This window comes from Molothrus ater, chromosome 15 (assembly GCF_012460135.2).
Source record: "Molothrus ater isolate BHLD 08-10-18 breed brown headed cowbird chromosome 15, BPBGC_Mater_1.1, whole genome shotgun sequence".
NCBI lineage: Eukaryota > Metazoa > Chordata > Aves > Passeriformes > Icteridae > Molothrus > Molothrus ater.
This window is the reverse complement of record NC_050492.2, coordinates 1,336,738-1,616,967: the sequence shown is the minus strand read 5'-3', so window position 1 is coordinate 1,616,967 and position 280,230 is coordinate 1,336,738. Positions and strand designations below refer to the sequence as shown.

General features: G+C 51.3%; 10 protein-coding genes, 1 long non-coding RNA gene and 1 other non-coding gene across 20 annotated transcripts; 6 read left to right on the top strand and 6 right to left on the bottom strand.

Moving 5' to 3' along the window:
* Window positions 1-141,229: 141,229 nt before the first annotated feature.
* On the top strand, window positions 141,230-159,582 carry DELE1 (DAP3 binding cell death enhancer 1). 2 transcript variants are annotated; one of them, XM_054516459.1, is made up of 11 exons: window positions 141,230-141,381; window positions 141,466-141,562; window positions 141,679-141,799; window positions 142,085-142,294; window positions 148,603-148,658; window positions 150,370-150,463; window positions 151,179-151,321; window positions 152,136-152,294; window positions 153,124-153,216; window positions 156,493-156,649; window positions 157,516-159,582. In XM_054516459.1, the coding sequence occupies exons 1-11, from the start codon at window positions 141,275-141,277 to the stop codon at window positions 157,770-157,772; spliced, it is 1,494 nt and encodes a 497-aa protein (XP_054372434.1). In that variant the 5' UTR covers window positions 141,230-141,274; the 3' UTR covers window positions 157,773-159,582. The 2 variants fall into 2 exon arrangements, with proteins under 2 accessions (XP_054372434.1, XP_036247686.1); XM_036391793.2 differs by having other exon boundaries at window positions 141,232-141,381; window positions 142,151-142,294.
* Window positions 159,583-160,847: 1,265 nt separating this feature from the next.
* PCDH12 (protocadherin 12) lies at window positions 160,848-170,662 on the bottom strand. The gene is made up of 4 exons (XM_036391753.1): window positions 167,759-170,662; window positions 167,238-167,332; window positions 165,936-166,123; window positions 160,848-161,229 (listed from the first exon to the last, which is right to left on the bottom strand). Exons 1-4 carry the CDS (start codon window positions 170,660-170,662, stop codon window positions 160,865-160,867), a joined length of 3,552 nt encoding a protein of 1,183 aa, XP_036247646.1. The 3' UTR covers window positions 160,848-160,864.
* A 7,389-nt stretch (window positions 170,663-178,051) lies between these two features.
* Window positions 178,052-178,435, bottom strand: SMIM33 (small integral membrane protein 33). The gene has a single exon (XM_036391421.1). It carries the CDS (start codon window positions 178,433-178,435, stop codon window positions 178,052-178,054), a length of 384 nt encoding a protein of 127 aa, XP_036247314.1.
* A 2,771-nt stretch (window positions 178,436-181,206) lies between these two features.
* Window positions 181,207-199,793, top strand: ECSCR (endothelial cell surface expressed chemotaxis and apoptosis regulator). 2 transcript variants are annotated; one of them, XM_036391722.2, is made up of 11 exons: window positions 181,207-181,284; window positions 190,477-190,518; window positions 191,042-191,092; window positions 192,412-192,528; window positions 192,998-193,051; window positions 194,871-194,939; window positions 195,470-195,571; window positions 196,351-196,449; window positions 197,007-197,043; window positions 198,154-198,253; window positions 198,791-199,793. In XM_036391722.2, exons 1-11 carry the CDS (start codon window positions 181,233-181,235, stop codon window positions 198,797-198,799), a joined length of 732 nt encoding a protein of 243 aa, XP_036247615.1. In that variant the 5' UTR covers window positions 181,207-181,232; the 3' UTR covers window positions 198,800-199,793. The 2 variants fall into 2 exon arrangements, with proteins under 2 accessions (XP_036247615.1, XP_036247614.1); XM_036391721.1 differs by lacking the exon at window positions 198,791-199,793 and having other exon boundaries at window positions 198,154-198,298.
* Window positions 199,794-201,228: 1,435 nt separating this feature from the next.
* DNAJC18 (DnaJ heat shock protein family (Hsp40) member C18) lies at window positions 201,229-215,811 on the top strand. Its single transcript, XM_036391539.1, has 7 exons — window positions 201,229-201,338; window positions 201,459-201,604; window positions 203,097-203,282; window positions 205,957-206,069; window positions 207,849-207,958; window positions 209,616-209,788; window positions 213,285-215,811. Exons 1-7 carry the CDS (start codon window positions 201,301-201,303, stop codon window positions 213,407-213,409), a joined length of 891 nt encoding a protein of 296 aa, XP_036247432.1. The 5' UTR covers window positions 201,229-201,300; the 3' UTR covers window positions 213,410-215,811.
* A 4,128-nt stretch (window positions 215,812-219,939) lies between these two features.
* On the top strand, window positions 219,940-224,269 carry PROB1 (proline rich basic protein 1). Its single transcript, XM_054516469.1, is given in 4 exon segments — window positions 219,940-220,220; window positions 220,222-221,563; window positions 221,565-223,593; window positions 223,596-224,269. Coding segments are annotated over 4 exon segments (4,326 nt in total).
* A 983-nt stretch (window positions 224,270-225,252) lies between these two features.
* MZB1 (marginal zone B and B1 cell specific protein) lies at window positions 225,253-226,629 on the top strand. Its single transcript, XM_036391896.2, has 4 exons — window positions 225,253-225,444; window positions 225,728-225,834; window positions 226,004-226,108; window positions 226,186-226,629. The coding sequence occupies exons 1-4, from the start codon at window positions 225,253-225,255 to the stop codon at window positions 226,358-226,360; spliced, it is 579 nt and encodes a 192-aa protein (XP_036247789.1). The 3' UTR covers window positions 226,361-226,629.
* On the top strand, window positions 226,622-231,374 carry SLC23A1 (solute carrier family 23 member 1). The gene is given in 17 exon segments (XM_036391679.2): window positions 226,622-226,676; window positions 226,679-226,745; window positions 226,747-226,816; window positions 227,289-227,360; window positions 227,551-227,655; window positions 227,745-227,902; window positions 227,973-228,061; window positions 228,138-228,205; window positions 228,601-228,782; window positions 229,347-229,467; window positions 229,571-229,727; window positions 229,904-230,051; window positions 230,171-230,276; window positions 230,353-230,482; window positions 230,646-230,789; window positions 230,926-231,021; window positions 231,136-231,374. Coding segments are annotated over 17 exon segments (2,007 nt in total).
* A 3,144-nt stretch (window positions 231,375-234,518) lies between these two features.
* PAIP2 (poly(A) binding protein interacting protein 2) lies at window positions 234,519-242,014 on the bottom strand. Of its 2 annotated transcripts, none has more exons than XM_036391800.2 (4): window positions 241,883-242,014; window positions 238,338-238,503; window positions 235,945-236,124; window positions 234,519-234,758 (listed from the first exon to the last, which is right to left on the bottom strand). In XM_036391800.2, exons 2-4 carry the CDS (start codon window positions 238,473-238,475, stop codon window positions 234,693-234,695), a joined length of 384 nt encoding a protein of 127 aa, XP_036247693.1. In that variant the 5' UTR covers window positions 238,476-238,503; window positions 241,883-242,014; the 3' UTR covers window positions 234,519-234,692. The 2 variants fall into 2 exon arrangements, with proteins under 2 accessions (XP_036247693.1, XP_036247694.1); XM_036391801.2 differs by having other exon boundaries at window positions 238,338-238,497; window positions 241,883-241,971.
* Window positions 242,015-244,513: 2,499 nt separating this feature from the next.
* Window positions 244,514-270,617, bottom strand: MATR3 (matrin 3). 5 transcript variants are annotated; one of them, XM_054516390.1, is made up of 15 exons: window positions 270,311-270,326; window positions 261,423-262,501; window positions 257,063-257,124; window positions 256,500-256,541; window positions 256,161-256,264; window positions 254,918-254,970; window positions 254,314-254,439; window positions 253,578-253,703; window positions 253,223-253,393; window positions 251,887-252,018; window positions 250,642-250,685; window positions 249,782-250,172; window positions 247,779-248,172; window positions 247,076-247,197; window positions 244,514-245,575 (listed from the first exon to the last, which is right to left on the bottom strand). In XM_054516390.1, the coding sequence occupies exons 2-15, from the start codon at window positions 262,311-262,313 to the stop codon at window positions 245,525-245,527; spliced, it is 2,709 nt and encodes a 902-aa protein (XP_054372365.1). In that variant the 5' UTR covers window positions 262,314-262,501; window positions 270,311-270,326; the 3' UTR covers window positions 244,514-245,524. The 5 variants fall into 5 exon arrangements, with proteins under 5 accessions (XP_054372365.1, XP_036247559.1, XP_036247561.2 ...); XM_036391666.2 differs by lacking the exon at window positions 270,311-270,326 and adding an exon at window positions 269,938-270,254; XM_036391668.2 differs by lacking the exon at window positions 261,423-262,501 and having other exon boundaries at window positions 270,311-270,617.
* Window positions 270,618-273,292: 2,675 nt separating this feature from the next.
* Window positions 273,293-274,909, bottom strand: LOC118692073 (uncharacterized). 2 transcript variants are annotated; one of them, XR_004981117.2, is made up of 3 exons: window positions 274,666-274,908; window positions 274,179-274,370; window positions 273,293-273,586 (listed from the first exon to the last, which is right to left on the bottom strand). It is a non-coding gene; the product is annotated as an uncharacterized LOC118692073 (long non-coding RNA). The 2 variants fall into 2 exon arrangements; XR_004981116.2 differs by having other exon boundaries at window positions 273,293-274,370; window positions 274,666-274,909.
* LOC118692332 (small nucleolar RNA SNORA74) lies at window positions 273,729-273,931 on the bottom strand. Its single transcript, XR_004981134.1, has one exon. It is a non-coding gene; the product is annotated as a small nucleolar RNA SNORA74 (small nucleolar RNA).
* Window positions 274,910-280,230: the final 5,321 nt, after the last annotated feature.

The window sequence follows — 280,230 nt, the reverse complement described above, 5'->3', positions numbered from 1 at the left end:
GGCTCTGTTCATTGCAGCAGGGAGGGAACGAGGGCCGTGAGCCCTTCTGTGCTCACAGAGCTGCCAGAGCCCTCAAACAGCCCCAGTCCCAGCCATCTCTGCAGCCTCTTTGTGTCCAGCTCTGATGGGTGCAGTACCAGCTGCTTGTGTTTCACAGTTGATTTCTGCCAGCGTTGCTTCCTTGTCTTTTCCCCCAGCAATGCCATAAAAAGCTCTGGTTTCATTTTCTCCCTTTCATCCTGGCATTAGCTCTGCAAACAACTTCCTTGCTGCCTCCTCCTCCAAACTCTTTGTCTGGCAGCCTCGTCTGTCTGGGACCAGCATTTTGTTTTCTCTGGTCTCAGTTGCTGCTTTGTTTGTTCATTAAAGACACTCTGCTCTCTGCTGTGATCCCACAGCACTTTCTTCTTTGCCAGCAGCGTCCTAAACTTAATGACTGGGGAGTTTTTTCTGGAGGCTAAACAGGAGACTCAGGGAATGCATCCAGCACAAGAGGTGCTTGTACCTGGAGAGGCAGCCAGGAGAGCAGGGCTGGCTGTTCAGGCAGCTCTGAATGAGAAAGAAGTTTGGGGTTTTTTTACTCTCAATGATGTTAAATCAATTTATTTTCAGAGCTGCTGTCCCAGCTGCACTTCTTACACCACTCCTCTGCTCTGCTCAAAACATCTTGTGCTGCTCTTGAATCATGGAATGGTTTGGGCTGGAAGGGACCTCAAAGTTTGTCTTGTTTCAATTCCCTGCCATTGCAGGGACACCTCCCAGGTGCTCCAAGCCCCAATGTCCAACCTGGCCTTGGGCACTGCCAGGGATCCAGGGGCAGCCCCAGCTGCTCTGGGCAACCTCAGGGCATCCCCACCCTCCCAGGAACAATTCCTTCCATATATCCAACCTAAACTCTGCCATTTTCAGCCACTCCCTCTTATCCTGTCCCTAAATTCCTGATGATCTCTGTGCTCAGTGGTTTTCAGCCTCCTGAGATCTGGGCTGGAGGGCCCCAGGAGAGCTCAGTGCAATTCTACCCCTCCGCCCTGGCACCTGAGGAAGGCTCCTGCAGCCCCTGCAGAGCCCAGGCCATGCCCCCTCCCCTCAGAGCAGCCTCTGGTGCCATCCCCAGCTGCCCCTGCCCAAGCAGGAGCTGCCCTAGGATGTAAACTGAAGTTTGGCTGCATCAGTGTGGGAAATGGATTTATAGAAAACATTAAAGTTTGACAGAAGGTTCACATGGTGTGCATCTGTATGCAAACCTTGAGATGAGAAATGCTGACTTAGAGATGCCATGGAATAGGACAGACATTGTTGAGAGAGAAATGGAACTAGAAATAAGTGCTAGAAAGAACTAGAAACTTAGTCCAGCACATCAGGAGCTGTGTTAAAGCCTTTATAACTCAGTAAATAATTTGAGTTTGGTGTGCAATGTTGCCTCTGGGCTGTTTCATCTCCTTGGCCTTGCATGAAACCATCAGATGAATGAATTCTGGGCACCTTTGGGAGATGCTCTGCTTATTCCTGCCTGGCCCTCTCCCTTTGAAACCCCTGCAAGCCAGGCAGGCTCTGAGCAGCTCATCAGCATGGCCTGAGTGAGGAACCCTCCCTGCAAATGGATCCTGCAGGGAGGGAGCAGAGCAGCCCAAGTGCTCCTGGTGCCCCTTTTCCCCTGCCAGGTCAGAGATCAGGCCTGGGGCTGCCAGGGCAGCACAGCCCAGCACAGAGGGTCCCTCCAGTTCACAAGTTGATCCCTTCTGCTGTCCAGCAGCATTCCTGTGAAAAGCTTTCACAGCCTCTGCAAAGGCCCAAGAGCCTCCTCACCTCTTCATCTGCCCTGTGCTCCCTTCCCCAGGCCACTTTTCCCAGTGTTTCCAGCCCTCTCCAGGCATCCCTCTGGCAAAGGCTGTTCCTGCTCCCCTGGCCTTGGGTCCACCCCCTGTGCTGTTCCCATCCCCAGCACACCCTGCTCACCCTCCACCAAGGGCTGCCCACATCATTCCATGGCTCCAGGTCAGGAACATCTCCTGAGCTCCACTCAGTGCCCTGGAATGCTCCTCACATCCACAACCACCCCAAATCCATCCTCCAGTGCTGGCTGTGCCTGTTTTGGTGGTTTCCCATTTCCAGCCCCACCCAAAAGCTGCAGGGAGATCCCAAATCATGCCCTCGGGGTTCCCTCCTCTCCCTGCACCAAGAGATGCTCCCTGCCCCTCCCTCACCTTGTTCTGCCCCTGCATCCTCCCAGCCCCATGGGAAAAGTCCCTCTTTTCCCAAACACCATCCTTCTGGAGCCCTCTGAGCCCACCAGCTGCTCCTGCTTCCTCCCCAGCCCAAACCCTCCCAGCTTCCAGCATGGTGGGGCAGGATCCACAACAAGAAATTCCAGCTGCTCTCCCAGGCCTGCAAAGACTTCCAGCCCCATCCTTTTCCTTCCTTACCCCCCAGCTGCAAGGAGCCAGATGAGGGGACCCCAGGAATCCATTTCCCCAGCCAAGGAAGGTGGGAAATCACAGAGGGAGAGGAAAGGGAATCCCCTTGGCACCTGGATGCTTTGGGAAAGGCACATTTAGGTGGAGGAGCCACGAGGAGCAGCCACCCTGAGCCAGTGCCATGGCATGGGGATGGGGATATTCAGGGAGAAACACCATCTGAGGGGTGGGATCTCCAGGCCAGCTCAGGGAGCTCAGATTTTCTGGGAATGCTGGGAACTGCAGGAGCAAAGCTGCTCTGGATCCCACCAGCTCCAGTCTCAGAGCAGGAGAATTATCCCAGCCAAAAACCACTGGCACAGCATCCCCCAAAACAACACCCTCCCAAAAATGGCTTTAATAGAACCCAAACTGCTGCTCCTTGGTAGGGCCTGGTCATTTCCAACCTTCCCCTCTCCATGCCAGCTTTCCCCCCATTCCAGCAGCTGTCCAGGATGGTTCAGTGGCTGTCACCTGTCCCTGGGGTGCTCCCCACCCAGCCCAGCCCAGCAGGAGCAGGGCAGCAGCAGCAGCAGAGCCTCCCCTGGCCAGCAGCACGAGCTGGCTGCTCTCCTCCTTTCCCTGGATATGTGCTGCTGGAATTTTAAACAGATTATGTAAGTGGCTCTCATTTAATCCAGCTGAACTCTCCTCTTTTCATGGCAGGGAGATCAAAGCAGCTGCTGGGAGATGAGCAGGGTGCAGCAGGGCTCTCCCCATGCATCTGGCCTGCACTGGGTGACAAGGAGGGGACACTTGCCAGGCCACCACACTTCAGCAGCTGCTTTTGAAAACCCTCCACAGCAATGCTCAAGAGCTGCTGCCACTTTCTATGGATTCCTCGAGGCCTTGCCTTTGTTCCTCTGCATCCCAGAGATGCAGGACGTGCCCACAGATGTGGAAGTTCCTCAAAGAGAGAGCAGCTCTCTCTCTCTTTCTGTGTCTCTCTCTGCAATTTATAGAGTTTACCTTTTTTCATTCCATCTCCTGAAGGCTGACATTTAAAAATGTGTAATTGTGTTTATCCCTGGCAAGCTGTGAATGGCTCCCCGGGCTGGCCGTGCTTCCTGCACTGCTGGATAAATTACACTGACAAGCCCTTATTACAAAGGGAAAAATAAGTTAATGGAAAAGCAAAGCAGAAAGAGATGCATAAAAATCCCCGAGTGGCCGAGTCAGCAGAATTGCCCCCACGTGAGAGTCATTGCCAGGGTTTAATTAAACAGAGATCGATCGTGGGGCTGAGGGGGAGCTGGGGGGGAGCACGTGCAGGCCTGGAATTGGCACTTTTGGGCTGGATTTATTTTTTTGATAGCCAGGAGTTATTGATATTTCACTGAAGGCTGCCCTGGCAGCGTGGCTCGGGGAGGGAGAGGAGCTCCCAGGCTTCCTCCCTTCCTTGCATCTCCCCGTGCATCCCAGGGATGGCTGCACTGCCTGGCTGCCCCCTGGGAAGGGTTTGGGTGCTGCAGGAAGGCTCTGGGAACTGCAGAGGCTGGAAATGCACCTGCCTGGAGGTGTGAGCAGCAAATCTGCCCAGCAACAATGGGAAACAGGAATCACCTCCCCAAAAGAGCCCAGGGTGCTCTGGGGAAAGGCTCTTGGAGGTGGAGGAGCCACCCCGAGTCACTCCTGAGGGATGATGATGTGGATATTCTGGGAGAAATATGGACAGTTTGAGGGGTGGGATCTCCAGGCCAGCCCTGGAGGAGCTTCAGAGAGCTCAGGTTTTCTGGGAATGTTGGGAACTGCAGGAGCAAAGCTGCTCTGGATCCTGCAACCCACCCCTGCTGATGGTTCTGAGGGGTTCCAGGGGGCACAGAGCTGGATCAGAGCTCCAAAGGGACCCTGAAATCCCACAGGGTCCTGTGGGAGAAGGCTTGGAGGGAAAACTGCCTGGCTCTGCCTGAACTCCCTAACTCAGATCCTAAGGAAGAGCTGCTGTCTGTGGAGTTGGGAATTGCCTGTTCATGGCAGATTTGGGTCTGTCCTGAAGACCAGCTCTGTGTCCCTGTGTTTTTCCATAGCCTCTGGGATGAAATGCCAAGCACCAGTCAATACTGGAGGAGAATTGCTGCTGGGAATCCAAAGCAGATCCTAAAAAAAGCACAAAATGGCCGGGCAGAGGTGGGAATGCTCAGCTGAAAATGCCAACAGGAGCTGGTAATGTTTCCTCTGGGGACACTGAAGCCCTTCCTGTGCCCCTGCCATTCCCCATGGGAACCACGGGCACACAGACAGCACCAAAATATTTTGGGAGGCATTAAGTGAAGATGTGCAGAGTGAGAGTGAGCTCCACATGCCCAGATCGATTGGAATTCAACCATCTTGGGAGCAGAGCAGGGAAGTTCCAGCTGCTGGAAATTACACCCAGCTCCTTTCATTTCCACACATTTTTCCTGCCTAATTGGAGTGAGGTGAGTGCTCAGGAAGGCGCTGGACATGATCCCTCCATGACTCATTCCTGAGGGAGGGAAGGAAGGAGGGACACAGGGACACTCCCTGGGGTACCAGCTGCACCAGTCTGCTCTTACTGGGCATAGAAGGAGGAACCCGTTATCTCCAGGCACCCACAGATGTCATTTGGATGAGAATGAGATGAGAAAATTCCAATTTTTCCTGTTTCAGGTGTGGCTGTGCTGCTTTTCCACACCTCCCCCTCAGCAGCAGCATCCAGGCTGGGCTCCTGTAAATGTTAGCTGAGACTCAGTGGAAAGGAAATAAAACCCCCAAACAAAACAAGAGGAATAATTCCTATTTCTGTGCCGCTTTCAGATCAGTCCCACAGCCCTGCCATCTCCCAGCTAATGACTGAAAATCCCTTTTCCTTGCAGCCTGGACACCAATCAATACTCCACAAGCAATTTCCAGGGCTCGTTAAAGCCCAAACATTCCCGTTGTTCCAGGGGAGGTGGGTGGCACAGTGAGTCACAGAGAGCCCAGCAGGACGCTGCCTCTACCTGCTGCAAGCCAGGCTGGAGAGCAGGAACCATCCAGAAAAAGCTGTTTTCCCAGCCCAGGGATGAATCCTGAATCCCAGGAACCACTGGAGAGGCTTCAGGAGAGCAGCAGGTCCCAGATGTCCTGGCATTGCCACCTTCCTGCTCCAGAAGATCTCATCCTGATCCCAGGGGCTCCCAAAATGTGCTTTTCCATGACCAGTGACTGCTCCTGCCAGGTTTGCTCTGCATCTTGGATGTGTCCAGAGGGGCTCCAGCATCACTGACCCACCCAGCTGCCATCCCTGCAGGAATTCTGGCCCCTTCCTCACCCCTCCACCTGCAGAGCTGGGAGGAGACCCAGCAGGATGAGGCACCAGGCAGGAGCAGGAGCCTGAATCTCCCATGAGGGATGGTGGCTGGGCTTTTCCAGCAAGGAAGCCCCCCAGGATCTCCTCAGGCCCCCCAAATTCATTTCTTTTAAAGTTGCTTTCCTTAATTACTCTGGGATACATGTGGGACTAGGAGTGCCACAAGCCTTTGAAGTTCAGAGAGACTGGAGCAGGTGCTGTAATCCCCTTACCCTGATCCTGATGGCCAAGATGCGCTGGCTGCCCTTTCTCCTGGTCAAGGGTTACAATCCAGAGTCTTTGTCTGCTTTCCTGGGATGAGATTTAGAATCCCACTAAGCTGGGTGGTGTTTATGGACACCTTGGCTTGGTTGGGGCTTATTTCTATCTCCCTAAAATCTCCTGGGAGCCTCCAGGAGGACAGTGGGTGTTTCCCCAGCTGTTTCCATAGCAGGAGGGGGAGAAACACTCGATCCATCCATGGAAGTGGCCGTAGTGGGCTGGGGGCTGCATCCTGGGGCATGTGGAGTTATCAGGACCCTGTGGCTCTGGGAGAGGCCAGGAGAACATTTCAAAGGCTGGGAGTTGCTGCCATCCTTCAGCCAGAGCAAGAGGGAAGGAAGGAATTCCTCTTCCACAGCCAACAGGAGCGATGGCATCGCCCAAAGCAGAATGTCCTGGGCTGCAAGATGTGGCTGGGTGTGAATTCTGTTATCATCTGTCAGAGCTGGGGCAGTTCTCTGCTGTCCATGGGCAGTTTGTTCTTGATCTCTCCCCCAGCCAATCCTCCCTGCAGGAGATCTCTGCTGTCCATGGCCACTGAGTGTCCCTGCAGGGCTGATCCAATTCCAGCATCCCATGGGGAGATGCTGCGCCCAGGGCAGGAGCCAAGCATTCCTACCTGGATCCAATGTGAGCCTGGCACAGCCCAGCAGCCTTTGCCCAGTGCATTGCCAGAGGAGCAGCTTCTGCTGCCCTGCATTGCCAGAGGGAGCCCAGGCCCATCTCCAGCAGCCCTGGAGCTGCAGAGGAAAACTCCCCCCTTGTGCAGGATCCCTGCTCCAGCAGAGCCACAGCTGGCACTGCAGGAGGGCTGAGCCCCCATGGGATGGGGCTGTGCCACCCCCTGACACACAGGGGACAGGGACTGCTCTGACTCTGGCAGTGGTTTGGTTTTTGTTTGTGCTATTGCATTTGTATTTTTAATTTTCCTAATAAAGAACTGTTATTCCTGCTCCCATCTCTTTGCTTGAGAGCCCCTTAATTTCAAAATTACAACAATTCATAGGGAGGGGGTTTGCATTTTCCATTTCAGGGGAGGCTCCTGCCTTCCTCAGCAGACACCTGGCTGTTCAAACCAAGACAGAGAAAAAACAAAGAGCCGAGGGAAGCACATGGAAAAGCTGCAGGGATGGGGATTTATCAGAGGGGTCTGGGGGCTTCTCTGAGGGCAAGAAGAAAACCAGGAATAATCAGGAAGCTCAAGGTGGCCAAAGCAATGCTTTGTTCAGAGGAGGCAGCAAGGTTGGGATGAGCTGCCCAGGGAGGTGGTGGAGTCCCCATCCCTGGAGCTGTTTAAGGAAAGCCTGGATGTGGCTCTCACTGCCATGGTTTAGTTGAGAAGGTGGTGTGGGGTCAGAGGTTGGACTTGATGATCTCAAAGGTCTTTTCCAACCTGGATCATTCCATGATTCTGTGACTGGAAAAAGCCTCAGGAGGTCTGGAGGCCTCAATCTGCTGCCACAGCACAGCTCAGCCCAAGGGAAGTGCATTTCCCAGCAATGTTTTCCATCTGAAACGAGCTCCACCAGAAACACCTGGCTCTGCTGCAAGCTCCCTCCAATCTGGCAAGAGCTGCCAAAAGTCGAGGCTGGATCAGAGCTAAGTACTTCCATCAAATTCCATCACTGCAGGATGGTGAACGAGCTGGGAAATAAAGTCAATTGTGGAGCAACAGATGAAATATTCACTGCAAGAGAGGTGCTCGAGCTTTCACCGCTCACAAAATGTCTTCTCTCTTTTTTTTCCCCTTTCTTCTCCCCAAATTAAATTTTCCTTGAAATCAATGTATTCCCATGGAAATTCTTTATTACAACAAAATGCCATTGAAATGCCATTTTCTGCTGGCAGTGCTCTGTTGGTTTGTTATTGACACGCTTCAATTGCTGCACTCACAGCAGCCCCATGCCAGCAAACAGCACCCAGGGCACCTTCCCCTCATCCTCCACTGGCATTTGTGCCCCCACAGCTCCAGGGCTGCAATCCAGCCTGGAGGGATTCCTCTGGAATGTCTTGATGCATCCTGGGTGCAGAAGACCCCCTCCAGATGCCTGAGCACTCTTGTGCTGCTTCATCCAGAACTATTCCCATGAGGAATCACATCCTGTCCCAGGCTCTTCCCACCTTGGACCCCAGGAGAGACACCAGGGCTCAATCCATCCCCTGAGTGCGGGAGAGGCTCCAGACCTGCTGAATTCCTTCTCCAGGCTCAGGAATCCCTCATTTGACTCCCATCTCCTGCTCCCCTGGCCATGGATTTGCATCTTCTGCCTTTGCATGGCAGACATGAGATTTCTCAGGCTCTGGAGATCCCACAAGTGTGTCACCAGACTGGTTTATGGCCAGACTGGCTGGGTTTGTCCCAAAATTCCTGTGGGAATCACACGCTGGGCTCTGCAGCTTCCAGCTCCAGGCAGCTGCTCCCTGTGGTTTTTAACCCAGCAAACCTGGATAAACATCCCAGCTCCTTTGAGGGGCATCACACCACTCCCAACTCCAGCAGGAAACCACCACTGGAAGCCCTGGAATTGTTGTGCAGGAGGAAAACTTCTCCCGTGAGGTCACTGTGTCCTGTCTGTGGCTGGGAGGAGCTGGGGCAGCGAGTGGGACAGAGAGTCCTGTTCCTCAGGGAAAGGGAATGGATTTAAGCCAGAAAATGGGATAAATAAATGGGATATTGGGAATTAGGAATTGCTGCCTGGGAGGGTGCTGAGGCCCTGGCACAGGGTGCCCAGAGCAGCTGTGGCTGCCCCTGCATCCCTGGCAGTGCCCAAGGCCAGGCTGGAGCACCTGGGACAGTGGGAGGTGTCCCTGCCATGGCAGGGGTGGCACTGGATGGGCTCTAAGGTCCTTTCCACCCAAACCACTCCATGATTCCATAAAACACCTGATGGACAAATTATCTCTCAGAAGAGACATCCACAGGCTGGGGGAGCTTTGTGTTCCCAGTGTTCCCAGTGTTCCCAGTGTTCCCAGTGCTCCCAGTGGCAGGCCAAGAGGCAGCAGGCACACACAGAAATACAGGAAGGTTCTCTCATGGGAGAAGATTTTATTGGGAAGTGCATTGAACACTTGGAGTTCACAGGTGGCCATGAGAGGTTGTGATGTTCCCATCCCTGCAGATTCCCAAACTCCACCTGGATGTGGGAAACCTGCTCTGGGTGACTCTGCCTGTGCAGGGATCACCTCTGCCTCAGGTGGTCTCCAGGGGTGTCCTCCAAGCTCAGCTGCTCTGGGATTTGGGAATACTGAGCTCCTGTTTGTGGCTGCCCTCCCCAGGCCCCTGATGGGAGAAAAGCTTTTCCCAACTTCCCAGTGCTTGGGAATTTATCTGGTACCATCCCAGTACTCCTTGTGCAGAGCTAGGGGGAGTTTGGAGTGATGGATCTGCTGTCCTGGGTCAGCTGGAGCTGGCCTTGCCCTCCCATCCGAGCAAGGTGTTCCCTCTCCAGGTGTTTTCCTTGCTTTGCTGTGGAAAAATCCAAGGAAATGGAACAAAACCTCTTCTTGCCCCTCAGATCCTTACAGCAGAGCTCCCAATTCCTTCCCAAATTAGGCTGATATCCAATTTGGCAGCAAATTTAATCTCCTGCAATGCTCCTGAGAGGCTGCAGGACCCACCCTGCCATTCCCCCTCAGCCAGGACTCCCCAGGAGTCAGGACTCAGTTGTTTATTCCCTGCAGGATTCATTCTGGAAGTGCAATCCCTGTTTTCTGGGAAGTGCTGCCAGCGCTGAGCTGTCCCAGCCTTGGGATTCAGCTGCCATCCCTAAACCCTGCAGGAACCTGCCCAGGCTCCTCTGCCCACACCACAGCCACCAAAGATCCAGCCCTGGGGGATTCATTCCCACCCAGGGATTCATTTCACCCCCTTGAAGTGATCCAAGCTCATCTTCCCTCCCCTTTCCCCATATTTCCCCCCAATTCTCTGCTGCAGCAGCTCCTTTCCTTGGAAGACAAAGGGTCTTGGAGTTTGTCCTCCAACAAACTGACCAACCCAAAGCCAATTAAAAGCAGCTCTTTTCCATGCACATACACTCATCTTCAGTTTTATTTTCAGGCTTGGAAGTTCATTAATAACAGAGAAAAATATCCCACAACCAAGGAATCAGCAGCACTCAGCAAGGATCCTGGGATGGGGCAGGAAAAGGGAATAAAATCGGGCACTTTGGGCCACAGAAATGCAGCTTTCCCTGGCAGGCAGCTCAGCAAACCCTTTTTTGGGGTCATTTCTATCCTGATGGAATATCTGCAGTGGTTTTTTTGGATCCAGAGTGGTTGGTGATGAAGCAGCTCTGTTCATCACTCGTGCCCAACCATTTCGGTGTGTTCTTATCCCACTGTTGGCCTCAGGAGTTGGGAATTCAGCTTCCCAGGATTTACAGCTTCCCAGGACTTACAGCTCCCTTTGTGCATCCATGGGCAGAAAAATGGGCTCAGGTCCTTACCTGAGGGCCAGGAACAAAAAGGAGCCCAAGGAAAAGATTCCAGTGGGGGGTGACTGCTTTTTATTTAACACATTACTTTTTCAAATATAGGCTCCAGCTTACTTAAGGCAAAGTTCAAGTTAATATTGATATTTGAAGGAAGCAGCACTTTCATATTAATCAGCCACCTATTAAATGTCTGTTAGGAGACAAAGCTCATGGGCTCTGGCTCCAGACACGTTTTTAAATGGTTCAGGCTCACTTTGATCCCTCTTAATGACAGGGAGCAATTAGAAAATGGGTTCAGAAACTCTTTTCACACACAGTTTGCATGGATGAGGGGTTTTTTTGTAATGTTGTCAGATAATATCTCCATAACATTTCTGGGAAGCCAAAAATGCCCCTCCTTGGTTCATCCAGTGTCAGAGTTGCAGCAGCCTGGAGGTGACAAAAGTGTCAGGGGCTGCAGGGCAGCAAATCCTGAGGGTTCTCCCTCAGCCTGGGATGCAGGAATTGTCCAGCAGGAGCAGGGAAGGAGCTGGGGATGCTGCTCCCTACAGGACCTCGGGCATGGATTGCCATGGCAACCACATCCCAGGGCAGCAGGGACGGTGGGAAACCTGTCTGACCCCAAAGCCAGCTTGGAATGGGAGCTGACACCACAGGCAGGGCAGGAAGGGTTTGTGACAGATGAGCAATGCCATGGCTGACCCTCACAGTTAAAAGGCAAATATCCTGTGTGTGTGTCAGAAGTTTTATAGATTTATAGCTGTGTTTTACCCCCTTGTGTTGTTATCAGGGGTGCCCTGGGTTTGGGACATTTGGGAGGGTCACTCGTTCCTGTGGCAGCACCTGAGCCCCACTCAAGGCCACCAATGACCATGTCCCTGAGTGCCACATCCACACGCCTTTTAAATCCCTGGGCAGCCTGTTCCAATGCTGGACAAGCCTTTTGGAGAAGAAATTGTTCCTAATATCCAATCCAAAGCTCCCCTGGTGCTTCTCCTGCTTTGTGCTTCCCCCACCCTTCAGGGCAGAGTGGCACAGAGGGGACAGTGCCACCTGCATGGCACTGCCACACCACACACAGGGCACCACCACCACTGGCTCCTGAGCCTCTCCCAGTGTGACAGATGAGCAATGCCATGGCTGACTCTCACAGTTAAAAGGCAAATATCCTGTGTGTATGCCAGGAGCAGTTTTATAGATTTATAGTTGTGGTTTACCCCCTTGTGTTGTTATCAGGGGTGCCCTGGGTTTGGGACATTTGGGAGGGTCACTCGTTCCTGTGGCAGCACCTGAGCCCCACTCAAGGTGTCAGGAAGGGATCTCCACCCCTGGGCAGGGAAGGAGGAGTCGATGGACAGAACTTTGGGGAGGCTAAAGGGTTAAAAGGTGAAACCTCCATGGTGTGGGTGAGCACATGGTGGGGAAATCCTCTGCTCCTGGTGCTGTAATATTGTCTCTATTCAGCCTGCTGTTGTGTTTTTGATAAGGTTTAATAGACCTTTTAAATTCTTGGAAGGGAGATGGTTTTTCTCACAATGGTCCCACATTCCTGCCCCTGCCCCAGGCTGGACATCTGTGCAGGTTTTGGGGGGGATCAGGTCTGTGGTGCTGGCTGGGGATCAGAGATGGGGAAATGTGATGAGAAAAAAGGGCTGGAGGAGCCAAAAGGGTGCAGAGCAGAGTGGGCAGCTCAGCTGAGGAGAAAGGTCCAGCAGAGGCTGTGGCTTCTCTGGGCAAACCCCAAATGTGCTGGAGCTGGACCCTCCTGATGGTGCCTCAACCTCCAGGTGGTCCCCAGAGGTCCCTCTGTGGATCAAGGAGAGTACAGGGTGAAAAATCTATGAGAGAACCCAGGCACCTGGAAAAACTTCACCCCATTCAGCCCAGTCCACGTCTCCCTCCTCCCCAGCAGCAGACAGGAACTGCCCCTCTTAGAGCAGCTCATTTCCAGCAGTCACACCCTAAAAACAACCCAAAACAGGCTGGAACTACCCCAGGGAGCCACAGCATCCAATTTCCCCCTTTTTTTCCCTCTCCCACAGCTCCTGCCTGACAGGAGGGCAGCTGGGCTGGTGGCTGCTCTTGGGGAGCAGCTGGAAAATGGGAAAACAGGAGGAGATTTTGTGGGGCCCATCACACGGAGCCCTTCTGTGTCTGTGCTGCTGAACCCTTCCCAATTTTCCCTCTTTGAAAAGGGGAATGTTTCATTCTGCTCCATCTTGGCATCTTTTTAGTCTCAGGTTTCCTGGACTTGCTGGCTGGCTCATTAGGGAGCAGCTAACGAGCTTTCTCTGCCCACGGTGGATGGGTGCAAAATCCCTGACAAATCTCCTGTTTTTCCCAGTATTCCTCAAGGTCTGGGTTTAAATTGGTGTGAACAGAACAGAACAGATGAAGGATTTCAATACTAATAAAGTCTCTTTGTTGAGGAGGTGTCAGGGACACCTCACCACCCCTCCAAGAGGGATTCCAGAGGTGAAAATGGTCCAGATCCTGCTGAGAAACCTCACAAATCATGTGGAGAATGGACAGAATGCTCCTGCCTCAAAAATCCATTAGGTGCAGCTACATTTAAAAGTACAGGAATTAAAATCCTGGGAGTCCAAATTCCATCCACACCAAGGCACCTGAATGAGAAATTTGGATTGCAAAAATAGGGAGCGAGGCAGGAGCTCCCAATGTTCCTGTGCAGCCCCACGGCACAAAAGATGTTCCTTTCAGCTGGCCAAATTAGCAGAGTGAAGGGAAAATTATGGTTATTAAACCCCTCTTTTACCTGAAATGCAACCTTTTATTTAGATAACAAAGACATTTTGGGATATTATGGGCACTTTCAAGTGTAGCAGTTGGAACAGTGACATCAAGAGCACAATGCCAGCGTGAAAAATCAAAATATAGAAGTGACTCCGAGGTCCTCCATGCCCCTCCCAGTCAAATTAATTTAAAACCAGCTCTAATCAATCTGGACCTGACTCAGCTGCTTCTCCCAGGACTCTGTGATGGCACAGCTGGGCTGAGAGCTCCACGCTCAAATTCCATAGGCAGGAGAAGGAGATGGGTTGGAAAAATCCAACGTGGCATTTGCCAGAGGGGGCCTCTGGCCTCACCTGCTGCAGCAGCAAACGAGGCCCCTGCCAGGTGCAGATTTGCAAGCCCCAGTTTTTGTGTTCCCATCTAAAAAAAGGGGGGCTCTGGGAATGCTTTTGAAGCAATTTTGGTTCACAGCTGCTCTGATTTGTTTCTCTTTGGGTGGCAAGGACACAGGATTGCAGAATTCACAAACTCTTCCAGTGCCTTTGGAAAAACAGGATGTCTTGGTTTGAACAGCCAGGTGTCTGCTAAGGAAGGCAGGAGCCTCCCCTGAAATGGAAAATGCAAACCCTCTCCCTAAGAATTGTTATCATTTTGAAATTAAGGGGCTCTCAGGCAAAGAGATGGGAGCAGAAATAACAGTTCTTTATTAGGAATATTAAAAATACAAATGCAATAGAACAAACAAAACCAAACCACTGCCAGAGTCAGAGCAGTCCCTGTCCCCTGTGTGTCAGGGGGTGGCACAGCCCCATCCCATGGGGGCTCAGCCCTCCTGCAGTGCCAGCTGTGGCTCTGCTGGAGCAGGGATCCTGCACAAGGGGGGAGTTTTCCTCTGCAGCTCCAGGGCTGCTGGAGATGGGCCTGGGCTCCCTCTGGCCATGCAGGGCAGCAGAAGCTGCTCCTCTGGCAATGCACTGGGCAAAGGCTGCTGTGCTGTGCCAGGCTCACATTGGATCCAGGTAGGAATGCTTGGCTCCTGCCCTGGGCGCAGCATCTCCCCATGGGATGCTGGAATTGGATCAGCCCTGCAGGGACACTCAGTGGCCATGGACAGCAGAGATCTCCTGCAGGGAGGATTGGCTGGGGGAGAGAGAAAGAACAAACTGCCCATGGACAGCAGAGAACTGCCCCAGCTCTGACAGATGATAACAGCATTCACTTCCCCATTTCCCACAGCGTTCCCAGAGGAGACTGGAGGGGCTCCTGTGCTGAGGAAAATGGTACAACCTTTTCAAAGTCTGCAAAAAGAAGGGAAGCAACATCCAGCAATCCAGAGAGGTCCTTTTGTCCATGGGGTTTCCACCCCAAGAGCTGGCCAGGCTGTGTGTCCCAGATCCCACGTCCCAGGCTGTTTGTGAGGTTTGCAGCCCTTTCAGTCCAAGGGGACAGTGCAGGGGGCCCTCTGCACCTGCAAACCCAAACGTTCCCTGCCACATTTCCTGCTTTGATCCCCTCTGCTCCTTCCCAGGGTGGGAATTGTGGAATGGGGCTCTGATGGATGTCACTGAGCTGGGGACACACCCTCACCAAGGCATGAATTTGTATCTTAGCCTGAAGTACTCACCTGAGTTTTTAAGAGAGGAAGAACCCAACGAGGAGGAATTCTCAGCCTCCAAAAGGAGCCTCCCAGATGCCCAAATAAAAGGGATTTTTATGGATCCTGCTGCTCGTTATGCTACTCAGAGATGTCCAAGTGACAGGAAACAGCCTCCAGCTGGGCTAGGGCAGGCTCAGGGTGGGCACCAGGAGGAATTTCCCCATGGAAAGGGGGCTCAGGGATTGGGAGGGGCTGCCCAGGGAGGTTTGGAGTCCCCATCCCTGGAGGTGTCCCAGGAAGGGCTGCAGGTGGCACCGAGTGCTCTGGGCTGAGGACAAGGTGGGGAAGGGGCACAGCTTGGACTTGATGATCCTGGAGGGCTTTCCCAGCCCCAGTGATCCCATGATTTTTGTGTGCACAACGTTATCAATGGCAGGAATCCAACTTTTCAGGGTGCTGCATCCTCAGGAAGGTCTGGCAGGGGCTGCACATCCATGGCATTAAAAACTGCAGCAGAGCCCTGGTCACCTGCAGAGGTGACAGGCACCAGGGCTGTCCCCAGGACTGAAGGTGCTCCTCTCCATGGCAGAGGAGTCTGGAGAGTGATGGCTTCAGGCTGGCATTGCCCATCTCCAGTGCAGGGAGGGACGAGGCTCTGCAGCTCAGCCTGTGCCCTGCATGGTTCTGGGCTCAGGGGACAGGCAGGTGCAGAGCACAGCCAGGGCACAGGGGGCTCCTGAGCTCTGCAGCCATCCCACAAGGAGTTAGGAACACTAAAATATCCCTGAGGGCTTTTTCCTTCCCATCTGAGCCCAGGCAGGACCAAGGCCAGCATCACAAACCCCAAACCGGGAGCTGCACTTTGGGCAAGTGTCCTACAGGAAGGAAAGTATTAGAGACAGGTTCTTGTCAGCAGCAGGGGGTTATCCCAGCACTGATCCTGCAGGAATGGCGACAGAACCCTCTGGGAATGTGTTTGACACCAAAAAAAACCCTGTGATGCTCTCAATCAGCAGCAGCAAGGGGAAGGTCTCCCAGGTGACACCACTGCCCTCATCTCCGCATGCCCAGAGCTTTGCCTTTCACCAAAAGCTTTTGGGGAGCTGGAAGTGCCACTCTTGCATCAGTGCCACTCCCTGGAGCTGTAGGAATGGGAATGACACCCCAAGGCTGAGCTGTGGGGCCTCTCCCGGTGGCACTGCTGGATCCAGGCCCTCCCTGCAGGAGGGAGGAGCTGTCCAGGAGGGAGGGAAGTGTCCCACGTGAAGGTGAGAGGGCTTTAAGCCCCGTTTAAAGCTGGGTAAGACCTTAAACCCTGGGTGTCACCCAAGAGCTTAAAGGCCTTAAGGCTGCAGTGAGTCCTGAGGCAGTTAAAGCAGCTTAAGCCTCCTTCAGCCTCCCTGCTCCTTGAAGGGCATCCTGCAGCATCCCAAGGGCTCCTGCTTTAAAGGTCTCCCAAAGCCAGGCTCTCAGAGAGTGGCACTTTCTTCCAAGCTGCTCCAAAGTCTCCTGTTCCATCCTGGCTGGGCTCAGTGCAGGAGGTCTCTCCTTCCTTCCTTCCCCAGGTTTAAGACAAAAAGGTTTCTGGAGCTGGTTTTCCCCTTTTCCTTGGCTGGGAGGCTGAAGGAGCAAGTCCTGGGATGCTGCAGGATAAAGGCAGAGTGTTCTCCAGCTGGCACAGCCCCAGAAATCCGGGCTGGACAAGGGCAGGAAGGGCAGGAGAGGCTGGCAGAGGACTGTGCCCTCTGCAAACATCCATGCCCTGATCCCCAGGGCTTCTCAGAGCCTACAAAGCCCCGTCCTGTGGCAGACCCTGTGAAGATACAGGCTACACATCCCTGCTTTAAGCCCCTACAGCAACTTAAACTGGCTCTAATGTTAAGCCTTTGGAGTATTTTAAACTGCTTAGGCTGCTCAAAAGACCAGCTTAATCTTAAACTGCAGAGCAGCTGCTTAAACAGTTTAAGCTGCTCTCAAAGCTTGCAGGAACAGGGGCTTGAGCTGTGCTTAGCCCTGGGTGTTGACTGAAGCACGGGCTGGCCCTGTCACACCCAAAGTGACACCAGAGCTGCTCTCCTGAACAGACCTTGCACAATCCAGGGGAAAAAAGACCTTTTGTTGTCCCTTCTGAGCAGCTGCAGGTGTGCTCATCCTTCCCTCAGCTCCCCAGGGAGAGGGAGGGCTCCAGGCACCACGGCCCCAGCCAGGGAGGGCTCCTAGGAATTGTCACCTGGTGCCTGTTTGGTCATTACAGCTGGAATTTTGCAGGGAATAGAGCTCAGGAGTTGGATTATTAATGGTGCTCCCCTGCACAGCCCAGCAGGAGGGAAGGTTGGCACCTTTGTCTCCCTAAAATGAGGAATTGCTGTAGTCTCCAGCTCTGTCCCTGAGCAGGATGAAGCCACATCCAAACCTTCCCTGGCTCATCTCAATCCTGTGGATCTCTCCCCCAAAAGGCTCATTTTTTTCCACTCTCCCAGAGAAATCCCCTTGTTTGTCTGGGGTTTATTAAATATACTCTGATTTTACAATTTCTTTGGTTTTTTTCTATTTACACCCATGATGCTGCAAAGGAATTGTGCATTGGCTTGGGAAAAGGAGGGAATTCTCCCTGTCCAGGTTTGAGAAAATGGGTAAATGTTGCCCAAAATACAAATTATATCATGCTCAGCTGATGCTTTGCCTCGTAGATGAGTTCAGTTCATACACTGGTGATGATTTGGACCTTTCGCATGAAATTCTCAGTTTTCACATCATCGTGATATTAAAAAACACCAAAACCCAAAGAATTACATTCCTCGTTGTGCCAAGCAGTGGTGGGAGGCTGTAAACCCCCACCTTGTGCTGTAATTGCTCCTCTCTGGAATATTTAACATTTCTATGCCTGGATGTGGCTGTTGATGGCAGAGACTGCACAAGTTTCAAAGGGATTTGCACCTTTTCCTCCACGTGAGACTTTGACAACCTGAGAGGGCACAAGCTGTAACTATTTTGACAGATTTATCACTCAAGGAGCTGAAATGGAATGTGCCTGTTGGTTTGTTTCCCTAATGGATGTCATTCCAGGCCTGTTCCTCCTGCTGAGGCTGTGGCAGACCTGCAGGGTCTCTGTGCTCTTGTGGCATTATCCATTTCCTAATAATTCACTGGAATATCACCATGGGATCACAGAATGGTCTGGGCTAGAAGGGACCTTAGGGGGTCATTTAATTCCAAACCCCCTGCCATGGGCAGGGACATTTTCCACTATTCCAGGTTGTTCCAAGCCCCAATGTCCATCCTGGCCTAGGACACTGCCAGGGATCCAGGGGCAGCCACAGCTTCTCTGGGAAATTTGTTCCAGGATCTCCCCACCCTCCCAGGGAACAATTCCTGCTCAATAACCCATGTAAATATCTCCTTCTTCAGTTTAAAGCCATTCCCTGTGTCCTGTCCCTCCATCCCTTGTCCCCAGTCCCTCTCCAGCTCCCCTGGAGCCCCTTTAGGCCCTGGCAGGGGCTCTGGCAGGCAGGGTCTCATGGGGCAGAGAATTCCCGAATTCCTGGCAGGCAGGGTCTCATGGGGCAGAGAATTCCCGAATTCCTGGCAGGCAGGGGCTGTGTGTGCAGGCAGGGATGGTGTGAGGGGAGGGCAGCAGGGCGGGATCGGCTCCGGGCGAGCTGGCAGCAGCACCAGGGACAGCGCGGCCTTTCCTCCAGGCCTCCCTGCCGATCCCCAGCCCTGTTTTAGATTTCCCCACCTCAGCGAGGCTCAGGGGAGCAGCTTTGGGTGCTGCCAGGGACAGTCCCTGCCCGCTATCATTCCCAGCCCTGGTGGCATTTCACAGCCTTTGCTGGGTGGGACAATTCCCCTCAGCAGTGGTGGCCTGGTGACCCTGCCCGTGTCTGGTGACACCGAGTGAGGAGCCAGCACCACCCCAGGGTGCTGCTGCATGGACACAGCACAGAAAGGACAATGTGGAGCTGCTGGAGCAAATCCAGAGAGGACAAGGAGATGTTCCCAGGGCTGGAGCCCCTCTGCCATGGAGCCAGGCTGGGAGAGGAGAAGGATCCAGGGAGAGCTCACCCAGAGCTCCAGCACAGCCCCATCCCTCCCTGCCGCCCTCTGGGGGCTCTCCCGGCTGTACCAGCGACTCAGGAACTTGCTCCTGCTTTTCTGCCTCGGGAGTTGTTATCATTTATGGATAAGCTGCCTTGGGAATTGTTATCATTTATTGATAAGCTGCCTTTTGCAAGCCTTGGGACACTCTGGGGCTGAGCACGGGGGAGCAGCCCGGGCCTGGCTGCAGGAGCATGGGGGACAAAACAGGCCTGGCCAGGAAAGGCCATGGAGAGAGCAGCTGGGAGTGAGCACTGTGAGAAACACAGCCACTCTCTTGGGAACATTTAAAAAGTGTAATAAAGGACAATGGGAGACAAGGAGCACAGAGCAAAGGTTATTATGGCAGGGTGCATCCTGGCACTCAGCCAAGAGCACACTGTTATCCTCAGGGATAACACCCTTAAACACCTTTTAATTACATCAGTCTCTGCATATTCATAGACCCTTATGCATAGTAGACTTTTCCCCAAACTAGTTTACATGTTCCAAAAATTGTTTAGGCCTGGCTCTTTGGATCTGCCTTTTTAGAGCATGAGGATTCCTTGGTTGTGACTTTAGTCCATTCTCATCCCCTCCAGTTTTGTGCCCTGGCCCACTCTGCCTTCAGCCAGTGAGTGCTGCTGGCTGGCAGATCTGTACAGGTGTCCCCATCCTGTGTGCATTGGGTGTGATCCCATCCCAGCAGGCATTTAACACAAGCACACTGATATCAGCCTTTTCACTGAGCTTAATGAGCAACAGACATAAAAACTACAGCTTTATAACAAAGTTACTTTAACAACACATATGTAAACCATTTTATTATTTGCAAAAAGCCAATATTATAATATGTATCTATAACAGGATCGAACTGCAGCAGAACTCCTGGATCAGCACCTGGATGTGTGTGGGAATGGCACACACACAGGGATGTGTAGGAATGGCACACACACAGGGATGTGTAGGAATGGCACACAGGGATGTGAGGGAATGGCACACACACAGGGATGTGTGGGAATGGCACACACACAGGGATGTGTGGGAATGGCACACACACAGATGTGAGGGAATGGCACACAGGGATGTGTAGGAATGGCACACACAGGGATGTGAGGGAATGGCACACAGGGATGTGTAGGAATGGCACACACACAGATGTGTGGGAATGGCACACACACAGATGTGTGGGAATGGCACACACAGATGTGTAGGAATGGCACACACACACAGATGTGTGGGAATGGCACACAGGGATGTGTAGGAATGGCACACACACACAGATGTGTAGGAATGGCACACACACAGATGTGTGGGAATGGCACACAGGGATGTGTAGGAATGGCACACACAGATGTGTGGGAATGGCACACACAGATGTGTGGGAATGGCACACACACAGATGTGTGGGAATGGCACACAGGGATGTGTAGGAATGGCACACACAGGGATGTGTGGGAATGGCACACAGGGATGTGTAGGAATGGCACACACAGGGATGTGTGGGAATGGCACACACACAGATGTGTGGGAATGGCACACAGGGATGTGTAGGAATGGCACACAGGGATGTGTGGGAATGGCACACACATATGTGTGGGAATGGCACACACACAGATGTGTGGGAATGGCGCACAGGGATGTGTAGGAATGGCACACACAGATGTGTAGGAGTGGCACACACAGATGTGTGGGAATGGCACATGTCCCAAAGGCTAGCAGCCTTGGGAAGCACCCCAGGCTCCTCTCACCCACTGCAGAGCGTTATTCCAGCATTGTTCCAATCTCATCCACACCATTCCCAGCTCCTGGACATCCCCAGCCTGCCCACCCTGTGCTTCCCTCCCCAGCCACTCACACCTGAAGTTCAGTCAGTACCAAAGGGTAAAGCAAGAAGTTTTCCTGACCAGGAGGGAATTCTTCCCTGTGAGGGCGGTGAGGCCATGAAGGAGCCAACAAAAAGATGGAGAGAGACAATTGATAAGAGCTTGGAGTGCCAGGATACAGGGAATGGCTTCCCACTGCCAGAGGGCAGGGATGGATGGGATATTGGGAATTAGGAATTGTTCCCTGGCAGGGTGGGCAGGCCCTGGCACAGCTGTGGCTGCCCCTGGAAGTGCCCAAGGCCAGGTTGGACATTGAGGCTGGGAGCAGCCTGGGATGGTGGGAGGTGTCCCTGCCATGGCAGGGGTGGGATGAGATGATCTCTAAGGTCCTTCCAGCCCAGGCCATTCCCTAACTCCACGAGGAACAGGAGCTGGCTCTGTCACCCCTGAGCCACCTCCCTGCCAGCAGCACGTCCTTGCCCGGGCCCAGCTCCGGCGTCTGAGCAGCACAGAGACAATGTCCTCCCCTAACTGGGTTAGAGGAGATTGGATTAGCAATTTCTGAGTTAGTAAAAGTCTAAGGATGGCAGATAAAACAAAGTGTGACAGCCTAAGCAGCCCCTGTCAGCGGGGATTGATCACAGCGCTAATGGCCAGCGACAGGCACACATTAATAACACAATAACCCAGCTCGGGATATTGGCACTATCACAACCCTTTAACCTGGCAATAACTCATGGGGAAAATGCTCCCAATGGCAGAGCCAAAGTGGCTCTGCTGCTGCCTCCCCCTCCCACCTGCCAGGCAGCTGCAATTCCAGGGGGTCACCTGGCCAGGCAGGTGCCAGGTCCCACCCCAAGATTCCGGTGTCCCACCCTGTGACCCCAGTGTCCTATCCCCAGACCCCAGTGTCCCACCCTGAGACCCCAGTATACCATACCCAGACCCCAGTGTCCCATCCTGTGACCCCAGTGTCCCATCCTCTGTCCCCACTGTCCCATCCCCAGACCCCAGTGTCCCTGTGACCCCAGTGTCCCACTCTGTGACTCCACTATCCCATCCCCAGACCCCAGTGTCCCACTCTGTGACCCCAGTGTTCCATCCTGTGACCCCAGTGTCCCATTCCCAGGCAGGGATTTACACCAGGAGGCCCCTGGGGGTGTGGGCACAGCTCAGGGAGGGACCAGGAGATGTGCAGGGATGATTCCAAAGTGGTGGCAGGGAAGAGCAGGGAATGGGGAACATCAGGAGTCAAGGAAGGTGGGACTTCAAGCTCAGAGCACTCAGTGAAGGCATCTGAGAGAACTGGGTAGCAGCTGATTGGGGGAAATTTTGGGATTTTTTTCAAGATATTCTGAATTTAAGTCACACAAGCCATTCCCAGTTTGCCTGGAAGCCTCCTGCTTCTACTCCAAGCTATGGTGGGAGAGGAGACACTGGGGAAATAACAAATAAAATGCAATCAGGACTGTTTAGAAAATTTAAAACTGAATTAGAGACTGATTTTTTTGAGAAATGTGACTTAAAATTTGGGGAGGGGTGAAAAAATTAAAGCCTATGTCAAGGCAGAGAGCAGCCCCTGGTTTCCAAAGGCTTTTCCAGAGGCTGCTCCGTGACACGGAGCACAGAGAGGGAGGAGAGATGAAGAAATACCCCTGCTGTTTCTCCACCCCGAGCAGGAGCAGGCTCTGCTCTGGCTCCCTCCCAGCACTTCCATCTCTTGGCTGAGCTCATCAGAGCAACGCTGAGAGCAACCAATTCCAGGGATTCAAAGGGCAGCAAATCCTGAGTGAGAGCAGGGCTGCGGCACTGGGATCTGCAGAGGAGCCTTCCCTTCCCTTCCCTTCCCTTCCCTTCCCTTCCCTTCCCTTCCCTTCCCTTCCCTTCCCTTCCCTTCCCTTCCCTTCCCTTCCCTTCCCTTCCCTTCCCTTCCCTTCCCTTCCCTTCCCTTCCCTTCCCTTCCCTTCCCTTCCCTTCCCCCCAGGGCTGGATCTGCAGCCCCCCCCCCGAGCCCCGGATCGCTGGAATTCCTGGGAGATGCTGTTGCTGGAATTCCTGGGAAATGCTGTTGCTGGAATTCCTGGGGGATGCTGTTGCTGGAATTCCTGGGAGATGCTGTTGCTGGAATTCCTGGGAAATGCTGTTGGTGGAATTCCTGGGGGATGCTGTTGGTGGAACTCCTAGGAGATGCTGTTGCTGGAATTCCTGGGGGATGCTGTTGCTGGAATTCCTGGGAGATGCTGTTGCTGGAATTCCTGGGGGATGCTGTTGCTGGAATTCCTGGGGGATGCTGTTGCTGCTGCAGTTTGGCTGGGTCAGAGATCCCAGTCAGGGGTCTGGGGTGCCCGTGGCGGTCACAGCCATGCCCTGAGCCTCCTCCATGCCAGCCCTTCCAGCAGACCCAGCTGTTTGGGTTTGGCTCAGATGCTGCTGGCCTGTCCTGTGTGCCAGCCCTGGAGCTGGAGGTGCTGGGGAAGGAGAGGGGCCTGTGCCTCAATGCAGGGATCAGGGTCCTGCCCTGTTCCCAATGTCCCCTGCATCCCCTCATCCATCCCTTCCAGGAGAAAGGGGGATTAACCCACTCCTGCTGTGCCAAAAAATATTCAATTTAAGGGCACAGAACCCCCAGCTGTTATGAAGTGCATTAATTCCAGCATGGATTGCTCTGCTCCACCTCTCAGTCCATGGCTGAGGTGCTGCTCCAACCTTTCTTTGGCTTGTGACCACTTGTTGCCCAAAACATCAAGGCAGGGACTATCGAGAGGAAAATTTGGGAGGCTGGGGTTGTTATTTAGGGATGTAGCAGAGTCCCTACAATAAAATATTGTAATATTTTATTGTAATAAAATAAGAAAAATACAACCCCACCTCAGCACAGGAGAGAGGCAAATCCCTTCTTTCCCAAGGGGTTTGTGCCACCTGCACCCCTCTCTTTGGGGCAGAAGGCAAAGCCTAAAACAAATAAAATAAATTCTAAAAAAAATATTAAAAAAGGTAGAAATGCAATGCAGCTTTGAAGGACCCCCTGACTAATAATTCTGGGAGCTGAGGGAGCTGATCACAGCCAGCCTGGCCTGCAGCTCAGCCCCCTGAAAGGTTTGCTGCCAAACAGGCACTGGGGCTGGGAGTGAGGACATCCCCCCGATGCCAGCACCCAGCACAGCTGCCCCAGGCAGGGCTTTGCTGCAGCACTGCATGCGAGGGCCGTGCAGCACCAGTGCAAAAGGGAGGGCTCAGCTTGTTGGGCTTAATTAGAATAATGAAGCTGTGAGTGTAATAGGAGGAGGGTGGGGAAGCTGCGGCTGTAATTGGCAGGGCTCGGGAAGCGGAGCTGGCGGCTGGCAGCCATATGGAAGCAGCAAAGTGAGGGGAGTGAGTGACAGCCCGAACCTGTGGCGCTCTCATTAATTCCAACAGCAGAGCCGTGATGGATGTGGCAGCTCCCTGCTGCTCCGGCGCCTCGTTCCAGAGAGCTGCTGCCGCTCCTGCTGCAGCCAGGGCTGGGCAGCAGAGCAGGGAGAGGAGGGGAAGGAGGAATAGGAAAAGGTTGTGGGGCCAGATAGGTGTGTGTTCTTATCCATATCATCCAGGGTCAGTTCAGGCTTTTGCTCCAGAGTCGCATTTTGCAGCCAGGATTTGCTCCCTGTTGGAGTCAGAAGTGTTTCAGAGCCCCCAGGGCCTGGCTCTGGTCCTGCTGGTGCCCTTGGCTGTTTTTCCAGCCTCCAGGCAAAGTGGCAGGGCCAGGCTGTGCCCTTGGTTCCTCTGCCAAGGATGTGCTTCTCGATCCCCCCCTCCTCTCTCTGCTGAGTGGCCCAGTGGCCCCCACCAGTATCCCCATCCCAGGCTGGCACTGTTGTGTCCAAGGTGTGGGATCTAGAGAACCACCAGGAGTTTGTGCTGCAATCCCAAATCTGAGCAGGAGAGACTCTCCCTCTCTCCCACCTTCCAGGATCCACACTGGGAGCTGACCCACAGCTCAAATCCCTTCCTTGTTCTATCCCAAAGCTTCTGCCAGGACCCCATGGGAATTACAGCATTCCCAGGGCTCTGTGCAGAGCCAACTGACCATGTTTAGCTTAACCTTCTGTAGAGCTTTCACCTTTTCTTAGCTCCAGCCACATCCAAACAGAGCCAGAGCATGTGGGAGTCCAGCCAGAGGCAGCTCCCTCATGGGTAAGGGGTGGATAATGGCCATTCCCACATTCCATGTGCTCCTTGGAGCAGGGGGACCATGCCTGTGTCTGCAGGATCCCCCTGTGGCAGAAAGCTATGGGAGCAGAGCTGGGAAGAGTTTGGATCCCATTTCTGAGCACCATTCCCAGAGAAGGGATTGGGAAGTGTTGGCTGGAGAATCACCCATGGATGGGCAGGGGTGGGCAGGGACAAACCCTGTGTAATTCCAGCTCTGGCTGGCCCAGGAATTTGGAATCTTTTCCATTGGAACAGCCAATTGTAGTTCTCCAGGAGCCAGGTTTAATGGTCTGAATGTCCTTTTCCCTCTCTGGAGAGAAGGGAAAGGATCTGGGCAGCTTCACCTCAGAGCTGTGCCTCAGTGGGTGTCTGGGCACAGCATCCAAGCAGTTTTCCCTCATGGAGAGTCGTGGCTGTGGGAAGCTGTGGGACAGGCTGGGAGGGCCCTGCCTGTGTCACCATGAGCTGCTGGTTCACAGAATTCCCAGAATCAACCAGGCTGGAAGAGACCTCCAAGATCATTGAGTCCAACCCAGCCCAAACAGCTCAACTCAACCCTGGCACCCAGTGCCACATCCAGGCTTTGTTAAACACACCCAGGGATGGGGACTCCACCACCTCCCTGGGCAGCCATTCCAGAACTTTATCACTCTTTCTGTGAAAAACTTTTTCCTGATATCCAACCTGAATTTCCCTTGGTGCAGCTTGAGGCTGTGTGCTCTGGTTGTGTCAGTGCTGCTGGAGAAAGAGCCCAGGCCCAGCTGAGCACAGGCCCCTTTCAGGAGCTGTGAGAGTGATGAGGGCACCCCTGAGTCTCCTTTTCTCCAGGCTGAGCACCCCCAGCTCCCTCAGGGGTTCCTCACAGGGCTTGTGTTGTTTCTCACAGAGTTCACCCAGCACTGCCTGATCCAGATTTCCCTCCCTCCCTCGAGGGAAGCAGCTTCCCCTGAAGGAATGGGGGATGAGGTTCCAGGATGAGAGCTCATTTGGGTGAGGCCATCAGGCCTTGTTTGTTGTGCCCCGTTGCCTTTGTGAAGGAGCGTGCAAAATGAAGGATTGGGTGTGTGCAGAGAGCACAGCTCCAGCTGTCCCCTATCCACTCATTCCCAGTGGGGAGAAGCTGAGGTGATGCCTCGCTCCAGGCTGGCTCCCACACACTGCAAAGCTAATGGAGAAAAATAGGGAGTCTCCTTCTCTGGGCAGCTCCACTGAAAGCATGAGGCTGCTCCACTCATTTGAAGCAAAAAAAAATCAAAATGGAGAAGGAAAAAATGGGTTTTATTGCAGAGTTCCAAGCACAGAGTTCCTCCAGCAGGAAAACAAGGAACAGTCAGAGCAGCCAGGAGCTTTGTAGCCTGTACAGTCATTTTTCAGTGGGATTCATGCTGGAGCCCATCGGGTAGAGGATCCCAGAATAACAAATCTCCCTTGCAGCCTCCACGGTGAGGAGGTTTCTCAGGACTTGGTGCTTCCCACAGCTCTTCCCAGAGTGGGATGAGGCTTTTGCTCCTCAGGATGCTGAGATTTGCTCCATGATCCCTCCTTAGTGTCCCTCAGGAGAGCCCAGAGGAGGGGCCAGGCTGACCTTGCTGTCACAGTGTGTGAGGGGGGTCACAAATCCACAGCAAGGGGCTCGAATTCCCCCTGAGTTTGAGTGAGCATCAATCTCCAGCAATTTGTTCCTCAATAATTGGTGACCTGTCAGAACCCAGGACATTCCTCTGGCTGCCCTGGAGGACTCGAGACCCTGGCAAGGGGCTCAGAGACCTTGGCAAGGAGTCAAACACACCTGTGCCTTTGATTTTAGCCCATGGAAACAATTCCCAACTTTGTGTGAAGATTTATAAGCCACAAGAGTTTGAGTAGAGTGATAGTTAATTTGTCACAGGGTGAAAAAGTAGAATTTTGGGGATTTAGAATGGGGGTTCAAGAGGCAAGATGGAGGAATCTGGGCATGTCCTGGCCTTCTTCTTCTTCTTGTCCTCCATCTTCTGCTGTGATGGTGACACTTTTGGATTGGTTTAGTCTCAGGATCTTTTGCTGGTCACTGTGACCCCGATGTTGTTAAAAGTCTCTTTTCCCAGCCTGGCACTTGAAGAAGGAGTCAGAGCTCTTCATTTCTTGGTCTCAAGGTTGTTTATTGTATCTTATCACTAAAAAATTTTCTCCTGCCCTGCCGAGGTCCATCCAGCAGGACAGTTCCAGGCACTCTGCCTGCCCCAGGGCAGTGTTATGTCTTTATACTAAAAACTACCTGTACAATGTTTACAATTCCTTTCCAATACCCATCACCTATGTTAGACAGTGAGCTTCTACTCTAAACCAATCTAAAAGTGCCAACAACACCCAGAAGATGGAGGCCAAGAAGAAGGAGAAAGGCTGGACACACCCAGATACCTCCATCTTGCCCCCTGAACCCCCATTCTAGAAACCCCAAAATCTACTTTTCCACCCTGTGATAACTTCACTATTATTCTACCTAAACTGTTGTGGCTTGCAGATCATCATCTAAGGTTGGTAACTTGCTCCATGGGTCATAATCAAACCCACACAGGCATTCTGGGCTCTGTGCCAGGGTCTCTGAGCCCCCTGGCAGGGGTCTGGGCTGTTCAGGACAGCCAGAGGGATGTGCTGGGTTCCCACAGTTTAGAGTAGAGACAGACTGTCTAACATAGGTGATAGGTATTGGAAAATTATTGTAAATAAAGTAGTTCTTGGTATAAAAAGTTAACACCACCCCAAGAGTGATCAGTGTGCCACAACCCAACCTGCTGGACAGATCTCAGCAGGTCAGAGAAAGAACAGAACAGATAAGAGAAAATAAACAACTTTGAGAAGCAGAACCAACAAATCTCAACTTCTTCTTTGGTCGTGGGGCTGGGAAAAAAGAGACTTTCTAACACCTTGGGGTCATCACAGGCACAGGATCCCAACAGTGACCCAGCAGCTGCTGCCAGCTCCCAGCTGGGACAGACCCTCAGGCCGTGCCTGTGCAGCTGTGCCAGGGCAGCACCCACCCTGCTCCTCTGGGATCTGTCCCCGGAGTGAGGGATGTGCCGTGTCCAGCAGAGGACTGGACAGAGCTAAAGGATTTATTAAAAGGCCTCAATGGATACACCTTGGGTGCCCAAGATGAACCAAAATGGTCACAAAATGCACAATTGGTCACGGGGTCTCTCACTTTGATCAGTTCTGCTCCATTTGCATATTGGAGTTCATAGTCCAATTCCAGCTTTAGCCCACGCAGTCCCATCCTGCTTGTTTTTCTCTCTTCAGTCCATGTTGTTTCTGCTCTTGGGCCTGATATTGGACCCTCAATGACCTCTGTGGGTCTGGGTAGGGCCATGAGCCCCCAGCTGGCCCTGCTGTGACCTGTGGGAGGCCAGGCTGGCCCTTTGGTGGCCCCAGTCTGGCCCCAAAGGCAGCACCCAAGCCTGGCTCATCCAGAGCCCTTAGATCCCTCTGGGAGCTGCAGGCAGGAGGTGCAGGAGGTGCTGGAGCCCCAGCTGAGGGAAAGCATGGCACAAATCCCAGGGCTGAGCAGCTCCAGCAGAAAGCAGCTCTGATCCTGGACAGGAGCTTTGCTTTGGAAAAGCAGCAAAGAAATTAATTAGAAGGATGTGCCAGCAGTCAAACACAGCAACCCTGTCAGCTTTTCCCACACATTTCCCTTCCTAAAGGTGTTTCCAGGGGCTGAAATCTGGAATTAAGCTGGCTGCAAGGCTGGGGTGCTGTTTCCAAGGCTCTGTCTCTGCAGCTCTGCAGAGCCAACCTGTGTTTGAGCTGCTGGAGCTGAGCAGGTGAGAGGAGTGCGGCTGCCTCGCTCTCTGGAGCTCCACGGGTCCTGCATGGGTGGTAGAGAGCAGAAGGCAGCATTTGTTGAGTAGTCAGGAGAAGAGAAATGACTCCATGATGGCCCCTGCTTTGTCCTCTGTGGCTGTCCCAGCGTTTCCAAGGCTCCCAGCGAGGAGCAGAGGGATGGGAGTGGGGGTGTGCAGGGAAAGGCTGCCTGGGAATGCTGGGATGCTCTGAGCTCCCTCTGTGGGGCTGGAGGGCACCTGAGCACTCGTGAGCAGGGGGCTCAGAGCCCATCACTCATGGTGGCCACCAGAATAATGACACAGAACACTGTGGGGTGTCCCCAGCATCCCAGGTGCTGACCCAGTGACAAACCCCACGGGCCTGGGGGTGTGCCCCATGTGGCTGCAGGCTTGGAATGTGCCTAAGGGGGAGAGGGAAGGGCCTCAGGCTGGGCCAGGGCAGGCTCAGGGTGGGCACAGCAGGAATTTCCCCATGGAAAGGGTGCTCAGGGATGGGAAGGGGCTGCCCAGGGAGGTTTGGAATCCTCCCTGGGCAGGAGGTGGCACTCAGTGCTCTGGGCTGGGGACAAGATGGGGATCTGATGATCCTGGAAATGTTTTCCAGCCTCAGTGATCCTGGATCCTGTGACTCTCTAAGGGGATATCAGTGATCAGATATGGTGGCCAAGCTCAGCCCCCTCTGTTTGGGGGTGGGGATGGGCAGGGGGAGGCAGCAGCACCTCCCAACCCTCACTGGAGCTGCTGCTGAGCTGAGCTGGGGATTTGACTCCTCCCTCACCTTTTCCATCCTGCTTTGCCACGAAATGGATGGAGAAGCAGCTCCTGAAGTGCTGCTGGAATTCCCAGCTGGATTCCCTGCTCCCATCCCTGTGCATCCATGGAGTGAAACCCTTCCCTGCAATCCCTGCCCCTGGCTCCTGCTCCAAAGTGTCCCATGCCAGAGGTGGCACTGGGCATGGTGGCAGAGACACTCACCCTGCAGCAGGGTCAGGCAGAGGAGCACCACCTGCACAGGGGTGGCATACAGGAACAGGGCTGGCATGGCTGAAGCACCCAGGGATCCTATCCATGGTGCTAGAAGGTTCTGGATTCATGGGACTCCTTCACAAGGACACTTTCCTCTGCCAAAGCATTGTCACCTGTCAATGTGACCAGGGGACAGCCTGCATTTCCTGAGCAGTACTGGCACAGCAGGGTCATTTTCCATTTTCTGCTGTGCTGCTGAACATCCTCCTCCTCCTCCCCACCATTTCTGCCCAGAATGATGCCATTTATCCTGCTCTGAGGGCTTCCACACCCAGGTGCTCAGAGCTGATGGTGCCTTTGCTGCAGCACAGCTGAGAAAAGCTCTGAGAAAGGTCGTGCTGGGCTCCAGAGCTGGATCAGAGTTTGCAGGGTGGGCCAGGCCAAGAAATCTCCATCCCACTAAACCCAAGCAGGGCAACCATCACCACCTACCTGAGCCTCTCCCAGCATTTCCTCCAGGCTCAGCATCCCACGGTGCTCTGATCATCTCTTCTGCAGGGTTTTTTCACTTTAAAGCTTTCCTCTCCTCAGTCTGGGGTTTTGTGAGCCTCCCTGGCTGTGCTGGATAACTCTGTGCTCCCAGCACTGCCTGCCTGGCCCTGCTTGCTGGGTGGATCAATGCCAGGCTGAATTTGGGAACTGGGACACTCCCCTCAGCCAGGAGCTGCTGGATGATCCCTCTGGGGCCTCATGATGTTCCTGATTCTGACCTGGGAATGTTTTGACTGCAAACAAGCCAGGTGATATGGATCTGCTTCTTAATCACATCAGACTCCTCAGGTTTCCGAGGCGAGCGCTCATAAGTTCAAAATTCCTGTCTGAAACACATGCTGCTGCATCTTTGTGTGGAAAACATTCCTGTTGGCAGGCTCTGCAGGAGTGCTTGGAGAGAACAAATATCAAAGTGTGACAAGCAGGGCTGATTACAAATAGCAGGAACATTTGCAGAGAGCACTGCAGAGCCAGGCCCATGCAGGAGGCTCCTCAGCAGCAGAGCTCGGCTGCTCCCCAGGGATTGTCCAGCTCCTGGAGCTCTGTCCATGAGCTGGCTCTCCAAGGCAGGGGAAATCACCTCACAGGGTGGCAGGAAGGGATGGGGCAGAAATATGCACCAGCAAATATTAGCAGGGAAGCGGATCTGGGTCTCAGTGCAGCCTCACAGAGGGATGGGTGTGCAGGAGTGGTGCTGGTGCTGCCTTTGGAAAGCTGGAACAGGTTCAACAACCTTTTCAACAACCTTTTCCCACCTGGGCTGCAGAACCTGCTCCAGGACTGCAAATCCCACCTCAAAACACCACAGTTTGTTCCTACAACAAAACAGCCCCACCTTTGGTCGTGTTTCTGCCACATTTGCGTGCTGAGGTTTGATATCTCTGCACGGAGGGTTTGCATCCACAACAGGGCATTTGTGAGGATCCTGGTCTTCCTTACATCATTTCCAGGATGGTTTTATGGGAGTGGTGAGGTAATGCAGAGAATTTCTCCCTGGATGTCAGGGATTCAGTGGTGGTGCAGTCCCAGCACCCCAGCCTGCTGGCAGTTCTCAGATATCAAATAAACATTCATGGACAATTTTCAGGGTCTGCATTGTGCCATCTGTCAGAGCAGCACTGGGAGGTTTTAATTATGGTTTACACTCTGTCTTCAAGCACCTGGATTCGTTTTTTCCTCCTGTCAATTATTGATGGGGATTTGCTAAAAAGTGCCTTAATTCCACTTTGTGTTCTTCCCTGCAGCAGCTGGGCCAGGAACAGAGATGGGAAGAGGTCAAAGTGTGCAAGACGTGAGGACACTTCTTGCTCAGCCAGTTCTCAGTGTGGGGGCCAATTCCATGAGCATTCCCAGGTTTATCTCTGGAATAATTTTCTGAGGGACTTATTTGGGTAAATGATTTGTGAGGGAAAAGGGTTCAGAGCAGCTTCCCAAGGAGGAGGGAGATCTGGATAGGAAATTCTGCCCCTGTGTCCCTGTGCTCAGGTGATTTCCCACCTGCAGAGCTGCCCCAGCCCTGGCCCAGCACAGGCAGGAGCTGGAGCTGCTGGAGCCAGGCCAGAGGAGGCTCCAGGATGAGCAGAGGGATGGAGCAGCTCTGCTGGGAGGAAAGGCTGGCACAGCTGCCATTGTTCACCTGCACAGGAGAAGCTTTGGGGGACCTCAGGGTGGCCTTGCAGGGCCTGAAGGAGCCCCAGGAAACCTGGAGAGAGACAACTGACAAGGGATGGAGGGACAGGACACAGGGAATGGCTCGCAGTGCCAGAGGGCAGGGATGGATGGGATATTGGGAATCAGGAATTGTTCCCTGGGAGGGTGGGCAGGCCCTGGCACAGGGTGCCCAGAGCAGCTGGGGCTGCCCCTGGATCCCTGGCAGTGCCCAAGGCCAGGCTGGACACTGGGGCTGGAGCACCTGGGACAGTGGGAGGTGTCCCTGCCATGGCAGGGGTGCAATGGGATGGGCTTTCAGGTCCCTGCCAACCCAAACCACTCCATGAGATGCCCCCTGAGCTGGTGACTGCTATCCCCAGGCTGCACTGGTTGGAGGAGCACAGAAACCTCAGAGTGGAGGTGGCAGGGCTCACACAGAACCTGCTGTCTGCACCTTCCAGGGACTCCTCCAACCCCAAAAGGCAGCTCTGGAATGCAGCATTCCATGCCCAGCACCCTGCAGGGCTCCCAGAGTGAAGGTGTGGCCTCCAACACTCCCAGAAAAATCCAATCAATCTGATTTTCCAAAGCAGCCACTCGGCTCTCTCCAATCAAAGCATGGCCATGAAACAATGAGGGCACAGCCCCAAAAGGGGAGGGAGCAGCGAGCTGCCAGCTCTTCCTGCATCCACGAGCCCGCAGTTTCCAGGAGGAATCACTTGCCAATACATATGGTGTTGTGTGGATGGGAAATGTCACGGAACATAACGTCCTGATATGTTTAAAAATAAATCGCTGGGACGGCTGAAAAAATAAATGACTGAAGGGAGGGGATTGTGGTGGCTTCTGCTGGGGATTAATTTTGTTGTGTGGTTTGGGGAGAGCTCGATTCAGGTGTCAAAGCTGGTGTTGGTTTGATAAACTGGGGGGTTTGACTCCGTCTCCGAGGAGTGCTGGGGAACGAGGTCAGTTTCTTAATTAATTTATGCAAATTGCTGCTTCCTTCTCCTCTGTCTGAACGTTAGTGACACCTGTCTTATCTCCTCACAGCTAATTGCAGCCAACAAATGGGGAAGCACGGGCAGGACTTTGGGAACGGCACCAGCAGGAGCAATGGAACTTCCACAATCAACCCAGAAAGCTGCAAAATGATCATAACGATTATTGATGATTGATTATGATTGACACATTCTGTAAAGCATTGATCAGAGCCATTCCTGGGCTCCCACCCCATGCATGGAGCAGGAATATCCTCACAGGAGCCTGGAGAGTCAGGATGAGCTCCTGGCTGGATGTCACACTTGGAAAATCCACCCCAAATCCCCTTCCTGGGCTTCCTCCATATCCCTCCACCTCTCCCTCCCTGCTCTCTATGATCCTCCCAAATGCAGAATTTGCCTTCCACGGGAGCTGGATCCTTAAGGTCTCTCCCAAGCCAAACAATTCCATGGTTGGTGACCCCAAGGGCAGCTTCCCTGAGCCTCCCAGAGTGGTGGGAGCTGTTCCTGCTCACTGGGATTGCACTGGATGCCTTTAAAGGTTCCTCCCAACCAAATCATGCTGGGATTTTTCCATAGAACTGGGCTGCAAATGAATGGATTCTTCATAATAATAATTCAAAAATAGTGCAAATTCCCGCCCCAGAGGGATGGGAATAGGTAAAATGGGCTGGGAGAAAACTGCAGTTACTGCAATGGCAATGGTGCAGCCCAAAGTTTCTCTTATCTTTGTCCCCTCCCCTATTTATGGGTTATTTGGGGAAGAGAAAGTCTTCAACATTAAAAAAAATTCCTCCCTGCATTCATTTTGTTATTAACATTCCAGGTAGATTTATTTGATTTTATTTTTTAAGGAATTTCCCCTGGTTTTGATGAAGGCACAAGGAAAAAAACAAAGCTGGGATAGCAGGAAAAAATCCCAGTAGAGGGAAGGGAGATGAAGAATGTTGGTGCAGCTGCATCAAGGCACCAGCTTTGTCTGAATGCCAATATTTGGGGTTTTCTGATCAATTCATCACCCAGACAGGACAAACTGGACCAGCTCAAGCTGGGCCCATGCAGATATCCCAGGAAAATCCTGTCTTTCTGGTGGAAGATGCTCCATAACCAGTCAGCATATGGCAAATGCCTATTTTCAGGATAATTTATCACTAATTCCTTTGGATCTTTTGTTTCATTGGTGAGTGATTAAAAAATACAGGTTTCATTTAGTTAAAAAAATATATTATTTGGGCGCAAAATTGCAGGGTTCTGCATGAAAAAAACCACATATCCAGATTTTAAAACAGTTCTAGGTTGCTTGTGTGGGTTTTCGTGGTGGATTTTTCTGAAGAAATCCTGTTTTGTTCAAAACTCCAAAGCCTCCAGCATTATATCCAAGAGGTCCTTCATGTTTTATTCCCTTCTTTTTTCATATTTTTTTTAGGAGAACTATTTGAAAATTTGGCTGGGGTGAAAAAAGCAGAATCACAGGAGCCCTACCTGGCATGAAAGTTCCTTTTCCTGGCAAAATCCAGCCTGGATATGATGAAGGCACACCCCCTTAGGGGAGCAGCCTGATCCCAGCAGGAGAGCTGCAGGTGGGACTGCAGGCTGGGCTGTTCCCACTCCTGGGGCACAGCAGGATTCCTGCCTTGCCATGGCTTTTTCATCAGTGCTGGAAATACAGGCACTTTTCCCTAGGAAAATATCCAGGGTTTTTCCCAGTCGTGCTCCCACCTCCCTCCTCTCCAGCCCTGGGGTTCCCTCCTCTCCCACCTTTCTCCTGCTTCCCCCCAAAGTCCAGCCTGGCTGGGTTTCCCTCCAACCTCCCTGCCTGGGGCTGCTCTTGGGGTTCCTGAGGAGTTTTCCCACCAGGCACCCACCAAACACAAATTCAAGTGTTCATGTGGGCTGCAGAGGGATGTGGGAGGATGGGGATGGGGATGAAGATGAGGATGGGATGGGATGGGGATGGGGATGGGGATGGGGATGGGGATGGGGATGGGGATGGGGATGAGGAGAAGGAGGATGGGGATGGGGATGGGAATAAGGATTTGGAGGAGGGAGATGGGAATGAGGATGAAGATGAGGATGGGGATGGGGATGGGGATGGGGAGGAGGAGAGGGAGGATGGGGATGAGCATGAGGATGGGAATGAGGCTGAGGATGAGGAGGAGGAGAAGGAGGAGGAGGATGTGGGAGGATGGGATGGGGATGGGGGTGGGGGTGGGGATAGGAATGGGAACGAGGATGAGATGAGGATGAGGATGAGGATGAGGATGAGGATGAGGATGAGGAGGGGGGACATGGATGCAGCTTAGGGAGGTGTCCCTGGCACTTTGGGCTCCGTGATGGCTGCAGAGCCCCCAGTGTCACTGTCCCCGCTGTCAGTTTGGGGACAGGGCTGTCCTGAGGGCCAGCAGTGCCCGGTGCTGCGTGCAGCTGCTCCCACAGGTGGCTGCAGAGCTGCTGGAGGTGTCCTGGTGTCCAGCAGCAGCTCCAGGAGCCAGCATCCCGTTCGTCTCCTCCATTCCCACATCCCCCATGCCCAGGGCTTTTCCTCAGGCTCTGACTTCCAGCCAGGGCACAGCCACCTGCAGGCCCCTGCCCTGTTCTGCACCTCGCAGGGGCCTCATCCCCGAGCGATTCCAGCCGGGACGAGCCCGGAGCAGCCTCTGGCACTGCCCAGCACCGGAGCCAAGCGGCTTCTCCCGAAATAACTCCCAGAGCTGTGCCGCTGGCGGCTCCTCCCTCCTGGGATGTGTGGAGGGGCTCAGCACCTCAGACTCGGCAGGGAATTCGGTGCTCGAGCGAAGTGTGAGACTGTGGGAAGCGTCTGGAGCGGCGGCGGCTCCGCTGTGCCAGCCTGGCAGCAGCTGCCACCGCCCGTATGGCTCTGCCCACATGCACCCCCTCTGCAGTGCCTCCCGAATGTGCAATATCAACATTGCGGGAGCAGAGGATTTCTGCATGTCATTATCCCAAGGTTTATTTGAATAAAAGGCTGGCGGGGGGAGGCAGAGCCGGCTCCGTGGAGCGGCTCCGGCGGAGTCTCGCAGCTCGGCTCGGAGATGCCGATAGACAGCGGGAGCACAGACACAGCCGGGGCTGTGTTTGCTTTGCCGAGTGCTGCTAAAACATGTTGCCATCGAGATTCCCAAGCCCCACGTTTCTAAAATATTCATTGCCACAGCCCAGATTCCCTCCCAAGGAGCAGAAATCCAGGCAGAGACGAGAATCTATCTGGCATCCCCTTGTGGCTTTGCTTCTCCCTGCTGCGATGGGAGAGCGAGGAGCACAAGCACGGCACAGCCCAGGTCTGGGTGGAGTGCTGCCAGGCCTCGTGGCAGAGACCAGAGTGTCCTCATGTATTATAGCCTCAATATCTGCACCACAGAGTCTGGGATGAGGAACCAGTCATGAGGAACCCATAACAAGGGGGCTGTAAGGAATCAGTGATGAGGGATCCATAACAAGGGGATGAGGAATCAATGATGAGGGATCCATAAAAGGGGGATAAGGAATCAGTGATGAGGGATCCATAACAAGGGATAAGGAATCAGTGATGAGGGATCCATAACAAGGGGATGAGGAATCAATGATGAGGGATCCATAACAAGGGGATGAGGAATCAATGATGAGGGATCCATAACAAGGAGGCTGTAAGGAACAGCCACACAAGCTGCCATCAGGAACAGCCAGCAGCGTGGGCAGAGCCCCTTAGTGGCACTTCAGAGTCACCTGGGCACCTTCAGAGGTCTCTGAGCTGTGTTCAGGGCCAGGATGGACACAAATTCCATCCCCTGCCTGCTCTGCTGCCCTTTGGGATCTCATCCAGTGCCCTACTGCTGTCACATGGAGACGTCACCATCATGGTGGCTTTAAGTAAGAAAAATACACACTCTCTCTCCTGACCTAGTGGAGTTTCACTGTCCCTGAGATTCCCAAAGGTCCTGGTCACAAAAGCTACACTTTGGAGCGACTCCATATGCAGAGCATTGCCCCAGGCAGCAGCAGCTGCTCCAGAAGGACCTGCTTTGGGGTCAGGGGTCCCGTTTCAAAGGGCCAGGGAATGTTCGTGGGCCAGTTCAGCCGAAGCCCCATGAAAAGGCTGAGCTCAGGAGGTGCCCCAGGGCTCCAAACTGCGCCTCCAAATTGCCAAGTGCAGATGTTCTTCCCACCCAGCTCTCGCAGCACCCTGCAGCCCATACCATCCCGTTTGTGGGTCAGATTTCATTAAGGAGGGCCGGATACTTGGAAGACATCGAACGTTTGTCTCTGGTTATTGTCCGGGTGATTTACATAATGGATTAGCACAGATTAGCCCGGCACTGGGAGAGGCACCGGCTCGCTTTGCATGCTCCACAGGCGAAGGATTCCGGCTGGAAATGGGATGATCTAATAACAGGGATAATTGCTGCTTTATGGACTATAAGTGCTGCCGTGTCAGGGGCTCCTCCGCCTCGACAGTGAGGCCATTGTACAAATTTAAATCCCCCGGTCACCCCACAGCTCGCAGTGACAGCGAGTGGCCCCACAGTGACTTCCACGGGGATACTGAACACCTGCACCACAAGATACCAGCAGCAAATTAATTGATCCAACCCCTTAAAGCTGCTTTCAGGGATCCCCCGTGCTGATATTCCCTCTTTCCCACCCCCCAGAGCGATGCTGGAGCAGGGGAAACTGAGGCAGGAGCAGTTTCCCTCTGCACGAGGTGGAGGGTGGGGTTCCCTTATCACCCCTCAATCTCAGTGCTTTTATCTTTGATTCCCTGAGGGTAAATTCAGGGCTCGACAATTAATTTCTGCTGGGTGTTTTGCACTGCTCAGGAGCCAGCCAAGCCCATACTGTGAATATTACAAAGCTTTTTAGAACAGGAGAGCTTGGCAATTGCGACAGCACTTTTGAATCATTCATAATTTTGCACAGGGGCAACTTCTGTAGGTGTCTCGTTTCCTCTATGTTCATAATGTTTTAGGACTAAAAATAACAAGGAATTGCTGTTCGAAATGTGAACGAGGAATTAGAATTGCCAAGGAACTCGGGAGTCAAACTGTACTGGAGGACATCAGAGCCTCCCCACAGCCACAGCTCCAAACCAAATTAATCCTGGGTTAGGCACAGGAAAACGTGGCTGGGAAGATTGGGAACCAGCTTCCACCTCCCAGCCAAGCAACATGCAGATGAGTGAGGAGAAGGGGATTTGGGGGAAAATTGGTTGGAGCTCCTTTGTGTCCCCAAACACTGCAATGCTGAGGCCAGCTCAGTGCCTGGGTTTACTCCCTCTCACATTCTCGGGAGGAAAGCTCTGCCTTGGGACAGCAGAGCTGCATTCCCACTCCTCACTGGAGTCTTCTGCTTCTCATGTGAGGCTGCTCCCATAGCTTGGGACAAAATCCTGGAGAGGTTTAAATATCTCCTATGGGTATTGGATCCCTTCTTGCACAGGGGCTTTGCTGGAGCTGCCTGGGACATTCAGTGGAGACAGTGTGGAGCTGGGATGGGGCTGCTGGACAAGCAGGGCACAGGAGGGACCTGGAGCTGCTGGAGCCAGGCCAGAGGAGGCTCCAGGATGAGCAGAGGGATGGAGCAGCTCTGCTGGGAGGAAAGGCTGGCACAGCTGCCATTGTTCACCTGCACAGGAGAAGCTTTGGGGGCACCTCAGGGTGGCCTCGCAGGGCCTGAAGGAGCCCCAGGAAAGCTGGAGAGAGACAATTGACAAGGGATGGAGGGACAGGACACAGGGAATGGCTCCCAGTGCCAGAGGGCAGGGATGGATGGGATATTGGGAATTGGGAATTGTTCCCTGGGAGGGTGGGCAGGCCCTGGCACAGGGTGCCCAGAGCAGCTGGGGCTGCCCCTGCATCCCTGGCAGTGCCCAAGGCCAGGTTGGACATTGGGGCTGGGAGCAGCCTGGGATGGTGGGAGGTGTCCCTGCCATGGCAGGGATTGGAATGGGATGAGCTTTAAATTCCCTCTCAACCTAAACCATTCTGGGATTCTCTGACCAGGATTGCTCTGGGCTGGGCTGAGCCAGAGCTGCCCTCAGACCCCTCACACTGTCCTGGCTGGCTCAGAGGGAGCAGCTGACCCTCCCAGCTGGTGGAGTTGTTGTCCTAAAGCAAAGACTCCCCTCTGGCCCCCTTGGGTTTGGGATCCCCTCAGATTCCTGTCCAAGAGGTCACTGCTTAGATCCTTCCCTGCCTTAGATCCTTCCCTGCCTTTCCCAAGCCTTGCCCAGCCCCCCTGAGCCCTCCTCCATGGCAGGGGTCTGCTCCAATCCCTTGCCTGATGATTTCTGTGCTGAGCTCTCCTCTGAGCCAAGGGGATGAGGAGAATTCACGTCCTGGAAGTTTCAGCCTCTTCTTTCGGAATTAATTTTGCAAACTCCTCCTTAGCCCGGGCTCTCTGTGGGCTCAGGCAGAACAGGGCCAGCGAGAGGGGAAAGTCATGTTGCTGGTTAAATCTCCAAAGCAAAAATAATCCATTTTAATGAAGGTTCACAATCTGCAATGAATGTGAAACAATGTTGTCAGCTAAGCTGTTGCATTATTCACTTTTATTTGTACAAGGTCCTTCCATTAATATTTGACTACAAGAGAATGCAATTAAAAATTTTCTACTTGAATAAACCTCTCACCACGGTGTTGGTTAAAGGATAAAACCCTTTTAGGGTGGTGGAGAGGGGAATTTAGCACACTAGCACGTGGGTCACACACCCACTCTCATCCTCCTGCACCCCAGGTTTTGTTCCCTGTTCTCATTTTCTGCCGTGTCTTCCCTTCCATCCCCGCCCCACATCGGCTCCTCTGGGCTCCCCTGCTCCCTGCCCTGGCATTTGGAGGATCCCAACGCAATCATTTCCTTCACAGCAGAGCCAAGGCAGGCAGGGCAGGGAGGGGCGATGTGCAGTCAGGTGGGCAGCACCCCCAATCCACAATTCCCCGAATTTTCGGGCTGAGGCAGAGCCCCATTTTCCAGGGAAGGAGTGGGGCTTTGCCTTCGTGTCCAGGGGTGTTTGCTGGCAGGGAGAGATGATTTATTATTTAAATTTTGGCATGCATGGCTGGGCACTGAATTAGTTGTAATCTCCCAGGATGGGAGGAAAAAACCTTCTAGGATCAGGGAAGAGAGTTCAGACACGAGCTCAGCTCGTCACAAAAGAGAAGATGTTGGGGACAAGGGACACAAGGATGATATGCAAAGCATGGAGTCACATATAGAAGGATTAGGCACTAATTCCCTTTCCAGAGCATCCAGGAACAAAGAGCCCGTGGTGAAAATAAAGCCACAGAGTTGAGGTGGGCACAGAAGGTTGAAACATGACCAGGTTTGTAAGGATTGGTGGCAGGGAAGAGGACAATCCATGAGCTTGCAACTGTTGGGCCTTTGGGAGATCCCTCCCTGCTCCCAGGCCCCTTCAGGGAGCTGGGAAGTGCCACCAGGAGATGGACATTCCATCCCGTGCTGCTCCACCTCCTGCAGCGTCCAACACCCCCTGGGAAAAGCACAAGGGAAGTTTGGGAGCCTGGAGGGCAGAACTGGATGGGATGGAGGGAGAAAATATGTGTGGATATGTAGGAAAGGAGCCTCTGGCCTCAAAAAATGAAGTCTAGGAGAGGTTTGGAGCTTCTTTTGGAGCAGAAATTTGGGGGCCAAGAAGGCAAACCTTGGGGGCAGGGGGATGGCCAGAGAACATAGGAGTGTCTCCAGGGGCAGGGGAATAACCTTGGAGAGTGACTTCTAGAGGAAAAGGACCCCCAGGAGAGTTTCCACCTCCCCAGGGACCTCCACACAAGCAGAAGAGAAGCCAGAGAGGATTTTGGGGAAGAACTGCTCTGGCTCAGCTGATCCAGGTCCAGCATCCTGTCGATCACCTTTGGTTTTTTGGGAGAAGATCTGCCAGGGCACACAGTGGGCAGAGATCCAACCCCATCCCATGGCATAACCTGGCTGATCCCTGTGGGAATTCCATCCCCTCACCATTAAACCCCACCCAGGAACATTTGCACACCTACATCTCTTTAATGCTTGGATTTGCTGATCTTAAAGGTCTTTTCCACCCTAAACAATTGGGATCTGTCTCCTTTCAGGACCAAGCAGGACCTGCTGCTGTGCCATAAATCCAGAAAAGCTGCCAGCAGTGTCCTCCTCTTCCTGGGATGAACATTTTCCTATTTCTGGGACAGCCACAGCTCCTCAGGAGATCTCCTTACCTGGGATCATCACTGAGGCTGGAGCAGCCCATCCACAGGAACCCCAGGGAACATAAAAACCAACCAGCAGCAACTGCAGGGAGGATTCAGGGAATGTTCTGTGCATGATTCTGCTCTTCCCTTCTCTCTGGCTCTTCCCTGGCTGGTTGAGGGGAAGGTGGCAGCAACATCCAGAGCTCCAGAGAAGCCACTGGCACCATCTCCAGGCTCTCCTGAGGGGCCCTGGCTGCACCCCTGGAGATTTCACATCCCACAGCTGCCACTGCAAGAGGGGGATCAGCTCATCCAATCTTCAGGAATCTGCCCATGGAATGCTAAGCAGCACCCCAGCAAGGCCTGGGAGTGCACAGAGAGGCATCTTCAGACCTTCAATTCACTATGCTTCAACTCTTCCCAGATAAAATAAGGATTAGGAAGCCCATTCATCTTCGGGAGTGCTGTGGAAAATCCAGCCCATTATTTGTGTCCCATTAATGTTCTCTGGGCCAGGGAGATGAATAATTCCATCCCCAGCAGCAGATTTGTACAGTGAGGAGTACAGAAGACAAGGGCCCATCCCAAACAATCAGGCTGGAGCAGGATGTGAGGGATGGTTCATGGAATGTGTGCCAGGACTCCAGCCCAGGCCAGGCTCTCCCAGGAGGAATGGAGTGCAAATCACAATCCCAAAGGATTCCCACAGTATCATGCACTGGGTTGGGTTGGAATGGTCCTTAAAAATCACCCAGTGTCACCCATGCCATGGCAGGGACACCTCCCACCTGTCCCAGGCTGCTCCCAGCCCCAATGTCCAGCCTGGCCTTGGGCACTGCCAGGGATGCAGGGGCAGCCCCAGCTGCTCTGGGCACCCTGTGCCAGGGCCTGCCCACCCTCACAGGGAACAATTCCCAATTCCCAATATCCCATCCATCCCTGCCCTCTGGCAGTGGGAGCCATTCCCTGTGTCCTGTCCCTCCATCCCTTGTCCCCAGTCCCTCTCCAGCTCTCCTGGAGCCCCTTTAGGCCCTGGCAGGGGCTCTGAGCTCTCCCAGGCTGGCTCCAGATCAGAGGGGCTGGGAAAGGGGCTCAGCTGGAGAAAAGGAGGCTCAGGCGGAACCTTCTCCAGGAGGGAGGAGCCAGGTTGGAGTCGGGCCCTGCTCCCAGGGAACAAGGGACAAGACAAGAGGAAATGGCCTACAAGCTCTGCCAGGGCAGGCTCAGGGTGGGCACCAGGAGGAATTTCCCCATGGAAAGGGGGCTCAGGGATTGGGAGGAGCTGCCCAGGGGGGTTTGGAGTCCCCATCCCTGGAGGTGTCCAAGGAAGGGCTGGTGGTGGCACCGAGTGCTCTGGGTTGGGGACAAGGTGGGGAACAGGCACAGCTTGGACGCGATGATCCTGGAGGGCTTTCCAGCCTCAGTGATCCTGGGATTCTGTGAAATACTTTCCTTTCATCCAAACCCCTCTCCTCAGTACAGACCCACCCTTTGAGCAGAGACCAGTGTGAGGAAACCTCAGAGCCTGGAGAATTCCAAGCAGCTGGAAAAGGCCGTGGCTGGACAGGAGCTGGACTGGCCGCTCCTCCCGTGCTGGGTGAGGCTCCTGTCCCACCCCAGAGCTGCTGGGGAAGCCTGAAGGCGCTAAAATCTGCTTATTGAACGATCCGGGAGTGCTGCACTGCTGCTCAGGGAGATTTATCCCCCATCTGTCCTTGTTTTCCTTCCACCGGCACACCTAATAAATATCCCCTTTTAAACCAAAGCACCTCCATTTACAAACCTGTTAGCAGAGCTCTGGCGTTTCCCAAGGATTTTGCCTCCAACATCCCCGCCTGGAAGGCCACGTGTTAATCCCCAGAACTCGCTGGGATTTCTCAGGCTGGAGCTCCCTCGAGTTTTCTCCTCTGTTAAAAAACAGATAATCCAAAATCTTCCAGATGCCCACGCAGGTGAGAGTCAATAATCCTGGGAATTTGAGAGAGCGATTACAAACTGAAATTCCTGTTTTAGTTGAGCACATCAAGGCTCAGAAACCTTTGCTGTGCACGTAGGGAAGGAGGAAAAAAATTTAAAAAAATTAAAAATCACCAAATCCCAAAGCCCTTCGAGGCAGTAAGTAAAGTTTGGCAACTTCCAAATGCATTCCCTGTTGTTCCAAGCTGTTCCCTGTGGCTCCCCAGAGGGCTGGTCCATAAAGGATAACAACCTTTGCCTGCTGGGAGCTATTAGCTTAAATGGGAGCGGGCTGCTGCAGCATTTAAGGCTGATTAGAATGGTGTCATTGGATTTGTATGCACTGGGATCCATGCAGATGGATTTCACAAAAATTCCGAGAAATTACATCCAGGAAAGGGAGTTAAAGGGATGTCTCAATGCGTGGCAAGGCTCGCTCGGCTGACTGAAATTGCAAATAGAGGAGCAGGGAAAAGAAAAAGAAAACCACAAGGAAGTGAAAATGAGGCTGGGGAATTTAGGAACAGAATTCCAGGCTCTGGAATGGGCAGATGGATTAGGGATCAAAATGGCCACATATCTCTTCCTCATTTTTGCATTAAATTCAAATGATTTTCATTAGATGTGTGAGCACATTAAATCGTTGCTGTGTTACATATGGAATAACACGAAATTCAGGATGTGTGGTTACCCTCCAAGTGGGTGTCACCCCTGGACTAACACTTCTCCCATCCCAGCATTTCCAGGCATTCCCAGGCCACACTTCGAGCCAGGAAACCTCATCAGCTCAGGTTGCAACCCCCAAATTTCCACATCCTGGGAACAAGCAGGGAATTTGTCGCTGGATAAAGCCCCTGACCCAGAAAAGCACCGTCCTCTTACAAGTCATTTCTCTCTCTTTGACTTGCAAATCTCAGGAATTTTCCACCCCAATCAACTCAGCTCTCACCTCCCCCTGAGAGGGCAAAGCAGCTCCTGCAGCATCTTCTGCATCGAAGGTTTTTTGTTTCTCTCAATGCTTTAGCGGCTCCTTTTGGGGGTTTTCTCACCCCTGGAGCTGCTGGAACGTTCCCAGCGTTCCCAGACACCCCCGGTGATGCCACCAAGGGTCACTCAGCCAACACAGAGTACCCAGCACGGCACAGTCGGAGCTTTCCAGCAGCTTCTTGGTTCCCAGAGTCATTGATGAGCTTTCACTTCATTAAAACAATTGCTAATAAGTGTGGCATTCTTCAGGCAGGCTCAGTCTGCTCCCTGTGTCCAAAGCCATGGCTTTGGTCTGGTGGGGATGGACCAGGGATGTTGGAATGAGGGAAAGGACAAGCAAGAGTCTTTAAACTGCCTGAAACAGCCTGATGAGCATGGGCATCTTCATCCCATCACGTTTATCTTCATCTCATCCTTGGGAAGAGCTGGGATACAGAGGGGCACTGCAAACATCCTACTAATTCCACATTTTCCAGCCCCACTCAGGCCCACTTCCCCAGCTCCAAAAGGTTTAACCCTTCCTTCCCTTCTCCAAACCCTCCCTGCTTGGATAAACAGCGCCTCAGCCCCCAGTAATCCTTTTTTAACATTTAACAAAATCTTTCTCTCCTTCTTAAGGCTTAAGGAGAACAAAAAAAAAAAAAGAAAAAAAAAAAAATTTGCTTTCCCTATTTAGCAACATTCTTGTGATGTTTATTGGAACGGGCTGAAAGAGCTGAGGTTTGAAAATTAGGATCTGGCAAGGAAACAGTGTCCTCAGGGGCCAGAGAACAAACCTCTCTGGGAGGAAAGTGATGGGACCAGCCTTTAAAGGCTGGAAAATTGCAAACCAATGTGCTCAGCAGTATTTTCCTTTATGCAGTTCTTTTATTCTTAAGATGAAAATTGCTTGGGACAAAGGCATCGGTCTCATACCTGGGACAGTGTGCTCCTTCCTCTCCTCTTCCCTGTGAAAATGTGTGCTGCTTTGAAGAGCAGCGATGTTCAGCATGAAGCAAATGCCAACATGACCATTTTTAATGCAAATTTGCTGCCATCTCTCCCCTCTCCTCTAATGCTGCCTGGGAATGTGCGACAGTGCCTTGGCAGGGCCGTCACTTGGGAGGAACAGGGGCCTGCCGTGCTTTTCCAGGATGAGAAAGTGCCTTGTTGGGGTTCCAGCCTCTGATCCCACCTGGACACGACAGCAAAAGCTTTTTCCAGCCCTCCCTGGGGCTTGCTGCTCAGGCACTGCAAGGTTTAAATGGGTAGACAAAGCTGGTGGCATCACTGTGAGGGTGCTCCTGTGGGCAGGGCTAGCAAAGTACCCCTTGCACAGGCAGAGGTGGGCAAAGGTGTCCCCAGTGTCCCTTGCTCAGGTAGGAGTGGGCAGAGGCATCCCCAGTGCCCCTTTCTTGGGTAGGGATGGACAAAGGTGTCTCCAGTGTCGCTTGTTTGGGTAGGAATGGACAGAGGTGTCCCAGTGTCCCTTGCACAGGTAGGGGTGGGCAGAGGTGTCCCCAGTGTCCCTTGTTTGGGTGGGCAGGGGTGGGCAGAGGTGTCCCAGTGCCCCTTTCTTGGGTAGGGATGGACAAAGGTGTCCCCAGTGTCCCTTGTTTGTGTGGGCAGGCATGGGCAGATGTGTTCCAGTGTCCCTGGTTTGGGTAGGAATGGGTAGAGGTATCCCAGTGCCCCATTCTTGGTAAGGGGTGTCCCCAGTGTCCCTTTCGTGGGTAGGGATGGACAAAGGTGTCCCCAGTACCCCTTTCTTGGGTAGGGGTGGGCAGAGGTGTCCCAGTGTTCCTGGTTTGGGTAGGAATGGGCAGAGGTATCCCAGTGCCCCATTCTTGGTCAGGGGTGGTCAGAGGTGCCCTGGTGTCCCTGGTTTGGGTAAGGATGGACAGAGGTGTCCCAGTGCCCCTTGTGTGGGTGGGCAGGCGTGGGCAGAGGTGTCCCCAGTGTTCCTTGTTTGGGGAAGGATGGACAGAGGTGTCCCCAGTGTCCCTTGTTTGGGGAGGGATGGACAGAGGTGTCCCCAGTGTCCCTTGTTTGGGCAGGGATGGACAAAGGTGTCCCAGTGCCCCATTCTGGGGAAGAGGTGTCCCCAGTGCCCCTTTCTTGGGCAGGGGTGTCCTCAGTGCCCCTTTCTTGGGTAGGGATGGACAGAAGTGCCTTGGTGTCCCTGGTTTGGGCAAGGATGGACACAGGTTTCCCCAGTGCCCCTTGCACAGGTAGAGGTGGGCAGGGTTGTCCCAGTGTCTCTTCCTTGGGTGAGCAGGGGTGTCCCCAGTGCCCCTCTCTTGGGCAGGGATGGGCAAAGATGTCCCGGTGCCCTCTTGCTTGTGTAGGAGCAGGCAAAGGTGTCCCCGTGCCCCTGGTTTGTGTCGGGCGCGCCCCGAGTCACGTCCCGCACCCTCAGTCCGTCCTCGCCAGCCCGCACAGGGTTAACCCCGCTCTGCTCGGCTCGGCTCTGCTCTGCCCGGGGCTGGGAACTGCGCTGGAGCCGCGGCCCTGCCCCCGCCCTGCTCCGGGGGGACCCGGCCGTGCCTTTCCCAGCCCTCCCTCCCACACATCCCCGGCGCGGGCCGGGCAGGCCGGAGGTTCCCACAGCCCGCGGGGGAGCGCGGGAAGCGCAGGCCCCGGGGCCGGCTCTGGGAGCCACAGCTCGGCACAGCCCCTGCTGGACACCTTTGTCCATCCCTACCCAAGAAAGGGACTCTGGGGACGCCTTTGCCCGCCCCTACCTGTGCGAGGGGCACTGGGGACACCTATGTGCAAGGGGTACTTTGCCAGCCCTGCCCACAGGAGCACCCTCACAGTGATGGCCCCACAGATTCCCCACAGAATCCCGGGGATGCTGTGCCCGCTGCTGGGTGGGGTTCGCAGGGCTCCCAGGACCAGGGAAGAGATGAGAATCTTTCTCAGGTTTTGGTTGTTGATTGCTGGCCCGAGATGTGCAGGATGTCTCTGTTTCGGCTCGCGCGGCTGAAGAACGAGTCAGAGCTGTTCACTTTTCGGTCTTGATGTTGTTTATTAATTCTTATCTATAAAATTTTCTTTCTGCCCAGCCGAGATCTGCTCAGCAGGGCAGCCACAGGCACTCTGACCGCCCCCGAGGCGGTGTTGTCCTTTTATACCACAAACTATGTATAACATATTTACACTTAATTCCCAATACCTATCACCCATGTTAGACAGTGCACTTCTACTCTAAACCAATCCCAAAGTGCCAGCATCACAGCAGAAGATGGAGAACAAGAAGAAGAAAGGCTGGACACGCCCAAGTTCCTCCATCTTGTCCCCATAACCCCCATACCAAAAATCCTAAAATCTATATTTTCACCCTGTGATAATTTTATTATTGTACTATTTAAACTTCTGTGACTTTCATGTCCCCATACAAAGCTGGTAATTTGCTCCAAGGGTCATAATCAAACCCAGAGGTGCTCTGGGCTGTGTGCCAGGGTCTCCGAGCCCCCCAGCGGGGTCCTCAGCAACTCTGGGCACCCAGAGGGATGTACTGAGTTCCAACAAATCTTGAGACCCTGTTTCAGAAGGCTGATTCATTATTCTATGATATATATTATATTAAAAGAAAATTATATATTAAAACTACACTAAAGACAGAAAAGGAGACATCAGAAGGCTAGCAAAGAATGATAATAAAATCTTGTGACTGACCAGTGTCAGAACTCAGTACATCCCTCTGGGTGCCCAGAGTTGCCAGGACCCCTGCCAGAGGGCTCAGAGACCCTGGCACACAGCCCAGAACACCTGTGGGTTTGATTATGACCCATGGAGCAAATCACCAGCTTTGTATGAAGACCTGAAAGCCACAGAAGTTTAAGTAGTGTAATAATAAAATTATCACGAGGTGAAAAAGTAGATTTTGGGGTTTTTAGAATGGGGGTTTTGGGGACAAGATGGAGGGACTTGGGTGTGTCCAACCTTTCTTCTTCTTCTCTACGTCCATCTTCTGCTGTGATGTTGGCACTTTTAGATTGGTTTAGAGTAGAAGCTCACTGTCTAACATAGGTGATAGGTATTGGAAAGGAATTGTAAACATTGTACAGGTAGTTTTTAGTATAAAGAGATAACACCCCCCTGGGGGCAGGCAGAGTGCCTGGAACTGTCCTGCTGAGTGGACCTCGGCAGGGCAGGAGAAAGAATTTCATAGATAAGATACAATAAAAACTCTGAGACCGAGAACTGAAGAACTCCGACTCATTCTTCAAATGTGCAGGCTGAAACAGAGACTTTTCACGTGTCTCAGGGCTGCAATAAACTGCAACCTTCAAGAACCAGAGTCCCAACACAGCTGGACCTGTGACTGGCCGTCAAATAGAAACAACTCACATAGCCCAATCAAAGATGCACCTGTTGCATTCCACAGCAGCAGATAACCATTGGTTACATTTCGTTTCTGAGGCCTCTCAGCTTCTCAGGAGAAAAAAATCCTGACAAAGGATTTTTTAGAAAATATGTGTGTGACACGGTGCCGCACCCCGGGCACACCCGCGGCTCCCCCTGTGTGTTATACACACAGGGGACAGTGACACTCTCAGGGGAGAGTGTCCCTGTGCCTTTTCCATGGAATTCATCCCCATCCTGCCCCGAGCAGCCCGTGCTGCTGGGACACTGCTCACGCCCTTTGTGACAGGGGCACTGCCCGGGTGCACAGCACCTCTCCTGATTTCTGCTCTGGAAAAACCAGATCATGGAATCTTGGGATCACACAGTCATGGAATGCAATGGAAGGGGCGTTAAAGCTCATCTCAGTCCACCTCATGCCATGGCAGGGACACTTTCCACTATCCCAGGCTGCTCCAAGCCCTGTCCAGCCTGGCCTGGGACACTTCCAGGGACCCAGGAGCAGCCACAATTTCTCTGGGCACCCTGGGCCAGTGTCACAGTCTGGTCACTGTTCCTGACACCCTGTGCCAGTGTCACTGCCTGGTCACTGCTAGGTCACTGTTCCTGACACCCTGTGCCAGTGTCACAGCCTGTCACAGCCAGGTCACTGTTCCTGTGTACTGTTCCTGACACCCTGTGCCAGTGTCACAGCCTGGTCACTGCCAGGTCACTGTTCCTGACACCCTGTGCCAGTGTCACTGCCTGCCACAGCCAGGTCACTGTTCCTGTGTACTGTTCCTGACACCCTGTGCCAGCATCACGGCCTGGTCACTGCCAGGTCACTGTTCCTGTGTACTGTTCCTGACACCCTGTGCCAGTGTCACAGCCTGTCACAGCCAGGTCACTGTTCCTGTGCACTGTTCCTGACACCCTGTGCCAGTGTCACAGCCTGATCACTGCCAGGTCACTGTTCCTGACACCCTGGGCCAGTGTCACTGCCTGCCACAGCCAGGTCACTGTTCCTGTGCTCATAAAGACACTTGAACACCAATCCTGGCTTGTGTCATCCCTTCCATGGGTGACACCACCCCTACAGGAGCTGGAGGAGCCCAGGAGCTCCTGCCCCAGCCTTTGGGGCTCCAGAACACTCTCTGCAAGTCCTCCTCCAGGCCTGCCCCTTCCTGCTGCCTGGGGTGACTCCTGTGCCACAGAAATGCCCATCCTGGCTGCAGCTGCAGAGGGAACACCGGGCATGAGGGTTCAGCCAGTGATGGGTCACCATTCCCGAAGCCTGGGAGGATTAACGAATTCTTACTCATTAATTAGTCCTGTCTGGGCAGCACATGTGCTACAGCAGGCATGGAGGAAAGGTCATTTCCTGCAGGTGCCCTTACACCTGGGCTTTGCTGTGGACACGACATTCCCCAGGCAGGGAAGAGGAGAGTGGAGGAAAAGAGCCTGGGGACAGCATCCGCTGGTGCCCCAACCAGGAGAGTCCTGCCTGTGGCATCAGGAGACCCCACCTCAGACCAGGGCCACCCAAGGTGATTTTCCCACCTGAGGCACACCAGAAGATGGGAGGAGAGCTCCAGGAACCATTCCTGATGCCCAGGGATGATGGGGAGGCCACGGGAAGCGGCTGGGAGAGGCAGCAGGCGGGAGCAGCCCAGCTGTAATCCCACACCCTTGGCTATTTAACGCTGCTTATTGCAGCCCTCAATTCTCCCTCTCCCTGCAAGACAAATGTGATCAGTGCTCCGTGAGCCTGCCCAGCCCTCCCCAGCCCCGCTGCAGCCAGCAGGGAGTTTTGCTGGGGGGCAGGATAAGATTGTGCAGATATAATAACTCCATTCATCACCGGAGAGCGGGGCGGGCGAGCGGCGCTTTGTAAATGGCTCGGGAAGTTTGGCAGCTCAGATGCCACCAATCTCCCTGACAGGCAATACCAGGGTGCCCTGGAGCCCTGGGGCAGCACAGCCAGGGCAGCCAGAGCTGCGGGCACTGTGTCAGCAGGGACTCTGCTGCCCCATGGAGAGAGGATGGAGGGGAAGGCTCTCCCTGCCTTGAGAATCCTGGGCAAATGCTCAGAGCAGCAGGAGAACAAGTCTGGAGGGGCTCATCCCCCAGGAATAAGGGGTGGTCTGAGGCCAGAGCACCCACGGCTCCCACAGGACCCACCCTCAGCCTCCCACAGACTGTGGGAGCTTTGCACTTAAAACCACAAAATCACAGAAAACTTGGGTTGGGAGAGAATTTCAATATCTCATCCCACCCCTGCCATGGCAGGGACACCTCCCACTGTCCCAGGCTGCTCCAGCCCCAGTGCCCAGCCTGGCCTTGGGCACTGCCAGGGATGCAGGGGCAGCCCCAGCTGCTCTGGACACCCTGTGCCAGGGCCTGCCCACCCTCACAGGGAACAATTCCAATTCCCAATATCTCATCCATCCCTGCCCTCTGGCAGTGGGAGCCATTCCCTGTGTCTTGTCCCTCCATCTCTTGGAAATCATCTCTCTCCACCTTCCTTGTAGTTCTCCTTCAGACATTTGGACCTTGTGGGTGTGTTGCCTATGGAAAACCTGGATATCCAAGGATTTGGTGCTTTCCCAGCTCACTCACACACACAAACACAGCACTGGTCAGTGCATCCCTCCTGTCCCATCCTGACTCAGAGAAATATCTTCCATCAGCCAAACTGTAAAAGGAATTATGGATATTTTTAAAAGAAAAGGTGCTCCAGCTGCATCCCACATTCCTCGTGTCCTTCAAACCCTGGGAAGCGCAACCCTGCTGCTGACACAGGGCTTGGATTCAGGAGCTTTATTAACCCAAATTCCCTGCCCTGATTCCTTCTGCTGATCCAGGACCTGCTGTTTTCCATGCCCACTCTACAATCTCCTGCATCCCCCCTGAAAATCCCAGCTTTGCAGAGACACCATGAGGGACAGGGCTGTTAAACACTGCAGAGATTGTCATTCCCAACTCAATTTTTTGGCCTACATCCATTTCTAGGGTTTTGGATTCCTTTTCCCAATGTTTAATTATCAACTTGGTACAGAAAGAACATTGAACCCCACTAGTTTTGCTCCTATCTGTGTTTTTCATTAGATGCCTGGCATCTGTGGACGAAAATCCAAGGAAGACTTTGTCTTTCCTGACACAAAACAGCCTTCCCAGAGCTTAATAGAAATTTGAGTGAGGCTCTTGCTGCCAAGGATGCAAAAAAAATTGATTTTGTGTGTTCAAATTCACGCCTTATATTTTGCAAAATATTTTCCAAGGGTGAAATTTCCCGTGCTTGCTTTCAGCAGAGTTTGCAGGAATGTGTTGAGCTGCTTCTCCATAGAACAGTGATTACCAATGTTCATTTTCAGGATTAAAATAAAAACAACAAACAAAAACAAACAATTCTTGTCATTCCACAAAGAATTAGGAAACTGTTGCAGCTTCCTACACACACACACACTCACACACACACACAGTGTGAGGATTTCTCCACAAAATCCTTGGCACACCAAGGCTGGGTTAAAGGCAAAATAAATAAATAAGTGTATGACACAAATAATTATCCAAATGCCTTGGAGCAGCCCATATTTCAGCAGAGTAATGAAGGCAGGTACTCATTGTGCTCTGTCAAACCAAACAACTCACTTTTAGTATTCCTGCAGTGCTTTCTTCCAGGTAAGCACTATATTTACTTCTAGAATGCTATGGAGGCACTATATCTACTTCTATATTCCCCCTGCTTTTTATATTTTAAGGGAATGGCATTACAGGTGCATTAAATATGGGGATGGAGGAGCATTACTTGGAATATTCAAGGTTCTCCTCATGGTGGGAGCACAGGGTGAAGATCTCCTGCCCAAGGGAGGCCTTCAGGCAGGAAATCCAGGGGTTTGGATCAGCTCTGCCACCTGAACATGTGGGAAGTCAGAGGGAGAAGAGACGAGAGGTTTTCAGGCACAGGAGAAGGAATTGGGTAAGTTCCTACAAATACTGAGGGGTCACAGATCCCAGAGTGGGTCAGGCTGAGGGACCCCAGGGCTCACCTGGTGTCACCTCCCTGCTCCAGCAGGGCCATCCCAGAGCTCAGGGCACAGCAGGGTGTGCTCACAGCTCTGCCATGGCCCCAGGCAGGGACACTGCACAGCCTCTGCACCATCTGCTCAGGGCTGGCACTGCCCAGGGCAGCAGCTCTGCCTCCTGGGCAGGGGCAGCTCCTGGGCTCAGGCCCTGCCCGTGGCTCTGGGGCCATCGCTGGGCCTGGAGCAGAGCCTGGGGCTGCCCTGAGCCCTGCACACAGGGACAGACTGGGGACACAGGGACAGACTGGGGACACAGGGACAGACTGGGACAGACTGGGACAGACTGGGGACACAGGGAGAGACTGGGGATACAGGGACAGACTGGGACAGACTGGGGACACAGGGACAGACTGGGACACAGGGACAGACTGGGACAGACTGGGGACACAGGGACAGACTGGGGATACAGGGACAGACTGGGACAGACTGGGGACACAGGGACAGACTGGGGATACAGGGACAGACTGGGACAGACTGGGGACACAGGGACAGACTGGAGGACACAGGGACAGACTGGGACACAGGGACAGACTGGGACAGACTGGGGACACAGGGACAGACTGAGACACAGGGACAGACTGGGACAGACTGGGACAGACTGGGGACACAGGGACAGACTGGGACATAGGGACAGACTGGGACACAGGGACAGACTGGGACAGACTGGGGGACACAGGGACAGACTGGGACAGACTGGGACACAGGGACAGACTGGGGACAGACTGGGGACACAGGGACAGACTGGGGACACAGGGACAGACTGGGACAGACTGGGGATGCACGGACTGACTGGGATAGACTGGGGGACACACAGGGACACCCAGGGACGCCCAGGGCTGAGGCCCCTCTCTCTCCCTGGGCTCCTCTCCAGCTGAGCAGCCCCAGCTCCCTCAGCCTTTCCTGGGCACTGAGATGCTCCAGGCCCTTGCTCAGCTCCAGGAGCTCCTGTCCCTGCTGTGCTGAGGATCCAGAGCTGGACACAGCAGCCAGAGGTGTCCCCAGGGCTGGGCACAGGGGCAGGATCACCCAGAGGTGTCCCCAGGGCTGGGCACAGGGGCAGGATCACCCCAGAGGTGTCCCCAGGGCTGGGCACAGGGGCAGGATCACCCCAGAGGTGTCCCCAGGGCTGGGCACAGGGGCAGGATCACCCCAGAGGTGTCCCCAGGGCTGGGCACAGGGGCAGGATCCCTCCCTGACCTGCTGGGAATGCTCTTCCTCAGGCACTCCAGGATGCCATTGTCCTCCTTATCCAGAATTTCTAATTTCTGTTATTTTCCTTCCCTGGAATAGGAGGGAACCTCTCATCCTATGTTCCTTCTGAATAAAACCTTCTATGCCAGGAAGTGCTGAATATCCTTCTCAATCCCAGATGGATTGGGAGTGCAAATGTCCTGAACAAAGGATCAGGGAAGAAATCTCTTGAGACAGAAGGTGACCAGCTGAAGGGGAGCAGTACAAGGACAGAGCACATGCAGATGAGGCTGGTTTGGACTGGGCAGACTGGGAGGAAGAGCTCCAGAGCAGGCAGGGAAGGAGCTGAGCTCTGGGAAATCCATATGGGAATGGCCACAGGACTGTGCAGAGGCAGCACAAAACAGCAACTCCATAAATGATGGACAACACCATAAATCAGAAGACAAACCTAAAAGCCCCCATCCTGTGAGCATCCCTGGAAAGCAGCAATGCACAGCAGGACTCAGGGTCATCAGAGCAAAATTCAAGGACATTTGGCAGAGAAACTTCATTTTTAAGAAAATTGTTGTTGCTGCAAGGAGTGTCCTGGGTGCATTGATTGTTTGGAAAATGAGCCCTTTCCCAGGGTCTGTGGTCTATTCCTGCTGGGAACTGCATTCTCATCCCTGTCCTGGAGCCCTGGAGCAGCCCATGAGCATGGGGACAAAAGGAGGAGTCCAAGGGTGTTGTGATCCCCAGGACAGCCTGGGCTGACTCCATTTGTCCTTTGCAATTATTTTTCCTCTCTTCTCTTTCAGTGCAGCTTCACTGGAGGTGTGGATGAGGAGACAGAGCAGGTGAACACCTCAAATGGAAATCCAGGCTTCCAGTGGCATCCTCAGCAGCAGGAACAAGCCCTTTTCCTAAAAAAATCCAGCCAGGACAACAGGCACCAGCTGGAAGCAGCCTCTGATGGAGAGGATGCAAATGTGAGAGGCTGCGCTGCCGTTCTCTGCCAATGACCTAATGAAGCACAAGAAGGGTTGTGAGCGTGGCTGTGGAACAGACATTTACATAATGTTTGTCTGCAGCTCGGCTGCTACGCTGGGATGGCTCTGCAGGAAGGACAGGCTGTCCTCCTGGAGGTGGCACTGAAAAATGTGCTTCCCTCCGAGCCTGGGACAGCATTTGTATTCCTTGTTCCCAGGGAAATCGGTGGCCTGGGGAGACACTGCTCAGGTCACTGTGCCTTGGGCCAGCAGGGAGGGGGCTGGAGGCACCCAGCACCTTCCCAGGCACATTCCAGCCTGGCATGAGCGGGATCACTGTGCCAGGGGGTCTCAGGCTGAAAGATGTGGCTGGGTGTGTGTTCTATCCCCATCTGTCAGAGCTGGGGCAGTTCTCTGCTGTCCATGGGCAGTTTGTTCTTTCTCTCTCCCCCAGCCACTCCTCCCTGCAGGAGATCTCTGCTGTCCATGGCCACTGAGTGTCCCTGCAGGGCTGATCCAATTCCAGCATCCCATGGGGAGATGCTGCGCCCAGGGCAGGAGCCAAGCATTCCTACCTGGATCCAATGTGAGCCTGGCACAGCCCAGCAGCCTTTGCCCAGTGCATTGCCAGAGGAGCAGCTTCTGCTGCCCTGCATTGCCAGAGGGAGCCCAGGCCCATCTGCAGCAGCCCTGGAGCTGCAGAGGAAAACTCCCCCCTTGTGCAGTGTCAGGGCCTCTAGTTAGTCAGAGTGACCCTGAGAAATGGTAGAAAGTCTCTTTTCCCAGCCTGGCACTTGAAGAAGGAGTCAAGGCTCTTCATTTCTCGGTCTCAAGGTTGTTTATTGTATCTTATCTATAAAATTCTGCCTCCTGTCCAGCTGAGGTCCATCCAGCAGGACAGTTCCAGGCACTCTGCCTGCCCCCAGGGCAGGGTTATGTCTTTATACTAAAAACTACCTGTACAATGTTTACAATTCCTTTCCAATACCCATCACCTATGTTAGACAGTGAGCTTCTACTCTAAACCAATCTAAAAGTGCCAACAACACCCAGAAGATGGAGGCCAAGAAGAAGAAGGAGAAAGGCTGGACATGCCCAGATTCCTCTATCTTGCCCCCCAGAATCCCATTCTAAAAACCCCAAAATCTACTTTTTCACCTAGTGATAAATTCACTATCACTCTACCTAATTTGTCATGGCTTGCATCTCTTCATCTAAGGTTGGTAACTTGCTCCACTGGTCATAATCAAAACCACACAGGCATTTTTGGCCTCTGTGTCAGGGCTTCTGAGCCCCCTGGCAGGGGTCTGGGCTGCTCAGGACAGCCAGAGGGATGTGCTGGGTCCTGACAGTCCAGGATCCCTGCTCCAGCAGAAGCACAGCTGGCACTGCAGGAGGGCTGAGCCCCCATGGGATGGGGCTGTGCCACCCCCCTGACACACAGGGGGCAGCTCCTGCTCTCACTCTGGCTGTGGTTTGGTTTTTGTTTGTTCTATTGCATTTGTATTTTTAATTTTCCTAGTAAAGAACTGTTATTCCTATTGCCATATCTTTGCCTGAGAGCGCCTCCAATTCAAAATTAAAACAATTCAGAGGGAAGGGGTTTACATTTTCCATTTCTCACTGTTCTCACTCTGGCTGTGGTTTGGTTTTTGTTTGTTCTATTGCATTTGTATTTTTAATTTTCCTAGTAAAGAACTGTTATTCCTATTGCCATATCTTTGCCTGAGAGCGCCTCCAATTCAAAATTAAAACAATTCAGAGGGAAGGGGTTTACATTTTCCATTTCAGGTGAGGCTCCTGCCTTCCTTAGCAGACACCTGGCTGTTCAAACCCAGACACAGGGGAGAAGTCACTGGGCATGGGGTGGCAATCAGGAGCCACCAGCCCAGGGAGGTAAATGGGGACAGGTAGCTCAGGTGCCTTGGAGAATGAAATGGGTGTTTCCAAGCTATCCCTGTACAGGGCAGGAAAAGTGTTTTCCAGCTGAGTGTTGGGAGCAGGGAGACAGGCAGGAAGTGTCAGGGAATTGTTGGAGCACCTGCAAAGCTTGCACAGGTCACCAAGGATGGCCAAGCTTGGGACCATGTGGGTTTTGTAGGAAATGATCTTTTGATTCAGTTTTAGTTAATAAAACTGGAGAGAAGCAGCCAGAATGTCACAGTTTGATTGAGGAGTGTAACAGAGAGAGTTAATTACTGATTGCAACCTGAGGCTCAAAAACCAGCCAGAAATCAGGGTTTGAAATGCTGCTCTCACCAGCAAAGCGTGGGAAAAGCCATGGGAATGCCACCAGCCCCATCCTTGAGAAAGGGCACGTCCATCCCTGAGCTCCACGGGGCTGGAGCCGTGCCCAGTCCCCACTCCCATCTGCTGGACCTGCAGGGGGGCTCAGATTGACAAAACTTCAGCTTCCCCATGGATTGGAGCCACAGAAATCCAGGAGCTGAGAGAGGACACCAAAATGGACTCTGATTTTAATTTTTCAAAGACTTCTATACTTAGAAGTCTCTTGTTGGCCCTCAAAGTGGACCTGTTACTCTCTGCTCTTCAGATGATTTATTAATTACAGGCAGAGTTACGGCAGAGCTGCAGCTCCCCCAGTCCTGGTGATTTGTGTGAGACTGGGAAAAAAAACAACTTCGCCCTTTGCAGAAATAAACCCCACATGCCCAGGCAAAAAAAAAAAAAAAAAAAAAAAAAGGGAATGTCATCCTTAAAAACTACACCCAAACACACACAAATATCTATTCAGATATTTATTTATTTATTTATTTATTTATTTATAGCTTTTGGTGATGTGTCTCATGCTTCAGGACTGAAGCTATTTTTATGCTTTCCACAAATGACCATGGAAGAGCATTTCAAATGAAGCTCAAAGAATAACATCCTTTTGTTCCCATGAACAGATAGAGCCAGAATGGACTTGGCTGAGAAATAAAATCAGACTTTGAGAGGAGAGACAGAGCAAAGTTACCTGAATAGCTGCAGACTCAGAACTTGTCATCTCCCTGTCACTGCATGAGAGATTTCTTGAGTTTGGACAAAGCTCTGGGTTCCATCTTAGGAGGGACACAAAGAACAATAAAAAGTCTCCTTCAAATTCCCAAAAGAAGCATTTGATGCTCTTTTGGAAGTGGTTTAATGCTGTGAAGGCCCCTGGAGGTGTGTTAATTATGGACAACCCAGTTCTGGCCTCATGGATGCTCAGCCATGGAAGATATTTCAGGTACAGCAAGGCAGACACATTCCAACTCTAATAAATAGGTGGATCCTTTATTAAACTTAAAGATAGAGCCAAGATTGGAGGGAAAAGGTTATATTGGTTTGTCCTGAATTAATCAAACAGCAGAGCTCAACTTTATTTCTGCAGGAGAGAAAATCCCAGGCAGTTTTGGGTTGGAAGGAACCTCAAAGCGCATCCAGTGCCACCCCTGCCATGGCAGGGACACCTCCCACCGTCCCAGGATGCTCCAAGCCCCAGTGTCCAGCCTGGCCTTGGGCACTGCCAGGGATCCAGGGGCAGCCCCAGCTGCTCTGGGCACCCTGTGCCAGGGCCTGCCCACCCTCCTAGGGAACAATTCCCAATTCCCAATATCCCATCCAGCCCTGCCCTCTGGCACTGGGAGCCATTCCCTGTGTCCTGTCCCTCCATCCCTTGTCAATTGTCTCTCTCCAGCTTTCCTGGGGCTCCTTCAGGCCCTGCAAGGCCACCCTGAGGTGCCCCCAAAGCTTCTCCTGTGCAGGTGAACAATGGCAGCTGTGCCAGCCTTTCCTCCCAGCAGAGCTGCTCCATCCCTCTGCTCATCCTGGAGCCTCCTCTGGCCTGGCTCCAGCAGCTCCAGCTCCTGCAGTGGGATGAACACAGGGATTGTGGTCAGGACAAACATTCAGGATACTCTTGGTGGGAACATGAGCATCAAACAGGCTGAAATAGGAAAAAGTCAGGAAATTGAATTTTTTGGGGTGGTTGTCCCACATTATTAACCCCCCAGTGGGGTCTGTACTCCCTGACTCCCCTTCCCTTCTACCTGTGATGCTACTGTAGCCTCAGGGCTCCTCTGCACATGTCTGGGCTCAGGATCTGCTGCTCCAGCTTCATCTGAAGAAACCGCTCCAGATAATGCATCTTTATTTGTTTTGGAGGAATTAGATTTAAATTCCCCCAGAAATTCAATGAAACTCCTTTGTAATAGACAGCACAAAGCCCACGAGCCCACACTCCGCGTGCCTTCAGAGCAGAACATCCATCTTTGCAGCACTCAGGTAATTCCAAACTGAGGGGAACTTTTTGGGAGAGGGATGCCTGGATTAGAGCCAGGTCTTGAACCAACAAGGACACAGCCTGACCTGTGGCTCCTAAATAAGGCTTTAGAAAATACAGGATTTAGAAAATCCTCACCGAGAAAGCTGCGGAATCCAAAAGGTTTCAATGTGAGATCCAAAGTTAGGATCTGAAATTCCTTTTCAAGAACATCAGCAGGAGGAGGACCAAATAAAAGCTGTCACCGTTATTTTTCTTGTTGTCATTATATGGTTACAAGTGAAAGCAGAATGGGGCTTTTGCATCAGAGGATATAATACAGTCTGTAGGTGTTGGGGAAGAAAAAGCAAGGAAGCAGCACGAGGGGAGGAGGGGAGGACGAGGGGAAAGTTACATAAAACTGCAAAGATGAAGCCATTTTGGGCAAGAAGGTTCTCAGGAAACTGAAAAGCCACAAAGGTGGGAAGGTTTGAGCTGCTGTGCTTGGGGGTGTCCATGTGGGACTGTCCTGGTGTGGGAATCCTCACAGAGCCACAGGCATCGTGTCCAGTGCAGGCTGAATTTCTGACTTCCCCAGGGGGTGAGGAAGAGCATGAATTTCTATTTCCTACAGGGGATGAGGAAGAGGATGAAGAGGAGGATCAATTTCTATTTCCTTCAGCAGATGAGGAAGAGGATGAATTTCTGTTTCCTTCAGATGATGATGAAGAGGATGAATTTCTATCTTCCTGCAGGGATGAAGAGAATGAATTTCTATTTCCTACAGGGAATGATGAAGAGGATGAATTTCTGACTTCCTACAAAGAATGAGGAAGAGGATGAATTTCTGATTTCCTACAGAGAATGAGGAAGAATATGAATTTCTGTTTCCTACAGGGGATGATGAAGAGGATGAATTTCTGATTTCCTACAGAGAATGAGGAAGAATATGAATTTCTGTTTCCTACAGGGGATGATGAAGAGGATGAATTTCTGTCTTCCTACAGGGAATGATGAAGAGGATGGGATCCCCTGAGCTGCCTCCAGGAGCTCCACAGCCACTGGATCCAGCACATGCTTTCCAATGCAGCCCCAAATCCAAAGGGGAAAGGGGAGGGCTCCCTTCCCTCCAGGGGGAAAATTTCTTGCTGATTCCATCCCCACTGCCAGCTGGAATGTGGGACAAATCCTGCTGGCCCTGTGGTGTCCCTCAGCAGGAATTCCTGCTCTGGGGACACCAGGCCATGGGACAAGTGTCCCTCTCAGGCAGGACAGGGTCAGGGTGCTCACCCAGGGCCTGGCATTAAGGCAGCAGCAGAGATAAAAACCCGAGTAAAACCACAAAAGTGCAGAGCGTGGCTGAGCCGTGGGGCAGAAGAGAAAAGCACCACACAAGAAATTGATTCCATTAAAAAGTAATCTCAAATTTAATAAAAGTTATGATTTGATTATAGCCGTAGAACCGCAGGGCAGGGGAGGGAGCGCGGGGAGAGCTGGGGGGAGGCACTGGGGAGGGGAGAGCAGCTCAGGGCTGGCTCAGCCTCCTGAAGGGCTCTCCCAGCCTGCCTGGGCATGCTGGCTACTGCCTGCTACTGCCTGGCCACCTCCTGGCCACCTCCTGGCCTGTCCTCTCCAACCCCCTGCACTCCCTGCACTCCTCAGTCCCCACTCTGGGATCAGGCTTGGGGGGCACAGCAGCGGGGGAGGATGGAGAGGATCACAAGGGAGCTCCTCCAAATCACACCAGCATTTATGAAATCAATGCCTCAACATGCCTGCACGGATGCAGGGAAGTCTTTCATCATGCCAGGAAATGCTGCTGCTTTTCCAAAGGCTGTGGCACGGGCAAAGCCACAGCTCTGCTCCAGCCTGGCTTCTCCAGCAGGGCACTGCAGCCCCACATCCCCTTGGGGTGAGTCCCACCTCCCCTCCAGGCTCAGGGGCTTGGGGCAGGACAGACCCCAGGGGGATCTGCCCACCCCAGCAGCAGCAGATGCTGAGCTGAACCCTGGGGCTGTTGGTGGAGCACAAATGTTGGAGGAGCTGCCAAGGCTGAGCCCTTTGGTGACCAGAGCTGTGACTCCTCTGCTGCCTTTGAAAGCTCTCCCTGCTCGGCCCAGGAACATCCCCTTCCTCCAGCTGGGACACAAATCCTGGTCATGGTGTGGCTGGGGCCTCCCTGGGGGCACAGCTGGGAGGGTGACACCAGCAAAAGGCTGATGGGGATGTGGGGAGGGGCTGGTCCCAGCCTGGAGTTGATCCAGACCCCACATTGTCCTAGGGAATTGTCTTAGGCTGGGGGTGTGTGTTCTATCCCCATCTGTCAGAGCTGGGGCAGTTCTCTGCTGTCCATGGGGCAGTTTGTTCTTTCTCTCTCCCCCAGCCAATCCTCCCTGCAGGAGATCTCTGCTGTCCATGGCCACTGAGTGTCCCTGCAGGGCTGATCCAATTCCAGCATCCCATGGGGAGATGCTGCGCCCAGGGCAGGAGCCAAGCATTCCTACCTGGATCCAATGTGAGCCTGGCACAGCCCAGCAGCCTTTGCCCAGTGCATTGCCAGAGGAGCAGCTTCTGCTGCCCTGCATTGCCAGAGGGAGCCCAGGCCCATCTGCAGCAGCCCTGGAGCTGCAGAGGAAAACTCCCCCCTTGTGCAGGATCCCTGCTCCAGCAGAGCCACAGCTGGCACTGCAGGAGGGCTGAGCCCCCATGGGATGGGGCTGTGCCACCCCCTGACACACAGGGGGCAGGGACTGCTCTGACTCTGGCAGTGGTTGGGTTTTTGTTTGTGCTATTGCACTTGTATTTTTAATTTTCCTAGTAAAGAACTGTTATTCCTATTCCCATATCTTTGTCTGAGAGCCCCTTAATTTCAAAATTAGAATAATTCATAGGGAGGGGGTTTGCATTTTCCATTTCAGTGGAGGCCCTTGCCTTCCTTAGCAGACACCTGGCTGTTCAAACCCAGACAGGAATTCAAGTAGTTCCCCTCATTTTTGCTGGGAGAGAGACAGGAATGGCCTGGCAGGGACAGGAGGAGCAGGCTGGGGAGATGGTTTTGCCACTTGAGCCCAAGCTGTGGTGAAGGAGAACTTGCTGGTTCCCAGGAGGGCTTTCCTTGCCTGATTAATCAAAAACCAAACCCCCAGCTCTGCTGTGCAACACAGAGAAATAAAAACAAAATATTTCCCTTGTTGGAGTAATGCAAAGTCTCTACATTAAAAAAAAAAATGAATTAACTGATCTGTGAGTGCCATCACACTGGAACCTCTTCTTGTCCCCTCTCCAGTTCTTCTGTCCTCATGGAAAAAATTGGCAGCTGGATGGCCACCAGTGCCTCCACAGTAAATGCACATGAAGGATCTCTGCATTTATACAATATTGCTCTAGGTAAGGGTAGTCCTTTAAATGCAGGTGACAGGCAGTGCCTGTGAGTGCAGACACCTCTGGAAAGGAGGGAGAGAAATTAATTAATCCAGTCCCAATTATCTGGGCTTTACCTTTTAAGCTGAGCTATTACATTATTTGAAAGTCTAGTTAGGGAAGTAAAGAACAAAAGAAGAAAACAGCCAAGTGTTAGGACTCAAAGAAATCTGATAATAGGAATTAAAAGGGATCTAATGGTGGTGTAAAGCCTGCTGCTAAATGGGAATGATAAAATTGATGGAAGTGTTGCTGAAAAGTTAAATATGTTCCAAAAATATTTCTGCTTAGTAATTAAAAGAAGCCAAAAGGACAGAATACTGCAAGTTTAAGGAGCTAAGGAATTATTTTTCATTCTAAACTGTAACTGTGGTAGTTATTAAATTGTGTTATTGAGGCAAATGCTTTTAAATTAGAGATGCTGTGCACTGGGCTTTGGTGAAATTCCTGGGGAACTTGGGGCTTAATGACACATCCTGTGAAAGTGTGGAATACTGAGAAAGCTTCAGTGAGAGGGGAACCAGGGCTGAAACACAGACCAGAACCACATTGCTGAAGTGAGTTTGCTCCACACTGTTCCTCCATAAAATAGCAGGACAGCTGCTAAAAAGATAGAGCTGATAATTAATTGAGAACATTATTAGAACAGTTTATTACAGGCACTCAGCAGGATTTTCTGAGTGTTTCTGGTGAATTATTGAGGATCAGGCAGGATAACCCTGGGAGGGACTTTCCTGGGTGCCTCCCTGGACCACACCCAGAGCTGGAGGATGGACAACAGCAACTCCCAAACAGGAATTAATCCAGGCCTTCAGAGGAGCATCCTGGAGCTTCACAAGCCGCAGATAATCCTCCAAGGTGCTTCAAAGCTCCTAATTCCAAGTCTAAAATATCAAAGACTTCAAAAACAAGGAGAGGGAGATTGTGAATGTGCCACTGCTGTGGGCTCCTGCAACTGGAGGGTCTTGGCCTGATAAAAACATCCCATGTCATAAAGAAAGTGGGAAACAGAAAGGCATCCCTATGATCCTTGATTTAAGGAAAATCTTCTTGATCCCAAATCTGGTGATCAGGTCAAGATGCATCTTCCAAAACCAAATCTGCCTCTACCTGCAGCTGCTTGTTGGTGTTACATAAGGAAAAAAACCAACCCCAAACCCCCAGTAATACATCCAGTGGCAGAAATAGGAATTCTTCCTGATCCCTGAGCCCTCAGGATTATATAGAGCCTACTATGGAATAATAAATGCATGTCCTTGTGTCCACTTTAGATAGACCCAGATGTCCCCTCAAGCCCTCATATTCAATCCAGAGGTTCAGAGGAACATCCAGGAGCTTCACAAGCCACAGATAATCCTCCAAGGTACTTTAAAGCTCTTCATTCCAACTCTAAAATACCAAATTCTACAAACCCCAGTGAGTCAGAGGAAGAAAGGAGAGGCTGTGAATGTGTCACTGCTGTGGGCTCTGCAGCAGGAGGGTATCAGCCCAGTCACAGCATACAGGTGACAATTCCTCACTGTTTCCTGTCTGGAGGAGGACAAGGGCTGGTGTGGGATGCCCTGAGGTGTCTGCAGTGAGGTGTCATGGATTCGGGGGTGCCTGTCCTGGGGAAGGGCTGGGCAGCTCTGCCAGCCCCACCTGCAGCCACAGCACCCTGTGAGGGAGCTGGGCTGACTCAGATGGAATCAGGGCTGCTTTCAGCAGGAAACCAGACACAGGGACTTGAAAAGCTTCGTGCTCTGTGCTGGGAGAGGAGCAGCTGCTTCCTCCTCCTGTTTCCCTCCCTCCCTGATCTGCTGCTCAGAGTGCTCTGACTCAGCCTGTGAGGGGAAAGTGGAGCTGGCTGTGAGCTCCAGCACTGTAATCACAGAATATCCTGAGTAACCACAGAATCCCAGAATATCCTGAGCTGGAAGGGATCCACAAGGATCATGATCCAGCTCCTGACACCCCAGAGCAAACCCCCCTGTGCATCCCTGCTGTCCAAAGGCTCCTGGAGCTCTGGCAGCCTCGGGGCTGTGCCCATTCCCTGGGCAGCCTGGGCAGTGCCCAGCACCCTCTGGGGGGAGAAACTTCTCCCAAAATCCAGCCTGGCCCTGCCCTGGCCCAGCCCCAGCCATTCCCGGGTATCGAATGCTGGGAGCCTCCCACGTAGGGAAAAATTGGCATCTGACTCCATTGATTCAAAATGCTGAATAATTGCTTTATTAAACTGTATCATATTGCATTAACACTATACTATACTACAAAAAATACTAAAGAATACTAAAGAAAAACCTCATGACTGTCTGAGACACAGCTTTAAGCCAACTGGCCAAGGAAATAAAACAATCCTCAGCAGAATCTAATCACCAAATCATTTCAGGTAAATAATCTTCCTAACACATTCCACATGTGCAAAAACAACAGGAGCAGCAAGTAAAGATAAAAATTGTTTCTCTTCTCCTCTCTGTGCTTCTCCAGCGAACATCTGTGAGAGAGGATTATCTCTCTCTGTCCAGAGAGTGTGAATGCCACACCTGGGTGCTGTCCCTGTCCCCAGGCAGAGCTGGGAGCTGTCCCTGCTGTCCCCTCACCAGGAGCTGGTGCTGCCACGTCTGCCCTCAGCCTCTCCAGCTGAACAAACCAACTCCCCTCAGCTGCTCTATGGACGGGCTTGGCAGCTGGCCTGCAGGAAAGCTGAGGTAGAAGAAATAACAATTGATGATTTTCAAGTGTATCCATAGCAAGGAAGAAGACAAAGCTGTCAGCATAGAAACAGAATAGAAAAGATACATGGAAATATTTGTAAGCTGCCTACGTGCACAAGCAGATGTGTACAGGTGCCTTATTAAATTTCTGTAAAACTTTTGCCAATTATATTGGTGCTAATTGCTCTGCACCAATGAATATAAGAAGTAATTGTGATGTAATTAATGACTTAAGATCACACTTTGTTCTGGAGAGCACACAGAGTAAAAACTCTTTCTTCTTGGACCCTGATCATGTGTGTGTGTGTCACATCTGACCTAACAGTAACACTGCTCCTCACCAGGTCCTTCCCCACCCTCACAGCCTCCTCTGGACACTCCCTAATGGTTTTTCTTACACCATGGTGCCCAAAGTGCCAACAATATTCCAGGTGAGGCCCCCCCAGCCCGGAGCAGAGCGGGACAGTCCCCCCTGGCCTGATCCCCAGGACACAGCTGAGATTTAATTCAGGATTTGGGGTGTGGGGAAGGTCAGAAACCAAACTGGCCATGGGGTATCATTGTCACCACTAGAAATGAAGGGATGGGACTATTTTCAAGTTAAGAATGATTTATTGTTTAGATAAACATCAATCTCAGAGGCCATGAGACTTTAGAGGAGCAAGCAGTCAGCCATAGCTCAAGAGCAGTCACAAGTTTTTTCATTACAAGGTAATATATAACTTTCTAAACCAACAGACAGTTGCCATAGGATTTATTTTGTTTTTCTAACTTATCACCTTTACTTACTTCGACTGCACTGTGGATACTTTTATTTAATGGGCTTCTAACTCACATCCACACATATGCTTCTATTATAACTTTTAAACTCTTAACTTATTCTCTACAGCTATACCTTACATTATAAACCCTTTCTCATTTACTTAAGGCATATTCTCACCTACAACTATAGAAACATAAGTTTATGATTTTTTTTGCTTAATAACTTTTATTGTATTTTTACATCAATCCAAGTTTCTTCTAAGGCTGTAGATCAAATCTTTCAGTGTCTGTGGAACTTTTTGGTTTTGTGGTTCCTACAGTGGGGCTGAGTGCTGAGGGTCTGCTGAACCCTCCACACACAGAGGCAGCTCCAGGAGCCCTCAGGAATGCTGTCAGAGCAGCACAGCTCCTTCCAAACCTGTGGGACTGGGGGGTTTTGCCATCATGGCAACTGCTCTTGAGACAGCTCCCAGTTCTCCCCCTTCTCATCAAGGTTTGCTTTTTTAAAATGTGTTGTTTTTCTCAGCTACAGCAGGCACAAGAGTTCTCAGCTTTGTGCTGTGGCTCCTTAGGAGGCTTTTAAGGCAATCCTCATCCAGATGGATTTGCACTTTCTCCTTCTGCTTGGAGCTGAGTCATTGGAGCTGCAGACTGTGGTCAGCACAGACATTTGCATTGGTGATTCTGTTTTTATCTGTGAAGCTGATGCCTGCTTTAGAGCTGGGGATGGCACTCTTTAAGTAAAGACCATAATAACTGGGAATTCTGGGATTAGCTGAGCCCTGGCAGCCCCAGAGCTCAGAGATGAGCAGGACAGAGAGGTCTCAGTTCATGGATGTGGCTGCTCCAGGAATTGAGTTCCATGTTCCTACTGGCCAGAATTAGGTCAGGCCCAAGATTGTCCTCAGAAAATCACAGGAATTTTCTAGAGAAGGAACAGCCCCTGCAGGATCACTCTGTGCTGAGGTTCCAGAGATATCTGGGGCAGCTCTGCTGTTAGGAAAGGCTGGGAGAATTGGGAATGTTCAGCTGGAGAGGAGAAGCTTTGGGGTGACCTCACTGTGGCCTTGCAGGGCCTGAAGGGGCCAACAAGAAAAATTGAGAGGGAATATTTACAAGGGATGGAGGGACAGGACCCAGGGAATGGCTCCCAGTGCCAGAGGGCAGGGCTGGATGGGATATTGGGAATTGGAAATTGTTCCCTGTGAGGGTGGGCAGGCCCTGGCACAGGGTGCCCAGAGCAGCTGGGGCTGCCCCTGGATCCCTGGCAGTGCCCAAGGCCAGGCTGGACACTGGGGCTGGGAGCAGCCTGGGACAGTGGGAGGTGTCCCTGCCATGGCAGGGGTGGGATGAGATCAGCTTTAATCTCTCTTCCAACCTGTAGGAGCATTGCGGGGTGAGATGGTTGGAATGGATGGGGAGCAGAGATCTCTGCAGCCAAGTCAGGAATTTGGGGTTTATTGCAAAGGGCCTGGGGGCAGGGCCCTGCTGGGAGCTGCCAGGCACAGCTCAGAGCAGGACTGAGAGAAGAGAGGGGCAGAGAGGATGAGAGGGTGAGAGAGTAAAAGGGTAAGAGAGCGAGGTTCCCGTTACAATACAATAAATCTTCTTCTGTGTTGAATATTCTCATTCTCACTAACCAATCTAGTACAAGACACAAATCCTATAGCATTTACATACAGCCTATAAGAATCACTACATTACCACACTGTGTTACATTTTAAACCCTAAAAACTCCTCTTTGGGCCCCTCTGCCAAGCTGGCAGGGTCTGCTCTGACCCTTGGAGCTGCCTGCAAGCAGAGGGTGTTGTTCCATCAAAAGGGGATTGCCTTCAGCTGGCCACACCATTGTTTTCCCATTGTTCAGTAACTGAGGGATCTCAAAGCTTGCTTTCATTTCAATCTCACTTATAGTTTCTACATTCTCAAAATCTTTTGCCAGACAATCATATTTATAAGGCTTTCCTGTTTCATCTTCTCCAACACCAACCCAAACCATTCTGGAATTCCATGATCTTTTTTGATCCCCATACAATTTATTTACAGGTCATCCAGCTGTAAACTGGAGCAGCTCCTCCCCATGCTGCAACCCTTTTTTCCTGTGTGTTCCCCACAGGTTTTGAGACTCCTATTTCCCATCTCTTCTCCTCACCTCTTTCAGACAATAAACATTTTGGGTTGCTGGGTTGGGGCGCTCAGGATGGGTGGAGGAGTTGAAATTTAGAAGTGCAGGAGCTGTGAGTTGAAAATGCCTTTAGCAAGAGACAATTAAACCTTGGAATGTCCCCAGAGGACAGGGAGGAGGAGGGGCTGCACACAGGAGGACTGAGATGGTGAAGGACCAGGGTACCAGGACATCCCATCTCTTCTCCCAGCCCCAAATTCTGCATGTTGTGAGCAGCAGGGCCACACTTCACTAGCACTGAGCTGAGGCTGCTTCCAGAGAATGTGGGACTGGGAGGGAACATCTTCCTGGCCTTGCACCCTTATCCCAGCAGCTTTTGTGCCCCGAGGGAGCTGCCCTGGCCCTCAGGACAGAGTTTACCCCACCCACGCCTGTCTGTGCAATGCTTTGTGCAGTAGAAAGGGTTTTTTATACAAAATACGTTCCAGGCTCTTTGGAGGGGGTGGAATGTGAGTTTTTCTCCCTATTTTCCAGTATCTTTGGAGTCCTGGGGAAATGTGATGTTTTATCAGGCCCTGATTTTGCTGCTGCAGCAAAATCCTGGCTGCCACTCACTTCTGTGCGGGGCTGTCACAACACTGCTTTGGACCTGACTTTTTTATTCATTATTGATCATGGGAAATTGTTTCCAGAAGAGGGATGTAATTTATTTATCACCGAGGCTTCCAGTGGAATGTGATTTGTGCTGGAGTCCTGTTCCCTGAATTGTGCTCTGGCAAACATGATAAGGCTCAGGAAGTAGGACAGCTTTGATGCTGAGGAGTGACTCTTAACATCCCAAACACTGCTGGGAAAGGGCTGCACCCTCCCTCCTGTGCCTCATTCCTGCTGTGCCCGAGGCTCCTCTGGAAATCTCCGCTCCCCCTCTGCCTTTGGGGGCAACTGGGGGGGCCTGGAGCACCCCAGACCCTCTCTTATCACATCCCATCAATATTATCCCCCTTGAGAAGATCATGGGAAGTAGTTTAGGCAGAATAAACTTTTTTATGGCAGGAAGTGAGTGAATGGAATTAACTCTGTCATAAAGGTTATTTGCTAGCCAATAAATAGAAATTTTTAAGGGCAGAGTCTGGTGTTATTCCATCTGTCAGAGCTATCCCTGACTTTAGGATTCAATATTTTTATATGGCAGTGTGTTTATCCTTGCCATGAAGTGAGGGTTGAGGGGAAATCTGGGATTTGAGTACCCCCAGCTGAGCAATATTCACTGGCATCCACTGCTTTGAGGTATCCACAGGAGCCTATTCCAGCTGCAGGCAGATTATGACCTCCACAGATGATGTGAAAAAGGAGGAAAATCCTAGAACTGCTCTTATAATCTGTAATAATCTCAGCCTGGCATTGATGCTGTACTTTTTTACCCAGGGCAATGCCATCCTTTAATTTCTTCTGTTCTCCCTCCACTTCTGATTTCATTCTTCCCCCCCATTAAAGTCTGGAGTGTCCTCCTGCACTCCTGCTGCTGTTGTCCCCAGGATTTTAGTGGGAACATTTGAAAAATAAATAGCAGCCAAGGAGCACATTCCCTTTTATTACAGCTCTTCTGTCTGCATATGCAATGGTGAATTAACTCCATTTCCACAAGACTCTTGATTTTTATGTAGCAGTGGAGAGGAACTCAGGCCATAAAACTTGTTTGATCCTGTCCACATTCGTGTTCTTAAATATCTCAGGACACCCCAGTGGAGCCCATGCTGCTCCTCTCTTTTTGTGCAGCTCTCTTTCAGTGTGTTTCCATCTTGTTTAATTTCCTTTAAAAGCCAGAAAATCTCCCCCAATCTGTTTCTTTGCCTCTTTCTGAGCCTGCCTGTTATTGTTGGGGAGTTCTAGCATGACACTGCCTCAATATAGGCAATTTTCTCCTGCAAACACGTTATCATCACTGCTCCAATCCATTTATTGCTTGAGAACCTCTGGGGCAGTGCCTGCTCTGCTCCACTGAGCACCACAGATAGACCCTGGCTGCTCCTAAAGCTCTCAAATTGGTGCCCTGCTCCACTGGCTGGGGCATTTTGGCCAAACCTGTGGCTGCTAAAGAAACATTTTCCTCTTCCTGGAGCTTTTGTGACCTGATCCTGCTGTATCCCTGGGTTTATGGTCGTGGATGTGCAGGCTCGAGCTCGGCGCCTCGTTTATTGAGTTACTTTTATGGCAGCAGCTTCTATCCTTCTGTCTTAATCTCATTTTATGTCTTTTTTTTTTTCCCCTCTCCCAGCCTTCATGACTGTAACCATCTCTGATATTTAAATGCCCACATACATGATCAGTAGATCTTTGGAGTAATATTTTTATTTTGTTAATGCCAGGCCTGGCTCCCCTTCCAAGGAAATCTCACACTCACATCACACGAGCTCTTCTGCAGTGGCCACAATAGCAATAAATAGGTTTATTGCTCTTGTCAGAGACATATGTTTCAAGGCCAGCAGGGCCTTTATGATTATTTGGTTGGAGATTATGGATTGCTCAGAGCAGAACTCAAAGCACTGAGTCAAAATTAATAACGTGGAGGGTTCTTCGCGTGATCCGAATGCCTCACTCGGGGACACACGGCCATGACGGAGGTGGCACTTGAGCCTGGCTTGGCTGCACTCCTGGGAGCAGCCAGCTCCCTCCTCTGAGCCCACAGAGCTTTCCCAAAGCTCCCAGAGTGGGGGGGATGAGCAGCCACGTGCTCACAGTTTTCTTTGCACCGTGGAAATGTCAGGGATAATTTGCAGTTTGTGTTCCTGCAGCAGCAGGACCTGGGCAGGACGGGGGCTGCCAGCAAGCTGGCAAAGTCTCCCAAGCATTCCCCGAGTCTCTGCTTCCTTCTGGTCCTGCAGACTCGATATTTTTGCTGGGAACTGCTGCTCCCAGAGATGCCATCTCCAAATGACACAGCTCCCCCAAAAGCTCATTGCTCAGGGGGTCTTTAAAGCCTCTCTGCTGCACTTAGCCCTGCTGAGCTGTGCTGCTGATTATGATGCTCTGCAAAGAGTTGTTTCACAACTATGATTTTCCAATTACTTAAATCACCTGGAACTGAGGAATAAACCAGAACTCCCTGTTATTTCTCTCTTTTTTTTTCTGCTTGTTTTGAGGGGAGTTTTTGGTCCTGTTTTGCTCCCTGCAGAGAGCACTGCCTGATTCCTGGGGGTTACCTGCATGCAGGTGTGCATCCCACCCCCTCTCCATCACAGGTGGGCTCCAATTGAAATTCAGGACATTCCTGCAGGGATCCAGGTGTCTGGAGAGCTGATGCAATGGTCCACAGGGCACAAGGACACATCAGGAAGCTGAATTCAGAGCCCTCATCTCCAGCTCAAACAGAGCTGGATTTCTCCTGTGGGGAGAGGGGGATGTTCCAGCATCTGTCAGAACCATTTTCTGGGGGAAGTCACAGCCAGAGGTTTAGAAAAGTGACCCAAAAGACTAAAAAAGTGACCCACAGGGGCACCTCTGCCTGCTCCAGGCTGCTGGCACACAGATCCAGAGCTGTCCAGAGCTTTGGGATGCATTTTCCCAGACTTCCACCATTCTGAAAAGACCCACCCGAAATATTAGATGGAAAACGCACCAAGAGAGATGGAAAGGGAGCAGATGGGATGGAAGGGAATGTTCCAAAGGGTTATTAACAGCTCTTCCCATGCCCAGGGTGTCCCTGCAGGCAGATCCTTGATTCCAGACTTGGTTTAGGCAAGTGATGAATGGATTTTGGGATTGCAGCAGCCACTTCTGATCCCAGATCTTCCCACTCTCTCCCAGGCCTGGCTCCTCAATCCCTGTCCCTTGCTGTGGGATCTCTGACAGGTTTGCAGCATCCCAACCCTGACCTCACCCATCCTGTCCCCTCCAGCTCCTGCTGCCTGGAGCAGTGATTTGCCCTCTCTCCATGGTATCCCACCTGATCCAAACTTCTTTCAGGAAAGGGAAACAGCTGGGAATGTGTCTTTTCCACACGAGGCGCTTCCCACAGGTCCTGGTGACAGCAGAGGGTGGGTGGGTGTGCAGTGGATAAATTCCCATGACAACTATAAATTGTCTTTAGTGGATGGGGAGAGAAAATTTGATACAGATTTAATACAAAGCCACTCAAATCTGCTTGGGAAAGGGAGCCTGGTTATCCAGATTCCATAACTCCCAGCCCTTCTACAGGATGCACTCATTAAAGGCAGCTGGAAGTTGGAATTACCTATCCAGAGCAGTTCACCAGATTGTTGCTTCTGTGAGAACAATATGTTATAAACCACATACCAGGGAAGTTGTTTTAATTAACCAATTATCTATTCCTAGTTTCTCGTAGCTCTCTTTATCTCTGTTCTTTAGCTACAGTACAATATGGAAATGAAGGCAAATGAAAGCACTTTATTAGGCAAAACAGAATGAACCAGGAAAATAAGAACTTACAATGAATAAAATACAGGCCACCCAAACATGCTTGGAACATGTGAAATGGAGGAGTTTAACTGTGGTTGTTGAAACATGGATATAAGGAATTAAATCAGTTAATCCACGTTATCCTACAGCTCCACAGGCAGGCTGAGCTGTACCTGCAGTGCTGGAGGAGCCTCTGGGAGGGTTCAGATCCCCCACCATCACCCCAGGAATTTGTTTCTGGCTGCAGCATTCCAGCTGTGCCTGCCCTGGCCCACATCCCCTGGAAGTGGGAGCAGCACTGAGGACTCAGGGCTCCATCCCAGTGCCCTCTGAGCCTCCTCCCAGTGGGATCAATCTCCTCCCAGTGGGATCAATCTCCTCCCAGTGGGATCAATCACGTCCTGCAGAACACACCTCAGGGGAGGCTCCATCCCAGACCCATGGGATTGGAGAATCCCTCAACTCTTCACTGCACACTTCCTGAAATAACCCTGGGGGCACTTTGGGAGCAAATCCCACCCTCTGCTCAGGCAGTTCCTCATTCCCTGGATGAGCTTTCTACCAGCAAGCTCCCAGGCCGTGCCTAACAGAGCCCCCACACCCAGATTTGCCTCTCTCCAGGGCTTTTTTCCTGGTGTGGGATCCTTGTGGGATAACCAGGACCTCTCATCCAGGCCATGGTGGCTCAGCATGGTCACAGCACCACCCCAGTGACCACAGGCTGGGGCTTTCCGTGCCAGCAGGGTTTTGTCACTGAGAACAGGTGTGCTGAACAACCATTAACAGGGAAATGCAGGCAAACTGAGGATGGGGGGGCTTCCAGGCTGTTCTCCACCTCAGAATTTCTCCCACCCCACAGCAACTCCCCTCCTTGTAAATCCAGGACAGCCCCAAGTCCCTGACAAGCTTTGCACTCAGGTAGGAGCTTCCAGAGGAGAATTTGGACACCAAGAGGCATCTTGTCACTGGGTAGAGGAGACACAAGGATCATCTCTGTGTGGGGCTTATCACCTGGAGCCAGCAGGGGAGGGAGAGCTCCAGCTCCTGCAGTGGCAGGGACTGCTTCCCAAGATAAACCAGGAGTGCATTCAAGTATTTTCTCTCCAAGTGATAGGAAAGTCACGTTGTTGTTACTCCACACCTTCCAAGGCCGCTCCCTGAACAGGATTGCAGAGGAAGTTAATGGGATGCTGGTTGTGGATGTGGTTTCAGGATTGGTGGCTGCTCCCACAGCTCTCCCTGGGATGTTTGGTGCTCCAGGGAGAGGAGAGCAGGACAAGGGATGTGGGTTTAGCCAGCCCCTTCAGGGAGGTGCCCTGTGGCTCCTGGCACTCACTGATCAGAGGGGTTAAAATGAGGAGATTCCCACCTGCAAGTGCCTCCTGCTCCTCCCCAGGCAGGGAACAAAGCCCCTGCTGCATTTTGGCTGCTCTGGCAATGGAAAAGGAGGAGCACCCTCAGTTTGGGTGAGACAGCTCCAGCCGTCTCTGACCTCTAATTAACTGTGCAGTCGGAAGTTCTGCTGCAATGGTGTTAATTGAGGCCCTGGCCATTAATGATTGCTGGGAGGGGCCACATCGTGCCCTGCTGACTGGAGCCACCCGGGGCTGTCCTCAGCCACCCTTCCCTGCCGTGCTCACACACTGTCCTGCCCTGGATTCTCCATTTCAAAGCCATAACGAGGTCCCTGAGGATTTTTTTTTCTCCCTGTCTGCAGGGAGCAGGAGCTGTGGCTGCCCCTTCCCCATTCCTGTCACACCCCAGTAGTTCCATAGGGCTGGAATGGGAGCGTTTCTGTGAGCCAGGGATTTACTGTTGGTCTGATTAGAGCCTGAACAATCTAATCAAATGTAACAAACTGTTATTATCCCAGCTCCAATAACACCAGGGCTAGGAATTAATATGGAAAAGGATCTTCAATATCAGAGCCATAAAATCCCTGGGATCTGTCTCGGCCTTGTGCTGATGCCGATCCTCGAGCAGAAAACACCTCTGGGTGTCCCAAGGGTCAATGGCAGCTCCAAAACGTCACCAGGGCGGCTGCAAGGGACCCTTCCCTGGGGTCACCACCAACCCCCCAGGGACAAATGATTGGGAAGGGCTGGTTGGGATGGAATTGGATTTGGCAAAGAGCTTGGAGCAACCTGGGAGAGTGGAGGGTGTCCCTACCCATTGAACTGGATGGGCTTGAAGGTCCCTCCCAACCCAAACCAGTCTGGGATTCCCCTTTCCTGAATATCCAACACTGCTTTGGATGGTCTTCCTTATGCTAATAATAATAATATAATATAATATTTTATTTCTGTTTAACATTTTATTGCTTCCATTTAATAGGTTATATATTAAAATTAATACCAGCACTTTATTTTCCTGCACTTTTATGGGTTCTCCAACACTAGAGCCAGCTACATTTTAGAAGATTTTTTTCCCTATCAAAGTGTTATTTTGATAAAAATTAAGCCTTAACCTGGAGTAGGGCTCCTCAAATGCTGCAAGAATTTAATCAAGGAAAGTCACAATGATAATTTTGCTTTCAAAATAACCTTTCCTCTCATAACTTTTTATTCATGGCCAACAGTGACACAAGGACTTTTTTAATACTGAAATTACTTTAGGATGATTTGTTGCAGGTGGTTTAATCCAGTCATCATTGCAGCTTTGAAATGTGGCGGGTACTGATGTCTGAAAGGTGTGAGGACATGGTGGGAACTGCCTTTTGTCTGAAGTTCTTCTGCCTTTGGGCTTTGAGTTTGCTGATGCTCCACAGGGACCGAGCTCGAGCGATTTGCGATAATTGTGAAATCTGAAAGGGCTCCCTGACGCCTCTGCTCTTCCCCTCCTGCTCCAAATGGCTGCAGGAGGGATTAGCTCTGCTCTGGAATTGTCCCTGGCTCCCTGATTTTAGTGCTGGAAAATTACAGAGTCTGGTGCTCCTCAGACTGGGGGCTGGGATTACAAAACTCCCGAAATTGGTGCAGACAGCCCCGTGTGCAGCTCCCTCCGAGCAGAGAGGGGAGAGCTTGTTTTGATAACATATTACAAGTGTTCACATTACCCGAGCAGCTGCAAACTGCCCTCCATTTTAGGGAAAAATAATGGACTTTTTTCCTGGGAGAAGTGCATGTTTATATCTGCAGGCAGTAATTAGAGGCTGGTGAGTCAAGGCACTGCAGAAGGAACGGGGAACAAACCAAACCTGTGGGGAAAAGGAGCTGAAAACTGCTCGAGTGCTTGTTCTGGGATAAATTTAACCTTCCTGAAGCTGATCCAGGTGGAGCTTTTCCCACTCTGGAGAGGCACCACAGGGTTGGCTTTGGCCAGGGTCTGTCCTCCATGACTTTCCCAGCTGGAGCAGCTGGGTGAGGGATCCTGATGGGCAGCAGCTCCCATGGGGTGGCATTTCCTTGTCCCTGAAAAAGGGACCCCCCCAGCCCCTCTCAGAGCTCTCAGAAAGGGCTGGGTCCTGTCCAAGGGCCTTTGGAGTGTGGGAGACTCCTGGGATGCAGACTCTGAGGCCTTGCTGGGTGGATCCCATCTCCCTGTTCTCTCCCCAACAGCAGTTCCGAGTCCAAGGCTGCCCTCAGGCTATTCCAGGCATTCCCATCCTTCCCTCCTCTCCTTAATATTCCCAAGTTTCACACCAACTTTTAATAGCTGATCCAAAGGGGCTGGCAGGAGGCTCCAGAAGGAGCAGCCAGGCTTGACCAGCACTATTAAATAGTGATTTTATCCATGTTCACACAGGTACAGGAGGAGGGAACGGGCAGTACATAACAGAAATCGGATTTTTTTCTCGAGTTTACAGGAGTTTGAGATTAAAGAAGTTTGTGGAAGCTGGTAGGATAAATGAGATGGGAGCTGTTGAGAGATAACAGGGAGGATTAGTGGGAGCTCAGCAGTAGTGGAGAGCAGGTCTGGGGTGGGAATTGTCACCCTGGAAGTTGGGGGGACCTTGGCTCCAAGAGGGCAGACCTGGCCCTGGGAATGGGGAAAGACCAGTCTAGAAATGATCTCTTTTCTCCATGAGCAGTGATGGCCACTGTGTTTTGCATATCAGTGTGATGGTAACAACCACTGCTCCACTCTGCCACTGGAAATTCCCTTTAATTTCCCTCAGAGGTGTGGAGTGATCCAGCCAAATCTTGCATAGTAAATTTGTGGAGAAATCCAGGAGAGAACATTAATTCTGCATTTCTCCTCTTCATCAGATCACTGCCCTTTAAGCACCCTCATAAACTCATCCTGCTCTTGCATATCTTTGCAATATCTACAGAGAGAGGCACTTACACCTAACTATTTCCTTTTCCTGAGCACTTCCCCGCTGCTCTGTGATCATCTGCACATTAAAAAAGGTTTTGTCCCCTTCTCTCTTTGTATTTCACCTTCACACTTGGAAGGGATTTCTCCAGTCCTCTCTTTGCTCCAGAATATTCTTGTTTGGGGCAGAGTTCTCACCAATCCTGCTGAGGTGAAGCCCCTTGGCTGTTCCCACCCTTCTCCTGCTGCCCCCAGACCACACAAATCACTCTGGGCTGTCTCTTAACAGCCTCAGCTCATTTGGGGCTGATTAAATGCAGCTCTGAAGAGCTGCACAGCTCTTCTCCAGGAAAATGTGCCTTTCCCAAAGTGTTTTCCCCCTGACTGTAAGATCTGTGACAAGCAGAGCCATTTCCTGAGGAACACGAGGATGTGCCACAGACCCCCCCGATGCCTCCGGGCTTGCTCGTGGCCTTCAGCACAGGGACCTACTTATCTGCTGCTGTAGCTGCTTTTAAAAGCACTAAAACACACCAGGAAAATGCAGAGTGCTTGTGTGGACAATTAATTTGTGCTGTACAGTGCCTAAGAGTTCTTCTGAGTGCTGGCAGAGGGACTCAGAGCTGGGCTGAGTGGTGACAATCCTGTCACTGCTGTGATGGAGCAGCTCACGGGGCTTTGATCCTGCCCAGGTTTCTCTCCTTGGAGGTTGGGTTGTTTTGGATTCAGTGTGTCCAAAGAGCTCAGCACAGCTCAGAGGCAGGCTGGGCTGGAGCCAGGTCCTGCTGGTCAGTGGATGGCCCGAGGGGCTGTGGCCATCCAGGGAAATCAGCTGAGAGAAGGTGACAGTGGCGCTGCTTCTCCACCCCACCACCCTCCCCAGGAATCTCATGGTTCATCTGCCCTGTGTTCCCCAGGGCTCTTCACTCCGTAATTCACAGAATTCACAGTCCTGCAAGGACCTGTCCCTGTGATCCAGGTTTGGGAATCATCTCCACAAGGATAAAAGCAGCCCTGTGGCTTCACCTCTCTGTGCTCCTGTGGTGGAGCCTCTCACTCCCAGCCCTCAGTCTGCCTGGGATGTGGCCACAGAGGGGACAGGACACAGAGGGGACAGGACACAGAGGGGACAGGACAAGGTCCCTGGCAGGGGCTGAACACAGAGACTCTCAGCTGGGGCAGTTTTCAGTGCAAGCTGGAAAACTGGATTTATCCAGAGGGCATCCAAGACCAGTATGACCAGAGAGTGGTGAGGGTCCTGTCCCAGATTCCTCTTTGGCAGAGGATTTCCCCCTCCTGAAGGGCTGGGAGGGCAGAAAGCCCCGCTGACAATCAGCACTGGGGTTTGTAGGAGCACCACAGCTCCAGGGCCATGCCTGGATGTCAAACCTGAAGTTTTCCACCTCTGCCAGGGCATGACCTCCACAGGGGCTGCAGGAGACCCCTCAGACCTATCCATGTCTGGAATTAAGTGGGATTCCCCAAACGTCTCCTCCTGGGGCCCACAGGCAGGGCACCACCTGCTCCTGGGCCTGGCACTGTGTCTGTCTGCAGGCTGCCCTGGGAGCTGCAGGACAGGAGCTATTCTGGGTGCTGTGCCTTGACACATTCCTGCAGGGAGCCTCCCCCAGCACCCCTGCACGGAGAGCTGCGGCAGAGGAGCTGTTAATTAGCCAGGATCCCGGGAGCAGCGAGGGTGGCTCAGCTCCCTGCAGTGACAGCTCCAGCTTTGCTCTCCTGTCCTGCCTTGTTTTCACTGAAACTTCCCAGAGCCCTGGAAAACGCACAATTAGAGACTGTTAGGTGATTGATTCCTGGGCGAAGGGGCCTTTCCTCCTTGCCTGGAAGGTCTGGCAGGTATTATTTAAAGAGCTAATGAATGTTAATGGGCACATTATTTGCAAATCTTGAAGTGGAATATTAGATCAGGGCTCCTGTGTGTCATGGTAATCAGCTTTCCTTCGCCCGCTCTGGCTCGGGGGGGGAAACACCCTGCAGTTGCTTTGTTGTGTGCTTTTCAGATTAATATCCTTTTTCCAATCCAGCAGCTTTTCTCGGGGTGTTGGAGTCGGAGAAGCAGATGGTTCACATGCTGCTGTTTGATGGCTGACCTGGGGATTGTCCTGCTCAGAACCGCCCTGCTGCGAGCACAGAGCGAGCGCCCTGCCTGGGCCTGTGCTGACAGGGGGAAAAGGTGCCTGGGAGGAGGCAGGGCTGGGCTGGACCCTGCACAGCAGCACCCCTGGGATGGAGAGCAGAGTCTGAGCTGCTCAGAGCCCACCTGCATCCTCTGAGATGGGCACCAAGGGGCAGCTCACAGCAGGAGCTCGCTGCTGCTGCTCCAGGCTGCCTCTTCTCCAGCGCTGCCCAAATTTCACTTGGCTGCTTCCTCCTGCTCTTCCACCCATGGTGATGCCTTGTGAAGGCTGGCCTAGAACAGAAGCTGGACAGAATTAAAGAATAAAATAGGGATTTTTTAGAAGGCCTCAATGGATCAAACTTGGGCACCCAAGATGATCCAAAATGGTCACAAAATGCACGACTGGTCATGGGGTCTCTCACTTTGATCAGTTCTGCTCCATTTGCTTATTGGAGTTCATTGTCCAATTCCAGCTTTAGCCCATGCAGTCCCATCCTGCTTGTTTTTCTCTCTTCAGTCCACGTTGTTTGTGCTCTTGGGCCTGAGATCTGGATCATTTGTCCTTGGTGCCCAGCTAGAGCAGGAATTGTTTTGTCTCCCTGCTCTGTGCACAGAGCTCACCATGCCCTGATATGAAGCTCAGAATTACACACTAAAGCAGCACAGAATCTGAAAACTATAAAAGCTAAAACCTGAGGCATCCATGTACTCCTCCATATTCTCACATCCAGGCCAGTCCAGACCTCTGACCAAGCTGGTGGCCCCCATGCCCACATGCCCTCGATAACTGGCTGCTCCTGGATGCCAAAGGCAAGGTTTGAGACATGTTTTCCATAAGAACTCACTGAAAGGTTCATGTTCCAACCTTCCTGGCCACATCTGGATCAGGGAGCACAGCCTCTGCCAGCTGTGACCCCAAATGCCTGGCACACCTCTGCACAGCACACACGTGGTGGCCCTCAGGAGGCAAAATGAAAGGAAAGAAGAAATCCCAGGGGATTTTCCAAATGTTTTTCTGGAGCCTTTCCTGAGCATCAGACAGGGAAGTGAAGCTGCTGCACAGAGAGCAGCAGAGCCCTGCCCTGGCTCAGGAGGTGCCGTGGACACTCCTGGGGCCCAAAGTGAGCACAAGATGGGGACTTGGGAGGCTGGGAGACCTGTGGGTGACAGAAAGTTGTGGTTCAGGTGTTCCTCCCGCTGAGTGCTGCTCCCAGGTAGGGGATCCCAGTGAGAAGAGCAGCATCAGGAACTGTGTGGGAAAATTCCCCCAGGTGCAGCACAGGTGAGGGATGGGGGAAGGCTCTATTCTGCCAAAATAAACGAGCAAATTGATGATGAAAAAAGATCCATCACTTACTTCTGTATTTCCAGTCTCCTTCTGGGTGAATCCAGCAGATTTGTGCCTTGCAAGGGGAAGATTCCTGCTCTGTCACACACCTGCTCTGCTGCTCCAGACTCCTGAGCATCCACCCATCCTCCTCAGCTCCTTGGTGCCAACCTACTTTGTATTAACAGCGATTCAAATGTTAACAGCTGCTGTCCATGTTCGTCAAAAAGCAGCTTAATACAAATATATGATTATTGTATGAGCATTGTATAAAAGATACTTGTGTGTGTCTTAAGCTAAAACAACAATATACACTTTTATCCAATCCTGATACGTTTATAAATATATTTAAATGGGTATAAATATTTATAAATAGTTTCTGTAATCTCCTGTAATTAGGCTCTAAGCTCTGTGACAGACAGCATCTGTTTGATCTGCGGGTGCTCTCTGTGTGTGTGTGGCAGGTCTCTCCAATAACAGTGCTGGAGTCAGGAGATGCCTCTGAAGGGAGCTGGCTCCTTCCCCTGGGAGGGGGAAACCCAGACCTGGAGCAGCTTCAGGTGCAGGGAGAGCTGAGCCCAGCTGGGAGCGTGCAGCCAGAGCAGGGGCATGGAAGGATGAACAGCCCAGGGCTGATGCTGGAAATGCTCTGTGAGTTATTGGCAGCTGGAAGCTGGGCTGGGAGGAAGGAGCAGCCAGCGAGGACGTGGTGGGTGGGAAAAGTGATCATAAACCCTTTTTTTATTTCTCCTCATAACTCTCTTTATTTCCTCTCTGTTTGACTGTCGCTTTGAGCTATCTTTGTTCCAGAAGGAGAGGAAGTAACCTAACACAGAGTCAAACAAAACGGGCCCTTTTTGCTCTAAAAGCCTTTTGGGAGTGCTCCCGACACAGAGGAAATGAGGTGGATTTTCTCAGGGCTATGGCAGCAGCTGATGAGCTTGGTGGCAGCAGGACAGGACAATCCATGGTCACACAAAGCCACCAGGAGCTCCCACGGGTGGGATTCAGGTCCCAGAGCAGCTGCTGGGCCAGCTGGAGCCTGTCTGGGCTGCTCCAGGCCCGTCCTTTTCCAGCTCAGGACAGACTGACGTGGCTCAGGTGGCTCCTGGGTATCCCTGAGCACCCCATGGCACAGGGGGATCCTCAGACCACCCCACACAGGGACCCCACAGGGGTCTGGCAGGACAGAGGCACAATCCCTTGTGCCAAGGGCTGCTGGGTGTGTTTGGTGACAGAAACAGAAACTGGGCACTGCAGAAGCTCTGTGGGGACACCATTCTTGGCTGGAGAAGGGTTTTTGGGGTGATGCAGGGGGTCATGCTCTGAGGAGATGCTGCTGAGGGGGCACCAGTGAGATGGGGAGGAGGAGGAGGGGGAGAGGCAGAGTTTGCCTGCTCCAGTGGTGGATCCTGATCCAGTTCAGCTCCTCATGTGCCAGGCTGTGTCCCTGGCACTGCAGAGATGTCCTGGCTCCCATGGGCACCACTCTGTGCCCCCACTGCCCTCTCTGGAGGTGGTGGATGTGTCCCCTGCCCTTTGTCCAACCAGCATGTGGAGGTTTCAGTTTGAAACTGGGTACAAACACTAATTTTGTGTAGTGGTTTTGGTTTGTTAATTTGATATTTTACTAAGTCTGAGATTTTTTGGTTAATTTTGAGATTTTTGGTTAATGTTAATGTACCTACTACTTGATGTGAGATAGGAAGATAGGATTAGGAGAAAGGTAAAGTAGATTTTTCAAACTATGACACAGCCCCACTGTGTTCCTGCTTCAGGTGTGTGAGAAGAGCCTGTTCTGCCCGTGGGATGGGGGGAAACCCTGCTGGAGGAGATGGAGGCATCTCTGCTTCCTGCAGGCTGAGGGAGAGGATGTGGAGAGCCATGGAGAGAGGTTTGGCTGTGTGGGATGGAGACAATTGCTGGAAACGGCAGGGAAAGGGAAAGTGGAGCAGAGCAGAACAAAGGCAGACTGAAGCAGGAGCCTGGGGCTGTGTAGAGAGTGGGAGAGCATCCAGCAGAGCTGGACTGGCTGTGCCAAAACCCTGGGAATTGTTCTGACTCCACTCTGGCTCTCCGTGTTGAGCCCTGCTCCTGAGCTGGGCACTGTGCTGCTCTGTGGCAGATGATTGTCATTCCCAATTTCTGTGTTTAAAAATGGAGGAGAACAGACTGAAAGAAAAATAATCAAATTGCCAAGTGCAAAGTTGCAGAGTGATCTTTGCTTTGCAGCTTTGACTTGGGCCCCGGCTGTGTATCTTTAATCTTCCAGAAGTCTTTAATCAGAAGAAAATCTGGCTTATCCCTAAAGCCCAGGGTCTGAGCCTGAGCAGTGCAAACAGAATCCTCAGAGCCTCCAGGAGGGGATGGAGCAGACACAAGTGGGGATGTGGCTGTGGCTGCCCCCTGATTGCAGCAGGGCAGTGCCCAGCAGCACCAGGGGCAGGGCAGGAGAGGAGATGCTCGAGGCAAGAATGGGGGGAAAATGAAACTGTGACAGCTGTGAATGAATAAACAGGCTGGGGTTTAACAGGGAAACAGGAAATGTTGGGAAATGCTGTCTGCACTCACCTGGAGTGAAACCTGCTGGGTTTTGTAAGCCTGGATTTATCACAGAAGTACAGCTGGGAAGGGACATTAAAGCTCATCCCATTGCACCCCTGGCATGGGCAGGGACACCTCCCACTGTCCCAGGGTGATCCAGCCTGGCCTTGGACACTTCCAGGGATCCAGGGGCAGCCAGAGCTGCTCTGGGCAAGCAGAGAAACCCCACTGATTTAGGGGTAATGCTGAGGATTTGGGGTTTTTTAGAAATAGGGCAACGACCTCCTACCAGTTTCCAACAGATGATAAAGAGCCAAGAGGAAATAGGAGAAGGCAGCAGAGCCTGTGCTGCTCCTGGGACAGGAGCAAAGCCAGCCCTGCCTTTCCTTTAGAGCCCAGTGCATCTACCTCAAACTTCAGGACAGATTTTTCTGGCATGGACAAGGCTTTGCCCACTGTCTTTAAGGGGAGCAGACTCACTTTCCAAGTGTTTGCAGGCAGACCCAGCCAGGGTGGGTGGCTGCTCCTGGGTCTCCCTTTCCTCCCCTCCTGCCTTGCTGAGTGTTCCTGGCAGTTTCCAGCTGTCCTAAAAACCTCAGAGGAAATGATGGGACTAGGGAACAATCCTGCTCCCAGCCTAAAACCTGGCAGAGGGGAAGGTGCTGGATTGTCACCACTTTCCTCTGGGTGGTCACACATTTTTAATAATTCCTTGCTCAGCACCACTAAATGGCTCCTCCCTGTGCCACATCCTTTGGGCTCTGGAGTGAATTCCAGGTGCTCCTTGGAATATTTTCAATTTCCCCATTTTGCTCCCCCACCTCCTCAAAGGCTGCTGATTTTGGGATGGCAAATGTTGGAATAACTTCCTTCTTTGGGAAGAGTTCTGGGGGATGAGGGAAGCTGGGAGCTCTCCTTAAACTTTGTCATTATCAGTATAAACTACCCATTGCTAAAATGAGTTATTTGGTGTTGTTTTCTCATGCATTTCTTTGGCAGCACACACAAAGCCAGGTAAATCTGGATGTGTCCATTCTCAGGAGCAACAATCCCAGCTGGAGTGGGAAATTGCCCAGGGAAAGGGGGCTTCCTTGTGCAGGGGGATCTAGTGAGGTTTTATCCCAGCTTCTGGGTTTTCTGTGGAAATCAGAGGGACAAGGGCCCAACCCATGGGAGCCAGGACAGAAAGCAGCAGTGGGGCAAGTGCAGGAGAGGGCTGGGCATTAATTAGTGCAATGAACAATTAATGAACAATAAATATCGGAAAATAACTCCCTCTGTGAGTTTAAATTCATAACCAAAGCAAAAGGTTGAGGCCACACCAGCACCCACCTGCCCAGGTGACTCTTAACAAAAAAAGTCACAAGAATCTGGGGCCCAGGGGGTGCAAATCAGCCCAAAACTGGGGAGAATTCCAAAAACTCCATGGAAAAAATGGATAGAGACAACCCAGGAGAGAATTCCTCCTTGGGACAGCCAGGAGAAGCAGTGCCAGATTTAATCCTGAGCAGGCCACAGCTGAGGCTTGATTTTAAATGCTGTTATTGAAGGGTTGCTCTGTAAAAGTGTCTCCATGTACTTAAACTCAGTAACATTGTAGGAATTTAAAAATAAACCCACAAAAGTTCATCACAACTTCATTTCAAAAAGGCTCTCCACATAAAAGGGGAGAGGCTCGTTAAAAAGAAATTAAAAGCAGCCACCAGAAGGGTGACATTTTTCCAGGGGACACAGACATTGTTTAAAGATCTATTAGAGGATGAGAGCAAACCTATACAATTATCAAAAGAGACCTTAAAAGGGCAAAAAATTAGCAGTTCTCATTAAAGAGCAGACCAAAGGAGGCTGTCAGAGGTAACACAGTATCCTTCAAGAAGTGGAAGTCATGTTCAAAGGAGAAAAATGAGAAGAAGACAAAGCTGTGACAGCAGAGACAAACCCTTTTTTTGAGGAGTTGTAAAAATCTAATATGAAACTCTAATAAATCTAAAAGCAAACCCTAATAAATCTTATTAAAATGTAATATTAATACATATTTAATATATAAATATATTTCAGAAATATATATAAAATATAGATACTCTTATGAATAATAAATAAATCCTTTTTGCCAACCCCGTCAGGAGGGTCCATCCCAAAATCAGCAGCCTTTGAGGAGGTGGGGACCTAAATAGGGAAATTGAAAATATTCCAAGGAGCACCTGGAATTAACCCCAGAGCCCAAAGGATGTGGCACAGGAAGGAGCCATTTAGTGGTGCTGAGCAAGGAATTATTAAAAATAAGGCGGTTCTGGAGGAGCTGCAGGTGGGAAAAGCAGGGATGCTTCCAGCAGCAATCCAGGCATGGCCCAGCCCGGCTCTGAGCTCAGGAAAATCTAACAGAGGCCTCAGGAGCACAGGAATAAATCTGGAATAGTGGGGAAGAGTCACTGCACCCAGAGTTCTTCTCCATCAATTTCCAGAGCAGGGATGCATCTGGGAAAAGCTTTGGGAAGGTCCTCAACAGAGACTCTTCTAGAAGTCAAAAGTGCAGTGTGAAAGTGCAGTGCTAAAGAGAAAATTCTGCTCTGCCTCAGAACTGTGCAAGAAAGACAATTCAGGAATGAATCTGCAAAGTGCCAAGAGAAGCAGCCAGGGATCTGTGGTGGAGCAGCACCTCCAGGTCAGGAGAAGGAAAGGAAAGCAGTTAAACCATGGAGCTGCTGATAATTCTTCAATATTCTGAGCTCCTGGTGCAAAGCCATGGCAGGAGCCCCCAGCAGGCCAGGAAAACAGGAGCAAAATGTGCCAGAGTCCTGTGGGAGTGTGGAAGGGTCCTGTGGGAAGGGCTGGGACTGCCCAGACTGGAGAAGAGAGGGGAGTGTGGAGACCTCAGAGCCCCTGCCAGTGTCTGGATGGGTTAAAGGGAAACTGGAGAAGGATTTGTGTCAGGAACTGGAGAGCCAGGACAAGGAGAATGGCCTAAAACTTAGAGAGGGGGATTTTAGATGGGATATTGGGAATCAGGAATTGTTCCCTGTGCAGGGTGGGCAGGCCCTGGCACAGGGTGCCCAGAGCAGCTGGGGCTGCCCCTGCATCCCTGGCAGTGCCCAAGGCCAGGCTGGACACTGGGCTTGGAGCAGCCTGGGACAGTGGAGGTGTCCTTGCCCATGGGGTGGAATGAAATAATCCCATGAAATAATCTTTAAGGTCCTTTCCAACGCAAACCATCCTGGGATTCTGGGATTTGAGCTGAACCAGTCACAAGCCTTAACCAAGCTATAACTGCTCAGGAAATGGGATTTTTTTCCTTGCATGCCAACATTGCAGATACAGTTAGGGGAAAAAAAATCGCCTCAGTGATCTGTGATAGCCTAAGAGTAAATTGAGTGTGGAAATTTTTCGGGGGAAAAATGTTAAACAAAACAGAAGAGATCAATTTGTCATTGCACAGATCAATATTTCACCTGCTACTTAACTACTGTTTGCAGATCTGTTCCCTCCACTGGAGGAGAAAAAAAAAGGGGAAAAAAACCCTAGGAAGGAGGAAAGATGGAGAGAGAAGTGGGGAAGATAAGGGTTGAGGAATGTCTCTGCAGGCAGAGAGATTTCGTGGATTGAGACTCTTCACTCTGAGCAAAGTGTGAGTGATGGGCAGGGTGGCACAGGGGAGATAATTCAGTTCCTGCAGCTCAGAAACTGGGATATCACACGGATCAGGACATTCCACACAGGCAGGAAGAACCTGCCTTGTTCAGATTTTGTGTCCCTAAAATTCTTCCCCAGAGGATTTGGTCAGGTCTGTGTGGGCTGCAGGACAACCAAAACCTCCAGGGAGATGCAGAGAGGCTGGTCTGGGCCTCCTTCACCTCCCCACACCCAGCCAGGTTTGCTTCCCTTAATTCTCCTTGTTTGGAAGCTTCAGCTGGGAATTCTTCAGGAATCTTCTGGAATGGGTGGGCTGGGCTGAGTTCTTACTTAGTGCCTGTGCTCAGCTGGCCCTGGGCTCTTTCTCCAGCAGCACTGACACAACCAGAGCACACAGCCTCAAGATGCACCAAGGGAAATTCAGGTTGGATATCAGGAAAAAGTTTTTCACACAAAGAGTGATAAAGTTCTGGAATGGCTGCCCAGGGAGGTGGTGGAGTCCCCATCCCTGGGTGTGTTTAACAAATCCTGGATGTGGCACTGGGTGCCAGGGTTGAGTTGAGGTGTTGGGTCTCTTCCAACCCAGTGATTCTGTGATTCTGTGATTCTGTGAACCAGCAGCTCATGGTGACACAGGCAGGGCTCTCCCAGCTTGTCCCACAACTTCCCAAAACAAACAAATTGGGAAGGGATGGGATGGAATAGAATAGACTAGAACAGAACAGAATAGAACAGAATAGAATAGAATAGAATAGAATAGAATAGAATAGAATAGAATAGAATAGAATAGTTTTCAGTTCAAAGGGACCTAATAGAGCAGAATAGAATAAAATATTGTACTTTCAGTTCAAAGGGACCTACAACCACCATCCTGCCCAACTTCCTGACCACTTCAGGACTAACACAAATTTAGAGCCTGTGAATTCTGTGAGGATGAGGATGGGGTCTCATGCACAGGTCTGTGTTTATCTAATCCCAACTGGGAACAGAATCTGCCTCAGTCTGAGGTGGAAAAGGATTTTCCTTATGGAGCAGACATTCAGCTGCTTTTCCAAGAGCATTCCTCACTGCACATCAGCTCACCTTCCACCACAGTGAGGGCAGAAACGAGCTCATGGCTTAAATTCTTCAACAGCCTTGGAGGAAAATGATTTCAAATTCACCTCACGCTCCAGGAGAGCTGCAGCCTGGAGCAGAGGAGCCCTGCTGGAGCTGCACCCAAGGAGGCATCTCTGGGATCACCACCGTGGGATCCCATGTGGAGCAGAAGGCTGGCAGGTCATCAAACACAGCCAGGGCCAGCAAACAACAGGCCACTGCTTCAAAGAACATTTCTAAACCCCAGCAGGACTCAAAGAACATTTCCACTGCAGCACTGGGGGGAAAAAATAAATATATTTTGTGTTTTGCTTTCAGTTCTGCCACATTCAGGTTGAAACCACGGAGCAGTGGAGCAGAAAGGCAGAGGCAGAATTTGTCATTCCACTGTCCTGAAAATGGTTAAAGCAGCATTTGTTCAAGGTTAAACAACCCAGCAAAAGTTCCTCTTGTGCTGAGTAGAAATAGGCAGATTTTCTGCATGAAAAGGGAAATACATAAAGTTGTGAACGCCTCGCATTGGAATGGAAATGCTGAGCTGCCAATGAGGGGCTGGAATGGGGAATCAGCGCCGGGAGCGGCCCAGGCCCGAAAATAATTTTTTTTCTGCAGTGAATTTATTTCATGAAAAGTCATTATTCCAAAATCAATGTAAACAAACCAAGGGGCAGCCAGAGCAGCACTGCAGCTGGGGATGGCACAGAGCTCCAGGGAAAAGCTCTGCCTGGCTCCTCCTGGCCTGGGGGACACTGAAAACACATCCCCAGAATTCACCCCCCCTGTCCTGAACCCCCACAATTCCAGCCCTGCTCCAGGCAGGGAGATCATGGAAAAGCTTGGGATGGAAGGGATCTTAGAGCCTCCATGGGCAGGGACAACTCCCACCACCCCAGGCTGCTCCAGACCCCATCCAGCCTGGCCTGGGACACTGCAGGGAGCCAGGGGCAGCCACAGCTCCTCAGGGAAATCCATTCCAGGGCATCTCCATTCTCCCAGGAAGGAATTCCTTCCCAATATCCCATCTGAATCTCTCTTTTTCCAGCTTAAAGCCATTAAAGATGCAGGGCCCTGTCGTGCATCCACCCCTGCAGGACAATATTAATTCAGATTTATGGATTTCAAACCACTGTAAAACATGATGGAGGAAATTGAGGGGATTTTGGGGGCTGAGAGCAGGCCAGGGTGCAGAGCAGCTCCTGCCATGTGCCACAGAGATCCCAAAGATTAAAAACCCCCTTTGGATGCAGGAATCAGGCTGAAGCCCATGGCAAAATCTGCTGGGCCATCCTCACACACGCAGCAATTGTTAAAGCTCTCTCCACTGCCTTGCTGGAAAGCAGAAATTTCTCAGATTCTCCCTGAAATAACTGGCTTTTGTTTCCCTTCCTTCTTGACAGGAGTATTTATGGTGATCACAAAGGAAAGATCACAACACATGCTGGCAAAAAAAAAAAAAAAAGAAGCCAGAGGAAAGAGCCGGCCTACAGATAATAAGTAACAAATCAGGAAAAGGGGGAAGATAATGGCTGTGATTAAAAATTAGACAGTGGGAAATAAAGAACAATGGATGTGAGAAGTAAAAGTATCCATTAAAAAAAAATCCATATCCAAATGTGTTATGGACAACAAGAAAACATTTTAGATTAGGCTGGAACAAAAGAAATTCCAGCAAAATTACTGTGTTATAGATCCAGGTTTTGATAGGGGCAGGAATGCCATCAATAACGATGCAGATGATGCAGAAAAGCCCAAAAATCTGCTCTGGGAAACAATGAAGGGAACAGATTTCCAGCTCTCATCCCCCAACATTTTCCATCCCAACGGCAGCAGCTCCCAAATTGTTCACAGCTTAAAAATCTGTGAGGCTGCAAGCTTAATTAAGCGAAATAATTATTAATTTTTAAAAGCTTGCAATTAATTTTTAAACCAGTTTTCACCTGCAAGATCAGCCAAGTTGTTTGGAAATTTGTGGAGGGAAATCACTAAATATTTTACAAGAATAAAGCTGGTGTCGAGGAGGTGGTGAAAATGGGTGAAAAAAAAAAAAAAGGGGTGAAAAAGAGGGTGAAAAATGGGGCTGGGGTTTGTCACCAGCCCCCAGCTGGAAGTGCCACTGTCCCCTAAAGCTTCTCCTTCTCCTCCCTCCTCCCCTTTATAGGCCTATCCTATAAACCCCCCTCCTTTGTTTTCCCCTTGGCATCAAACATATTTTTTTATAAGCTGGGGAATAAAAATTGTTTCCAAAAGCATCTTGTGATCCTGGGGGTTCTCTCTGCTGCTGAAGTTGATTGTCCTTGTTATTCCAGGAAAAGTTTGGAGCTGTTTGATTTGTTGGCTCCCAGCAGGTGGAAGGTTTGATGCAGGATTTGTGGGATTAAGGGTGATTTGAGACATTCAGGGGTTTGTTCCGAGTGAAATCACCACAGCTCCAGCAGAATATCAGCAAAATAAAGTTGCAGGGTCCTTAATTAAGTGGCCTTAATTTTATTATAAATCTTGAGGGCTTACAAGTGAATTGATGTTTAATCAGGGAAACGATGATTCTGCCACTGTCAGTGAAACCAGAGGGAGCCAAAAGGAAATCCAGGGATTTGGGCTCAAAACCACTTTTTGTTTTTGAGGAATAACTCCCTTGAGCCTTCATGGAACACCAGCATGGTTTGGGTTGGAGGGGACCATAAAAGTGATTGAGATCCACCCCTGCCATGGCAGGGACAGCTCCCACCATCCCAGGCTGCTCCAAGCCCCAGTGCCCAGCCTGGCCTTGGGCACTGCCAGGGATGCAGGGGCAGCCCCAGCTGCTCTGGGCTCCCTGTGCCAGGGCCTGCCCACCCTGCCAGGGAACAATTCTCAATTCCCAATATCCCATCCATCCCTGCCCTCTGGCACTGGGAGCCATTCCCTGTGTCCTGTCCCTCCATCCCTTGTCCCCAGTCCCTCTCCAGCTCTCCTGGAGCCCCTTCTGGCCCTGCAAGGGCTCTGAGCTCTCCCTGGAGCCTTCTCCTCTCCAGGGGAGCACCCCCAGCTCTCCCAGCCTGGCTCCATGGCCTCTGTGGCCTCTCTGGATTTTCTCCAGCAGCTCCAGGTCCTTCCTGTGCTGCAGCCCCCAGAGCTGGAAGCAGGAATCCAGGTGGGATCTCTTTCCCAAGCATGTTCTTCCTCCTAGCACAGCACTTCCATCATTCCTTGGCCAGGCTGGGAATGCTTTGCTCCAGGAGAGGGATGAGAAATTGCTGGCAGGATTTGCTTTGTTGGGAGCTTATCTGGGTGGGAAGGAACATTTTGCAATCCTGGACCTTCCTGTGACAACCTCAGTGTGATCAGCTGGAGCCCAGCTCCCAGAAGTTATTTAAGCTTTGCTTAATCCCAGCCCAGTTGTGCAGTGACCTGGCCTGGAAGGTCCCTGCTCTGCTGGAGAAGGGATTGACCCTGCTGGCAGCACACTCTGGAGCTGGAGGATTTGGCATTGCTGCCCTGTGGTCCCAGGGCTTTGCACAGCAGTGGCCTGGCAGGAATGGTGGGAATGGAATGGACTGGAATGGAATGGAATGGAATGGAATGGAATGGAATGGAATGGAATGGAACTGAACACCATGGAATGGTGGGGATGGCTGGAGGGACATCAAACACCCCCAGGGCAAAGCCAGGGCTGCAGGACGGAGCTTTAAGCTGGGAACACTCTGCCCTCTGCTCCTGCTGCTCAGGAACCGTGTGAAATTCTGTGATTTTTGAGGTGTTTGGCAGTGGTGATTGTTGTAGGCTGCTTTCAGATTTTTGGGAACAGTTTAGTGCCTGATCCAGCCTGAGCCACCTCTGGCTGTGCTTCCCTTTTGCTGGATTTGAAGCACCAAAGGAGGCAGATCTCAGGTTGTGGAGTTGGGATGGGAAACTGCAGTTTCTGCCACAGCTCTGGATAAACCCCACAGTGAGAGGAGCTCTGCTCCAGGCTCAGATTTGGCAGAAGGAGCTTCAGTCCAGTGTAAGCCCCATCACCTCACAGCCTGGGGTTTGGGGTGCAGGTGGAGCCAGGGACAATCTGCCTGTCTGGAAGTGCTGACAGCAGTCCCAGAGTGGAGGCAGGAGGAACTTTATCCCCCCACTGCCATTCCCGGGAGCTGCAGCTGCATCTCCCACCCCATGGCTCCAGGACACTCAAGGGCAGGCTGAAGGAAACACCCCAAAAATGTCAGTAACACCTTGCTGGGGAGAGGAAAAGCAAAGGGTAAATTTGCTGCAGTCAGGGTTTAATAGAGAAGGGACTTAAGTTAGAGGCAGGTATAAAGAAATACAAGGAATCAATTTTTAATGGATTTGCCTGTGCTTTAGACTGGTTCCAAAAAGCTTGGAGTAATCCAGGGAGCAAGGTAATAAATTGTTGATATATTTGTAGTGCTGAACAGGGCTGAGGTCTGGTGAAATCCTTGGCTTGAGAGGTGAGGAATCCTGCAGAGAAGCTCCCATTTCTTCCTTTGTGGTAATCATCAAATTCAGATTATTTTTTTCCCCCAAGGTTTCCCATTATTTCTGACTCAGTGTTTATTCCCTAGGGTGTCTGCCCTGCTCCAAAGGCAGGAAAGGCTTTTCCTGGAGGCTTTTCTTTGGGGGGGTTCCAAGATTGAAAACCAACCTGAGGGAAAGGTCCATCCTGCTGGGAAAGATCATTTCTTTCTGTCTCACTCTGGATTTTCTCTAATGGACGAGGTTCAGGTGCTCTGATAACCCCAAACCCCCAGTTCTGGGCTCTCCCCATGGGGTTTGCAGTTGGGAACAGGCACAGAAATCCTGGGACTGAAACATCTCTGGGGTCTGCAGGCGTTGCTGCTCCTCCAGCCCCCCAAGGGAAACGACTGCAGTGCCAATATTGAGCGGGGGCTGCTCGAGAGGGTGGAGGCTGCAGCTCATCACAGGTCAGCTTTGATGGGATTTTGGCCAACTGGAAGTTCCCTGTGGTTGCATCTCCCCCTGGAAGTCTGTGTTTTCCTGCTTTCTGTGCCAGTCTCAGCAGAGGCCAAAGCTTCCCGGGATTTTGGCTGTTTGAGGGGGATCCTTCCCACCCCTCTGCCCAGGGCTGGAAACCGGAGACCCTGAGCCCCCAGCCAAGCCTTTCCCAGCCCCTCTGGCTTCCAGGCTGGAGAAACCTGGATCCAAACCTCAGAGAGAGGAAAACTATCTAAAACAAGCAGGAAAACCCCATTTTATGGACAGAGCCCTGAAGCAGCAGGAATTTCTCCCATCTCTCTTCCATGGTGCCTGGCTGGTTGTGCATGTGCAGCCAAAGCTCCCAGGCACCTGGAGGAGGGGATTTTCAGCAGCCACAATGGTCCTGCATGTTCCCAGCATGTTTCCAGCCCTGGGAAATGCTGGATTTGTTCCTGAAACCCTGAAAACAACAGGTTTAGGTCGTGCCAGGGAAGTCAGTGCTCTGGATGACAGGAAAACACCACAAGGTGTTTTTCCATGTCCTCGGGAGTGGTGGCAGAGCTAAAGCAGATGGATCAGAAGCCTTTCCAGCTAAAGAGTTTGGTTTCCAAGCTTTGGATTTCAGATTTATTTTAAAAATCCCTGAGGGGAGGCAGGAGTATTTCCAGTTCAGTATTGTCCAAACCAGGAATTCTCCATTTAAACTAACCACCACAGACCCTCTGGAGCAGCCCTGCTGTGCTCCCTCCTTGCAGGAATTGCCAGGACACCTGGGAATCCAGACACAGGATTGGAAAACCACCTCTCCATCTCCACTGAGGCTCTTTTCCCAGCTCAGGTTCTTGTCAGGCCCTGTTTGCATCCCTTCTTTTCTGCCCAGTGATTGTTGCTGTCAGCTTGCTCTTATCCCATTTCTTATATACGTTGCTTTATTTGGTTTTATTGCTTCTTTCACCTCCTATCTCATCAAGGTGCATTTCTTCATTGCTTCTGTGATCAGTGTGGGTTTTAGGAACACATTTAAGGCATCTTTTGAAAGAGTCTTCAACAACTCCAAATTAATCACCCCAATCATTCTGATGATTTTCCTGCCAGTCCCTAAATGTTTTCAGCAGGGCCTTTCCCCACAGTTATCCAGACCCAGGCAGGGATTGTGTTTGGGCAGAGCAATAAAAGCAGGGCGTGGTGGATGACAAAGGTTTTGTTTGGTGATCAGTTCACCCCAGTCTGTGGGAAAAGGGGCTGAACCAGCAAGATTGGGAAGGTAAGGAATAGTTTGAGCTGGAAAGCAATCAGGGCATGTTTGAAAAGCTTTGAGGATGGTGGTGAGGAGCCACCCACAATGCCCCAGGAGCTGTGCCTGCAGCCACCACAGCTTGGAGTCTCCTTATCCCCCTCCAGCTACAGCAAAACTGGAGTCAATCCCTCTCCATCTCCTTGGGTACACCTGGGGACGAGGAGGGAAATCCTATTCCTTTGGAAGAGGTCCCCAAAACCCCCAGCCCGTGGGTGCAGGTGGAGGAGCAGTGCCAGGAGATGCTGGGGGCTGCTCCTGCCTCTTTCTTGGAGGGCAAAGAAACCCTGAATTCCCTTGTTTCCATTCCCAGTAAAGCTGCAGGTTGGCTATGGATCTGCCACAGTGCCGTGCTCCTGGGAGTGTCTGGAGCCTGGGAATGCTGGCTCTGGGCTCCAGGCTGACACTGCAGGGCTCTCTGGTTGTTTTCCTACCACTTTGTCATGTTCCCAGAGCATCATCAAGAAGAGAAACATGAAATCAGGCAATTTATAATAATAAAAATAAATAAAAGGCATAATAATGTAAATTATGCACATCATTAACCCCAACTGTTGCTCTAAAATGGACAGAGATTCTGCAGGAAAATCATATTGAAGTTGTGCTGTGACAATTTTCCCTGAAGGATGGGAATCTGTGGTGGACACGGACTAGTGATGGCCATGGATCTGTGGTGGCCATGGACGTGTGATGGACTCAGACCTGTGGTGGACTTGGATTTGTGGTGGACTTGGACCTGTATTGGCCATGGATCTGTGGTGTCCATGGACCTGTGATGGTCTCAGACCTGTGGTGGACTTGGATCTGTGGTGGCCTTGGATCTGTGGTGGCCATGGACCTCTATTGGCCATGGATCTGTGGTGGCCATGGACCTGCCACGCTCAGCTCGTCTGTTTGAAGCAGATGAACTCTTTGCACAACTCATCTCCTGCAGCAGGTGCCAGGTGAGGGCAGGGGAGCTCCACACCTTCCCAGAGTGCCCCTTGTCCCCTCTGGCCACAGAGGAACCCCACAAGTCCAGCTCAGGTCCCTCACTTTGCTGTCCAATGTTTCCAAGGGGAATCCCAGGGCCACATGGATTTTTTATTATTTATTTTTGAGGAATGTAAAGGAGGGGATTGAGAGGGAAGTGGTGTTGGATGTCTCCTCCCTTCCAATTCCTCCCTTTTCCTCCTGCTCACTCTTTTCCCTTTTCAAAGAAGAAAGAGTCACTCTAAACTCTTTCATCAGCTCACCCTCATCAAAGGCAAGTGGGCTCAGCCTGAGTGGGATTTCCCAGCCCCCTCCCATCTCCCAGATTCCTAAAGCTGCTTTAAAGCGTCTTAAACCCTTCCTGCATAGAATTTTTCCTTGCAAAAATTAGACCTCATGAAAATAAATAATTCCCAGAGGAAATTTCAATTTGATTACAAATATTGACTTGCTTGAGGAAAGCTTTTTTTAAACAAAAATCCATTTGGAATCAACATTTTCAAATTAAACATGTATGTTCGCTCCGTCAGAGTACTTAACTTGGAAAAATACCAATTTTCTTTCCAGTGGTTGGGGATTTTAGGAGTTTCTCCCACCCATAGTTTTTTTTTTTCGGCGAGAGCTGAACAAAAGCGAGGCCTTGAAATCAGGCAAAGTCGGGAAAAGATTTGTTTTCATTTCAAGGGATTAAAAAAAATGCAATGTGAAATGTTGTAAATCATTTTCATGCTTCTAAAAAGAAAACCTACAAATGAAGAAATATGGGGATTAAAGCTGGAGCTCCAGGAGATGCCTGAGCTGGAGGAACACCAGGCAGAGCTGACACAGCGGGTGCTGCAACTCCAGTGTCACTTGGATGATCCCCATGAGCCCACTGCTCCCAGTTCCAGCACTTTGAGAGGGATTTGGCAGGGATTGGCAACCAGGAGATTTGGGAGAGGAGCAGACAGGTGGGAAAAACTTGGTGGTTTGGCAGCTGAGTGTTGACATCAAGCTGTGCATGGGTTCTCCATCTTTTTGGGCAAAATCCAGAGGGTCCATCAGATGTTTGTGCTGAATCAGGGACTCCCAGAATGGTTTGGATTGGGAGGGACCTTTAAACTCCTCTCATCCCACCCCCTGCCATGGCAGGGACAGCTCCCACTGTCCCAGGCTGCTCCAGCCCCAGTGTCCAGCCTGGCCTTGGGCACTGCCAGGGATCCAGGGGCAGCCCCAGCTGCTCTGGGCACCCTGTGCCAGGGCCTGCCCACCCTCACAGGGAGGAATTCCTTCCCATATATCCAACCTAATTTTCCCTTTTAATTTGAACCCCAAATTCCCAGTTCAGTGACCAGTATAACCAGTATGAGTCACTGAATCCAGCTTAGGCTCCCCAACCCACCAAAGCAGCACTTCAGGTGCCCCTTCTGGTGTCCAGCCCCGCTTAACAAAGCTAAACCCAACTGCTTGGAATGTGAATCTTTGTTGTGTTCTCCCCCAGACTCTTCTTGTGCTTTCTGTGATCCCTCTGCTCCTGAAACAGAGGAGTTGAGCTGAAACATTCAGGAAACCTCCCCCAGTTCAGGACAGGGAGCACTCAGGTGTGACTGTGCTGCTTTTACCACTTTAAGGATTAAAAAAGGCAAGAATAAATCAACTTAACTTTGTGCAATGTAGGAGCTGTGTCAGGGGAGAGGGTAAATTGGTTTTCATGCAAGAACCTGTTGTCCTGCTGATTTTGCTAGGGGAAGGAAGAAGGAGCTGGAGGAACAGCAGCTTTCTGATGTAGAGAAGATTTCCACACACTTGTCCTGGGAGAGGTCCTGAGGGGGCTCAGCCTTCAGCCATTGCCCCTGCCAAAATAAAACACATCCATTAACAAAAATAAATCAACATCAGCATCATAAGTGACCCTGGCAAGAGCTGGGGGCTCTCCTGGAGCCTGAATGAGGGGGCAGAGGGGTGGGGGGTCCCCAGCAGCTGCAGTTTGTCAGGACCCTGCTGAGCTGAGGCAGCTCCAGCAGAGACTCTGCTCACCAGAGGCATCCAGGCATCAGCCAGGAATGACTCCAGACACCGGAGGAGCTTTTAAGGAGCACTTTGTTAATGAATGCACATGAGAAATGGCTGGTGACAAATGCAGCGAGCGCTGGGACGCCAGGCCCAGGCAGTGCCCCCACAGCCATTAGGCCCAGCGGGAGCTCCGGGAGCAGCATTCCCGCCAGGAGAGGCCCACTCCCACATTAAAGCAGGAAAACAAATGCTGAACTGTCCTCTGGGCAATTCCAGCACCTTCCCAGCCACATCTCAGCAGGTCCAGCAGTGCCTGGCCCTGGTTTACCCCACAGGGGCCCAGCAAAGCCTGAGGAGCTGCTGGGACCCCCATGGCTGGTGCTGGCCCCTCTCTGTTTGCCTGGAGGTTCCTCAAGCCTTTTCCCAAATAATTGTGTTTAAACAGCCCATGCAGCCATGATGAAGCTGCTCAGGACAGTGGATGTTGCCAATGAGGACAACTTCTCTTAAGGTAAATTAATCATTTGTAAACCGACCTTTGAGGGGATGAATTATTCATCAGTGCTCCTCAACCAACACAACACAGAACTTTCATCCAGCGTTTTTTGGTCAAAGTTTTCCACTTTTCCATAACTGAGGGACACGGAGAGCCATGCCCCTGGCTGTCACCTCTGTGTGGGATGCTCCTGCTTGCCCAGCATTTAAACCACAGCCAGGCATAGGCTGGACCAAAGCCCAACCACTGCTGCTCTTCCCTACCTGTATTTCTTCCTTAAAGCCTGACTGACCTTAAATTCTCTCGAAGACTCCTCTCCAGGAGCTTGACATTTAAAAGTGCAGTGACAGAAAATAACTTCTTCTAAAAATATGTGTAACTTATTTACCAGCAACCTGGAGAGGAGGAGAGGAATTCAAATGAAGACACACATTGACACCACACTGCTGGTTGTGACTTCTCCTGGGGGCAAAGCTGCTCCCTGTGCATCTCAGGCCTTTCCCCCACATCAAACCTGGGAATGGCTGGGTAAGGATCAGGAGAAAAGGGATCCATCCCCATTTGCCTTTCCCCCACATCAAACCTGGGAACGGCTGGGCAAGGATCAGGAGAAAAGGGATCCATCCCCATTTGCCTTTCCCCCACATCAAACCTGGGAATGGCTGAGCAGGACCCAGGGATCAGGAGAAAAGGGATCCATCCCCATTTACCTGTCCCTCACATCCAAACCTGGAAGTGCCTGAGCAGGGACAATGAGAAGAGGGAGCTCCGTTTGCCTTTCCTCCACATCCAAACCTGGGACTAGCTGAGCAGGAACAAGGAGAAAAAGGATCCATCCCCATTTACCTGTCCCCCATATCCAAACCTGGAAGTGCCTGAGCAGGAACTTAGGAGAAAACTTAGCAGGAACTTAGCAGGAATAAGGAGAAAAGAGATTCCTCTGTACCCTCCCAGGCTGCAGGGAGGCGAGGGGCAAGGCTCCAGTTTTGGGGGAGACAAGGAGCTGATTTAAGATCCCAGAGCCTCCAAAAGTGGGAGGCAGGAAAAGACAAGCCAGTGTTTATTGGGAAAACATCTCATGCATCATTCTTTGTCAGGTTACAGAAATGAAGGAATAAAAAAGAGAGAAAAAATAAATCAAAGACAAAACACAGCACAAATATGAGAGCTCAGTACTTGGAAAACTGCTCATTCCCATAGGGAAAAGCCTTCTCCACCCCACATCCCCCAGGAGAAAGCCGCTCCTGCCCAAACAGGCTCCTCACCCCCTTCCCCACCCAAAACTCCAGCACAACCCTGGGGGATTCTCCTGAACGTGAGGCGTTCATGTATCTTTAATTATTGTTTCAGCCACATAAATCCATGCAGAATTAAAATTCATGATGGTTCTAGGGTACAAGTGCAAACAATTTGTTCGGTAAACTTTGCTCTAATTGGCATTCTGAAAATTTCCTGTTAATCAAGCCCCCTGGGCTCAGTTTACCAGTGTAGCTGTGCCTGGGAACGTCGGTGCTCGGAGGGTGCACGCGCCAGCGCCGCTTTCAAGGGTCTTTAGATGATATTAACTCACACACTTTGTCCTCACATTAATTTGCAAGTCATTTTTTGACAACCTTCTGTGGCCCTGCCTTTTATCTCGCTGCTCCGTTACTCAAGGCAAGCAAGCGAGAGGGAGAGTCTTGTTAAACCTGAGACTAAATCACACCCGTTAGACCTGAGACTAAATCACACCCGGAGCCCTGCGTGTGACATCCCTGGGGCACCTGGAACTCCTCCCTCTGGGAGACGCCTTTCCAGTGGCTCTTGACTCCAAGTGGCCACAGGAGACACAAAGAAATGTTTGGGCCAGTGTGGAAACCTCAGGAGCGTGAGGCAGTGACCCCAAAAATGGAGATGTGGAGGTGGGGAAACCTTGGGCCTCTTGAGCTGAGGATGTGAAGGTCCTGAAGATCCAGGGCATGGGCAGAGCTGCTTTTCCATCCCATCCTATGTGCAGGGAGAACAACAGGAGATGCCAGGCTCTGGCACTTCCCACACACAATCCAACAGGGAAGAATTGGCCAATTCTGGATCTCTTTCCCCCAGGGAACACCTTCCCCACTCAGGGTCACCACCAGGATTTCAGGAGCTTTCAGCCATCCCCTTCCCTCAGTTTTGCAGCGTTATCAGGCCAGTCCTTAACTCGCATCCCAAGAGATTTGGGAATAGGAGAAGCTTTGGATCACCTGAGCGTCTCTTCCCAGCGGCACAGCAAGGCAGGATGATAGAAATAACAAAATAATGAGCAGCTGCCAGAGATCAGGGCTGTGCTGGAGGAGCTCTCCTAGATGGGAATGTGCGAGAAGGAAACGCAGGAGAACTGGCAGCTCCCAGAAGACACCAAAGATGGTGCACAACAACAAACTGCTTCCCGGGAAAGCTGATAAGGAGCATAATTAGATGGAATTATGGCAGCAGCGGCATCTGGGAGCTGGAAAAAAATCATGTGGAGAGTGGGAACAGGCACATTCCTGGGGGGAAAAAAAGGGATAATACAGGTTCACACAGTGAGAGCTGCTCACGAGGTTTTGGAGGCAACCAGAAGGGACCACAAATAAATCAGATGTAAAACAAGAACAGGAAGATGTGGAGAGCCCTGAATGTCTGGAGAGAGAGAACAGACTGAGCATTCCAGGCAGGGATTTGTCCCATCTCAATTGCTTCAGTCTTTATCCAAAGGTTAATTGTGGATGAAAGGTAATGAAACAGCTTTGAGGGGAATTGTGGGGAAGGCCAGAGGAAGGGAAGGAGTTTGGAGCCATTTGGATGTGTCAGATGTATTCAAAATGAGAGGATCTGATGAAAAACACCCTGGAATGAACACTGAACCCTTGGCAGTTATCTTCAAAACTGATGAAGGTGCAGAGGTCCCTGGAGATGAGAGAAGCACCTCTCTTTGAAGAGGATACTTAAAATTAAAAAAAAAAAAAAAGGTTAGAAAAAAATCTGAATAATCATCTTAGTCTAAATTCCCTGAAAGAGGCTGGAGGAAAGGCTTAAATGAGTAACTTGTAAAAGGATGAATAAAATCAAAGAACATGGGTTTGTCAAGAGCCAGTCATGTCAACCCCATTTAATTTCCTTCTTTGATAAGGGAACAGGAGGACCTGATGATGGGGAGCAGCAAACACACGAGTGAGGAGGACTTTTGCATTTTCCCACTAAAACAACACCCTCGAAATCCAATCAGAGCTCAACTGGCAGAGAAAGCACTCCTGAAGAGGAGGGATCAGGGGACAAGGAGATTCTCCAGCCCCCACCTTGGCTCTAGAGGAGGGGCTGTCACCCTCCCTCTCCATCCAGCCTGTCTCCAGCCTGGCAATCCCCAGCTTTGCCCAGGAAAATGCAGACTGAACCTTTGTTGTGCTGATTTTTAGCCTCTCATGTTGGTTTATCCTTCATTTCCCCACAACATCAGCATCTCCACGAGCGTTCCAGCAGAACCACCTTGATGTGGCATTATCCCATATTAACCTGGCATGCTGGCAAGGAGCAGGGACGATGCTTTTGGTGGAGCTTCAGTGACTCCAACCTGTTTGGAGAAGGTGCAAATGCCTACAAAACCAGCCTGGGAAACCTGAGTGGGAGTGTGGAGGCTCCAGAGCTCCACTGCTGGAGGGACAGATGGACTGAGGGATGGGGACTCCTGCCCGCCCCAGCCAGGGACTTTGGGAGCTGCAGGAATGGCTGCTGCAGGATGGCAGGAGTGGAAGCTTTTGATATAGTTTCAAACAATGTGTAATTATCAGGTAGCTGAAAATTAGCCCATCTGTGCCTCGGGAGAAGACAATGGGAAGTTGTGTGTTACTAATGGCTGAAAAGCGCTGGCAGCACAAGACAGGAAATTCTCAGGTAACTTTTTTCTGCAGGTAATGTAATTACACGGCATAATCCCCAAATCTCCTGACTTTTTCGTGGGGTTTGATAAAGCTTAGGAGGTCTTCATCTCCCTTTCTCTTTCTTCTCCTTCCTGCAGCAGCACAGCTCTGGGGATTGCGGGCCTGCCTGGGCAGCAGCAGATGTGGGTGACATAAAACTGCCTTTAAACACCCAGCTAAAGACAATCTGAGCTTTTGCTAAAGCAGATTGTAAATTCCCACCTGCCTTTGCCACAGCCTCACTCTCTGAATGCAAAGCACAGAGCTTGTAACATTATTTTGGATAAAATTTTCTTGCTGGTAGAGTCGCTCAGAGCCTGATCCAGGTCAGTGCACACACAAGCAGCAGCTTGGGTCAGATTTAGGATCCCTTTTGTTTTCTCTGCTTTTGGGCCCTGCTGATGCAAAAAAAAAAAAAAAAATAAAATAAAATAAAATAAAAAATCCCCCAAGCCCCTTGATTTCTTGAAATGCCTCGAGGATCCGGTGATGAGGTCTTTGAGGGTCGGTGAAGCAAAGCTGGAATGGCACAAACCTCATGCAAACAGTCCAGGCAGGGTAAATAGCCGGTGATTTTTTATATTCATACTTTTGTCTGAGGAATAACTAGGAGCAAATTGCTTTTCCCTTGCCTAGTTGGAATTATTCAGAGCGCTTTTTTCTGCTGATTTTTGCTATTCTCCCTTTTCGAGAGGTTTGCTCCTGAAGATGGCTCAGCCCTGAATGGAAAGCAAACGTTGCCTTCACCTTCAGTGAACTTTGAAGCGATTGATTTTCACCGGGCATGAAAGAAAAGCTGAGAAGTGACAGCTCGTGGACTTTGGGGAGGGTGAACGGTGCCATTTCACGCCTGTTGGTGCAGGAGGACTCGGGGCAGTGTCCCAGCACACTCTGGCAGAGGCTCCTTGGGCTCATCCAGCCCCAGCCTCTCCACACGGGGGGTCCTGGCCCAGCCCAGAGCAGGGAGGGCTCGGAGGAAAACGATTCTTGCTGGCTTTTGTCTGGTAATATGAGGTCAGGAAAACAAAGTGCTTCCTCCCAGCTCTCCCCAGCGCCGTGGTGGGAAATGCAGCCAAGCTCCAGCACCGAGAACAAAGCCAGAGCTGGCACAAACACAGCAGCTCCTTAAATGAGTTTGCCATTAGCCGGAAGGGCTGCAAATTGAAGCGAAGATAAGCCCCTTAGCATTTCCCTTCTTTAATCCCAGCCTCATAAAAGCAGAGATGTGTTCCTATTCAGTGGGCTTTATACAGAGGCAGGTATTTCATTTACCCAAAAAACCCCTGGATCGGATAAATTATTAATGTTATTTATAAAGGCAATTCTGCCATTCAGCAACTTCTTTTGGATCCCTCTGCTTAATCTCGCTGCTTAGCATAAGATACACTCCAGTTAAAAGGCAAAATCACATTCCCTTACAAGGCCTGCAAAATAAGGGAGCGCTGAGGTGCCTGGAAAAGGGTTGTAGTTGAAATTCTGCTCTAAAGATTAATACATTTATCAGTGGCAAACATAAGCCCTGATTTCCACTTGCTCGTACCCTCCCTGCGTGAGGATGGGGCCTCACTCACACGCAGCAAGGGCTGGTTAAGCTGCTCAGAGACACGTTGGTGCTTCCAGAGCCTCTGTGAGGCTGCCTGGGGGCTGGGTGGAGCCCTAGGGGGAGAATTTCAGGATCACTGAGGTTGGAAAAGCCCTCCCAGAGCATCGAGTCCAAACTGTGCCTGATCCCCACCTTGTCCCCAGCCCAGAGCACTCGGTGCCACCTCGAGCCCTTCCTGGGCACCTCCAGGGATGGGGACTCCAAACCCCCCTGGGCAGCCCCTCCCAATCCCTGAGCCCCCTTTCCATGGGGAAATTCCTCCTGGTGCCCACCCTGAGCCTGCCCTGGCCCAGCCTGAGGCCGTTCCCTCTGCTCCTGTCCCTGTTCCCTGGAGCACAGCCCGGCCCCCCCGGCTGTGCCCTCCTGGCAGGAGCTGTGCAGAGCCACAAGGGCCCCCTGAGCCTCCTTTGCTCCAGGCTGAGCCCCTGCCCAGCTCCCTCAGCCTCTCCTGGGGCTCCAGCCCCTTCCCAGCTCCGTTCCCTGCCCTGGACACGCTCCAGCCCCTCCAGGGCTCTCTGGCCATGAGGGCCCAGAACAGGACACAGCCCTCAGGAGGCCTCACCTGTGCCCAGCAATCATTCCCTGGTCCTGTTCCCAGCCCCTCTGGCCCAGCCTGGAGCACTCCTGGGGCTGTGTGACCCAAGAGCAGGAGCCAGCAAAGCAGCCCTGTTCCCTCCTGTGGTGTGTCCTGCAGCACATCCCACTCTGGGGACAGCCAGAGCCACAAATTCAGCTCTGCAGGCTCAGCCCTGCACCCACCCCTCGGGCCAGGCTGTGCCAAGGGCAGCCAGGCACCAGAAGGAACATCCAGGAGGTGTGGGGATGCTCAGAGTCCCAAAAGAGGTGCTCAGATCCTCCAGGACAGCTGCCATGGTGGCACTGGGGATCTCAGCCCCATCAGGAGCAGCCTGGCACAGAGCCTTGAGGAACAATGGGATAAACATGGGAAACTGGGAGTTCTGCTCAACATCCCCATTCCAGCTCCAGCAGTGGCACAGGATGGAGCAGCTCCCACATCCTCCTCTCACCAGCAGGCCAGCAATGGCTGGTTTGGGGTTAAACACCCACACCTGGGAAGAGCAAAGCCAGCAGCTTCCATAGGAGATGTGCTCCAGCCTCTGAGAGGGGAACATCAGCTCCTTGCTCCCACATCAGGTTATTCCCCTGGGCATCACCTCTATCCCACCCCATGACCCCAGGAACATCCTGGGAGCTGCCACAAGCCACCCCCCAAATCTGAGGGCAGCACTTGTGGGGTTTGCAGAGAGCTTTGGAAAAATCCCTCACGGAATGTTTCCTTCTCCAAATCCTTTCTCCAGCATTTCCATCTCCCAGGGCTGCACAAGAAATGGAGCAGCCAGCTCAGGCTGAGGTTTTGTTGCAGCAGAACCCGGGCAGAACATTTCTGTTTGCTAAACTCGCCCAACCTTTTCACAGGAGGGTTCTGACAGCAGTGTGTGTTTTCCATGTGCTTTCCATGGATTTTCCATGCTGTTTCCCCAGCCCTGGGGATGTTCAGGATGTGTTTTTCCTCCTGGGCTGGGTGTGGGGAAAAGTAGGGGCCCACGGGTGGCACCTTTGATCATTCCCTGGCACCGAGGGCTCCTGCAGCTGCACTTGGAGCTGGAGATGTCTCAGCTCTGGGCACCACAGAGAAGTTCACTTTTATGTCAAAACGCCTCCTAATAAGATTTTAAGTTTGTTCAGGGAGCTGGAATGAAATATTTAACCACGGCATCACAGCAGCATTTTATTCTCATGAAAATGCTGAGATGCCATTTGCAAATCAGAAATGTTTTCAAATTTTGCTTTGAAATCGCAGCGTCTTTATGCAACTGTTTTGTGTGGGTTTTTTTATTATTATTTTTCTTACCAGGAAGAAACAAATCATGGGGAAAAATAGCTGAGATCTCAGGCATTTCTTCCCAAATCAGGTGCCTGCTCTTGAGTCTGCCCTGGTGAGGCTCTTTGGAGCCATCATTCCCACTTGGAGCAGGGAGAAGCAGCCCTGTTGTTGCATCCAGCATTCAAATTCCATTATCTTTGTTTCTTGCACTGACAACGAGACATTTAGGTTGGAGAACTCCACTGGGCATTAGTGCTGCTCTGAAGGGTTTGCATGATTTGAGATAAATGTCATAAAAGAAATAGCAAGTTCTGCTAGAAAAGCACAGCTGTCCTACTTTTTTTTATTTATTATTATTGGGGCAGTTTTCCCTTTTTTTTTTTTTTTTTTGGTACAGTTTATTCCCTTGCAGTTCTTTATCTCCCTATATATAAATTATATCTTGTTAAATACAAGAATCCAGCTTGCTTCAATCCCTCCTCAAGACTTGGATACTTTCTTATCCCACTCCTTTCCCTGCTCTAGGCAGGTACCCAGAGCAATCCAAAATCTCTGGGTCTGGGTGATGTTTGGTCCGTAAATGGCTGAATTTTGAGACATTAATTAAACTATTTCAAAAGGAAAAACAGTTTTTTAGGCAGTTCTGGCCACACACAGTATTTGAGGTTCAAATTGTTCTTAAGAAAGGGTTATTCTATAATAGTGACCAAAATATTCTTGAATTCAGCATCTTAGGATCAAAAAGCCCCAAATCCCCTAAGATGTCGCCCAACTTAAAAAAAAAAAAAAAAAAAAAAAAGAGCTTGTGATTTGTACACAGTTTATTCATGGGGGTTTTTAATACAAAATTCAAAGAACTGCAAGGAGAAAATGTTGGCAAGCAGCATAAAAAACTGCTAAAAAACTGCTTAAAAATAACATATGAAAGTGTCAGAAGGAATGTGTATCATTTATCCAAAACACTGAGGATCCAAAATAGCTGAGAGAGGAGGGGCAGGAATCAGAAAAATCCTCCCCAACCCAAGGCAGGTGTGAACACAGAAGAGAGGAGCCAGGGCTTGTCCTGGCCACTCCATGCACAGTGAGGATGCCAGAGTGGTCCTACAAGATTTTAAGGCACAGAAGGCGTGGCAAGGACAAAGCTGGGAATTTTCTGATTCTGGGAGAAGCTGTTGTGGTCCTGGAGGGTTCTCCTTGGATCAAGCTGCTCCATGCAGAACCAATGTTTAGGAAGGCAGTAAATCTGCAGTCTGCAAACACTGCTCTTCTAAATCCTCCTGAGATTTGGGCCAAACCAGGCATTGGGAGGTCTCTCAGGAGTTGGAAATGCACTGGGAAATAAGGAAATCAGCTCCTTTCAGCAGTGCCATGACCAGGAGCTCGTGCTGGCTCTACCTGATCCCGATTTCCCCCTTTCACCAGTCCCTGATGGTTTCACAGTCCCCTGATGGTTCAGGTTCTGCTGCTGCTGGAGCTCCCACAGCCCCTTCCAGCACCCAAAGGTGCCCCAGCCCCTCCTACTGCTTCTCCCAGAGCCACCTGCACCACAGATGAGGGGGTGCAAGGGAATTCAGTCTGGAGAAGAGAAGGGTTTGGGGAGACCTTGTAGCAGCACTTCAGTCCCTATAGGCAGCTCCCCAAAAAGATGGAGAGGACCTGGAGTGCCAGGACACAGGGAATGGCTTCCCACTGCCAGAGGGGAGGGTCAGATGGGATATTGGGAAGAAATTCCGCCCTGTGAGGGGGTGAGGCCCTGGAATGGATTTCCCAGAGAAGCCGTGGCTGCCCCTGGATCCCTGGAAGGGTCCAAGGCCAGGCTGGATGGGGCTTGGAGCCCCCTGGGATAGTGGAAGATGTCTCTGCCCATGGGACTAATCTTTAATGTCCCTTCCAACCCAAACCACCCCATGATTCCATGAAATCTGGCTGGGATTTCTTCCACCCTAAAAGCAGATCCTGCTCCATGATGTTCCCACCATACACAAGGATCAGCACTTCCAAGGCAGCCAATGCCTGGAAAGCTGCTCCCAGCTGCTGCCTTCCCCCTCCCTGAGTGCTGCAGCCCCCAGCAGGGAGGCAAAGCCCCTGGGAGCACCGTGGCTCCCACTGCAGGGGGAATTGCAGTGCTGAGGCTGCAGCTCCTGCCTGGCTCCTGGGAAGCTGCCAGGGAAGGGAAGTACAGGCACAAAATGAATAGCAGAAGAGATTGCAGGTAATTATGTTTCTTAAGCTGTTAACAGGATTGGCCATTTGATAAATGAGAGGATTTGGGAATGTTTTGTCACTGACAAGGCATTGTGAGATGCGGGTGGGAACGGGAGTGCTGCTCTCCCACAAGCAGGAAATTCTCCCGGGACGCTCACGCACCGTGAAATCCATCTGAAACCTGGATGCCAGCACATGGAGGAAAGAGGACAGATCCAGGCTGAAAAAACCCCACCAGGTCTCTCACATATGGAATTCATTTGGGTTTGGTGCCCCTCCCGTGTCCCCAGAGGCTTCTGCTCTTTGATGGTCATCCCCCATGTGCTTCCATATGGATTCTGGTGCCACCAGGGCCCCTCAAATCCCTCCATCTGCTTTTCTGTGCTCTCAGTCCCTCTGGCTCCCTCTGCTTCCCTCAGCTCTTGGTTTGCTTTTGTGTTCCCTTGATGGAAAGGGAAATGGAGAGGCAAGAGGGAGAGACAAGAGGGAGAGACAAGAGGGACCCCAGCCCTGCTGTTTGTCCTGCTCCAACTGTGCCCCTCGGGAGGATCTGGATACCCCTGGAGCCCCTCTGTTTCTTTTGCAGTGCCCACAGAGGCCTTGATGATGATGATTTTCAGGGTGTCCCAGTGCTCCCAAGCTGATTTTCCCTGGAAATCTGTGCTTTGGTGGCCTCAGGAGCTCTGCCCATGTGCTCTGTGGGCCCTCGGGAGCCTCAGTCCCATCCCACAGCAGCGAGGCTGGGGCAGGACCCAAACCAGCAGAGTTTGTGCTCTCCCAAAGCTCCCCCACAAGTTCTCATTTCTTTGCTTTGGATGTCTGTTAGCACCAGGCTGCTGCAGGAGCTGTGGGACAGGCTGAGGATGAGGAGCAGGAGGGCAAGGCCTGCTCCAGAGATCTGTTACAAGCAAACAACACATTAAATAAACCAAAAATCAGCTTGTCTCAGCCTGTGGCTTGCTCCATTTTTGATTTCAGAGAGGAAAACTATCCCAGCATGGCTGGCTCTTGCTCAAGCCTCCTGGGTGTGACTCCCCAGCGAGGAGCCCCCCTGGGGCAGCTCCTTCATGGGGAAAAGGAGGCAAAATCCAGCTCCTGCTCCTCTGAGGAAGCTCTCTGGAAAACAAGGTCACTCACTCTCTGCAGCTCCAGCTGGAGTCTAAAATGCTGGCCCCAAGCAGCTTGGAGGGTGGGCAGGGGGTGAAGCAGCAGCTTATTCTTAGCAATGAACACCTAGGGAAAGAGAAATACCAGCAAAGACACTCTGGGAGCTTTTCCTTTACAAACAAGAGGACTGAAAGCTCTGTTCTCAGCCAGCCAGGGGCAGATGTGAATGCTGGGTTTGTAGATTTGTGCCCCTCTGCTCCAGCAGCCCCAGCCCAGCCCAGGTTTCCCTTCTTCAGCAGGACACAGAGCTCCAGCCCAAAGGATCCCAAAGGCCTGAGCCTCAGGGGCAGCGTGGCCCTTCATTAATGCCCCAATTAACTGTCCTGGGAGCTGGGCACCAGCCTGAAGGCAGCTCTGAGCGATGGGCAGGATGAGACAGGAGAGAATTCCAATTTCACGGAGTCATGGAATGCTTTGGGTTGGAAGGGAATTTACAGCCCAGCCCATCCCATAGGCAGGGACACCTTCCACCATCCCAGGCTGCTCCAAGCCCAGTGCCCAGACTGGCCTTGGGCACTGCCAGGGATCCAGGGGCAGCCCCAGCTGCTCTGGGCACCCTCAGTGCCTGCCCACCCTCCCAGGGAACAATTCCTCATTCCCAATATCCCATCCATCCCTGCCCTCTGGCACTGGGAGCCATTCCCTGTGTCCTGTCCCTCCATGCCTTGTCCCCAGTCCCTCTCCAGCACTCCTGGAGCCCCTTTAGGCCCTGGCAGGGGCTCTGAGCTCTCCCTGGAGCTTCTCCTCTCCAGGTGAGCACCCCCAGCTCTCCCAGCTGGCTCCACAGGAGGTGTTTGGTGCTCTCCAACCCAGCCCCACTCTCCAGCCAAGGCTGGGAAGACAGGACCATCCTTGGGCACCACAGCACTTGACAGAACAACTGAGAATTCCTGGTTAATCTAGCGGAGAGAATTTTGGAGCAAGGGGAAGGAAGGCACATGAATATGCAGCAAATGCAGTGGGAAGCTGCTGGCTGCTGCAATGGCTCATTAGAGCTGCAGAGCCCCAGCCCAGCAGCGCTGCAGCTCCCTCTGAACGTGGCAGGATGTGTCACCCCAGATGGGTTTGCCTGGAGAGGCTGTTTCACAGGATGGGCCTCACGTTTCCATGGAATTTCCATATTCCCCAGCAGCCACCTCATGTGCAGGGGACTCGCAATTAAAAATGGATTACAGAAAAATAATCATGGAGTTCAGAATGCAGAAGAAGGATGTCTGAAATGTTCTCCCTGGAATCAGGTTAGAGCATCTTAGCTTTCCACAGGATTTTTTAATGGTGAGTGTCACTCACAAAATAATTTTATGTACCTGAATAAAATTAATCAAAACCAGTGGAAGAAAAGCAGCGCAAGATTAAATATCCAGAAAATAAACCCAGAGACCTCTTGGCAGGAAGGATGGGAGGGAAGAACTGGGACTCACACTCCATCTGCTAATAATGAAAATGAAGAGACACAGTGGTGGGAGAACAAGGAAAGGTTCACTAAGGAAAAGCCCTGCAGATTGGAAGTGCTGCAAGTGGAGCTGTAAGAAAAGAAAGCTGGAGGCTTTCAGGTGCAAAGAACACAAAAATCCTCCTGTTCTGACAAAGCAAAGGACCAGGGGCTCTCCCTGCTCACATCTTGTGGCCTGTAGTGAGTGCTGTGGGAAAGCCTGACAGAGAGGACAAATAAACACCCTGCTCCTGGCTAATTGTCTGAGTATCAGTTCCTGGCCTGTGGCCACCAACATTTACAGTCCAAAGCAAACACCAGCAAGGGAGGAGAGGCACAGGGCTCTGTTGGGCCATGGAGGAGCAGCTGCACACATGGATCTGTCCAGGCAGGAATTCTGCCCACCCACCCCAGGGGCAGCACAGGAAACCAGCCAGGCCAGGGGGGACAGGAGCTCCCTGGGCTAGGGAAGGTGTCCTTCCCATGGCAGAGGGTGGCACTGGAGGAGCTTTGAGGTGCCTCCAACCCAAACCATTCTGGGATTCTGTGACTCCATGAGGAGGCTGCTGGGAAGAGGAGATAAGAGCTCTGATAAAGGAATGAGATTGGTAAAGGATCTCTGACAGCTGGGGATGGAGCACAAGGCACAGGAGAGCCTGAGGAGTGTGGAAGGGTTTGGAAAGGGATCACCTGAACTTCAGGGATGATCTCCTGTACCTGCAGCCCTGCTGGGGATGGATCAGGATACCAGGGGCAGAGCACAGGTAGCCCTGAGCTCTTCCCCACTGCATTGCAGTGTCCTCATCCCCTTCTGTGGCCTGGGATCTACCAATAAAGGGGGTTCTGAGGTCAACAGGAGGTTGTTACCCTCAATAAAGACTTTCACGTGACTGAATCTGGAGGCAAGTGCTGGGCTCCATCCCACATTCTCAACAGGCATCACACGTGGAAAAGCACCAATTTTCTACCTCTATGCTGCAGATTTCCCATGTCCCACCTGTGCCTCTCCAGCTATTTCTGTTTCTATTCCTACCTTACATCTGTTTATCTTCCAAGTGCTCCCTCCTGCCTTGGCTGTGGGCTCTGCTGGCACATCCCAGCTCCTGTGCTCTGCCCTGCAGGGCAGTGCTGCTCCTGCCTCCAGCCAGGAACGGGGCTGCTGCTGCTGCACAGGGGCTCTGTGGATCCAGAGCTGAGCACCCACAGCCTGGCATGGACAGAGCCTCAGAACAAGGCAGATTTCAGAGGAAAAGGAAAAAAAAAATCACACACATTTTTCATTGGGGTTATTCCTTTCCTAAATGTGAAGCCTTTAAGTGTTAAGACTGTGGCTTGGAAAATTTGGCATTGATATTGGGGGGGTTTGTTTACATAATAAATATAAATAAATCTATTAAAAATGGAATCACAGAATCCCAGAATGGTTTGGGGTGGAAGAGACCTTTAAGCCCATCCAGTGCCACCCCTGACATGTACAGGGACACCTTCCACTATCCCAGGCTTCTCCAAGCCCCAGTGTCCAACCTGGCCTTGGACACTTCCAGGGATGGGGCAGCCACAGCTGCTCTGTGCCAGGGCCTCCCCACCCTCACAGGGAACAATTTCTTCCATATATCCAACCTGCATTTCCCCTCTTTTAGGCTGAACCCTTGTCCTACCACTGCAGCTCCTGATGGATAACACATAATAACACATTATACAGAGATAGATATATATCAAAAACACTGGGAAAATGGTGTCTTTTCCCTAATCCTCTTGCCATTTCACCTGACACTTTAAAAAATATCACAGAGTCAAACACTCGGCGTGAAACCTTAAAAAATTGACTGGCGTGGTCAGAGTTTGGTGGTGACATCAGCAAAGGAAAACAAAGCCCCAAAATGTCAAACACTGCTATGACATCGAGCTGGTTGTAAATCAATCGCCAGGAAAAACTCCTGACCTACATGAACAGAAGCAGGAAACAAAGAAACCTCAGAATAAAATCCATGGCTGACAGAGCTTAGCACAGGGAAGTTGTGTTTGCAGAAGAAATCCTAGCAACAGTACGGGGTCACTGCTCAGTGCAGACAGGAGAATTGGGAAGGATTATGCAGAAAATGCAGAAGGGTTCAAACAGACTTTTAGTCGGTATTTGGAAAGAAGGATGATTTGCTTTCATTGCTGGAAGATGATGAAATACTTTCCAGTCTATTAGGAGCTGAGAGGGATGTGAGGATCTCTCAGCAATGAGGAGTCTGAAACCAGCACCGCTGGCAGAGCAGCTCGGGCCCTGCTGATGCTGAATGGTAACAGCAGCAGATCTGGAAATGCCCAACTTATCAAAATCTGTTCAAGCAGAAGGGAAGCAGCAGGGATCAATGAACCATGGGAGGAAGGAGCAGCTCTGGGTCACAGCAAGGGAGGGTTTGTTCCAGCCTGTCTGTCATTAGCACAGGCAAAGGGAGCTTGGAGCCACATGGAATCAGGGAATCACAGGTGGGGAAGGCAGGGAGGGACCACAGGGCTCACCTGATCCCCTGCCCCAGCAGGGTCAGCCCAGAGCACAGCACTGAGCCCAGAAGGTTCTGGAGTATCTCCAGTGAGGGTCCAGCTCTCCTGACAGACTGGAGCCACCCTCTTTCCCAGGCTGGTGGCTCTGAGGTACTGGGATGTCACCTGGCACTCACTCAGACCAAAGTTCTCTCCATGATAAAACCTTGACTTCTTGGCCAGCTCAAAACTTTCTGCTGGAGGTAAGAGTCAAACAAAAAAAGCTCTGGGCTCAAGCTGTGCTCTGTTCTTGTCCACATGCAGGAGTTTCTTTCCAGGATTTTTGTGAGGCTGTTCTTTGGCTGCACACTGGTCCCAGTGACTGTGCAAAGCTGGTTTGTGGCCATGAAATGTCCCAAAATGGGCACACAGAGAGCCAGCAGTGCTGTGCTGTGGCTCTCAGAGCCAGGAGCCCTCCCTCTCCCAAACCCACACCTCTGCTGGCTCCAAGTGCCAGCTCCAGAGCTGCTCTAAACAAGTTTAACTCCTGTTTTCTCCAGCAAGAAGGGAAGTGAATTAAATCACTGTTCACTTTACAGCCCTGTGTAAGCTCCAAAGAGCTGAGGGGGCTGGGAAGATTTAAGAGATACCAGAAGCCTTTTCTGCTTCAGGGTAGCACCAAAGACCACCCCAAACCCAAACATTTTGGGCACAGAACTTTCCCTTTGCAAGTCCCTGATGTTTTGAACCCCCCAAAAAGTGTTGCCCTAAACAAGGCTGTGCAGAGTGGAAGTTGTAAAACACTGTTGGATCTCCCATTAATGTAATGAGGCTTCACCAAAAACAGAGGAGCAGAAAAAAAAGATTAATCAAAACCCGACGTGAATTTATTTATGGATCACAAAAAATGTTTCCAGAATATCCAAGACATGGTCGAGGGATAAAGTTAGATGAAGTTCGGATTTATCTCGATTACCTAACCTGGCATTAAAATCCTTTCCACTGATCAGCAAACAGAGGGATAAAAAGATTTTAGAGACATTATGTAGGTCTGGAATAATTCCCAGTACGAGTTCCTATAAGAAGAGGAATTGTGGGAGGAATACAAATATTAATCAGAAGAAAAAGTTCTAAATTGGGAAACTGCTCTGGCAATGAGACAAAAGTCTAAGTCATTAGTGTAACAACCTCTAATCCCTATCAGAGCAGCCAGTCTCATGACAGAGATGGACGTGAAATGGCTTTCTCCATAAATATTTCAGGTTTGATTAATTCTAACTTTCTATGTCTGTACGTAACAAATATGTTGTGAAACATATCATGAAAAAGCAGAGACATTTGGCTGAACAATCCAAAACCGTGTAGAAACTTCATTTTCTAGGAAATGGAGAAACACATTTTAAAGCTGTTTTCCTCTTAACTCCATGCAGAAAATTCCCCAGTGTCCAACTCTTTAAAATAACTTCTCCCCAAAAGCAGCAGCCTATCTAATTAAGTCCAGGACCATGCTACCAGTTTGACCCCGATTTCAATTGGCAACTCCCTGGCAGGCACCAAAATACCTTATTAAATTTTTTCCAGGGATAGCAGTTCTGATTTATAGGAAAAGAAAAATAAAGAAGTAAATATTTTCTAGGTCAGGAAAGGCGAGAAATGCCAGGCACGGTCCTGCAGTGCCAGGATTCACACGGAGCATCAGGCAGTAAGCTCAGAGTCCTGCTTTGGTGACAAGTCCTCATGTAAAGCAGATCATCCCTACCCAGAGACTGAAGCACATCCATATGCATAGCAAAGCTCTGAGATTACTCCCAGCACTCCCTTTTTTCCCTGTAATTACAAATCTTTTCCTTTCAGAGGCTGTAGAAAAATATTCTTCAGTGTAAGAGGCTCCCTGACACCCCCACGGTTGTGACAGTTCTGCTGTGTTGGGGCTACACTAGATCAGGGTGGATCCCACCCATTTTTGGGGGAAAAGGACTTTTTGGGCAGCTCTATCTGTCCCAGGCTCCTGGGCAGCCTCATCATGGTCAAAGGGGAACTGGGCACAGAGTGAAAACTGCTTAAGTCTCATCCTGCAGTGGGAGCAAGGGACCTGTGATGGTGGTCTTTGGATGATAAATGAAACAGAAATAAATAAATATTCCTTAACAAAGCAGGAATTTCCTGTGTGACAGGGAAGCTGCAGTGTGTTCCTACTAGGCCTGTGGCCATGGGGTGTTCTGGCAGAGGTTGGTACCTCCTCCATCAGCACCAGCACAATGTACAGGAACTTTACCTTTGAGCTGATGGATTGGATCCCAGAATCCCAGAATATCCTGAGTCAGAAAGGACCCATAAGGATTATCAAAGTCCAGCTCCTGGCCCTGCAAAGGACAACCCCAAGAATCCCATGATGAATAATTCCTGACTTTGAAAAAAAGAAATCCTCAAAGTACTGAAGGATTTTAGAAAAGCAGAGGGACAGCTCCGAGCTCTGCTCTGGGACAGGGACAGCACCCAGGGAATGGCTGGAGCTGGCCCAGGGCAGGGCCAGGCTGGATTTTGGGAGAAGTTTCTCCCCCTAGAGGGTGCTGGGCACTGCCCAGGCTGCCCAGGGAATGGGCACAGCCCCGAGGCTGCCAGAGCTCCAGGAGCCTTTGGACAGCAGGGATGCACAGGGGGGATTGCTGGGAAGAACCAGGGGTTGGACTGGACCATCCTTGGGGTTGGATCATCCTTGGGGTCCCTTCCAGCTGAGGATATTCCCTCATCCTGTGGGTTTAGCATGTTGCAGTTTGACCTACTTTACAATAAAGTTGCCATCCAATTTCCCTTCATTTAAAGGTTTCCACTTCTGATGTTATAATGGGCTCCTTATGTAACACTGGAGTGCAGTTTAAAGGCAGCTGCATTAGATCCCAATTTTGCTTTTAAGTAGTGCTCCCAAACTAATTAAATCATCATTCCCTGAGTTTGCACCCTGCAGATGAGGAATCCTGCTTCCCAGAGCACTCCATGTCCTTCCCAGCTCCCCGAGCCAAACCCGTGGCTGCCCAAGCACACAGCAAATACCTGCAACCATTTCTGAGCAGGTGGAAACACCCTGGGGACAGCTGGCACAGAAACTCCAAACACGAACAAGTGTTCCTCTAAAGCATGAAATGAAGGATGAAAATACCGCCGAACAACATGGAAAATGAAAGCAGGATGGAAAGAGGGAAGTTTGGGATCACTAAACACAGTTTTAGACTGAACCAACTGAACTACAGTTGCAGCCACATCCATAATTCAGGTCTCCCCCATGTGGAGGAGCTGGAGATGTTCTCCACAGCCCTGCACGATTTGTTAGCTGCTCCTCTGAGCCAATCATCTAAAATCTCCATGTTTGGAACATTCTGGATTGTACTCAAGTTCCCTTCAGTGACAGGAGCTTTGGGACAGGGGGTCACTGCTCCTGGCAGGGTTCAAAGAATGAGATGTGGCACTCGGTGATGTGGGCATGGGGGAGTTCAACCAAAGGCTGGACTTGATCACCTTGGAGGCCTCTTCTGACCTTCATGATTGTGTGATTCTCTGATAATGAAACTCTGCTCTCCAGAGAAACAGGGAGTTTGGAGAGAGGGAGACAAACTGGGCTGAATGTGAGTTTGAGCAATCTCAGTCTTCAAAAGGCACCTGGCAAAGCCCAGAGTTAGCAGGTGAGTTCCAGGGCCAGCATTCCCAGCTCCAGGCTGGGAATCCCTGGGAAGAGCTGCACTCCTGGATGGTCGCAGTCCAGGCAGCCCAAGGTGCTGAAATCCTGGCTGCAAACACTCCTGATTCCACATTCAGACATTCCCTCTGCAAGGAATGCTGGTTTATGGCTGCCATGGGTCTTCTCTCCTTTTCTAAAACCTCTCCACAGGATTCCTCTCTCTGCTTTTCCCTCTCCTTCCCAAAGGCCATGCTGGAGCATCCCACACTTCCTGCTCCCGAGATCCCAGCTCTGCTTCCCTCATCCTGGTGCCCCACTGCTGGTGGGATACTCCCCAGCTTCTCCCTCACAGTGTCTGTTCTACCCCAAAAATTGCCTTTATTGTCCTCCTCACCTGCTCCAGGCCCTTCCCAGGTCCCTGTGCTTGGCTTTTGACAGCTGAAGGAGCCTCCCTAATTCTATTTGGCAGGACAGTGAGTCCCCATCAGCCTCCCAGGAATTCCTAATTCATTTCTACTTTTGACCTACACAGCAGCCCGAGGCAGTACAATTTATTAATCAGTTATATGAGAACATCTGACTTTCTGATTTAGACCTGATGCCTCATAATTTCATGGGGTGTCCTAAACTTTTCCTATTCTTATTTTAACATTTCCCATTCCCTCTTATATTTTCCTATCTAGGAGACCTCAAGGTTTCTGTCCCATTCCTGACTATTTCCTGTCCTGCTCCCAAAACCATTCTGTCCTCATCTACTTTCTGTGGGTGGAATTCAGGTTAAAAAGCTTTGACTTCCTCTTGGAGTTGCTCTACCTCATAGATTGACACCTCCAGGTAGAAACCTAAATTTAGGAGTCTCAATCTCCGAGCTAAAGAACTCCCACCCATCCTTTTTAGCTCTGTTTTATTCTTTATGGAGACAGGATGAGGAGAACTGCAGATATTAATCAATAGGTGGGTTTGCCAAACATTTATACAGTGACATGATCACATAATCGTGTTTTCCTTTTTTTCCCCCTTTGCTGAATTTTTTTTTCTCATTCAGCTGGAATATTTTAGTGCTGGGGCCACTGCTCCAATGTTTTCATGGAGTTTTCCTACAGCAGCTCTATTTCTGAGTGATAATAATGCTCTTAATTAAGTATAAAATAGAATTGAATAGACAAACAATTCTGCATTTCTTAGCTCTGACTTCCACCTGTTCCTGACAGCCACAGGAACCATTTGCTGCTCTCCCCAGGGTCACACTGGACTGTCCCAGCTGATTTTGTGTCACCCCCAAACCTTGCCAGCACCACCTTCACCCTCCTCCCAAATCACTGATGAGTTCCTAACCATGGCCAGGCTGCAGAACTCCTCTCTTTGGGAAAACCCAGCTTTCCTCCCACTTTTGTCCCATTTTATCTCAATCTTATTTCCTTACAGAGGACATCTGATTACCTCAGCTTAACCACTTGAAGAGTCTTTAGAGAAAGACTTATTGGCATTTGTTTGGGAGTCCATGTGCACTTTATCAGCTGCACCAGCCTTACCTACGAGCTGGGTGACATCTCCAAAGAGCTCCAAGAGATTGATGAGACACGGCCTCCTTCTGCAAGAACTGTAATGACTTCTTCCAAATAAATCACATTTATGAAATTGCCTCCTGGTTCTCTTCTTTATTATTGTAGTTTTTACCCACTTATTCAGGCTGAAGGGAGATTTACTGATCCCTGCTTTTCCCCATTTGTTCTGGAGACCTTTTCCTCAAGGCTGAAGACACATTTGCCACTGTCCATCCCTCTTGCAGTGTGGTCAACTCGAGTGACACTTTTCATGCTACATTTAGCTTTCTCTTAATCTACTGTTTGAGGTCTTTCAGAGCTCCTGATCGAGTATCATCTTATCTTGTTGCTTTCTGACTGCTCCTGTTATTGATTTGTTCCAAAATGTCCTCTGCTGGAACTTCATTTAGAGACAATTCCTCATGCCCTCCACTGCTTCACCACTAATGCACCCCTTCCCAGCCTTCCTCTGTAATTTGTTCCCTATTATTACGGTTTCCTACAGTTCTGCCAAGTTTCTGAGGCATTTATTATGTCAATAATTTCCTTTAAAATCAGTCTAGTTCACCTCTTTGGGGCTCCAGAGTTACAGCATTTGTATAGATATATTTTTACATTTTTTATTGATCTCATTGCCCATTTTTCATGGGACCTGCTTAGCTGGGACTTTAATTGCTGGGCCCATTCTTTGCTATTTCCTTCCTTGATGTTATTGATTTCAGCTCCTTCCATTTTTCTAAATCACATGAATTTTCTTCTTTCTCTTGAAGAGGAGCTGTGATCTGGAGCCATGTGCAGTTGTTTATTTGGTGAGTTTCCACAACTGCCAGCTATAAAAATCCCTCCTTGCTCCAGAATGTTAAAACCTAGTTTGCAATGTTGATTTATATAGCTTATCTCCCCTGTAAAAACTACCTCACCAACGACTCAGAATCTGCCTGTCTGCTGCTGTGACAATTTATAACTCAGTGATTTCACTTCCAAGTCTCTTTCCTACTCACTGCTGACGTTGGTACCCACATCACTCACACCACCAGCTCCCTCTAGCACCAAGTGCAGACACAAAAGTCCTGCAGAGCTCAAAGCACTGCAGAAAATGAAGCTTTTTTCCCCCCATGTTTCAGTAATACATTTCATTAACACCTCCTGGTTTGAGACTTTGGTGATTGCTCACTCTTGTTAAATTTTTTATTTTCTCTAATTCCCATGTCTGTTCCTGGCACGCTTCAGGCAGGCAGTTGGATCTTTTTTTATATATTTTGGTATCTGTTTCCTCTTTCATAAATGTGGTACAAAGCACTTGTTTCTATTTATCTGTTGATTTTTTGATCACTTTCTTCTCCAGGTTATAAAATCTGATCCTGACCTTCAAAGTGCATCCTGCTTTTACCACAGCCTTTGAGCAAGCTCTTTGTAAAATCACATCGATGATTAATTAAACAACTGAACAGAACCCCAGGACACAGCAGCAGGATCCCAGCCCAAACTCCAGCCCAACAGGGCACCCACATTACAATAAAAACCTCTGCAGGAAGGAACTGCCAGCTCTGAGCTGCCAGGAAGAGGAATTTGGCCGGATCCAGGGCTGCCAGAGGGGCTGCTGTGGGCAAGGGCAGGCCAGCCTCGCTGGGAGCCCACCCAGTGCCTCTGCTCATGGACCTGCCCTCCCAAAAGCAATAAATCTGTGCCCCAGGCCCGTCCCTGTGCCTGCACGAGGCACTGCCATCCATCAGAGCAGGGGCTGCAGCAGATGGGCTCTGCCTCACACAGAAACAAGGTAAAGTGGCTGGCCCAGCCAGAAATGCTGGGCACACTGATCCAGACCATATTTCTTTAGTCTGCTTCTCAGAGAATCATGTGGAACAGTTTCAAAAGCTTTCCTAAAGCAAAATATGTCCCATCTGCTGCCTCCTCTTCATCTCCTAGACATTATTTTCTCAAGGAAAGAAATTACAGTGAGCTCGCATGATTAATTCTTGCTAAATCTATGTCTTTGCCTTTCTATCTCCTATTTCCTTTAAATTGATCATGTCATATTTTTTTTTTTTGTCAGACCTTTTTCTGGGAAGAGTGGTCCCTCATTCCATGGTTTGTCTTTTTCAAAGGAGTGAACTGTGTTTGCCTTTGGACAGAGCTCAGTGATCTCACCTGCCTTGCAGGAGCTTCCAGGGCAGCCACTAATGCTTCAATAATTGCTGCAGCTCCTGCCTGCCCTGCCCACGTGGCTCTGGCAGCACAGCCCCAGAGCAGTGTGAGGCCAGAGCTGCTAATCTGGAAAGACAAAGAGAGAACAAATCTAAAGCGCAAACCCGGAGTAAAAGGACGGGAGGGACGAGGCCTCGCTCGCCCTCTGCTCTCCTCTCACAATAAATAGTTTAGCCCAGTGCACAATCATGCAATGGTTGGGTTGGGAGGACCTTAAAGTTCATCTTGTTCCACTCCCTGCCACGGTTCCAACCCTTCCAGGCAGCTCCAAGCCCCGTCCAACCTTGGGCACTCCCAGGGACGGGGCAGCCACGGCACTCGGCGTTAAATTAGCAGGAAGCTGCCTTCCAGCTGAGGAGAAGCAGGCTGCCAGCTCCAGGAAGGCTCTGGCTGAAAATCCGTTTGAAATTGAGAATTTTTGGTCGACTGTGCTGCTGGGGATTCAAACACCAGGAGCAGGGAGCAGCTGCACAAGCGCTGACAGATCTGCTGACTTCCAGAGAGCACAAAGGGGCCTCTCCTGAGACACCCAGGTGGGAAATGCTGGGGAGGAGCACCAGGTCCTGCTGCATGGCACAGATCCTAAAGGAAAATGCAAGTGAAGGATCCTGGGAGGCAGAGTCAGGCTGCTGGCTGAAGATTTAGCCCCAGGGTGCTGTTGGCAGCTTCTCTGAAACGCTCTCAGTTCCACACGAAGCTCCAATTAGGCACAGGGGGAGGAGATGCTCTCCGGAGGTGATGGGCTCCATCAGAACTCCACAGAAATCAGACTTTGGGAAATCAGGCTCGGGAAAACGTATAGGATGTGTTTAATTAAGTGGGAGCTGGGGGAAATCTGTCATGAGCTAAGGGTAAACAGATTGCTGAGGGTTGGTACAGCACAAGTACTCAGTGTATCGAGCCAGAGCAAAGAGCTCAGTACAGATAATGGGTGAAATTTTATATCTCAAAATGGACTAAAAAGCTAAACAAAGCTGCTCCCTTAATTAAGAACTATAAATACATGTATATAAAAATGGGGCGGTGTTAAATTAAAGGGAAAAAAACCAAACTAGATGAAATAAAAAGCAGGTAATAAAATCAGCAGCAAACAGCAAATCCCAGTGACAAACCCAACAGAGTGCTAAAATATATGGCCATAAACTAGAGAAAAGTGAGTATAAGTCATAAAAGTGAAAGATTCTTTTTTTATATCAAAGAGAATGTTTTAAGGAATCTAGTCAGCCTGAAATTCTTACTGGAAAAGACCATGCACCGAAAGTGTCTGGCAGTGAGAATGTAAATATATGAGCAGAGCTACCCCATCAGTCACCAGAGAAAGGAGACTGAGTGCTTAATGCTGAGAGGTGAAATACCAAACATGGGCCCCTCTATTATTCATAAAATAAATGGATATAATGGCACAAAGGGAAAAAAAGGTTAGAGAAGCAATTTCCAGGAGCAGAGGCTGCTGAGCAGAGCTCGAGCAGGCACCGAGGGGCTGCTCCTGCTTCATCTCCTGCCAGCTGCAAGAGGAGCCAGTTCAAGAAGAGGCAGGGCATGAAGCAGCAGAGGACTTGGGCTGCTCTTGGAGCACAAAACTCCTCTTGGAGTGCAGACCTCAGAGGTCTCAGCAGGCACAGAGCTCCCCACAATTCAAGATGAAATGGGAGGAAGGGTCAGAAATAAGGAATTCACTCCCCCCAGCAGCACTGAAACAGAATCCCACAGAATCAGAGAATTCACTGTGCTGGAAAAAAGCTTTGAGACCATCAAGTCCAGCAATGAAAGCCCCAGTACATCCAATTCTGGTGTTCCCATTGAACAATGTGGGAAGATTGGATTGGGGGCAGAAAAGAGCCATAAAAAGGATATGAGAAGAGGAGAATGTGTAGCTGGGAAGCTTAAACAGCTCAATTGTGGGGCAATTCCATAAGAACTTTCACAAGGGGGAAATATCAACCAAGGCTTTTTAATCTTGCTGAGACAGAAGAAAGACTGAGGACTGAAAAATGAAAGTGATTCAAAGCAGAAATGAAACCCACATTTTTTAACAGCAGTGATGATTAAATTTGGGAACAAACTACCACCTGAAGTGATGGATTTTTCAACTCTTGACATCTGGAACATATGTTCCTGTGAAAAGTTCAAGTTTTGATAAATAAGGATTTTTTTCTTCCCTGAAAAATAATTTTGTCAGAAAATTCTTCGCCACTGTTCGGGTTTCTTGTCTACTTAAAAATGATAAAAGATGAGACAGAGAAACAGCTTTGTATGTTGAAAGTTGGTCAAAATGATAATAAAAGCAGAATAATGGAATTCCTAGATAAGGAGTATGATATGGCAGGAGTTAATTATCACAGCTACTGTAATGAAAATTTTGCATCACTAATATTCCAGAACTATTTGAACATTTCTTTATAATCATGATCAAAAGGGAACTGCTTGACATAATCTACTTGAGCACTCGAGAGCCTTCAGATAGTGTTTTTCAGGCAGGGCTAATCCCGAGGAATCCTGAAACTGTGGATGCTCCCAGGTGCAAAGCACGGACAGGGCACCAGGCAGAGCCCTGATGTCACAAACTGGAATTTCCTCCCAGCCCGAGCTCCTCTGCGAAGGTGTTAAGTGGCATCGTTCCAAGGATCATTTTTAATTGCAATCAAGGCACCAAGAACTCTTGCACAAGTGCTTTTAATACACTACAGGAATGAAAAATAACACATGAGGCGCTGACAAGTTGTGAGCATCATTAAGCACACCACAGCCATTAACAAATGCGCCGAGGCAGGCTGGTACAGCTGCGTGGAATTCAGGAGTTGGGCTCCACATCCTTGGAGTTTTTTTAGTCAAATACTTCAGAAGAGTGAAGCTCATCCTGAATCAATAGGATGTGAAGCATCACTGAAAAAAAGCGAACCCGCATCCTCTGGGGATTTTTTATTGGCCTGAGAATTGTGGCACTCCTCAGTAAATGTCAGGCTTATCAGCGTTGTGAGTAAGCATCAGTTAGCTCTCAAACGAGCTGACTCTGTTCATTTTTCTCAGAACTGTGTGTAATATTCTCTTGGCAAGGAACAGCTCTTTTAGTAGACTGCAGCACAAATTTGTAAAAGGAGCTTGTCTAAGCTCTGATCCTAAAACCAAAAGAGATCCAGATTAGATGCCTGTGGAAAGAGCTGCTTTTTGACTACAAAGCCCAGATCATTTGGAGTTAAAGCGATGCAAGAAGTACAAATTTCTCCTTTTCAGATCACAACAGATGCACCGATTGTAAGAAAACTTTCTTCCCTAGACTTGTTTACCTACTTCAAATTACATCAGTGGCTTCAAGTGTATTTTTGACCCGTGAGTGGTTAATGACATCAATCTCTCCAATACATATTCATCCCTTTCTAAAGACCCTCTCGTTATTTCTCCCATGTAGCTTTCCTCTTTCTAGTGCTCGCTGAGCCCCAGCAGCCTCGTGGTGAGATCTTCATTAGCATTCAAATAAAAATTCATTGTTTGCCTGTGTAGTGGGGAGAGGAACCATCACAAGTGTTTACATTCCGAGCCGCGTTCCATTTGCTCCTGACAGAACACAACAAAGCACAGCAAAGGCTGCGCTGGGTCAGGGAAGGTTCCCCTGCTCCAGCAGCAGCTTTCCAACGCAGATGCTCAGGGAAGGGGTGTAAGAGCACACCAGGAATGCGGCAGTGTTTTCCTGGAATGTTATTGTGTTTCCCAACAATGTGTGTCTTGGGACTTTGCGAGTCACAATCCTTGGTTTTACTGCTGAACAGGTTCTGCTTTAACTTCCCTCCATTAACTTCTGCGGCTACCCCCGGAGCACAAGTAAACTCCGAGCATCCGTAATATCCCGAGGCAGGGGATTTTACAGCTCCATCACAAGGTTTGTCAAGAACCATCAACCACATTATGCTGATTTTCAGTTGTTGCTTTGCAAGAGACACTGAAGGGGCTCCTCCGTTTGGAGAGAGCAGGAGGATGTGAGTGAGACTTGTAAAATGATGGTGAGGCCAGCACTCCTGTCCCGTATCCAGGTCTGGGCACCAACCTGTGAGAGAGCCCAGGAGGGGCTGGAGCGTGTCCAGGGCAGGGAACGGAGCTGGGAAGGGGCTGGAGCCCCAGGAGAGGCTGAGGGAGCTGGGCAGGGGCTCAGCCTGGAGCAAAGGAGGCTCAGGGGGCCCTTGTGGCTCTGCACAGCTCCTGCCAGGAGGGCACAGCCGGGGGGGCCGGGCTGTGCTCCAGGGAACAGGGACAGGAGCAGAGGGAACGGCCTCAGGCTGGGCCAGGGCAGGCTCAGGGTGGGCACCAGGAGGAATTTCCCCATGGAAAGGGGGCTCAGGGATTGGGAGGGGTTTGGAGTCCCCATCCCTGGAGGTGTCCAGGAAGGGCTGGAGGTGGCACTGAGTGCTCTGGGGGGGGATCAGGCATGGTTTGGACTCAATCTTGGAGGGAGGCCTCTTCCAACCTCAACAGTTCTGGGATTCTCTGGTCATGTCTAGGACAGGTGGACAGTGCAAGCAGAGGAACCATGGTCTCACCCATGAGATCATTTTTTGTGTAGTTCTGAGCAGGTCCTTTAGTGCCCTTTCAGGACCTTTTCACAAACTTGTGAATTGTGGTTACTCAGTAGAAAAAAATTCCCAAATACACTGGGGCTTATCCATTTATTCTGGTTTTTTCCTTATCATTTCTCCTGCCTTGCTCAGCACAGCCTCCACCGTGCCCATCTGCAGTTCTGCATTCACTCCTGGGGACCTTCTCCAGGATTGTTGTGACATCTCCCAACTTCCATCCCTCCTGCAGGGAAACTGATTTAAGTGACAGGTTACACACTATTGTAGCTCTATAATTGCATATTTGTTTTCCTCCAGAGCTCTTGAGTGATTACCAGATGGTCTTGGTAATTTCTGACTCTTCATCTTATCAATTAGTCCTAAAATGAATTTTATTGTCATTTAATTTGAGACGGTTCCTTACACTTGTCCCCATAAGTTTGGTTCTCATGGGAGAACAACCTCCCTCAACTACAGACAGCACCAACAAAACTCACTTTGCTTTCCTCTCCTACAGGAAATGCTATTAGAGACTGCTCATCTGTTTACCCAACCTCTGGAAAAATAGGATTTGGGCAATTTTGAATATATTTTTACAATATTTTTATGATTCCTTTAGTGAGTTTGCACCTTAAAATTTTCCCTTGCCTGCCCTACAGGTTTAGCTTCACAGTTAATGGGTTTTGGTGGGGTTTTTTTGGTTTTTTTTTTTTTTTTTCTTCCCATAGTTTCTTTATTTGCTCAGAAACCCCTGGTTTTGAATACTCTCTTTCCACTCTGCTGTTAGAATATTGCCTTTTTGGTCCCTGGTAGAATTATTTCACTTAGTGATATATTGCTCTGAGCTTCAGATGGGGTGGGTTTATCTCCTTTCTCATCTCCTGCATCCTTAGAGCAGCTGCTTTTAATTTCCTTTTAGGAAGCTCCTGCACTTTTGAATAGGTCTCATTTTTAAGTTAGGTGGCACTGTGAGGGAGTTGGGGTGGAAATCAAATATTCCTCAGATAACATCACAAATCCCTCTGGAAAAAGAGAGGGGGATCCACCAGGGCTTCCAAAGGAGGGAGCTGGGCAGGAGAGGATGTGCAGCAGATCAGGGAAGGGAAGGATGGGGAGGACTCTGCCCTGGCACTGCAGGGACCTGGGGCTGGGAGAGGTGGGCAAAGGAGCTCCCAGCACCAACATCCAAAAGGGCCTGGTGAAAGACAGGGAGGGAACTCAGAGAAGCAATTCCCAAAGGAAAATCCCTGTTCAAAAGCAGGGATGCCCCTGTGCCAGCAGGATGCTGTGAGCTCCACGTTGAGCTGGAAGGATCTCCTGTAGCTCCAGGCTCCCTGCACACACTCAGAGGTGTCACAGAGAGGGACAGAGCTGTCACATGTGGCCTTTCCTCAGCATTCCAGGTCTGGCTTTAACAGCAGGATCTGGGGGGGCCTGTGGGAAGCTTGGGGTGAGAGCCTGTGTGCACCCCCCCACCCCAGCACTCAGGAATTAGGGTTCACAGGAACTCAGAGCTGCTGCAAAAGCACCCCTGGATCTTTTCTGGGTGATTGGCATCCAGCTGCCCTGGAAAAAGCCAATCTCCCAGCAGCACAAGAGGGGTGCAGCGTGGGCCATGCCCTGCTCTCCTGGTGCCTGGATGTGACAGCAGCTGGCCACACTCAGAGTACCTGGGATCCTGATCCTGGCACTTCTGGAGTGTTTGATGCCGTGTGGGGAGGAAGTGTGTGTATATTTAAATGGAAATACAATAAAAGATGTGTCCAGGCAGTTTTGCCCAGCCAGGCTCCCCCCTCCTGCAGACCAGGTTCCAAGCTGCAGTGGCCATGGAATAGCAAGCAGGCAGCTGGCAGATCCCACAAACAAACCTGCCAGATGTTCAGCCCCACAAGGGAGCCACTCTCCTGTCCTGCTGCAGGGACTGTGCTGTGCCTCCTGGTGGGTTGGCTCCTTGCAAAGAACACCGGAACAGGGCTGGCTTGACAGCTCCTCAAAATTGGTGCTACCACAGGTTTGTGGAGTGAGCAAACATCAACAAGGAATAAATCAGAGCTGGGAGAAATGCTGCTCTCCACTCTCCCTCCAGCGTGGCTTGTTTACACTCTGCACTGCAATCTGAAAAATGCCATCTCTAATGAATACTAAATAGTGGGAGGCTTCTCCTCAGCAGCCTGGTGCTGAGGCTGATTGCTGTGCAGGAGAATGTGCTGCTGAGAGTGGGGGCTTGGCTGTGGCTCTGTTTCATGCAGTCATAGAAACTGTCAAGCTCAGGTGCCTCTGTGATCTGCAGACAGCCTCTCTCCCTGCACCCTTTCCTGGCTACCCATTTATTTTTAAAACGTTCCATTGTTACTGTCTCTCAGGTCTTGCAGCCAATTTTCATGTCATTATTATTTCTGTCGCTTTAAAATTTATCTACTTATGCAATTTTAATCCTTTTTTTCCCCCCCCTAAACCAATTCACAGTAATATGTTAACAGCTGCCTGTAGTGGAAGTCACTGGGAGTTAACACTCCTGAGCCCTCTCTGTAAGAACTGACTCACCTCAGTGTTATAAATCTGTTCTACACTGCCTTGTACCCCTCTCCTCAGAACATTCACATGGATCTGCTTTGTCACCAGGAACATTCCCGACCCTGCCTGTGCAGGGGACATTAAAAAAACAGAATAGCAGCAAGCAAGAACACTTCTGCACACACAAATGGCATCTAAAATACTTCTGCAGCTCCTGAAGCTGTGAGGATGGGGAAGCAGACGGGGATCTCTATTGCAGAAGATGGGGGATACCAAAGAAAGCATCATAACAGAGCCCCTGCTCACATTTCAGTATTCCTACATGGAATATATCTGCCTCTCTTTGGGGAGTTTGATGACATTTTTGGTTTTTCTTCTCCACCAACAATTCCATCTTCCCTGGGAGGGTGGGCAGGCACTGAGGGTGCCCAGAGCAGCTGGGGCTGCCCCTGGATCCCTGGCAGTGCCCAAGGCCAGGCTGGACATTGGGGCTGGAGCAGCCTGGAACAGTGGGAGGTGTCCCTGCCATGGCAGGGGTGGCACTGGGTGAGGTCCCTTCCACCCCAAACCAGTCTGGCATTCTGGGCTTATTCCAAGCAAGTCAAGGCATTCCCATGGTGATAATTCCACGTAACAAAAATGCAGAGCAGAAAAGGCACTGACCCAAAGGCTTGTTAATGCACACATAGCTAAGAGTTTGTTGGGTGATATTTTTTGTAAAATATCAAATTCAGGCAAAATCAGTGTTTCTGGTTAACAGCAAATCGTTCATCCCAACTGCAATGGTTATTCTTTCTTCCTGCACTCATCTGCTGGAGTGTTCACATAAATATGCATGCACTTCCCACCCACACAGTATCAAACACTCCACAAGTGCTCCAGAGCCCAGGATAATCCGTTGTTTTGGAGGGATCAAACCTGCAGCCACGTGTGTGCAGTGAGCAGGAGATTCTAAAGCCCAGCACAGGGGCACTTCTCACTGAGCTGTGCAAAGGTCACTCTGTGCTGTGATTAAGCTCCTGTCAACACTGAGCCTGTAGGAGAGTTCAGAAAACACTCTGCAAACAGGAGCCAGGCTCTCTGGGTTAAAAGGTTATGAAATTTAGTTTAATCTCTAGTTCTGTTTTCTTAGATGTTCACTACCAATCTATTATAAAAAAAGTCAGTGCACCCCAAAATTGGGTTTCATAACTTCTTCTTTCACAACTTCTTCTTTTACATGATCCTGGCCATATTAATTGTAGAGTCCCAGACTGGTTTGGGTTGAAGGAGCCTTAAAAATCACCTCATTCTACCCCCTGCCCTGGGCAGGAAAATCTTCCACTGTCCCACGCTGCTCCAAGCCCCAGTGTCCAGCCTGGCCTTGGGCACTGCCAGGGATCCAGGGGCAGCCCCAGCTGCTCTGGGAAATCCATTCCAGGGTCTCACCACCCTCACAGGGAAGAATTTCTTCCCAATTCCTAATCTACCAGACAATTTCTACAAGGCTGCTCAGACTTGCAGTTCAAACTGTTCAGAATTCTCTCAAGACTCCCTTGAAATCTCTTTTTTAAGTCATGCTGATTTGCATCATCATTTCTCAGACTGAAATGAAATAATTTCTTTTTGTCAAAACATTCCTTCCACCACTCTCTTGAAAACCACTTGTGACTCTGTGAATTATCACAGGAATTTCACATTTGGCACAGCATTTCTCCCAGTGAGAGGTTTTGGATCTGTTGCCTTCCCAACTGTCCACAAAGTTCTCACACTTTCAAACACTGGGAGCTGTCCACAAATCAAACAGGACAAGTAAGATATCAAAAGATTTAACACCCAGGAAAAGTAAAACAGCAGAATAATCAGAATGTTTTCCAAGTGTGCAGAAACTAACAGGGAGATGAGTCCTTGTCTACATGAATCCCTCGGGAACAAAACAAGCTGATGCAATCCAATTCTGCTCTCCAGTGGATGAGACTTGTGGATAGGGAAGAAGCAGCAGATCCCACACACCTGAGGCTCCTGACACTGTCCCATGTGACATCCACCAAGTGATGAATGCCTTGGCTGGGGTCCTGACACAAATCTGGTTGGAATCTGCAGTCTGAGAGCAGTTTCCAATGGCTCACTGTGAAATGCAAAGGACAAATTGAATGGTTACTCAGCTGCTCAGAAGATCCATTCAATATTTTATTGATAGCCTGGATGAGGGAATGGACTGTGTGTTTATTAAATCTGCCAAGATTAAATCTGGGAAGAGAGGCTGCAAATACATGGGGGAGAGCAGTATTAAAAACTTTTGACAACTTGGACAAGTCTATAAATACAGAAGGCATCTCTCTGGTAAAAAGCAGAGTGGTTTCATTTGGGCAGGAGTAAAGTGCACAAATACAGGACAGACACCAGCTGGCAGAAAGCAGTCTGGAAGAACAAACAAACTGAAGGTTCTGCTGGATCACAGGCTGTCCAGGGTTATTATCCTGAGCAGAGAGAGAGGTTATTATCCTGAGCAGGTCTATAAGCAGAATTACCTGCCAGACATCTCCCAGGTCTTCTGCTGTCCTCTGAAAGAGCTGAGTGCAGAGGCATGGCCAGGTTTGGGTGCTGCTCCTCAGGAAAGGCTGACAGGCACAGCAGCAGGACAAGGAAAACACAGCCTGAATCCAGAGACTGAGAACAGGAGGTGCTCAACAGAGAGCAGAGCATGGAGAGGGGCAGGAACAGCCCTGACAGAGCAGGGCTGGGGCAGGAACTGCCCTGACAGAGCAGGGTTGGGGCAGGAACAGCCCTGACACAGCAGGGCTGGGGCAGGAACAGCCCTGACAGTGAAGTGTTGGGGCAGGAACAGCCCTGACAGAGCAGGGTTGGGGAAGGAACAGCCCTGACAGAGCAGGGTTGGGGCAGGAACAGCCCTGACAGAGCAGGGCTGGGGCAGGAACAGCCCTGTGCCAGGTCCCAGTCTGCTAAAAATGCAACTGAAACAACTGCTGAGCACAAACAGCTCTGATCTGCTGTGGAAGGAGGAGATGGACTGAGTGATCAGCTGAGAGCTCATCCAGCTTCACTTTCCAAGGGTTCTGTGCCCAGCTGAGGCTGAACAGAGTTTGTCTGTCCCCAGTTTGCCCAGATGTACCCCAGCAGCTTCACACAGCATTTGTATCATTTCTGCATTAACATCATCATTGAGGTTAGTGGTTTATGCTCATCTTACCATCTTAGGACTCCCTGTCTCACAAACACCTTATCAAAATGCTATTTGCCAGACCAGCATGACTCACAGCTCATCCATCAAAAGCCATTTTAATAATTAGTCCTCAAATACTAATTCAATAAAATCTTTGGACCTTGATTTTCCTTCCCAAGCAGTGCAATGAGCAAAAGGGCTCGTCATCCTTGGCACTGCTTCTCTCAGACTCACAAGATGCAGATCAGAGCTGCTGGTGCCAGCCTCCCATCCCACTGACAGCCTTTTAGAAACAACTACAAATTTAGCAGACATTGTAGGCACTTGGGTGTCTCAGCTGCAGATTGTGACAGAGACACCAGGTCACTGCTGCTGCCTCCAGCACCCAGACCAATCCCTGGCACAAAGGCAGGACCAGCTCTCCCTGTGTCCATTCTGACATCAGAAAAAACCTTCAAGCACTTTAATCTTCCCCTGATTACCCATTTCAATGATTCTACATCCTACATCAGCCATGTAGCCCTGTTGTGAGTGCAGTTCAGCCTGTTTTCTCCAGCCATTTTCCCATGGGAAGCAGTTTTAGCTGCATTGGCCAGGCTGACTAACACAAGACCTTCTGAGCCAGATGAATTCTCAGGGTGTCAGAGAAAGCAGTCCTGCTTTATCAAACAATTATAATCAATTACCAATATTGATCAGAAGTAGCTACAGCTGAGCATCCTGCAGGATCCATTGAATTAAATGGCTGTGCTGGAGGAAGAGCAAAGATCCCTGTGAAATTGTGCAGGTTCTGAGATTTATGAAAGCACAGCTCGATTTCATTGGCATTCCATCAGTTAAATCAACATTATATAAACCCTTATATATAGGGGCTCTTATATAAAAGAAATCATGCAAGTCACAGACCTCGTTAGCTCTGTGTACCCTTCTACCACTGCTAAATTGAGTTGATATGTCAGAGAGTAGAAACCCAAAAGATTCCTGATTTATCATCTTAATTCTTTACATCTCCTCTCAAGAATTCACAGTGCTGTCATTCTCTCCTCCATTCCCATTACCTTCTTTGTAACATATTGGCCTTCTTACTTTTACTGAATAATTCCTGGCCTATTATATCTATAATTATACTAATAATTAAGCATGCCTTTTCATCAGCTAGCAGCTAATTACTTCTGTTCCTACCCAGCTTGCTCAGAAAACAGTCAATTCATCTGTATCCCCATCACTCTCACCGTTGCTAAGCACTCAGTGCCACTCAGCAGTGCCACTGTCACGGTGTGGGGTGGCTCAAGGTGCTCTGCAGCCCCTGGTGCTGCTGCCTTTCCCCCTCCCAGGGGTTCCTCACCTGAGAGAAGGCTTTCCCCACCTGCCTGGCACTGCTGCTGAGCCCAAACAGCTCTGGAGCTGCCCACGAGCAGCTCCTGCTTTCTGCAAGGAGCAATCACTGCAGAGACAAAAAGAATTGGATTCCAAATCATCCTGTACCAGCCTCTGGGTCAGAGCATACCCAAGGCTCTGTTAGATGGGAACTGAAGTCATGAAGTCTAAACTCTTGATTATTTGGACTTCTGTGAAGCTTTTGGGATACTCAGATGAATGGAGCAGTTCTCCAATGAGGAAAGGCTGAGGGATTGCTCAGCCTGGAGAGGAGAAGCTTTGGGGTGACCTCAGGGTGGCCTTGCAGTACCTGAAGGAGCTACAGGAAAAATGAAGAGAGGCAATTCCCAGGGGATGGAGGGACAGGACCCAGGGAATGGCTCCCAGTGCCAGAGGGCAGGGATGGATGGGATATTGGGAATTAGGAATTCCTCCCTGTGAGGGTGGGCAGGCCCTGGCACAGGTGCCCAGAGCAGCTGGGGCTGCCCCTGGATCCCTGGCAGTGCCCAAGGCCAGGCTGGACACTGGGGCTGGGAGCAGCCTGGGACAGTGGGAGGTGTCCCTGCCATGGCAGGGAGAGCAATGGGATGGGCTTTAGGGTCCCTTCAACCTAAAGCAGTTTGGGATTCCATGGTTCTGTGATTCTCTGGTGTGAAGAACCTCTTGTTCTCACCCTGGATCATTCCTGATCTGCTGGTGTGACAACTGGACATTGTCACTGTGCCTCTGCTCCTTACTCTGCCTCCCACCAACACCCTGCCCCAAATCACACCAGTTAGCATCAAACTTCAGTGATGTGATGATAAATCAGCTCAGATTGGTTTTATTTCCCCAATTTTCTGTCATTTGGTCCATTGTAGGTTCCAGACAGAAGTGGATGTTCCATGGCAGGAATTTTCACCATCACCAGCTTTGGCAAGGTGCTTCCTTGCCTGCTCCTCAGGTAATGAAATCAGGGAAATTACCATTAGTGAAATGTTAATGGCTGGTATTTCCAGCTTTCCCAGAGACTGGGTTAGGCTAAACCCTTAATCCTTTTATCTGACTCATGACTGCATCCTCTGAAATGAAGCAATGCTGGCAAATGAAGTGGTTGTGCCTGATTCCAGCAAAAGCAAAATTGGAAAATGAGGGAATTTGTTACAGAAAACACTCAGAGTGGCAGCCAGAAAGGTAAAATGTTTTCAGATGGCAGGTAGACTATTTTAGGATTTTATATTGGAGGCTCAAAGCAAATGCATATAACCTGTCAAAAAAAAAAGACTTGAGAGGAAAACAAAAAGCTTGCATCATAAAACAGCAGGATCAGGGAGGCTCTTGGAAGTTAAAAGGTATCCTGCAAAAAGCTGAAGTTGTGTCTGAAAAAGGAAATCTAAAAAGAACATAAATTCTGGCAGACTAAATGTAAAAGTACAATAACATAGATGGAAGAAAGAGTTTAGAAGCAGTTTGCTAAAGAAATAGAAAGAATGTTATAAATCCTTCTTGAACATGTCAGGAACAAGGAGCTTGCAAGAGCCACCCAGGTGTGGAAGAAGCACTCAGAAAACACGATGCAATCACAAAAAATCCCAAAAAATTCTTGGGGTTTTTTTCAAACCTCTGTTCACCTGGAGAATCCTGGAAACTCTACAACCAGGATCTTGTTTATAAGGCCTTCACAGAAGGCTTGTCTTAATTTAAGGGTGTTAAGTGGAGATTATAAAGCAGATAAAAAGAATAACAGCATTTCACTGGGTGCCCGATGGAATTCACCCAAGGTTTTTATAGAATGTTAAATATGAATCATCACTGAGCTAATACCCTGAGTACGTAACCTTTTGCTGAAAATTGCTGTGATTATCAAAGGACTGGAAGGTAACTAATAAGAAATCAGGCTTTTAAAATAAATCCAGTGGCGATTCAAGAAGCCTCAGACCACTAAGCCCAATGTCCATATGGGTCATGTTGGCTGAAGCTCCAGTAAAGAACAGAATTAGTGAATACATGAATAAAAGTAACATGTTAAGGAAAAGTAAACATGACTTTTGTAAAAGGAATCCAAGCCTTCTAAATCTGCTGGAATTCTTTGAAGAAGTCAAAAGCATGTAAATAGCAGAGCTCCAGCTGAGAATTTTTCCCTGCATTTCCAACTCACCCCAAGCTTCCAGAAACCTCATGCATAGAAGGTCTCATCAAAGACTTTTAAATAAACTAAAACAGCCAGGAACTACAGGTAAGGACCTCACAGAGTTACAATTTAGCATTGGAAAAAGAAGATTATCCTAAAGGATGAGTTTTCACAGTGGAAGATGATCAGCAGTGGAGTCCCATGGGGATTAAGGTCCACAGTGTTCAATGTGCTCAGAAATGATTTGACAAGTTGGGGGAAAAGTGAAGAAGTTTTCTGATAAAAACTAAATTAATTAGGATAATATTTACTGCAAAAAGTTCAAGATGCCACGACACTGAGCAAGCCTCATGACAAAGTGGAAGATAAATTTCAGCCCTGACAACTATAATCTGGTTATCCACAAAAAGCAACACTTTACATGCAGAGTGATGGGCTCTGAGCTAGTTTGCACAATTTAGGAAATGCATCTCAACATTATAACAGCTGTTCTATGAATATATGACCCCATTGCTCAAGAGCAGGCAAAAAAAAATCCTAAAGTTTCAAATTCCTAGGAGAGAAAAGTACAGCCCTGCCCCTGTTTGCATCCACCATAGCGCTGCTTCTCCAACAGCCAGCATGTCTCTGGTACCCTCACCTGAGACAAAAAGAAACTGTAACAGCAAAAAGAAAAGCTACATGGCAGGATGACAAACATGGGGAGTACCAAAGTGCTTTCATGTGAGACACAGAGTTAGCTTGAATGAGAGGCTGAGCAGGAAGGGCTGGCTTGGCATTTGTCGTTGCCAATTGTGCCGAGCAGGCCAGGTGCCAGCGAGGGGAGATGGACACCGAACACGAGCTCTGTCGTGTGCCGCTTTGTTCAGCTGCTGAAGCCTTCATATCCTGTCAGGCAACAACTCTCAGGGCTCTGGCAGGACTGTGACAGCTCCGTTTCCTACATAATCCCAGCGTGCTTTCAGGGAGATGTAAGGGGAAAGGAGGAATGAAAGGCTTGCAGTGCTTTTTGTGCCCATTACCTCGAAATCGTTGCTCATTAGAGGTCTCCACTTCCTTTCCCAGTTGTCCTCCCCCACCACAATTTCAGAATTAAAATAAATAAAAGTAACAAGCCCCCCACACACACTTAGGATGCATTTACTAACATCTGCCTATGGTGACCCAGCTGTTTCTTGCCAGCCCCTTCAGGGATGTGTTTTAACATGGCTCCTCTCACCTTTTCACACTTCCCTCATTTCCCAGCTCCTCTGAGCACTGAGGGTTCAGGCTGTTAACTCAGCTCTGCCTTTCAGTCACTTGTGCACTGACTTGTACCAGTTGGTCCCAAACCTGGTAACAACCTCCAACTCCTGGCAAGCCATTAATAATACACCAGCAATCATTTTAATTGCAGATGGGTGTCTGGAATTTTGGAGCTGCACGCAGAGTTCCTTCTCCCCACAATATTATTGTCCCATTGTGCATTTTGGAGTTTAGCTCTCATTAAAAGTAATAGAGGGAAATAGTCTGTGGCAAAGTGAATGTGTTTGTTTTCACAGTTCACCTCCTGCTCCTCTGCACTCAAACACACTCTCGCTCAGTGACAAGACCACAGCTGCTGCCATCGTTTACTTACCTGAGGAGTGCAATATTTAGCTGGAGGGACACTGGAGTTTTCTGTTTGTTAGTTATCAGGTCAACAACTCTCACCTTATCACTTCAGTTTCCATTCTGTTGATAAAACCTGTCAGCCTTCCTTGAGTGGTTCCAGGCCCTCAGAAGAAATCACATTAAATTGGCACAACCAAGTAAATCTGTAAGAGATGTGCTCCTGCCTAACCAAAGGGAAGGGGGGAGGGCTTGAATTTCTTTCCCTCTTCCTCCTTGCACAGTTCCAATGTCCGAGTGCTTGGAGCTGTGTTGAAATCCTCCCTGAGGATTCAGCAGTTCAAGTCAGATCAGGTCTTTGACTATGGCCCAGAGGAGATGTCTGCAGAGCCGAAACTGATATGTTTAAGTGCAAGAGACAATAATCATTTCTTCAAGTAGAAACTAAAAATACCCACAAGAAAGTGGAATTCATAATGGAGATTTTAAAGATCTGTGACACACCAGAGCCTGCACAGGGGTTTTAATGAGAGAGAGGTCAATTTAATTGGTCAGGGCCAGCAGTGCTCGGCTGGGTGAGGGGCTCTGAGGTCTCACACTCGCGGTGAACGCCCGGAGCGTCACTGGACGAGCCGGTGTGACAGCACAGCCGTGTCACAGCCAGGGACAGCCTCTGTCACCAACATCACACGGCCCAGCCACGAGGACGGGGCACTAAAAAGGGGAGGCAGAAGCTGACAATGAACGTTCCTAAAGGTAATTGCAGGACTGACCATCTCCATGTGCCGTTTGTTTCATTATAGCTCTGGGAACGCAGCTAAAGCAGCCCGTTAAGTTTTAAAGTCTGTTAGGGCTGACTTAACAAGGACTTGCTGAGCACCTCAGTCTGAATTCACACCCCTCCCCTGTGCAAACTCTCCTGGAGTGTTTGTGGAAACCCAGAAATAACTTCCATGGACGATTCAATTACAGACAATCACCACCCAGAGCTCCCTGTCCTCGTGGCACGGCTCATCAATCAGGTTTGCTGTCACCGTGTCTCTTCTCATAGCAGTCACCAGAAGGCTCTGAGCTCCCTCTGAATCCATGTGACATTTACTGTCAGGGGCTGTCAACACCAAGAGATTCTCCCAGGGCCTCCGAGTTCATCACAAAGCAACGAGATCTATGCCCAAAGCTGCTCCCAGTCCCAGCTCTGGATTACAGTGACTGACTGAGGGGCTTTGCAGCACGCCAGGAACAGGGAAGCAGCAGAATGAGCCACAGCTTATGCCCAAACACCTTTATTTCTTGTTCTCTTCTCTTTTCTTATTGTACAACTGCTTAAGAGAGGTCTCAGGTGTGTGATTAATTAGCCTTCCTCAAAAATATCCCTTATAAACTTATTAAGAGAAAGCTGAGATTGTTTACTGGGAAATTTTGCCTTCCCATCTTTAACATTGATCCTGCCTTCACTCTCTGTTTAACAACATACTGACCTAGTGGAAAAAATTTATAAAACTTAATAAATTGCAGTTGGCATTATTGACAGAGTGTGTATATGCACATTTGGGTTTGTATGAATGTATTATAAGAAATCTAATAAAGTAAAACAAACACATTTGCTTTTTCTGTGAGCTGTGAAACGAGATATCCCCTGTAATTACACTGTTTGAAGTATATTTGGTCAAAGGGGGATGGCGAGATTTTTGGTCATAAATTTCTGGGTTTAGTTTAAAATAACAACTATTATCTATCAAAGCTTACATGGTCCACTAAGTTACTTTGCTCAAGATGCAGAAAAATAAAAATGCAGATGAAACCTTAAGTTAGCAGGAGGCCACTATAAAACAAGAGGAACTAACTCCAGAGAATAAAGTTCCAAATGTGGTGCCAAATGTGCCTCAAAAAAAATAATCAAAACCTTGGAAATACATTCATTTTTTTCTGCACTTTGAGGGGGAATGGGGATTAGTGACTGTCCAAACCAGTGACTGAAAGAGTGATTTCAACTGCAAAGGTTTTTAAAAGAACTCACAATGTGTATAACCTTCTAGAACTTCCATGTCTATTTTTAGCCTGCTTTCCACAACCAGCCTGGTTCCCTCTTCCAACCAAAATAAATATCTTTCTTAAGGAGCACAGTATTTATTTCCCTCAGGAGCAAAGTATTTATTTTCCTAAAATTATCATGATAACAAGCAGAGTTTTCTCAGCCCCTTCTGGTACGCTCTGTGTGCTGCTAACCCTCTGCTGACCAGCAGCTGAGCCCAGCAATCCAGGCTGCTTTCAATCCAATTTATAGCACCTCTACCCATCCACACCTTACCACTAGGCTGGTAAAATGACACCTTTGTGGTAGAGTCCAGTAAACAACACCCATTGCTCTCCCCTTATGCTCTGAGCCAATCTCATCACTGAGGGAATCGGGTTCCTTTGGCATCATTGTCCTTATATCCATCCTGCCTGTTCCCCATCACCATCTTGCTTGAAACAGTTTCCAGAAGAAAGCTCCCCATCACCTTCTCAAGAGTCAGGTCAAATCAAATGTTTTACAATTGTCCAATCCTTCTTCTTACCCTTCTTATAAAATCCTAGAATGGTTTGTGTTGGAAGGGATCTTAAAGATCACCCAGTGCCACCCTGCCTTGGGCAGGGACACCTTCCACTGTCCCAGGCTGCTCCAAGCCCAGTGTCCAACCTGGCCTGGGACACTGCCAGCCAGGGTTCAGGGGCAGCCACAGCTTCTCCAGGGCCTCACTCCCCTCCCAGGGAAGAATTCTTCACTGAGTGTTTGCTGCTTGCCCTTTCTCAGTCAGCAGAATCTCTCCTGATTGCTGTGACCTTGCCAAGGGGCCCTGCAATGACATTGGCCACGTCCCCCACCGCCCCTGGGTGCACAGAACAAAATCCCAGCACCAGCAGGCAGAAAAGCTGCAGTAAGACACTGCACCTGCAGCAGCTCCTCAGGGCTGGTCACCTCCTGCTCCTCAATGTCCTTTCCACTCTGCCTTCAAGGACACAGACTGGCTGAGATGGGCAACCCCAGCAGCAGAACCTCAGGTGGAAGAGCCTGAACATTCTCCTGCCTCAGCCTGGGCCACTCTCTCTTCAACATTTCCTCCTTCAGCCACCTTCCTGCACAGCAGCCCCAGCTCTGAGCTTTGCCAGCTCAGCCTTGCCTGGCTCTGCACAGGTCCCTTCAGAATCCAGAGTGGGTCAGGCTGAGGGACCCCAGGGCTCACCTGGTGTCACCTCCCTGCTCCAGCAGGGCCATCCCAGAGCTCAGGGCACAGCAGGGTGTGCTCACAGCTCTGCCATGGCCCCAGGCAGGGACACTGCACAGCCTCTGCACCATCTGCTCAGGGCTGGCACTGCCCAGGGCAGCAGCTCTGCCTCCTGGGCAGGGGCAGCTCCTGGGCTCAGGCCCTGCCCGTGGCTCTGGGGCCATCGCTGGGCCTGGAGCAGAGCCTGGGGCTGCCCTGAGCCCTGCACACAGGGACAGACTGGGGACACAGGGACAGACTGGGACAGACTGGGGACACAGGGACAGACTGGGACAGACTGGGACAGACTGGGGACACACGGACAGACTGGGACAGACTGGGACACAGGGACAGACTGGGACACAGGGACAGACTGGGACAGACTGGGACAGACTGGGGACACAGGGACAGACTGGGGACACACGGACAGACTGGGGACACAGGGACAGACTGGGACAGACTGGGACAGACTGGGACATAGGGACAGACTGGGGACACAGGGACAGACTGGGGACACACGGACAGACTGGGGACACAGGGACAGACTGGGGACACAGGGACAGACTGGGACAGACAGGGACACACAGGGACACTCAGGGACACCCAGGGACACCCAGGGACAGACAAGGACACCCAACAACATCCAGGAACACCCAGGGCTGAGGCCCCTCTCTCTCCCTGGGCTCCTCTCCAGCTGAGCAGCCCCAGCTCCCTCAGCCTTTCCTGGACACTGACTCCAGGCCTTTGCTCAGCTCCAGGAACTCCTGTCCCTGCTGTGCTGAGGATCCAGAGCTGGACACAGCAGCCAGAGGTGTCCCCAGGGCTGGGCACAGGGGCAGGATCACCCCAGAGGTGTCCCCAGGGCTGGGCACAGGGGCAGGATCACCCCAGAGGTGTCCCCAGGGCTGGGCACAGGGGCAGGATCACCCCAGAGGTGTCCCCAGGGCTGGGCACAGGGGCAGGATTCCTGCCTGACCTGCTGGAAAAGCACCCCAGGATCCCACTGGCCTCCTTGGCTCCTCCTTGCTCCTTCCCTGCAGAGATGCTTCCTCATCCCTCAGCATCCCCTCACCTTTATCCCCTGACCTTCAGCTGGTGATTTTCCTTCTCCAGGGTCAGACACCAACCCACAACTGCACCATGAACACTGCAGCTCCTGTGGAATCCCCACAACAGGAGTCCAAACAGAGCAGCTCTGCTCATGCCTTGCCAGGCACAGAAAATCAGAGTATCCCTCACCACCTGGCTGGGAACTTGAAAGGAAACCAGGACCAAAGCATTAAAAATTCAGTGATCAGCTGAGAAGATTGTGGATGAACCAATACCAACAAATGCAGGTTCAGTTTTTGGAGCATTAATTAGTGGTATCAACCTGATGAGCAAGAAAATTAAGGCAAGATTATAGAGTGGAGATGCTGATATTTCTATTTTGCATGTAATTTTCATCCCCAAACAAACTGTAGTAGCTTAGCAAACACCAGTCTACTAACATGAGACAATTACAGACACATTTAGTGAAACAGGCAACTAAATGACTTTGTAATTACACTATTAAGCCAAATCTGGGGTGAAAAGGATAAAGGATTTGTGTCCCATATGACACTACCAAAAAAAAAAAAAAAAGGCGTGGAACACCAAGAGAAATTTGGTAATTTACAGCAAGTGTTTAGGTTGATGAAGGAGAGCAATTAGGGATCTTCCACAGTTGGAATTAAACCTGCAGCCATTCAAGCATAAACCACAGCTAATACTGAACAAGAATTCTGAGCCCATAACAGGAATTACCAGCACAGAAAACATCACATTCCAGAAAGAGGGACCAAGCTGGAATGACCAAGAATTTCTGTGCCTATGGAACAAATAAATAAATGAAAGTGTTTAGCTGGAATGAGCAGGGCAATATTCTTACTCCTGGTGGAAACCCAGGGTGAGGAGGACATGAAGCTGGTTTTTTCTCAGGCTGGCATGGTATGGTCTCTGTTGGGTGCAGCTCTGGGTAAGGAAAAGGCACTTTATCCAGTGTTGTGCCGTGATGTAATAGCCTGTCTCCATTATCCTGGTTCTTTCCCAGGTGTGCCAACACCCTCTCCCTTCCCCTCCCCTGCCTCCTGCTGAGAGCTGTCCCTCAATCTCGGGGTGCCAGCAAGGGCGTTGTGTGATTGGCGAAGTTCAAAAGATGCCTCTCAGCCCTGGGGACATTGGGCCATCCAGGTGTCATTTGTGCCCTGAGACTTCCCCCCCTTACCTGGTTGGTGGCTCCCTACCCCTTCCCTCCCCCTCTCCCTGGGGTTAAAACAATCCAGTTTATAGTACAGTAACAGGAATCCTTCAGCACTCCCCACTATTGAGGTGGTTCCTATATTTTGTCACCCCCAGGGCTCAGGGAGCACTCACTCACACCCCAAAGCTGCAGGAACAACCTGGGTATGAGAAGCCTGGGGTGTGTCCCTACCCATGCTCTCCTGGAAGGAGTTACCCCCACCCCACACAACAGCAGATCCCCAGGGACTCCCCTGATAGCCTAAAACAGGTTCTGTCCTCTGTGCAAGAGGCTGATCCACACGGAGCCGAGGCATTTGATTTATTTAGTTTACATTTTAGCAAACAAAGGCATCAGTGTTCACTGGCTACATGTCACCTAGTTCTCCTACTAATTAGTATTCTATCTTCTGTTGGTTAATGAGTCTCTCGCTTCTCATGCTAATTAGTCCCAGGCTCAGTCCTTCTCCTCTTTTGGGTCAGTTGTTTCTTGGGCCATGGGTCAGTGGTTGTGACCTGCCCCTGCTGGAATTACCTTCTACCCAATCGGAGCTGACTTCAGCCCAGCTGCTGAGTTGGCTTTATCACAATCTTCCTTATCTTGTGGGTTCTGCCAAATGTCCTTGTGTCTATAAATTCTGCCTTGTGTCCACCATCAGTGGTACATCCTTCTTTACAAGCTTCCTCAACCTCCCTGGGGTCTGAGGTCATTGAAATGTGTCCAGCCCTAAACCTTAGCAAGGCAACTCCAAGTAATTTGTCCTTCTAACACTTGGACATCACTTAGAGCTTGTTAGGTGCTATTTGTTCCAGGGATTAAATCTCCTTGCTTGTTGATACGGCTTGAAAGCGTACAAAGATCAAGCACCAAAGAACATCCTTCCTTAATTTTAATTTATTCCGCATTCGGCAACAAAAAGGCAGCACCCTGTTCCATAACCCCCTTCTCATTCCGTGTTGCACTCTGGACAAATTGTTAACTATGTCTGACTCTTGAAATGTCAGCGTCATTTGCAAGGTGACCCTACCAAGTAATCGGTCTTTGGAACACCTGGACATCACTTAGCGCTCGCGAGCTGCTGTTTCACGGACACAGTCACCCTTCTTGCTGATTAGGCTGCAAAGCACACAGAGATCAAAGCCCGGTGAACACATTTTCTTCAGAAATGTTTTACACATTCCCCATTTTGCGGAGCGGCAGCCCCCGCGCCCTCAGCGCCCACACGGGACCTCCCGGCCGGGCGGCGCTCTGTGCGCGCTCCATGGCGCCGGGGCCGCTCTACCCGCGCTCTATGGTGCTGCCGCCGCTCTGTCCTCGCTGCGTGCTGCCCGTGCCGCTGTATCCCCGCTCCGCGGCGATGCTGCCGCTCCGCCCGCCCTCCCCGTAGCCGCCCGTGTTCCCTCTGTCCCCTGCGTGCCCGCCGTGCCCGCAGCCCCGGCCCGCCCTGCCCGGCCGCCCGCCCGTCTCTGTGGCCCGCGCGTTCCGGCAGGGCGGGCGGGATGTGGCGGCTGCTGCTGCTGCTGGGCCGGGGCCGCTGCGCGCCCACCCCCGCCCGCCCCGCCTGTGCCCCCGGGCTGGGCGGCGGCCGCGGCCGCAGCCCCGAGCGGTGAGTGCGGCTCGGGGGTCCCCCGCCCCGGGGCCGGCGGCGCGGCGCGGCCTCACGGCGCCCGTGTCTGTGCGGTCGTTGCAGGGCGCCCGCGTGTCAGGATGGCCCGGAGCGAGGAGGACGGCGGCAGCCGCTGCCCGGCCTGGTGCCCCGCTACTCCGTGCGGGAGGCCGTCACCTGGGTGAGGAGCAGCGCGGGGACACCTCGGGGGATCCCCGAGCAGAGCCGGGAGGAAGGGGCCGGGCGGGAGCGGGAGAAGCAGCGGGGCAGTTCCCTGACCGTGTCCGCTCTCCGCAGGGAGCTGTGGGCGCGCTGCTGCTGCAGCTGCTCCGGCAGATCGCGGGGCTCCGCTCGCTGCAGGACGCCCGGACAGAGCGAAGGCCTCCCTGGCGCTCCTCGCTGCCCCCCCAGCCCGCAGGTCAGCGGCTGGGCCCGGGAGGGCGGCGGGGGGCGGCCGGATGGGATTCCTGCCTCGGGCTGGGATTCCTGCCTCGGGCTGGGATTCCTGCCTCGGGCTGTGCTCGGTGAGGCTGGGAGAGAGCTGGGAGAGGCTGAGGGCCGCTCTCGGGCCCTGGGGAGAGTGTCAGGAGAATCTCTGATTCTTTTAATGGTTTGGTGTAATCCCAATCTATGTGCCCTTACCTTTGTTTTCCGTTCTGGATTCTGCTGCACGAACTTTCCTCCTGCTTGTCTGTGTGGTCAGAGGACACTGAGTACATGCACAGCCCGGTGTTGTCACCTGGAGCAGACACTGTGCTCTGTGTTACAGTGGTGACTGAAGCCTCAACCAGCGGTCCTGGCGAGCAGCTGGGCTCCCAGATCCTGCAGAAAGCAAGTCCAGAGGCTGTAGCAGAGAATTCATCCTCAGGCATCCCCTCGGGGCAAGGAGAGAGGCAGCCCTGGGCAGAAGCAGGTATGTGCCACGTGCTGCGGGACAGGATACTCTTGGCAGAGGGACCTGGGAGCTCCTCCAAGGCAAGCTCGGAGCCAAGGAGTGTGTAGTCATTTATCGACATTACAGGAGGCAGGTGAGAGTGGAAAGGCAAATTTTAGAGAGATGAATCAGTCCAGAGACAGGAGGAAAAAACCTCCTGAAGGCAGAGACAAGGCTGTGCTGTAACTGCAGGTGACAACAGCTTTCCCAACAGTGCTCTGCCTTAGCAGACTGATTGCAGCATCCAGTCCTGTTCTTTTACTGTGGACAGATGTTTGCAGCCAGAAGGATTCAGGAGGATGCTGCGCCATTGATCTGGGAGAGTGGCGTACATGGTGTGAAACTGGAGGAATTATTCTCTTCCTGCAAGATGAGGTTGCATTTCTGAGCTCTATGCCATAGATAAGACAGTGGAAGGAGGTATCAAAGACATTATTAAAATGAGTTTTATAAAAATAGAAAGATAGACTCCAACAAAATTGAAGTCTCGCCCAGGAAAGCGTGTCCTACATAGAGAATTTAAAGTCACACCAAGGAAGATCAGATGAGGCCTACAGCTCTCTAGATATAGAAACATTGATAATGGCCTCAGGAAGGCTGTTGGAAGCAGGAAGCCTGCTGGAACAGGTGGCAAGGGGACAACATTCAGTAGTGGTGTAGAAGAGGCACATCAGGAAACCAACCACAGATGTTGGCTAAATCACAGGATCACAGACTGGTTTGGGTTAAAAGGGACCTGAAAGCTCTTCTTGTTCCCTGCCATGGGCAGAGACACCTTTCATTATCCCAGGCTGTTTCAAGCCCTGTCCAGCCTCGCCTTGGACACTTCCATGGATCCAGGGCCAGCCACAGCTTCTCTGTGCCAGAGACTCAGCACCCTCACAGGGAAGAATTTAAATAATGAAGGTGCTGCAGAAAAGGTTGGAGCTGTTTCCCATTTTCTGCTTGCTTTCAGAATTTTGGCTTCCTTCGGTGCTGATTTCAGCTACTGCCCATCACTGCTTATCAAACCTTCTCCTGCCAGAGGTTACCATTCCCATCAGTTGGCAAATGGAGCATTTTGTTTCCGTGTCTCCTAATTAACTCCAGGAAAACAGCCAGGTTAATTTACCTAAACTGCCAATTAGACTGTTTAACCCATCTGCTTTAGCCTGGAGCATATTAAGAAGCACTCCAGCACTGGCAGGTGACTGGACATGGACCTCTGGGAGGAGTGGTGGGAAGAAGTGGAGACAGCAGTGCCTGCAGTTGGCACAGCTGAACGTCCTGGAGTGCCTGTGTGTCTGACAAACAGCTCCTACTGAGAGTCAACAGGAAGAGCTTTTGGGCAAACTGATGAATTGAACAGTGACAAGTCACTAAGGCCACGTGGTCTTTGTTCAGATGTTCTTCAGAAGCTGGGAGATCACTGAGCCTCCGAGGACAATCTGTAATCCCATGCTCAAACCTGCTCCGTGGCCAGGGGAATGAGCACTCACAGATTGCACAGCTTGGCTTTTAAAAAGGGGTGGGTGGCTGTTAGTTTAAGGCACAGAACTGCAAAAAAGGTGATTCTAATTTGATAGAAACTCTGTTACAGGATAGAGGTGTCAGATGCCGGGATGAGTGGGCTGTATCAAAGGTCTTGGAAGGATTTAGGAAGCCATTTCTCAGGCCAGCTTGCTCCCTTGCAGAGACTTGAGAGAGTTGTAAATCTATTAAGACTTCTTTGGAGAAGTCAACAGGCATGTGGAGCAAGATAATCCAGCTTTTAGCTTTCTGAAAATGATCCAGACAGGACCTAAACCAAAGCTATCTAAAGAATTAAAGCTGGTATGAGGGAACATGGAGGGGTTACACTTGGGCTGGTAACGCCTTAAAGCACAAGAAAGTTTTCACAGTGGAGAGCCATTACTGTAGGATTCCCCTGTCCTTTGTTAAACCTGTTCTGCTCAGCACAGTCAGCAGTGATTTGGAAAAAAGAGGCGATGAACAAGGCAGCAGAAGCAGCAAATGGTACAAAATTCTTCAGGACAGGCAAATCTGAAAGTCACAGGCAAAGGTTGCACAGAACCAAAGCCAGGGGAATCCCCAGGTGAGTTAAACAAGTGTGCACAGGGCAGTGTGGCTGTAAATACACACACAGAGTGAGGAGTGTCAAATTAATAATTGTCTTGCAGAGGGAACATTTAAAGTCACTGTGGATGTGCTTTTGATAAGGTTAAGTCAGTGCTCGGCAGCAGTGAGGCCAATTAAATGTTAATTATGGTGAAGGAAGGAGCTGAGGACAAGGCAGTGCTGTGGGTTCATGTGAGTCTGGGATGCAGCCATGTCTTGAGCACTTAAGGAAAAGACAGTGCCTGAAAAACAGGGACAAAACTGCAGAGAAAAGATGACAGACAATTACATCCAAACACAGACTGACTCTTCAGCTTAAAAAAAAGAAGTGGCAGAGAATGTGCTGGTGCTCTGTGAAACCAAAAGTGTTGAGAGAAAGTGAATAGGGACAGGCTTTTTCATAATGCTGATATTAAAAGGCAGCACAGAAGGGTCAGGTGGCAAGTTTGGAAAAAAGCAAAAGGCATTTTGTGTTTGGCCAGTGCCCAGGTAAATTGTGGAACTCGCTGCTACGGGCCAGAAATACAAGTGGGTTCCAAGAAGTGATTAGGTAAAATTACACATTGAAATGAGACTTAATTGGTCCAGCCAAGCCTCCTGCTCAGATCACAGAACAGCTGATTGCTGGAAAGTTCTGCCAGGGAGAGCGTGACTTTATAATCCCTGCTCCTCACCCTTTCTGCCCAAGCATCTCCAACTGTCACTTGTCAGAGATAATATATGTCAGGAATAATTTGATTTTGCTCCGTACATAAGTCCTCGGGTTACATTCCACATTTTGTTGTGCCTCCATTTTGTGGGAATTTATGGAGAAAAGTCAGAGGGAAGAGATTTGGTAATCTGCACTGAAGAGCCTGAAAAAATGCAGGGTTTTGTCATGTGAGAAGTCCTGGGAATCTTTCCATGGAAAGTGAAGCTTGATGATGCCTTTCTTTCACTACATTTTGCTTTCTACAGAAAAACCTGCCTGAGGTACAGGATTTTTTTTCCCTGGTGTTTAGCTACTGAAAAAGGGTGAGGCTGGCAAAATGAGGATGCAGCAGGAAGCTGGGGAGAGCAGAAGGAGGGGAAGGACAGACGCCTGGCAGATGATGCAGGGGAATCTGGTAGCAAAGCCTTGCCATGAGAGAGCAGAACTCAGAGTGCAGCAGAATGTACCCTGGCTGCTGCCAGCAATGGCAAGGGATCTTCTGGAGAGAATTCCATGTCCTTCCCCTTTCTCTGGGTGTTTCAGTTCATTTCCACACTTGCTGGTGCTGGTGGCCCTGTGCAGTGACAATCTGCTGTTGTTGTGGCAGAAATCTGTGGGATGGGTCCCAACATCTCAGCTTTCCACAAGAGCCACTCCAATTTTATTGGAGAACAATAGGAACAAAATCTATTCCTTTGTTTAAAAAGAAAACTTCAGAAAATTAACTTAAACTTGCTTTAAGTAGCATTCTAGATCTTGCTACCAGCAAGTCCTCGGCTCTGTGTTCACATCTTATGTTTTTCTATGCAATTTCTGCCTCACTCAGAGGCTTTTTGCTGGGAGTTAAAGGCACAGAGTGAGCAAGCAGGTGATTACAGCCAGTCTCAGTGTTACAGCAGCTGAATGATGCCCTGGGGAGTTGTATTTTACCCCTGGCAGAACTGTAAAATTCGTTATTTCAATTCTGAGATTACAGACATTGGAAAAGTGTGTTTTCATTTCAAAGCACAATGAAACCAATTGGAAACAGTGAAATTTTCCATGAGGCAGAAATGCTGGATTTTGGCCAGCTCTTGTTGTGACTTCGTTCTCCTGGATGTTTTGGGATGAGCAATCTAGGCTGTCTAGGAGAAGATTATTAATTCCTCATTTGGAGCTAGCTGCGAGCAACACTTGATTAGTCCAGGATGAACAGTGAAGAGAGATAAAAATATTTATGAACTGCTGAAGATGTGAGCATTGGGCATCCAGAACACTGAAAGCTGCAAGACTGCATGGAAAAAAGAATGTGCAGTCATGTTGCATCATAGCATGGGTTTGAAGAAGTACAAATAAAGTTGCACAGAAAATTCCAGCTGTGATATTCCCATCTTTTAAACATAACCTGAAGAATAATTTAGCTTGCCCAGCCTCAAAGGTGATTCTGAGGGAATTCAGGTCCCCCAGAGCAGCTGTGGCTGCCCCTGGGTCTCTGGAAGTGTCCAGAGCCAGGTTGGACAGGGTTTGGAGCAGTCTGGGATGGTGGGAGGTGTTCCTGCCGTGGCAGGGGTGGTACTGGCTGAGTTTTAAGTTCCCTTCCAGCCCAAACCATCCTGGGACTCTCTGATCCTTTAGGACTGGGGCTGGGTGTCAGGATAGGTTGGTTCCTGTGCTTTTTTCCAGATGTTCTGTGGAATTGGTAACCCTGATCTGTGGAGGTTTGAGTGAGGAGGGGTTTCCCATGGTAGAGGGGCACAAGGTGCTTCTGCAGGCTGACAGAATTCAGAATTAGTGGCTGTTTATTTTCCATGGTTCAGTGGTTTGTCCAAATTACAACATTTTCACAGTAAACAAGGAGTGTCTGATTTAGGAGTTGACACCCATGCAAAATGTACAGTTTCTTTAAAGTGTGGATGTACTAATGCTGTTTAAACAAGTAGTGGGAGAATTCTTAATACAGACCATTTTTTTTCCATGGGATTTGCAGTTGTTTGTGTGGCAAAAACCCAAATTACATCACAAGGGAGATACACGGTAGAGCCTTACAGTGAGAAATATCAGATAATTTGATGCCTGCTCTGCAAAGAAACAGAAAGCACAACTAATAAATTCACAGATTATACTACTTTAGGTGGAATGCTGCGTAGAAGTCATGTTTGCCACAGTGATGTTGCTTGTTGGGTGAGTGGGGCCTGTTCAGATAACACACATTTGAATACAGCCAGGGGGGAATTGTTTGTCTGGGAATAATGAGGCTGCAGCTGGCACACAGGCCATGGCTCCCTGCATGCTGTACAGCACAGGCACTGCAAGGAGCACTCCTGCCTGCTGCACACCTCATTGCTGCTGCTCCTGGAGCCAAACAGCCCCAGGAGTCCAGCAATCAGGCCCTAAAAGGACATTTTGTTTCACTTGTGTTGGCTCTCACACAGCTTGAGAGGGAGGCACAGGGAGGGCACAGCTCTGGCTCAAAGTGGTCCAGGCTCCAGCACCTGGAGTTCAATGTCCTGTGGGATCCAGCTGCTTGTGGTGACCCAGGTTAAAAATCCTTGAATCCTTGGCCTCGGGCTGTGTCCTCTTTGTGGAGGTCATTGTTCTCTTGGCAGGAGTGATGCCACTGTGACCACTGCCAGCACAGTCCTGCACCCAGCAAGGTGGCTCAGCTCGGGCTGGAGATGCTCTGTCAGATCATTCTCATTGGAGCTGGGGACAAAGTGCTGAGCTCGTGGCTGTCCCAGGGTGCCTGAGAGGGCTGATCACCCCCTGGCACAGGAGCAGGGCTGTCCCCTGCAGGGAAATGACCTGGAGAAGGACATGGGGAGGCAGCACCTCAGCTGAGGCTTGGGTGTGACGCCCTGGGTGAGCTGGGAGCTGCAGCAGTTCTGATCCGCGCAAACCGGGCAGGAGGAGGCAATGTCACCCCTCCTGTGACACTGCTGAGAGGGGCTGCACCTCAGTAACCCCGTTGAAGTTCAGGAATATTAGCAAAAAGTCATAAAATTAACCACGGCTGGCAGAAAAGTGCTGCAGTTGAAAGATGTGAATGGTGCAGTCTTTTTAGAATCACAGACAGGAATCAAGAGGGGCTGATTAGTCGTGTCAGGACTTTCAAAAGGAGAAATTGGCTTTTTAGTAAAGAAGAAAAAACCTAGAAGAGCCAGTGCCTGGAAGCAGAAACCAATAGTAGGAGTACTTTAATTTGAAATGAAGCACAGGGGTTTAAAGCAGTGAGTTACTGGAAGTTACTGGAACATGTAGGAAAAGCAGAAGATTCTCTACTTTTGGTGTCTTCAGATCAAAACCAGGGGCCTTTCTGGAGGAGCTGCAGCCACAGGGCTGGATTCCAGAGCTTGCTTTTGCTCCAGAGGTCAGATTGGTTGGGATTCCTTCTGTTTCTGATGTCCCTGACTGAATGGGAGATCAGACCTTTAGGAAAGAGTTATGGAATAGAGAAGATGAGAAAAGGCAGAGATGCAGCACTGCTAAACTTTGCTTTTTTGTTGGATTTTTTTTAATGCAGGGGAGTTCCAAATCCCTGTGAGCTCCAGGGTGGGGCCAGTTCTCCATAGTGCAAAGGTAAGGTTTCATTTTCGACCCCCTGTGTCTGCACCTTCCTTGCAGGAACACATCCCAGATCTACCCTGAGCACAGCCTGAGCAACACTCACACACAAGACTGGGAAAAAAAGGGAGATGGGATATACTGACCTCTGCTATAGCCAGAAAATTCCAGGATTTACAGCCTGCCATCCCCATCCTTTGATGTATCTGTAACAGGGCTGCTGGCAGGGAAACACTGAAAGAAAATGGTGAGAAACACCAAACCAAGCAACCAAACAAAAAAATAAATTCAGCAGCACCAGTGTGTTGCTGTGTATATGCATTTTGATGCAATCTTTCACTAGGTGATTACATGCTGTTGCTATTTTGGTGTTTACCAGACAACCCATGACTGGGGAAGGTGGTGTCACTCCAAATGCTGCAAATCAGGGCTGGCTCTTGTCTGGTAAAGAGGGAAGCACTTGGGGCTTGAAGAGAGTGCATCAGCTCGAGAGTCACAAGGCCATAAATTATATTATTGTTCTTGTTGTGATTAAACCTGCCAATTTTTTGCAATTCACATCTTAGATGCAAATAATTCCTTTTTTAAGATAATCACTCGGCTGAGCAATCGCTCAAGGACATTGTGAGCAGAGTGAGGTAAATTCAGCTTTTAGCAGAGTGAGTTCCTGCAAAAGGCACCAAGCAGGAATTTGTTTGATCTGCTGAGGGGGTGAGCATGGATCTCTCCATGCTGGGAGGTGCCCCTTGTGCAGGGCTGGAGGAAGAGCCTGCAGCTGGGTCATGGAGCAGCTCAGGGCCCTTGGACCTGTCTTGGCCCCGTGGGAGCAGCCCTGAGCCAAGGGGCATTTTCCAGATTCCCTGAGTGCACTGAGCTCTGCTGCCACTCGATGTCACAGGGGTGTGGAGCTGGGCTGAGCCTCCTCCCATGTCCCAGGCTGTTCATTGCCTAGGAGAAAAGGATTTGCTGTGCCCTGCAGGGTTTCAGCAGCACTGGGCAGTGCTCAGTGCAGCTGAGGGGGCAGCTCAGCTGGAGCTGGGTAAAGGGAAGGTGTGAGGGTGTTTTGGCTGGGACTCTGCTCTGGGCACAGTGTGGCAGAGGGAACAAGGGCTAATGTTATTTTTGGAGGGGGGAGTTATCTTAGAATCGTGGAATATCCTGATTTGGAAGGGATCCACGAGGATCATCAGTCCCAGCCCTGCCCAGACACCCCAACAATCCCTGGCAGTGCTGTCCAAAGGCTCCTGGAGCTCTGGCAGCCTCAGGGCTGTGCCCATTCCCTGGAGAGCCTGGGCAGTGCCAGCACCCTCTGAGGGGAGAAGCTTCTCCCAAAATCCAGCCTGGCCCTGCCCTGGCCCAGCCCCAGCTGTTCCTGGGTGCTGTCCCTGTCCCAGAGCAGAGCTCAGAGCTGTCCCTGCACTGCCCCTCCAGAGGAGCTGCAGACTGCTGAGTAGGATGAGGTATTTGCTGAATTCTGAAAGCCTGCTGGTGCCTGAGAGGCTGCACCAAGCTCCCTGGCCAGGGGCAGGGGAGCAGTGTCCATGCAGCTTCCCCAGCGAGGTGGCTGTGTAGGACAGGGAGGGTTTTCTGTGTACACATGACCTCACCCTCCTGATGACTGAACTACCATACAAACAGGTCTCACTGCTTGGTTTCCAAGCCAGCATCTCCTCTAGGGTTGATATGATTTAGCTCTCTTTAATAGCTTTTTTCTCTGACTCCTCAGGGTGACCCAGCTCAGCGAGGGCATTTAGAGGAAGCCGCTTTCCAATTGCAGCAGATTTTCCGAATTGATATTTCCATTGCATTGAATATCCTTGGTAATGTGGAGTTGGTTTTGTTTTGCCCTTAAACCACAGGTTTCTCATTTTGGAGGACCTCCAAATGGTTGCAGGTCTTGTGAGAAGGCAGGGATGGCAAATACCCAAACTGAAGCCTCCTTTCAGCAATTTTAACTGTGCTTGGAGAGATTTATTGCCCTTTGTCCCATCGTGCCACCTGATTTATCTCAGCATATTTCAATCCAGGCTTGCTTGAAGCCTGCACTGTTGTCCTGACATCTGTAGCTGGAAATTAAGCCATCTCTGTCTTTTTTGCAACACAAGATGTCATATCCTTGTATCCTTCTTTTATTGTCTGAGCTCACGGTTTTCCTGGCAAGCTGAAAAAGCAATTGCAGGATTGCAACTCTAAGAAAAGCAGAAGGAAGATGCAATGAGCTAAGAAAAGTCCCTGCCCTATATACACCACTAGTTGCAGCACTGAAAAGCAAGTTGTTTCTGTGTGAGCCATACGTTGTGTTAGCCTGTGATCCCTCTCTGCCACGAGCCCAGAAAAATCCCTAAAATGCAGTGTTGCCATTTTTCTTATTGAAACTGTGGAAGGAGGGTTGGTGAGCCAGCTGGAAGTGGCCCAGAGCACTTGGTGTGAGCCAAGGAAGGCCCAGTGGCTGTGGGGGAGGTTGCTGCATTGGAGGCTGGGTTGTGGCTGTGTGCTTTTCCCTGTTTTCCATGGTTTGGGCTGTGTTTTCCTCAGGGACCGAGAGCATGAGGGCGGGGCACTGCCGGGTGGCCTTCACCTGCTTCAAGCTGGCAGCAGATCGGGGCTACAGCAAAGCCCAGTTCAACGTGGGGCTGTGCTACGAGCACGGCAGGGGCACAGAAAAGGACTTGGAGAAGGTATCCAGGGCCTGCCTGGGGGTGGGGGTGGGAGCACATATCAGGAGAGGGATCTGTGCCGGGTGCTTGGAGCTTTCTTCCTTTTACATGGCTGGGAAAGTCATGGAATGTCCTGAGCTGGAGAGAACCCCCAGGGATCACTGATCCAGCTCCTGGCCCTGCACAGACACCCCAACAATCCCACCCTGTGCATCCCTGGGAGTGCTGTCCAAAGGCTCCTGGAGCTCTGGCAGCCTCAGGGCTGTGCCCTTTCCCTGGGGAGCCTGGGAGAGCCCAGGCTCTGAAGACTCAGTAGAAAATGCTGGAAATATAAAAATTGCAGCTTTGCAGAGCTGCTTTCAGTGTCACCAATCCCCTCAGAGAGGTGCTCTGAGATCCCTTTCCCACAGCTTCTGAGGGTTCTCCAGGTGCACAGGCTGTGCTACCAGCACCCAGCGGGGTTCCAAGGAGAAACCTGTCATGTCGCTGTATTTAAGACACCACTGCACATCCCAGGGCTTCTCAGATCTCTGAATTACAGGCTCCTGTAACTCCAGCCTGCCACCTAGTGCAAGCTGGCCAGCAGCTGCTGGAGCTGGGAAGAGCTGCACAGGCAGCTTGGTTTGAGTCATGGTTGGCCCAGTGCCACCCCCTTCAGCTGGGGCAGGGTGGTTCCAGGGCTCGGGGGTACTCACTGTCCCACCTGACCCAGCTGATGTTCTGCTGTGGGAGGGATGCAGCTTGTGATGGGTCTACCAGAGAGGTGAAGCTTGAAGGGAGCCATGTCATGTTCAGCCAGTCATCAGCTGGCTTTCTCTCTCTCTCTCTCTCTCAGGCAGGTTTTTATTACTGCCAGGCAGCCAGCAGCCGTCACCCCATGGCCCAGTACCGCTACGCCAGGTACCTGCTCCAGCACGGCCCTGGCAGCCCCTGGGACAGGCATCACAAGGCTGTGGCACTCCTGGAGCAAGCAGCAGGGGCTGGCATCACAGAGGTTGGTGTCCATAGGTCAGAGAGCCCTGACTGAAGGGTTGGAGCCACATCTGAGATAGCACTGGGAGGGAAAGCCTTCCAATGATTTTATCCCTGCTCACAGCATGGGGATTGGAACTAGAGGATCTTTAAGGTCCCTTCTGAGCCAAACCATTCTCTGATTCTTTGTGTATATTCCTGACAGTGTCTGGGAGACAGCCCTGCCTGCAGACACAGCCACTGTGCCACGTGTTGGTTGGCTGTTGTCAATGGGGCTCTTACATTAAACCTTTGGCTGGGAGAGCTCACCTGTTCTTGAAAACACAGCTCACTTTTCATCTCCTCTCAATTCCAAGAGTACAGGTCACTGTACTGGAGGAACTTCCAGTGCTTGAAGTAAGAACAGATCCTCATTTTGTATCTGTGACTTTCTGAGATGACTCATCTGTGCAGATCTGTCTCCTGCCCTCCTTTCCCACTCCAGGAGATGCATTTAGGCATGTGCCATCTCACCCTAGGAATGCCAGGCTGGCAGTGCCTGTGGCCTCCTGGAGCTCACTGACCAGGGGGTGCATCTGCTGCATCTTGGGGACAGGACATGAGTGGGAACCATTCTCTGGCTCTGACTCCTGCAGGGAGTTTGAAATTATATTCTGGCTCTCAAATGTGAATTCTTTGTGTTTACCAAATCATGCTGATTTTTCTTAGGGCAGCCCTGGCTCTCCCAAGAGCCCCTGCACAGGCAGGGTCCTTACCACACTGCCACAGTAACCCCAGCAGCTTGAAAAATCAGTTAAAAAACCAGAGTAATTAAAATCCTGGCTGATCTGGACGATGTGGTTTTGTTGCAGGCACAGGCTTATCTTGGAGTGTTCTACATGAGGGGGCTGCAGCCTCAGGAGAAGAGAGGTTTGAAATACCTGCTGCAGGCAGCAAACAGTGGGGTAAGTAATCCTTCCTTCTGCCAGGGATTGTCCTCAGCTTGGGATCTGCAGGTGGAGGATTTCAGGGTTTCTTGGAAACAGGAGTGCATGTCAGGATTTTACTGCCCAGTGTGAAGGGACAGAGTGGAGCCTTGGTGCCTCTTGGAGAGGAGACAGCCCTGGGCACAGACCCTACAGAGACAGCCCTGTTGGGCTGGAGGAGTTCCTACAGCACCAGTGCCTGTATCCAGCTTCCAGCCTTGTAGAGCTTTCCCATTATGGAGCATCTACACCCTCTTCAGTCAAAATCTTTCACTACTGCATCACTTGGAGAACTTCATTGTGTTTATCTCAAATCTGTTCTTCAAAATTGGCCCATTGTTTCTCATCTTTTATAGAGAGGATGGAAAGACTGTTTCTGGATTTATTTTTAAATTCAGGCACCTTTAACATACTGAAATACTTGAATCTCCATTCAGACTTCCCCCATTTTTGCTGTTTCTCTTCACAGCTCATGTTAGATCCCCAAGAATCTTATTGCATGCACTTTCCCCAAGTGGCCCAGGCTTCTCTTTCTTGAAGGGCAGTGCCACAGTGTGGGGACAGCACTCTCCTAAACCCCCACCAGCATTTAGAGGAGCAGAATTGTGGATCCCATGTCTTGCAGCCAGGTTTCTGCATCCCACAGTTCTGTTTCTTGCCATTGTCCCCTTGTTTTCAGCTGCATTGTAATGGCCAGGGGTTATTTTTTCCTGAAGAACTTGTTCATTTTAACTGCAGTTCCCACAGCTTTTGTGCAATGGAAAATAATGAACAGCTATTGCCTCTTCTGCTGGCTAATAGTTGTGGTTGTGGTGCCCTTTAGTGTGTCCTCTCTGAGTCATTTCTTTTGCAGGCTGCAGTGCTGGTTTAGTTTGTGCCTCCATGTAGTTAAGCTGTTCTACTTTGCTTGTCAGTCTTCTGTCTATTTTTCTAATTCTCCTTTGACCATTTTAAGATGCTTGGACTAAAAGTGGACTCAGGATGGAGGTATGCCATGGATCTCACATAATGAGCTCCTCTGCTTTGTTCTGCATTCCCTTCCAATAATTCCTAGCCCTGCTTGCCCTTTGCCTGGCACTGAGCACTGATGAGATGGTCTCAGGGAACTATCACAGTGTGATACCCAAATTTCTTCCTATCAGCACTACTTTGCATTTGGCAGTGCTGTTTCCTTTGTGATTTTGTTGCCCATTCCTTAGGTGTGTGAGATCTTTAATTAATTCTTTATAGTAAGTTTGACCATTTTGAATGGTCATTTTTACATCATTGTAAACTTTGCCACTTGGGTTTTCACCCTCTTTCCAGCATGGAGACACTCTCAGTCTGCTGGGACAAGGCCTGACTTGCCACAGCAGCTCAGACATCACAGTACACAGTATTTAGTTCTAAATCTGCTGAAGATCTCTCCTAAGCTTCATCCTTGGCTCCTTTTTTCCAGCCTGGAGTCAGAGATTTTATGCTGAACAATTTCATATTGAGTTATCCCATTAAAGAGATGATTGGCATTTACTGGTAATGCCTTAACAACACAAAATCTGTCAGGTAACTGCAGGTCCTCAGCTGCACCCCTGGCATGTTTTGGCCAGAGTTTCAGACCCTGAGCATCCTTCCCCATCTCTGCTGCTCAGCAGATGCTGTGGATGCTTCAGGGGCTCACCTTGAGGGCAGGCTGATGGATGGTGGGTTCCCTGGGATGGGATATCCCCATTTTCCTTGGAGAAGGGCTCCATGGACAGGTTCACTTCCCATTACCCTGCAGTTGGAATTGATGTTTAGTTGGCTGAAAGAACTCTTGGCATGGATGAAGCAAGGACAGCATAGTTTAGTACAACTCCAGAAAAAGGAAAACAGCACAAAAAGTCACAGATTCAGCGTTTCTCTGCTTGTTCTCTCTCTAGAGCTGAGCTGGGAACTCTGACAAGTGTTTTTCCAACACAAGAACTGTGTTCTACTTTGTTTCCCACTTTTTATCCTCCCTGATTTCCTACATGCAGCCACAGACTATAAACCCCTAATAAAGAGTTCTGTTGGAGAACTGGGCCTGACTTGCAGATTTCCAGGGGTGTCAGTCACTCCTGCCATGCTAATTTGGGGCTCTCCCCTCACTGCAGGCTTGGCTCTGAGGTGTTCATCCTGTGAGAGATGGTGGTGCAGCTCTCCTGATTGAACCCTGTCTCTAGTCACAGCTGAGGTGCCAATTCTTCAACGTGTTTATCTCATCTCTAAAGGAGTTTATTGCTGTCATAAGCTGAGACTTGCAACATTTTGCAAAGCACCCACTCACTGAGTTTTGCACTTGCCTCTACCAGCTACATCCTAGACAGCAACACTTGCAATATGTTCTTTTCTAGTGGCTTTATTAAAACTTGCTACTTACTTGGGGTTTTTTTCTTTTTCTTCCTTTCTTTTTTCCAAAGCCTTGTTTAGCTCATGTTTCTGGCAGTCACACTCTTCAGGCTGTGCTGCTGGCTTTGTTGCTGGAAAGGTCTGTGTGACCACAAGTCCGTGCAGTCTTTTTAATGTCTTCAGGAGTGTCATCCTGCTTTCCTGCTCTCTGAGACCCTTTGCCTCCCATTGGATCTCAAGGATAAAATGCACAGCTGACACATAAACATGTCATGGGTTTGGATTTGGCTTCACTGCAGTGCCAACCTTTGCTTTCCAGTTTGTTCCCAGCAGTTACATATGTCTGAGTGGTTCAGGTGCTTTTTCTCTAGTGCATATTTGCTTCATTTACTTCATTTCTGTTGCCTGAGATTTCTTCTGGAATAGAATGAGGTGAGGCTGAGCAGAAGAGTGCTGCACTCTTGTGTTAAAGGGGAATTTCCCAACCCTTGGCAGCAAGTACCTCTGTGCCATTTGTGATGTTTTTACAAGACTTGGGCTTGAACTCTCTTAGGGCAGTCTCAGGGCGTGCTCGGAGTTTGGGTGGGATCAGGATGTGGCGCAGTCACGGCTGCCCAAGACACCTCAGCTCTGACCTCTGAGACAACTGGGATGCTCTGCAGAGCCAGCTGCTCCTTTGTTACTCTGCCACAGCCCTGGGTGTTGAAGGGAAATCAGTGAATTTAATTGGAAAGGGATAGGAAGGAGCAGAGCCAGACATTATGCTTCTCTCCAGGGGACTAAACTACTGAAGACAGAGCCTAAGGGATGGAGCAGTAAACTTAGCAAGGTGACCAAAGATAGAGCAGTAAACTCTGAAGAAGGTGCTAAAGAGTCTCTGTTTCCTTTGCTGTGTGATTGCTGTGCCAGGATGCCCAGAGCAGGTTCCACGTGGGCGTTTGCTACGAGCAGGGCCTGGGAGTGCAGCGGGACCTGGCGGAGGCGCTGAGGCACTACCGGCAGTCGGCAGCCATGGGCAACAGGCAGGCCCGGGACAGACTGCAGGCATGGCAGCAGGAGCTGCAAGGTACCAGGGCCAGCAGGGCACCAGGGGCTGGGGCACTGCCTGGGCAGGTGGCCCTGTGAAAGTGAGGCTGTATTGCCAGAGGAGGGCTCCCACAGGACCACGGCACAAAGGAGTTCTTTGTGTGAAGGGAAGGCGCCGCTTTTCCTCCTCAGTTCTTTCCCGTCCAGCTGGAGAAGCTGTTCCCATAGTATGATGGGTTGCAGAATCACTTCTGTTGAAAAGACCAACTGTGTCCTGGGGGACACCAGGCCCAGCATCACCAGCTGGGCCAGGAGGGGATTGTCCTGTTCTGCTCTGCACAGGGGCAGCCTCACCTCCAGTCCTGCGGGCAGTTTTGGGCACCACAGTATAAAAAAGGCATTGAACCATTAGAGAGTGTCCAAAGGAAGCCACGAGGATGGGGAAGGGTCTGGACGGGAAGCCTTGTGAGGAGCAGCTGAGGGCACTTGGGTATTCCTCCACTTCAGCTGGAGGAGACTGAGGGCAGAGCTCATTGTGGTTTTCAATGTCCTCCTGAGGGGCAGCACAGGGCTCCAGTATCTGGTCCCAGGGATCAGGGACAGGACCTGAGGGAATGGCTGGAGCTCTGTCAGGAGAGGTTCAGGTTGGATACCAGGAAAAGGTTTTTCACCCAGAGAGAGGTTGAGCAGTGGAACAAGCTCCCCAGCAAACAAACCTGAGTTCAAGAAGCATTTAGACAATGCTCTCAGGCACAGGCTGGGATTGTTGGGGCATCTGTGCAGGAGTGGGACTTGATGATCCTTAAGGGTCCCTTCTCACTCCGGATATTCTGTGATTCTGTGGCTGTATGATCAAGCCCAGCCTTTGCCAGTGTCATTAACACCTTGTTTTTTCTGTACTTTCAGATATGCACACAAAGCATCCATTCCCTTCAGGATTAAGAGCCTCCTCCTCCAGCCCTGATTTCTGGACTATTGAGCCTGTGTCTGCAGGTCTGCACAGCAGCCAGCCAGGACAGTGTGGCCTCACCCTGCCCCACTCCTGGAGCACAGGCACACTGCCCATGATGCTGCTCAGCAGTGCAGGGTGGAGCTGTGCCTTCAGAGCCAGGACAGTGCCACTGGAGCTGCAGGGCTGGGAGCCCCAGCACTGCTGGCAGTGAGTGACACCAGCAGGCAGAGGGCAAAGCAGCCCTTGGTGTGGGCTGGAACCAGGCTGGCAGTGAAAGGAAAGAGAAAGCTCTCTGTTCATGGAACAGGAGGCATTTTTAAATACCTGGGCTTTGAGAATAAACTTTGTGATATCTCCTGCACCACCAAGTACTCTACCTTCCACACAGGGATGTTCCTTCTGCACCTGCATTTCTGTATTAGAGCCAAACTGTGGCTGCCCCTGGATCTCTGAAAGATCTCTCCAAGCCCTGTCCAAGGCCAGGTTGGACAGGGCTTGAAGCAATCTGGGATAATGGAAGGTGTCCCTGCCATGGCAGGGGGTGGAACAAGATGAGCTTTAAGGTCCTTCCAGCCCAAACCATTCTGTGGTTCTGCACCATTGTGGTTCTGCACCACACTGGTGTGATCTGGGATTCTAATTCCAATAGCCCTGCATGTCTTGCTCATGGTCCCCCAGGGAGGTTTACAAGCCACCATATGGGGACATTGGCAACTAACCCTGGGATTGTCCTAGCCCACACCCTCTGAGGCAATTTTCTCTCTCTCCAAAGCAGGTCCCCAGAGTGCCCCTGCTACCAGCACAGTGTAGGCTGGCTCTGTGTTGCCATTATGGCAGTTTAATCTGCTTTCAGACCTGGGCAAGCAAGAGAGTGAATTCTCATCACTGGGCAGAGTTTTTTATGGGATGTGACAGATCCACCTGTAGCAGTGAGGTGACAGCTGTCCCCGGCCATCCTGCACCATGTCAGTGTCCTTCTGTCCCCTCTCCTGCTCCTGCAGCCCTGGCAGGGAGCTGCTCCCACCTCTCTGAGACACAATGAGCAAGGTTTGCTTCGAAATCCATCGTGTCCCTGTTTGCTGAGCACGCCAGCTCATTTTCAGCAGAGTGGATAAGGGATGCTCCCAGCGGGAAGGCACCGCTGGCAGGCAGCAGCAGCAGGCAGCTGGTGTGATAATTTCCTCCACTGGGGCAGCTGAATCCGGAAAAAGGCATTTGTTCACACCAGTTTAAACTGGTTCAAGGGCATCTGTGCAAGCTGCCCAGCTTCCTGTGGCCCTGGTGCTCTGTGTAGATCAGGCTCTGCAAAACAAAGGCAATGGCCCCATCCTGAACTTCTCTGTGCAGCAAAGGAGGGGCACAGCCAGCCCTCAACACATCTGATTGTTCTTCTGGTCTGCTCTCTCCTTCTGCTCAGACCAAACTTTCTTAGACCATTTCCTTTATCAAGCAGGATACAAGGAGCAGGAAATGCCTGGGGTGGATTTCCTATGCTGTGATAATCCAGAGCGCGCTTACGCATCGGCCAGGATGGGAGAGGGGCTGGGGGGGCTGAAAGCAGTTTGCAGAACCAGGAAATTGCAAAGCAAGAAGGAGGAATTTATCTCCTTTTAAACCTGCTTGTTATTAGGTATTTTTGTGTAAGGACTTTCCTCTGACAGGGACATCAAAGCAACTTTGCAGAGGGAGATGTGAGGTTGTGCTGGCTGTTTGTCCCTCTGCCTGTGCTCCCAAGGTGCAGAGGAATCCCACAGGGCTCAGTCACAAATGCCTCCCTCATGGTTTGCACAGCTGCATCTCAGTTAGAATCTGGCTCTCTGACATTGTTTTGGTGCAAGAACCTGTTTTGTTTGTAAAACAAACCAGCAAGAGATTTGTGTCAGCAGACCAGCAGCACGAGCAGGCCAGGCCAAACCCATCCATGGATGGATGCCAGACATGGGCTCATCTGTACAAGCATTTTGGAGACTGGAAATAAAACAACATTTTGGATATTAAAAAGTCCACCTGGGGAAATCTCACTCTATTGTTCTTGTCATTTAGCCCCAAGAGCAACAGAAAGAGGTAACTTTCTCATTTGCTCTGCTTTAAATGGTCTGTGTGATTGTGTGGTGCTGTGGCTCGGGTGTGTACACAGCTGAAGCTGGGAATGTCACCTCCAGGTACATGGAAAAGCACAGGGGTAGGGTCCCTGAGATGGTCCAGGAGAGCCCAGAAGCCCTTACCTGCCATGCCCACACTGCTGCACGAGCCATGGGTCAGCACCACCCTTCCCTTCTCCAGGAGTGCAGAGACAAACACCTGTGTGCTTCTTCCTTTGTCACCAATACCTTGGTTTCCCCACCCATGCTATTATCCCAAAACTGTCTTACAGCTCCCAGACTGACAGATCAAAGTGAAAACCCATAAAAAGGGTGAAGCTTGTGACTGAATATTTCAAAACAGTGTTTTCACACTTCCTTTTTCCCAGGTTACCTTTGGCAGACTCCAGCCATCTGGTGTCTGCTTTTGGATAAGGACTGTGCTCCAAAATCCAATGGCCTCAAAGGAGAGAACAGAATAGAATGGAATCATTAAGGCTGGAAAAGACCTCTGAGAACATCAAGTCCAACCTGTGATTGATCATCACCTTGTCACCCAGCTCAGAGCACTGAGTGCCACATCCAGTCCTTATGGAGAGGAAGTGGTGGGCACTTGGAGCAGCCATAGGAGAGATGCCAGTGCTGATTTTGGGGGCTTTTAAAAAAATGCCAGCTTCCCAGTGGCAGAACCACAGGAGCTGGAAGGACCTGTGGGAGACAACAGGCTCATCTCCCCTTCCCCAGCTGCCACTTCAGGCTTTCTGCACATATATTATGTCAGCTCCACTGCTGACAGAGAGGGTAGAGTTAGAAAAAAACAGTTTTATTTAAATAACTGAAACCCTGGAGCCCAGCTGCAGCAGTGTCCGTGACAGGTATTTTCACAGTCTCTGATCACATGGATGTATCTCGCTGTGCTGTGGTTGTTCTCACAACCCCCTTGCCTGGGCCTGTCCTGGGAGGAAAGGCCCTCCTGCTGCTGGGTGGGATGGGAGGCTGGCAGAGCATTGGGAGAGCAGGGTGGGAGAGGAGGAAGGCAAGGACACGCAGCTGGAGGGGAACTAAAGGTGAAATCAGTTGTGGAGAAATTCAGTGGGGCGAGACAAAGGAAGGAATACACCTGTCTAGGGCATGGGTCATACAGTGACCCTGCTGGGGCTGGGGATAGGGCTGGGCACCCCAAATCTCTGACTGTTCTCTCCCTGCCACAGCCACTGAGCTGCTACAGCCCTGGAGCAGCATCCCCCAGGCCCAGGCTGTGCCCACGGGCTGAGAGCTGCCGCAGCAGCCCCGCGCCCGCCTCGCTGTGCACCTGCACCTTCTGGGACAGGATCATCTCAAACAGGGTGCTCATCTCCGACAGGAAGGTGCTGGCCAGCCTCGTCCCACTGCCACCAGGGTCAGCCCCAGCACCTTTGCCAAAGGTCTCAAAGGTCCTCGGTTTCTCCTGCCTTGCAGCTTCCTCATCCTCGGGGGAGCGCGGCGAGTCGGGGCAGAAGACGTTGTCCTTGTAGCTGCTGGTGAGGGGCAGGGACAGCCGGGCCACCCACTCTGGGTCTGCAGCTGTCAGCCTCTTGAGAGCCAGCTCTGGGGAGGGACAGCACAGGAGAGAACAGCGGGGGAGATAGATTGATAAAAATACTGATAAATGAAAATATCTAAAATCAGCTGACAGACATGACTGAAAACAGATCACCAGTGACACCATGCAAACCAGCAGCTTAAAAAAGCCACAGTAGAACTGGTTTGAAACTACTGGTGGTTTTGTTTTGTTTTTAATATAATAGCCATTAGAATCACTGTGCATTCTCATTTGTTGCAGTCTCAATTGGCACTTCACTAAATTGTTAGCAAAGCCTGAGAGAGGGAGGGTTCAGGACTGGCTGAAGGGGAGCAGACAATGAAAAGCTTTGCAGGGGGAAGTGTTGGACACAAAGATAGTGGACTTCCCTTCAGGGTCACTCCAGGGTGGGAATTTGCTGCTAAGGAGGCAGATTGAGACCGAAAAGAAATGGGTTACTGTGAAAACAATAACACCAGAATGAAATTCTGGATTATAAAATGCACAGCTGGATGGTTGGAGACTGGGACTGAACAATTGAGCTCTAAAGTAGTTGTTCCTCGATTGGAAACAGCTGAGGAGCAGGGGGCGCCTGGGCTGGGGGCTGGGGCAGGCTCGTTAGTGCAGCAGAAATTTGATTGTGGCCCACAATGGGCAACTGGAATCACACAGAGGACTCAGAGTATTCCCTGCTGACAGGGAGGCACAGCCAGGGTGGATTGTTATGGGTCTGATTAGGGGAATTACACACAAATCTGATTATCCATCTGTGGGAGAGGGAGCTGAAACCACACCAGCAGGGAAAACTCTGGAGATGAAACCAGGAGTGATCCAGGCTCACACAATGGAGACCCCAAGAGCTGGGGGTTGCTGCTCCTAAGGAAGCAAGTGCTCTCCAGGGATCTGACTGCAACCTGTCATTAGTCTGAGGAGATATGCGCCAGCAGAGGAAATCTTTATGCTTAAAATAGTGTTGGCAAGAGAAGAAGTGATTATAGATGTCCATGAATAAACATCTCCTGGAAAATAAAGGAAGGACCCCATAGCAGGGAGAGCCTGGAATAGCTTCCTCGTCAGACAGCAGGAAGGGGAATAGGGATTCTTGTTTTTTGAGGTAGCTGGTAAACAAGAGGCCGTGCTGTGGTGCACAGAGGCTGCATTCCAGCCCCTCATTGTTCCTTCCCAAAGCACATCCCAGAACCTCAGGGGAGTTCAGAGCAACCAGTCAGTTTAGGAAAGGGGTTGGGAGCCCCAAAACCTCACTGGTAACAAAACCCAGCAGTCCCAGGGTGGCAAGGGCTGGTGTCACTGTAGTAATAATAATTGTGTGGCTCTGACTAAAAAGTGGCATCTGAAAAGGAGGGTCCCCATTCCAATGCTCTTATCTGCTAATTCCAGAGGGTGGTCAATACCCTGCCACAGCTGGGACCTGGGATCTGCAGTCAGTGACTGAGACAAGGCTCCTCCCTCAGCCAGCCAAGCAATTGCTCCTTTTTCTCTGGAAAACAACTGCCCTGGCATGGGCTGGGGGAGTGAGCTGGGACTTCAGCCTGGTAAGGAGAGAAGGGCAGGTACATCCCTTAGATTTTTGTTTTAGCTGGAGCCCCAAAATTCTTTTGTGTTGCTTCACATCCAGGGCTTCTTTCTGCAATCTCAGTATTTGAGTTGCAGTGATTGTTCCTTGAGACATCACCCAAGTGTGCTGCAGGTTTTGCTGTAAAATATGCAGTTTTCTCCTCCCCAGTCTGCAAGAAGCCACCTCATTCCCTGAATATTTGGCTGCCTCAGCTCTGGAGCAGGGTACAACTGGTCTGCTCTCTGCAGGGAGAGCTGGGCTGACGGTCCCATGGCCATGAAAACCTCATAATTAGGTATGTTTAATTTGACCAATAACTCTTTACTGCCTTGTTTTAATGGTGTTTGGGGAGCAGGGGTTGTTTTTATCATCCATAAAGTTCTATCTCTCATCTGCTGCTGGGAGTGCTGTGCTGGGCTGCTGGGGGATCAGAGCTAACAGACGGTGCTGCGAGTTCATCCCACAACATCAACAATCCCAGAGCTGCCCGGGATTGCAGTCCCCCTCTGGGAACAGCACAAAGGCCCAGCCAGCCTCAGCCAGCTGTTAGGATGCTCCTGAGCACCAGCAGTGCTTCCTTCCTCCCTCTCAGGATGCAAGTCCACAGCTCTGTTTGTGTCTGGGAGAGGAGGAAGGAGCCCGGCAGCTCCGGCGGCTGCGCTCGGCTGCCTCTGCGGGCAGCTCTGGGCTCCTGGGGCAGCTCTGGGCTCCTGAGGAAGGTTTGCAGGTCTGGAACACATCAGCCTCTGGGCATGGCCAGCAGGAATCCACACAGCCTCAGCATTCCCTGCTGGCATGGAGCTGCCCAGGGAAGTGGTGGAATCATCACCCCAGGAATGGGGATGTGGCACTGGGGACATGGGTCACTGGTGGACATGGCAGTGCTGGGGAGCAATGGTCTGGGAGGGCTTTTCCAGCCCTAATGATCCTATGGAATCCCAGGAATTTGGCCAAAAGGATGATTTTCCTGTCAGATCCAAGGATCATGGGAGATGGCACCTCACCATAGCTTTGATTTTCTATCCTTGCGTGGGCAGGACTGGATTCAGAGCTGCTGGGCAGCTCCCCCAGTCCCTTTGCTGGGATCAGGGCATGTCAGTGCACCTGGGATGGAGCTGGGGCTCCTCTTGGCTCCCTGCTCTTGGCTGCAGGACCTCAGAATCCAAGGAAACTTTTAGGTCTCAGCCTTTCCTTTGTTTGCTCCTTACTGGAATAAAAGAGCAGGGAGGCAAAGGGGGAGAAGCAGCAGGTTCTGCCTCAAAGGAAGAGCACCAAAAATGCCCAGCTCTGGAATTCAAACCACCCCAGCAGCAAAGCTCAATGAGTTTCTCTTCTGTGGAGGAGCACAGAGGCTCCACAATGAAATTTCTGCTACAGGACATGAGTCAGCCCAACTCTTTCAAATTGAAATGCCAAGAGAGGAGATTTTTAGAACAAATCAATAAAAGGAACATGTAGAAAATGTCAGGCCCAGATGGTATTCACCCCGGAGTGCCAGAGGAACTCAGTTATGAAATTGCCTGGTTTATTAGCTGCTGTTCATTAACTACTGCTTCAAATGAATGCAGGATCAGAGGGAGGGGAGGTGGAAATGGTGACAGGAGTTTTTAAGTATGTGAAGGTGAACCCAGCCCAGGCAGAGAAATCCTTCTGTGCAAGGCTCAGCAGAGAGAGCCATGGAGCTGCTGCTCCCAGAGGAACCACCTGACATTGTCACATGGGGAATTGTGTTCTGGAAATTTGGAAGGGCTGCATGGAGAGTCCTGGATGACTTTGGACAAGGGTGTGGAGTGCCAGGACAAGGGAAGGCTTCCCAAAGCCAGAGGGCAGTGCTGGATGGGATACTGGGTGGGAATTGTTCCCTGGGAGGGTGGGGAGACCCTGGCACAGGGTGCCCAGAGCAGCTGTGGCTGCCCTGGACCCCTGGCAGTGTCTGAGGCAGGTTGGACACTGGGGCTTGGAGCAGCCTGGGACAGTGGGAGGCGTCCCTGCCATGGCAAGGGGTGGAATGGGATGGGCTTTAAGGTCCCTTCCAACCCACACTTCCCTTTAAGGTCCCTTCCAACCCAACAATTCCAGAATTCAATTCTGTGAAGGCAGAGGTCACCTGAGCTGATGGAACAGCACCAGCCAGGCTTGCAGAGGACCTGAGCTGTGCCTGAATTTACAGCCAGGTTCTGTAGGGACTAATATGTGTTAAAAGCTGGGAAGTGATGGTAGGAATAATTAATCTTCCTCACCAAGGGAGGTCATTAGCAGAGTCCCAGAGTATCTGCTCAATACAGTGATAAATGATATGGCAAGGGGACAATGTTGGTGTTGACTCCACTAAAACACCCAAAAGCAGAGGGTTGCTGAAGGACCTGATAATGCTGACTGCCATGAGCAAAATGTGGCTGGTGAATTTCTGTGTCCCCAACTGTCAGATAATTGTCACAGGGAACAACAACCTGTCATGTGTTGATGGCTCTCCCTCCACGCAGAGGAGAGATTTGGGAGCCACAACAAACAGGGCTCAGCATGGAGCTTGGGCAGGACAGGAATGAGGAACACACCAGAAAACCTCCTTGTACCCCCAGTGGATCCTAAACACTGCACAATTCTGGTCACACATCTCAAAAAAGATAAAATTAGCAGCAGGTTGGTCACAAGAGATGAAGAGGAAGGAGGACCCAGTGGGGCTCTGAGGGTAGATAACATCTTGAGGGGTTTAACAAGGACAAGTGTCCACCTTTTTCACTCTGCATGGACCAGGAGACCATGAAGGGAGGGCTCAGGCCAGCGTGAGAAGCAGCTCACCAGCTGCAATGTGCAACTGGACCTCACCCCTCAGCAATGACAGAGGCCAAGCTCACACATCACTAAACCCTAAACCTCAGCAGACACGTCCATGGGAGGGAAGAGCAGCCATAAACACATGGAAAGATCCAATGTGAAGCTCAGCAAATCCCTTGGCCTGCTACCAAAAGCCTGGGATGGTCCAGACATGCTGCCCCAAGCACTGCTCCTGCCAGAGCCACTCTGGGAGGTGCGACGTGCCCTGGCTGCTGCAGGCCAGCAGGACCTCCTGGATGGGGTCAGTGTGGGTTACCTGAGGAGATCCCACTGCTGCAGCCCCCCCAGCCCCAGCCTGTCCCAGCAGCGAGGTCACCTCACCTGCCTGTGGCTCCAGGAGGGTCTCCAGCTCCTCTCCCACGAGCTGCTGCACGGAGAGCTCGAAGGCGCTGTCGCAGTCGCGGTCCCCGGCCTCGCTCTCGCCGTGCCCGCTGTCCTTGGTGCTCAGGCAGTCCATGTCCAGCCCTGTGTCCAGCCCCGTGTCCAGCCCCGTGTCCAGCCCTGCAGCCCTGCCAGAGGTCACAACACCCAGGTCACTTCAGCCCAATGAGCCCTTGGAAGGGTCTCTATCTCCCCAAAATGCCCCAGAGAGGGGCTCTGGGCACCCTCCCCGTGCACCACCCACAGAACCAAAGACATTTCGAGTGCCCATCAGTTAATGAGGTTTGGGGGGTTGCTCCACACTGCTTGCCTGAAAGGGTTTTTATCCTTCTGCAGCAAGATCAGAGAACCACAGAAGGGTTGGAAGGGACCTTAAAGCCCATCTCATTCCACCCCCTGCCATGGCAGGGACACCCTCCATAATCCCAGGTTGCTCCAAGTCCCACCCAACCTGGTCTGGAACATTTCCAGGGATCTAGGGGCATATCCTGAGCAAACAGGGATTTGCTGGCTCCTCCCCATTAATTCAGAGGAGCTTCCCCCTTGCAGGACCAGGTGAGGAGCACCCCAGATACCCTGAAGCTGCTCTCCCTCCCTCTCCATCCTCTGCAGCTGCAGGTGAGAAAGGTGGAGAAAGCTGTGTCTGCCTATGGCCTGGCCAGGTGGGGACAGAGGGACGTGGCAAGGCAGTGACGAAGACTCAGCATCCTCAGGAGCGTGCACCCAGAGCACACAGCATAATTTAATGGGAACACCATGAAGTTTGGGGATATCTTTAGCACATAGATGGGATATCTCAGTGCCTCCAGCCCTGCTGCAGTTCCTCACTCATCTGCCCCCTGGCACAGGGTCAGGTGTCCCAAACTCATGTTGACAGGCACTAAGTGTCCAAAGCCATGAGAACATTCATTCTTGTGCTGCTGCCTCCAGAGCTGGGCCCCTCTGTGCTCCTGAGCACCCAAAACCATCAGAGTTCTTGGCAAGGGATGGCCCATGGCCATGGAAGAGCTCCAGTGAGTATGGAGGGACCTGCCAAAGGTACCCCAGGAAGGAGGCAAAGAGCAGCTGGACACGACTGGAAGCCAGGACCAGAGAAGCACAACCTGTCGTTGAAGGGAGAACCTCCAAACTCAGGAGATGAGGCTTTTCTTTGTGTGTCTCTGCCCCCAGAGGTTTTGGCCTGGTGGGGCTGGGGCAGGGGAAGGGGGCGTGGGGAAGGGAAGTGCTGGGAGCCAGCCTTACCTGCTGCCGTTCTTGGCCGTGTACTTGTTTCCCCTGTAGTTTGTTTTGGGCTGGAACTGGCCCTGGTGCAGCAGGGAGAGCAGCTGGGAGATTTGCTGCAAGGCAGGAAAAGCCTGTTGAGCCCCGGGCTGGCCACTCAAGCTGCTTCCTGCCAGGACGTCCCTCCGAATCCCCCGGCCTTTTTATAGCGTTTCCTCCTCCCGCAGATGGCTCAGCATCCCCACACCGGGGGAAAAACAAGCGCTGGGCAGCCCACCTGGGCCCGAGCTTCCCCTGCAGCCCTCCTGCTGCTCCTGTCCCTGGGATTGTCCCCTTGTCACACCCTGTGACAGCCCCACTCCCGCCTGTCCTGCTGGGGTGACCCTGCTGGGTGGGGGGGGTGTTCATCCTACCCAGGCCTGGGGAAGAGACCAAGCAAAGACCCTCAGGCTGCACATTCCCACCTCGCCAGGGTGGGCACGGCCCAGGCAAGGAAGGGCTGGAGGTGCCCACGCTCCGGGAGCGCCCGGAGCGGCTCCTACCTGCACTGGGGGCGACTCCATGGCGAACTCCCCGGTCGGGCTCTGCTCTGCCAGGGCCACCAGCGACAGCCGGACCAGGCTCCTGAGGATCTGCTGGTGCGGCTGGGGCTGCCCGGGTCCCCCCGCACCCACGGGCTGCTCGGCTGGCACTCGGGGCTCTCCCATGGGTGGCTTCACCAAGCTCTTGCCGTGCGGCGGTGCCTCCGCGGGGGCCGCAGCCTCCCTCACGGCGTGCTTGGCTCTGTGGGGCGGGCAGGGCCGGCGCTGCAGGACGGGCAGCTCCAAGGTGCCCTGCGGCTCCTCCGAGCCCTTTTGTGTCCTCTGATTCCTCAGGGTCCTGTAGAGAGTGGGGGTGAGGTGCAGGGGACTCTGCGGGGACCCCCCGGCCGCAGGGGTGGCTGTGTCGGGCTGCTCCTCCTGGCAGGCCCGGGGGGGCTCGGGCTCCCGGGGGCGGCCCCGGAGCAGCGGCACCAGGTGGATGTCGGCCTTCTGGATCTGCCTGTGCGGCTTCTTGAGCTGCTGCTGCCTGCGGGCGTCCTCTGCCTCCCGGCAGTTGTAGGCCATGCCGTCCTTCTTGTCCTTCTTGCGCAGGGACAGGGTCAGCGCCAGCAGCAGCAGGCAGCCGCCCAGCAGAGCGGCCAGGCAGATGAGCAGCAGCACGGAGAGGCTGGGCCAGCCGGGATCCCGCGCTGACATCTTGGAGAAGGCCCCGTGCCGCCGGAACAGCAAGCGGAGCCGGGCCAGGGTGTGCAGGGGGGTGTCCCCCTGGTCACTCACCCGCACCAGCAGCTCCCGCTGGCTGCCGGCCAGGCTGCTGGCATTGCTGGCATTGAGGGACACCTGACCCAGGAGCGGGTCCAGGATGAAGAGCCTGGCATCATCCCCACCCACCAGATCATACCGGAGAGCCCCGTTGGTGCCGGAGTCCACATCCCTGGCCACGATGGTGAAGAGGAAAGGGTTGGCAGGGCACGACATGAGTGTGGAATTGGTCACTGCCGCAGCCCCCTGGGTGCTCCCATTCCCAGGGACCACCCAGCAGCAGCCGGTGTCCACATTGACCAGGACAGAGAGCGTGGCCACCCCTCCCACCAGCGCTGGCGTGGTGATGATGGGTGCATTGTCGTTCCGGTCAAGCACAGCCAGCCTGATGGAGATGTTGGATGCCAGCTTGGGATGCCCTCCATCCTCTGCTGTCACCAGGAACTCCAGGCTCCTCATCTGCTCATAATCAAAAGCTTGGAGGGCAAAAATGTCTCCAGTGATGGGGTCGACTGAGACCAACCCCAAAGCAGAGGGGTCCAGGATCCTGTAGGTGACTTTCCCATTGGAGCCCAGGTCAGGGTCAGTGGCACGGACAGTGAGCAGGAAGGCAGGTGCTTCACCGTTCTCAGCAACAGCAGCCTCGTAGGCAGCCTTCTCAAAGGCTGGGGCGTTGTCATTGACGTCGCTGATGCAGATGGTGAGGTGTTTCAGCACGGCCAGGGACAGGTCCCCCATGTCCCGCACCACCAGCGTCAGGTTGTACTCGGCACGCCGCTCGCGGTCCAGCGAGGCGTTGGTCAGCAGCGCAAAGCTGTGGCTGTTGGTCCTCTTCAGCCTGAAGTGCTCGTAGCCCTGGCTGAGGGAGCAGAGCACTTGCCCATTACTTCCCGAGTCAGGGTCACTGGCTGTCACCAGGGCCACAAAGCTGTCCTTGGGAAGGGCCTCGGACAGCACGGGCTCCCGTGCGGCCCAGGTGACGTGGACATCGGGAGCGTTGTCGTTGACATCCAGGACCTTGACCAGGACCTTGCAGTGCGCCGGGATGGGGTTGGCGCCCAGGTCCCGCGCCTGCACATCCAGCTCATAGGCATGGGTCTCCTCGTAGTCCAGAGGGAGCCTCAGGAGGATGCTGCCCGTGCGAGCATCAATGCTGAAGGTGCTCAGCACCTCGGGGGGCGCGTGCCTGCTCAGGCTGTACTCAATCTCCCCGTTGGGACCCTGGTCAGGGTCAGTGGCCGTGACCGTCACAAGGAGGGTCCCGGGCTGGGCATCCTCCCGAACCTCCACAGTCAGGGAGCTCTCTGCAAACACGGGGCTGTTGTCATTGGAGTCGAGGACAATGACTTTAATCAAAGCAGTACCTGATTTTGGTGGCTCCCCGTGATCAGTGGCCGTCAGCACGAGGTCAAAGGAGGAGTGCAGCTCTCGGTCCACCTCCTTAACCACGACGAGCTCTGCGTGCCTCGTCCCATCAGAGCTGGAGACGACCTCCAGAGCAAAGTGCTCGCTGGGGGAGAGGGCATAGGAACAGCGGGCGTTGGGCCCAGCGTCAGCATCCAGGGCTCGATCCAGCGGGATCCGCGTCCGCAGGGATGCGCTCTCCGAGATCTCCAGCTCCAGCTCGGGCATGGGGAACCGTGGTGCGTTGTCGTTGACGTCCATCACCTGAACCTCCACGTGGATCAGGGCCGGGTTCTGGGCGGCCAGCACGTCGAAGGACACCCAGCAGGGATCACTGTGGCGGCACAGCTGCTCCCTGTCCACCCGCCCGGCCGTGCTGAGCACCCCATCCCCGCTGCCCACGTGCAGCGGGAACCTCCCGGGGGTCTCCATCAGCTGGAAGGTCTCGGCCGCCTCGCCGCTCTCGCCGCCCTCAAAGTGCTCGGCCAGGCTCCCGATGACAGTTCCCGGGGGCACCTCCTCCAGCACCCGGTACTGCACCGTGAACGTGGCCACCTCCTGGGCATCGGCGCTCAGGAACAGGTACCACCACCAGAGCGCCGGCAGCCGCAGCGCCGAGCGGCTCAGCCCCAGCACGCTGCTGGCAGAGCCCCCGCGGCCCCGCCGCGCTGCCATGGGCTGTCCCGCCGGCCACCGCATCCCCGGAGAGTCCTCAGGGCCACCGCAGGGCCTCGGCATCCTCTCCCATCTCCGAGGGCCGTGGGCTCCAGCCAGAGCTTGGAAAGGAGGGGAAATCACAAGCAGGGCTGGTGGTTGTTCCCCGCGCTGCCATCACCGGGGCTCCCCGGGCCGGGACAGCCCGGAGCGGAGGGACCGTCCCCGGAGCAGCCACCGGCCGGCTGGCCGGGCTGGGGATGGAGCGGCAGACATCCTATGGAAACCCCACCTACAGGAAAAGGGAGGACCGGGCTGGTACAATGCCGGGGCGGGGTGGGGGCTCGTGGGGCGGCACGGGCCCGGCAGCGAGAAGGTGTGGAAGTGCCCTCCGATCCCAGCCTGGGGGCACCGTCACCTGCAGAGCACAGTGCCCAGAAGGTGGGATTCCTGCAGGCCCTGACCCACCACAAACCTCTTGTGCTTCCAGAAGAGGTGATGGACTCCTGCTTCTTCATTGACCCAAAGCCTTGTTCTCCACACTTCTACATCTCAGACTTTGACATATTCTCATTTTGTCTAAATCCAAGTGCAATCCCTGCTCCTTGCTCTGCCTTTGGAGGGCGATGAGCCCAAGTCACCTTTCCCAGTACAAAGGTGATGATGTCACCAGTTCCAGCTGGACACACCAAAATGAGCTGATGAATCAGCAGGAGCGTGGCCACACCAAACACAGCCCGGAGGGCATGAGGGAAGGAGGGAGGTGCTGGCAGACACAGCCTGTGTCCATTCAGTCCTCTCCCCGTCCCTGCATCCGGCTGTCCTGGCTGCTCCCTCTCTTGGCACGTGCTCCATCCCAGCTTGGCTCAGCACTGATTTCCCTGGCGTCACTCCTGCACCATCAAATCCCTTCTTGGCCTTATTTCAGCACCTCACCCTGAGCCCCTACCTTCAGGCTGCCCAGCTGTTGCACTGGTATCACCACATCTGGCCAGCTGTGCACACACAGGTAGCACAGCCTGAAGGTGTTCCACATATTCTTCCTGAGCCTGCAGAGCCCCCAGACCCCAGGCTGGGTTTGCTTTGGTCTCGAGGCAACAGAAGAAGGCATTCAGGACAGGGAAGGTCGTGTGGAACTTTCCCTGGCTGTTCTGGAGCATCCTCAAGGTGTAGTTGGAGCCCCACCAGCCACATCATCTTTGTGTCTCCACACCTTCCAGGCAGCCTCCAGCAGCCTTTGGTGTCCTGTGCCCACCTCGCCCTCTCCTCTTGCTTTTCCAGCCTTGATGGGCACCCCTGTCCCCCCCAGCCTACTCCCATCCCTCCCAGCTCCCCTCACCACTCTGGATTCCCCAGGTGAGGCTCCGCTGTCATCACTTTTCTTTGCCATGGTGAATTTTGGTGCCCCAAAGAGCAGCAAAGCCAAAGCCACCCCCAGTGCCAGGAGCTGTGCCCTCAGCACAGCGGGAGGAAGGGACGGTGCTGCGGGGGGTGGCCGGAGCCCGGTGCTATTCCTGGGCTCGGCCCCAGCTCCAGGTGACCTTTGCCAAGTCATTTCCCTGCTTTGTGCTCGCGCTTCCTCCTGCGCGGCCCGGGGCTCTCCCGGAGGGATGATCCGCCTGCTCCCGCCCTCTCCCGCTGCCCGCGGAGCTCGGGCTGGAGAAGCGGATGTCTCACAGCCCGTGCCCGATTTTGGGAGGGAAGGTGGGAAAGCTGCTTCCTTCTGCTGGGACTGTTATCCCTCCACCTCACGGTTTTTAATGCTTTTCCTTTGCAGGGATGGAGCAGAACAGAAGAACCACGCTGGAACATCACAAGGGAAAGGAAATAAATATGACACCCCAGGACTGTGAGAGTTCCCTGAGGAGCCCTGCCTGGAGTTTCCTTCCCCCATCACCTCCCAGAACCAGTCACTCCCCCCAGTGCCCGAGTTTAACCCATCACTGCCACCACAGGAGGTGAATTCCCCCGACTCCAGCACCCACTTGCCAGACCCCACTTGCTGCCATGCCCCCCCCTCAGCTGGGAAGATTCCAAACCTCCAAACCACTCATTTTTCTCCCCAAAGACAGGGACCAGGTGGAATTTTGAGTACCAGTTTGCTCAGGGAAAGGCTGGGAGGAGAAATTACTGTCACCAGGCTTTGAGCCCCCTGAGCACTGTCCCCAGCCTGGCCGTACAGATCCCAGCACTGGTGACAGGTCTGGCCTGCCCAGGAGGAGCTGGAGGAGCTCCTGCATGAATTATTGATGATTCTTCAGGAATAAACCCCTACAGACCAGGCCTGTGACCCTGAGCTAGCAGAACATTCCCAGCTGGCAGGAGGATGCTGCAAAAGCATGGCTGAGCTGCAAATCAGTGCTGTGGAGGGAGATGGACAGAAAGCTGCAAGAAAATAGGAAAGAAAAATGGGGTCGAGCTGAGACTTGCCAGAAGCACAGGCAGGGAAATGAGATCTGGTGCTAAAAACAAAACGTGTCTCCTCCTGTTTCCTGTTCACACCCCAGCAGGCTCCCGACGTGCTTCAGGACCTCCGTGGCCACTGTGGTGGCTACAAACACAAAAATCTTCCTCTAAGGTTTAGACTGCACCTGAACCCTTTCATTTAAAGCTCAGGAAGAGCCTCAGCTACACTGAATTCTTACAGCACTTCGTGCATTCACTGTGTGCAATGCTCCCTTCAGCTCCTGCCCGAGGCTGTCCGTGCCCAGAGCAGCTGGAAATGCCATTTTCAGGAGTGCCAACCTGGCTCTCTGCAGCTCAGCTGCTCTCCAGGCTCCAGAGCAGGGCACGGGCACACCCTGAGCTCCCAGGGGTGCAGAGCTGTGCTGGAGGCACCACTCTCCCTGTCCATCACCTGGCAGAGAGCAGCACCACCAGGTTATTTCAAGCTCCGCTGCGCAGCTGGAGATCTTCAAACTTTGTCATTTTGGGCTGACACGGTGCTAGCCTGGGACCAGGAGCTGTGCCATAACAGCAGGGAGCAGAGGGCAGCTCGAAATGAGAGTGAAGAGGCTTTTTCACATCTAATAGTTTTCTCTGATGAAGACAGGCTGAGAGCTGGGGATGTTCACCTGGACAAGTGGAGGCTCCAGGCAGACTTTGAAGCCCCTTCCAGTACCCAAGGCCTCCAGAGCTCCAGGAGGGTTTGGGCACCTCTCCCAGGGATGCCCAGGGTAGGATTGTTGGGGTGTCTGTGCAGGGCCAGGAGCTGGACAGGATGATCCTTGTGGGCCCCTTCCAACTATGGATATTCCGTGACTCTGTGAATTTTCAGCCCTTCAAAGACAGCCTTTGCTCCTCTAGAAGTGTCACTCCCTTTTCAGTGGGCCAGCAATCCCTCCCTGAGCATGAGGTGTGTGAGGAGCAGCTGCACAAGGGAGTCCAGAACCTTCCCTGTCCCCAGCTGCCTGCAGGGACCTGCGAGGCTCCTGGGGGCCCTTTCTCAGGAGGAAGGACGTGATTCCCCCTCTCACTCCAGGTACGGAGCTCTGCAAGAGTTGCAGGGACCTTCCCTCGGGGTGGCCCGGCTCTCCTTGAGCTCATCTCCGTACAACCAGCAGGTGACACCGGCTGCAGGTGACACCGGCTGCAGGTGACTGACACCGGCTGCAGGTGACACCAGCTGCAGGTGACACCGACTGCAGGTGACCTCCCCGTGCCACCCGCTCCAGCCTGGGCAGGGCTGCTCATCCTCCCCGTCCATCACCAACCACCCGGGGGTCCTTGCGGGCTCCTGCAGCGCTGCCTGCCCGGGGCTCCCGGTGCCTGCCGAGGCCGGGGCGGGCCGGGAAGGCGCAGCCCCGGCGGTGCCTGCGCTCTGCAGTTGGATCGCTCCACCACGAGAGCCCACTGCTGCTCCGCGCTGGGCTCCGCCGCCGTCCCCGCCTGTCCCCGGCGCCGCCCGAGGGGCTGGGGCTGCTGAGCCCCCCAAACTCTCCCCACAGCGGGGCTGCGATCAGCCTTCCCCCGATGGTCCTGGGGGGCTCCGCAGCCCCCAGCCCTGCAGGGAGCCTTGGGCGATGCTGCAGCTGCCTCCCCTCCATCCTCAGCGGGAGCTCTGGGTGCCTCCCTGTTTGGCACGGGTTTCGGGTGTTTCCCTCCGTTTCACAGAATTTTAGGGTGTTTCCCCCGGTTTTGCACAATTTAGGGTGTTTCCCTCGCTTTCACACGATTTTAGGGCGTTTCCCTGGGTTTTACACGGTTTTAGGCAACACTGCAGCATCAGAGCAGAGTCTCCCCCAAACCCTGCTGTACCCCCACTAAATTCTCCTTTGGGGGATTATAGAGGTGTCTCCCCTCCTGCAGGGCAACACCTTAATTAGGGGGGAAATAAAAGGGGGTGCGGGCGATCCCTGGTGAGGACAGAGTTAATTATGGATGTAGCAGCTCCTGAAAGCTTCCCCAGGCAAAAACCTGGTTTTGAGCAAAGCAGCTCCTGCCTGCTGGGCTCCAGGAGCTGCCCTGCACAGAGGGGACAATAAGGAGAGTTATTGTTGCTCCATGCTCATAAAAGAATTATTATTAAGGAGGGGAAGAAAGTTGTAAGTGAAGTAAATTGGGCCAGGCTGGGTGTTTGAATAGACAGGAATAATGTTATGGTAATGTCATGCACGGCTCTGCTGCTCCAGGACCCTGACGTGTTTTATAAAGCCCAGTGCTACAAAAAGAAATTCTGTGAGCAGAGAGAGGGAGAGCTGGCCAAAGAGAAACGAGGAGAAGCTGTAAAAATGATGTTTTATTGTGTGGGAGAAAGCAATGAGTTGAGATCTAACCCTTGATGTCCTTCTGGAGGAGAAGGCTGGCAGCATATTGTCACTCGCTTGTATGATTTAATTTGCTATTCTAAGTCTTACAGTAATTTCTTTCCTGTGCTCCAAAAGCTTGTATCTAAATTTCTGTTTGCAAATGAAACACATGGAAGAGCTCCCCAAGGCTGGGACTTCAGGGCTGGATCTTCCCAGAGTGCAGGGGGCTGCTGACAGGACAGGGGCAGGGGGCACCCAGCAGCACCACCTTCCACTGCCACTTTGATTTGATTTTCGTTTGACAACCCAAAACACCTGAACACCAGCCCGGGGTGGGCTCCCTGTGCTGCACAGGGTAAGTGATGGATCTGGGCTGTGACATCAATCAGACCTTTACGAGTCCCCAGCGGCTGCAAATCAATAAGTGCCAGCAATAATTACCCATTTTGTCTTTCTCTTTATTAATATTTAGACGTTTTTAATCTTTTCTCTCTAAACATGACGTTTCCCTGCTGTGGGTGTCCTTCAGAGGGAGCTGTCAGGAAAGCTCCTGTTCCTCTAATTACAGGCTTTGTGCTGGATGGAGCTGCTCCCTGAGCAGGAATGACACAGCCACCAAAGCTGGGGACGACTCTGCTGCCTCAGCCTGGGCAGGTGACAGTGCCTGATGTCCCCAGGAGGAGGGTGCAGCCTCTCTGGGTGTCACAGTGCAGATCTTGTCATGGTCACAAGGGGTCATCTTGTGATGGTCTCCAGCTCTTGGTGGGGGTGACCACAACCCGCAGATGTCATTTAAAGAGATCATGGAATGGTTTTGGTTGGAAAGGACCTTTAATCCCATCCAGTGCCACCCCCTGCCATGGGCAGGGACATCTCCCACTGTCCCAGGCTGCTCCAAGCCCCAATGTCCAGCCTGGCCTTGGGCACTGCCAGGAATCCAGGGGCAGCCACAGCTTCCCTGGGCACCCTGTGCCAGGGCTCCCCACCCTTACAGAGGATTTCTTAATTAGGAGAAGTCCCTAGAGGTGATTATCTCCTCAGGGGTGATGTTAGGAATGTAGACATTGCAAACAAAGCCCTCTTTTGACATGGAAAGGGGAGCAGGACTCCACGATTTTCAATGGAAATGACAGCCCTTATCTCCTCTTACACGGGTGTGAGAGAGCTGATAATGCCCTATCAGCCCTGGAAAACAAATGGGAACAAATTCGAAACAGAAAACAACCCTCCCGAAAAGTAATATAAATTATGTTTTTTGTGGAGACAAAAAGTTTCCAGCAAGTCAGCTTTAAAGCAAAAGAAGGGCTGGAAATAAGTGAAGGAGGGATCCTGGAGCATCTGGCAGTTGGGAATACCTCCAGCTCCTGGAGGAACAGGTAAAGCCCATCTCTTGTCCAGCTGTGCCCACAGGGATCTGTGCCAGGGATCTGAGGGCAGACACAGACCTGGCTTTTCCAGCGTGGGAGGTGAAGCTGTATCCTGACTTCTGGGGCTGTCCAGCAGAATAAATCCTCAGAGGGATCTCAGAGGCTGCTCCCTCCCCAGGCACTGCAGACACCACAGGAGGAGAAACTGGGACTGCAGAGATCCCAGTGCCTCCAGCAGCAGAGACCCCAGGGCTGAACAGGGACCGCGCTCTGACAGCCCCAGGAGCCTGCAGGACTCTGGTTTCACCCCTCCTGATCCCTCTGTGCCACCTCAACGAGGTTCTCCCCAGGGTGACAGAGCCACCTCAGCATCATCCCACTGAGGGTGACAGTGCCAACCCCACCACTGCTCCCTCCTTGGGACAGCACTCAGGGATGGGGACAGAGAGATGACCACAGTGAGGATGACCACAGTGAGGGTGCCCACAGTGAGGGTGACCACAGTGGGGGTGACCTCATGTCTCCCCATCCCTTTGCACAGAGATGCTGCAGGCTCTGCCCAGAATCACTGTGAGCTTCCTCTCTGGTGCCAGCACCTCCAGATGTTCAGCCAGCTGTGATGTGCCATTATCACCTCTTGCCTCTGCTGTGTCACTGCTCTTCTCTCACCCACGTCCACTGGGGGCAGGACACGTGTCCCCTGTCACTGGCTCCACCCAACACGGAATCAGGAGCTGCATCCTCTGCCCTCCTCTCCCCTGGCTGTTTGCCCGAGGGGCTGGGGGGGCTGGCAGGGGCAGGACCGTGTTCCAGCCCCCCCAGTGTGGGAAAAGGGGCTGTGGCATGAGGCAAAGAGCAGCTGGAAGCTCCTCTGTGCCATATAAACAGTGTAATGAGGACACCGTGAGTGTGGAAATATCTTTCACTGGAAAACAAGTCCAGATGATGCAACTTCCAGCTACTGCCAGGGGATTGAGCACAGCCCCAGAGTTCCCCAGCTGGGGCAAGGACCCAGGCAGCTCTGCTGGCCACTCCCAGGCAGTGTGGGACAGGTAAAACCAGGGCAGGTAAAACCAGAAGAGATGCTAAAGCTGTCCCACACAGGCTGAGCCAGCCCCAGAGCCCAGGCTGGGACCCAGCTCCTGCCTGGGGACAGTGACACCCCTGAGCTGGACTTCTGGGGGCTGGAGATGGGTCTTGAACCTCCTGGCTGAGCATTCCTGGGGCCAGACACAGGTCTGGGGAGGTGCAGCCTCTGTGAGTGGGCAGCGGCGAGTCCTGGGGTACCCGAACATCCCACCCCAGCTTTTCCAGTGGGACACGTCCCTCGAGCCCTGCCAGGGTGGCCCTGGGCCGTGTCACAGGTAGGTGATCTCGATGACATTGGGCTCAGCACTCCCGAGGGGAAGGTGGTGGCTGCAGGAGCAGTGGCAGGTCACTCCAGCCGAGCCCATCTTGCCGTGGGGATCCAGGCACCTCCAGTGGGTGAGGAGCACGCTGTCCATGTGCTGGGCCATGGGCTCGTGGTGCAGCGTGACCTGCACCGTGCGCAGCTGGGGGCCGTAGTGCACCAGCAGCACGATGAACACGGCCAGCAGCACGAAGAGCACCACGATCACCGAGATCACCGGCAGCGCGTCCGCTTTCTTGGTCACGCTCCTGACGATGGACACGGGGGTGAAGGCGGCCCCGTCCTGGGGCTCGGGCTGTCTCAGCTGGCTGCCGGCCACCGAGGCGTTCATGGCTCAGCGGGGTGACCTGCCACGGGGACAGGGCGGTGACCACCGAGCCGAGCCCGTCCCTGTCCTCATCTCCTGCCCTCGAGCCCGCAGCTCCTGCTGCACGTGCAGCTGCCAGGGAATGGGACGATCCCGTGAGTGTCCCCTCCCTCGGGCTCGCAGCACAGGGGAAGTTTTGGTGAAGTCTGGGGCTCGCAGGATGAGGCAATCCCTGCATCCCCCTGTCCTGGGCGCCCTTGGACACCACACCTGGCTCTTGTGGGGAGCCCTCTGCCCGCCCCTCTCCGCCCTCAGCCCCACGGTGCTGATCCGGGACCAAACCCCACGGGGGCCTCCCAAGGGGACCCAACCCAACCCAACTCAGTCGCCCCCTGCCAGAGACAAGATCCCCTGGAGCCAGCACGGCTGGGAGCAGGGGGCAATGGGGAAGGAAGGAAAGAAGGAAGGAGAGCCCTGCCAGCCCCCCGGGGTACCTGGGCGTCCCTGCTGCCTGGGGATCATCATCTCCGGCGGCGGGGCTGGGAAGCTGCCGGCGGGGCGGGCAGGACGAGCTGCGGGCTGGTTCTCGGGGAAGGTGCAGCCGGACTCACCTCGGAAGTTGCCACGTCACGGCCCGGCCCCGCCGCCGCCGGGACTCCCCGGGGCACTCGGGGAGCGCCCGCTCATCCCGCGGGCAGCGCTGCCCCGGCCCCGCCGCTGCCACATCAGCGCTGCGACCCTCCTGTCCCCGCGGCGGGACAAGGGCCCTTTGTCTGGGGAGAAGCACCCTCCCTTCCCCCTTCGGCTGCAGGAAACCTCCCTGCTGCCACCGGCGGGGCGTGAAAATTGAATGAGGTGAAGGAATGGGTGTAAAAAATCCCCTTGGGCATGTGAGCTGTTTGCACAGCCCGGCACACCCACGCTGTGCTCCGGGCTGGAAGGGCCCTGTCCCCAGGGATGGCACAGCCCCGGGGATGATGGTCCCTGCCGGGGGTCCCACTGCTGCAGAATTTGCCCATTTGCCAGCACAGCTCTGGGGTGAGTCCATGGGGAGCTCTGGATGCTTTGGGCCTCCAGTTCAATTGTTGAACTCGATGATTTTTCAGGCTTTTCCAACCTAAAGGATTGTGTGAGCTGCTGGGGGTCACAGGCAGGAGCCAGAGCCAGGTCAGGGCTGGCACATCCCTCCCCTCACACGTGTCCCCACCCTGCACACAGGTACATCCCCTGGCTGAGGGGTGCTGTGTCACAGCCTCTGCCCCAGCAGTGACCTTGAGCACATCACAGAGCAGAAAATATGGATCCCTCGGAGTTTCAGCCATTACAAAACGTATCTTCCCATCCTTCCACCCCAAAACACCACTGCTCTTACCTGCAGGCTCTCAGCAGACAGGCTGGGGTGAATATTTGGGTTCTGTCCTTCCTGCACGTGGAGAGGACACGGTGGGAAATGCCTTTTCCCATCCAGCCGAGCATCCAGAAGAGATTCAACTGCGTGTGAGCTTCTGGGTATTTGCACTCATTTCAGGATTCAGTAAAACCTTAATCTACAGCATAATCTCTGAGCATCACATCTGTGCAAGGGACAAAAGGATGGGGGGGCTGCTGGCAGGGGGTTTGTCCCAGCCAGGCTGCTGTGGAGGCCTCCAGCCTTGGGCCTGCTGGTTTTCCTGAGGGGTTGGAGGGGTTGGAAGAGACCCACGGAATGTGAGGAGCTGTGCCATGCACGGGGGATGATTCCCTCCACTGCTGCTGCTGTCTGCCAGCTGTGGGAACCAGGATCCTGCTGGCAGCATAAGACACCCTTGATGCTCTCCATGCAGTGAAGGAGAATCTCCTTGGCCTTTGGCTGAGGCTCTGTGGCTTTTGGGAGCTGTGGGAGGGGGCTGGAGCAGGCCCTCAGACCAGCAGACAGAATCCTCTGGCTTTGCATCCTGAACACCCGCACAGACCCCTGAGAAGGACACAGGAGCCTTTCCTAGGTGGGAACACTAAAATGCTTCTCCTGCAAACACCACTGACATCCAGCACAGGATAAACCAGAACCTCTGGGGTTCCCACTGTGACAGGCAGGACCTGCACGGAGCAGCACAACACAAGGTCAGGGACAAGAAACAAATGCCTGAGCCCCTTGGGCTGGATGGGACCCAGTTTTCCAGTTCCTGCCCTTCTCCAGGAACTGGGAATGGGGTAGATCCAAGCCCAGCATGTGCTGTGTGTCCTGCAAGGTGCTGCTTGAAGCATCCCAAAGCCACCATGCCAAAGTCACTGTGCCAAGGCCACCATGCCAAAGCTGGCATGTCCCAGTACCCAGATTCGCTGGGGCTGCCCAGGGAGGCACAGGGCACAGGGCAGGCCCAGCTGCTGAGCCACCCTGGCCCCACGAGGAGCAGTTGTCCCTAAATTCCCCACGGATGTGTAAGAACCCTCCCTCTCAGGTGCCGGGGAGGCTCCTCCAGCAGCTCTGACCCCAGGGAGGCAGATTGGGGGGATGGGACCTGGGGCACCTCGCCCCACACACAAAACACCTCCCAAAAAGCCCCGGCACCGCACGGGAGCCCCGAGGCCCGGAGCGGAGCATCCCTCCGAGTGGGACCGAACCCCGGCAAAGCCCGGCGAGGTTTCCTCCGCCGCCGGTGAGCGATGGCTCACATCCTCCCCGGCCATAATGGGCTGAAAAACACAGTTCCCCTGTGGATTGAGCCCGTTTCCTCCTATTCTTTAACAGGAAGCTGAGCGAGAGTCAGCCCAGGCAGGCGAATCGCTGCTGCGGTCCCTCCCGGGATGGCCAGAGCTCCGCCAGGCTCAGAGCAGCGCGGAGATGCCGCTCCCGTCCCTCCGCGCTCTGCTCGGGCTCCTCCTGCTGCTCCCAGGTGAGCTGCTCCGCACCCGCGAGAACCGGGCTCGGACGGGGGGTTTGGGGGTCCGGCTTCACGGGGGGCTCCAAAGGCAGCCGGGCAGAGGCTGGGAGCTGCCACTGCAGCCCTGCAGCTCAGGGGTGGCAGCCGGGCTGCTGGGGAAATCGTGGCTTTGTCAGGTTTACAGGGTTTGTTTGGCACTGATGGAATACAAGGATTTGCTTGCAGCTTAATGAAAGGAGTGTTTCTGCTGAGGCGTTTGGAGTAAGTGACTTTTGTCAAGTAAGAGTCAAGGTGGAATGTTTCAATGTACAGGACATTGTTTTCCTCAAAAATACTTTTTATTTGCACTTTTTGCTCTCATTAGTATCAATGCAAAGCCCACATGCAAGGCTCATGCAGAGCACATCTCGTCCTTGCTGTAATAATTCTGCTGCTTTGGGGTAATTATTCTTTAACTTCTCTTTCCCATCTGAGTTGAGGTGTGGGATGAAGGAGCTGGTTTCCTGCTCCAAAGGATGACAGGTTGCTTTTCCCTGCATTGTCAGGCCCCTCTTCCCTTGCTGACAGCTGTAGTAGCTGGGAGCTGGAATACATTCAAAGGAATATAAAATAATGTGTCTCCAACTCGAGGTTTTATCATTAAACCATAGAAGCTGCCTTAGGTTACAGCCACTGTGCTGGTAATAATGGGATTTTTAAAAGGCAGAGAATCATAGAATGGTTTGTGTTGGAAAGGAAAGATCATCTCATTCTGCAGAATATAGAAAGCAATTCGGTTTGTAGCTGTATAATTCCAAGAAATAAGAGCACATGGATTGGAAATTTTCTCTCTTCATTAGAGGCCAACACTGCTGCCTTCAGCAGAGGGGGGATTTGAGCCTGGGATCAGAGCAAGGATCACACCAGGGGGCTCTGAGCGCCTTGGCCTCCCTGTGACACTCCTTAATGCCCACCCAGAACGCTGCTTTTCCTTTTAAAACTGCTTGGAAGGGCTTTTATGGGACAGCAATGGCACAGAGGGGGTCAGGCCCCTTCCCTGGCTGGGCTGCACCACGCCAAGGTCCATGGAGTGGGAATCCCAGAGGCACTGCCCAGAATCCCAGAATCCCAGAATTCCAGCTCCCAGGAGCGCCCAGTGCTGCAGCACAGGTGGAAGGGATGCCACCCTCCATCCTTCAGTCTCAACAGCATCACTGTCCTCTCAAAGCCACCAGTCTAAAACCAGGGGCAGGGACTGTCCCCCTGCATGGTCACAGCACTGTCACACCTCTCCCACCAAACCAGCCTTCCCTGGAATGTCCTGCCTCCCTCTTCTGCGCTGATCCAACAGCCCCAACATGGCTTTTTAATTTCATTTTTAATTTTACAGCAAGTCCCAAAGGTGGTGCAACCCCTGGGGAAGCTTCTGCACAAGGCAAAGCAGCAGCTTGGGAGAGGGGCAGTCGGGCTCCGTGGTGCTGCTGGTTTCCCGTCACACCAGCAGCTGGAAAAGGGAATTAGGGGCTCTGGAACACGGCTCCCTGCCCTGGGGGAGATGGATGTAACCTTGAGGAGACACAGAATCAGCTTAGGCTGGACACTAACACCTGCCTGGTCCCACACAGGCCTTTCTTGCTTTTGCTTGGTGCAAATTCAGTATTTTATTAATTTAGCATTTCCTAAATTAAATTTCTCCATTCTCATGGTTATTTCTGAAGGGAGGTTCAAATAAGGGAATTTCAAACTGTTATTTTGAAATTGCTGAGTTGGGAAGGTCTGGCACATTTCCAATTTGGTTTTCCTCCCCCTAGAAACACTTAGCAGAAAATTTGTCCAAACAAACCTCTTCCTATAGACCCTTTCCATTACAATGGGCAGGCATTTCCCAGACAAAAGATTTCCACTGCAAAAATTCCTCCTCAAAGCTGATGAAAACCCAGCAGGATTTCCCACTGTTGTTGTTCCATCCACTGCTCTCCTTATCTGTGCCACAGCCTGTGGATGGATAATGCCATGAGAAATGTGGTATTTCAAAAGCAGACACGTGTTTTGAGATATATTTTTGATATAATCAAAAAGATGAGGTGCAGCCATAGGACAGGCACCCAGATTCCAGACTTTCATCCTCAACCCAGAGCATCCTAAAGCAGATTTCTCAGCCAAGGGCGAGGCCAGCCCAGCCCTGAGGTGCTGAAACAAGGAAGAGAAAGCAGGAGGTGGTTTGGAGAAATGTTTGCTCACACAACAAACTGCTCCCTTCAGTAACATGAAACCCCTCTGCAGCTCTGACTGCAGCAGCTTCCAGGAATTCTGTCCCATTTACAATAGGTGAGTCAACAACAGGTGTCCTTGCAGGAGGTGCTGCTGGTGTCCCAAAGGCTGGAACGTTCCTGCTGGGAAGCCAGGCTGCAGAAGGGAGCTGGGGCTTCTGCAGCAGCAGCAAAGTCCCAGCTGGGAGCTCTCCTGGCCCCGGTTGCCAGAGGAGCCCACCCAGCACCACCCAACCACCTCAACAGGGGGGAAGCTCCCATCTGAGTCCAGAGCAGGCACCAGGATAGGCAGAGGGATGGAGCAGCTCTGCCATGGAGCCAGGCTGGGAGAGCTGGGGTGGTGCTCACCTGGAGAAGGAAAAGCTCCAGGGAGAGCTCAGAGCCCTTTCCAGGGCCTAAAGGGGCTCCAGGAGATCTGGAGAGGGACTGGGGACAAGGATGGAAGGACAGGACACAGGGAATGGCTTTAAGCTGAAGGAGAGCAGCTGCAGGTGGGCTCTCAGCTGAGCAGGGCAGAGGGGCAGAACCCCTCCTGCCCTGCTGCCCACACTGTGGGGATATGAGATGTGGAGGATACATGAAGAGTTAGGAAATGTGGGAGCAAAACCTGGGTCATTCACCCAAAATCTGGACTCAGATGAATTGTCAGGCCAAGATGCTTTACCTGGCCTGTAGCTGTTGCTTCTGTGAGACTGGAATCTCTTCCAGGCAGGGTTATCCTTCAAGTGCTCCCCTGGCACTCAAGCCAGGACACTCAAGAAAAGCAGGTGGAAAGAACAGGAATGATGAATTTTTATTCTCTCTCAACAATGTCTGTCCTATTCCATAGCATTTCTTATCTCAAAGTTTACGTGCAGATCCATACTATATAAACCTTTTATCAAACTTTGAAAATTCTCTACAAATCCATTTCCTACAAAATCCCTTAGCCACCAGCCCCTTTCACACCTTGTCTCCTGAACCAGTCCCAGCAGATCACATTCCTGCTTGGTGGTTCATAAACACCAGAGAGCAGCATTCAAACAAATCTAGGGAATCTCAGGATCATTGGAAAGAATAATCAGTTTGGGAAGAAACTTGGAAAGTCTCCTCTGTAAAGTGCTTTGAGCTCTGCTAATAAATAATATTATTAAAAAATTGTAGGTGGGCAGAAATCACAGGCTGGGCTCTGGGTCACATCAAGCCTGGATTGGTGGTGCCCCCATTTTTCATTTGCACTGGGCATGGAGTGATTTCCCCTCCAAAATCCCAGACCCAGCTCCAAACCTGAGGAGCAGCAGGGCCAGGAGAAGGACAGGACCCACATCACCAGGAACAAACCCAGAGCCCTAAAATAAAGAGCTGAGAGGGTGATGGAGCAGCAGCCTGGTGGAGCAGGGGTGGTGCAGCCAGGAGAAAAGAAAGCCAGGCTGCTTTTCCTTCCCTTCACATGGAAAAAGCAGCCCTGGGCAGCACAGGGGTGCAGCAGAGCCGCTCCGTGCTCGCAGCTTCCCCACATTGTTTGTCTCCCCGGTTGTTTCTACATCCAAGTGGGTTTTAATTGCCTCCCACTAAGATCTGCTTCCAGACTGGCTCACCAGAGAGGAGCAGAGAATGTGGTGCTTGGAGAGGATGCCCAGGCCCAGTCCTTGAGGACGGGCAGAGGAAGGCAACGATTAATTTTAATTGCTGATGAGATCCGGGATTAATTCCCGGCCCTCTAAACTTTCCATAACACTTTGACTGAGTCATTGCAATTCAGAACAACTTGGCAGCCAGTTGCCAACCCCCCCATGCCATTTGGGAATTAGGCACTTGAACACTTCTGTGGATCTGGCCCTGATTTGGGCTGTCAGTTATCCACCAGATAACTGACAGAACAACACTTTTCTGTTGAACAGAAACAGAACAACACTTTTCCTCTCTCTCCTCCACAATTCCCACCCCACCTGTTCTGCTGTGAGACCCTCAAGGCAGAGACACCTTATTTAGGCACTTAATAAAACAGGACTTAGGCTTTGGCAGGACTCTCTGCTTTCCAGGTTTCCTAAAAGAGGAATTTTTTTTCCATGTGGAAGTCCTAAGAACTGGGTCTTGCTCACTGCTGCTGTGTTTCACCCAGAAACCTGCTGCACCTGTGTTAAGTGGTTGGTATTTTTTTCTGTTTTGGGTCATCTGACAGAAGTGCCAATACCTGAGTTGCAAAGCCTATTTTTAGCTTGCTGGATCTCTTTTCTGAAAGCGTTTTCAAGCACAGGGTGACACAGAGGTGCAGCCCTGCCCTGTGGGCTCTGCAGGTGGGACATCCCCCAAAACTGCCAGGGAAGGGACGAGTCCAGGGTTCCTTGTCACTGGGAATAGATGCTCCCTCCCCATCAGCAGTTCTGAGTGGACAGGAGCAGTCCCTGTGACTCCACACCACTGCCAGAGATCCTCCCCAGTGACTCCGGCCCTCCATGAACACAGACTGGACACCACAAGCCTGCCTTGAGCCTGATCTAAACCCTGCTGAAACCTTTCCAAGAGCTGGCTCAGGTCTCTATAGGAAACCCTGGCAAAGTTTGGGGGTTTAAAGTAGTCCCTCTCTTTGGTCAGCAGCTGGAAAAACCATGCTTTAAATGTCTACAATTGCCAAAAACAATACCAAAGCATAAATACCTAAAATTCACCTGTCTTTTGGTTGGCATCACCTTCTTTGTGCTGAGGAGTGAGTGGGGTGAGCTGCTGGCTTTGGGAATATCTCAGCTGCCATGAGAGAAGACTCCAGGTCAGTCTAGACACACCTAGCCCCACAGAAAAACAACTGCCAAGAACAGAAATCCAAAATTCTCCTGTTTAGCCTTTGGAAAAATTACCGGGAAAGCAGCGAGCACCGCGAGCAAAGTGCAGCTGCAGCCCCGACCTGCAGCTCCCGTGGCTAACTGGGACTTTCCCATGACAGCACGAGCACAAAGCCCTATTTCCCATGGTAAATCCCTCAGCCAGCTCCCAGTCTCCACCCAGGACTGCACAATCCAGCTGTAAATCCTTTGCACCCAAACACACAAGGAACTCCTTGGCAGTGCTTGCCCTTGTGGAGGGGCTTTGATGTTTATTGCACTTCCAGCTGCGCCAGCCGTGTCCTGATTATTGCTGGGAGCTGTTTCTGCAGCCAGGGCTCTCTGTGCTGGCAGCAGCCCTGGGAGGGAATTGTTTCCAGCTCCAGGATCCCCTGGGATATCTGCAGGGAGCTGTGACACGTGGCGCGTTGTGTTCACCCCATCCTGCTGCCCAGCCCCACAGTGGGAGCTTGGTCTCATCCTGCCTTGCACAGATCCATCCTGCTCCTGTGGGACTGGGGATGCTGAGCACCCTCCCCAAAAGAAAACACCCAACAGAACAGGGCTTTTGCTTATTTGAGTTGGCAGGGAAGGCACAACAAGCAGCAGCAGCCAGAGGCCGGAGCCAGGCCGGCTGCGCTTTGCAGTGAGTGTGGATGTGTTCAGAGAGAGCCCGGCTGTTTATTCCGGAGCACGGTGCCAGAAGGGATCTCCAGCCCTCAGCCTCTCCAGAGCAGGGCAAGCATCAGCTCAGGAACTCTGGGAACTGAGCAGTGGGAAAAATCTGCTTTTTCATCTTTTTTACAATAAACACGAGGTTTAGGTTTGCAAGAGAACTTCAGAAGGTCTCCAGTGTGACCCTCAGTGACAGGATGAGCTGCAGTGAAGAAACTGTTGAGTACAATAATTTCCTCTTGTCCAAGGGATGCTGGAGCTGGCCCATGGATTGTCCCATCAGGGATGGCAGAGCAGGGCAATGTCACCTCCCTTGCCCTCAGCTTCCTCCCATCCCCAGGGCTTCTGTTCAAGCTCTCAGATTTCTCCTCATCTGCACCAAAAATTGTGGAATAAATGTCCACCTGAGCATCTTCATTTTCCTTTTCCCTTTAGCAAAGGCTGAGTGCAGGCAGCAGCTCTTTCTCCAGCGATTCTGGGTGCTTCCACCATGTCCATGAAAAAGTACCTGGGAGCATTTCCATAAGTGTGCCACAGCTACTTCTCCCCTCAGGAAAACATGGCAATAGGTCCTGCAAGGGAATTTTGGAGAAAGGGGAGCTGTGTGAGTCTGGCAGCTGCTGAAGGATATTGACCCCTAGGACAATCTCAGCACTTTATTTTTTGTGCTGAATGTATAGAGTATCTTAAGGCATTTGCAAACCAATGTCCAGAATCATCCTCCTTCCTCAAAAGAAGCATCTCTACCTCTTGAGGAAGGGCAAACATGTGCCTAAAACATTCTTTTTTTCCCATTATATTAATTGATTTAGTAGGTGATGGTTCAGCTGCCCATAACCCTGTCTCTTACTGCCCTGATGCCTTGTGAAGGCTGGCCTAGAACAGAGGCTGGACAGAATTAAAGAATAAAGTAGAGATTTATTAGGAGGCCTCAATGGATCCACCTTGGGCAGCACAAGAGCCCAGCCAGGGCTGCACCCAAGATGAACCAAAATGGTCACAAAATGCACGACAGGTCATGGGATCTCACACTTTTATCAGTTCTGCTCCATTGGCATCCTGCAGTTCACTGTCCAATTCCAGCTTTAGCCCATGCAGTCCCATCCTTCTTCTTTTTCTCTCTTCAGCCCACGGTGTTTGTGCTCTTGGGCTTGAGGTTTGGATCATTTGTCCTTGGTCCCCAGCTGGAGCAGGAATTGTTTTGTCTCCCTGCTCTGTGCACAGAGGCTCACCATCCCCTCATATGAAGCCCAGGCCCACACACTAAAGCAGCATCTTTAGAATCTAAAAATATAAAGGCTGAAACCTGAGGCATCACCCTGATGCTCCTTTAAGTTGCTCTTCCAAACCCCCAGGGAAGGATATCCCATAAATTCTCCAACACAATCACTCCTAGCACCTCACTAGCCCTGTACTAAGGCAGGTTCCTATTTCCCAGCCTCCCTTTTCCTTGCTGCACATAAAGGTCCTTAGTTCCTGATCCTGCTCCAAATGGAGTTAGAAAATCAACCAGTCCCTTCCTCTCTGTGTGATTAAAGACCTGATCCTGTCTCCTCTTTCATGCATTGAACAGGACAGTTTTCTCAGCCTGCTGCCCAGTAAATTAGAGGAGAAAAACATGGAAAAGGTCTGAAAAGTCCAGTCTGATTTTCACAGCCAAGCCATGTCTGGGAATAAACCACATTTTATTATGTGTTCACCATGGTTTACACACTTCCTGTCTGGCTGGGATCATTGTCATAAAGCCTCAGACACAAAAACAATTATGGCTCCAGAGCAATTCCATGAGGAAAATGAGATCAATCAGGAACTCGCTACACCCAGAGGGTGCTGAGGGTGAGCTCTGAGCCAGAACCACACTCAGTGCTCAGGGTCTCCCTCCAGACACCCCTCCCTGCCCAGGCCCTCAGCCTCCCCAGGCACCAGCAGCTCATGGACCTGCCCCTGAGCTCATCTACACCACCCCTACAGCTCCTGGCATCAAATCCTGGAATCACAGAGTGGCTCGGGCTGGGAGCAACCCTAAAGCTCATCTCATTCCACCCCTGCCATGCCAGGGACACCTTCCACTAGCACAGAGTGCTCCAATCCCTGTCCAGCCTGGCCTTGGGCACTGCCAGGGATCCAGGGGCAGCCACAGCTGCTCTGGGCACCCTGTGCCAGGGCCTGCCCACCCTCCCAGGGAGAATTTCCCTCCAGGAGAGCAGGTTCCTGCTGAAACGGGCACTGCTGTGCCCTGGCTGGTGCTGCCTTGGGTGGACCCCCCCTGCACTCCCTGTAAAGGCACTGCTCCTACCACAGAGCCCTGAGGCATCATGAGGGGACAGTGTGCTGGAAGGATTCAACCTTCCCTGCTGTCCCTTTCTCCCCAAATCCCTTTTCTCCCATGGGACTCTGGTGAGATGGATCACCAGGGCAGTCAGATTCAGCTGCTTTCTGTACCTGTAGTGTCATTTCTGTCATTAAACATAACCACAGAGAGCACCAGGGTCACCAGCAATAACCATTTGAAAATCCCAATTAGGATGAGCATTCCAGCAATGACAGACTCAAAGTCACCTTCCCAAAGTTAAACCAGCTGGGTTGGATTTGAGCATTTAAAGTGTATTTACATTTTTCAGGTCTTGTCCTCAAGTGTGGGACATTTCTTTCTCCCATTTTCAAGGGCAGCATTTTTAATTACCATCTCATCTAACCCTTGGGGTTGGACTAGATGACCTTGAAAGCTCCATACCAAACTAAACTACTCTGCTCTGTGACTCCATGACCACAGGACCCCGAGAGCTGGGGATTTACAGGAAAACATCATGGATGCTGAGAGTAGGAAATGTGAGGGATTGAGGCAGGGATGCTTTGTCATGAAGGCAAAAGAAAAACAAACAAATAAACCAAACAAAGGCCCCTTTCAGCTGAGGAACTGGGGACACAGTGAACACCTACAGCCTTGTATGGACCTGCAGGACTACCTAGCCCTACAGGGAAGGCAGCTCCTGAGGGCTGCAGTTCCCTCCAGCCTCATTTTCCCAGGACACACAGGATAGGAAGGAGAACAGTCCCACCAGCTCCTGGAAGCCTTTACAAACCTCATCCATCCATTCTTAAGGTCTCAAGGGAACAAAGTGTTCAGAAGTGTGTCTTACCTCTGAACAGCTCCAGAACACAGGTCACACACCCTGCTCTGCCAGGGCTGGGCTCAAAGGGAGGGAATGACCCCATGGATTTCTGTGGCTCCCCAAAGTAGAGGAGGACATTTATCCTGGCTGGATAAACTCCACTACTAATTTACTCAGAGCCTGATAGTTTTACACTCAGTAAAACTTCTTTGCTATTACTTCTCTGCTAAAGCTTTTGGGGCAATCCCATATTTCCAAGTCATTCCGACAGAAGAGGAGGAAAACCCAAACCCCACAAGGAACAAGAACAGCAGTGTGTTAGTGACCACCACAGATCAGCACCACTCACCCTCTGCTCTTTCCTTTCAGGTTCCACAGCTCCCACAAACTCCTCCACCCCTGCTGGAACAGGTACCTCTGCTTGTGATGTGCTTTATGTGTCTGGTTGGATGTGGATGCATGTGGAAATGGGGGGATGCAGATTTGGGGAGAAGCCCCAAATGGGACCCTGATTCCAAACTCCCATCTGTTGAGGGATCTTCTCCCAGGATCCTGCCTCTGCCTGCCCCATCCATCAGCAGCCACCCCCAGACCTCCAGGGGACATGGAGGGCACTGTGCCTAGGGGTGACCTGCCTTGGCTCCCTTTGGTCCAGCAGGGAGTGAGGCTGTGTCCCAGGAAGCCTGGGGAAAGCAGAGGGATCCTGCCTGCTCTTTGCTCCCTGCTCCCCAGCTGTTCCCCAGCAGCAGTGGATCCATGGAGCTGGTCCCTACAGCCACACCAGGGACAAACCTTCTCCTCAGCATCTCTTGTTCCCCTCACCCTTTCTGCTCTCCTTGGCAACCATGGCCCCTTTCTGGCCCATCCTCCAACCCTCCCTGTGGGATCCCACCAGCCTGCAAATGTCACCTCTGTGCCTCTGCTTGTGTTCCAGGTCCATCCCCACCAACAACACCCAGCCCTGAAGCCAAGAACCACAGCTCAGGTAATGCTCAGCTGGAGACTGGCCTGGGGACATCCCAGAGGGGAACTGGCCTGACCTCAGTCCAGCTGGGCCACCCCACAGTAACTGGGGCTGTGCAGGGGACAGTGGTGAGGAGGAAGGAGATTTTGTGGTGTCAGGGCTTCTGATCCTGCCACCTCACCCCACAGGGATCAAGGCACAGGTGTGAGCAAAACCAGGGGCAAAGAAATCACTAAATTGCATAGGGAGAGTGAGATGATCATAGAGTGAAATCCCAGAATGGTTTGGGTTGGAAGAGACCTTAAAGCTCCTCCCATTCCCCATGGGCAGGGACACCTTCCACTATCCCAGGCTGCTCCAAGGCCTGTCCAAGCTGGCTGATCTTTAAGATCCCTTCCAACACAAGCCTTCCTATATTTTTCTATATGTACAGAAAACCAATTACACAAGAAATTATCTCTGCAGCTCCATGTCTGTTAGTGTCCACTTGGATCTTTGGAGACAGATCTCTTCCTGCTATGTGTCAGGAAAAAAAAAAATCTAAGCATAGCTACCCTTCCAGGAGGATTCCAAAAATATCAAGGAATAAGATCTCAAAAAGATCTCTGCTTCTGCCTCCAAGCCTTGCAAAAAAAAAAAAAAAAAGAAGAGAAACTTAAACTTTATCATAAATTCTAATATTTCACTGAAACTTTTGGATAAAGTGGAAAAAATCCCACCACACTAACCTTGAAACCATTTCACCATTTTCTCAATTTATTGGAAAGCCAAGAGCAGTCTTTGCAAGGAAGTTTCCTATCAATTCCCAGCTGGTGATCCACTGTTCCTTGCAGAGGCATTATTGAAAGCTTTCCCCCCCACATCTTGCTCTGGATCAGGGGCAGTTTGGAGCAGGCTGAGGCAGAGGATGGAGCCTGCAGACCACTTCAAGAGCTGAATTATTTGTGCTTGGAGACTCTCAGTGAAATGAAAGGGGGAAGTTGGCATTTCAGAGCACAAGGAAATGATCACGTGGTGCCAGGCAGCTCCAGGCAGGTCAAGTGTCTGGTGACAAGAACCTTCACTTTTCACAGCAGGGAAAGAAGCTGTGGCAGACCCTGACTTTCTCCTCATGTTTGCTGAGCTCTGCCAGCTCAGCATCTCCTCACAGTGAAAAGAGCAAAAGGAAATTCCAAAGTACAAGAGCTCCTTGACTCTGAGCAGAATGAAGGCTATTTCCATGCTTCCCCTAGCAGATGATTCCTAACTCTCAAGAAATTTGAGGGCTCTGCAATAGCTGTGCCCTCTCCAAGCTGTTTCTGAGCTGAACCTTTTGAAGTAATGCCACAATTTTTCTACAGAGCCATCAGTAAAAGCAACACCACTGACGAACCTGAGCCTCACCTCTGTGAGTCAAACTACTACAGCCAAACCCTCCCCCAGCACTACAACACCCCTGACAGCAATCACTGAGAGAGGTAAGGATGGAAAACTCAAATATTTGCTCAGGCAGGACCTGTTTGTGCCTCCCTCCTTATCCAAGCCAAACTGCAGGCATCAGAATATTAGGCCTAGTCCACACTGTGCTGGTTATTCAGCAATTCTGCAAATCTTGAATTTCTCAGAGGTTTTTTTGCTGAGAGAGCAGCTCATTCCAGTTCCCCAGATGGACAAAGCCAGGCCAAGCCCATATGAGAAAATCCAGATCATGGTTTATCAAATATTGGAGCAGCTCCAGTGTCCCCAGGCTCCCTCTCCCAAGCTCACCCATCAGGTACACTCTGAGCTGACTCCACACCTGGCTACCTGGGCATCCTGATGTCTGTCTGGAGGGAAAGCAGCATGCAAATAAAGATTTTTACTCCATGGACACCCAGCAGCTCTCCACGGTGGAATCTGGAGTGGCTTCCCAAGTTAATTGTCCTTTCCCATGTTTTCTTTATCTAGATGATAAGTCCAGTGGAAACAGAAGCACAGCAGCTCCTTCTCCAGCACCTCGAGGTACTTTGTCCTTTTAGAGGCTAACAATAAGATCAGATAATTTGATGGTAATCAATGGCACAGGTTCTCTAAGCATGAGTCTTTTTTGGGGGTGAGCCATCCAAAATCACACCTGGTGTCTTTGTAAGCAGTGATAACACATGAGATAAATGCTCTTAACATCTTCTGCTGGGATGGACTTAGCAGCCAAACAATGGATCTATGTTTAGGAGAGGGGAGCCCTTTGAAAATCTTTTAAAATAAATATAATTTTGCTTTTGACAGTTTTCTTAACCCAACCTGTAAGTAAAATTTAGAGAATTCAGTAAGAGTTTTCTCAGAATAAGGGCAGAATCCAAGTGACTGGAAGACTGAAATCTGACAGCTGAGCTGACTCTCCATTAAAAACTCAACCCCAAAAATCTGCAGTGGTCAAGAAAGTGCTCTGCCTCTCCAAGTACCTCTCAGATCTCCAAACACAAGCAAGGTGAGGAAGCTGTGGTCAGCTGTGCCCACACAGATGCCCACCCAGCATGGCTGTGCCCACCTAAGCCAGGAGCCCTTTGCTCAGAGCAGATTGCTGTCCATCCCAGCCCTGATTTACCACTGAGAAGCTCCACACATCTTTGAATAAAGATGCTGATGCTTCCAAAAGCCAGGTCTCCCATTGTGTGAGACCAAACATTTCCCAGGGATGGGGTATCCGTGCCAGGCTCAGCAAACCACAGCTTCTGCCTGTGGCTAGAAGAACAATTTCAGAATTAAACAAAGAATTTGATGAGTGGGCAAAAAATTGTACAGCAGCAGACTCTGCTTCTCCAGACTTTCTGCTCCTTGTGAAATGGCTAGATTCATTATTTCATGCCTTTCCCCCTTTTCCTGGCTTTTGGCAAAATGCCATTCCAAATCAGGGATGTTTGCTGTGGGACAGGACCTGGGTTCAGCAGCTCCCCAGGCAGTGCCAGGAGCTGCGCACACCCCTCCAGGCACCACAAACCCTTGGCCAGCGCTGCTGCTGGGAGCCTGGGCATGGGAAAGAAGGGAAGAAGATCCTGCTTGACCTACAGATGATCTTGTGAAGCTCTGAAGTATCACTTTGAGTCTCCTGACAGGACCTGCAGCTGCTCATTAAGGTTGATGCAGACACTCTGGCTGTTCAACAACAGCCTGGAGGCAGCAAAGGATGTTTTTTCTCTGTACAAGTAAAACACATGGGCTGGCTTCACATTTCCTTGCTCAGGCACTGGAAGCAGCTGTCACAAACCAAGCAGCTTCACACAAGCCAGTTTATCCCACTGAGAACTGGAGTCCTTGCTTGGACAATCCTCTGTGCTGCCACAGCTAGACTACATATGGTGTACAAGTTAGCCCAACTCAAACAGATTTAATTACTTCTAGATAACCCAGCATAGCAAATCCACTCATTTCAAGTCCAGGGACAAGCCAAACACTCAATCTGCACCCAAATACTGCATTATTTTTTCCCCTAATCAGACTTATTTTAAAGTCTCAATGTTTATGACCTACAGCATATCTATAACCTTCCCAGCTCAGTCTTCCAGCCCTGCCTTGCCTTTCTGCCCCAAACCTGTAACTGGGACTGCAGACCCTAGAGAGTTCACAAAAGGGGATTTGAATTTTGGTGCCCTAGGTTTTCATTTAGACATGGAAAACAGGACATAATATGTTTGGTGGGAAGCTTTTAGTATGGAGGTGGGAGTATTAATTCAGGTTTCCCCAGATGTCATTGGCACTTCTGTGAATCCATTCTCCTCCCCATCAGTTTGGTTCTTGAATGTCACTGGAGGTCAATGCTCACATTCTGTGTCTCTCTGTGCAGGTCAGGATCACATGAGGAATGAGAGCACCACAACATCAGCGACTCAAGGTGCTTCCTCCTCACAGACAGGTGATTCCTGCTCCATATTTTATATTCCTCTGCACAGCCAGCAGCAAGGCCATCACACAGCTGTCTTCAAGGCAGCATGGACACCAAGGATTTCCTGAGGGGTGATGAACATCCCATCCAGCCCTTGAAAAGCCTGTAAAGCTCTGCAGAACAGCACTTCAGGGCAACCTCTTAAGCCTGGAAACAGAAGGAAAGGTGCCATTATGGCAAAAGGTTGTAAAAGCAGGAAGGCTGGACAAATTCCCTCCTCAAACACAGTGCCAGTGCTGACTTTGACCTTTCCCCACTGGGGTCCCAGAAGGAAACCCTGCAGGTGCTCTCAGCTTGTCCATAAAAGGGGCCCCACCAAGGCAATGATTCCGCACAGCTCTCACTCACTTTGATATTAATATTGATGGCCTGGCCAGGATCCAAACTTGGTCTCTTCATGAAGTGCAAGTGAGAGTAAGGGCCTCTAGGATTGCTAGGACTCCTCTTCCCAGCCGTGGAAGAATGACTTTTATGTAAATCTACCTTTCTCCCCTCTGTAGGCACCTCAAAACCCATCACCCCAGCACCCAACTCCTCCAGCCAATGGCCCGAGTCCACCACCCCGACAGACGAGAAATCACCGCTGACAGTGGCAGCTTTTGGTAAGGTCTTGTGCCACCTGGAGGGAGGAGGGGTTCTTTTTCACCAGGTGTCCTGGTTTAGGGCAGTTTTAGGAGAAAAAAATGCTGGTTTGGACACCCAACTCCATGAGGCCTTGGCACAGGGTGCCCAGAGCAGCTGTGGCTGCCCCTGGATCCCTGGCAGTGCCCAAGGCCAGGTTGGACACTGGGGCTGGAGCACCTGGGTCAGTGGGAGATGTCCCTGCCCATGGCAGGGGTGGGAGAGGATGAGCTTTAAGGTCCCTCCCAACCCAAACCATTCCATGATTCCAGGATTCTAAGTCCGAGGGATTCTTAGCAGGACAAATTTCCTGTGCAAAGAATTGAATTATTGAGGCCTGATGTCAGTATCAAATCCACACTTGATTTAAAGTGTCTAAAGATGGTTTATGGGACAGATAACATCACCCACAGCTCTATGTTGTCTCTCCCTCTTATATTACTTATTTATCTGGCTTTACACACTTTTGGGATAAGATTTACCGACTGTAGCAGGAACATACGGACTCTTATCAATCCCCAGTGTAATCAGCTGACTCCTGCCTTCCTGGCACTGCCTTACCAATTAATTATTTATTGATTAAGTATTCATAGCAGCCCTTTGAGGTTAAAACACAGGAGGATAAAGCTATTTGTTCTAACAACTGTTTGCTTCTCTGCCTATTACGAGCCATGCTCACATTAATGAAAATATTGATTTCCTAGCCAAGTTTTGATGTCAGTCTCTCTGCTGCTCAGACAGTTCTTTCCTCCATCCCCAGGTGTCATCAGCTTTGTTGTTATCCTGATAGTGGTGGTCATCATCCTGGTCAGTGTGGTCAGCCTGAGGTTCAAGTGCAACCACTCCAAGGACTCTGAAGGTATCTGTCTGGGGAATCTGTGCTTCCCTAATCAACAAACCACCAGTTTCCGTATGGATCTGGCAATTCCTAAAAGATGCATTTGAAAAGCTTACAGCGTGGTGGGGAGGTTTGGAAGCCAGACTGGAACATAGATTGAGCAGTTAGGAATGCAGTGTGACCTCCTCGCTAGAGCCCCAGCCCAGCCTCATGTAGATGTGGTCTCAAATTTCCTGCAGCTCAAATTCCAAGAGGTGGGCAGCTCTTCCAGCAAAAATCGTGGAGTTTGACACTCCTTTTCCTTAGGAATCCCATTTTCCACAAAGCAGTGCCCAGCAGAGGGCAAGGCTGCTCTGTAGCAAGGCAGAATCCTTCCTAAACCCCAGCAGGGCCAGCAGTTCCTGCCTGTACATCCCCTTAGCTGAAGGGGTTTCTCTAATCAACTCCCAAGTTTCCCCCACAGTGTCTCCAAGCTCATTCAGATTTCATTTATACCCCTGCACAAAGTAATTCAGAATAGAGCTGACTTATTTTATGACTTCTCACCTCTACATCACCACCTGCTTTTCTCCCCCCAGACAAACAGAAACCAGGAAGCTCCATGGTATCAGAGAGGTAAGGCTGCTCCTGCCACCCACATCTCATTGAGAGTGCCTATTTTATCCCAGAGCTAATTTTAGCAAGGAAAAGAATCTGCTTTGGTTATTTCAGGTGGAAGGAAGCTTGTCAAGATATCTTTGAGAGAGTTAGAAAAGCAAAATCAGCTTTGATAACACCTCATCCTCTGATAGAGACATAAATAGATCAATATTTAGGGGGCTCATCTCAAAGCTGCACTAAGAGAAGACTCCCCACCTTCCCAAAGCAGATTGTCTTCCTTGCCTAGCTAGAGCCTTGAGGTCTAAATCGAGTTTCTGGATCTCAGAGCAGTCTCAGATATCTCCCAAGATGCCCATTACTGTTTCCCAGTGAGAGCAGGACAAAGGAGCCCCAGTTCTGAGACTTTTGGAAGAGAAGCATCAAGCAGAGAATGGTCCATAAGAACCCCATGGTCCATCACTGCTATTCCAGAGGAGAGGCAGAATATGGGAAAACAGCAAGAAACAAGAGCTGGAAGGGACTAAAACATATTGCTGCTATTTTTCCATCTGATAGTTTCCTAAACCCTGGAAAAGGACACAGGGAGCAAAGTCTGTGAGTATTTAGGTGCCAAATTTGCATCAGCATCAGTGGTCACTAAATACCCTTAACGATCATGATCCAAGGGATCTGAAGCCACTGAGGCAGAACATGCCAGAAAATAGGGCAGTGCCTAAGGTTTCCTGATCCCAAAGCCATCCAGCCTCCACTGGCAAGGAATGCACATCCCAGCCCTCAAGGTAGGAAAAAAGGGGGAATTCCACCTTCCCAAGCCTTGTAACTCCCTATAGATGCGCCTGAATCAGGACAGCAGCTCAGTGGGTGGTGGAAACCAAACCTGGTCCCCCACACCAGCCTTGCCTTGCCTGTTTGTCTCCAGCTCTCTGCAAAGAAATTTTGTCCCTGGAGGTGTCCGAGGAACACCTGGACGTGGCACTCAGTGCTCTGGTCTGCTTGACCAGGTGGTGATTACTCAAAGGCTGGACTGGATGATCTTGGAGGTCTTTTCCAACCTCAGTGACTCTGTGATTCTGTGATTCCCTCTCTTGTTTCCCAGAGTAATTAATTATCTCCTTTCCTTGGCAGCTGCTCGGCAGACATGAGCCAGAAGGGGAACAGCATCACTCTGATCTCCATGAAGAACATCAACACCAACAACAGCATGAGCTATCCCCCGTCAGAAAAGGTTTCCCTCTTCAGCCTTGCTTTTTAGGGAATCAGCTGGGGATCATTTCTCTGGCTGGATAAGAGCAAAAGGCATAAGAGCATGCCTTGAGGTATTTCTTTGCTCTTTTATTCCTTCAGAAATATGACAAAAACCAGCTGCCACCAAATTTCTAATGGTCCAAACTGCTTCCAGTGAGCCTGAAAAGTTTGAGTGCCCATCTCAAGTTTACCTGGGCTGGCTGAACTCGAGGTGCCAAGTTTACCTCATGTACACAGGTGACATCACCTGTGGCCAGCTGCAAAGCTGGAGGGGTTTGCCATTAAATGGAGATGTCTGTGAGAAATTGAGGTCTCACCCTCCAGTCCAGCTTATCCACTCCTGCCCCTCAGGTGGCAGAAGCACATCCCCATCAGGGCTCTCAGGTCATCCCACATGAGGAATTCTTATCATTTTCAGGTGTTTTAAAGCTGGGACTGAGTTTGGGAGAACGCACTGCTCTACTGCCTTTGTCAGCCCAGCCAGGCCACTGATGACCACGTTCTGTTCTTTTGGCAGGTGCTATGAAGCCAAGAGCCCAGAGCTTGAAGCTGACATGTGACAACCAGCAGTGGCTTTCTAGGTTCTTTTTATTTTTCCTTCGGGGAAAGAGCAAGGGTGGACTTTATATATAAATTATTATGTCCTTTCTGATCAGTACATTTACAGTAGTGTCCTACATAGCTTCCCCACCTGGGGCCTAAGGGCTTTCTCCAGTTACAGCCTGCCACACTCGGTGGTTGATATCTAACTCTATTTTTGATATGCCTTCAAACACTCAGATAATTCCAGCAGCAAGAAGCACCAAGGCACCATCCACTGCACTAATAAACCTCTGCCTTAGATGAATGGCCTTTATAGTCTGTGCCAGGCAGTCACGGGCTCGTTAATCAGCATAGCCCCACGTGGAGCCAGACCCGTGCTTGGGAAAGCCTGATCCGAAGCTGAAGGCCTGATGGGACTGAAATGTCCAAGTTCTGGGTCAAATCCCAGCACGACTGCTCCAAGCCCCTTATCCCTGGTGCCCTCATTGTCCCCACAGCAGTGGGATGGTCACATCACATCCCCCTACCTCACAGGGTTGTTGTGAGGCCTCGTTAATCCCTGTCTGTAAAGCATTTTGAAAGCCATGAATTAAAGGTGCTGCTGAAATGCAAATTGCCATCTTAAACACTTTATTATTTATGATTATTATTCATAACAACAGAGCTTCAGGAAGGCAGATCATTATCTCCCCACGTGCTCAGCTGAGTGTAAGGAACAAAGTCTCTGCGTAGATCAGGCTTTATCTCAGTGTAAAATGAATGGCCACAAGCAAAATGCTGAGCTCCTCCAGCTCCTGGAGTGTGGCAGCCCAAGTTTGCCAGGAGAACTTCTAAGGGAAATATAGGTTGGATATTAGGAAAAAGCTTTCCTTATCAAGAGTGATAAAGTTCTGGAATGGCTGCCCGGGGAGGTGGTGGAGTCACCATCCCTGGATGTGTTTAAAAAAAGCCTGGATGTGGCACAGTGCCATGGTCTAGCTGAGGTGTTGGGGCTGGGTTGGACTCAGTGATCTCAAAGGTCTCTTCCAACCCAGTGATTCTGTGAATTCTGTGTGATCTCCACCACTGCTTCCCCAAAGCTTCCTGGGACCAGGAAGAGCAGCATCCCCTTGTGCAATGCAAGAGGCAGCTGTGCTTTGCAACTGGCAAGAAAATGTTCAGCAAAAAAAAAATAGCAACATTTTCAAAGCTCCTGGTAAGAGCCAACACACTTTTAACCTCTGACATCTGCACCGGGTAGTTTGATAAGTTGTTTCTTAATAAATTAAGCTTTTCTGGTAACATTCATGAAAGGTAAAATGGTGTTACTCAGTCAGGCTCCACCAGACTGGTGAATTTCCTTAACACAGAGTACCAGATAATTCCCAATTAGGTGGACCCAGACAGCTCCAGTTGCCAGACACCTGGGACTCCACACATCAAGTAGAACAAATAGATTTTTAGTGAAAGTAAAGCTTTAACAAATCTCCCCAGACCATTGTGATTCCATAGGATCTCACCACTGCTTTAGTTTTTCTTCCTTTGACCTCCTTCTTCCCACAGGCCCTTGAAGGTCTTAAAATGAGGGTGGGCAGGCCCTGGCACAGGGTGCCCAGAGCAGCTGTGGCTGCCCCTGGATCCCTGGCAGTGCCCAAGGCCAGGCTGGACACTGGGGCTTGGAGCAGCCTGGGACAGTGGGAGGTGACCCTGGCAGGTGGAATGAGGGAAATCACCAACAGCATTAGCAGTAATGGAGGCAATCAGGAAATGTCTTGTAGTGAGGGGCCAGACCAGGACACAGCCCTGAGGTGCCCAGCAGTGCCAGCACAGGAGACAGGCACTGCCCTGGCCCTGCTGCCACCCCAGGGCTGGCACAGCCTAGCAGCCTTTGGCCTCTTGCCCACCTTGGGCTCATGTTCAGCTGCTGTCACCGGTGTCCCCAAGGCCTTTCTGAAGCTGTTCCAGAGGGCCCAAAGGAGGGGCTGGGGCTGGGGAAGGCTCTGCACCCGAGGAGGGCTGAGGGCACTGGGCTGGTTCAGCTGCAGAGAGGAGCCCAGGGCAGAGCTCAGGGAAGGAGGGAACGGCTGCAGGGGAGCTTTGGGATGGACACCAGGGAAAGGTTCCTCCCCCAGAGGCTGCTGGGCACTGCCCAGGCTGCCCAGGGAATGGGCACGGCCCCGAGGCTGCCAGAGCTCCAGGAGCCTTTGGACAGCAGGGATGCACAGGGGGGATTGCTGGGGGGTCTGGGCAGGGACAGGGGCTGGACTGGGTGATCCTGGTGGATCCCTTCCTGCTCGGGACATTCCACAATTCCATGACATTCCACCATTCCACCATTGCATGACCTCGCGCTCCCCTCAGCGCCCTCCATGACGTCACTGCCTTTTTCCCGTGACGTCACGCCCCGCCGGCGCCGCCGGGCCCGCTCCCAGCAGCCCCCGCGCACAAGATGGCGGCGCGGGGCGGCGGGCGGTGAGCGAGGGGCGGCAGCGGCCGCGGGCCGACATGACCTACACGGCCGAGCAGCTGGACGGGGTGCAGCGGTGAGCGGCACTGCGGGGCCCGCGGGAGACCGGGGGGCGGCGGGGAGGGGCAGGGTGAGCCCGGGGAAAGGCGGGGAGCGGGCCCGGGGCGCCCCGGGATAACCCCGTGTGCGCCCTCAGGATCAAGCGGTGCCGCGATTACTACGAGATCCTGGGCGTGAGCCGGGACGCCGGCGAGGAGGAGCTGAAGCGGGCGTACCGCAGGCTGGCCCTCAAGTTCCACCCCGACAAGAACCGCGCGCCCGGAGCCACCGAGGCCTTCAAAGGTGAGGGGGCCCGGGGGGAGCCGTGAGGGCAGCGCCGGTGCAGAGGGGCCCGCGGAGCCCAGCGGGGTTACGGACACAGCGGCGGCCTCACAGAACCCTGCTGCGGCTCGGCAGGGTTTGCATTTCTGTCTGCAAAATACACGTCTCCCATAGAAACGATGGGAAATGCACCCCAGGTGTCATTCCCAGATACTTCTGAGGAGCTTTACAAGGGTCTGGAGGGACAGGACACGGAACGGCCTCTACACTGGCAGAGGTCAGGGATGGATGGGATATTAGGAAGAAATTCTTCTCTGTGAGGGTGCTGAGGCCCTGGCACAGGGTGCCCAGAGCAGATGTGGCTGCCCCTGGATTGCTTCAAGTGTCCAAGGCCAACTTGGATGGGGCTTGAAACAACCTCATCAAGTGGGAGCTGTCCCTGCTGATGGCAGGGGATTGGAATGAGGTGATCTTCATGGGTCCTTCCAACCCAAACCGTTCTGGGATTCCATGATACTGAAGAAGGTTCAGGACTTGGAACTGACACTGGCCATGCAGGAGAATTGGGTGTTTGTCATCAGTAATTGCACCTTGTCATGAATAAATTTTTATATATACGTATGGGAATATGAAATTTAATCCAGTGTGCTGTGTCTGGAGTTCTCAGTTATGCTGCAGTGTTACTGTCTAAACTCATACATGTTTCCCCTTTCCATGCAGCCCAGCCTGAGGAAAGACAGTGACTCATTCAGTCTGTTAAAACCAGGAGCTTCTGGAGAGCTGTCCTTTATTTGTTTGTGTTTGGGTTGTATTTGTCTATGAACTTGTTCTGTCAGAGATCAAAGAAGAAGATGAGCCAAACTAACCCTCCTCAGTGTTTGCATGTGAGGTGTGAAATAGATGTGCCACACAGCTTCAGGAGCATCTCAGGCAGCAGGAGAAACTTGGGAGAGCCCTGTGCATTTTAATTGGTGCCTGCAGTTATTAACTTATAACGACAAAGCTGATGACACCTGGGGATGGAGGAAAGAACTGTCTGAGCAGCAGAGAGACTGACATCAAAACTTGGCTAGGAAATCAATATTTTCATTAATGTGAGCATGGCTCGTAACAGGCAGAGAAGCAAACAGTTGTTAGAACAAATAGCTTTATCCTCCTGTGTTAATTGTCTGTGGGATATGGAGGTGCACTCGGACCAAACTTGCATTTGGCTTGAGCTGATAAAATGCTCCATTCTCACCAATTTCTTGGCTGAAGTGAACTCTCATGTCAGTTTTACAAATATTTCAAGTCTCTCCATATACCTGGACACTTTTGTGTTTCTGCTGGCATCAGTGACAGCAGGAATTGGTTTCCATCAAAGGTAATGGCAGGGCTGTTTCACATCTTTTGTAGAAGTAGCTCAATCTTTGGTCAAGCACAAATTTCCTAGGCTTGTTTGGGCTTTTTTTGTTGCTCCACTTCCAAAATGTGAGCTCTGGGAATGTAACACTGGTTTTAATTCCCTCTCCAGCAATAGGCAATGCTTTTGCAGTTCTGAGCAACCCTGAGAAACGGCTCCGCTACGATGAACTCGGGAGTGACCACGAGCACGTCAGCTCTGGCCAGGCCAGGCACTACAATTACTACACAGAGTTTGAAGCAGACATCACACCAGAAGAAATATTTAATGTGTTTTTTGGTGGGCACTTCCCTACAGGTCAGTACCTGGCTGCAGTGGTTTCAAAGGGCAGTGGACTGACTAAGCCTGAGGGAATGGCTGGGGCTGGGCCAGGGCAGGGCCAGGCTGGATTTTGGGAGAAGTTTCTCCCCCCAGAGGGCTGCTGGGCACTGCCCAGGCTGCCCAGGGAATGGGCACAGCCCCGAGGCTGCCAGAGCTCCAGGAGCCTTTGGACAGCAGGGATGCACAGGGGGGATTGCTGGGGGGTCTGGGCAGGGACAGGGGCTGGATGATCCTTGTGGATCCCTTCCAGCTCAGCATATTCTGTGATTCTGTAAACCATGAGGAAGTTCAGCTTCCCTTGGGACTGCTCAGGGAGTTGATGACACATCTGAAAAGAGCAGAAACCTTTCCACATTGGATTTCTGCCTCTCTTTTATTCCCTCCATCATCTGAAGCCAGTAATGCTATGGGAGGTAACACAGGGTGTGAATGAGAAGGGATCAGAGTTGTTTTCCATGATGGTTGGACTCAGTGACCTCAGAGGTCTTTTCCAACACGAGCAGTTCCATGCCTGGGTTGTACTAGAGGCACCTGACAGCATTCCAGGCCAGCAGGGCCCAGCTCCTGGAGCTGTGCTCTCAGGGGAAGCAGGAGCTCCTGTGCCTCACAGCAGCCTGTGCTGTAATGGAATCACAGCCTGGGAGCTCAGCAAGGGCTGCCTGCCAGGAAAGGAGCATTGGGGGCTGTGCAGGGTCAGTGACACAGCAATGGGAGCTGCACCTGGAGTAGCTCTGTGCATGTCTCAGCCCAGCCTTGGCATAGGAAAAATAGAAAGATCCTGCAAGATCAGTGGATTAAAAGGAAATCTGAAAGTTTTGAGGACTTCAAGGGCCTTCCTGGCAGCATCTAAGGAGTTGCTTTAGCACTCCTGGGAACTTTTCACTTGCAAGGTGTCACAAAAAGTGATGTACACACCAGTTACTACAGCCTGGAGACACACAGACAAGTAGTTACTTATGAAAGCTTGCTGTGAGTGGTGCATCTTGCAGCTAAGGGGAGCTCAGATCCCAGACTTGCACCAGTGGATATGCAAAGCCAACCCCAGCATGGTGTCATTCCAGCTGGAATCTGCAAGTTTTCCATCTCTGACTGTGCAAGGAATTGCACCTGGATGTGCCCTGTGTGGGACATCACCCTTGTGGAGTGGGCTGGGGGGGACAGGAGTTGAGGACAGAAAATTGAGGAGCTGTGGGAGGAGTTTGGGTACAGGGCATGGCAGGTTTATCAGGGAGACTGGCATGAAGGAGAAAATGGGAATTTTTGGCGAAGCAGCAAAGAGTAAGAAGATAAAAATATATTTCTGTAGTAGTGGGTGTTGGTAGTAAGCAAGAGTTTCCTTACTGGGCTTTTGAGGGCAGGTCTGTGGCTTTATTTTTACTGAGCAGTTTTCCTCTATGGATATTCCATGAAAAATAGTCAAATTTAAAATGTTAAATGTGATAAAACTCAAAGGAGACTCCACTTGGCAGAGTGTTGCAGTTGTAATGAAGAGAGGCTACAAGTTCTTCACATAAAAAATAAATGCACATGGAACAAATGAAACTGCTGCCAGAAATCCTTGGAGAAACTTAAAATTTGGGAGAACTTTTTTTCTAGGCACCCCTATAAAAACCATTCTTCTATTTCCACATTGGCTGCTTCTTTTCACAGCTTGATAAAATTTTGTCTGAGCAATGTCGAAGGATGGAAATAAACTTTCTTTTTTCCCAAAAGAAACTTTCCTCCTTGGAGCCAGCCTGGCTTGGCTCACTCTTGGAGCTCTGACTGCACACATGCCTGGAGCTTGAAAAATCTTTGAACAAGCAGTGGAACAGAGGTTTTGACACAATAGCAGAGATCACCTTTGCCCAGGTTTCTTGCAGAATTCTCTGGGAAACTCAAAAAAAGGACAGGATAAGAGTACAAAATAATGTGACATCTTTCCCAGGGCTTAAAAATAGTTTTGCATTTCTGTTGTGATGATAAGCCACAGATTTCAATTCTCTAACACAAAGATATTCTGAATTTCAAAAGAGGAGAGCACAGCTATTATTAAGATATTCATATGGTGATAAAATCAGATCCTGAGCTTCAAATTGAAACAGCAAATGCAATTCTTCCCTCATTTTAGATTTTTTAAAACTAAATCAACCACATTCCATGTGCAAGAAAGAAAATCCTGAATGGTTCTACTTTTTTACTCTTTTTAAAATCTCTTTCTTTATTATAAAATAATTAAGTGAAATTATTAATGGCTTGAAGGCAGAGGAATTAGAAATCAGGGTAGAAGACCACATTCAGTAATTATGGGAGACCATAATTCACAGCCTGAGCCTGGTGAAGCAAATTAATTTTCCTGCCACAGCCTTGCAAGTGAATGTGACACGAACAGCATTAAAATATGAGATACAATCATACAAATCAGAACATGTTTCTGCAGCTTGATTCAAATTAAGATGGACTGGAGCACACTACAATTTCTCTGGTAGGCTTTTTGGAATAACATTGTGATGGTGTTTAATTCTGAGGTAGTTTGTGCTTTTTACTCTGAGATCTCCCAGCTGTAATTCAGGCTGTGGAGTATAAGCCTGGAGAATTCAGTAGAAGCTGAGGAATGCAGGTGAGTAGCAGCAGCTGGGTGAGACATGAGTGTGTGCTGGTTTCTTTGCAGGGAATATCCACATGTTCTCCAATGTAGCCAGAGATGCTCACTACTACCCACGGAGGCACCGGGCCGAGAGGGCGTGGACGCAGGAGCCAGAGGAGGAGGAGCACAGGCCACAGGTAGCCAGAAGCAGAGATCTCCTCAGCTTAAATAATTAAACAGCTCAGCAGGGTGAGGGATCCTCTTCCAAAGCCAGGACAAACCCTCCCATGCTGGAGTGCTCAGAGTTTATCCTCAAGGGGCCACAGCCACAGTGGATATTTTCTTTGTCACTGGGTTGGCTTTTATGAACCAGTGCTGTAAGATCCATTGCATTTGCAGCATCTCAGGCCCTCCAGTTTCTGTCACTGAGGTTTTGCTGCTGCTTGCTTTTTGCAAGCTCCAGTGCTTGGTAATCCAGCAACAATGAGTCCAAATGGGAGCTGGTGATGGATGTGGAAGCAGTGGCTTGTCCTCAAGGTGTATTTAATCCTTCAGTAAATGAGCACCCTGGGGCTGCACAGGCCTCTTCCAGCTGGGGACAGGATGGGCCTGGGACACATTTCTGCCTACTGAGACTTCCAGATGAGACACAAGGTGTCCTTTGTTGTCAGTGCACATACACACCTGCCACCTGCCTTAGCAAGATCTTCCTCTGGAGACAGTCTGTTAACCTCCAGGGATTATTCTCCAGGGAAGATGAGTTTTGCCTTGTGAATCTCCAGCTCAGGAAAAAAAAACTGGTACAGCTGACAGACAGCTAAGCTGGGGGAAGTGAATCCAGCCCCTCCTTTCAGGGAAGACACTGAGGGGCTGGAGCGTGTCCAGGGCAGGGAACAGAACTGGGAAGGGGCTGGAGCCCCAGGAGAGGCTGAGGGAGCTGGGCAGGGGCTGAGCCTGGAGCAAAGGAGGCTCAGGGGGCCCTTGTGGCTCTGCACAGCTCCTGCCAGGAGGGCACAGCCGGGGGGGCCGGGCTGTGCTCCAGGGAACAGGGACAGGAGCAGAGGGAACGGCCTCAGGCTGGGCCAGGGCAGGCTCAGGGTGGGTACCAGGAGGAATTTCCCCATGGAAAGGGGGCTCAGGGATTGGGAGGGGCTGCCCAGGGGGGTTTGGAGTGCCCATCCCTGGAGGTGCCCAGGAAGGGCTGGAGGTGGCACTCAGAGCTCTGGGCTGATGACAGGGTGGGGATCAGGCACAGTTTGGACTCCATGGTCTGGGACAGCTTTTCCAACCTCAGTGATCCTGTGAATCCCACCTACTGCTGCATCAGGAGTCCTTGTTGCTATCCCAGGCCAGAGGGCAAAGCCTAAAGAGCTGCATATTTTATTTTCCTCTGCATAAGAAAAGGCATTTTAGAAGCCAGTTTAGAAAGAACTTGAAGAACAGAAGGAAGCATCAGTGTTTTCTCTTTGATAGCGTTTCCACTCTTTTGTTTTGCCAGATGAATCCAATCAAAAGCCCCAGTGCTTGCATCCTGTCTGAAGTTGCACTGCATGGGAGCTCTTAACCCTTTACTGCTCAGGCATTAAATGCAGGGCTTGGGCAGAGGCTGAGATCTTTACAAAGGGGAGCAAATTCAGAGGCTGCAGGAAAGCTGTAGGCACAGAGGAATTGCAGGGTGTTCCTGCAGGCTGGATTGGACACTGACAGGTACAGTAGTGCTGTGGGCACTGTGAAGGAAGGGGCAGGGGAAAAGATCATGGAAAGAAAATTGTGTTCAAGAGTGTTCTGATATTATTAATAAAGGTTATTTAGAAATTACGATGTCTCCCCTCTCAAAATCCCAAAGTACTTCCTCTTTTTTCTTCAAAGTTTACATGGAACACGTTGTTGATCTGTGATTGATAGCCTGGCTTCTCTGAACAGATGCCTTTTTCCATCTCTGTATTTTCTTGACTGCTAATCCTTGTACTTTTCAGAATTCATACTCTGCATTTATCCAGCTGATGCCAGTTTTCATCATCATCATAGTGTCAGTTATAACCCAGCTGATGGCCACCAACCCACCCTACAGCTTATTCTACAAATCGTAAGTCCTTTAAAACCACATTTTTCTGCTGCTGCTGTTTGCAGTATGGAGGCTGATGGAAGTTGGGTTTGATAGCAAAATGCACATTAATGTTCTGCTCTTTATAGAAAATGTTACCAGTTTGTAAATAAGGAAATACCACCAGCCTTCACTGGTGAGTTCTGAGCACTGTGAAGTTACCTGTGGGGAGCTTCAGTGCACAGGGTGCTGAACTGTGAGGGTCAGAAACCTTCCTCAGCTGCTGTGGGATGGTTTTGCACATTGATAGAGGATGGGGAGTGTGGATATAGATCAGCTTCTCATCTGACCAGCCCCCAGGATCTGTTGATCACCCTGAGGTTCCTCTGGAAAGCAGCTAGAAAATAAAACCTATGGTTTGCAGTATAAATCCAAATCTTTTCTGGAGCATGAATTCCACTGGAAGCTGAACAAATCATTGAAGCCTTGAAATGCCCTGGTTTAACCTCTCCAGAGAAGCAGGGCCCTGGGGGCTGGTGGGCTCTGGGAGCAGCAGGACCCCACCAGAGCTGCTGTCCTGGGAGCTTGTGGGGCAGAGGAAAAGCCACGTGCTGCTCTCAGCTTCTGGGGCTGGAGGAGGGAAAGAGCTGACCTGGGCTGGCCCTTACTGAGAGAAGAGTGGGATTGGCAGGTTTGGAGCAGCCAGCAGAGTGCTCCAAATAGTCCCCTTGTTCCCTTCTGGGAGTAAAACTGCTCAGGTCCAGCCTTCCCCTGCTCTCCTCTGCCAGAGCAGCCCAGCACCCCTCATCGTTTTACCACACGATGTCAGTGTGAGGCCCTCAGAAAAGAGCAGGAGGGTGGATGTTTTTAGGGTGGCTTTTTTTTCCCAGGGAGTGTTTTTGTTATCTGCCAGTCCCATGTGAAACCTCCCACGCTGCCCCCACAGCAGCTGAGCTGCTTTTCTTCACCACCTCCCTTCTCCTGGTGATGGGAGATTGTCAGGCCTGAGCCTGGTTCACAGTTAGGCTGTTTATTTAATCATAGCCTTAAAACACTGAACAGCCTAAAAACCAAAAGAAACTGGGGACACCTCTGAGACACAGGGAGGAGAAGGAAAAGAGTCCAGGAAAAAGGGGCAAACAGGATTCTTTTGAGTGTAACCTTTGTGTTTTGGCTGCCTGCCTCTCTCTGTGGGCAGTGATTTGAGCAGAGGCCTTGGGTATCTGCTCAAATAAGGAAATTCACTCCAGGAGTGTGGTTTAACCCAGTGTCAGAGGGGCTGATTCTTCCTACAGGGTATTTTCCAGCCTGTTCCATGCCTCACTTTGCTTACTTACATTATAAAACCCTGAAGAAAAGTGTAACTAGAATCCCCCCTGATAAGTTTTATTTACTAAAGGATCCCAAAAATGGGAAAATCCAGATCCAACTGCATTGTTGCCTAAGTTTTTATAGACTCTGGGATATTTTCCTATGTTCGTAGCAGGAGGGTGGATTCTGTTTGTACTGCACAGCTTGCTGTCCCTGAGATTGTAATTTCCTGACTGGATGGTTGAGGGAGCCATAATCCTGCAGAAATGAACTGTACAAATATTGCTGTAAATATTTTCCTCTGGAAATGCTAATATAGAGAAATAGCTCTTGATTTTTTGAGGTCTGAACTGCTGAAACATGCGATTTCTCCCTGCTGCTCACACAGGTCCATAGGCCACGTTGTGAGCAGAGAAACAGAGAACTTGCAGGTGCCTTACTATGTTGATAAAAACTTTGAAAAGAATTATCAAGGAGCAGAACTTCAAGAGCTTGAGAAAACAGTTGAGAAAGATTACATAGACTATATTCAGACCAGCTGCTGGAAGGAGAAACAGCAAAGTAAGTTATTTCTGTCCCTAGGGTGTTTCAGGGGCTGAGGGGTGGCTGTGCTCCACAAAGCTCTGCTGGTTTTAGCCTCAGTTTCCAATCCTTGTAACATCTCAGACTTGCACTGGTTTAAAGTGGCTCACATCTGCTCTTAACACTGAATTTGCTATTCTTGAGATCTGTCAAAATTCATTTTAAGTGATTCTGAAAGATGAGTGGAAAGTAGACTTCACCATTTGAGACACTTTTTTCCACTCAGGTTTTATGCTTGAATAACCCTTAGTGATGGTTTAAACATACAACCCACCACATTTATCTAGCCCTGACAGATTGCTAGGCTGGAAAAATCTTGAGACATCACCTATTGCATGTTTCCTTTGCTGGAGCATAATCAGTTTTGCTTTGACTGTCTCCACAAGAAGTTTCTGTAACTTTTTCCTTAAAAATTCTCCAAGAGAGTCCAGAGTGTGTTCAGGTGCTCTTGGCTCCCTTGTAGTGGGCTGTGTTCCTGGTATCAGTTTTCAGAGCATGCTTCCGTGGTTTGGGTGTTATTTGCATTTTCTATCTTTAGCTGAGTTGGAGATCGTGTTTTTCACCATTTTCAAGTCTTTCAAAAGCAAGAATTGAATGCAGAAAGGAAGAACACAGATGTGAGCATTCAAAATCGTTATTCTCACTCAGCCCTGAGTGGATCAGTGGCACAAATAAAGGCATGTTAGCCCCATATTTTATTGCTTGTTAATTGCTACTAATCTGGTTTGTTGAAGAGACAGCAAATTCCTGCTGTTTGCACAATGGTAAGAAGTAACAAATCAAGTCCCAAGGAGTAGCTTAGGCTGGGATGTTGTGACTGGTTTTATTCACTGATTTTATTCACCTGAAGAGCTCATCACCTTCAAATGAGTCAACACCGAGTAGTGCTGTGTGTAAAGGAAGCTGGAACAAGTTGTGTGAGTGTTCAGTAGCAGCAGACAAGCTGCTTTCACACCCTGGTGGGGGCTTTTAATTGCTCTCTGCAGAACAGTCCTCAGCACACTGCTAAAAGGTGCCTTTGCACTTGCTTTCAGTTTCTTTACCAATTTATCTGAAGAAGACTCATGTAGTCCTAAAGGAGAGGTAACAGTAGTGTTGCTGACTCCAGGCTCTTTACAGGTGTTTGATGGGAAGTTTGTTTTGGCTTATTTTACATGAAAGTTACCAATCCTGCTTTTAAAGAGAAATGAAAAGATGTAGGCTCTGAAGCGAAAAGGAAAAGAACATATAATATAAGACCATAAAAGCCCTGAAGTTTTTGGTGTGTTTCATTTGTGAGCTTTGAATGTCTGTGGCTGGCAGGAGCAGCCTCCAGGGATAATGTGGATGTTCATACTCATAAATGTACACTTGCTAAAGGGGAGAGTTTCCTTCCTACAGAAAAATCCCTTTAATTGACCTCGTGCAGCTGAGAGTCACCACATTGTCTCTTCCACAGAGAGCTGGAGCTGAGGAGAGCCCAGCCCCAAATAGGGGACAGGGTTTGTGAGTCTGAGGGAGCCCAGGAGCCAGAGAGGGGAGATGATCCAGCCTGGAATGCCAAGTGCCTGCCAAGCTGTGCTCCTCCAGAGCTTTGTGCACTCAGGGGCTGTGTTAGTCACCAGCTGCAAATACATTCACAGCAGCCACAGTTAGCACAGCCTGAGGCCACTGCTGTCATTAAAAACTCTCCGTTTTCAGAGTGCTTCCCATCCTGGCCATAGCTGAGACTGGGCTGACCTTAGGACAGTCATGTTTGTAAAAATAAACTCTGAATACAGGATGGAGTGCTAGGGGAAAGTTCTGCAGATGCTGAGGCAGTTCTTAGTCAGCTGTTGCTGCACAGTGTTGGTCCCTTAATCCTTGCTGAAGTGCTGGAATTGGTGTGATGAGCTTCTTGTCAGTTGAATGTCTATTTATAGTACATTTGTTGTGTTTACTGAGTGCACGTTTCCCTTGAGGACCAGCAAAACAGACAGAGATGAGTAGTTCAGGAACAGCTTGGGTTTTAAAGTCCTTGATTTTAAGACTTGAGAAGCATCTGGTGTCCAACAACCTTAAGGAAAACATTTAAAATACTGGATTGGTTGTACATTGTTCAGCCAGTCAATTTTACAGTGCTGCAGCAGACTCTCAGCAGAGCAGTGTGTGAAAGTTGGGTGTGCTGGGGGTTTGGGTCTTCTGAAATCTGGGGCACAGTTGGGTTCAAAAAGCACGTGCCAGGTTTTACAGGAGATGGTTCAGCTGGGATGGCTCAGTTGTAAAGTGAGGCTGCAGAGAGCTTGGGGTCACAAAGAGGCAACTGAAAACCAAGTCAGGATAAGTATCACAGAATCATGGAATGGTTTGGGTTGGAAAGGGCCTTAAAGCTCATCCAGTTCCACCCCTGCCATGAGTTGGGACACTTCCCACTGTCCCAGGCTGCTCCAGGCCCCATCCAGCCTGGCCTTGGGCACTGCCAGGGATCCAGGGACAGCCACAGCTGCTCTGGGCACCCTGTGCCAGGGCCTGCCCACCCTCCCAGGGGGGAATTTCTTTTGTATATCCAATTGTATATCCAGTGGAAATATAGTTGGAATTCAATATTTTAGAATCTCCTTGAAGAAAAGGCTTCAGAAGAGCCACTCTGTGACAGATTGAAACCCACAAGGAGCAAATGTGATGGAATGAATGCTGTCAAAAGTACAGGGAATAATTCTCCTCAATTGGATAAGTGTAAACTGAGATTCTCCACTGCACAACTCCAGGGACTCTGGGCTCAGAGACAATTACCTGAGCCTGGTTTTTACTGGAGGCTTGACAAGGCTGTGCCCAGCACTGCTTGAGTGGCATTTTGGTTATAAACCTGTAAATGGATTCCTGCTCTAAAATGAGCTGTTCCTGCCTGTCAGTTTGTGAAGCTTTCCAGTGAGTGGGAGGAGGGTTAAATGGCTTTAAATTTCAGTGGGACAGGGACAGAGGACGTAAGGCATGAAAGGATCTATTGAAGTTCTTTCCACTCTGAATAATTTTGTAAAATGAGGGGCTTGTAAGGTGTATAAAAGCTCTTTGAAAAATGGAGTGTCATCAGGTAGCCTGTGCTTACGGAGATGTTGACCTTTTCAGAAGTAAATTACTGCTGTTCTCCTCGGTGCATCTAATCCTGCAGCCAAATTATTCTGCAGGGAAAAACCTATATTAAGACTTCCTCAGCTAATCAGCAAAAGCAACTTCTCTGAATTACTGGGAGGAAATAATTTAAACAATGGGATTATTTCAGTTTTATGTGGCTTTTGAGAAGAAGGGGTACAAAATGCAAAGTACATTTGAGATTGTTAATGAAAGGGCAGGGAGGCCTTTCAAACAAGTCCCTTGGGTCGCTGTTCACCTCCCTGGCTTCAATACCCACCAAAATTAAAATTTAAAAGTGCCACGAGAATAACGAAGCACTTAGAAACAGTTCTTTAAAGGAGGCTCAGGACTTCATCCTAATACTTTTTTTTTTTTCATCTTTCAGAGTCTGATTTGTCCAATTTGGCCAAGCTCTACAGAGATGAGCGGTTAAAACAGAAAGCAGAGTCCCTGAAACTTGAGCACTGTGAGAAGCTCTCCAGTCTGATTGGGATGCACAAAGGGGGCTGACCAGGACGCACATGTTCCATACTTTTATTTATTGCTGGTTTAACTTATGTTTTTATTTTCCTCCATGTGACAAGGAAGGAGTCTGTTGTAAAGAGTGTGAATATTGGAGTCCTTCTGCAGGCAGTGCAGAGAGGGGCTGGCAAAAGCTGCAGGGCTGCTGTTTGCTGTAATATATCCTGTACATTAGATTTGGGTCCAAGGACCAGTGGCACTTTGTAAATTCATTCCCCAGGACACGCTCTGAGCTCAGACCCCAGCTGCCTGGGTGGTTTGCCATCCAGGCTGTGTGTGCTTCCCAGGAGAGCAGGCTCCCCTCTGCTTCCCGTGTTTCCTATGGATCTGCAGCTCCCTGGATCCCCAGACAGCGCCGTGCTCTGGGTGTCACCTCCCCCTGTCCCTCCTGGCTGTGCCACAGAGCTGGGGTGGTTCCAGTGCAGGAGGGACAGTAGGAGGGACAGTCCCTGCCTGAGGGCAGCCCCTGAGCACATTCCCAGCTCTCCTGTGCCCGTGCTGCTCCAAGGGAGGGCTGTGCCCGTCCTGACACCAGCATGGGAGTCTGGGAATTGCACCCATTCCAGTGTCTGCCAGACTGCTGGGAAAGCAGAACTGTGGTCATTCCCTCCTCTGTTTCCAGTGGCATATTTTGAAGCTGGCTATTCCATTCTGGTTTTTATCTGCACACTCCCCCAGCTTTCCCAGGATCCTGCATTTTCCAGTACAGTTCTCATGTAGCATATTTTTACTCTGTTGAGCAGCTATGAATGTTTCACTGTAGACATGATATTGCAAAGAGAAAAATCCATGTGGCAATGTCCTGTTTTTTCTTGATCCTCCTTCACACGGCCAGGCCTTGAAATGCAGGTTGATGCTGGGTTGTCCTGGTGAGCAGCAGACCAGTGTTAGAGCAGTGTTGCTCCAGTTGAGCACCATGAACCCCCTGAGGCAGTCTGGTGTGTGCCCTGCATAGAATGAGCTGCTCTTCCAGGGAATTCCTGCCCAGGGTGGGGGCTCACAGAGCAGCACTGCTCCCCTCTGACCGTGGGAGTGGGAGTCAGTGACACCTGAGCAAGGCTCTGCTGTTGCCACATGCCTGAAACTCGAGTCACACAGGATGCACAGGTGGCCTTGGCTGAAACCTAAGGAGTAACTGCTCAGAAGCTTGGGAAACGCCAGGATTAAGCCTGCCTTTAAAGCTCAGACTGTTTGTGTGCTAGGTACTGGTGCAGTGCTGTAGGAGTCCCACTGGATGGAACTGGGGATGTTGGTGCCACAGTGTGTCCCCTCCACGTCCCTGTTCCATCCATACACCCCTGGGAGGTTTGGCAGGAAAGGAAGCTGGAAAAAAACCCTTTTCTGGGTTTTCTGGGGTCTGCACAAGGATGAGGGGTTGGTTTGAGGCCTGGTGCTTCTGCACACAAGCCCTAAGCATCCCAGGAGAGGAGGAGGAGGAGAACAGTCCAGGGACAGCAGCAGTGCTGTGGTTGGATGTCATGAAAAGGAAAAAAATATGACACAGTGACTCTAAATTTCATTTTTATGCCCCATTTGTAGGAAACCTTGTAGGAATATGGGGAAGTTGAGTTAAAATTTTGGGGCACCTGGAACAGGAAAAGCACCGGTAAAAAGGGCATTTTGGGGGGGTTGGTGTGGAACATTCTTAGTGCCAGGGTTTAAGGGCAGGAATGGGTGATGATTCCAGGTTGGTGGCTGGCACAGCAGGCAGCCTTAATGCTGATATTTCCCACTTTTCAGCACATGAGTGTACAAAACTGAAAATAATGTTGCTTTTTATATAGTAAATAGCTTGTAGAATATATTAGGAATCTATTTAAGTGGTTGGACTTTGTTCCAGGAATCTTCCCTGCCATTCCTGTGTGACTGTAGAGGGATGCAGGTAGGGAGACCAAATCTGGCAATTTCTTGGACTCACAATGTCCTGCACGGAGCTTGAACTCCTCCACAGCATTTTGCACTGAAACTGGATTGTACCTTTCATCCAAAGACCTCGAGTACTTGATGGAGACCTCCTGTGGGAAGCACAATCAGCTGGGAAACGCAGGAGGGAGGTAAAAACATCCCCAAAAGCAATAAGTGTTTTGTTCCTAGCCAGGGTCAGGGTGCTGGTCCTGGTGTGTGCTGTGAGGGAGGGCGTGTGGCTTGGGACCTCTGCGGTGACAAACAGGACAAGTTGTGTTTGTTGGTGCTCCTCAGGGAAAAGGAGAATCCTCTCTGGAGCCCCGGTGTGCAAATGCATCGCTGTCCTTCTCCAGGGGGTACTTGGGGTTCTTTGTGGGGCTCTGACGGGAGGAGAGGGTGTTCCTGGGTGCACCAAGCGCTTGAACATGGGTTTGTGTGTGTATATATATTTATTTATTTTTAAATAAAGACGTGACATCGCTGTGCCTGTCCGTGTTGGTCTGAGCCTGGTGCCGGGAGGGTTGCAGGGGATGGCGGGGCCGGGGAGGAGAGGCAGGCCGCCATTTGCCGCGGGGTGCGGGACATGGCCGAGGGCTTGGGATCGGGATCGGGGCTGGGATCGGGATCGGGGCTGGGATCGGGATCGGGGACTGAGCCCTGCCCGCGTGTGAGGGACCGGAGGGCCCGAGTGGGCGGGGCCTGCGCTCCCGCCCTCATGGCAGGGGCGGGGTCTGTGCGGCCCCGCCCAGGGCCTGCACGTGACGTGGGCTCGGCGGGAACGGGATGGGGAAGGGGACTGGGAACGGGACTGAGGGCTGGGAATGGGACCGAGGGCTGGGAATGGGACACGGGACTGGGAACGGGACACGGGACTGGGAACGGGACACGGGACTGGGAACGGGACTGAGGGCTGGGAATGGGACACGGAACTGGGAACGGGACCGAGGGCTGGGAATGGGACCGAGGGCTGGGAATGGGACACGGGGCTGGGAATGGGACTGAGGGCTGGGAATGGGACACGGGACTGGGAATGGGACTGAGGGCTGGGAATGGGACTGAGGGCTGGGAATGGGACACGGGACTGGGAGCGGGACACGGGACTGGGAACGGGACTGAGGGCTGGGAATGGGACACGGGACTGGGAACGGGACTGAGGGCTGGGAATGGGACCGAGGGCTGGGAATGGGACTGAGGGCTGGGAATGGGACTGAGGGCTGGGAATGGGACACGGGACTGGGAGCGGGACACGGGACTGGGAACGGGACTGAGGGCTGGGAATGGGACACGGGACTGGGAACGGGACTGAGGGCTGGGAATGGGACCGAGGGCTGGGAATGGGACTGAGGGCTGGGAATGGGACACGGGACTGGGAACGGGACTGAGGGCTGGGAATGGGACACGGGACTGGGAATGGGACCGAGGGCTGGGAATGGGACACGGGATCGAGAACGGGACAAGGGATTGGTAACGAGACACGGGACTGAGAAGGGAGCAGGGAGCGGAACAGGGAATGGGGCAGGGAACAGGACAGGGGGCTGGGAGCGGGGCTTGGAACGGGACAGGGAGCTGAAACGGGACAAGGGGGCTGGGAACAGGACAGGGGGCTGGGAGCGGGGCTGGCCCCTGACACGGGGCCGTGTGGCCGCAGGTCGCCCCTGCCCCGCCTGTCCCAGCCCGGCCCCGCTCTCTGGCCCGCGGCTCTGGGCTCGCAGCCCTGCCCGGGCATCGCCCCTGTGCCCCAGCCCCGGCGGAGCGGGGCCGCCCCGGGACAGCCCGGCACGGGGCCGGTGGGTCCCTCCTGTCACACCGCGCCCGGGGCTGTCCCAGTGCTCCCGGGGCTGCTGCCGTGTCCCGGATGCCCCGGTCCCTCCTGAACGGAGGCGGCTCTGAAAGCCCCTGCCAAGCTGGGCCGGTGTTTCCTGCTCCTCCGGAGCTGCAAAAAGTAGCTCCAGCGTGGGAGAGGCACATCCTGCTTTCAGCAGCTACCAGCAGCCTTCCTCCTCCTCCTCCTCCTCGCTGCTCGTGCCAGGCTTGCCAGCATTGAGGTGAGCACACACCGAGCTGGCACGAAATCCAGGTTAATAAGCAAATGCAGTGGTGAGGCTGCAGGCAGTATCACGCTGGCTTAAACATAAATGAGCATTTAATTAGCAAGTGTGGCTCAGCCGGGGTCCACCCGCTGTTCTGTAACATGTTTGTGCCCCACAGGCACAGCCCAGCCTGCTCTGGGTGCTGGGAGGTGCTGGTTGGGTTTCGTCTGGCAGGAGGAGCCCAAGGGTCTCTGCATGGCCTCCACACCGAGGGACAAACCCGGGAGCAGCAGGAGGAGGTGCAGGTGTGCAGTGTGCCCTGGGCTGGTGGCAGCCTGGGGCTGCAGCCAGGGCAGTGACAGCAATGCCCCACCAGTTCTGCTGCTCCCACAGCACCCCCAGAGGGGCTGCTCACAGCATCCTCAGGATCCCAGAATCACAGACTGGTGTGGGTTGGAAAGAGCCCCAAAGGCCACTCCCTTCCATCCCCTGCCATGGCAGGGACACCTTCCACTGTCCCAGGTGCTCCAAGCCCCAATGTCCAGCCTGTCCTGCCAGGGATCCAGGGGCAGCCACAGCTGCTCTGGGCACCCTGTGCCAGGGCCTGCCCACCCTCACAGGGAACAATTCCCAATTCCCAGTATCCCACCTAATTCTGCCCTGTACCAGTATGAAGCCATTCCCTGTGTCCTGTCCCTCCATCCCTTGTCCCCAATCCCTCTCCAGCTCTCCTGGAGCCCCTTCAGGCCCTGGAAGGGGCTCTGAGCTCCCCCTGGATCCTTCTCTGGTCCAGGTGAGCACCCCCAGCTCTCCCAGCCTTTCCCCTGCCTCACTCCAAAAGTCGTGCTCAGCACAGTCCTTGCTGCTGCTGCTGCTGTGACACCCAGGTCCTGCTAAGACCACAATGGTCACAGTGACAACAGCTGTGACAAGTGGCACAACACCACTGGAGGCTGCGAGGGTGGCAGGAGAGCAGCACCGGACACCGGCTGTGCTGTCCACCCCACTGTCCATCCCCTGTCCATCCCCTGTCCATCCTCTGTCCATCCCCTGTCCATCCCCTGTCCACCCCACTGTCCATCCCCTGTCCACCCCACTGTCCATCCCCTGTCCACTCACTGTCCATCCCCTGTCCATCCTCTGTCCATCCCCTGTCCACCCCACTGTCCATCCCCTGTCCACCCCACTGTCCATCCCCTGTCCATCCTCTGTCCATCCCCTGTCCATCCCCTGTCCACCCCACTGTCCATCCCCTGTCCACTCACTGTCCATCCCCTGTCCACCCCACTGTCCATCCCCTGTCCATCCTCTGTCCATCCCCTGTCCACCCCACTGTCCATCCCCTGTCCATCCTCTGTCCATCCCCTGTCCATGCGCTCCTTGGCACTCGCTGTGGGTGCTGTGGGAGGTGGGCTGGCCCCAGACACCCCCTGGAGCCCTGTGGAGAAGCAGGGCCAGGAATGGCGACCCCAGCACCGCCCTGGCAGTCTGTGCCTGTGCCTGACCATGAAGAAAGGGATTTGGGGGTTTGAAATCCCACATGCACACTCCTTCTTGCACAAGGCCACCGCACCAGTGAGCACTGACCACAGCAGGTCCCCTGCAGTCCCTGTGGGCACAAATGCCACCTGCAAGCCCAGGCCAGCTCAGCAGGGAAGGGTTAAGTGCCAGCCCAGCTCTACGGGAAGCTTTCCTCTCCTCCTTGCCAAGGTTTAATTTTAGTCCCTGCATGAACCCAGAGGACGTGGGCATCGGGTTGCTCCGGGACTGGCAGCACTGGGGAGCACCTGCTGCTGCTGTTTCATGGCAAAAATTCCCCCAAAAGCTGGGACTGGGCTGCACCAGCAGCACTTGGGGTGAGCAAGCTGCAGAGATCCTCATGTCACCCCAGCCACCCCACCACTGGCATGGGGTGTCCCCAAAAACGACACATGGTTGCAGTCCTTTGGTCAGCTCCTGTGAATCCCAGCGCTGCTCCATGCCCGGGTTGATCCCAAGCCTTGAGTTTGCTCCTGGCCGCTTGGATTGGCTGTGGGGGAGCTCCTGCTTGGGGCAGGGTGTGTTTAGGGGAAAGCCCAGCTGGACACACCATTGCTGTGGCGAGGTGGGCAATGGCACCGGGAAGGGAGCCGTGGTGGGGATGGAGCTGCAGCTCGGGGTCCTGCCGTGCCCTCAGCACCGCGGATGGGACATCCCCAGAGGGGTCTGCGGGTCCCCCCGCCCCGGGGCAGCCCAGCCGTTCCATGGGGTCACACCCGGGAGCTGTATGGGGTGCCCTGGGACCTGTCCTGCGGTCTGGGGAGAGCGGGGCGGGATGAGGGGCAGGGATGAGCCGGCAGCCCCCTGCAGGTCCCCGAGGCTGGGGGCGGCGGTGGCATCCCTGCAATGCGCTTGGCATCGGCTGTCCCGGCTGGCGCTGACCGAGTCCATGTGATCCGGGGCTTGCTCTGAGTCGCCGCCGGGTCCAGCCGCCGGGACGGCGAGGGAGGCAGAAGGTCGAGCCAGCGGCCCCGGCAGAGCGGCCCCGGCCCCGAGCAGGGTTCCCCGGCACCGGCCGAAGCCCCCGCGCTGCTCGCTGCCACCATGCCCCGCGGGAAGAGGGAGCCGGTGCTGCTGTCCCCCGCCGAGCTGCCCGGCCCCCAGGGCGAGGGTCCCCGCGCGGCTGGGGACGGCCGGCGCTCCGCGGAGGAGGAAGAGGAGGAGGACGGACACCTCCCTGGGCTGCCCCGCGACGACCTCACCAAGAGCATGTCGAGCTCCTCCTTGTCCTCCTACCACTCCGCCCTGTGCTCGGACGGCACGGAGACCTTCAAGGACTGCCTGGAGTTCCTGGACGAGGAGGGATCGCCCGGCCGGGCTGTCCCGGCCCGCTGGGCTCCGGCGGGGGCCCCCTGGCGCGCCCCCACCGCCCGGCCCCCTCTCCCGCCCGCAGCGGGCTCAGCTGTCCAGCGCGGCTAAGAATAGCCCAGCTCCGGGCCAGGGGGGCAGGATGGGTCCCCTCGGTGGGGACCGGCAGCCTGTGCCGCCCGCGGCCGCCGCCGGGGAGCCGGCCGTGCCACGGCAGCCCGGGGCGATGCTCGCCGCGGCTCCCAGCGACTCGGACGAGGTGGACGGCGAGGTGCAGGCGCTGACGGCCAGGGCTTTCCGCAGCCTCTCGGGGCTCCCCGGAGCTCGACTCGACATGTGCAGCTCCCACACCTCCTCCAGCCTCTCCAACTCGCTGTCGGAGGACGGCGGGCGGCCGCGGCGGTGGCCGGCGGGGGCCGGGGAGCCCCGGGGCGCGGCGACAGCTCTGCACGGCAGGGTGGGATGGCCTTTCCCCGCCGGCGTGGACGGGGAGCTGCTGGGCAAGGAGCAGTTCGAGTGCGTGGACGTGGAGCTGGAGAACGGCGAGGCCAGGAAGGGCCACGGCAAGAAGAGGACGGTGCCCAAGCGCCAGATCCTGCTGAAGAGGAAGGAGAGGAAGGAGACGGGCTTTGGCCCGCGGGGGGATGGCCCAGCGCCCCAGCCCCCTGCCAGGAAGGAGCCCCCCAGCAAGGGCAGAGCCGTCGGCGAGGACTTCAGGTTCAACTACCAGCAGTTCATGAAGGCGGCGTCCCTGGAGGCCGGCACCGACAGGACCAGGGCGGCCTCGTGCCTGGTGAAAAACGTCCTGGCCAAGAAGATGCAGTACGAGCAGCGCATCAAGATGGAGCAGAAGGGGCTGCGGGGCAGCTCGACCTCCTCGGGGCCGTCCTCCGCCGGCACCGACCTGCTGGGGGATGGTCTGGAGGGCAAGTCCAGCTCGCTGTCCCGCTCGGACTGCAGCTTCTCGGCCGAGGACCTGCGGGGCGGCGGGATGCCGGGGGCCACGGCGGCCGCGGGGAGCACCGCCACCACCACCCATCCCACCAAGGGCGTGGTGCTCAGCGAGGCGACGAGGGAGACCGTCTGCAACCTGAGGAAGACGTTCAACGAGCTCAACCAGAGGATGAAGTACCAGGAGGTGCTGGAGGGCCGCTGGCTGCCCGCGGCCGCGGAGGAGCACACGTCGGAGAGGATCTGCTACCAGCGCGCCCGCGCCTTGTTCGAAGCCCATCCCGGGGTGGGGAAGGTGCTGGATGTCGCCCCCCGGTTTGCGAGGGCGCCGAGGCCGTGGCCCAGCTTGAAGGAGCGAGCCATCGGCCCCATCCATTCCCAAAGCCTCCCCTTCAAGGCCGAGAGCCGGGCGCTCCCCGCCACCCGCGCCGCGCCGCCCCTTCGCCTCCTCCCGGGCGCAGGGGGCGAGGCCGCTGCCGCAGAGCCAGCCGGAGAAGCCACCGGCAGTGCCCCGCCGGCCGCCCAGCCCCGGCACCCCCCCGGAACCCCGGGGGTCCCCGCCAGCCGCGCCCCCCAAGCCGCAGGAGAAGGGGAAGGGGCGCGTCCCGCAGCCCCGGGACGTGCGCAAGCTGGTGAAGAGCAGCTACAGCCTCAAGTTCGGGACTGCCGGCGCCTCCCGCGGCACCGTGGCACCGGCGAGCAGCGGGGAGCCGCCGCCAGCCACCCCTCTGGTCATCCACTGCACCTCGGTCCGCCGGGAGCCGCCGCCGGAGCCGGCGGGGGAGGAGATGCCGGCAGCCCCCGCCGAGGGGCCCGCAAAGGCCCCGGGCAGCCCCGCCAAGCCCCCCCACAGCTCCCCCATCAACATCACGAGGGTCCAGGCCACGCGGAGGGGAGCGGCACCCCCGGAGGAGCCGCCGGCGTCGCCCCCTCGCCGGGAGCGGAGCGAGCTCCGGCTGCCCCCGCGGGCCCCGGCGGCCGAGCGGGTGCCGCACGTGGAGACCCATCTGCACGTCCTGGTGGGCCGGCCGGGCCGGGAGAGCTCCCCGGCCCAGAGCAGCGCGGTGCTGCGGGCAGAGAAGACCGTTCTGCTGCCGCCGCCGCCGCCGAGTCCCGCCGAGGGGAAGGAGGTGCGCGGCCGCGGCGGCAGCGGAGCGCTCCCCGCTGCCGAAGGGCCGGAGTCGCTGGGGCAGCGACCCCGCAGCGGGGACAGCCGGGACCCCCGAGCCGGAGCCCCGGGCGGCAGCAGCGCCCGGCCGCGGCCGGCGGAGCCGGGGGCGAGGAGCGCGGCAGAGCCCGGGGCCGGCGAGCAGAGGCAGCAGCAGCCCGGTGGCTCCGGCCCCGCCGCCCCACTCCGAGCCGAGGATAGCGGCGAAGGCTCCCCTGGGCGGCTGCCGGAGCACAGGGAGGCCTGGGAGCACTCGCCTCTGTGGCCGGCGGCTACAGAGCCCTTCCCGCCCGCTGCCCCGGCAGAGAACTCCAACTACTTGGCAATCCCCGAGAGAGCCCCCAAATCCACGCTTATGCCAAAGCTGTCCTCGGTCCCCAACCCAGGCAGTGCATCCTTTGGGACCCCCTTTGTCCCCATCCCGGCCAGTGCCTCTTTTGGGGCTCCCTCAGCCCCCAACCCAGCCAGTGCCTCTTTTGGGACCTCCATGGTCACCAACCTGACCAGCTCATCCTTTGGCTTCCCATCAGCCTCCAGCCTGGCCAGTACATCATTTGGGGCCCCCTTGGTTTCCAACTCCAACAAGTCTTTTGGGGCCCCTCTGGTGCCCAACCTGTGCAGCACATCCTTTGGGAATCCCTTGGTCCCCAATCCATCCAGTGCATCCTTTGGGAATCCCTTGGTCCCAAATCCATCCAGTGCATCCTTTGGGAATCCCTTGGTCCCAAATCCATCCAGTGCATCCTTTGGGAATCCCTTGGTCCCAAATCCATCCAGTGCATCCTTTGGGAATCCTGTGGTCCCCAATCCATCCAGTGCATCCTTTGGGTCCCCTTTGGTCCCCAATCCATCCAGTGCATCCTTTGGGAATCCCTTGGTCCCCAATCCATCCAGTGCATCCTTTGGGAATCCCTTGGTCCCCAATCCATCCAGTGCATCCTTCGGGAGCCCCTTGGTCCCAAATCCATCCAGTGCATCCTTTGGGAACCCTTTGATCCCCAATCCATCCAGTGCATCCTTTGGGTCCCCTTTGGTCCCCAATCCATCCAGTGCATCCTTTGGGTCCCCTTTGGTCCCCAATCCATCCAGTGCATCCTTTGGGAACCCCTTGATCCCCAACCCAGGCAGCTCATCCTTTGGGTCCCCCTTGGTCAGCAACCCAGTCCCCACTTCCCTTGGGCATCCATCAGTCTCCAACGTCGCCGGCTCTTTCTTTGGATCCCCTTTTGTCCCCAGTCCTGCCAGCGCTCCGCTGGGAACCGGTGCCTATGCCCTCCTGGTGGGGAAGTGCCCTGGAGCAAGCCCAGCCCTGAGCCCCTGCTGCCCCGACCCCCCGAGGGCTCGGCTGCTATGGAGGCCCCAGCCCAGCCCCACCTGGAGGATGCTCCTCCTTTCCTCAGGAGGAGCGATGGTCCCTCGCCGAGCGGGAGGAGCAGGCAAAGCCCCCCCAAGCCCTTCCCCGCCGCCGTGCCCGCCCAGCGGAGGATGCTCGTGGATCCCAGCAGCGGGAAGTGCTACTACATGGAGCCGCCGCGGCAGCCCCAGATGAAAACACTCTACGACCCCGAGACCGGGCAGTACCTGGAGGTGCTGGTCCCACCGGTGGCATCACACACCGGGCTCTACCAGGCACCTTTCAACCCGCTGGTCATGGCCCCGGGGGTCTACGGCCCATCCTACGCACCCTACGGCGGCTTCCCGGGGCTCCCGGCACCGCCGCCCTCCGCCCCCTCTCCGCCGCACCCCCCGCTGCCGGCTGCCGACAACCCCGGGAGCCCCGGCTCCGCTCCCAAGGGCGAGGGGTCGTCCCCTGCCGGGGGTCCCGACTGCGGCTACCTGGAGAGCCTGTACTACATCCCCACGGGCATGCGGGCCAGCCCCGGCCCCGAGCAGCCCCCGGCCCGCGCCAGCCCTGCCGCGCCCGAGGGATCGCTGCTCCGGATGTGACGGGACGGAGCCGCCGGGATGTCCCTTCCTTGGCCCGGCTTAGCCCAAAGTCAGCATCACCCCTGGCACGGGAGAGCATCCCTGCCCACGGCTGAGCTGGCAGAGCGCCGAGGGTTAGCGGGCACTGGTTGGACTTCGCTGGCTTCTCATGGAAACGGGGACAGAAAGGGTGTGTTCGGTGTCTGCAGCTGGCAGCCCTCCCTAGGGGGACATAGAGGTGTGGCCCCGGCCAGCAGAGGGACCACAGAGGCCCCGCTTCCCCCTGTCCTGCCAGTCCCATCCCAAGGATGACCCGGGCTGGTTTGCACAGGGGGTGATGGCCTGGCCACCCCCAGCTCCCCCAACCACAGCTGCAGCACAGACACCCCAAAATAGTAATAAAAATGCTGAAAGAGCTTTAAATCTGCTTCTTCATCCTGTGCTTGTGTGGTCTGTAAAGGGAGGCGAGGGGCTGAGGCACTTGGAACCTGCAATCCTTCTGTCTGTCTTGGAGTGTCCACCAGATAAATCCCGGTGCCGAGGAGCAGGAGGGGACTCTGCAGCCATCAGTGAGCCCTAAACCCCAAACCCCTGCCCTGAGCGCCAAACCAGAACCATGAGCCACAACCACAACCATGAGGCCAAACCACAACCATGAGCCTCAAACCCCAGTCCTTAACCCCAAATCCCAGCTCTGAACCCCAAATCCTCAGCCAGCCCCTGCCCCTGTAAGTCCACACCATCCCAGGAAGGACTGAGGTTGAGGGGAAGGGATCAGGCTGAGTTTTACAGGACTGAGTTGCAGCAAAAACCTCCCGGAGAGGGGGCACCCCCTGCACACCCCCCCCTTCCTGCCGCGACGCCCGGGTCGGACGGGCCGCGCCAGCCGGATGCAGGTGTGTGCTGGCCGCGCCTCGGGGCCGCTCGCCAGTCCCGGGGGGTTTGTAGCCCGCCCCGGGGGTTTGTAGCCACCCCACGCCTCCGCCCCGCGCTGTCGGAGCAGGATGCGGGCGGCGCTGGCAGCGTGGCTGGTGCTGAGCCTGCTGGGGGGGACAGGGGCCGAGGACACGTGCGGGGACCCCCCCGCAGCCGCGTCCCGCTCGGTGCCCGCGCCCCAGCTCAGCCCCGAGGAGCGGCTCTCGCCCCACATGCCCGAATCCCTGCGCTGTGACGCCTGCCACGCCATCGCCTTCCAGGTGGGGACCGGGGACACGGCACCCCAAAAGCGGCAGTGAGAACCCCTGTGGGGAAGCTTTAGCCTGGGGAGATGCTGCTGCTCCTCTGGGGCACGCCCCTGATGGAGATTCTCATCGGCACCTTAAAAAAGCCTTTTGGGGCTCCTCATGGACCCTCTGACCCAGATGTGCTTCAACTGCTGGGGCCGCACAGAAGGGGGTGCAGAGCGCAGCCCCGCGCGGGAGCGGGGTCACGGACAGGCTGCCACCCTCAGTGCCCTGATTCTGCCTTTTCTCACCCCAGATTGAGGAGCAGCTGCGCAAGGCAGAAGGGAAGGTGGGCAAGAAGGCTCTGAAGGAGTCGGACTACATAGAGGTGCTGGAGAGGAGCTGCTCGCAGGACTGGGAGAGGTGAGCAGGGTGTCCCTGGGATGGGGGTGTCCCTGGGATCAGGGTGATCCCAGCTACAGGCGAGTCCCCAGGGGTCAGAATGTCCCCGAGGACGGCGGTGCCCGAGGGATCAGAGTGCCCCGGGGTGTCCCCAGCGACCATTTTGCCTCCAACCCCCCTCTCCCCGCAGTTACGGGGTGCTGGAGCTGGACGGGGAGAAGCGGCTGTCGGGGCCGGGGCTGCCGAGCCAGCAGCCCCTGAGCGTGCTGGTGTCGGGGGGACCGTGGCCGGGCAGGTGAGTCGGGGTTTGGCGGTGCAGGGCGGTCGAGCACCGTCCCATCGCCTCCGGGTGACCCCCGCGGCTCCTCGCAGGCTCTCCAAGCTGTGCCACGGCTACGTGGGCGAGCGCGGCGAGGCGCAGATTTACGGCGCGCACCGGCGGGGCCCGGCCGCGCTGCGGCAGCTGCTGTGCCACGGCGACAAGGGACCGTGCGCCGGCCGCAAGGAGCGCCCGGACCCCCGCAAGGCGCTGCAGAACGAGCTGTAGCCCGGCGTGGTTAATGCTTAATGCCCCGGCGACCTTCGGAGCCGACTTCGTCCCCAGCGGGAGCCGACACGTGCAGGGGGGTGGGCGCCTTGCGAGTGTCGCTTGTCACCGATGTCGCCGCTGTCGCTCGAGGCGCGGCCCGGCCGTGCCCGCAGCAGCGCGGACTCCGTTCCGGCGAGCGGGGAATTACTCTGTAACCACGGGCTCTAATGTTTCACCGGGCGCTGCTCCGGGCGGGGGCAGCCCCAATTAAAGGAGTTAATGGCTGATCCGTGCCGGGGCTGCGCTCGCCGCTTTCACAACCCCCAGCCAATGGCCGCCCTCCCCCCGCCGCCGCCACCGCCCGGCCGGGGACTAAAGTCCTTCCCACGGCCATAAAACCCCCCGAGCAGCGCCAGCGCCGCCGGGAATCGTCGGAGGATGGGGACCCGCTCGGGAGACCTGGCTCAGCCCCAGGTGAATGCAGGCGCCGTCCCTGTCCCCATCCCATCCCTTCCTCGGTGTTATCCCAGGGCGGTGGGGAGGGAGGTGGTGGCCAGGCACACCCACGCCAGCGATGGCCAGCTCAGGGTCAGGATGCCCTGCTGGGGCTGGCAAAGGCCAGGGCGAGCCTGGGGACTGCGGTGAATCGCGGGACCAAGGGGACACGCTGGAATGCTGCGGCTGGGACTGACCGTGCCACCTTTCCCATCACCGGCGGGGGGATCCCCCTCCAGACTTTCCAGGAACAAAATACAACTCAGGGATCGGTGGGTTTGGGAGCCCAGATCCCTCCTGGAGGTCAGAGCGGGCACCGGGTGGGACTGACAGGAAACACGCTGTGCCACGGCCCGGTGTCACCCGCGTCCCTCAGAGCAGAGCCCAGCCCCTCTCCCGAGGGACACCCGGGTCCACACTGACCCAGCTCCTCCCTCCTCCCCACTGCCAGAATGGGAACTTGGCTCTGGCCCCCGCGGGCTCCCCGCACGCCCCTGGGAAGGAGCTGCCTGTGGCGGGCAGGGTGAGTACCGGGGCACCCCGTGGGCAGCAGCACCACACCCCAAATCCATCTGTGACACACTTGCGGATGGAACCCGGCCAGCCGGGACCCCTCCCATCCCTGCGGGCACAGGGGCTCCCGTGGGGCAGGGTGGGGTGCCCGTCCCTGCACACAGCCCCAGGGTGAGACAGGCTGAGCTGTGCCCCCCCAGCAGGACCCCGGGGCGGGCACCAGGCCCCCCCGGCCGGAGGTGGACATGCTCTACAGGATCGAGGACGTGCCCCCCTGGTACCTCTGCATCCTGCTCGGCTTCCAGGTACAGCCTGGAAAGTGTCAGACCCCAAATCCCCGTTCCCCATGTTGTGGGGCACCCCCAGCCCCGCTGAGCCTCCCCTCGCCCCCCAGCACTACCTGACCTGCTTCAGCGGCACCATCGCCGTCCCCTTCCTGCTGGCCGAGAGCCTGTGCGTGGGCAAGGACCAGCTGACCGTCAGCTACCTCATCGGCACCATCTTCACCTGCGTGGGCATCACCACCCTGATCCAGACCACCGTGGGCATCAGGTAGAGCCGCGGCCCCGCGGGCCCCCTGCCCAGCCCCGGGCCCGGGCGCAGGATCCCTCTGTCCCCCCAGGCTGCCGCTCTTCCAGGCCAGCGCCCTGGCCTTCCTCGTCCCCGCCAAGTCCATCCTGGCCCTGGACAAGTGGCGATGCCCACCTGAAGGTGAGGGCAGGGGGGTGCAGGGGGTGTCTGGCTGCTCCCCGACCCCCAGGACCACCTCACCGCCCTTCATCCCCAGAGCAGATCTATGGCAACTGGTCCCTGCCGCTCAACACGTCCCACATCTGGCAGCCCCGCATGAGAGAGGTACATCCTGCACCATCCTGCCACCAACCTGCCACCAACCTGCCACCACCCTGCCACCACACTGCCACAATCCTGCCACCACCCTGCCACCACACTGCCTCCTCCCTGCACCACACTGCCACCACACTGCCAACACACTGCCACTACCCTGCACCATCCTGCCACAATCCTGCCACCACACTGCTACCAACCTGCACCACACTGCCACAACACTGCCACCACCCTGCCACCACCCTGCACCACCCTGCCACAATCCTGCCACCACCCTGCCACAATCCTGCCATCACCCTGTCACCACCCTGCACCACCCTGCCACCACCCTGCACCACCCCGTGGCACCCTGACTCCCTGGCAGGCTGCTGACGCCCTCTCCTGCACCTCTCCATGCCCTGCAGATCCAGGGGGCCATCATGGTGTCCAGTCTGGTGGAAGTGGTCATCGGGCTGCTGGGGCTCCCCGGGGCACTGCTCAGCTACATCGGGCCGCTGACCGTCACCCCCACCGTGTCCCTCATCGGACTCTCCGTTTTCCAGGCGGCCGGTGACCGGGCTGGCTCCCACTGGGGCATCTCTGTGCTGTATGGCATGGGGACAGGGGGACATGGGGACGGGGGGAGGGTTGTCCAACACAGAGCCAGGAAGGTGTCAGGGGTATGAGGTGATGCCTTGTGAAGGCTGCCCTAGAACAGAGACTAGAGAGTTAAAGAATAAAGCAGAGATTTATTAGGAGGTCTCAATGGATCCACCTTGGGCAGCACAAGAGCCCAGCCAGGGCTGCGCCCAAGATGAACCAAAATGGTCACAAAATGCACGATCGGTCACGGGGTCTCGCACTTTTATAAGTTCTGCTCCATTTGCACCTTGCAGTTCATTGTCCAATTCCAGCTTTAGCCCATGCAGTCCCATCCTTCTTGTTTTTCTCTCCTCAGCCCACGTTTTTTCTGCTCTTGGGCCTGAGGTTTGGATCATTTGTCCTTGGTCCCCAGCTAGAGAAGGAATTGTTTTGTCTCCCTGCTCTGTGCACAGAGCTCACCATCCCATAATATGAAGCTCAGACCGACACACTAAAGCAGCACAGAATGTGAAAAATATAAAAGCTGAAACCTGAGGCATCAGAGGGATCCCATCTATCTCTTCCCCAGGACCATCTTCCTGATTGTCCTGTTTGCCCAGTACCTGCGGCAGGTCGCCATCTGCCTGCCCGGCTACCGGCGGGGCCACGGCTTTGTCCTGCTCCGCATCCAGATCTTCAAGATGTTCCCGGTAGGGACTGGCTGAGAGCATCCTGGGGCGGCCCCACATTCCCCCGTTTGCCCCCAGGCGGGCTCGGGAGCGGTGCGGGAGGGTGCCGGTGTGTGCCCCACAGATCATCCTGGCCATCATGCTGGTGTGGCTGATCTGCTACGTGCTGACCCGCACCGGAGTCTTCCCCAGCCGGCCCGAGGAGTACGGCTACAAGGCCAGGACGGACGCCCGCGGGGAGATCCTGTCCGTGGCGCCCTGGTTCCGTGTCCCCTACCCCTGTGAGTGCCCGGCGGCGCCCTGGGGCCCCGATACCCTTTGCCCTGGGGATGCGGGGACCTGGTGCAGCATCACCGGGGCTGGGGAACACCCGGGGGGGCTCAAAGTGGCACCGGTGAGCACTGGTTGGGGGGTCCTGGGCTGTCCCCAACCCTGAGCTGCTCTGCCCCCCGGGCAGGCCAGTGGGGGCTGCCCACGGTGACCTCAGCAGCCGTGCTGGGCATGTTCAGTGCCACGCTGGCGGGCATCATCGAGTCCATCGGGGACTACTACTCCTGTGCCCGGCTGGCAGGAGCGCCCCCGCCCCCTGTGCACGCCATTAACAGGTACAGCCGGCTGCTCCCCGCTCCACGGCACCTCACTCGCACGGCGGCATCCCTGGACACCGGTCGGGGATGCTGCAGGACAGTGGAATGGGCACCAGCCCCACTGTGTTGTTCCCCAGGGGCATTTTCACCGAGGGAATCTCCTGCATCATCGCGGGGCTCTTGGGAACCGGCAATGGCTCCACGTCCTCCAGCCCCAACATCGGAGTCCTGGGCATCACCAAGGTACCGGGGCCGGGGAGGGTCCCGGCTCGGCCGGGGGGCGCAGGCACCGTCACCTGCTGCCGGTGTCCGTGTGCAGGTGGGGAGCAGGAGGGTGATCCAGTACGGCGCCGGGATCATGCTCCTGCTGGGCACCATCGGCAAATTCACGGCGCTCTTCGCCTCCCTGCCCGACCCCGTGCTCGGCGGGATGTTCTGCACCTTATTCGGTAACTGTCTGCCCCAAACGCAGGCCCTGGGCCACGTCCCGGCAGCCTCGGGGGCTGGTGAGCCCAAGGCCGGGTTTGGGGGGAACGGGGGCCCCTCGCACCCTCCCCGCGGCTGGGGCAGCCCCCGGCACCTCCGCCTGCATCGCCGCGTCTCTGCCGGCAGGAATGATCACGGCCGTCGGCCTCTCCAACCTGCAGTTCGTCGACATGAACTCCTCCCGAAACCTCTTCGTGCTGGGTTTTGCCATGTTTTTCGGGCTGACGCTGCCAAACTATCTGGATTCCCACCCCGGGGCCATTAACACAGGTACCGCCCCACAGGGAGCCGCAGTTTGGGAGTTTGGGGAGAGAGGAGGGCAGATCTGGCGGCGCTCGCCCACCCGGGGAGCAGCGGGGAAATCCGGCTCCTCACAGCACCCCGGCTCCGTCCCACGCTGTCGCAGGTGTCCCCGAGCTGGACCAGATCCTGACGGTGCTGCTGACCACGGAGATGTTCGTCGGGGGCACCATCGCCTTCGTCCTGGACAACACCATCCCGGGTAACCGAGCACACGGGCGGGCAGGGGGAAGCAGCGGGGCTGGGGCAGGTGTCTGTCGACTTAGAGCTGCCAAGGGGGATGGCAGGGCCGGGGGTGACACCGGACACCCCGCAGGGACGCAGGAGGAACGAGGGCTGGTGCAGTGGAAGGCAGGAGCGCACTCGGACAGCTCGAGCAGCGCCAGCCTGAGGAGCTACGACTTCCCCTTCGGCATGGGCGCGGTGCGGAGCAGCCGCTGGCTCCGGAACGTGCCCATCTGCCCGGTGTTCACCGGGTTCAGGGCCCGGCCGGGGGGCAGCGGCGCGGCGGCCGCAGAGGGCCCGGACGGGGGCTCGGTGTGCACCAAGGTCTGAGCCAGGGGAGGCTCCCGGCAGGTCCCGCCCCAGCGCCGGAGGAGCCGAGCCGAGCTCCCGGGGGGCTCTCGGGGTTCGGTAGCGCCCACCAAGGCCGCAGCCAAGGCTGCTCGGCTCGAACGCGGGGCTAGGGAAACACAACGCTGCTCTTGGGGCACAGCCTGGGGACCGCCACCCCGTGCCATGCTCCACCCGAAGCTTCAGCTGGCTGAGACTCGTCCAGCGCTTGCTGAAGCCCGTCAGCCGCATCGGAGCCAGCCAGAGCCCCGACTCCCACCTGGGGCCACGGATTTTCACCGTGCTGTGCCCTCGGCTCCGGCACGGTGAGCCAGCAGCTGGCACGGGCTCTGCGTGGGGCAGTGTCCAGACCAGCCTTAGGATGCCTAACTTAAGATGATACATTAAAAACGATAATATATTCAAGTGCACGTGCCCCACCGGTGTCTGTGCTGCCTCCTGCACCGTTCCCTCGTCCTTTGTGCACCTTTGACCGTGCTCCTCCTGGGCTGCCAGGCACTCAGACACCCTGGAGTTCTTCCAGGTGGGCTCTGCCTGAACCCGGGGCTGTGGGAGACGCAGCTCAGCACAAGCCCTCAGCAAACCCTTCCTGGCCCGGGAGCTCTGGAGCGCTGGCCCTGTCCTGGCCGTGCTGGTGACACTGCCCCAGGCTGCTCTCAGCCGCAGGCACGGAGGTGGCTGACCCACACCACAGCGGGGTCAGGCCAGTCCTTGGCCTGGATTTAGCACCAAAGTTGAGCTGAGGCAACATTGCACAACCTGTCACAGCCCGGGGCGGCACTGTCACACACTCACTCCCAAGCCTGAGCAGGGAGAGAAGTGAAAAAATCTGTTAAAAGTGAAGATGAGGGAAAAAAACCACCCCAAGTTAAAATAACCCCCAAGGGATGCAAATACAATCACTCCCCCCTCCCAGAGCACAAGCCAGGCTCTGAGCCCCTCTCTGGCCGCTGTCCTGGTGCTGGTGCTGAGGAGAGTGTCACAGTGTGTGACACTGCTCTGGCCAGCAGGGTCCCCTCCCATTTCCTTGTGCCCCCAGCCCACCTGCTGGGGCTGGAGCAGGACTGAGAGGGGCCTGGGGACAGTGCCAGTGCTGCTCAGGGCTGGGCGCCACTCCTCGGCTGCAGTCACACCCCAAACCCAGCATGGACGGGGCAGCTCCTCCCCAATGAACATCCCAGTGCTACAGGACACAGCAGAGGGATAAACCCAGCTCCAGGAGGGCAGGGCAGCCATGGCCAGCCTGGCTGCTCCACGTGCTGGCTCCTGGCTGCTGCACTCAGCTGCCACCACCCTGAGGTGCCAGGGGCCAGGCGAAAGCTCGTGGACAAACTGCAGCCATGCAGGACTCGCTGGTGGAACTCCCACTGCAGACAGAAACCAGCTGTGTGTTATTTGCTGACCTTTTCCTTTAGGTGCTCGAGTCTAAACTCTCCCCAGGCCAGTGGAAAGCCTGGAGAAGTTTTGCCAGCTCTGTGCGTGGGAAGGGAAGGCAGTGCCCAGCACGGAGTAGCTGGGGTAGCTCCATTACCATTCTGCAGAGCAGAGCAGAAGGGGTTGGTGCAGTGCAGCTCCCCCAGCAGGGAGAGGCTCTCCGGGCACAGGCGGGTGGTTCTGCTGCAGGGCAGCACCTGCGGGAAGGCCCCGCCTCACCCTGCCCGTCCTGCAGAGCTGCAGCCTCAGCTGGGCCCCTCCGCTTTAATCCGAGCTTAAAAAGGAGCTACAGCAAGGCTGGGCTGTCCTGAGCAGGGTCTGGGCTTGATCCTTGTGAGTCCAACTCAGGAGATTCTGTGAAGCAAGAGTGGATGGGGCTGGAGAAGCTGTTGCAGCCAGCACTTGACTGCAGCTCTGGGGCTCCAGTGCCAAGCACCAGCAGCAGCTTCTGAGAGCCCTCAGCGGCTCCCGGGGCTGCCAGCAGGGCCAGCCTGGGAACAGCCACAGGGAAAATGATGGGAGAGCATGGAGTGGGAGGAGAGGAACAAATCCCATCCCCAGAAGCAGCCGAGGCCAGGCTGGACAGGGCTTGGAGCAGCCTGGAACAGTGGAAGGCATCCCTGCCCATGGAACTGGGTCTCTCAAGTCTCTTCCAACCCAGAGCACTCTGATTCCATGAAGAGTCCAGCTTCAGCCAGGATCCAGGGCCACGGGGTTCCACAGTGCCAGCCCTGTCCTCCACACGCTGCCAAGTGAGTTCCCGTGCCAGATGCCCAGTTATGAGACAGCCACCACATCAGTTCTACTATTATTTATTTTTTTAAATATTTTTGAAAAAATATAATTTTTTTACAATATTTTCAACTTAAACACTATTCACACTGAACACGTATGGCAGCTTAACCTACCCAAATATGAAGTTTAAGAAGCCAAAACTGTTCTAGCTTTATTAAAAGAAAAAAAAAAAACAAAACAACAACCAAAAAACAAAACAAAAAAAAAAAAAAAAACCCCAAAAAGTCATTGTGCTGTAGACTATTGTGTAGTGATGATTAAACAAAGCAAGGGAAAAGCACCACTCAAATCACTAATGCTGGGGTTTGCCTGGTTAAATCCAGCTGTGGGAAGTTGGATGCTAAGGGTTCCATAGGCAGTGCTGTGTGGGATGCCTGTTCTTGGCAGGAACTGTGATGGATCTCACACCTCCCTGAACAGCACGGGAAGGGAAGGTTTCTAACATGATCACACACTGCAAAGGACAGGGAACTGCTTCCTCCCAAATGCCTGGATGTTAGTTCAGGAGCTGAGATCTACGACTCTGTACAGGTCTGTGAGATTTGGGTTAAGCTCACGCTGCTTCCCAGGATCACGATGTTTTGTAAGGGGGGAAATCAACATTAGTAACAACACTGATATCTCAAAGGAAAGTTAGCTAATTTGCATAACAATCAGATCTCCTCACTTTCACTTGGAAGTTAAGGCATTATCAGGTGCAAGCTAGCACCAGTTAACACATCTTTAGTTAAAAACAGACCATTCACCGCAAATTCCAAGTCCTGTTTAAAAAGTCAGAGTCTGCAGAAGGTTTTATTAACGTGGTACTTTGTCTCAACTTGACTGGTGCTTCTTACCTCACTGCCTCCTTCGAACAGAGCCAGGGCCCAATTATGTTTCCATTAAACTTTTGACAGATTTACTTAATAACAGTCTCAGCACTTTTATTGAGCATGCAAGACTAACAAAACTTTGGCAATGCATAAGTGTAACACAGTGACAAGAAGAGAGAGCTTTTACAATTAAATCTTCTAATACTGGCTTCACAGTGTGGAAATTGTGCTACATCCACCAAAAGAGGGCCCAGTCTACTCAAATGTTTAAGTACTTCACCCCAGGAACAAACTCCTTTGCGTTTGGATTCAGATTACTCTTGACCTGAGGAAGGGAAGAACAGAAATTGAGGTGAATTGTTATTTTCAGCTTCTATTTTCAAGCTGAAGACAATCAGAGGCAAATGTTTATGGATTTAGAGGAACAATCAGGTAAACAATAGGCTTCCTACACTTAGCAGCAGTCTATAATCCCCAGAAAAGCCCATTCCTCTCCCTGAGTTATCCAACCTTCCTTAGCTCCACCTGAAGTTTCAGCTGGATGAGGGCTCAGGGAATAAGCAGCAAACCACAGGCATTAACCAAACACAGCAGCTTCCCCTCATGCTGAAATAGCCTTTTCTCAAGTTGAGCTGTTAAAACGTGCCATGAGGTTTTTAAATTTTGCTTATTTAAGCAAGAGGTGACTTGTTCCAGGAACTTCAGCCACTTCTGGGAATTTTATGTGTATGAGCACTGTATTGATTTTTTACATGTCTCTGTCTGTGACTCTCCTGTCCTGCCCCCTGGCAAGCTGCTGCTGCTCCATGTCCTGCAGTTCAAGGGGGGGCACCAGCACCTTCAAAAGGAGCTTTTTATCACAAAGAAATGGAGGATTAGGCTTTTCGGATCTTCACTGAGGCTGAAACTGCTGCCTGCAGCTGCTTCAGCTTGGGAAAGTCACAGTCTGCATCTGAATCTTAGAGCAGTTGTGTGACAGGATGGTGTGGGGTCTGTGCTCTGTACGAGCAACTGTGGATTCTGTGAGGGAAAATAAGCACATGCTGCCCTTTCCTTTGGGTTGAGCTCTGCACAGAAGTCAGACAGCAAAAAGAGGGAAATAGTCACAGTTTGGCTGCTTTCCCCTTCCCTAGAACTGTTCCAGGGATCTGCTGTGGCTCTCCCAGTCCCAATCAGACCCTGGGACAGGGCCCAGACCAGCCCAACGTGTCAATGCTGGCAGATGCCCAGTGACCCTTTCCCAGCCCAGGCTCCACTCAGTGCCCTTCTTTCATAACATCCCACCCACTCCTGGAGTTGTGCCATGGGAAAGGCTCCACGTGGCTATGAAGAAAGCCACCAAACAGGTCACATCCCATGGAGACACCTCCTTCCCACCTACTCTGCACAGCCAGGCAGGGTTTAGCAGGCTCCTTTCTGCTGGAAGGACTTTCTCCTGCCATAAGCAGCAATAAGCCCCAGCCTTGCACAAAGACTTGAGCTTTAGAAATAGAATGAGAAGCTGAGCTTACCACCAGATCCTCCAGCGATGAGCTGTCACTGATAACAAGGTCATTGAACTGGTCCTGGATTTGATCCATTGTTTGTGGGAGATCACGGGCTGGAATAAACCACTCGTGCTCCTCCTCCTCTTCCAGCATCTCCTGGAAACAGCGCTCGATAAATTCTTCTTCCCACAACTCCTCTTCGATCTGTGTAATGAAAAGAAACTGCTTCAGCAAGAGATCTATTGTGAGCTTGTGGGGGGCTCATTCCCAGGTGTGTGCACCCAGCTGACCTTCCCAGCTGTCAGCAGCACCCCAGCCCAGCACCATGTCCATGCAGCAAGGACATCAGTGCTTTATCCAAGGGATTTGGGCTGCAGCTGAAAGGGAGAGGCAGGAGAAGCCCCCAATCCCAGCTGTTTTGTTTGCAGCTTGTTATGACCTGAAGGAGAAGGAAAACGTAGGTCCCAAGCAAAAATTTCAGCTGTACCAACTAGTCTGGACTGAGCTCGCTGCAAGTATGAGGAAGGGAGCTGTGCCAAGACACAGAGCCAGGAAACACTCCCCAGGAAAGTGTCCTGTGGGACTCCTGGGGAAAAAATAACCCCTGCCTGTCACCTGGAACAAGCAGCCTCTCCTCACTGCCAGTGTGTGCTCACCCACTGTGCTCTCCTGGGGAACCCCACCTGATGGCAGCAGCTGTGAGGAATGCAGCCCTGCTGTCCTGGGAGCAGGACAAACCAACCCAGGCAGAACTGACATGCAGTGCAGAGATTAAAGCAGTTTTCCTTGGCTGTTCAGTAAATGAGCTTTGGAGCGAGATCATCCTACAAATTTTCCATGTCCTGAATCAGAGTGTGTAAGAGAGGAAAGCAGGGAAACAGAAGCTGGTGTGAAGGACTTGCCCAGACACGAGGGAATGGAAAATTGATTCAGGACAGATTTAGAAGTTCACTCAGTGGAAGCTTGAACAAATTTTCCCATCTCTACCCTTTGCTCTGAAATCAAACACCTCCTCAATCCTGGAGTGGAAATTTAGTTACCACAAACACCAAATCAAAAACATTAACGCAAGATTATCAGGACTGCTGTGCAATCTGGGTCCTTGCCCTTGGGGCAAACACACCTACGAGCTCACCTGGTGCTCTGGGGAACAGGGACTCATCCCCACATGCTCAGAGCCACCGCCCAGGCACTCCAGAGGCACTGAAGGCTGACTCAGTGATTCCCCAGAGCAGCACTCCAGCCTGGGTGGCACTCCAGGGGCACTGCCTCCCTCCTGCTGTGGGCACATGGCCACAGGCTCCTGTTACACGGGGCTTGCCCAGCTCCAGGGGCTTGGTTACAGGCCTGCACCCCTACAGGTGCCTCCATGGCAGCTCCAGCAGTACTAAATAACATTTAATTCCTCAAAGAGCTGGAAATTAGGACTGCCTGTTTTTATTTTCCAGCTCCAGTTTAACTTGCTCAGGCTCCCAGAGGGGCTGTGTCTGCAGCAGCAGGTGACCAGCAGGTGACCCCAATTGTGTCTGAGCATGACCCTTCTCCCCTCAGACTCCCACCTTTCCTCTGCTCTGACAATGGAATCTGTGCCTGAAAAATCATGGCACAACTCAGTTCCTTCCCAGAGAACTACACCCCCTGTATGCTAACTGTGGGACAGTTCCCAGGGGGAAAAAGCCACCAAACAGGAAACAATGCACAAGAGAACAGAGGTTTTGTGGGCAAACCTGACTCTGAGTGAGCTCAGAGCAGCTGGCACCCTGAGGATCCTGTGCTGGTAACTCAGCACCCAGCACAGCCACAACTGCTGGAGCACAGGCAGCAGCTATGGAGAGCACAGAGCAAGCTGGGAATGGGAAAGGGGTGTGGAAAGAGGTGGGCTGTCCCCAGTCTCCAGAGCAGGAGAGAAAAGGGTGACAGAGGCAAGGTGGCAGAGGAAGGTAAGGCTTCCTTCCCACAGGATGGAAAAGGGAGCTGTAAGACTCAAGTATTAAAATGAGCAGCTGCCACCAGCACCCTGTGGAGCAGCAGTGCTGTTCCCAAGGCAGGTGTGCACCTGGAATTCCCCAGCTCAGCACTGGGGCACTCAGCACGTCCACACACGAACGCCTCCCGGGCCAGCCCTTCCCAAGTGCCACGTACTCCTGACAACTCTGTTCTCCCCTCCCTCCTGCAGCAGGGAATTAATTAATGGATGCATTGGAATGTGCTGCACTTCCTGTATTTTCCACCAGGACTACAGAAGATCAGCATTTACTGCCAGAGCAAGGGAGACCTGTTTGTTCCCCAGGATCACTCCAGAGAGCCCATCTGGAACTTCCTCTCCAAAGGAGGGTCAGTGGTGGACCCCAGCCCTGTCCCTTCAGCTGGGAAGGGACAAAGGACAGACGGGCCATGGAAAGCAGGGAGTTACTTGCCTGCCTGTTAAACTCCTCCTCGTTCTCCATCCACATGTACTCAGCAAAGGGGTTGTCATCCTCGTGGGAGTGCCCGTTGATGATCACATCCTCGCTGATGATGCTGGGGCTGGTACTGCTGCGACTCGGGTCCTTCATGGCTGCCACTCCGATCCCAAACCTGCAACTGAGGGAGGGCAGCATGAAACACCTGCAGGCTCCTCATTCCCTGCCTGCACAAGCCCAGCCCAAAGGAACAGAGGCTGCACCTGCATTCAGAGGCTCCAGGCAGCCTTGCCCTGACTGCAGCAGAGCTGTGAGATCACAGCAAGGAGCGGCATCACAAACACCGTTCCCATTGTGTGCGGATTCCAGGGACAAATTAATTTCCCAAACTGAACCTCACCGAAGCCAAGCACCACAGCCAATGAAAAGTGACAGGAAAAAACAGTAGGAAACTTGCCAGTAGGAAAATATTTAAACACTCAAAAGGAGAATTTGTTTTCCAAAGCACTTTCAAGTGTTGTGTGTGATGGCACGAGCCAGGTTTCACAGCCCTTTCCTGCTTGGAAACCTTGCAGTGAGCAGAAACCATGAGGAACTGACCCTGCACAGGGCCACCTGGAAATCTGTGTGTTCTGAGGTGACACAACATTGCTGCCCTTCTGTACCATGCCCAAATAAACAGATCAACACTGGAAAAGCTCAGTATTTGTTGGATACTAACACTGGTAGTATCAATTTTCTTTAAACAGTACACAAAGTGAGGCAATGTCATAAAAAAGACCTAAAAAAAACCTGACCAAAAATCCATGACTCAGGTCAAATTTTAATGTTTTTCTCATGTTAAAATTCACAATGAAAGTTTCAGCAGCGAGTGAAAATATTTATATTTTCTTAACAAAACTTCGTTGTCTGCATATCAAAGAGTGACTTCTTCAGAGAGAAGTCAGCCTTGTTGTTATTAGAGTACAAGGGCTTATCACCCAGCACCTCACATTTTCTCTTTGCATTCCAGTCAGTTCTGTTATCTAGGGAATTAATGCAAGTTTTGGTTCAAAACTCTTGATGATACCAGCTAAAAACCTGCCACATCTGAGTGACCAATAAAGAAAAGCACAAAGAAGAAGGAACCTGCCTGGCTTGCTGTGTTCCACATTTCTCTATCAAAGGCAAACCCCAGCACAGAAGTCACTGCAGCTGCCTGGGAAGTGCCACAACTGGGAGCAGATGCCTGTATTCCACTGTGTATTCCACAAGGGAAAACAGGTTCTTTTTGATGTTCTTTCAAAACAAACTTGCTGAGGATTACTGGCAGCATTTACATAAAACAGGAAAGGACTTTGTGTTTAACACCCCAATTCAAGCTTGAAATTGCTTTAAGCCACTTCAGCTGTCCCCAAACCAACACATGGGATGGAGTACAGGAAGAAAAGCCTAAAAAACCAAATTTCTTTCCCCCCCACTTTTTACTGGCATGTCTTTTCACCTTCTCTTTTGTGGAGCTAGTTTTGATCTTATTATTTTCCTGAAAGTAACTGCCTCAGCAGTGAGGAACTCAGGCAGCTTCTACACAAAGGTGACTGTACCCAGACAAGTCCAGAATGGTAAAAATAATTAAAAAAAACAACCCAAACCCAACAAACCAACCCTACTTGTTTGTGTAAAAGCTTGGAAGGTTAATTTGTTGAATCACAGGCCAGCTTTCCCATTTCTGAAGCATTCCCACGAGACAGGAGCTCCAGCTTTAGGAGAGAGGGAGGGAAGTCCAGCTCGGACCAAACCAGCTTTGTCCACCACTGCCCAAGGACGATGGGGATGATCTTCAAGGCTGATCTTCTCAGCCTGAACATTTGCATTTTATCTGATGAAGCCCTCAGACCATTCATGCCTTTCCCACAGGGAAACATGCCCACACTCACTTATCCTGCAGGAACTCTGAGGAAGCCCCAGGCTGGTTCCTCACTTGCAGCACCCCCGATTTAATTTTCTGCAGCTTCCAACAGAACAAATAAACCTTCCCATTTCTCCACTTCAAGACACAGACCAGGTTTCTGTGCTCACGTGTGGGGACAAGCTCAGTCTTGTTCCACCAGTACTGGTACAACCTTTTCAGTCAGGGAATTCTGAGGGGGAGAGCCAAATGCCACTTCAGTCTTGCAGAAAGTCCCAATCCAAGCAGGCTACTGCAGGAAACAAGCCCCAGTGCCAGGCTACACTGCTGCTGGGAATAAAAATAACCCATTTTCCATCTGGGAGTAGGTGGGAAGCAGAGGAGCTCAAAGCTTCTCACTGTAGAAGAGGAAATGTAACACTGGCAGTACTAAAGAACAGAAAACAGGGAGAATTCTGCCACAGTGACACGCTGTGAGGTTCTGACCCAAGTTCCTCTGGGATTTTGGTGTGGAGTGGGGGTGGTGGAGCAAGCACACTGCAAGTGCATAAGGAAAGACACTAATAAAAAATAGTACTTGTATCTTAGGAATGAAGACAGAAATAAAAAATCCTGTAACAACGGACTTTCAGCTAACCCTGAGTTGTTTTCTGTATGCAGTGTGCAGCTTGTTACTCCAGAACATCACTAAGGCCCGTTAATTCACCCATTTCCCTGAATTTTGCTGCAGTTACAGCCATGAAGAGCCCTTGACCGACCATCATTAAAATTCAGAGCTTTGTGACTGAAGAGGCTGCATTTAAAACCCAGTCACGAAAGAAGATTATCCACTGCCTTCTCCGGAGGTGAGGTCAGGCCTAATTCCATGCAGAAACCACAGCTCCTTACCCGCCACAGAAAAAGAGAGAATAATTAAGTAAAAACCCTACTATATTTGCTTTAAGCACCCAAAAATATCATGGTTTTAGTGGGAGCCAAAGATTAAAGGAAGGTGTTTTAGCGCAGCTGGGGCAGAAGTCAGCGACTTGTTTATCAGCCGGTGATTGCTCCCGCGAGTCGGCAGCACCGGCCCAGCTCCTCCTTATCTATCAAGATTAGCACACGGCTCTTATCGAGGGAGCTGATTATAACCGTCTAATAATTATACCCGCCCAATAAACAGATTTCTTAATCAAATCCACGCGGGACGCCAGCGCTATCTGATATAAACGCCTTGGAGCGCCGCGCTGGAGGCTACCGAACGCAGCCGCCTCCCCCGCGCGGGGCTCAGCCGGGGGTTGTGGGAGCAGCGCCCCGGCAGGGACGGGGCCCCTCGGCGGCTGGGCGGACCCGCTCCGGGGCCACGTTTCGGTAGCAGTGGGGCCGCGGCCGCGAGCCGGTGTTGTCGGTACCCGGGTGCCGGTAACCCCGGGCCGCGCCGCTCGCTGCCCCGGCCCTGCGCTCGACCCCGCGCGGGCGGTAACGCCGCGGGGCCGCCGCCCCCCGGCCCCGCTTTGTTCGGCACTAGCCGCCCCCACAGGCCCCGGATGGCGCCGCAGACAATACCGAGGGGCGGCCCCGCCGCGGGGGGTGGAGGCCGCGGCCCGGCGCCGCCTCAGGGGAGGGGGCGGCGCCCTCGAGCCCCCGCGGCGGCGCCGGCGGTGCGTGGCCAGGGCCGTCCCCCGACTCTCACCTGCGGTGCGCAGAGGAGCCGCCGCTCCGCCGTGACCCGCCCGGACCCCACCGGACCCACCGGCCCCGCTCCGCTCCGCCCGGTCCGCGCTCGGCCCGGCCCGCCCCACTCCGCCACACACCGCCGGACCTGACGTCACTTCCGCCAACGCCGGGCCCCCGCCGGCTCCGCCCCCTCTCCCCCGGAAGCCGCGGCGGCGGGCGCGCGGCAGGCCGCAGCATCGGCGGGGGGGCGGCGCGCTGCACACCGGGACTCGTAGTCTTTTCCCCACCCTCCTCCCGGCGCGCGGCATGCTGGGAGCCGTAGTCCTGCACGGCACCTGGCGGCCATTTCGCGTGGCGGCGCGGGGCACGCCGGGAAGCGCAGTCCGGCGGAGCGGCCGCCATCTTGTGGCAGCGGCGGTGAGGGGGCGGGGGCCGAAGAGCCCCGGGACTCACGGAGGATCGCCAAACGGCCCCGGGGCTCTCACAGGGGGGTGCCAACACTCCCCGTTACTGGGCAACCCCCGAGGCTCCCCCAGCCTCGCTCGGGACAGCGGCTGACCCGGGAGGCGCAGACTCCTCGCCTCATTGAGGGAGAGGATAATGGAACACTGAGGGAACAACACTCCGGTTCACAGTGCTGTTTCTGCCCGGGCTCGTGCGTTTTAAGGCGCTGTATCAGGAAACGGGACATAGTAGAGATTCCTTTCCGAGTACGTGGCGAGGCTTCAGCCCCATTTACAAAATGGGTTCAAAAGCCATTTTTGTTCTCTTTTGTTTCTCTCCCTTTTCCTCAGGGGAAGGTGGGAATGCCTCTCTGGCCCATTCACAGCCTCACAAGAGGCACAGAAACCAGCAACAATCTGGAGCCACAAACCCTCCTTGAGGCGGCTGCCCCAGCTGCAGCCACACGTGGCACACAAAGCAGCTGGAAATGCCCAAGTGTATGTTAGTTTATACTGATTTTACCAGCCACCATTACCAACTTGCTCCCAGGGCCCAAGGGTTTCCTCACAGTCCATCAAACACTGCAAAATACCTCTGCAACCATCATATTTAAAAAAATAACACTGTGCTCTTGCTGTTATTTCCACAATTTCCAACTCTAGAAATCCAGCAGGATGTGGTTTTCTCACCTGGAATAAGTTCTCTTTCTACTCACTCCCCACAGCAATGGGACAGCAGGCTCCAGGTTACTCCTTACAGCTGAAATTTGTGCCTGAAGCAGAGCTTGACGTTTTACACTCACCCTTGTGCTCTGGAATTTTGCTCACCCTCCACAGTGCAGTTATTCCCAAATAAGCAGCTCATGACACCAACGTGTGCGTCTGGAATCTGTCCTCAAGATCAGGTTTTTCTGGCACCTTTTCCTCACAAATTACCCTAAGGGCTCTATTCTTCCTGACCTCTGCATGGGAACAGAAGACACTCTGCAGAAGCAGTGGGTTTGATTTAACTTCTGACATGTAAAAACACCCTAAAATCACTCACACCTGGGAATGCTTTATGTTTAAACACTAAACATGATGTACATGTTTACCTGTACACAGGTCAGCACTCACACAAGTTAGAAGATCAGCACGAGTACTAGCTAACAAAAGGCTACTTTAAAAACTGAATGTAGTATTTTGATACATTAACCTTAAATGAACATTGTAAGGAAACTTAGAGGACCTTGGAAATAAATTATCTGCCCCCCTCAGAGAGAAGGGGTGCCTGGTCTACAGCCAAGGCAGATGGACTCAACAGCGTCTCAGGACAGATGAGTGACAAATGCCACCTAACTGGGGCTCCAAGCCCATCCTTGTGACTTAGTTCTGCTCCAAGTGCAGGGCTGCTGGTGCCTGGGATTTCTTTCAGGGGCATCAGAAAGCTTTAAGATTCTATCAATGCCTGACATTTAATCCATTTCCTACAAACCCAAACATCACTTTGCATACTAATGAGTGTCATGTACAGTGCAGTAACTGCTCTCTGTACAGGGATGAGTCACTGCATGGTAAAACTTTAATTTGGATGTGCTATTTCAACAAACCCTGCACTGGAGCTGCTCCTCAGCACTTCTCCCCTCTCCAGGCCCCCACAGAACCTGCTGCCCTCGCTGGAGGTGGCTCAAGCTCTGTGAGGGACTGCACCCCTGGGGTGAGGGTGCAACACAAAGTCACAGCTGGAAAAACAAGTTCTCGAGGCTTGACTTGCACACAACACAAAGTCCTGTGTCTGCTGGGTGTGCCTGCTTAACGAAGGACATTTTAACTTCAGCAGCACTCAGCCTCCTGCATGCCAAACCCCTTCCAAGGCCCAGATCCTCACTGGTGGAGGCTCAGGCTGGAAGAATGGGCCCCAGTCTGTTTTGTCTGCATGAATGGGATGTGGCTTCAGCTTTGATGAGAACACCCCAAATCTCCAGAAATAAAAGTGTCAGCAGAATATACCTACCAGGGTTTTAACAAGTGATATTTTAATTTGTTTGGAAATGCAAGAGGGTTTAGGGAAGAGAAAGAAGAGTTATGCAGGAAGCTGCTGAAGCAAAGGTGTTAAAAACATGCACATTTTAAAAAGAGAGCTTGAGTTTTGGTGTGGTGACATGACATAGGATACAGTTCAGCAGACACACTGGTTAACATGCCAAACATCTCTAACAAATCACTGTGGTCTAGCTTTGTTTATTGGGAATCACTTTAGTAACCTGAAGTCACAAATAAGCAGTAAATAACAAAAACTACAGATAAACACAGGTTACACATGCAAATTCCTGTTCACATCTCACATGTGCAGGTACATTAAATGCACAGTTCTAAAGAGTCTTGACAAAACCAGGTTTTAACAAAAAATGGTGTTAAAATGCAGGTATGAAAACTTCCATGTGAAGAATATAAAGATACCTCTGTCCCTTTTGGGACTCCAATGCTGCTTTTGATATACCAGAGATGTACGACAGCGACGAGATTCAAGTAAAAGCAGGAAGAGCTCGAGGAAATAATACTGGTCAGAGAATGGGCATTTACTTCTCACTAAAAATACACGGAAGAGCTGAATAGGAAAGTCTAGCAAGAGCTTAGGAAAAAAATCACAAAATTGTAAAAGCTGACTAATCACTAATTTTCCTATTTGCTATAGATAACAGCAGTGACATTGAAAGAAACTGCAATTCAACATTTAAAAATGCAACTTACATTTAACGACTTTTTCAAAGTGAAATGCAATGACAGCCTTACACTCAAAATTAAACAGCTGCTAGGCTCAGACCAAAATACGGAATGTTCTAGATAAAATAAAAATACAGTATAACTTTTCATTTTTTATTCAGAATGGAATTGAAAGACAATTTCTGAAGCTTGAAAGTAGTAAGTTTCATTTAAACGCAGTTTTCTTCTCATAGATGAGCTTTCCACAAGGGTGCAAGATTTCTTTTTCTGTAATAGCTTGAAGTGTCAAATGAAAAGTTGTTGCCATTCTCACATTAAGAACAAACTGTTGTCATTAACTTAACTGCATATGCTTTTTGCTACAACATTTAACACATGAACAGACCTATAATGCCTACTGTATCTCACTAAAACAAAAAAGAATACAGTATTTCCATCTACTACTTGTACTGCTTTTAAAAAAGATTAACATTAAAAACAAAGCCACGCTTTCCTTACATCCTTCCTTCTTTTTAACCTTCTTTCTTTTGCCTGAAGTCTTCTGCCATTTTATCCAGAATTTTCTGTTGAAAGAAACCAGTTATATTGGGGATATATTTAAAGAGTTTCTCACAGGCACAACATAAAGAACGGAAACATAAATCCAATTTCCAAGTTTAAAATCTGTGAGCATCAATTGCAATTGCAAAGGTCATAACTAACGAGGCTGGCACTTCTCCCCACCCTGGAGTGGAGCTCTCCTTGGCAAGCCAAGGGAATTCCTTCCCCTTTTGTCATGGACTTGTGACACGACTGAGCCACTTACCTGGGTGGAATCTGCCCTCTAGAGAGGCAGGGACACAATTGCTCAGTATCTCCCCTCCCTGAAGAAGGGTTAATTTGGAAGTCTGAGGAATTTGGTACCACTATGATGACATTTGGCAGCAACATCAATTCACCTATTTCATTCTCCCAGCTCTCCAAGCAAAGGAGACTTCCATCTCCAAGCAAGTGTCACTGTGAAACAAAAGCTGCATTCCCCCTTCCCTCCCCAATTCCAAACTCCACCACAGTCACACCATCACCCACAAGCAGCTCACTGATCATTTCTGCCATGGAAAAAGCAAAGCAAATCATGTTTCATTCAAGTAATAAAGCTCACAAATTAGCATTTTCCCCCCTTCCCTTTTTACATCAAGGCTTTAATGTCCCATAAGCAGGTACCTCAATGGAAAAAAAAAACCAAGGAAAAAAAAGAAAAAAACACTATGGTGATGGATGAGGTGAATTTTCTTCCTACAAGATCCTGCATGGGAATTGATTTTCTGACCTACTCCTTCCTTCACGGTATTGTTTGGTGACAATTTTTGTGCCATCTGCCTTCCTGGGTCCTTTGTTTATTTAGGGGGTTCCCTGTTACTCCAAGAAGGCAAATGTTTGAATTATGAGGTGCCAAATTCTCCTTCTCTGTGGAGCCCCTGGGGTTTGCTTTCAGCTCAGGGATCAACTGCCCTGAAATGCATTAATGTGACACTGCAGGACTATCAGAATTCCTTTGGGATTGCCCTTTCCTGGAGGTCATGTTTGCAGCTCACAGTATGAGGTTACAGCAGCAGCATTGTCACTCATGCCATGCAATCATGTGATACCTCATCCAGTTAGAAAATGGAAAAAGTGCTCACAAAATCAGAAGTTGCAAAGGTTTTTCCTTTTTTAAACATAAAAAAACTTCATCTTAAGCTTTGTTGATTGGTTGAAAGCACTCTCAAAGGGACAACTGGAAGGGATCTGGGCCATCTGTATTTACTCTGCATCACTACTTCTAGGCCTGGCCTTATTCCAATTGGAATTCCCTCTTGAATCCAAATTTACAAGATAAAAAAAAATGCTGGAGCCACTCTTTAAACTGTGTATTCTGCATATTGTTTTCACAAGATGACGTTTTGGAGAGGTCTATCTAGAGTTAAAAGTGAGTAAGCCAATTTCCACTGCCTGAAAGGTATTTTTATTCTCAGTCCGGTCTCGTTGAGCTCTATTCCCCAGAAAGAATCAAGCCATTTAAAATGAACAAGTTTTTGCCTTACCTTCAACTTTTGATAATGAGGAAGGCTGCTGCAATGGGTCTTTTTTGCAACATCTTCATTTGTGTAGAACAGGGAACACAATTTGCAATAAAACCCTGTTTTGGGTACCACATAATTCACACCTAGAGGAGTAAACACCACAAAATAAACTAAGAGATCTACTCTACATCATTTCTTTTAATGTCATATGTCATTTCAGCTAAATCTTAATACCATAATTCACTTTACATTAAAAGCTGCTTTATCTTTAAAAGTCTCTGTTTTAGTTTAGTCAAGGAGGGGCCTAGTAGTAACTAAATATGTGCAGTTTTTTTTTTAATTTAAAAATCAACCTTTTGGATTAAGGGTCCATTTTATTAGGTCCTTCAAGATCTCACAACGTTTTGTGATCAGTTTTGGAGTATTTGATATGACTGAACTATTACCACTATTGTGCTTTGTGCTAGCAATTGAATTTGTGTTGCTAAAAGATACCTCTGTCAATTTCTGCCTAAGGAAGGGGTTATGAAAAACTCTATGAAAAGAAGGAAAAAAAGGAAGAAAATACTGGGTTTAGGGCAGGAGTGAAGAAGGGGAAGGAGGGGAAAGCCCTAAAATGAAAGGCTATGGGGCAATGTATTGCCAAAAATAAAAGTCAGATGAAATGAGAAATGCTACTGCGATGCACAGAGACATTTTGGAAAAGAAATGGAAACAGCCTTACCAACAGGAATGTTTGGCTGGTATGGCCCAATCCTAAACTCATCTGGGACAAGAGGTTTCTCCAGAACACTCTTTGTTTCCTGCTCGCCCTGGGGGTCTGTGTTTTCCTGGGTGCTTTTCTCAGTATCCTGTGCTGTTGCAGCATCAGAAGCTTCAACATTTTCAGCCTTGGCGTTCTCTTCGCTTTTCGTTCCGTTTTCTAACGTTTCACTCTCCTGCTCTGGCTCCTCAATCTTGTCCACCTTGATCTCTGCCAGGCTGTCCTCGCTCTTGCCCGCAGCCTTGGCTGCCAGCCCGGACTTGCGCAGCTTCTGGTGGTCGGAGTCCTCCTCGTCGCCCACCTCGTCCAGGGTGACAAAGCCCTCCATGCTGCGCGGGAAGCCGCCCACGTAGCGCTGCGGGGACAAGGGGCTGGGTCAGCTCAGCCTGAGGGCTCCCCTCAAACCCCCGGAGCTTTACAGCACAAACACATTCTCCAAACTCCTCCTACGAGAGCTGCCTCGCTCACTCACACTGTCACTCAAGGTTTAACCAGCTCTTTTTGTACCCCACTGCTCCCAAATCAAGGGTTCCCTTCCACAATGGTTTTTTTGTTTTTTTTTTTGCATCAGGGGTGGCCACTGCTTCAGCACAGCAACATGATTTCAACTTAAGAACAGAGGCAAAACCATTTAAATTCTCAAGATGAAAGTTCTTTTAACGTGAGTACCTTAAGTGAAAGTAATTTTGGAGTGCATAAATTTTGTTTCTATTTGAGAATCTCGTAAGATCCTTGAATTCATGGCCTGAACAGAAGGCAAAACCTTAGCAGAACTATTCTGTCTCCACTAATGATATGAAAGTTCATCAAAAAGAATTAAAAGCTCTTTTCAACCAGTAGAAAGCTTGGAGCATCCCCATTAAAACAACCACTAAAACACAAACAAAACCAAACAAAACCCAACCCAAAGCCACCAACCACCCAAACTGTGAAAGCCTCTGAAAATCCAAGTTTCATTCCCTCTTCTGAGGGACTGTCTGAATTTGGAATTTTTGGAAATGCTCCTGCTGATATTGAGATACCACTCTTCCACATACTTAACAGCAACTGAGAGCAGGACTGAGGCAGCATCACCTTTGTGAACGTGGGTCTTCAAGGAATGAAGTCTGGCTCTGAAGCAGTTTATCACAGCCAATGCCCACATACCAATAAGGAACACTAAGAAAACTGGGAAATGCCATTTGCATGGCCAGTATCCATTTCAGCACCATTAACCAGGCTCCTGACAAGGATCCCCCAAAACTCAGATCCATGCATATCTCATTCACTAATTAGGAACATGCCTTTCTTGCAAAACAACATTCCAAGTCAACAAATTACTACAACTTTGCACACTACTCCACAGAACTGAGTGTGATTAACAAAGCAGGTAGGACATAAAAAACACAGAAGTGTGGGATGATGTGGTGAGAAAAAGGGAATTCACAGCAAGTAGCCTGTGACTGGAAACACCTTGAAAACATTTGTCTTTCTCCAGTGGGAAAGGGGCCCTGGCTAACTGCAGATGCCCCTACCTGCCCCTCAGTTTAAGGTGTAGCTGTACATGCAATTCTGTCCAAGGCCAGATTAGCCTCAAGTCCCCAGTCCATTAGTTTCTGAACATCATCTCTGGCTCATGGGTAACTACAGACAGTTTGCTGAGGAACTGCTTGAGAGAACACAGTTCCTGGCTAAGTATTAATCAAAAAGACGGTGAAAAGCAAGCAAATCCCCAGCAAGCAACAAGGGTAGAAGCCCCAGAATCAAAGTTTCTGTCAAAACAGAATCAGGGACCTATAACTGAATCCATGTGCAAGTCACACCCAGTGAGATCTTCCATTTTCTTCACAGGAGCCCTAACACCTGTTCCTCTCCAGACAGGTGTTTTAAAGACCCACAGAGGAAGGTCTGCACCAGAATGTACATGGTGTGCTACCTAAGTTAGCCTGGGCTTCCCCCACTCAGCAGCTCACTGTGTGAGTTACCTTTTTAAGCTTTTTCTTGGCTGCTGGAGTGGCTGCAGCATTCCCCTCAGTTTTTACAGTCGCATCATCAGGTGTGTCCTTTTTTTCCTCAGTAGCCACATCAGCTAAATTGGCAACATCTGCATCCTCTCCTGCTGAGCTGCCACTTTCTAACAGTGCTGCTGCCTCCTCCTCATCCACCAGCAGCTCATCTTCAGACTCCAGGAGTAAACTGGGCTCATCTTGCTCTGTCTGTTCCCCACTTTTGGCACCTGAAGGCTCAGCAGCATCCTCCTGTTTCTCCTCTTTCACTTTTTCTTCTGTATTGCCACTTTCAGGTTTCTGAGCAGGTTCTGTTTTGGACTTCTTATCACTGGGAGAATCTTTGCTGTCTGGGGAATATGTTCTCTTTCTGTAAAGAACAAAGAACATTGCTGCTTGTAAACCTGGAGACAGCCCAGAAATTACTAAAGAAAAAGATCATATTTCTTTAGACAAGCCTGGAAACTATTGTGTTTCAGTTCAGAAAATGGAAAGCTGAGGGAAACCCTGAAGGACATCATTCTTCAAATATACAAAAGGCTGCTCCAAGGAGGAATTATCCTTACAAGACAGGACAACTGCTTGTGGGTTTAAATTGCAGGAAGGCAAGGCTAATTAGGGACTGCAAAAGATTTCCTGAGGAGCCTGAAGAGGCTGTGAAATCTCCATCATTAGAGGAAGAGGGTGGGTAGCATATTTGAAACAGTTAATCTCTGGGCACAAGCTCCAGCCATTTGATCTCAAAGCTTGCCTGACTCTTTGGTATTGTTTCTATACTCTGCATAAGGTATTTTCATATTTCCTTTGAACAACATCATGCTTTAACAATAAGAAATTACCTGGTTTTATCCTTTTTCAGCAGTTCAACTCCTTTGTTGGGAATCTAAAATAAAATTTTAAAAATCTGTGAGTCACAGCAGACTATGACTTCCACAACTGCTGCAGCATTAATTCAGACCAGAATCCAATCCAGCCAAGTGCTTCCAGCTACATGAACCGCCAGGAACTCTGTCCATGCCACCCACAAACTGATCAGTAAACCTTTATTTCATGTCAGACAGGATCTGACCAACCTAGAAATCCCCTGCCTTTATTCACAGTAATTATTCAATACAAAACAAATGGGACATCCTGCTCCAGAAAATTCACATACATACAATTCCTGGTTTGTTTATGAACCAACAGCATGTAGTGCAGGCAGTGGCACAGATCAGTCCTAAGCTGTACTTTTCTCCATCATTAGTGGAAACCTTTAGCAGACTCCCATCACTTCACTTGTTTATGAATTACTGAACAGGAAATGTCACTTGTAGGCAGTAACAAGGAAATCTATTCCAATTGCCACTAAGTGCTCATTTTGCTGCACTACCATGTGCATCAGTAAGATTTCTTCAAGCTCCACAACAAAGCTGATGTTTCTAGGAGACAGCCTGACAGCTGAGATTTCTCCTATTTTCATTATCACAGGACTTTATTATTATCACAGAATATTCTGAGTTGGAAGGGACCCATAGGATCATCAAGTCCAGCTCTCCAGTGAATGGCCCAAAAGGGTTGAACCCACAATCTTGGCATTATCAGCACCATGCTCTGACCAGCTGACCTGCTCTCGGTTTTCTACCTACTGTCACAGTCTGATGAAGAACCACCTATAATTGCATGAATATTACTCTGGTGTTATGTAAAAAACCCCTTCAGTCAACCTTTCCCTCCTTTATATCAGCTGCACAGGCAGAGGTGCAGTTCTAATACATTTTAACTTTTCACAAACCTTCATTTTCAAAGATGAAGGGGAAAGAAAAAGGATCCCACATTAGAGAATGTTCTAAATGGAGTAATTTTAATTAAAATCTACATAATTTACTCTAAAATCTGAATTATAGTAACTGGGTTTTGTTTAATCTGAAAGGAATATCCTTTAACTTGTCTCATAACACCACACTCATGCCAAGTGACTGCACTTGAGGAGCCAGAAAATATCACAGCCAACTGTTCAATTTTACATGCAACACTGAGTTTTCAATAAGGAATGGCTGTCATCTACTTCCCTTTATATCTTCAACTACAATTAAAAAAGTCCTTACTCTTAACACCAGTTTCTTGTACTTTTCAGATAAATCCACTTTCACACATCTGCCTTGGAACCAAAGCGCTTTGTTGGCACAATGCTCAACCATGGCCAAAGCATCTTCTCTGGTCTCCATCTCAATAAAGGCCTGAAAAGATTAAAACACACGTTAAAAAGGACTCTGAAACACACAACACTTTTCCAGGCAGTGATTTAACTTAAAATACAGCATTTCCAAATACTGAAACAAAATCACGAGGTTCAACTACATCCATCCTCACCAAACACTTTAACATTTACCCAAGTGCTCTACAAACCCCAGCTTTTCCACTCAGAACTCTGAAATTAAACAGGCATTCAAATAATCTGCCAAAAGTCACCATAAAGTAAAATATGATTTAAATAAAAAAGTATCAGGACAACGAAACTCTTATTTAGTGCTTATGTACCTGGGAATTTCATGGAAGCTGTGAGATTACCTCAGTATTTTGTTTTTGGTTTTTGAGAGAAGGCTGAAACAGAAAGGCAGCAACTGCTGCTCCCTCCAGCTTTGTGAGGAGATCTCATGAGGCTGCTGAATGAGCTTTAAACAAACACATCTGGGTTGGAGTATCCTTGCCAAAAAACTGAAAGCTGTTTCAGCAGCCAACTTAGACAGCAAAGGGATTTTGTTTTTCCAGTGAAATAAGGTCAGGGAGGACTTCCTAGGGGTCACACAATAGTTTAGTAATTTTTCACTTCTCAAGTGTGCATTAGGGGATTCAGGCACCCATCTCTTTGTAAGAGCAGTAGAACTTTCTTTTTTACTCAAGAGAGCAATGAACTGGGGCATTAAAGCTTAAAAAAAATTAGAGCTAAATAGTTTAAACTCCTGTATATTTATAGAAATCATGTCCATGCACATCCAAAGCATTTCACTATACACATGCAATGGTCTGTCTTCAAACCTTTCTCTTCCAAGCTAGAAAAGCACAGTGGGACTGCTTTTGTTTAGTTTTAAAGAATGAAAAATAAAGGGTAAATCAAAGAAACATGTAACAGTGGAATATATTTATGTTTCATAGGTAATAGTTTTTCAGCCCTAAGAAAACAATCCCAAGGCTCTGTGAAGGAATCTGCATAATCCAGTAATTAAACCTCCATGCTGAAATACATTTTTTCTGTTTTTAAAGCAGCTCATATTCCAGCGACATCTCACAGGAAGCTCCAAAGCAAACCCCTGACCTAGACAGACTCTGGCTCATTTCCAAACCTATGCCAGAGCACAAAGCCCACAATGCCCCAGCTGAAGGTGTAATTTCTTCCCAGTTAACCCCCCTTCAAGGCCTGCCCCAGGGTTGCCCTGCAGTCACCTGGCTTTTCATTCTCATGAGGATGTAGTTCTTGATCTTCCCGTAGGGCTCGGCCAGCTTGAGCACGGCGTTGTCAGAGTAGCCCGAGTGGGGCAAGTTGCTCAGGTGGATCACACGGCCAAGTTCTGGCTTTGGTGGCTCAGTCTTTTGGTCAGGTTTACCCTCAGGTTTCTAAGATTAAAAGGGAAAGACATTTTTAAGACCTATATAGAAAATATATATTAGTGACTGTTCCTTGATTAATCTGATGCACTGAAAAGTACAGAAATTAGGAATAACTAAAATGCAGCAGCCTCATAACAGTGACTGCCCAGATTAAAGTAAGGCAATGCTCAAAAAAGCAGAAGGGTTTTACCTTTATTCTCTTGTATTTCTGTGACAAGTGGACTCTGACTGGTTTACCAAACACCAGGGCAGGTGTTGTTGAATAATATTCCACTGCAGCCTGGGCATCTTCAGTGGTTGACATTTCAATAAATGCCTGAAATCATACAAAATCGAATTAAGTGCTGCTCTTTCAGGAATCTAATTTTGTTTCAAATTTTCAAGCTCTTCTTCCATGCTTCCTTTTAAAAATAACTGCATCAGAAATGAAAACTGCTTTTTGGTTACAACATGAACTGACCTGCAGAACTTGGCAGACACTTTATTTAGGTGCACAAACAGAACTATTTTGTTTGTTTACATTCCACCTAGATTTGGATTCAAAACATTCAATTGCTTCCTGCTTTTTCCATTTCTGCGGTATTCCTTTTTTTCACACCTCAAAATAAGACACACTCCATAATACAAACTAAGATCAAATAAGTTTTCAGATAGTTTTCAAACAAGAGCAGAATGTGGTGCTGTTGAGAAAGCAATGAACAACCAACCAGGAGGATTTTCCAATATATAAGTGAAAATGCAGAAATGAGCATTGCTGGAAACACACTCCTCCTTCCTTTCCTTTCCCACATGCCCCTGATGACAGATGTGGCATCTCAGTGGGTGGCTGAGCAAGTCCTTTTCCAAAAACAAAGCTCAGACAATGACAGGAAGCCCATCAGACACACCAGCCAGCCCCCCAGCAGTGCCCTGGGACCCAACCTTACCTCATTGATTTTGTTTAGAATCAGGTGATTTGTGATTATCCCAAAGGGTTCAACGAGCTGCAGCAGCTGATATCTCAGGTTCTTTCCCCTCTGGAAATCCATGATGTGCACAACTCTGCTTGTTTCCTGTTGAACACAAAGCATGGGCACACAGCATGAGAAATCCTGAGTACCAGCAAACCTAAAATTCTGCCAAGGCTCTGCTCTGCTGGTGTAACTGTTACAGTTTTAAAAACTATTTTTATCTATCTTCCCTAGTGACCAAAAGATGCAACCAGAAAAGGCACAGAATTTCTATGGATTTCCAGAGCAGTATGCCTGCCATGCCAAAGCTGCCTTTCCTTAAGTTCACTTCCCACAGCTTCATCATGAAGAGAACCTCCAAAGAAGTTCTGTACAGTTTTGGAATAAATATTTTGTAGAGCACTCAACACAACAAACTCCCAGTCTCATGCCAAAGTTTCAGAACTTCCACACAAATTAAAAATCTCACTTCTAAAGACAATCAATAATTTAAGCAAACAAAATCCACACCTTAAGCAAACACAGAAATATTATACAACAAAAACATGAGTTAAAAAAAAGAAAAAATTTCAATACTCACCACTCTGCCCTTCTGCATGTGTCTGGGTCCTTGCATATTTCCATTTCCAGCTCCTTTAAGAAATTAAAAGAATGAACAAGCTTAGTTCAACCTGTAAGACTGGGATTAACACGTCTCATCACGAGTTCTTAAAAGATATGTCACTTGTAATACCAGAGTGAGATTAAGTTCTAAAATCTAGTTATTTCATTGCACTCTAAAAAGGCTTTTTATTTATTTCAGAGCTCTTGTAACTTGGGGTCCTAATTCCTGCTCCTTCTCTTCACTCTAACATTAGAGAAAGAGCTGCATTTATTGCTGTTCAGGAACAGCAGAGAGTAAGTACAGCCCATTGGAAAAAAATATCTCCTGTTTAAGTAAGATTTGCCAGAGGAAACTTCTTTATACACAAAGGATGTGAAATTTCTTTATCTAAGACACTCTTTATACAATTAAGGATTCAGGTTCTAAAACATCACCAATTCAATCACAATATCCATTAAAAAAATCCAAAAAACCAAACACAAACAAAACCCCCTTTCAAATAGTTTGGCCTACAGTTAAATCTGAGATATTCTGAAAAATTAATGTTGTTATTTTCATGTAATAAAGTATGAATGCATCTATAATCTAAAAAGTGTAATAGTTGTAAAAAATTGTGTAAAAAAATGTTGTAAGTATTTGTATTTGTAAGTAAACAAGTAAAATATTCGTACTCTGTCAGGATATCCAGGTAAATTAATTAGTTTTGCTCTTTTAGTTATTTGAACTATCTAAAAGGTAGGAAGAATCTGATTCTTAGCCTCCTTTCCTGAGAGGAAGAGGCTTGCATCATCCATCTTCCCACTTCTCACTTCTATTCCAATTTATTTCTCATGTTCACTTGAAAATAGGGGGAAAAAACACTTAGGACACTGAATTCTTACCAGAAAACTGCACCAACATGTAGCTACTCAGAAGACAGATAGAAAAACTTCCTACATAGGAAAAAAAAAATCCAAGCGCTCAACACATGTAGATTAATCTCAGTTAAAAATCAACAGCCATAGGGAGTTGGCAGTTGGCAAAAAGGTGAAGTGTGGGAACTCAGTACCACTCTTTAGTCCCACCACAGCCAAAGTATTTTAGCTCAAGTGCTGAGAAAAAACATTTTCCTTTGTTGTTTTAGAACACCGGTGACAAATTAAAACAAGAGTTAAAAAAACCCCACAAAAAGCCTAGCTAGAAATTAAGCCTGGTGAAGGCAGGTGCCTGCTGAGGTTACCTCTGGGCCCAACAGGAGGTCCCCCAAGATGGAATGGAGGTGGTGGTGGTCCCAAAATTCCCGGTGCAGGGTTTGTAGATTGCTGCAACATAAAGGGATCACCCCTAGAAAGAGGAGAAAACACACTGTCATTTTAAACCAAGAAACATTGATAAAACACCCTAATTTCTGCACAGCTTCTATGCACACAACTCAGGCTACTTTTACTGCTGGACATCAGCTGGACAACAAAGGGAGGAATCCATTTCAACCAAATGAAATGTGTTGTTTCACATAAAATGTTAGGAACTCCCTCTGCTTCAAATAATTATAAATACTTCAAAATTAATTACTACTTACATTCCATGTCCTGAATCACTGTCAGGATTCCATTCTGGGTATCTTAAAAGAAACAAAATTAAAAGAAAATGTAAGAAACATGCAATCTCCTCTAGCTGTGTAACACAAGCAGCGGTACCTGGAGGTGTAAGACAGCTGCAGCACAGGCAACACTCCAGGCCCACTGCCAGAGCCATGACAGCCCTGACAGAAATGCTGCTCTTCAGGACAAGCTCCCTACTCTGCTTGCAGAACTGCTGGTTTTACAACAAAAATGTACAAGTGGTATCAACAACTACAATTACAACAGATTCTCAACTGCTACATATACATCAGTAGGATTCCAAAGCTATGAACCAGGATCCCTTTTTGTCCTGAAGATGCTCCAAGTTGCAGCAAGTTTTCTAAACTTGCTTTGTGCAGCAGTAATTTATAATCAGGGAACATCTTGAGCTGAAAGGACCCACAAGGATCATCCAGTCCAGCTCCTGGCCCTGCACAGGACAGCCAGGAATGGCAGGCTGTGCCTGAGTGCTGTCCCAGGCTGAGCCCTCCTCCCCAGTTACTGTACTTCCAGTTCATACATTTCGAGCAGCAGCTGACAGCGGCGGCTGTGAGTCGCTCCATTGATGTGATGGTTCCACTCCTGCAGCAAAGTAAACAAGGCACAATTAGCAGCCACACAGGGCAGTCCTTCCCACAAAGTCATGGCCTACAGCAGTGTCTTCTCTGCTAAGCTGCAGTTTTGCAGATGCATACAGAATGGAATCTGTGGTGGTGCTTTGAGGAGACACTGACACTGGACCTACCTCTTCCCTGCTAACCTGGCTAAAAAGGTGCCTGATGGGAACAGGGCTGCTCCTGCCTGCAAAGCTCCCTGGAAAACTCCAGCCCAGGCACAGAGGGCCATGGCAGCCTTTGGAACTGAAGGCTCTTTGTATGTCTTCAGGCATTGCAGAATTTCCTCTACTCTGCTTCATTCCTCAGATTTCTACAGATTAATATGAAGTAAGACTCCAATTTTTAGAACCATAAAGAGGCCAAGAAATTGCACGGAATTCAGAAAGGAAAGACTAAAAGAACCTAAGTGCATAGCTAGGACAAACTACAAATATATAGGTGAAATATAAAATATATGACCGCTCAAGGGGAATAATAAAGGAAAAAAGCAGATCTAAACCAAGATGGTACAAAGGAGAAGTAATGAAATTGAACCATATCATCCAGGTAAAACTCCTCCTGGTTCTGGTTTAAGCACTAGAAAGGAATGAGGCATTTCTACTTTTTCTCTGCAGACCATTTTAACTACAAAGGGAGTTGCTTATTTTAGTGCCTGATCTCTGTATTTTTATACTCTTACAAGTAAGAGCACAAATCTGTGCTTTATTCACATTTGTGAAGTGACAGAAGCTCTGGAGTTTCCCAGCTGCACATATGGGAGCCACAGCCTGACCTTCACTCTGCTGCTCCTCAGGGAAGAAAAGGACCAGCAGAGATAAACAGGGGGGAGAGTTATTCAAGAACCTTGGGGCTGAAGGTTTTCTCCAACTGAAGGTTTTTTCTTATCAGCCACATTTTCAACTATGAACACAAAGTGCACTGGCAACTGCTTTATGTGGCTCTTCTTAAATGTCTGCTTCTGCTCAGCACCCACAAAGGATTTTTGCCTAATCCCTTATCTTTCCAGATTTTTGGTCTCTGCCACACTACAGCAGTCCTGGATACAATGAGACATTCCCAAAGCTCACTGTAGTATTTCCATATGTTAAATGCCTACCCTGCACTTCTTACAAAGGAGAAAAATCTGGATTTAAAGTCTCTCATAAAGTACTACAATATTACTCCCTGATGCTCCTGACATGGAGCAAGATGAAGTCATCCCTTTTAGCAAGATGTAAAATGAGAGCACCACTTTTTCTTGTTAACTGCACAAGATGTAGGCTCTGCAACTATAAATAGGCTGGCAATTAGGATGAAAAATACCCACCAAAAAATATAAAATCTATGAACCATTCAATACAAAGTTTCTTCAGTTCAGTACCTGCTACCAAGTGTTAGCATTACACTCTTGAAAATAGTCCTTTAAACCTCAAACCCCTCTAAATTCAGGGGCATAGTCAGTAAAGCCTCAGTGACTGGTTCCACCAGACATAACATGCTTTGAATCTGTCTCAACACAACACTGATGTAGAAGTCATCTGCAAACCACAGGCAAAGTTTGGGAGATTTAATTCTATTAAAATGCTTTTAAATTGGCAGAAAAGGGGGGTGTGATTGTAACTTCAGATTTTTCTTCTCCCCCAGGGAACAATGGCAGCTCATCCACATTAACTTTTTATTACACAATTCTTAATCTGGATTCCCTTCGCTGCCTGCACCCATTTGGAAGCATCCCCTCCCCAGGGTTTTGAGGCACCAGATTATTTGTATTTACAGGAACTCATTAACACAAAGGCTCCAAGCTGAGCGAGAGAAAACCTGAACTGAGTTTCTGAAAATCCAGATTCCCCTTTAGCTCGGTTGATGCAAGCCAGAGGACACTCTGTTCCTCAGAAAATGAGGCCACCCTGGAGCAGCTAATTTTAGCCAGCCCTCTCCCAGGGCCACAGCCAGGTTCTCCCTCTGAGAAGTACCAGGTTCAAGCGTTTCACCTCCAAATTCATCTGCTTGGGTTGCATCAGCCTTTGTCTCTGGCAGGAAAACAATCCCTCCACATCTAACACCTCATTCCCTGATAAAGGGATCAGGATCGACAAAATGCCTGAAGTAACTGGGGCACGATTTACTTCACAGACAGAAAATAAACTCGGTCTTAAAATATACACACATCAAATTAAAGAAGCAATTAAGAACATCACTAAAATTAAAAAAAAACCCACTAGAAGACTACTCTGCCAATTTAAGTTACACTAAGGATGCTTAACACCTTGCTTGCATTTAAAACACACGTAGCTTGATCAAACACTTTTAAGAATCACTGATATTTTTATTTGGAGGTGGGGAAAATGAGATTTTGTTACTATAGTAATAAATTTACATAGTCCCAGCTATGAAAAGCATTCCCTTTCTGCTTTCCATACATTTCGGCTCAAATCAGATTACTTGAAGTAATATTTTACTTGATTTGATTTTGTGGGAGACACAAAATAAGGAATTGTGTAATGCTTGGGTATGCAAAGCAGAGGAAAGAAGGAGAGAAAGAGAAAATTCTTGTGGTGACATGATTTCTGAAATCAGAAATAAAGCCTCGATTTGGGTCATAAGAACCAGATGATCCAACCACAAGTATTTTATTGTGCACTAGCAGTTTTAAAGTCAAAGTATATTCCTAAAAAGAAAAAAAAGTTTTACATGTTACAGAAGAGGTCAGCCATTTAGGTTATGCTGTTAAAAGAATTTGGTATTTCTCATACCTGGAAAGGTATTTCCATGAGGATATCCTTTCATTAGATCTGCACTCCAAAGCACACTAAGAGTCATGAGCCTTTAAAATAAAGAGCTAAAAAGACCCCTACTTACAGGATTACTGGTTGCCATCTTCAAGGGCCTCAGAAGTTAATGTTTTCAATCTAACCAAATGAAGTCCTTTTACAGAACTGAGCATGGCAGCTAAACTGTTAACACTTAAAACTTTAGTGAAAATAAATGTCAAATACAGGAGACAAGAAACCTGGATTACTGTATTTTATATCAAATGTAATTAAAGCAACACAAGTTCATAAACTGTCAGATCAGGTGGAGCCATACAGCGTGTGCTCTAGAACTGGTTTGATCCTTTCCTTGCAGGGAAAGAATAATTCTTGTGTTTCAAAAAGATCAGATGTACAGAACAGCACTTTTTGAGAGGTAACTGTAAAGAAATGGTTAGTAACAGCAATTCCACATTGTATCAATTTTACAGTAACAGCATGTATTATGTTTTCAATTGAAGGCCTTCCAGCTAATTAGCCACTAATTGTGACAAGAGGGGCACTGTATTAGCCAATTAGCCAATTAAATTGCCTAGTATACTGGAAATCAGCAAGATGAGTACATTGGAAAAGGTGAAAGTGAGAAGGCTCTGAAAACACCATCTGAATCATGTTGAGTAACCTGCTCCCTTTGCAGAGCTGCACTAGGCGTGGATAACTAAGAGGGAAGTTTCAGCATCACCGAACACACCCGAAGATCCACTCTACTCGTGAGCCAAGTAAAGAACACTACTAGGAACACAGAGCAGGATACTGCAACAGCAGACTGATTGCTCGGAGAGTCTACAGGGATAGATGCAACATGTGACAATAAAAAGTGAGTCTGAAGTGTTCTAAGAAAGTTGTGAAAAAAGGAGAAAAATGACGACAAATTTCAGCCATAGTATGAGATAGAGTGTTAAAGTGAAATTAAAAAGGCAAGAATGAGCTAATCTAACACGTGGTTTTTACTTTTGCAAATAAGTTCCAGGGCTCTACATTAACTCTTTCCCTCTGGACAGGGAAAAAGCAGAACTGTGCAAGAATGCATCTTAACTACATATAAATCAGCAATCAAGACAGATGTGGAGGAGAGCTGAAACTAGCTTCCGGAATGGCACAGTAGATACACTGCAAAAAAACCCCAAACCAACAAAAAAATACCAAAACCCACCCCAAAACTGCTTGAATGCCAGATGTTTGTGGTTAAGAGAACATGTAGATGTAAAATATAAACAAGATATCCCAGTAGATGACAGCTGTTTGACTTGAAGTTAAGCAATCTGGGCAAATAAAATACATTAATGTAAAGCCCTGGTTTACAATGTTTGTCAACAATTACCTTGCAAATAAACCAAGTGCCTTTTTCACTCTCAAACCAACTTTCAGATCATTTCAAAAGCAACCAGGCCATAGAAATAATTAAAGAAATAGGTAAAAACAGAACAGATACTACAACGTAAAGGAAAATAGAAGTATCTGGTGCATAACTCACCTTATTAGAATGAACTGGCATATCACATATAGAGCACAGATGGGGATAACCCTTCGGTAAGAATCCATGGAAGTCTTCAATATTGCTATTTGGAGGAGCACCTCTCTTTTTCTCAAAGAGAGATCTCTCGGGACCAGGACCACGACCCATTCTGTCATACTCACTGTCAAATTTATGATAGTTATGCGAAGTCTCACCATAAAAAGATTCATCCCTACACCTTTCTCCATCTCTCAATCTGTCATCTTCATAATCCATTCTGTCATAATAACCAGATTCTTGAGAACGACTTCCATGGTCATAGTCAACCACTGGGTTGAGACTAGGACCACGATCATCAAAGCTATCTCTTCTAAAATGCCTTTTTTCTTCCCAATCATCCCTAGGTACTCTGTATGGTGGTTCCCGTGTGGATGATCTGCCATCTCTACCATAACCTTCTTCAGCTCTCCTCCTTTTAAGTTGTAGAAGGATCTGAGGCAAGTTTTCAGGAGTGATCTTGTCCTCGGGATAGCGACTCAGTTCATCTAAGTCTCTAGCAGACAGACCAAAGCTGGCCAAAATGTTTGTGGCCTGGTCTGCATCTCCACGGTGCTGAGAAGACAAAGGGAGCGGACCTCTACTTCCAATGTTAAATATAGACTGCAAATTATGGGAAGAGGTACTACCAGAAGACAGTGCACTATGAGATCCTTGTTGGTTCAATGAAGAACTCATTCCAAGATTCATTAAGCTAGCAAGGCGTGCAGTACCCTGGTTCATCCTTCCAAGAGATGCTGGCATATTTAAAGACTGGGTAGCAGCAGCAAGAAGGCCTATTCCTGCAGAGAGGTCACGCCCATGACCTTGTGAATCCCTACTCAGAGATGACTGCTGGAATGACTTGGACATTGTAGGACTAGAGCTTGTCTACTTTATGGATCAAAAAATTCTTTTTGTTTAGTTTTTTTTTTTAAGATGGCTGCAAAGAGAGCTCACACTAGAAAGCTAGGCAAACTTCACTTCAAAAACGGTAACGCCAAGAAAGAGGATCAATAATGACTGCAGATCTTCTTCAAGCTGAGAAACACCAGACAATTCTGTAGAAAAACAAGCAGTTTTAGTCATAAATCCCTTTAAACAGATGCAGTTTTAAACTTATGCATCATGTTGAGCTAAAAAAACATTAAAGATCTCAATCTTACAAGGCTTTTATCACATAACAGATTCAAGAGGTACCCAGAACCTACATATATTATTGCAGATAAAAATACAGTAGTGTTTCCTATACATACTACTCTTCTTCCACAAAAAGCTACTTTCACACTGAAGAAAAGTGAATTTCAGAAGTTTGCGATGTCTGAGAGCATCTATAAAGTTTACTGACATGTAAGCCTTGATCTCTGGTTAATGGCTTTATTCACACCCTACATTACTGTACTGTGTCTGTGAGAAGAACACAAAAAACTTAGGCCCACAGAATCCAAGATGACTTTGGCATATAACACATATTTGAAAATGAAACCTCTAGCACCACAGAAAAGGACGAAAGGAAGTTAAAAGTAACTGAAGTTTGGGCAAAAAGTTTCTGCTATAAGATCTGTAAATAAGACCAAACATAATATTCAGTCTTTACGCAGTAAAATTCCAATTACTGATGTGAAGACAGATGTGAACAAGAAAAACAAGTTTTACATTTTGCAGGAAGTAAACAAGACCTCTTGTTCCAATTGCAGTTACACTGCTAACAGCATTTCTGAAGGGATTCTTTGCTCTGTTACATGGCAGCTGTGACACACCAGCCTGTACTCTCAGACCTCAAACTAAACAAGGTCAGGCTTAGTGCTGGGATGGGAGACCCAAGGAAAACCCTGCTCCTGCAGGAAGAGACCCCAGTGAGTCAGGAGATGGCACCACATCCCAGCGGCACTGCCGGCCTGGGGCTGGCACTGACACCGTGACCACCTGTGGGAGTTAAAGATCCTAAAACACTGCTCACAAGAGAGAGGTGACTCTTTGGTGTCCCACTAAATAAAATACTAACCTAGCACTCCAAAATTAGGCTCAACTGCATTTACACAAAGTTCTAACTAAACAGTCTATCAATAGCCACAGCATGCTGCAATGAATATATTTCATAAAATGTTCTTTTAGGGCAGAGCAGAAATAACTGTAATACTTCACCCCATCCTCCTCCAGCCTTGGAACAGATACACAAAGTTTAAAGCAATTCAACACATGTGAAAATATTCCAGCAGGAATAATCTGCTCTTGGGTCCCCGACGTTGAAAAGCCCTTGCCCGTGTGGGCAGAGCAGTTCTGCTTCTCCAGCAGTGCCACCGAGGAGCACATCAAACACACAACCACTGGGAAAAGAAACAGGCACAGGCTGCACAGCTGCAAAGGAAGTCAGCTCCCAAGAGAACAGGTACATTTGGGGAGGAATGGAAAGGACAAAATGAAAGCAAGGACTTTTCCTTGAAGGGACCAGCTCTGCAGAAGGCAATGGCTCTTGTACTGGAAAGAGAAGGAAAAAGGTCAAGGTTAGAGGTCTCTAGCCCCACTGCCTGCTCAATACACAGCCTGTTCCAACCGTGCACAAAGCTGAAAAGCACTTGGGTTTTTTTTCTCAGTAGCAGCATGTTACAAAACTATGCATTTATGTAAAAAAAAAAAAAAAGGATTCCCTGAAAAATACACAAAACTCACAGAACTCACAGAACTCGTACAACTCCACCTTTGCAAACTAACTCCTTTATACAATTTGCTACATACTCTGTTATCAATGCATTTAAATAATTTCAGCTACATTTTTAAGATTCAAATATGCTGGAGTCATTAAAAGGAAACTTAACTGTGTGACATTTGGTAAGAATAAGAGATTGAGAAACATGGGTATGAAAATAAGTTTGAAAGTTCTGAGGCAGAAGACAGGAAAACACTGCAGAAAGCTTCAGAGGAAAACAGTAACACAAGAACACAGGGGAGCATACCAGGTGAATTCTAAGGGAGATGTCCCAGAGAAGGGGGCCACACTGGAGGACACCTGAACAGAAAGCACCGAAGAGCTACATTGTAAAAATCAAGACTCTGAGTTCAAACAGAGTGGAACTCTAATATTCACATGGGTACCATGCTTTTATCTTATATTCATTCAGTATTCTTTGACGTACTTTTATGACAATTTTACAAGCTAATCCTTACTCATTCAATTTTTACGCCTGAATTTCTTCCTAGTTCCTTCACCCTCTTTCAGAAGGGTTTGAAGCTGAACTTACTGGGTTCTTCATAAAATCAGGTATTCCAGAGGGCTCTCTGAGCCTCACCCAGCAGCAATTCCACAGATACCCCTGTGGTCAGGACAGGCTCACTGTGTCCTGCTGTTAGTGCAAGGACCAACATTATTCAAGTTTCCACTAAATGAGGAAAGTTCTGCAATTTTGAAAAACACCCTTTATTTGAACAAATGCTCCCTAATCCTCTTGTCACAGCTGTCAACTGGCAGTTCATTGTGTGCTGCTGCAGAGATTAGCAGGGAACAAACCCCACGGCACCCTGGCCTGGCAGGACCAGGGCTGCAGGACCTGATGGTGCCACGCTGAGACCCCACTCCAGAGCTCCACAAAACCACACCCAGCTCCTGCAGCTGCAAACACCCAGGGAAGGGGCAAAGGGAAAATAAAAATAGGAAAGATGGGAGAATAACCAAGACAAAGACAGAGAGAGGGACAATCTTATGGAACAGCATGAAGTGGGACAGTAAGACAAGTGTATGATGAAGACACAGCACAAGCTGGCAATTGGTGCTAGTCAGGAAATACCCTACATCCAATTAGGTAATTGAGTACTTAAATTAACCAGTTTGAATATCCTCAAAAAACCACTATTTATCACACCACTCATCTTGCAACAGCTGCTGCACTCCACTCCTAACCAGCCCCATCCTTTAAGACAACAGAAAGAGGTGGGGAAGAGCTCTACCCTCACACCAAGGATGTTTAACTTCCACAGGGTCAGGTTTAACGCCATCCTAAGGCAGCACTTCCTGTGCTGATGATTCCATGCCAGTATCTGATAGGGACAGGTTCCCATGGAGCAGGGCCAGCTTTTGAGAGAGGGTGCCATCAACTGAGTCACAGCAACAAGATGGGCAGGACTGAACAGAGCTGCCTCGAGAGCCAGACATGAGGTAGTTCAAAGTGTTATGCTACTTGTTCTCCATGTCATTTCAGCTAACTGGGAACAGACAGGCTTTCAGGTACACCTTTTTTAAGATCTCTGGGGAGAAATTTGGCCATATTAAGATTTGAAAATATATAATATCAAGCAATCTTGAAATAAGTTGAAAGTCAAAATGTTATTAGATTTCCAGACAAATGCAGACAATGAAAACAATTTGTATCTACAAGTTGCAAAAGAGTGTTCTATAAAGGCAGACAACAAAAATAAGGAATTTGAATCCTACAGAGTACACTGTTATCAAACAGAGCCCAAAATGAGGCTGATTTTCAAACACTCTAGAAGGTTTTTCTCTTAGTGTAAATCTGAGCATATCTTTTCAATAAAGCTTATGAACTCTTGCTCCAATATTAAGTTTGACCTGAGAACAGTTAAACTCAGTGAATTTTTGGAATATATTGATCAGGCTGAACACAAAAACCTCAGCTTGTCACCTTTTATGGAACACAAATAGGCTGAAAATAAGTCCCCAGCTCCCTATTCCTTTTGCCACTCTCAGGGGATTTTAACTTATGCAGAGTTACTGTAATTTTAATGTTAAACTTGTTCTTAAAAGAACTCATCTTTTACCCATTCCTCTCCCACTATTTACAGAATAAAAGACTTAAAAATGAAAAGTAACTGTTGTCACTTTCTAGTCAGTTTCACTTTCACTTCAAAACACATTGCATTAGAACAAATAAATCCAGTTATGGTAAAAACCTGAAATTATCTACAAGCTGAAAAGCACACCCTCATTTTGTAACAACACAATGCTTTTGCAGACCATACACCCTTGGGAAAAAAGTACCACAGAAGTTTTTGGAAGTCTGCTCTTTGGATAAATGTCTATAGGTCTTCTCCCTCCTCTCTTATGCATCGTACTCTGTGTGGCAATCCCTTCTGCCATGGGACAATTCTTCTGCTCCTTGGCAAAACTGGCTCCAGCACATCATGGCAAAAAGGGCTATTGAAGGAAGAGATCTGGAATTTGGACACACAGCCCCCCAGCTGCTCTGAGAATTAATGGCAGCAAAACCAAGAACTTGCAAGGAAATTAGAAGCAGATGTTGTCTAGTTGCTGAATGACCAAGTACAATAGATCTCAAATCCAAGGGATTAACTTTTGGACAATACAGAAAAGGCTACTGTATTGTCCAAAGGCAAAGGAGGAATTGCCCAGCTGCCTTAGAGAAATGCAGATTCTTGCTCATTTCAGCTCCCAATACTCAAAGTGGTTATTTAATAGAGCTGTTCCACATGCAAGAGAAGCACTCATCTTGTTCAAGCCACCTCAAAGGTCATGCCCTTCATGAAACTTCAGGAGCACCTGGCACACGGGACTCACGCTTTTTCTGGGCACAGATTAACCACTCTGCTTCAGGCACAACAACTGGAGGAGTTTCAGTTCTTAGGATTATGTTTATCTGCATCCCAGGGAGTTCCTTGATCAGAGGAACACAAAATAATCTGAGAGTTGAAGTGACTGTAACAGAGGATTGCTTCAGAACAGGGAAGTGTGACATCTGAACAGGCATATTTACAAATGGGGAATTAAAATGACTGGTTTAGCAATCAAGACTCTTAAAAGAACTTACAGTTTTCAACATCTGAATGCAAAAAGGAACATAAAAGAGGTTGCTTTCCTATTTCTGCTCATTATATGATTTAATAAATTCAACCAAGCCTCTTTTGTACGAGGTGTATTTTAAAAGTGCATTTATTCCTTTACAGAAACAGAAGTAGAAAAAAGAAGACTCAAGAACAAAAGAGAAAGAAGGCAAAACCCATGTATTTTTTGAAAGGGAAAGAAGTACCAGAGAAAACAGGTAACTGTTGTCACTGTGGTGACCACACCACAAACACCTCTATGGCTTCCAGCCATTCCTTTCTACTGCTTTAAATCCCATGGACACCCTTCAGAACCCCCACTCTCCAGTAAGAAGGTGCACACAGGCTCTTGCAGCTCCAGAAAGCTCCACGGAGCCACTACCAGAGGGGCTCTGCCAAAAGCAGAGTCTCTGTGAATGCTGTGGGATTTTACTGGGAAACTCCAGCAACACAATTGTGCCCCCATGCACAACAATGACACAATCCTCCTTCATTCCCAGCAGGTGGGGGGACCAACAGCCCCTCAGACACCAACATTCTGACACCAACTCCAGAACAAATCACAGACCAATTTTTACCATTAAAAAAATTAAAAAGGAAAAAAAAGAAAAACCTCACACAGAACAGTTGTGTGTTCTGATCTGGTAACCTGAATTTCCATCTGCCTTGAGGCAGTTCCAGGGCTGGGATAAAATCCTGGTCTTTCCCAGCTGAAATCCTGCTTGAAGTTGCAAGAAGTATTCTAGCTGCAGAGAAAAATCAAAGAACTGTTTCACTGGTTCAGTGCTCAAAATAAAAACCCTTTTGTTGAAATTATGACTGCACAATATGGTACTTAAACACTCACAAACTAAATGAGTTCAGAAATATTATGAAGTATTTGCTTTTGTTTTCAAGACTTGTTGACTCAGAGAGCTGATGAAGAAAGGAAGCAGCATTGAAAAAAAACCCTCATAAATGAACAAACTGAATGGAAATAATTTCATTGCAGCTCTGCTTGCAACAGCTTCTCCCCCAGATTTGTTGAGCCACCCAGAAGGCTGTTGAGTATTACATTATAAAATACCTTTGTATTCACCAAATCTCTCAGCAGAGACATGTGCAAGTCACAGCAAAGGGCAGCACACAGCTTTTCCTAATTTCTCACCCAATTAATGAGTGTTTTTATTTAAGTGCAGTTTATTCCTGAGTAAACCAAGTGGTTATAATGTAACAGCTATACCAAACTTCAGTCTGGAGCCCCAAACACTGACTCATCTTCCCTCCTCTTGAACTGATTTTCAGTTTTTATCCTTAGGAACATGGATATCCACATTTTAAGGACATATATAGAATTGCTCTGGGGTTCTTTTCCCATCATTTAGTTTCAGGATGCATGTAACACCAAGCACACAATGCAGAAGTACAAACACTGGCTTATCACTTCACAAACACATCCAAGGTCTGAGTGCCAGTATCCTCACTCAGAATTCAGTAATGAATCATTTTGGGAAGTTTTTTTGATAAAATTCAAGACAGAAGTTCACTAATTTCTTGGGAATATAATAAAAACCTTAGTGTGTTCCACTACATGTTATAAAAACAATTTAACATTTTAGCACATTGAAAAATTGAAATATTAACGTTTCAAATATGAGAAGATTAAATCACTGGATCAATAGATTCTTTGTAAAGGAGCTCCTGAAAATGCACCCTTTTCTTCTCCCCACGAGAACTACACAGACTGCTTTAAGAAACTTACATTTTCGACCAGAGCTGCTCCCTACTTATCTGACTCCAGGAAATCAGGACCACCTACAGTTCAAAAAACCTGAAGAATTTAAGGCTGAGTAAAAAGAATAAAGATCCTTCAGCAGTTTCAACCACTATTGGATACTTTTTTCCCAAAGGTCTGCATCGTGGAAAGAAAAACAGCCACACACTTGGAATCTGAGGGATGGTTCAGCTTTCTTTCAACAGCATAAATGCCTCATTTATCATTTAACAAAGCAGTTTTTCAGGCTCCCAGAAAGTTCTTTTCAACTTCTGGATGTTTTCAGAATAGGTGAACTTTGTATCTCATTACTCTGACTCTGGAAGCAGAGTGTGTACATTAAAGAAATGGAACGTTATCAATCCACCACAGGAAGAAAAAAACCACCCCCGCAGCTTGATTTGTAAGCACAGCCTGAATTATATGAAAGTGAAACTGAGTAGAAAGAGGGGTCAAACGGCTGCCTGCACTGTCAGGATTCTTGTTGCTCAACTCATTAATTCTTAAGGCCAGATGGGCATCAAAACCAGCAGTGTTAGGCTCTAACGGCCTTTAGAGGTTAAAGAGGAGGGAGGAACGGGGCCGCCGGCGAGGCCGCGGCTGGAGCCGGCAGGGAGCAAGGGAGAGCTCCAGGCAGCGGGAAGCGCGGCGGAGCCGGGTCACGGCTGCAGCGCCGAGGGCCGAGCGGGAGCCGCAGTTCCCGGGCCCGGGGGGCCGCGGCGGGGGGGTCGGGGCTTTGTTCGGGCCCGGCGCGGCCGCAGTTCCGGCTGGCGGCGGGCGGGGGCGCCCCGGGGGCCGCGGCACCGGCCGGGCCGGGCCTGCGCGTGACCGCCGCGCGCCGGCCCGTGGCCCCCCCCGCCGCGCGCTCCCGCCTCGCCCCCCACCCCTCACGGCGGGGCGGCCGCCGCAGGACCCCGAGATGGCGGCGGGCCGGGGGCGCGGCGCCGCTCCTACCTGCGGGCCGGCGGGGACGGAACGCGGCGGCGGCGGCGCCTCCCGCTCGGTGCGGCGCCAGCGGCGGGGGAAAAGGGGACGGACGAACAGGACGGACGGCGGGACTGAGGGAGGGACAGAGGGACTGAGGCGGTTGCGCGAGCCCCGCGCGCGCTTCGCCGCGCTCGCGAGAGCACGCCCGCCCGCTGCCCGCCTGCTCACGTGCCCGGCGGCGGCCGCCCCGCTCGACTCCGGTATCGCCGGTGAGTCCGCGCCGCTCCCGCCGCTGGCCGGGACCGCCCGCCCCGCCCGCCGAAAGGGATGTGGGGTGTGGGATGGGGACGGGGAGGAGGCGCAGCCGGTAGGGCTCTCGCGAGAGGTGGGGGCCGCTCACCGTGCTCTCGCGAGAGCGCCGCTGCACCGCGCGCCGCCAGCCCGCCGCCCGCGCCCCGCTCATTGTCCGCGCTCCCGCGGGGCAACATGGGAAGGCGCGGGGGGCGGGGCGGGGCGGCGGCCACGCCCCCCGGGAGGAGCGCGGGGCCCGGGGCCGGGGGTTCGCGGCTCCCCTCAGCCGCTTCCGGGGAGCGGTACCGCCGGCACCGCCGCTGCGGGCTCTGCCCGGGGTATCCGAGGCGTCCGGGGTATCCAGGATATCCACAGTATCCTCTGGTCCCCACGCTGTTCTCTGTGTCCTAGGGCACGCTCACGGGCAGCCAGCCCCGCCCAGCCCGAGGCCGCTCTCCTCAGCACAACGCAGGTGTCACCGTCGCTAAAATACTCAAAACTCTGGCCTCTCGCTGGCTGTGAGGCCGTTAGAAGGTTCTGGTAAAAAGGCCCTGCAGCCGATGTGCAAGGCTGTGCTGTTCCTCTGATCCAACATTGCCACCTTGTGCTGGATGAGGAGAGGTCCCTGTGCCGCTGCCCTCCTGAAATCCGTGAGCTGTCACCAAAGTACTCGTACAACCCCTCAAGTACTATTCATAATTTGGATTTATTTCGTTGTCAACATCTTTCTCCCTATTTAATTTTGTGGCCATAGAACCGGTCTCTCCATTAGCCTGGAAACTGCTGTGCTCCAGCAGCTTTAGGAAGGTGAGGGTGTGTACATGAATTCAGGGAAAGCTCCAGGGGAAAGGAAAAATCTGCCTCCTCAGTTCATTACACGCTGATCTTTCTTCTCTGTAAGTGGCTGGAGAGCACAATGAAACAATAACACAAAGTCTTTTTAAAAAAATTGAAGTGGTACAATATACGTGTTGAAATAATATGGAAATGCTCAAAGAACAATCACAAGAAATCCAGCTCTTAACAAGCTCAAGGTAAAAAAACAATGAAGTGCTAAAAAACAAGCCCATAAATCTCAGTTAACAATCTTCCTGTGCTGTAGTGCTGCGGAGCAGTAAAAGCAGAACAAATGTAAAGCAATCCAGCCACTTTTGCCTAGCAGAAGTCATATATAGATTGCAAAATGTATGGTTCTCCTAAACAGAACCATAAATCACGTTGTCATTTCTCAAGAATGAATGCAGGTCCTGCTCCATTTCCTGGCTTTATTTCACTGCCAGTCTTGGACCTCATGGGTTCTCTCCCAATTCCCTTTGCTGTCCTGCACTCAGGGTAGCAGAGCAGGTCCAAGGTGACTCATTCTGACCTTTACTGATCAGCTGTGTGCTGCAGAAGGAGCTGCACGGTGCTTACTGTCCCCTTCCTGCAGAGGGGACACCCTGAGCTCCAGACCCTGTGCTTGTGCTGACCACTGGAGAACCTTCAGGACATCCCTATTTTTTATTTCTGAGTTGTGCACAAAGCTGGAAGCTGGACACGCTCCAGAACCCCACCCCATGCCCTGGGCTGAGCTCCAGTGCAGGCAGCAGGGCAGGGGGAATCCTGTCCCTGTGATGCCTTGTGAAGGCTGACCTAGAACAGAGACTAGACTGAGCTAAAGAATAAAGTAGGGATTTATTAAGAGGCCTCAAATAGATCCACCTTGGGCAGCACAACCCAAAATGGTCACAAAAGGGATGACAGGTCATGGGGTCTTACACTTTTATAAGTTTTGATCCCTTAGCATATGGGAGTTCATTGTCCAATTCCAGCTTTAGCCCATGCAGTCCCATCCTTCTTGTTTTTCTCTCTTCAGTCCACGTTGTTTGTGCTCTTGGGCCTGAGATCTGGATCATTTGTCCTTGGTCCCCAGCTAGAGAAGGAATTGTTTTGTCTCCCTGCTCTGTGCACAGAGCTCACCATCCCCTCATATGAAGCCCAGACTTACACACTAAAGCAGAATAGAATCTGAAAAATATAAAAGCTAAAAGCTGAGGCATCACCCTGTGATGTGTCCCTGTGCTCAGGTGATTTCCCACCTGCAGAGCTGCCCCAGCCCTGGCCCAGCACAGGCAGGAGCTGGAGCTGCTGGAGCCAGGCCAGAGGAGGCTCCAGGATGAGCAGAGGGATGGAGCAGCTCTGCTGGGAGGAAAGGCTGGCACAGCTGCCATTGTTCACCTGCACAGGAGAAGCTTTGGGGGCACCTCAGGGTGGCCTCGCAGGGCCTGAAGGAGCCCCAGGAAACCTGGAGAGAGACAATTGACAAGGGATGGAGGGACAGGACACAGGGAATGGCTCCCAGTGCCAGAGGGCAGGGATGGATGGGATATTGGGAAGAGCTCATATTCCCCATTTTTTGCCACTTTTGGGAATACCTGCTCCAGCAGCAGAGCCCCCTGACACAATGAGTGTTCCTTGGCTGCCAGCAGGCAGGACCCCCAACCTTAAGGGCAAGCAGGTGCCCAGCCCTGGGAAAGAGGAAAATTGCTGGGCACAACATAAATCCATGGGGAAACCCCTGATTAGTTTTGCAGGTAGGATTTGTTCCTACAGAAACAATAGAACTCAGGCTTCAACAAGGAAAAACCTTTATTTCCCAATGGTTAGTATTTTAACAAATATTCCCATGTGCAGTACAAAAACTGTACATTCAAAGCTCTGGATATTCAGCTGGCAGAAGGGCTCATGGCTGAACTAACAGTGTCAGGGACATTTAAGGAGTCAGGATTATTTCACAAACCCAGGTTTCCTAGAAGACTGCAAGGAATCCAAAGGGATCCAACTCTCATCTGGAGAGCAACACTCCTTTTGTTCCAACTTTTCCATTTAAATACCATTTTTGTCTGAAGCCCTCGGTCATCTTGCTCCTCCCCACCAGTTCTGATGTATTTTACATATTCATCAGCCTCTTCCAACCTTCCTTTGTGGGCTTCACTTCCCCCCAGGCCTAGGGATGAGAGCTGGTGCCTCACTACAGCCTCTCCAGTCTCCATTCTGAAATCCTCCTGCACCCAACAGCCTTGTAAGATAATGAAAAGCAAACTGAGCAAGCTTAAATATAAATATGTTTAATTGAGGTCATGTAAAAATGTATTTCCAACAAGCAATGAGAGGAGATTAACGATAAATTGTACACATAATTCTTGTTATACCTTGCCCCAAACCACCGCTGATGTTTCCAATTCCTTCATCCACATTCTGAAAACAAATTCTCCATCTGCCCCGTTTAAACTGTGGGCTCCAGGTTTCCCTCTTCACCTTTCAAACAAGGATCTTCAAAGCAGCATCAACAGCTTTACTTCTGACCACCCCTGCTGCTCCAGCAAGCCCCATACCAATAGCTTACCTGTAATAAAAACCCAATAAAGAAAGTTGAAAAGAGGACTCCTATTCAAACCTTAGCACTAACCAGTTAATTAATTGACATGCATTTTTATATGAAAGATGCACATTAAAATATCTGCAACAGAATTTTTTATTTTCTGTGTGTTGTCTGCATCCAGTCTAGGTTTTAACTCCACGGGCAGGAGTTACTCCACTCTCGGGCATGCAGAGTGCTGCCAAAACCTGGCACCACTGAGCACCAGGACGGCCTCACTGGTGCCAGGAAAGCTCAGCAGCACCTTTCTCTCCCAGCAGCATAACACTGGCACAGGCACTGAGCAGCCCTGGGCAGCTGACTACTGCTGGGAGAAAAAAAAAACCAAAACTGGGGGTTTACAGGGCAGAAAAAACGTGGAGGCATTTTTCTGATGCCTACTCTCATTAAGGCTTCATCCAGCAAGAGGAATATATAAGCTAAACTTATTGCTGGATAAACCATGTTATTTCCATCCTGAAGACCTGAGGCTAGCATAGGAGCCAGCAGAGGCTTTTTAGTTAATTCTAAGACAGCAAAACACTTTTGCCCATTTCCCCTGGCTGGCTCACGGTCACACCTCACCCACGTGGCTCCAGAGCTCTCGCTGTGTCTCACGGGCAGGTTATCCCTTCACATCTGCTCTCCCGAGAGCCTCCCCGGCTGTCCCAGCACAGCACAGCTCGGGGTCGGGCCACCTCAGGGCTGCACCTTCGGGCGGCTCCAGGCCAGCCCAGCTGCGGGTCACCGCGATCGGTCATCGGCTGAAGGCCTACAGAGAAGGACAGCAGAAACATCGCAAATAATCCATTAGTTCCATCTGTATTCACAAAGCTCAACAGCAGCGGCCTAGCTTGTGGCAGAGGACAAAAGCCAGCACCCCGAGCGAAAGGCTGAGGAATTAATGCACAGCCGAGCAACACCCTAGTCCTGGGCACCGCGGGCTGCAGCGCTTGCCGGCTGAACAGCTAAATAAGAGAAAGTACTTCAGATGGCGCATTCCTTCCCCGGAGCCCCGGTGTCCAGCCCCACTGCCGCCGCCACCCCGTGCCCTGTACCCCCCTCACCTCATGGCGGCGGCGGCCCCTCATGGCGAGGGAGCTCGGTTCACCAGAGCCGCTCCTGGCCCTCATGGCGGCGAGCTGAAGGAGCTCAACCCGCCAGAGCCACTCCTCGCCCTCATGGCGAGGGAGCCCAGCCCGCCAGAGCCGCTCCTTGCCCTCATGGCGGCGAGCTGAAGGAGCCCAACCCGCCAGAGCCGCTCCTTGCCCTCATGGCGGCAGGGGCTCAAAGGGAGCAGGCTCTTCCGCGCTGCCGAGGTGATTCCACAGGCACCGCCCCGCTCGCTCCGGCCTCTCCCCCCGGGGCGGGGAAAACCCTCGATAATCAGTCACAGGGAGGGCTTTTAAAGATCGGCTCGTCCCACTCCCTGCCATGGGCAGGGACACCTTCCACTATCCCAGGTTGCTCCAATTCCCGTCTGATCTGGCCTTGGACACTTCCAGCATCCCTGACAGAGCCAGAGCAGAAACACGATGTGTGGAGCTGGGAGAACTGAACTCAAGCACCAGCTCATGGGAAGCAGAGGGCTGGTGAGCTGCCTCTGCTTGCCCCTGATGTGTCCCACTTCGGGTACAAGAGGTAGAAGTGTCAGCTCAGAAACAGCTGCCAGCAACAAAAATCCAGCCCTGAAATAAGCAGAGAAAATGTTGTGGTGCTGCCAAGTGCCTTGCTGGGAGAAGCACAATTCCACACCTTCCCTGGCCTCCACATCAGGGAAGGATGCCTTAACATCAGCCTAGTGCTCTGTGTATCCATGTCAGGGCACAGCAGTGTAACTGTGACCTCCCTCGCTGGGGATTCATTCAAAGGAAGTTTTTCTCTGGGCTTAGTGCTCCAGTGAGACACTTCAAGGCCTTTCCAGAAAGCCTGGCATCCCTCCCCCATGCTCCTCATGTGCTTATGCTCTCAGAGCTCAGCAATGAACTCAGCTGGAGCTGTGCCTTGCCTCAGGCAATCATCCACTCCAGCTCTGTCTTCTTCAAATGTTTCATGGTCTATTTTCAGCCCAAGGCAGGCAGCTATTCTTCCTGGATGTGGGGTGCTCCTCCCCAGCTCAGCCTGATCCTGCCTTGTCCTGGGAAGCTCTGGGCTCGTTGTGCCCAGGACACAGCTGTGTGCAGGAAGAGACGCTGGTGCTGAGCAGAAGGAGGTCAGTGCTTCCCCTGTCAGTGATGAACCTGGTGAGGAACAGGTTTCCCAGCTATGCCCAGTGCAGCACAGCAAAACCTGTCTGGGGGAGAGACAGGTAAGAGCAGACACAGAACACTTCATGCTCTTGTTCCTTGGGGTCTCGCTGCCCATAGCCAAGGGCACGTGCCCACACAGGGATGGATGATGACTCTGCCAAGACCCTTAGCCACAGCTTCAGTTTGGAACTGTTTAATTCATTAGCACAGCATGGGGCCCAAATTAATGTGCTTTGTCTCTTTTAATAAGACATTTTCAGCACGATTGGGGAGATACTTCAAAAGCTTCCTGAATGCCAAATACCAGAACTCAGCAACTCTCAGTGCCAGGACCAGTCTCTCACTTCCCAGTATAGATTCCCTCTGTGTGCACAGCTTTTCCTCTGCTTGCTGGCCTTGGAGGGGGGCTCAAACAATGGCCTGCACATCATTTGTGGAGTTTGGGTGAAAAGCATCAAACCAGATGAAACACAGCTCTGCCACGGGGGTGAAGCCCTTTTCTGTCACAGGAATGTGCTCTCTGCATTAGTTGCAGCCAGTCCCTGTTGTTCATCTTGGCTTGCTGACCACTAAACAGAGCCTCCTTTTCTCCTGCAAGTGTTGTGGCAGGGCCTGAAAGGACTGAGATGCTTTGTTCCAAGCCAGATTAGAGATATGAGTTACTACAAAACAAAAGCCCAGCAAGCCTTCAGGAGAGTTCCTCTAGTCTAGACACAGCCTCCCCTGAGCTCCCTGCATCCCAGCACAGCCCTGCAGCTTGTGTTCAAAGCAACTCAACAGGCTCCAGAAGCCTGGGTAACCTCTGTCGAGTGAATGTTCAGTTACAGCGTAAAGGAGGAATCACATCTGAGTGACTTTGCTCCCATAAATTAGCAGGATGGGTTAAACCAGGACATGAGCACTGTCTGCTGGCACAGTACATCCACTCAAGAGATCTGCACTGGCATGGAGCTGTAGTGCTTCAAAAGACATGTGCTCCAAGCCTGGGGTGGGACATCCCCCATGTAGCTGATGTCTGCAGCTTCTCTGGCAGCAAGAGGGATCCTTTACTGTCACCTCAGCCCTGAACACTCCTGTGCCCAGGGGGCGCTGCCTGCCCCATATCACTGCTCACCTCTGGCACTGCAGGGTTGGTGCTGTGATCCTTCTGTACCAATCAGATTTTGGCTCAACACCATTTGGCCACACTGTCCGTCACTGGAGAAAAAGACAGAGTAGTACCATGGGAAGAGGAAGAAAATTCAGTAAACCTATGGAAGGAAAGATTTGTGGATGTACATCATCATTTACCATGGTGGTCACCTCCAGCCTCACAGCCAAGCACGTTCAGGCTCTGGTGAGAAGAACTTTTATGCCCCTGGTGTCTGTCATGGATGGGGACTGTGATGATGACACCTCGTGGGTGTTGGTGTTTGCACTGCCCTATGAGTGACACTGGCCTTGCTCGGCTCCCACACAGCAGAGGTGGCAGGGCAGCCATGGCCTCGATGGTGCCTTTTCCTCTTTGAGGTGCTGCACTCAGGTCAGGGATACCCCATACATGAGCACAGACTGGGAGAAGAGCTCATTGACCAGCAAAGAAGGACTTGGAGGATATCATGGATGAAAAGCTGGACATGAGCCAACAGTGGCAGCCCAGAAACTCCCTTGTGCTGGGCTGCACCCACAGGTGAGTGGGCAGCAGGTGAGGGGAGGATGGTCCCCCTCTACTCTGTCCTTGTGAGATCCCCCTGCAGAGCTGCTCCAGCATCAGAAGGAGCTGGAGCTATTGGAGCAAGTCCAGAGAGGCCATGGAGATGCTCCCAGGATTGGAGCTCCTCTGCCATGGAGCCAGGCTGGGAGAGCCGGGGGTGCTTCCCTGTACAAAAGAAGGATCCAGGGAGAGCCCCTTCCAGGGCCTGAAGGGGCTCCAGGAGAGCTGGAGAGGGACTGGGGACAAGGGATGGAGGGACAGGACGCAGGGAATGGCTCCCACTGCCAGAGGGCAGAGCTGGATGGGATAGTAGGAAGGAATTGTTTCCTGGGAAGGTGGGCAGGCCCTGGCACAGGTTGCCCAGGAAGCTGTGGCTGCCCCTGGATCCCTGGCAGTGCCCAAGGCCAGGTTGGACAGGGCTTGGAGCAGCCTGGGACAGTGGGAGGTGTTCCTGCCATGGCAGGGGGAGGAATAAAATTATTTTTATGGTCTCTTCCGACCCAACCCATTCTGTAATTCCATCATCTCCTCTGACTCCACAGAGGGGCCATTTCCACTTCCCCACTGCCATCACAAGATGGCATTCCAGACCTAAAAGCTGAGCTGGCTCAGCTGATACTTGGAGATCTTTTCCAGGCCCTGGGGTGTCCAACCCCAGAAGAAGCTGTGGATTTAACCCTGCCTGCTGAGCTCTTCCGCCAGGTCTCAGCCCTGACACTGCCATTTAATCACATCCTTTAATGCCAGGGCTGTGCTTTAATCAGCTGCACTGAAACACTGCTGCCGTTACTCCATAACCTCTGAGCCATCTAATTGCACTGAGTTAAGCCAGTTATAGTTTTGACAGTGAATGGCATGCAGAGCACTTTAATCTTGACCTGCAATACCTCGGGCTCTTGCAGGGCCTCCTCTGCCTCCGAGGAGACACTGCTAATCAGACCGAGCCAGGATGTAGTTTAAGACATGGACAAAAGGAGCCAAGGGCAAATCATGAGCAAAATGAATCTGACTCATTTTGTTACAAAGCAGTGTTGAAGGTAGAACTGCCTTTTCTTTGCCTGAGAATTATTTGGGAGAGTAGTGAGAAGTCTTTCAGTAATTTATAACTTCGAAATTTATAACTTCGAAATAATAACAAAAAAAAAAAAAAAGAGAAAGGTCATTCTTCTTAGATATGTTTTTTAAAAAGAAAGCTTATTTTGAGTTAGGTGCATAAAGCACTGGTGCAGTGTGTTATCCCCTGTGTCTGCTCCCACGTTATGAGTGGGTGCTCCAGGCTTCACCCACCAGTTGCTCCCTGCAGGAAGAACCCATGATCCATCCATCTCCTTCCCTGGCCAAGGGCCTGCAGCCTCCCACCGGGGCTTGGTGCTATGTCCAGGGTGGCAGCTCTGCCAGCACAGCTCCCCGGGGGAGGCAGTGGGGCAGGATCTGCTGCTCAGCTGCCTCAGAGGCTGGGGCTGGCTGTGCCCCTCGGGGCAGCTCGGGGAAAGGCTGCTCAGGCATTCCCTTACAGGGAGCTGGAGCAGCGACCTCACTTGGTTGGAGGAAAGAGCAGTGGGGAAGGGTTACATAACCCCAATCAGCCTGCCAGAGGGGTGGTGCACCAGCAGCAAGGGCAGTGCCACTCTGGATGTGGCTGGGCAGGAGCGTGCCCTGCCTGTGGGACCCTGCAGCCCCTCTGTCCATTCCCCCCTTCACTCCTGCCTGGGTCTCCTGGCCCTGTCAGAGCTTGCTGTTTTTGTTGTTCAAAATGCCCTCGGGCAGCTTGAGGAGCCCGTGCAGCTCTCTCTGTTCTGGGCTGAAACGGCTGCACAGCAATTTCTTTTTCCATTTCATCTCTGGCAGAGCCCTTGAGCTTTGCTCCCTTCCTCTTGCACCCTCCTCTCCTCCTTCTGAGCTTCTCCCTGGCCCAGTCTCCTTCCCTGGTGTCCCCTTCTGCTCCCAGCTCCTATTTAACCCCTTTCTTTTCTGTCCTCTCCTTCAGTGCTCCTAACCAGAGGACAGATCACAAACCACAAGCTCTGCTATTCATCTACCAGATCCTAAGCCACTGTCTCAGTGTGATAAATGTGATCTGCTAATCGTGTGGAGAGGATCCCCCAGGATGCAAACCCCTGCTGGGATCTGTGGCAATCCCATGGCATCAACCACAGGGTCAAACGTACAAGAGGGGGTTGCAGCTGCCTTGCCCGAGTGTGGGCACCACAATCAGCCTGCCTTAGGAATTCAGACCTGCACAAGGCCCACCAAACACACCTGTGTCCTTCCAGTGCCCCACAAGGTCTCCTGGCAGCAAGGAATTTGCTTTAGTTCTGTGAGTTTTATAAAGCCTGACTCAAATCCCAGGGATTTCAGGCAGTGCTGACACACAGAGTGGGGTGGTGTGAGCACAGCCCTGGGGTCAGGTGCTGGGGACAGATGGGTGGGCACATCAACCCAGTGTTTTAGAGCAGAGCTAACTAGGAACAGCTTATTCCATTAAGAAAAAAAGAAAACCAATAATCATTCTTAATTAGGACAGAAACCTCCAGATAGGCTTTTTTAAAGAAAATGCCTAAAAATACCATTTTTGCTTTGATTTGAAAACTATTTTTTGCTCTTCAGACTGTAAGATAAAACACATTTGAATTGATGATGCATTTCACAGCAAAAATACATCCCTTTTCATCTTGAAAATGCTGAAATGA

Bases quoted from the DNA above. Each gene is read 5' to 3' on its own strand.
- DNAJC18 (XM_036391539.1), top strand. From the start codon at position 201,301: ATGACCTACACGGCCGAGCAGCTGGACGGGGTGCAGCG. The intron at 203,283-205,956 runs GTCAGTACCTGG...GTTTCTTTGCAG, and splicing joins TGGTGGGCACTTCCCTACAG to GGAATATCCACATGTTCTCC. The intron at 209,789-213,284 runs GTAAGTTATTTC...TTCATCTTTCAG, and splicing joins CTGGAAGGAGAAACAGCAAA to AGTCTGATTTGTCCAATTTG.
- PCDH12 (XM_036391753.1), bottom strand. From the start codon at position 170,662: ATGCCGAGGCCCTGCGGTGGCCCTGAGGACTCTCCGGGGATGCGGTGG. The intron at 166,124-167,237 runs GTAAGGCTGGCT...GACCTCTGGCAG, and splicing joins ACGGCCAAGAACGGCAGCAG to GGCTGCAGGGCTGGACACGG. The intron at 161,230-165,935 runs GTGAGGTGACCT...GTCCCTCCCCAG, and splicing joins CCTCCTGGAGCCACAGGCAG to AGCTGGCTCTCAAGAGGCTG.
- MATR3 (XM_054516390.1), bottom strand. From the start codon at position 262,313: ATGTCCAAGTCATTCCAGCAGTCATCTCTGAGTAGGGATTCACAAGGT. The intron at 254,440-254,917 runs GTGAGTATTGAA...TGTGTTCAACAG, and splicing joins ACATGCAGAAGGGCAGAGTG to GAAACAAGCAGAGTTGTGCA. The intron at 253,394-253,577 runs GTAAAACCCTTC...TTTTAATCTTAG, and splicing joins AGAAATACAAGAGAATAAAG to AAACCTGAGGGTAAACCTGA.
- DELE1 (XM_054516459.1), top strand. From the start codon at position 141,275: ATGTGGCGGCTGCTGCTGCTGCTGGGCCGGGGCCGCTGCGCGCCCACC. The intron at 142,295-148,602 runs GTATGTGCCACG...TTTTTAATGCAG, and splicing joins GCAGCCCTGGGCAGAAGCAG to GGGAGTTCCAAATCCCTGTG. The intron at 153,217-156,492 runs GTAAGTAATCCT...TTGCTGTGCCAG, and splicing joins TGCAGGCAGCAAACAGTGGG to GATGCCCAGAGCAGGTTCCA.
- SMIM33 (XM_036391421.1), bottom strand. From the start codon at position 178,435: ATGAACGCCTCGGTGGCCGGCAGCCAGCTGAGACAGCCCGAGCCCCAG.
- MZB1 (XM_036391896.2), top strand. From the start codon at position 225,253: ATGCGGGCGGCGCTGGCAGCGTGGCTGGTGCTGAGCCTGCTGGGGGGG. The intron at 225,445-225,727 runs GTGGGGACCGGG...TTCTCACCCCAG, and splicing joins GCCACGCCATCGCCTTCCAG to ATTGAGGAGCAGCTGCGCAA. The intron at 225,835-226,003 runs GTGAGCAGGGTG...CTCTCCCCGCAG, and splicing joins TGCTCGCAGGACTGGGAGAG to TTACGGGGTGCTGGAGCTGG.
- ECSCR (XM_036391721.1), top strand. From the start codon at position 181,233: ATGCCGCTCCCGTCCCTCCGCGCTCTGCTCGGGCTCCTCCTGCTGCTC. The intron at 194,940-195,469 runs GTGATTCCTGCT...TCCCCTCTGTAG, and splicing joins TGCTTCCTCCTCACAGACAG to GCACCTCAAAACCCATCACC. The intron at 196,450-197,006 runs GTATCTGTCTGG...TTCTCCCCCCAG, and splicing joins CCACTCCAAGGACTCTGAAG to ACAAACAGAAACCAGGAAGC.
- PAIP2 (XM_036391800.2), bottom strand. From the start codon at position 238,475: ATGAAGGACCCGAGTCGCAGCAGTACCAGCCCCAGCATCATCAGCGAG. The intron at 236,125-238,337 runs GCAAGTAACTCC...TTCATTACACAG, and splicing joins AGGAGGAGTTTAACAGGCAG to ATCGAAGAGGAGTTGTGGGA. The intron at 234,759-235,944 runs GTAAGCTCAGCT...TCCCTTCCTCAG, and splicing joins CATCGCTGGAGGATCTGGTG to GTCAAGAGTAATCTGAATCC.